The sequence below is a fragment of the Mytilus trossulus genome, chromosome 6 (assembly GCF_036588685.1).
Source record: "Mytilus trossulus isolate FHL-02 chromosome 6, PNRI_Mtr1.1.1.hap1, whole genome shotgun sequence".
Lineage (NCBI taxonomy): Eukaryota > Metazoa > Mollusca > Bivalvia > Mytilida > Mytilidae > Mytilus > Mytilus trossulus.
This window is the reverse complement of record NC_086378.1, coordinates 29831896-30120253: the sequence shown is the minus strand read 5'-3', so window position 1 is coordinate 30120253 and position 288358 is coordinate 29831896. Positions and strand designations below refer to the sequence as shown.

At 31.8% G+C, this 288358-nt stretch overlaps 12 protein-coding genes and 1 long non-coding RNA gene across 17 annotated transcripts; 7 read left to right on the top strand and 6 right to left on the bottom strand.

Annotated features, from left to right (window-relative positions):
• Positions 1 to 20870: 20870 nt before the first annotated feature.
• LOC134723313 (uncharacterized) lies at positions 20871 to 22500 on the bottom strand. Its single transcript, XM_063586932.1, has 2 exons — positions 22053 to 22500; positions 20871 to 21320 (listed from the first exon to the last, which is right to left on the bottom strand). The coding sequence occupies exons 1-2, from the start codon at positions 22489 to 22491 to the stop codon at positions 20908 to 20910; spliced, it is 852 nt and encodes a 283-aa protein (XP_063443002.1). The 5' UTR covers positions 22492 to 22500; the 3' UTR covers positions 20871 to 20907.
• Positions 22501 to 28205: 5705 nt separating this feature from the next.
• Positions 28206 to 40508, bottom strand: LOC134721087 (transmembrane protein 143-like). The gene is made up of 6 exons (XM_063583808.1): positions 40391 to 40508; positions 35822 to 36024; positions 34285 to 34444; positions 33650 to 33844; positions 31077 to 31701; positions 28206 to 29904 (listed from the first exon to the last, which is right to left on the bottom strand). Exons 1-6 carry the CDS (start codon positions 40451 to 40453, stop codon positions 29591 to 29593), a joined length of 1560 nt encoding a protein of 519 aa, XP_063439878.1. The 5' UTR covers positions 40454 to 40508; the 3' UTR covers positions 28206 to 29590.
• Positions 40509 to 40537: 29 nt separating this feature from the next.
• On the top strand, positions 40538 to 68244 carry LOC134721086 (DNA replication complex GINS protein PSF2-like). Its single transcript, XM_063583807.1, has 5 exons — positions 40538 to 40666; positions 57110 to 57224; positions 65635 to 65734; positions 66452 to 66578; positions 67886 to 68244. Exons 1-5 carry the CDS (start codon positions 40577 to 40579, stop codon positions 68003 to 68005), a joined length of 552 nt encoding a protein of 183 aa, XP_063439877.1. The 5' UTR covers positions 40538 to 40576; the 3' UTR covers positions 68006 to 68244.
• Positions 68245 to 73541: 5297 nt separating this feature from the next.
• LOC134723312 (uncharacterized) lies at positions 73542 to 86825 on the bottom strand. The gene is made up of 2 exons (XM_063586931.1): positions 86708 to 86825; positions 73542 to 74770 (listed from the first exon to the last, which is right to left on the bottom strand). Exons 1-2 carry the CDS (start codon positions 86715 to 86717, stop codon positions 74004 to 74006), a joined length of 777 nt encoding a protein of 258 aa, XP_063443001.1. The 5' UTR covers positions 86718 to 86825; the 3' UTR covers positions 73542 to 74003.
• Positions 86826 to 95470: 8645 nt separating this feature from the next.
• LOC134721084 (solute carrier family 12 member 6-like) lies at positions 95471 to 172133 on the top strand. Of its 5 annotated transcripts, none has more exons than XM_063583804.1 (27): positions 95471 to 95994; positions 101504 to 101524; positions 123984 to 124075; positions 126414 to 126524; positions 129012 to 129023; positions 134158 to 134301; positions 136051 to 136236; positions 140374 to 140603; positions 141120 to 141325; positions 143515 to 143655; positions 143964 to 144062; positions 147243 to 147300; positions 147814 to 147932; positions 150563 to 150737; positions 152245 to 152343; positions 152716 to 152835; positions 153306 to 153410; positions 155928 to 156016; positions 156574 to 156653; positions 158261 to 158349; positions 158827 to 158933; positions 159508 to 159714; positions 160922 to 161013; positions 162064 to 162171; positions 162468 to 162673; positions 163585 to 163718; positions 166693 to 172133. In XM_063583804.1, exons 1-27 carry the CDS (start codon positions 95871 to 95873, stop codon positions 166782 to 166784), a joined length of 3246 nt encoding a protein of 1081 aa, XP_063439874.1. In that variant the 5' UTR covers positions 95471 to 95870; the 3' UTR covers positions 166785 to 172133. The 5 variants fall into 5 exon arrangements, with proteins under 5 accessions (XP_063439874.1, XP_063439875.1, XP_063439876.1 ...); XM_063583806.1 differs by lacking the exon at positions 95471 to 95994 and adding an exon at positions 99631 to 99650; XM_063583805.1 differs by lacking the exon at positions 101504 to 101524.
• Positions 172134 to 173274: 1141 nt separating this feature from the next.
• LOC134723311 (AN1-type zinc finger protein 1-like) lies at positions 173275 to 181934 on the bottom strand. Its single transcript, XM_063586929.1, has 8 exons — positions 181846 to 181934; positions 178593 to 178635; positions 177776 to 177815; positions 176804 to 176931; positions 175910 to 175998; positions 175238 to 175428; positions 174707 to 174787; positions 173275 to 173638 (listed from the first exon to the last, which is right to left on the bottom strand). Exons 1-8 carry the CDS (start codon positions 181901 to 181903, stop codon positions 173474 to 173476), a joined length of 795 nt encoding a protein of 264 aa, XP_063442999.1. The 5' UTR covers positions 181904 to 181934; the 3' UTR covers positions 173275 to 173473.
• A 141-nt stretch (positions 181935 to 182075) lies between these two features.
• LOC134721083 (cyclic nucleotide-binding domain-containing protein 1-like) lies at positions 182076 to 197072 on the top strand. The gene is made up of 14 exons (XM_063583800.1): positions 182076 to 182228; positions 183208 to 183292; positions 184020 to 184130; positions 184679 to 184725; positions 185010 to 185184; positions 185622 to 185770; positions 186313 to 186449; positions 187091 to 187149; positions 187587 to 187665; positions 188348 to 188480; positions 189193 to 189299; positions 190098 to 190248; positions 195729 to 195796; positions 196915 to 197072. Exons 1-14 carry the CDS (start codon positions 182153 to 182155, stop codon positions 197044 to 197046), a joined length of 1509 nt encoding a protein of 502 aa, XP_063439870.1. The 5' UTR covers positions 182076 to 182152; the 3' UTR covers positions 197047 to 197072.
• Positions 197073 to 199088: 2016 nt separating this feature from the next.
• On the bottom strand, positions 199089 to 224727 carry LOC134721082 (uncharacterized). Its single transcript, XM_063583799.1, has 13 exons — positions 224595 to 224727; positions 222818 to 222921; positions 221422 to 221509; positions 219727 to 219815; positions 218620 to 218685; positions 217752 to 217846; positions 208843 to 208923; positions 207384 to 207464; positions 206410 to 206507; positions 204062 to 205694; positions 203396 to 203560; positions 202281 to 202477; positions 199089 to 201036 (listed from the first exon to the last, which is right to left on the bottom strand). The coding sequence occupies exons 1-13, from the start codon at positions 224691 to 224693 to the stop codon at positions 200908 to 200910; spliced, it is 2925 nt and encodes a 974-aa protein (XP_063439869.1). The 5' UTR covers positions 224694 to 224727; the 3' UTR covers positions 199089 to 200907.
• On the top strand, positions 209318 to 211159 carry LOC134721081 (uncharacterized). The gene is made up of 2 exons (XR_010107825.1): positions 209318 to 209496; positions 210843 to 211159. It is a non-coding gene; the product is annotated as an uncharacterized LOC134721081 (long non-coding RNA).
• A 6656-nt stretch (positions 224728 to 231383) lies between the features above and the next one.
• On the top strand, positions 231384 to 242906 carry LOC134721079 (partitioning defective 6 homolog beta-like). The gene is made up of 3 exons (XM_063583798.1): positions 231384 to 231569; positions 235064 to 235286; positions 236877 to 242906. The coding sequence occupies exons 1-3, from the start codon at positions 231507 to 231509 to the stop codon at positions 237548 to 237550; spliced, it is 960 nt and encodes a 319-aa protein (XP_063439868.1). The 5' UTR covers positions 231384 to 231506; the 3' UTR covers positions 237551 to 242906.
• Positions 242907 to 245303: 2397 nt separating this feature from the next.
• Positions 245304 to 257389, top strand: LOC134721078 (uncharacterized). The gene is made up of 12 exons (XM_063583797.1): positions 245304 to 245821; positions 247046 to 247257; positions 247647 to 247776; positions 248582 to 248724; positions 249122 to 249226; positions 251551 to 251677; positions 252157 to 252701; positions 253587 to 253742; positions 254390 to 254561; positions 255091 to 255193; positions 255689 to 255834; positions 257179 to 257389. The coding sequence occupies exons 1-12, from the start codon at positions 245566 to 245568 to the stop codon at positions 257301 to 257303; spliced, it is 2220 nt and encodes a 739-aa protein (XP_063439867.1). The 5' UTR covers positions 245304 to 245565; the 3' UTR covers positions 257304 to 257389.
• Positions 257390 to 260403: 3014 nt separating this feature from the next.
• LOC134721077 (sperm microtubule inner protein 8-like) lies at positions 260404 to 273496 on the top strand. Its single transcript, XM_063583796.1, has 7 exons — positions 260404 to 260779; positions 269395 to 269456; positions 270286 to 270344; positions 271377 to 271462; positions 272072 to 272133; positions 272585 to 272649; positions 272989 to 273496. Exons 1-7 carry the CDS (start codon positions 260557 to 260559, stop codon positions 273050 to 273052), a joined length of 621 nt encoding a protein of 206 aa, XP_063439866.1. The 5' UTR covers positions 260404 to 260556; the 3' UTR covers positions 273053 to 273496.
• Positions 273497 to 274494: 998 nt separating this feature from the next.
• LOC134723310 (uncharacterized) lies at positions 274495 to 282201 on the bottom strand. Its single transcript, XM_063586928.1, has 11 exons — positions 282059 to 282201; positions 281029 to 281071; positions 280413 to 280584; positions 279673 to 279842; positions 279003 to 279064; positions 278626 to 278675; positions 277819 to 277978; positions 276932 to 277003; positions 276513 to 276574; positions 276068 to 276171; positions 274495 to 274850 (listed from the first exon to the last, which is right to left on the bottom strand). Exons 1-11 carry the CDS (start codon positions 282155 to 282157, stop codon positions 274669 to 274671), a joined length of 1176 nt encoding a protein of 391 aa, XP_063442998.1. The 5' UTR covers positions 282158 to 282201; the 3' UTR covers positions 274495 to 274668.
• Between the last annotated feature and the right edge of the window lie 6157 nt (positions 282202 to 288358).

Genomic DNA, 288358 nt, shown 5'->3' with positions numbered 1-288358 from the left:
ATTTGATTATTCCAAATGTATATCATCAAGCTGATCAAAGATACAATGGCTGGATTAAGAAAGTTATGCCTGAAGCTGCATTTATTGCTGCTCAATACGGAAATGAAAGGTCCTTGTTGGCTCTCCTTGACCACGGATCCGATATCATGTATTCCCATCTTGATTTTCCAGTTCCTATCACTAGTGAAACAGAAAGAACAAGTTGTCAGTATGAGCTATTTTGCGGTTACACTATGTTACATATTTCAGCACAACGTGGATACATAAAAATAGTAAGAGAACTACTACACAGAAATATTACATTACTTTATCAACATAATAATATGCAAACGAATGCATTCCATTTAGCTGCAGAGTATGGCCATGTTCATATTTTACGAATTTTTCTCAACATTAACAGTTCTCTTGCAGATACTCATTCGTTATACTTAGCATCTAAAAATGGACACACGAAAGTTGTTATTCTTTTAATTAACTACGTCGAAAATAAGTGTTTACCTTGTTTCTTTGATATCTCTTGGAGACCAACTGTACAGTCTGTTGGTCAATCAGAAGATGGAAGCCTACTTTTTCAGCTAGGATACAACCTGAAATATTTAAAAGAACTGAAACTTTGGAACAATTTTGAAAGTGTAAGATTGATAACGTGTGATTCACCGTTAAATGCAGCGGTCAAGAATGGATATATCGAAATCGTTAAAATCTTGATAGAAAACAATTCCAAGACAGTTAATTGCAGTATTTACGATGGATCAACTCCTCTTTTCACGGCAGTCAAATACAACCAGTTCGAAATATTTAAAATTTTATATGATTTGTCAGATTTATCTCATAAATGTAAAGGCATTGTGTACGATCGATCAAAACTAACAGCTTCCGAAAAAGAAATATTAGATTCCAGGAAGTGTCCAGAAAATGCTGGAATGGAACATTTACTTGCTATATATGACAATTTACAGTTAATCAAATACCATTTTAAGAAAGGTCACAAGAATTGGGAATCACGTGATAAACAAGGTTGTACTCCTGTTCATCACGCGTTTTGTCATGGAAGTTACACATTCGTAAATTTCTTTATATTTGAAAAAAGGCTCAATCTTAATCTTTTGTACAGGTCAACAAATGGCTCATCTCCATTCCATTTGGCAGCAAGTTGTCAGTCCTTTATACTACATCAATATTTGAAAAAGATGAATGAAAAAAACTTACCAGTCATTCCAGATGTAGTTGATAACAAGGGACATTCTATTCTACAGTACGGCCTCAATAAATCGATTAGCGCCGATGATTTAGTTAGAATTGGTAAAATTAATAAAGATGATTTCGTCTTTTCTTTATATTATGTAGTAATCAGTTCTCGTCATAATTTACTGCACAAAGATGAGCAAAACAATAATTTTCTTCATAACGCTGCGAAGGCAGGGAACTATTTGGCTTTCAAACTGCTTTATGATTTAAAACTCTCTGAGAGAAAAATGCATTTGTTATTAAATCAACGAAATCAAAATAACCAAACTCCTTTGGAAGCAGCATTTGATTCGTTACCAAGGCGAAAATCTTTTGAGGCTGTCAGATTTCCTGACAACTGTAGTTGGACTGATGTTTTTTTGGTTAACTGCAAGACAAATTTCTCACTGTTGCTTTCTCCGCATGAATACTTTATATTCGTAGTGTTTCAGTATTATCATATTCAGAAAAACTTTTCTGAAATTCATTTGTTTGCACTTCTTGAGATATCAATAAATAAATCAAGAATATATCCAATTCTTATAATGAAAGTACATGCAGATCGTGAAGTTCAAAGCATTACAGAAAAGTCTTTTAAAATACCATTTTTACTTTCCAAATGCAATTCTCCATATATCATAGAGTTACTTCTGAACACAAATAAAGCACTGCGTTGTGATGGGAAGAAAAGTGCTCTTCATGATATAGTTCATAACGACAGGAACTTTCAGTGGACATTTCGTTCGCTTTCATTTCTTGATCCACTTTTTAAAAAATACCCTGCAAAATATTTGGATGACTGTTTTGACGATCAAGGTTACAACTTACTTCACAGATCTATTATGGGGGCACATTCGACGACGATACAATATCTACTTGATCAAGGAATGAACCCTTTGCAACACTCCAGAAATAACAAAACTGCGCTCGAAATAAGCATTTACAACTCGCCATATAATGACAATGGTATAATACCGATTTACTATACGCTTGGTTCAAAGTTTCAGACAGTTCAATATGTATCATCAAAAGAAAATCAAGAGGTAGTTTATGATTATAGTCGACTTATAGATTTTGACAACATTGCAATATTTCTATTGTACATAAATAAGATCAAATACCATCAAAATAGAAGTCATTTATGTGACTCAAATAAAACAGAGATTGGATTAATACATATTGCTGCGGCTAAAGGACTTTTCAGGTTTTTGAAAAAAGTAAAAGAATTATATGGCACGGATTATTTACGTTGTGAAGATAGCTTTGGACTAACACCAATGTATATTGCGCATGTTTACAATCAAACAAAAATTGTCGGTTGGATGAGAAAATTGAAACTTCATTTGAAAAGACCTTAGAAAAGGTCAGAAAAAGTGTTACTCTTTAATTTATTAGATAATTATAAATCTCCAGGAGAGTATGATTGGACTTGTCTCCTTAGGTACAGACACGAATACGTTGGTTTGATACGTACTCAAATTTTAAAATGTAGTTTTAATAGTACACATTTACCAATTCATCATTCAGGAATGTTTAGAAAATATACATATCCGATATTTCGACACCTAATCTCTACTATAGAAAGCGATATTACCTTTCCTACACTTGAAACAATTGTGAAAGTTTTACACCCGAGAAACAAAAGAGGAATAGACGATTTACCTTCTAAACTTAAACTTGAGCTGCACGATTTACGTGTCGTTCTTTGCTATCTTTATATGTTACAGAACAGAGCATACAATTTTATGAGAAAATTTATGTTGTTTAGAGCTGGTGGTACAGAATTTGTTTTTCTTCAATTTCTTTCATCGATAAAAGAGAAAACTAATGCTCGTAGTAAAAATACCTTGGTAGATGATAAACAATTATTTTATGATGTTTATGGAAATCATTACAGACATTTAAGGAAATTCAAGATGCGATCTGATCTTCACAACATGTGGTTGAAAGCCTATAAAAGTGGCTTTACCAACGATTCACAGACATTTTCTCAGTTGCAAATTGATGCTTTTTTGGAATTAAAACCCATAATGAAGATATGTTCAAAAATGCATCCAAAGCCGTCAATGTTTGGCTACAAAGACGAACAATAGCATGTAAAATGTATAGTATTTTAACAAATTGCTGTTGATATAATTATTTTAATTGTTATGGTTTATTTCGAAGCATATTTTGTAACATACTTTGTATCTAGGTGTCACATTGTGTGAAGGTTTCCGCCTGAAAGTTGTCCATATCGTTGATCCTTGTGAGATGATCAGTTGAATACATATAAGGCAATACATGATTTTTAGTCTGAGCTGTTTTCACTTATCATGAATGATATGTAAATGTTATTTGGTCGAGGAATTCCTTTCTTTAAGATTACTGAAACCTCAATTTAATGTGACATGTATCCGGGAATTTAATACACTTATTTATGACGAATAATATTACAGTGGATTCATTATTATTCGTTGCATACCAATTGTCATGGGTTTTGTGGGTACAGATGAACAATGAATTCATATGGTCTACAAATAAAAAAAATACGTAGGCTACGGATGTAGTGATGGGCAAAACCACGAAATTAATATAAACAAAAACACAAAATGTCCTCTATCCACGAAAATTATCCCACGAAAATAAATGAATTCACTGTAAAAGTATTCGTCATTAATAAGTATATAAAATACCATGAATAACTGGCTTTGATGTTAATTATTTTTGTTATGTACACATCAACGACAGTTATGGTTAGCCTTTCTTAAACTAATATATAAGTCTTGATGAATTATAATACTGATTTTATATTACGATGGTTGATTTGACTCCGATATTTATTGTCTGTTGCCTCTTTCGGTACATAATAAAACACTTACTGAATAGTTAGTTCACTGTCTCCATTGGATACAACTATTGCCCTCGGCTACGCGCCTGAAGACAATAATTGCTCCTCGGGGTTTTACACACGTACGTTGCTCCCCAAATCCAAACATGTAGTATATAAAAGTGTATTCATTTTTCAGATAAAAATATTTATATTACAAGGTTCATCTGACCACTATTCAAATTCATGGGTTTTATTTTTTATTCACTCTTATACACAGCTTGTTTTGCATATGTACTTTTTATGTACTATTTGTGTACCACAAATCTGAGGTACAGGAAATCTACTTTTATTTTTCAGTACTGTTGTGTTACTTACGAATTATTGTAATATTAAAGTACCTGTATTTTACAGTACTTAATTTGTACTTGAAATTTAAGAACTACATATTTTTGGTTGCACGGTTACATGTTCAGCATTTTGCACGTTTGTCTTTTTCATATCTCATGATTAATATCATGTTCAAACATGGAATACTGTGATCATTGTTGGTATCATTTGTGTATAAATATTTTGAGTACAAATCAAGTACTGGAAAATACAAGTACCTAAATATTAAAATATTTTTAAAATAAAGAAATAGTACTAAATATTACAAGTAAATTTCTAGTACTACATAATTTAAGTACAGAAATAGTACCTATGCAAAAGTAGCTGTGTAGTTGATTATGGTCGTGGTGCGTTTTGAGAAAAAAAAAGGTTTTACCAAAAACTTAACTCAATGCGAATACAATAGGAGGATGTCCTTAAAAAAAGACAAAAGTAGATGTTATCACTGTAACCAGAGATTTTCAAATGCCATTTTTTCTGATTTGGTACAGCCATTTTTGTAATGAACTGGTGGGTTAAACTTAAAATTGTGCATGCTTTTAAACTTTAAATTCGTGTGTTTCAATTTTTAAACAACTTATGGTCTGATTTTATTAGATAATGACCACAAATCAAGGCAACAGTAGTATACCGCTGTTCAAAGCTGACAAAAACCGAATCGGGATAACAAACTAAAACTGAGGGAAACGCATTGAATATAAGAGGAGAACTGAATAAAAAAGTTCATCTCGATAAAAATTATTAAAATGCAACTGTATCGGTGGAATATGTGATGATACCTTCATACTATGACGTTACAATTTTAAACAATCTGTTAGAACTAATGCGAATCTCATTTCAGGAAAATGAAATTAAACGCCAAGATACATGTCATAATTATATATATAACCATATACTATGTGTAAAAAGTTCTTATAAAACGTTTCCTATATGAATTATTCTTAAATGTAAGCTCATAACTTGTGTTGCACTTATCATGAACTTTCAAAAGCAGAATATGTATTATAAGTATTTTAATTTAAGGTTAAATATTGGAACAGAAATTCCTTTAATGAAATGGATGGAATTATTCTTTTACTTTATATGAAATATAAGGAGATGTGGAATGATTGTCAATGTAATAACGATCCAAAATTTAATGTCGGCATACTTTTTCGGCCTGCAATAATGAGAAAAACTATCACACCAAACATAAAATCAGAATATAGATAAATATTATTCCCATGGTTGCTCAATCAACGAATTTGATCGATTTCCCTTAACGGAATTACACACGGCTATATTGTATATCATTGAAATAAGGTGAACAAGCCTCATCGAAATACCGTTGTTGTCGTTTTCTGTCGTGGTCACGGTTTTGTTTTAAATCAGGGTCAAAGGTCAAAACAAAAAAATCCAGAAAAATGCACACTCACATATAGATAGCTTGTTTCTCCTACATATTATATGTGTTTGGAGCAAAAGAATAACAACAAATTTACAGAAAAATATCTTGTGCATCTACATTTAGAACTTATTTTATATTTTTATCGCCAAAAATGACTTTAGATTGATTTTTTGTATATAGGGTGCAGATTTGAAATTTTCAAACAGCTGTTAAATAACAGTGACTTTGACCTATTTCAATTTCTAAATTTGAAATGTTTGTATTCAATTCATTACAAGTAAGATCTAAAGATGTTTTTTAGATCTTAACTTTAATAATTTGTCGAAAACAAAACTTTGTTGAATATAAAGCTCTGTGTATAGTTTTGCTTTTACAGATGTAAAAATACTACAAACGGAGAAAAAGGGGGGTTAAAGATATGAAAACAAATCGTCTATTAGGAACAGGTAAAACACCTCAATCCAACATATACATATGACTCATATAATAAGAGAAAGTGTTATCATCAGCACCGATATATTTTACAAACAATTGAAAACAAATGAGGCGCGGGAAACCAAAGGAACACTAAACGCTTATTAATTGAAGACTTGACAACAGCATGGCAATAACACGGAAAAAAAGAACAAATGCAAATAGAAAAATTATGATCGAAGCTAATATAACCTACGTTCTATGGTCTGCTGTAGTTTAAGCCCACTAACCACGTCAAGATTAGAGACCATGTGGCAGGGTTTTTATGTTTTATATATATATATATATATATATATCTTTCCCCACTAGATAGATTAAAGTATTACTTTATTTCCTATGATTTCAAATTGAGTAGATGTTTTATTTATTGTTTAGAAAATATAATGTACTGCTTAATTTTCATTCGATTGCTAACAATGATTAATAAGGTACAGACAGAAAAATGAAATCTATACCTCGTCATCATCGTCGGCATCCATTTTTCTAACTGCAACCAGACGAGTATTTACATTTCGACATATATCATTTGCCTGACAAGGTCATATATCTGTACATGTAGATATATCTGTAGACCTTCTGCTGGTTTTTTTTCTACGGTCGGGTTGTTGTCTCTTTGACACATTCCACATTTCCATTCTCAATTTTATTATGATAACTTTTGTTCGAAGCTAATGCAACCCATTGAAAGCACAGGTTTCCCCTACAAGTACAGACTAAATCTTGCAGAAATTCATATGCTATCTGACCTTCGAGATAGACAGGAACAAATCATTCTTTTTTTCACATCCGAACTGAAGAGGAGAATGTTGAGGTAGTTTTGCTATATGGGAAGACATCAAAATTGTGTCTGGAGTGAACCTCTTATTACATATTGTTTGAAATTAGATTCACAAGGAGGACAAGGGAGAAATTTTAGCCACTTTTACGCTCAATTTGTTTAGGTTACTATGATCTATTTCAAGTTTCAAGACCACTTTCGAGTTCATCCGTCACCGGCAAAAACTCGTCAATTATGAACGCCTTTATGACGTCATTTACCAGATAGAGGGGCTCGCCTGTATCCCTGCACTATTTACGTTCATCAAGCGTCTTAGTGATCGTTTTTGTGCAGGATAAACTAGAAATAATGGTTGCTCTGTAGGTACTTACTGACAATTCCCTAATGACAGCAGTGTTGATTGTCTATTTTTAGAATTCAATTTGCCGATTAATTCGTACAATATAGAATTATAATTTTCCAACCACTCGCTCAACCTTGCAAGGAAGTGACGACGCCCCTAAACGCACAGATTACTGCGATAAAGGCGCGTATAATTGACGATTTTTTTCCGGTGACGGATGAACTCGAAAGTTGTCTATTGGATTGAGCTGCATCTATAAATTCATCGATGTCACCATTATAAATATTTGACAAATCGGTGAAATCATCTGGGTTGTCCTTCAAGATTAAAAACAGGGATTAAGTTATATCGCATCATGTTACACCATGTGCAGTTGGTAGGATATTACAGATGGCAAACCCGAGACTTTTCCATATTTCGTGGACATGTATATAGTGGCGCAAATCTTGTATGCTTGTTATAGTGCCTGTTTGATATCATAGCTCATGCTTATGCTGAATGAAGGGGAAGAAATCAACGCATAAGATCAGAACTCTTGTATCTTGTAACTTTATTATTATCCTACCCTTGATTCCTTTCACGCCGAACTTTTGGAGTTTGCTATGACGTCCATTTTCACTTAACTAGAACACATTTTTATTTAGGGCCCATCTGCGACCCACGTCCTGGATGCAGCATTTTTTGCTGCATTGAAAACCCATTCAGCTGTTATCAGCCCTGTAGTCGGGTTGTTGTCTTTTAGACATTTTCCCCATTTCAATTATCAATTTTAAATACAGGCGATGCTAAATGACTGCTTGACGTCAAGAGACAATTTAATATATATATTTGGGAGAATAAATAATAATAATGTATTATGAATATTAATATAAAAAAGAAGATGTGGTATGATTGCAAATGAGACAACTATCCACAAAAGACCAAAATGACACAAACATTAACAATAATCGGTCGCCGTACGGCCTTCAACAATGAGCAAAGCCCATACCGCATGTAGTCAGCTATAAAAGGCCCCGATAAGACATTGTAAAACAATTCAAACGAGAAAACTAACGGCCTTATTTATGTAAAAAAAATGAACGAAAAGTAACCCTTCTTTGTACTAGATCGACACGCTGAGTCGGGTTTTAAACGTGCTAGTTTATAAGGAAACAGTTAGCAGGAAGACTTGTCACCTTACCCGGACACATTCTAGATTTATAGCTCTCACTTGTATGACAGTAGGATCAAAATTCTAGTAATGTATACTTAAAACAAGAATGTGTCCATAGTACACGGATGCCCAATTAGCACTACCATTTTCCATGTTCAGTGGACCACGAAATCGGGGTCAAAACTTTAATTTGGCATTCAAATAAGAAAGATGATATCATGGGGAACATGTGTTCTAAGTTTCATGTTGACTAGACTTCAACTTCATCAAAAACTACCTTGACCAAAAACTTAACCTGATGCAGGACGAACGGACAAACGGAAAACAGACGGACGAACGAACTATCGACTAACGGACTGACGAACGGACGCACAGACCAGAAAACAGAATGCCCCTCTACTATCGAAGGTGGGGCATAAAACAATTCAACCCAGATTACCTATAAGAAACCACGTCAGGACCATCATGTATTATTTGGCAAATGTTGATACGACATATTCATCAACAAGTCATGGTATTTTCCGATGAACTTTTTGATAAAGCGTGCTTTACCATTTATTTTCAGCATTTAACATTTACAAAATTCAATAAATTCGCGGGATCTGAAAATCAAACGTAAAAAGAAATGATATAAGTGTAAATCAGCAATATAAACAAACCTCTTCTATGCTTTTAATAATGTTGACGGAGCAAAGTTTATCCTTGAAACGATGACTAAAAGACTTAACAATCCTGATCTAATAATCAGTCAACTGCATTGGTCTGTTGCTTCTTTTAGATTTATTGTCTGTAGATTATCGTAATTGTTCAGTAGAAATATTAAGGTGTTTCTTCTTCCGTGTGTTGCCTACCATAGCAAGATTTGACACCGCTTTGTTTTGAAATTTCTGTTTGTGGTCGTTAAACTTATACATGATTTTATTTTGGACCGAGCGCAATGACAAGGTGTTATGTAGACACTGCTAGGTTCTGTCAATAACAATTTTGTTATCAATTACCTTGCACGGATTACAGACGGGTGGTTTTATATACGACAAAAGGTTGAAATTCAAAAAAGGGAAATTCCATGTAAACTGGAAAACTAAACACTCTACTATATCAAACAATGGATTTTCTTGTAACAGCTGTCATATCCCTTACTTGGTACATACATTTTTTGGAGATCGACTGATTTTGTATGAGCTGCATCTCCAATACTTGGTTGACAGGTGCTTATAGTTCTGTTTTATTGCCGAATTGAGGACAGAAATGATATAATCAGTTCACGTGACAATGATTCGGATTCAATTCTCATAATTTGTTAATTCAACCAGCAATTTGTTCTTTAAATATCCTGAACCAAGTCAGGCATGTGGCAGATGTTACCAAATAGTTTGTTTTAATGTATTGTTTGTGTTTGTTTTTTATGCACTTTCTGTTGATCAGTTGTTAGCCTTTTATAGTTGATGTGTTTCTCTCGGTTTTATTTTGTAAACCGGATTTGTTTTCTCTCAATCTATTTATGAATTTTGAACAGCAGTATACTATTGTTGCCTTAATATATGTTTTCCCTGTGCGTTTTTGGTGGCTTCAATTAACGGCCTTCTCTATACATTGACTCTCAATATCAAGACAAGGCAAGAAATTAACATGAATTTGGCGACATAGTAAAAAGAAACACTAAATCACCATAACGTCCCTTCGTGCATCTTCAATGAAATTTGCAATCATTTTACAAACAACAAATTTCAAAAAACATCTTATTTATAATTCAAGTTTGAAATTAAACAGACCAGTCAGTTGATATTTTCCAACTTCAGAATTTTAAATCTATAAATGTTCAAAGAGCAGTTGAATAAGAATATTTCAGGTATGCTCAAATATATGATTGAAACGAACATTATGCGCAAAAACAATAACTTTATTCTTGTTAAGACTTTAACGAGTAGACCAGTACACCACAACTTAATAGTTTTGTAACAAAGAATATATTTAAAGTAGTGGAGCACAAAGCAGAATTCTGTATATAGCTTAATATGATTTATTGCAACTGTATTTTCACACTCGCATACTAATTGATCAAACTTATTACACTTTTTGAAAAAACTTCTTTCTAGCTAATAAGATATCATCTAATGTTCGAAAATATTTAGTTTGATATTTAAAGAACATTTTTAAATCGTCAGAAGATTGAATTTTGTTTTGTTTCAGCCAAAAACTATGAAGTTCAGATCGCATCTGGAGTCTTCTAAAATGACTGTAATTTGTATCATAAACGTTATACAATAGTTTGGAAACGTTTAACTCTGTATTTTCTCCAATTAAACTACTTTTCTTCCTTACTGACGAAAGTAATCGATTGTAATACAATTCTTTATCATCAGCTCCAAACAACATAAAATTTCTCATCATATAGTATGCTTTTTTCTCAAACATTTTAACACATCTTTGTAAGCTACTTAAACTTAAACGCAATTTCTTGGTCAAGGTTTTTAGTTCAGAAGGTATATATTCCATCTCATTGAAATTACTAAAATGCAGAATGTCCATATTAATTTTATGCGAAGTAATATCTACTGCATAACCAATAAGAGAACAAAGAAATCGGAATTTTGAATACGTGCTGTTCTTAAATGGCCACGAATGATGAATTGGTGAATGTGTAGTCTTGAAACTACATCTAAGGATTTGGTTTTGTAGAAGTACACCATATTTTGTTCTATACATAAGAAGACAAGTCCAATCGTATTCATCTAGTGACTTATAATTATCTATCAAATTAAAAAGTAATATATTTTCTGAGCTGTTCTCGGGTCTTTTGATATTTAGTTTCAATTTTCTCATCCAACGGACAATTTTTGTTTGATTGTAAATATGCGCAAGATACATTGGTGTTACTCCAAATTTATCCTGACAACGTAAATAATCTAACCCATAGATTCCTCTTGCTGATTTCAAAAACGTAAAAAGACCTTTAGCCGCTGCAATATGAATTAATCCAAAATGTTTATTTTTCGAGTCACACAGCTGACTTTTGATAAATAGTCTTTTATTTTCATTTGTTTGTATCATGTTGTTCAAGAGAAAGTTTGCTGTCTCGTCAAAACTTATAAGACTACTACTATCGACGCGTACACCTTTATTATCAGTTGACGATACATACTGAATGCTATGAAAACGAGAGTCACGTGTGTAGTACGTTGGTATATTACCATTGTCTGTATATGGTGAGTTGTAAATGCATATTTCAAGAGATGTTTGGTTATACCTGGAAGTCTGCCAAAGATTCATTCCTTGATGTATAAGATATTCTATCGTATTCCTGTGTGCCAGTATAATAGATCTGTGAAGTAAATTGTATTCTTGGTCATCGAAACATTCATCTAGAAATTTTGCAGAGTATTTTTTAAAAACCGTATTTAGAAATGATAGAGAATGAAAAGTCCATTGGATATTCCTGTCATTATGTACTATTTCACGAAGAGCACTTTTCCTTCCGTTACAATAAAGTGCATTTTCTGTGTGCAATAGTAGTTTGATAATGTGTGGCGAATTAGACTTGGATAATAACCAAGGTATTTTTGAAGACTTCTGTAGAACATTTTGAACTTCCCGTTCTGCATATGCTTTCATAATAAGAATCGGATACATTCTGGATTTATTTATAGAAATCTCTAGTAGTTCACTGATCTTGATTTCCAATACGTTTTCCTTTTAATGAAAATACTGGAACACGGAAAGTATAAAATACTCGTGTGGAGAAAGTTAAACTGAAATGTTTGCTTTACATTTTACAAGGAAAACATCAGTCAAACTGCAGTTGTCAGGAATTTTGATTGCCTCAAAGGATTTCCGCTTTGGTAAAGTATCAAATACGACTTCCAAAGGGGTTCGATTATGTTTTTTTCGTTGATTTAATAACAACTGTACCTTATCTTTAAACATATCTACAGCACAAATCAGTGCAAACACCCAGTTATTCCCAGATTTCGAAGCATAATGAAGAAAGTTGTTTTCATCTTCATCAGTATGCAGAATATTGTGATCAAATCTTGTAACTACTAAAAACAATGAAAAAGTAAAATCATCCTCACCAATTTTGTTAATTCTTATTAAATCATCGGCACTGATTGATTTATTTAAACCGTATTGTAAAACAGAGTGACCTTGATTATCAAATACATCCGGTATAGGTGGCAATAAAGTATCATTCAGCTTATGAAAATATTGATCTAAAATTAATGACTGACAAGCTGCTGCCGAATGGAAAGGAGTAGAACCATTGATTGATCTCGACAACAAATTCAGAGGAAGTCTTTTTTCAAATATGAAAAAAAATACAAATTTGTAACTTCCACGACAAAATGCGTAATGAAGCGGAGTACAACCATCTCTATCTACTGATTCCCAATTTCGGGGATCTTTCTGAACAACGTATTCGATTAATTTGAGATTGTCATATATAGCTAGTAAATGTTCCACTCTTGCATTACTAGTATCTGGACATTTCTGTGAACTCAGAATTTGTGTTTCTGAAACTCTGAGTTTTGATTGATCAATATAAATTCCATTACATTTATGAGATAAGTCTGATATATCATATAAAAGTCTTAATATTTCATTTCGATTATATTTGACCGCCGTGAATAGAGGAATTGACCCATCGTAAATACTGCAATTGATTGTTTTGGCGCTTTTTTCTATCAATATTTTAATGATTTCAATATGTCCATTTTTTACGGCAGCATTTAGGGATGTGTCACAAGTTATTGATCGCAAATCCTCAGCGAATTTCAAGACAGAAGATTCAGACATGGTAAAAACAAAATGCACTAATAATTGTCCATCTTCTTGTTCCTCATCAGTCTGTAAAATTGGTCTCCCAGACATATTCACAGTACACGGTAAACAGTTTTCTTCAATATAATTAAGTAAAAGAGCAACAACTTTCGTGTGTCTCTTTTTTATGATAGGTACAATGAACTAAAGAACTATTGACTTGAGAGCTTTTAACTGGATTGAGCTGCATCTATAAATTCATCGATGTCACAATCATAAAGATTTGACAAATCGATGAAATTATCTGGGTTGTCCTTCAAGATTAAAAATCAGTGCGATAACCGATACCAAACAGGGGTGATATTATATCGCATCATGTTACAGCATGTGCAGTTGGTAGTATATTTCAGATGGAAAGCCCGAGACTTTTCCATATTTCGTAGAAATGTATATAGCGGCGCAAATCTTGTATGCTTGTTATAGTGCCTGTTTAATAAGAGGAAGAAATCAACGCATAAGTCAGATCAGAACTCCTGTATCTTGTAACTTTATTAATATCCTAACCTTGATTCCTTTCACGCCGAACTTTTGGAGTTTGCTATGACTCAGCCCTGTAGTCGGGTTGTTGTCTTTTTTGACATTTTCCCCATTTCAATTCTCAATTTTAAATAAAGGCGATGTTAAATGACTGCTTGACGTCCAGAGGCAGTTTGATATATATATTTGGGAGAATAAATAATAATAATGTAGTATGAATATTAACCCTTCTTTGTACTAGATCGATACGCTGAGTCGGGTTTTAAACGTTCTAGTTTATAAGGAAACCGTTAGCAGGAAGACTTGTCACCTTACCCAGACACATTCTAGATTAATAGCTCTCACTTGTATGACAGTAGGATCAAAATTCTAGTAATGTATACTTAAAACAAGAATGTGTCCATAGTACACGGATGCCCCTTTAGCACTACCATTTTCCATGTTCAGTGGACCACGAAATTGGGGTCAAAACTTTAATTTGGCATTCAAATAAGAAAGATCATATCATAGGGAACATGTGTTCTAAGTTTCATGTTGACTGGACTTCAACTTCATCAAAAACTACCCTGACCAAAAACTTTAACCTGACGCGGTACGAACGGACGAACAGAAAACAGACGATCAGACGAACAATCGACGTACGGACGGACGAACGGACGCACAGACCAGAAAACAGAATGCCCCTCTACTATCGTAGGTGGGGTATAAAACAATTCAACCCATATTACCTATAAGAAACCACGTCAGGACCATCATGTATTATTTGGCAAATGTTGATACGACATATTTATCAACAAGTCATGGTATTTTCCGATGAACTTTTTAATAACGTGTGCTTTACCAATTATGTTCAGCATTTAACATTTACAAAATTCAATAAATTCTCGGGATCTGAAAATCAAACGTAAAAAGAAATGATATAAGTGTAAATCAGCAATATAAACAAACCTCTTCTATGCTTTTAATAATTTTGAAGCAGCAAAGTTAATCCTTGAAACGAGTAAAATCAACTCTTTACCCGCTCGAACAACTTAATCTTAATAGTGCGGGAAAACTGAATGTTGTACATCAAACAATGACAAAAAGACTTAACAATCCTGATCTAATATTCAGTCAATGTTATTGGTCTGTTGCTTCTTAAAAATTTATTGTCTATAGATAATTGTTATTTTTCAGTAGAAATATTAAGGTGTTTCTTCTGCCGTGTGTTGCCTATCATAGCAAGATTTGGCACCGCTTTGTTTTGAAATTTCTGTTTGTGGTCGTTAAACGTATACATGATTTTATTTTGGACCGAGCGCAATTACTAGGTGTTATGTAGACACTGCTCGGTTCTGGCATACCAACTTATACGTTTGATGTCTTTGGTGAGTTTCACCCAAAATATAAAAAAACGGTTCTATATACGACAAAAGGTTGAACTTCAAATGCAATTAAAAAATTGGAAATTCCATGTAAACTGGACAACTAAACACTCTACTATATAAAACAATGGATCTTCTTGTTACAGCTGTCATATCCCTTACTTGGTACAGACATTTTTCGGAGATCGAACTGATTGTGTATGAGCTGCATCTCCAATACTGGGTGACAGGTGCTTATAGTTCTGTTTTATTGCCGAATTGAGGACAGAAATGATATAATCAGTTCACGTGACAATGATTCGGATTCAATTCTTATAATTTGTTTTTTCAACCAGCAATTTGTTCTTTAAATATCCTGAACCAAGTCAGGCATGTGGCAGATGTTACCAAATAGTTTGTTTTAATGTATTGTTTGTGTTTGTTTTTGATGCACTTTCTGTTTGTCAGTTGTTAGCCTTTTATAGTTGATGCGTTTCTCTCGGTTTTAATTTGTAAACCGGATTTGTTTTCTCGTTTTTGGTGGCTTTGATTAACGGCCTTCTCTATACATTGACTCTCAATATCAAGACTTATAGTATGCTTTACAATAATCTAAGGCAAGAAGAAAAAATGAATTTGGCGACATGGTAAATAGTAATACTAAATCACCATAACATCCCATAACATCCCTTCGTGCATCTTGAACGAGATTTGCAATCACTTTACTAACAACAAACTGCAAAAAACTGCAAAAAACATCTTATTCAAAATTCAAGTTTGAAATAATTCAGACCAGTCAGTTGATATTTTCCAATTTCAGAATTTTAAGTCTATAAATGATCAAAAAGCAGTTGAATAAGAATATTCCAGGTATGCTCATATGATTGAAATGAACATTATGCGCATAACAAAACTTTATTCTTGTTAAGACTTTCACGAGTAGACCAGTACACTTATCAAAAACCACAACTTAATAGTTTTGTAACAAAGAATGTATTTAAAGTAGTGGAGCACAAAGCAGAATTCTGTATATAGCTAAATATTATGTATTGCAACTGTATGTTTACACTATCGCATACTAATTGATCAAACTTATTACACTTTTTGAAAAAACTTCTTTCTAGCTAATAAGATATCATCTAATGTTCGAAAATAATTAGTTTGATATTTAAAGACCATTTGTAAATCGTCGGTTGATTGAATTTGGTTTTGTTTCAGCCAAAAACTATGAAGTTCAGATCGCATCTGGAGTCTTCTAAAATGACTGTAATTTGTATCATAAACTTTATATAATAGTTTGGAAACGTTTAACTCTGTATTTTCTCCAAGTGAACTACTTTTCTTCTTTACTGATGAAAGTAATCGATTAAAATAAAATTCTTTATCATCAGCTCCAAACAACATAAATTTTCTCATCATATAGTATGCTTTTTTCTCAAACATTTTAACACATCTTTGTAAGCTACTTAAACTTAAACGCAATTTCTTGGTCAAGGTTTTTAGTTCAGAAGGTATATATTCCATATCATTGAAATTACTAAAATGCAGAATGTCCATATTAATTCGATGTGATGTAATATCCGCCGCATAGCCAATAAGAGAACAAAGAAATCGGAATTTTGAATACGTGCTGCTCTTAAATGGCCACGAATGATGAATTTGTGAATGTGTAGTCTTGAAACTACATCTAAGGATTTGGTTTTGTATAAGTACACCATATTTTGATCTATACCTAAGAAGACAAGTCCAATCGTATTCATCTAGTGACTTATAATTATCTATCAAATTAAAAAGTAATATATTTTCTGAGCTGTTCTCGGGTCTTTTGATATTTAGTTTCAATTTTCTCATCCAACGGACAATTTTTGTTTGATTGTAAATATGCGCAAGATACATTGGTGTTACTCCAAATTTATCCTGACAACGTAAATAATCTAACCCATAGATTCCTCTTGCTGATTTCAAAAACGTAAAAAGACCTTTAGCCGCTGCAATATGAATTAATCCAAAATGTTTATTTTTCGAGTCACACAGCTGACTTTTGATAAATAGTCTTTTATTTTCATTTGTTTGTATCATGTTGTTCAAGAGAAAGTTTGCTGTCTCGTCAAAACTTATAAGACTACTACTATCGACGCGTACACCTTTATTATCAGTTGACGATACATACTGAATGCTATGAAAACGAGAGCCACGTGTGTAGTACGTTGGTATATTACCATTGTCTGTATATGGTGAGTTGTAAATGCATATTTCAAGAGATGTTTGGTTATTTCTGGAAGGCTGCCAAAGATTCATTCCTTGATGTATAAGATATTCTATCGTATTCCTATGTGCCCCTATAATGGATCTGTGAAGTAAATTGTATCCTTGGTCATCGAAAGATTCATCTAGATATTTTGCAGAGTATTTTTTAAAAACCGGATTTAGAAAAGATAGAGAGTGAAAAGTCCATTGGATATTCCTGTCATTATGTACTATTTCATGAAGAGCACTTTTCCTTCCGTTACAATAAAGTGCATTTTCTGTGTGCAATAGTAGTTTGATAATGTGTGGCGAATTAGACTTGGATAATAACAAAGGTATTTTTGAAGACTTCTGTAGAACATTTTGAACTTCCCGTTCTGCATATGCTTTCATAATAAGAATCGGATACACTCTGGATTTATTTATAGAAATCTCTAGTAGTTCACTGATCTTGATTTCCAAGACGTTTTCCTTTTCATGAAAATACTGGAACACGGAAAGTATAATATATTGAAAACAACACGTTATTAATTTCTTGCGTCCGAAGCGCTTTTCTGGATTTACCTTCATCAGGAACGCTCAAAGCCAAACATTTGAAATCCGAAGATGTACAAGTACCGAAACCGTTGAAGAGCTATATATAAAAAATACCTAAAATAAATAGCCAAATTCATCTAAGACCAACTTTGCCTGAGGGAGTTGAAACCTTAGTTTTTTAATAATTTATAAATTTATAAACGGACAATTTTAGTAAAGTTTGTTAAATCATGTCAGTATCGAAATACTGACTACTGAGCTGATGATACCCTCGGGGACTGATAGTCCACCAGCAGAGGTATCGACCCAGTGATGTAAAATATTGAAAACAACACGTTATTAATTTCTTGCGTCCGAAGCGCTTTTCTGGATTTACCTTCATCAGGAACGCTCAAAGCCAAACATTTGAAATCCGAAGATGTACAAGTACCGAAACCGTTGAAGAGCTATATATAAAAAATACCTAAAATAAATAGCCAAATTCATCTAAGACCAACTTTGCCTGAGGGAGTTGAAACCTTAGTTTTTTAATAATTTATAAATTTATAAACGGACAATTTTAGTAAAGTTTGTTAAATCATGTCAGTATCGAAATACTGACTACTGAGCTGATGATACCCTCGGGGACTGATAGTCCACCAGCAGAGGTATCGACCATAAAATACTCGTGTGGAGAAAGTAAAACTGAATAGTTTGCTTTACATTTTACAAGGAAAACATCAGTCAAACTGCAGTTGTCAGGAATTTTGATTGCCTCAAAGGATTTCCGCCTTGGTAAAGTATCAAATGCGACTTCCAAGGGGGTTCGATTATGTTTATTTCGTTGATTTAATAAAAACTGTACCTTATCTTTAAACATATCTACGGCACAAATCAGTGCAAACACCCAGTTATTCCCAGATTTCGAAGCGTAATGAAGAAAGTTGTTTTCTTCTTCATCAGTATGCAGAATATTGTGATCAAATCTTGTTACTACTAAAAACAATGAAAAAGTAAAATCATCCTCACCAATTTTGTTAATTCTTATTAAATCATCGGCACTGATTGATTTATTCAAACCGTATTGTAAAACAGAGTGACCTTGATTATCAAATACATCCGGTATAGGTGGCAATAAAGTCTCATTCAGCTTATGAATATATTGATGTAATATGAATGACTGACAAGCTGCTGCCGAATGGAAAGGAGTAGAACCATTGATTGATCTCGACAACAAATTCAGAGGAAGTCTTTTTTCAAATATGAAAAAAAATACAAATTTGTAACTTCCACGACAAAAAGCGTAATGAAGCGGAGTACAACCCTCTTTATCTACTGCTTCCCAATTTCCGTGACCTTTCTGAACAACGTATTCGATCAATTTGAGATTGTCATATATAGCTAGTAAATATTCCACTCCTGCATTATCTGGACATTTCTGTGAATTCAGAATTTGTGTTTCTGAACCTCTGGGTTTTAATTGATCAATATAAATCCCATTACATTTATGAGATAAGTCTGATACATCATATAAAAGTCTGAATATTTCATTTCGATTATATTTGACTGCCGTGAATAGAGGAATTGACCCATCGTAAATACTGCAATTAACTGTTTTTGCGCTTTTTTCTATCAATATTTTAACGATTTCAATATGTCCATTTTTAACGGCAGCATTTAGGGATGTATCACAAGTTATTAATCGCAAATCCTCAGCGAAATTCAAGACAGGAGTTTCAGACATGTTAAAAAGAAACTGCACTAATAATTTTCCATCTTCTTGTTCCTCACCAGTCTGTAAACTTGGTCTCCCATACATATTCACAGTACACGGTAAACAGTGTTCTTCAATATAATTAAGTAAAAGAGCAACAACTTTCGTGTGTCCATTTTTTTATGCCAAGTACAATGAACGTGAATCTCCTAAAGAACTATTAACTTGAAGGAAAATTCGTAAAACATGAGCATGTCCATTTTCTGCTGCCAAGTGAAATGCATTCATTTGCATAGTATTATGTTCATAAAGTAATGTTATATTTCTTAGTAAAAGTTCTTTTACAATTTTGGTATATCCACGTTGTGCTGCAATATGTAACATGTTATAACCGCAAAATACTTCATATTGGCACATCATTTTATCTCTGTCATCCATTATGAATAAGATCTTCGAGACATTTAAGTCATTCAACAAATACTTCGCAAAAAGTTTATGACCATTTCTGGAATCAACAAAAAAGTTCAAATGCTTTCTTGAGGTATTTGTAAGGAATTCACTGATTGATTTGTGTTGAAATGAAATAAAACTATTCGATATCTTTATAAAATGACGTAATTCATTTCCTAAAATACGAGATGCTTTTCTTTTTATTTCTTTTGATTTAAGACCTGCAACTTCAAAAAGTTTGTTTTCATCAAGATGATCTTGCAAGGAACATAAAACTTCGAACATACTGATAAATTCTTCAAAAAGATATCCCTTTTCACCAAAAACTCGCTCGAAATTTAGAATATATATTTTTTCAAGACTTTCTGGGATATGATCGCAATCATCGATACTCAAATCCTTACAATAATCGAAATAATGTTTAACTTGGAGAAAATTTCTTCCTGAAATTTCAGTTTGTTTTACAATTTCTTCATTTGTCATCTGGGTTATATTTTCAAGATACAACCGTATGTCTTGCAAATTATTTTGTTCATATGCTTGAAGATCGATATATTCAAGTTCTTTGAATTTATAAAGCAATCTTTCAATATTTCTAGAAGTTATTAAAAACTTAAAGTTAGCTGGAAAGAATGATAATTTCTTATATAACAAACCAGCTAAATCAATTCCTCCAGAAGTTTCGCATTCATCAATTGCATCTATAATGATAAGATACTTTCCATCATCACTCCTTTGGTTTATTTTATTCAAAACAGAAAATTCTAAACAGGCCACTGGATCAATTGAACATTTGCCATATAGAAAAATCAAGAGCCATATCATCTGAAAGAATTGCATTTCCAATCTCTGGGTTTGTTTTAACGATTGCTCCTGCTAAATTACGCACGAAGACTTCGGGTTTGGTAGATAAAATCAAGTCATGCCGACAAATGTGATATACAAGTGTTTGTTTTCTTAATGAATACCGGATAGAAGTTTGGTCTGCACAAACGATTTTTGAAACGATGGTTGATTTCCCGAACCCCATATCAGCTGACATTAGTATTCCTTTTCTTTCAGAATTATTGTGAGTTTGAATCTCATGAAGAATCCATGATCTCTCAATTATGCTTTCGTTGTTTATTTCCTGGACATACAAATCAAAATCTAGATCACTTTTCCAGTATTCATCAAATCGTACGCTAAGACACCCTGTAATTTAAACTGAATTTAAACATACCAGAGGCAATGCTATATGTCAATTACTAAGAGAGATTATGTTGGCTCTTCATGGACACATTTATTTTTTTGTGTAAACTACAGCTTTGTCGGTGGTATGGTTAGTTTTTGCTCTTTCAATTTCTATTTAGTACTTTTGGACTGTTGCTCATTTCCCTTTTTTTTATTTTGTGCAAGGTGCTGTCTGTTTTTTCTTTGTTTTAATGTTTTGTTTTGTTTCCTTTAGTAATGTATAACAATCTAAAATTATCAAGGGTTAATAACATGGATAAGAACCCATTTTAAAATTGTCATATTTTTGTTTTAGTAAACAAATACTAAAATTATGTTTCAAAACTCTCAAAGAACTATCAACTACAAAAAAATATTTTTTCAAATGCTTTTTTAAGTTTGTTTGAGTTTTTATGTCGTTTTTTTCTATGATGTATGTTTACATAGTTTTGGCTGCATGGTCCCAATAATAAGTGTCTACTTAACCAAATATGTCTACTTAAATTGCCTACAGTTATACTTTTTAATTTCGTCATCATCGGGTATTGAACGTCCGGCAGTATAATGCAAATAGTAATACACACAAGCACCGTGATAAGGCCTTTATTTACAAAGGCAGCTTAAATCAAATATTAATCAATTAATCCGTTATGCAGCAATGGCATTAACCAAATCCTTGTAAGAAATGATGAAATAAGAATAAGAATGTTTTACCTTTAACTGGTTCTGTGTCTTCAGAAAATAAACCGTACCATATTGTATATAAACCGAATGCTAGCGTTGCCAAAAGGAATACCAAAGGGAGGAAATGTGTCAAGTAATTTGTTTGTTTTTTAAGTTCAGTTAATCGTTTGGTATGAACATGATAAAGTTGTTCATTGTCCAGCGTAATTTCATTATCTTGTATCCTTTCAAATGTTTTTCTCTGTACAACATTGTGGATAATTGATATAGTGTACTGTACGTCTGGATCTCTTAAGATTCTCTCTGGTATTTTCTGTGATGTTTTCATTTCTTCCATTATATTCAAAGCAGCTTTGTAGCTTTGGGTGCACTCTATATCTTGTATTTTCAATAGCGCAATAAAACAATTAAAACATTGAGTTTTTTCAACGTCATGTAACGAAACATCATAATTATGAGCAAAATACATATTTCGTAAGCGCTGAATATCGGCAATTAATGTGTCGTTGATTATGCAGCTGAATATTTTCAAATTTAGCACTTAAATCTTTCAGTACTCCTTGTCGAACGTGCGTGAAGTCTTGAACAAAGACTTTTGCAACCTCTTCATGGGAGAAAGGAAAATCTATTGTATCTAATTTTGTCCATTTTATTTTATCCCAATGGTTCCGGTACCGATTAAACTGGTGGAGTTCTTTCTTCCAAGTACTACACGTAGTGCACCAACGTGAAAATGCATTTCCATATCGTCTACTACAGTTTACCTTACATTGACCCATTGAACACTTTCTATATATATTTTGATGTAAACTTTGAAGGTTTCCATTAACGAAGTCTTGTAATCCATCAACTGTTAATTTCAAGGCAACAACAACTGACTTAAAATTGTCAAAATGTTCGTTGTTAATTTGGTTCATCGTGTATTACATCCTTGTCTATAAAGAGGGTTTACATACGTCATTGAATTGATTGAAATTGTACATTTAAATGTGGAAAATGTTCTGAATGAATGAATTCTTTATACTCATATACTATAACCTACCTACAAAGGACATATGTGTATAACATGTGTATAACTACAACTTTTAAATGCACGTATTAATGATGCACAAAAACTGATAGAAAATTAGCTTGGTAGACTAGCCTACTTGTAATTTAGAAAAGGTCAAATTTAATTTCAGTACTGGTAATCCTAGTTTTTCTTGTGCAAATATGTGTTTGGATTATGGTATGCATGCATGTTTGATAACAAATACATTCTAATTCTTACAATTATACTTGACGACACTTGCATAATATATTTAAAAAAGAAAAATTACAAAAATACTGAACTCCGGGGAAAATTCCAAACGAAAAGTCTCTAATCAAATGGCATAATCAAAAGCTCAAACACATCAACGAATGGATAACAACTGTGACAGCATATTTCTGACTTGGTACAGGCATTAATTTGATTTATACAGAACTTAAGGCTATTAAGAGCATACGATACATTCTATCCTGTATTGAAATTTTGATGAAATTTTGCATTTAGGCTATTTTTATAAGATATGCTACTGTTTGAGTAAAATGAGGTCGAAATTCAGATATTTGCACAAAATTCGGATTTTCCCTTTCGAAAGAAATACATTTTTCTTTATTTTCAAAGATAAACACAATCTGGTTTTTTTTTTTGTCAAATATATAATCTGTAATTTCTGTCAATAAAAATGTATTTTAAATTAATGCATATTAATTTTACAAATTACTCATATTTATCAAATATTAATGAATGTAGAAAAAAAACTTCATTTTTTGCTGTATGTTTATCAAATTTTAAAAAAAATCCATTTTTGACACTTTCTTGAAAATTGGTACAAATATTCTTCATACGTTATCAAACCAAATGCCATTTTAAAAAAGACGTGTGCATGAATCTTTTTTCTTAAATCAAATCAGTTTGAATATTAAAAACCAGTCGAAAAATACACCTTTTCCCAATATGTCACAGTTTGAAGTCTTGAAAAATAACATTTTACGTTAGCAACGTCATAACCTCCCTTGTAACTGTATCATATGCCCTCAAGCTTCTAGCTAATCATGGGTTATCATAATTTTCGCTATTGTTAAATTGTGACAGAGTGTGGATTCGAATGCGGGTGATGCATGCATTGCATGAGACGCTATTCCATGTCGATCATCTCTGTCTCGCTCTATTTTTTTATTTAATGCGATTCTTCAGTTTTGTTTGTTACCTAGGTTAGTCTTCTTACTCGGGTTATCAGATTTTACCACCGTTGAACTGCTTTTCCGTATATATCTATATGTATTGGTCAATGTTTCATCTAGAGTGTATGTCAATTCATGTTTCGTCCTTATTTGACGAATTTAACTCGCAAATTTGTTTTCAAGTTACACTTTATTATTGTCACTTCTAAACGATGGAGTATCTGGAATGGCAAACGTAGATACTAGTATCTTGTCTTAAGAAGAGATAAATCCTACTTTGTAAAGGATCATTCTGATTCAAACAAAAAATTCTCTGAAACTGACATTATCAAGATGCTTGATTTCTTGATTGACAACATATTTGTTACGTTCGGAGGACGTGTTTTTCAGCAGACTTGTTTCTTTATTATTATTGGGCTAACTTAAGGGAGTTCGCTTCTCAGTTTCAAAATAAATAACTTTTCAAAACACTGGTATATGTTGATAGGAGATTAATAATGGAATCAAGAGAGCCAAGAAAATATATAGGTTAATGTGCTTGTTTTCGAGATATTAGCCATTGAAATTTTGGCGGGAAAATGTTCTCTCTGGACTTTTCATAACTTTATCATTGACAAGTTAAAGTTCTCAAAAACTATCAAAAAATAAATAAAATGTTATAAGACTTTTACAGATGGCTTATCTTTATACATGTAAAACATTTATAATAGGAAAAATTGGGGTCAATGGGCAAATTTTTTTATGGCATTCAAATGGATAATACCAGAGGAATCCGAAAATCTGACAAAAATTCCAAAACATGACAAGCAAACATCCTTAATACAGGAACTTCTTAAGAATAAAGATAAAAAGTTAGCAATATCCTTTAACTCTACTTTCCGCTATAAAGATGTTCTTTCACTAAATAATTCAAAATTTGGTGATTATGTCGATCGCATCTATCCCATTGAACTAGAGATAAAGGATAAAAACAGATACAGTTAAGTCGGCCTCCTATCTTGACTTACCTATAAAAATTGACAATGAGGGTCGATTAAAAACAAATCTTTACGACAACTAAGATGATTTCAGCTTTCCAATTGTGAACTTTGCATTTCTAAGTAGCAACATTCCAGCAGCACCTGCATACAGTGTATATATCTCCCAATTGATACGATATTCCCGTGTTTGCATCTCCTATCATCATTTTCTTGATAGAGGGTTGTTGCTTACAATGGGATCTATTAAATCAAGAATTCCAAATGGTGAAGTTGAAATCATCCCTTCGTAAATTTAACGGATGCCATCACAAGTTAGTTATGACTGTTATGGAATAACCGTTTATAAAAATGATATAGGATATATTCCTTCCGTCGTAACTACAATCCCCTCCCCTTTCATGAATGTGACCTACCGAATTAGACTATTTACCGGATCAGTTATCTCATAAACAACACGACGGGTAACATATGTGGAGCAAGATCTGCTTACCCTTCCGGAGCACCTGAGATCAACCCTAGTTTTTGGTGGGATTCGTGTTGTTTATTCTTAAGTTTCAATGTTTTGTCATGTATACTATTGTTTGTCTGTTTGTCTTTTTCATTTTTAGCCATGAAGTTATCAGTTTATTTCAGATCTATGAGTTTGACTGTGCCTCTGATATCTTTCGTCCCTCTTTTCTGCTTACTCTGCTAACAAACGTTTAAATTGTAACTGATGTTTCTATACGTAGTTTAGAAGTCACCGATGTGTCTGTGCCTAGTAGGATAGTGTATGCACACCTATGTCAAGATCCATGATTATTACTGAGTGGTAGAAAGTTTCATGTTTGTTATTTTTCTGAGTAATACTGCCTTTCTGATTTTTTTTCCTGTGCGTATGAGACAGTGTTGGTTTGTATCAATGATGATTTCATCTTGCTACATGATATTTTGAATAGTCCGGAAACCCGAAAGTCATCCTGGTGTCGTCGATCATAATTTTACTTTGATTTTAAGAGGAAATGTTCTCATAGATCTTTATACAACTCAATGATAAACAAGATGAAAAGATGAACTCATCAGATTAGTGTCAAAAGTAAAATCCCACAATTACCAAACTCCGATGAAAATTCAAAACGGAAAGTCCCTAATCAAATCGCAAAAATCAAAAGCTCGAACACATCAAACGAATGGATAACAACTGTCAAATTCCTGACTTAGTGCAGGCATTTTCGTATATAGAAAATGGTGGATTAAACCTTGTTTTGTAGCTAGCTATACATCTCAATTGTATGACAATCGACGAATAAAATTCCATTATATTGACAACGATATGTGAACAAAGCGAACAGATATGTATCAAAAATAACCATTGGAAAACGTAGACAACAGTCTTCATCCAAATCTATATTATTGACTTCATTCGATACATTTCTCCTACTGACTAACCGTGTTTAACAGGTACTTTGTTGGCTTTCTTGAACACATACAAGATATTCGTATTAATTAATAAGCATAAAATTATTCATTTCAATATTGTCAGCTATTTTAATCATTAACAACACATTTAATAACAAAATAAATAATCAATTAGGTAGTCAGCAATTTACGGTCATGTTTTCTTTTGCCAATAAAATAAGATGGTTTATACGATGAGTTTATTATAAACAAATTAAAGATACCAAACGTATATTAGGTACACAAGACGCGCGTTTCGTCTAAATAAAAGTCACCAGATAAGCTCGATTCCAAGTAGTTGAAAAGCAAAATCAAATATCACAAACTTGAGGAGCATGTAAAATCGACAATACCGATAAAGTGTGTCAAAGGCATCTAAGAATATCTATACGTGAGGGAACATTTACAAAGTTGATATTTATCAGTTCAAGTTGTTTACATATACAACTGTATGTGTCATCGGAGATACAACTTTATCTTAGATTCCCTTGATCTGTATATCTGCTGTAATGCTTGTTATAAAAACAGGCGTTTTTGGTTTGTCATAAATAAGTTAATATTAAGCCATGTTAACCTTGTTACCATAAAGTTGTACGTTTAATTCAAGGTGCCTTGAAAGTGTACACACCAGTATCAAACCCAAAGCGTTTTAAATACATATCCTTTGCTTTCCTCTGTTTTAAATGTTCCTGCTATTTGTAAAGCAAGAACAACACTTCAGAAGCATTCATTTTATCAAGAGATGCCTGTTCCATGTCAGGAATATGAGTTGTTTCCATGTTTGATCTTTTGTTTTCGCCATTTGACAAAGGACTTTCCGTTCTGAATTTTTCTTTGAGTTCTGTGTGTTTGTTATTTTAAATATATAAGATTTGCAGGACAAGTATCCAGGTCTACCTCAACTGAAATATGAAATTTTATACCAAATGTATAGTAACCCATGATGTATATATTCGGTAAAATGTTATGTTTGATTAGTTGCTGAGCATTTCCAGCAGAACTACTAAGAGATTGGCCTCTTTTTCTCCAGTAATTAAGTCCTCAGCTAGAAAGCATCATAACTTCTTTTAAAATGCACATTGCTATGTGTTTCCTTATATATTCTACATTGGTTAGAAGGTTGAGATATCACAAAACATATTTAACTCCACCACATTTTTGCACCTGTCCCAAATGAGGATCCTCTGGCATTTGTTAGTCTTGTATGTTTTTTAATTTTAGTTCATTTATATGTTTTGAATTTAAGTGTGGCGTCCTTCTTAACTGTCCTAGTATACAATTTTATGTACAGTACAGCGGAGTAACATTTCAACTTGCAGGATTTTCTCGCTGGGTTGAAGACCCATTGGTTACCTTCCATTGTTATCCGCTCTTTGGTTGGGTAGTTGTCTCTTTGTCGTATTCCCCATTTCCATTCTCAATTTAATCCAACACAGAGCTGGATTTAAAACCAAAACATTTTACACCACAGGAAAGGAAATTAGCACCAGGTTTTTTTAAACTGTATTGGAAACTTTTCTTTCATAATGGTTCTCACAAATCAGACATAAATAGTAAAGAATTTTCTATATCTTTTATTTATATATATTAACATATATGACTTTATCATCTTTTCCATAATATGCTCTCAGTGATACCCAACCTACATTTAATAATTTCATTATAATGACCTTCCATTTATCATGTTTATAATACAACCTAATATCTGTATTGAACGAAGGAATGGCAACTTTTAATGTTCTTACCCCTAATAAAAAAAAACCATAAAAAAATATATAACTGTGGATTAATTTCATTTAGTGAAAATAATTTTACTGGACGAAGATGAAATTGAATCTTTTTTGTAGATATTGAATTTTGTTGTTTTCCAAAGTATACAACAAGCCTTTAGAAAATTGGTACTTGGTTGAACATGCATGGTTTTTATCTAAGATAATTGCCTACCCATGAATAATAATGAAATAAAAAAATTTCAGAAAATTTTAAATTATGAAATATCATTATTTGCTTTCAATAGAGTTTAGATTCTTTTTGTGAAAAAACCCTCTTTTTTCATAATTTGCCATGGATTTATATAAAGTACTGGATGTTACAGAGGAGAAAAACAACAATTTATCAAGTTTGAAATGTTATAAAACAGATCAGAAACACTCTCAAGACATTAGTTCTTTTATCATTTTTATCATTAGGGTCTTATTAAAATGCCGACCAACATGAAGAGGATAGGTGAGGTGAAGCACTTTAATCATTAGCAAAAATATGGCCTATGAAGTAATTCTGAATCTGATTTTGAACCTGAAAAGAGTAATCACAATTTTTTCCGAAATAGTAAATGAAATTTAGAATTCAAATGAACACTGCAGGAGTCTCTTCTACTTACATACATAAATATCTAATCTCAGTACTGATATAAATAAATAACTTATCTCAGAAAGATATTTCCCTTGCAACATAAAACATGTAGTCAATAATTTGATTGAATTTGAGATTAACATATTGACACTTTTTCTACATTCTTATAACAGGACTCATTGTTAAACTATGTCTATTTTTAGTCTGTTTATTAAAAAAAAAAATGCTATCTCACTGAGACTCCTTTTAACTTTTGTACATATTAGCAGGATGTAATTTCCAATTGTTAGGAATTTACATTGTAAATAGTAATTATTTGAATAACATCATGCATTTTTGTTTACTTTATTCTTATGAATATTGACAATAAATAATAAATCGACAAGTTCATTTACTTTTACCTCTAAATAATCTTGAATTCATGATTTATAGGGGGTGACACACCACAAATCAACTGAAAACATACACGTCACTACTACTAGTCACAAAGTCGTTAAATTTACTTTAAATTCTAACTTTATAAATACAAATCATGTTTAAAAACACCTCTATCAAATTAAATATAAAATCCTTCTATGCATAGTTCATCCATCAAAACCATCCATACTTCTTGTCTTTGTTTTCCTCTTCTGTGTATTTCTCTTCCGTTTCTAAGAAATAGTCCCTATCGTAACCCTCTAATAAATCTTCCTCCATACGTTCTACTTTTGGTGAAGGTTGTTGTGGAAGGTTACGCATGGCTGAATCAAGCGGTAATACATTAAGTTTCCCGTTTAATTTACTTAGAATTCCGAAGTCTTGTAAGTGTTTGATAGCTTCTGATGAATTAAATTCAATTTTGGCACCAGTCTTTTTCTCTATCCATTCCTCACATTTTTTCTCTAAATTTAAATCTGTAATATTTCCTGAAATTACAAAGAAAATCAGAAATAATCTTACTGGTTTCAGGTACTGATATCTATCAAGATATTTTATAAAAGAAGATGTCAAACCATTGTAAATCTCATAAACATTTTAAAACCCGCCACAACTTTGCGCCTCAAGTCCCAAGTCGGGAGACTCTGGACTTTGTTAGTCTTGTATGATTTTTAATTTAAGTTTCTTGTGTATGATTTGGAGTTTAGTTCATCGTCCATCATCACTGTATTAGTATACATATTTTTTAGGGGCCAGCTGAAGGACACCTACGGGTGCGGGAATTCTCGCTACATTGAAGACCCATTGGTGACCTTCGGCTGTTGTCTGCTCTATGGTTGGGTTGTTGTCACTTTGACAGATAAACCATTTCCTTTCTCAATTTTATAAAATATTTAAGAATTATTAGAATTACAATTCAAACTGATAGCAAATATATGGAAGTGTCTAAAGGAGAATAATATAGAATACCATATAAACTTGTGTACTTTTTGCAATATGCATAAAAAACAGCTTATTAGAATACTTGTCCTTTCACTGATTTGACAGACCCATTTAGATTTTAAGAATATTGTTTTCACAAAAAACATAATTTCACAAAGCCAAATGATGTATGTTTTTTATTAATGTTGTCTAAATTCAAACATGTAATCTGTGATTATTGCCTGATTTGCTGGACTGTATTGGTCTGTATGGCACTAAAATGCTACAGCTTAAGTAATAGTTAAATTTAAGTCAGACTTGAAAAAATACAGGTCACTTCCAAATAATCATTTATACTAATTTACATGAAATTTAAAAGGTATGTATTGAAAATATCAGAGTAAATTTCAAGCATCTATCTGCTAAAGTCAGACATTTGATGGTCACTCATACAATTATTATTCATCTATTTCTTTATGCATAAAAAAGCTCTTTAAGGTAAATATATGAGAGTCCAGATGAGAAGTGTCCTTTGCTGTGTTCTTATCTTTTAATGACATTCTGCTAATTTTTTCACCCATTGTTCTCCATTCTTCAGAACTATATTGTTCTCTATTCTTTCTTTGTCCCTTTTTATTTTGCCCATCATTTTTTATTGTCATCTGTAATTCTATTCAAGACCAAAAATTATAGTTCCAACCCTTAAACAACTATGAACTTATTTTTGTTAAGTTTTTACCTAATTCTGTTGGTACAAACTGAACGTCCTTCTTCATTGCTAATACTGATCTATTTGTCAATAGAAATGTGTAGGCAATAAGTGCCTCTTTAAAACTTTCATCCTCAGCTCGATCAACCAACAAAGCCAAGGAGCCACGGTTATTTGCTATATTTTTGAAATATAATTGTCTATTTAATCGTGCAAGGTATTTATTTTTACGATTATTGTACACAGTATATGTACGACCTCCTAAAGTTCCAGCTGTTATAAACACAGCCAAAAACCAATCTATATGCAGGTGAGCTAGAATCGTGACACATTTCGCCAAAACAGATGCCATTGCAAGGAAGCCTGATCCTGCTATAATTTGTTTGTCTCTAGCTTTGATTACTATTCTTCCATCTGGTAATAACATTTCTAAACCATTTACTGGAACTTCTTTAAAAACTTTTAACATAAGTTTCTGATCTTTCTTCAACCTTAAAGCTACCACAATACGTTTGTAAAAGGCAGGTCCATCTGTCTGCTTAACAGGTGTCTTCCAGAACTGTAATTTTCTATACCATGGAATACTCATTGCTGGTTTCTCTTTTCCTAAGGCCCAAATACGAAGAATATCAAAATTGTTCCTATCCACTTTGACCTGTAAATATAAGTCTTATAATTTATTCTTGTGTAGAAATTCAACATTTTAAAGACATTCAGGTACTGAGGCTGTTTAAATTTATCTGCTATTTCTCTAAAAATAAAATGCTCTGCAGGGTGCAGCTTGATACAACCCTAGCAAGTATGAACACAACATTCAAGCTTGATACAGCTCTGAATTTGGTTTGTGATTAAATATTTGACACAGCATAGGTTTCTGACACAGAATGAATGTGGTTTAAGAACTTAAATATTTGAAATTGTACATTAACCTATTATGGTTCAAAATCCAAAGTCTAAATATGTGGTTAGATAAAGCGTACCACAAAGCCGAAGAATTCAATTCTGTATGAAATTAAACAAAGTTTAATTTTGAACTCTTTGAACTTCAATGTAGACCAATTTGATAACAAGGACCAAAGTAATAAAATTTAATAAATGGTTAAATTCAGCATATTGAAGAACCCCAAGAATTCAATTTTTGTTGAACTCAAACAGTTTAATTTGGACCCTTTGAACTGTAATGTGGACCAGTTTGAAATGGAGCACAAATTTAATAAACTATTAACACAGAGATATGATAGTGCAAAGCAAATGTTACACATTGTTGATACCACAGCCTTCAAGCAGTGACATGAATGTCCAACCTTTGGACCTAAATCAGGCTTAATATCCGAAATTCAAAATAAGTGGTAACACTCAGCATATTAAATAACACAAACAGTTCAAGACTTTGGATTAATCCCAATTGAAATTGATCACTATCCCGACTTTTCTTTTGAGGTATGGAACCTCGGGGTACAATTACATGAGATCCTTACACTTATATACAAGTCATTGTCTGGAAACTAAATGTCCTCAAAAGATGACAATATCATTCCATTCGGTAAAATATTTGATGTCAAGTAAAAATGATGATAATAAAATTACCAAGGCTCATTGTATAGGCTCATTGTTTCCTAAATTAATTAAATACATAACAGAAAATTCATTTATAAGTGTCATTATTAAAGCAATCAGGACCCATAACTTTTGAACATTCAATGAAGAATGGTTGATACAAATCCTGACCTTCATTTTATCATATCTTTTTAAATTTGAAATGAATTCAGCCTCAATAGTTTTCGCTATCTTAGCATAAATGAAATGATAATTTACAAACCCTAACACCCTCTGACACATCATGCTCATTCATAGATCTAATGATAATCTACAAACCCTAACACCCTCTGACACATCATGCTCATTCATAGATCTAAAGATAATTTACAAACCCTAACACCCTCTGACACATCATGCTCATTCATAGATCTAATGATAATTTACAAACCCTAACACCCTCTGACACATCATGCTCATTCATAGATCTAATGATAATTTACAAACCCTAACACCCTCTGACACATCATGCTCATTCATAGATCTAATGATAATTTACAAACCCTAACACCCTCTGACACATCATGCTCATTCATAGATCTAATGATAATCTACAAACCCTAACACCCTCTGACACATCATGCTCATTCATAGATCTAAAGATAATTTACAAACCCTAACACCCTCTGACACATCATGCTCATTCATAGATCTAATGATAATTTACAAACCCTAACACCCTCTGACACATCATGCTCATTCATAGATCTAATGATAATCTACAAACCCTAACACCCTCTGACACATCATGCTCATTCATAGATCTTAAGATAATTTACAAACCCTAACACCCTCTGACACATCATGCTCATTCATAGATCTAATGATAATTTACAAACCCTAACACCCTCTGACACATCATGTTCATTCATAGATCTAATGATAATTTACAAACCCTAACACCCTCTGACACATCATGCTCATTCATAGATATAATGATAATTTACAAACCCTAACACCCTCTGACACATCGTGCACATTCATAGATCTAATGATAATTTACAAACCCTAACACCCTCTGCCACATCATGCTCATTCATAGATCTAATGAGAGTATTTTCAGAGAGTTCATGGAAGTTTGCCTTCTCTACCAAGTCCTCAAGTCTTTGTAATAACCAGAACTCATTGTCAAGCTTCTCACGTCTAGTGTACTTTCTGGTTTTGACTGTATCTTTATCAGGATTAATAGGATCAAACAGTGCCTGAAAAATTAAATAACTTTATGTAAATAAAAATTGGAAATATGGTCTAGGTTGTTTGATATTTTGAATGAAAAGATAAGTTGCAGTTAATGATAAGTGATTTTTTATTTACGTATTTTTTATGCCACTTTTAAGCACTGTTTTTAGGCTATTTCATGGAAGCCAGTTTTTATGGGTGGAGGAAGCCGCATTGCCTGAAGAAAACCACTGACCTTCGATAGGAAAACTGATAATCCTAATCAATAAAGATTGCATGGAGTCGAGTGCACCCTCACGAGAGGGGTTTGATCTCACAATCTCAGTGTTGACTGGCTAGCTATTATAGTAGTAACTACTTAGACCACTTTGCCACCAAGGCTTCTTAATGATAAGTGTGATTTTATAGTATTTTAAAATGCAGATGTTTTTTTCTATGAACAACAATGTTTAAATGTACTTACCTTAATTTCATTAAGAATGCCATGGTATTTGTTTACAATTGCTGAATCTAGTCCTAGAGCAAAATCTGTATAAATTTTCTTCTCACTTTCACTTAGAAAAGCCTTTTCTTCAACCAATAATCTAATCAAAGACTGTCTTGTTATTGGAATGTACCTTTCTCTAAAATCAAATGATAATGACTGAAAAATTAACCAAAGAGAAATGGATCAAAGATACAGAATCACTGTCGTTTATAATTATCACTGCCAAAATTATACTGTTCTATAATTCTTTTATAACAAGATTAGGATAACCCACAAAAAAACTTATTTCCAAATTACAGACAAAGATAATTTTAGCAAAAAATCAAAGCATGAATCTAAATTTAAAACAGGTTGAATGTTTGTTGATGTGGTTCATAAATGATTCTGGTTTCTCCTTTTTATATAGATTAGACTGTTGGTAGTCCTGTTTGAATGGTTTTACACTAGTAGTTTTTTGGGGCCTTTATAGCTTGCTGTTCAATGTTAACCAAGGCTCTGTGTTGAAGACCGTACTAAGACATATACTGTTTACTTTTACAATTTGCGACATGGATGGAGAGTTTCATTGGCACTCATACCACATCTTTTTAAATCTATTATATATCTGTTGTATTTTAAACAATTCATTAGCATTTATATTGAATTGCCCCAATAATGAAATAATGTGTTGAGGGTTGATGGAAAGGGTAATGTAAAGTGTCTAGAGTGTAAGGGAAAGGGTAATGTAAAGTGTCTAGAGTGTAAGGGAAAGGGTAATGTAAAGTGTCTAGAGTGTAAGGGAAAGGGTAATGTAAAGTGTCTAGAGTGTAAGGGACTGTTTGAAATGTGTCCCTGAATGTCTTATCTTACTTGCTAGTCTGATTCTCATTGAAAAAAAAACTAAAAGTAAAAGTACAAAGCTTTACCAACTCGGCAGTATCCTCTATGCAGTACCAAATAGAGAGTGAAACTGATTTCTAAACTGGACAAATTGATGCCTCTCTCTTCACTCTGAAGTAACTGTATTATTAAAATGTAGGACTTTCTTCTCTGAACAAAGTAATGTATGTCATAAGTGGTTTCATCAATCCTTTTTTTTTTTTAATACTGTGGATTCATTAATTTTCGTTGGATACCAATTTTCGTGGATTTCGTGGGTACAGAATAACCACGAATTCAAATGTTCAACGAATTAGAAATTTTCTCAAGGAATGAATGTAGACTTTGCCATAACCACGAAATTGAATATCCACGAATATGTAAGTTTTCCTCAAACCACGAAAATTGGTACCCACGAAAATAAATGAATCTACAGTACCAGAAAAATAACATATGTACTGAGCATTTCCTGAGGTAGATGTTGGACCAGTTATTGATTTGAAAAATACTCTTAATTAACAAATTTTAAGTAAAACAGAAGCTAGCATTTCTTTATGGAGATTCCCTTGCATTTTAATCTGTGTCAACACAATATCGAATTGTATCTTAAAACAAAATAAACCAAATCTGTAGTAAACATATATCTAGAAATTACTTGTGCAAATCTTCTTCCTCTTCTACTTCTAGAACAGGTGCAGTTACAACTTCATTCTTTGCATCAGACGTCTCTGCTAGTTTATCATTTCCTACACATCTAGTTGTAGAAATTGTACGCCGTTGTATGTGTTGGCATGTCTTGATATGGTAATATCTTGGTGCTTTTAAAGAACATATGGTGAATTCATGATTCAGCAAACACTGTAAATATAATACAACAAAATTGATATTTTAAAAGTTTATGTTCGATCAAGTAACCTAAGGGTGCAAATTAAAACTGTTTTTGTCAGTGTGGTTGTACAAGTGCTTTTTGGTATTTTATGATAAGCCACAGTTTAGTGCAAAAACCCGGGTTTTATGAGTATTGCCCAGCCCAGTGGGAAATAATGGGAAAACCCGGGTTTTACTGGGTTTTAGTGGGTAATACTGGGCAATACTGGGTAATATAAAATACTTGTCTGAATTTTAAAGAGGATTCAGTGATAAACACAAATGTAATACATTTATTAAGCTATTTATACCCTATTTTGTTTGTTTAGCATTTGTCTAGATTGGCAAACTGTAAATATAAAGCAAAAATTTTTTTTTTTCAAATAAAACATAACTCCTATTAACATGATTAAGAATTAACAATTATTTGTAAGAAAATTTACATTTAAGTAATGTCACTAATTAATTAATAATTATTCAGTTTGATCTCAGATTTGTTTATGTAACAATAATCAGCCCTTATAATTCTATAAGTTTTATTGGCATGACCCCTTAGGGTGTTTATTTAGCAATATGAATGTATGACAAATAAAATTAACAAGTCACTTAAACACTGCAATAAAATGCATGTTTCAAGGTTTGGTTTATTAAAACAATCCTTGGTAATTAAAAAGGTATCTTTAAATGTAAAAATCTTCTGTTCTGCCTAGTTCAAAATCATATTGCCCAGTATTGCCCACTATTACCAATTTACAAATTACCAAAAACTCGGGTTTTCCCGCCTGGGAATTCCCGGGCGGGTTATACTTTGCCAACCCTGGTTTAGTTCTACATGTATTAATGCATATGTCCATGGGGAAATTAAAAGTTCAGAAAAAAAATTATCCTCATCCCAATATCAATAAAGGTACTTTTTTCATAGAAAAAACATGGTTATATGGATAAAACAAAACTTTCCCAAAGAAAATAATTGCAAAACACTTTTTAGCTATGGACTTGTTTTCCTTGAAAAATGTATCCAAGAACTTTAATACATAGATTCCTAGTTAAATTCTGGTCAAGGATCTGAATACATAGGAAGAATTCTGGCAGACAAATTTTACTACCGGATTCAATTTACTGTTACATGTACTGGGGTAGTCAACATTTGAAGTCTGATGACTTTTCTAGGGGACTATCATTCATGTAGTCTTCTTTTAAGTAAGACTGCTAAATAGGATTCATGTTGTAAAGGATTGCCCACATCCATCTGGCCAAATCATAAAATAATGAATAATTTATATAAACTTCTGAGGATTTGGTTACCTATTTAAATTAGAATAAATAAAATTTTTAAAAAGTATGAATGATAAAAATATAAATGACAAGCAACAACCAAGTGAAGTTTACCTTATATTGGAGTAACTTTTAAAATAATTTACAACCAGATACTCTGCAGGTCACAGCTTTATACAACCACAGAGGTTGAACCCTGAACAGTTGGGTCAAGTATGGACACAACATTCAAGCTTGATACAGCTCTGAATTTGGATGGTGTTCAAATTTTTGACATAATATAGGTTTCTGACACTAAAAAAATGTCCAGATCTTACAAATCTATTAAACAATACTGTGCAATTAAAGATTTCGATCCCAGCCTTTCCATTGTAGTATGGAACCTTGTAGTACAATTTGAGAGAGATCCATACACTTAAACACAAGTTATTGTCCATATACTACAAAAATGCTTGTTTTTGGTCTTTTTATTCCTACAATGTATACTGTTGGCACAATAACCCCCAAAATGAATCCAAACCTTCTACTTGTGGTATTAAACATTGTGGTACAATTTCAGAGCAATTGAAATACTTATACACAAGTTAATATCCTGAAAGTAGAAAAAATGCTTGTTTTGGGTCCCTTTTGGGACCCTAATTTTAAAACAGTTGGGACCATCACCCCCAAAATAAAGCCTACAACCTTCCTTTTGTGGTACATATTAATCCTTCTTATTAAATTTCAGAGAGATCCATTCACTTAAACAAAAGTTATTGTCCGGACACCAAATGTGTCTTTGGACGTTGCAGACGACTACACCATACCATTATACGATCCCAAAAAAATGTTTGCAGTCGTATAAAAAAAACATTGAAAGAAGTAAACTCATTTGCTAATCCTGTAACAGACAAGAAATTGAGGATGAATTCCATTTCTTCTCAATCTGTCCATGCTATACATCATTGAGGGATACCTATATACAAAATATTAATAAAAAATAAATTCAATTTTATTAAATTGCAGTTCACTATAACACTTAAGCATTTGACTGTACTTTTATCTAGCAGTCTACCAGTCAATATAAAAATCACCATAAAGTATTGATTGTTTTTTAGTGAGAACATCTGTATTACTTGTATTTCTTTTAATATGCAACCTCATTTTTGTTTGTGATCTTTTTTTAATTGTTCATGAACATTAATAATGTGTTAACTGTTGATATTTATAGCCTGTGAATACCACTGTCACTCTAATATAATAATAATCAATTTAACTATTGTCAGTTTATTGTCTTAATTTTGAATGCCATAACCATTTAATGTAAATGTGTTTGTGTGAATAAAATATTGTCTATTGTCTATAAAAATGAGTCTGATTAGTTTGTAAGCTGAATCAGCAGTCAGGTGTATCTACGCAACTAAGACTTCACCAATAATCATGATAATCAGTAAATATTCATACCTGCATGTGACCTGCCAACATTTTAAAACGCCCATTGGGGTTTTACATGCAATATGATTGTCATGGTCCTACAAAACTTTTAAAGGGGCCTTCAAACTTATTTCTATGTTGTTATCATGCTTCTTCATACCGTAACAATGCTATACCAATGGTAAAAATAAAGATTGTTTGTTTCAAATTGTGGACAAAATTGCTATTTCAAACTTTCCAATTGGGAGCCTCCATGGTGGAAATAATCCACAAATAGTGACAGTTGGCAGGTATGAATATTAACAAATACATTACATCTTTTATTTCATAAAATCTCCTGTATGTATGGTTTCACCCTTAATATTTTGTGTAATGCATGTCTAAAATTAGGGAAAAAACTGTTTTAAGAGGTCTTCAAATCTCTGATGATTTTGTGCATGCGTTCTAAGAATAGATTATTATGAATAAAAGAAAGATTTTATAGTACAAAATATAGTTATTTTTAAACCAAATAAGACTGCCAACATGGCCAAGGATGCAGTGCAAAATTTATTTTAATCTTATTTAAATTTGACTTAATTATGAAACAAGTTTTATCTGACAGTCTGCACCAAAATCTTTTTCAACTACTAGTCCGAAGAGCAATATTCTGACATTTTTCTTATTGGTCCAAACAAAGTTTTGCAAAAACTTACTAGTCCGAATGAAATTTTACTAGTCTGGGGCATCGGACTAGTGGCTAACCGTGCAGACTGTCTGAAGATGTACATGTAATGGTAATTGGCTAAATACGGTTACTCATCAAATTGTAGTTAATTTTTTTTAATATTTTCTGTTCCTTCTAAATACACCTTATCGCTATTTCCGCTTGACCCGAGAATAGGTTCCGCTTGAACTATTGGCGTCATACAACAATCACTTTTCCATTGTGGCGTCAGATATTTTGAATTATGACGTCAAAATTTTACAGGACCCTGTATGATGTCCAGTAATGGCGGACAAATAGCGATAAGGTGTATACTAAAACAATTAGAAAAAAAAATCTATGAGTGTTCCATTGCCGATATTATGAGTAATGACAAATCAGGTAATGCATGATATCACCAGTTGCAAAAACACCTCTGTCTTGACTGTATTTTTATACCTAATAATATTTTTCATATTGCTGTCGCAAGACTTTAAATATGGGGCTCTATTTACATGAAAGCCTCTAAAAAAACAATAACCTTGACTTGGGAACACATTATGTTGCACCCGTCTCATATCTGGGAACCAAGCTGTAAGGTTGCAGGGTCCCAAGGCTATTGTAAAAAAAAATCTGAGATGCCCAATGGCATTCCAGAAAAAAATAAAAAATAGCCTTGCCAGACGTCATAATATTCAGTTTTTTGGACTACGTTCATCTTCAACCCATAAAGTCATAACATGTTTAAATGCTTTTTATACAGAATTCATAATCTTTCACATGTAACTATCTCCTCATATAATCTAAGAGACAAGGACAAAAGATTCAAGGAATAGGAATGTAAAAATTATTGTCAAACTGTCAGAAAGAAGGATGTCAATTTCTTAATCAATCAAGCCAATGTTAGAGGTCTGACTATAGAGAATCAATAGAAACAATGTCAGAAATCGTAAAAAGCAAGGGCAATAAAGAATTTGTTGAGACCTTTACTCCTTTTGCTACTTGTTTGCCAAGTCCTGCTTTTCGGGACAGCAGAAGGACAGCCATACTGCCCGATTGCAAGTCTGTCTCCTAAATGCGTTTGACGAATGGACATTTTCCCTTTGCTACAAATCATTTGAACAACGACGATTCAGATGACCTTGACCGTAACTCCCGCGAAAATCTTGAATGGATCCGGCTGAAGTAGAATTTCTTGCTGAAAAAGAGGAAATATCTGTTGTCCCCAACTTTACACAGGATAAAATATACCTGATTGGTGTTAGTAGTAACACGATTATAGCAATCAATTTGCTTTTAATGCATGACAATTTAATAGCATAATATTTGAAGGCATTTTTTTGCTGCTATTTTTTTTCAGAGTACAGACACTTGTTTCTGTCAAATTATATTGGGTTTACTATCTATACCCGTACGAGCATGGATATTTAACCCTATATGGACAGACAAGTGCCTGTGTTTCAGAGATATATTGATATGCATGTGTATATATGTTAAAACTTATTACAGGGACCATGGGTACCAGGATTATAATTTATTAAAGCCAGACATGCGTTTCGTCTCCCTTAGACTCATGAGTAATGCTCATATGCTTATAATGTCAATGTTCATATGCTTAGCTTTTGTCATAATTCTATGTTTAAGACTTGAAGCTTTATTTAGAGTCGGTATAAGCATAACAATTACAAACATAAGCCCTGAAGAGCTTTTAAAACTGACATAACAAGAAGTAAAACAAAACACAAATCGAGTCATGCACTTGTAAACAGCACAAAGCAGCAAAAAGCACTCTAGTTAAGACAACAAAGTAAATTTGCCATGCTGAAATTAAAGCAACAATTCAAAAAATAATGAACAGAAATCAAATGGTGTTGCATGCAAAGCTTTGGCATGAGCTACCAGACCAAGAATTTATCAAGTTCTGGAATTGATTATTGGTTGCAAAGCTCATCTGGCAGCTCATTCCAGAGCTTAGCACCCGCATACCTGAAGGATTGTAGGCCATATGCAGTTGTTCTTCCATGTGGTAAATAGGCTGTATTCTGATATCTGAAAGAGTAAGTTTTTTACTTTTGGTGTATCAAATCATGGAGATATACATTAATAATTTTGAAAACTTCAATTGCCATAGGTGGCATTCTTCTGATTTTTTTAGATGGTTATTTTGATTTGCAGAATAGATTTTCATAACTTGCTGAATGGTCTTCATAGATAAACCTAAGTGCTATCTCTTAAATTTTCTCTATCTTTTTGTATTTACATATACCTCCCCACAAAAGTGCCAAACTAGTGGGCAGTAATTTAAGTTGAACACTATGAAAGAATGACAAATTGTTAATTTTCCGAGTTTAGTCAGGTGTTTACTTCGTCTTTTTGGTTAGGCCAAAATTAAAATATTGTTTGTTTGCCATTCTCCTACCCAGAATTTTTTATGTGGGTAGGTAGGTAGGTAAATTATTTTATTTTTTTTCTGGAAAAATATTTTGGATGTTTATATAATAGTATGAATGTAGGGAGCCGCGTACATCTTTTATCTCTGCATATGCATGCATTTATGTGTCACTTGCTATAACCTTCACCTCTTATATATTCTTTTATACATGTATGTGTATATCTGCTCTTTTTTAGCTCAGGCCAAGTGAGCTTTTCCCATCACTTTGCGTCCGGCGTCCGGCGTCCGTCGTCCGTCGTCTGTCGTCCGTCGTCGTTAACTTTTACAAAAATCTTCTCCTCTGAAACTACTGGGCCAAATCAAACCAAACTTGGCCACAATCATCATTGGGGTATCTAGTTTAAAAAATGTGTGGCGTGACCCGGTCAACCAACCAAGATGGCCGCCAGGGCTAAAAATAGAACATAGGGGTAAAATGCAGTTTTTGGCTTATAACTCAAAAACCAAAGCATTTAGAGCAAATCTGACATGGGGTAAATATGTTTATCAGGTCAAGATCTATCTGCCCTGAAATTTTCAGATGAATCGGTCAATCGGTTGTTGGGTTGCTGCCCCTGAATTGGTAATTTTAAGGAAATTTTGCTGTTTTTGGTTTTTATCTTGAATATTATTATAGATAGAGATAAACTATAAACAGCAATAATGTTCAGCAAAGTAAGATCTACAAATAAGTCAACATGACCAAAATGGTCAGTTGACCCGTTTAGGAGTTATTGCCCTTTATAGTAAATTTTTAACCATTTTTCGTAAATTAAAGTTATCTTTTACAAAAATCTTCTCCTCTGAAACTACTGGGCCAAGTTAATCCAAACTTGGCCACAATCATCTTTGGGGTATCTAGTTTAAAAAATGTGTGGCGTGACCTGGTCAACCAACCAAGATGGCCGCCACGGCTAAAAATAGAACATAGGGGTAAAATGCAGTTTTTGGCATATAACTCAAAAACCAAAACCTTTTGAGGAAATTTGACATGAAATAAAAATGTTTATCAGGTCAAGATCTATCTGCCCTGAAATTTTCAGATGAATCAGTCAATTGGTTGTTGGGTTGCTGCTCCTGAATTGGTAATTTTAAGGAAATTTTGCTGTTTTTGGTTTTTATCTTGAATATTATTATAGATAGAGATAAACTGTAAACAGCAATAATGTTCAACAAAGTATTATCTACAAACAAGTCAACATGACCGAAATGGTCAGTTGACCTGTTTAGGAGTTATTGCCCTTTGTAGTCAATTTTTAACCATTTTTTCGTAAATCTTAGTTATCTTTACAAAAATTTTCTCCTCTGAAACTACTGGGCCAAATTAATCCAAACTTGGCAACAATCATCTTTGGGGTATCTAGTTTAAAAAATGTGTGTCGTGACCAGGTCAACCAACCAAGATGGCCACAAAGGCTTAAATAGAACATAGGGGTAAAATGCAGTTTTTGGCTTATAACTCAAAACCAAAGCATTTAGAGCAATCTGACTTGGGGTGAATTTGTTTATCAGATCAATATCTATCTGCCCTGTAATTGGAAGATGAATCTGACAACCTGTTGTTGGGTTGCTGCCCGTGAATCGGTAATTTTAAGGAAATTTTGCTGTTTTTGGTTATTATCTTGAATATTATTATAGATAAAGATAAACTGTAAACGGCAATAATGTTCAGCAAAGTAGGATCTATAAATAAGTCAACATGACCGAAATGGTCAATTGACCCCCTCAGGAGTTATTGTCCTTTATAGTCAATTTTTAACAATTTTCATAAAATTTTAAATTTTTAATTAACATTTCCACTGATACTACTGGGCCAATTTCAATATAGATAGAGATAATTGTAAGCAGCAAGACTGTTTAGTAAAGTAAGATTTAAAAACACATCACCATCAACAAAACACAATTTTGTCATGAATTCATCTGCTTCCTTTGTTTAATATTCACATATACCAAGGTGAGCGACACAGGCTCTTTAGAGCCTCTAGTTTTTCTTTATTGTGTTCTGCTAGATATATTCACTGCTATTATATATGCACCTTTTAATCCTTAATCACCCTCTGTAGTGTGCTTTCTGGCTTAGTAATACAACTGCACGTGTCGTGTTGTTCTATTTGCAAATTAATATTAAACTTGTATACCTTCGAAACATTTCAATGTACTACCGACACAGTGCTCATACTACTTCAGAATTATATGGAGGAGGTGAATTCTCTTTTGTAATTAATAGGGAGAAGTGGTGAGATTTGAAAGAGAAGTGCTCATTCGCGCGGTGCGCTACAATGTTTGGATTTTACTATAATATAAAGGGTCATATGTAAATAATGTTCTTTTTATATTGTTCAATTCATATCTGAGTATACAATTAAAGTAACATTTCATATTAAAAGTTGTTTAAGTTTTACTAAGGTTCTCAGAGGCGGATATAGGGGAGCCCCTTTTTGTGAAAAAATTTGGTTGCTTATATAGGGAATCACTGAAGCGTGACTGGAGCAGGCCCCTCTTAGGTCAGTCAGTGGGCCGCCACTGGTTCTTGTGAGAAACTACCAACTAAATATTTAATATCTAGCACTATAAAAAATATTTTTTTTATTTTAAAAAATGTAAAGAAATTATAATATATCAATTACAATTTAATTCAAAACTATCTTGTGTATGAAATTCTGTGTTTCTCACAAAAAAATATAAAAGATATTATTAAAGCTGGGCCAAAATATATTGATATTGATACTAAGTATAATAGTCTCAAAGTTAAGCAACTTTAATCAATAGTTTGAAACAATCCATAATAAAAATAGGGAATTATATACACCAATCAATTAGATGAAACCAAAAGCCTCTTAATGCGTGTGGAATACGTAATTTCCCCCTTTGGCATCAATATTTTTCTGTCAGCTGTTCCATCCGTGCGTCCGTAGTAATTATTGTAAAAGTACGGATTTCGGTCATAGCTGGTCCGGTTCAGATCCGTAGTATAGAAATCGGTCAATGGCGGACTATTGCAATAAAATTTACAAAAATAAACGATGTTTGTCAAGTTATCTGGTTATTTGGAAAGGAACATGACGTTTTTAATGCAATTAATGGATTAAACATTTACTGGAGGCAACTTTTATCACGTTTAAATGAAGTAACAAACTTAGTTTGCCGCCAAAATTTAGGTTGATGTACGTTTTCAAGTAACAATCACCGGAACTTGCGGAAATGCACGAAGTGATAAAAAGATGTAGTTTTATCAAATAGCCTGCTACACACTGCAAAGACTACCGGAAATCAAAACCGCATGTAACCCGGTGTCATATGGTATTTTGAACCCCATGGTAAAATGACCCCGGAGTCAAAATACCGCTATGGTAAATTGAACCCCCCCATGGTAAATTGAACCCCCCCTGTATGGAAAATTGAACCCCCATGGTAAATTGAACCCCCTTGTTTTTTTCATTCTAAATGATTAATAAAACATTTAACATTATATAAAAGCTAATCAAATATTAAAAATCATTAATACAAAAAGGGGAGGTCAATTTTCAATGATTGGTTAAAAGAAAAATATTTGCTTGGTATAATCGCTCTGAAGTCTTAACCAACAAAATTTCATTCAAAAAACTTCTTAAAGCATTAAAACCAAACAATGTAGCTTGGACACTTTAATTCTTTGAAATTAAAAATATTTATATAGAATGGTAGACTTTTAAATTTTAATTCTCCATGGTAAAAAAGGGGGAGGGGGTCAAATTACCATGGCTCAGTTAATCTAAAAAGTAAAATTTTCAAAACATCTTTTCAAGCTAATAAAATAAATACATACTACTTATTGGAGTATAATAAATATCTAAAGGAGTTACAGTAGCAAGATATTTTAACATGAAAGGTCTTTAGATGTATAGTAGGGGGTTCAATATACCATGGTACAATAACATGGCTAAGTAAAATTTTCAAAATATCTTTTCCAGCATGTTAAATACATACAAACTACTAATTGGGGTATTAAAACTATAATAAGGAGTTAGAATAGCTTGGGTTTTTAGTGGAAGAAGACGTCAAGTCTTCTGAAGACTTAAGGGGCCGACCCTTGTCATTGAGTCTCTGTATGCCGCATTCATTTCGTATATTACAATTTCAAAACAACTTAGATTCCTGACACCGATTTTTACACATGATTAGGCATCTGAATCATTTAATTTGTAAATTATGATTGTAAAACAATCACTATCGTAAATATGACCCTTTTATTTATGTAAATTATTAGATTTCATCTCATCCACATGAACGTTATTTGTTTACTTGTAACAGGATGTTTTAACTGTAGATATTTGTATTACGCATGCGTGAATTTGGTATCGGGACAACTCGCCCTGTTTACAAGTTCGCCCTTGAAGTTACGAATTTGCAATCCTGCAGACAAGAAGATTTTGTTTTTATATAATTAAATAAAAAGGATATATAAAGTGTTGTCTTTATTCATGGTTTTCCTTTGTCATGTGAATTAGATGCCCTTCGTAACATACATTTCAGGGGTCTCCTCCCGTCCTCCCGTTTAGGAGAAAAAACTCCCGAGTATGAAATATTTCATGAATGAAAATTTTCAGACGCCATATTTAATCATTTCTTACTACTGTACGGGTGTAATTGACACCTGAGTTAAATTTTACCTGAACATCAAAGAAGATGTATAATTATATGGCTTCACTTGACAGCTTGGGTGTCAAACATACTGGTAAACAACGATGTTTACCTCCGGCTAACTGCCGTTGTGTTATCAAAACGATGTGTATTGGGAATATTGAAATACGTTACTTCCCTTTGTTTTAGCCTGTTTTCAGTTATTTTGCTTTTAAAAATGTAAATTGTAAAAAGACTATAAATGATTAATATTTTAATCAAATAATCATAAAATGATGTTAATTAAATGAATTTGAATGATTTTGGACAAATAAAAAAATTAAAATTTATAAATTATTTTAGCAATCTAGACCTCCTTTCAAGGATTACATTGAAGTTTATATGATAAATTTGTTTCCATTTATTAACAGGTAACATACAAAATGTGCAACTAGACTCATAAAAGGTCTAGTAGTCAGATTAATTTAAATTTAAATTTAAATGTGTTAAAGTTAGTTTATATTAGATTTTATTGTGTAAGCTAAGAAATCTTCTTAATTTTACTGCCAAATTAAAGATTTTACCTACTTTTCATAGTCAACTGAACATAGAAAGAGATTGTACGGATGGGAAATCGGTTTATTCCTTGAATGCCAACATCCTTTGATCTACCGACAATTTACCTGTAAAATTATGTTGGCATTCGAGGAACAGGTGCAAGAAGTTATCACAACAGAAGTGGATGCTTTTCCAAACAATCATACTAATTAAACAGAAAGGTATATTCCAGGTAGCTAAATCACATTCATGTTTGGAAAGATTGTGAAAATTCATTTTTTTATGTAACTGCTTGAACCAGTTTGCTTTTTTTTCCTAAAAAAAAACTTTGAAATTGTTGCATCTTAAGTCTTTGGACTTGGATGCTTTTTCAATATTTCTATAGTTTTGTGTGTAACGTGCTGTAATATCCTCCTATTTTACTTGATGGAATTTCTCGAACCTTTGGATATTCTCATACTTTTTCATAGCATAAAAAGATTTTTTTTTTATATTATGTTATTTGTTTGCAGACAGAGAACACAGAAAACAATACATTTAAAATAAGTAAATATAAGCAGATTGACAAAAGGCACTATAAATTCATATGTGACTATTGTGCAATATTTCATACAAGCAATTTTTATCTAACAGTCTATTACAAGTGTAAAATTTTATTAATTGTTCAATTAAAACATTAATATAGAAAAATATATTTTGTTATAAAATAGTCCATATTATTGGATATGGATTTAGATAAATCTCTTATATTCTCTTTTTAGTTTAAAACAATTGCATTTTACTAGAATGTCTTTAAAAAAAAAATGTCTTATGTTAATAAACATTCCTATTCCCAAAATGTATTTTTTAAGTAAAAAGTAATAAAAATATTTTTATTTTATTTTTTCTTTAGAATTCTTGATTATTTTAACCCCAAAATCTACTTTATTTTCTTATTTTAATTAATTTTTACATTTTTAAATACTTATAAATCATTTAAACAGTTATAAAAACACCTATTGTTCTTATATAAACATCTATTGAAATATTTTTGTTGGCATTCAAGGAATAAGTAACATATAAAATGTTGGCATTCGAGGAAGACACCGGGAAATCCATGTACTTAAGACCTTTTCTTGTTTGAAGAAAAAAATACATTTTAACAATAATGGAACAAAGCAGCCTGGGTAAGTGGGGCTGCTTTTATGGTAATTCAAGTTACTTTTTATTCACCTTCTTCCACTTCAGAGCTATCAGCTCTTTGATTGAAATTCAAGGTCTATAGTAGGGGGTTCAATATACCATGGTAAGGGGGAGGGGTGAGGTCAAAATACCACAAAAATATTTTTTCTATAAAATATCTTCCAGCATGTTAAATGCATACAAACTACTTATTGAAGTATTTTTACTATGTTAAGGAGTTAGAATAGCTTGAATTTTTGAAAATCAAGGTCTATAGAAGGGGGTTCAATATACTGCAGGGGGTGTAAAAAAACCATGAAAATATTTTTTTCTTCAAAATATTTTTTCCAGGATGTTAAATGCATACATACTACTTATTGAAGTATTATTACTATGTTAAGGAGTTAGAATAGCTAGAATTTTTGAAATTTAAGGTCTATGGTAGGGGGTTCAATATACCGCAGGGGGGTCAAAATACCATGGAAATTATTTTTTTTCCTAATATCTTTTCCAGCATTTTAAATACATATAAACTACTTATTGGAGTATTATTACTATGTTAAGGAGTCAGAATAGCAAGAATTTTTGAAATTTAAGGTATATGGTAGGGGGTTCAATATACCGCAGGGGGGTCAAAATACCATGGAAATTATTTTTTTTCCTAATATCTTTTCCAGGATGTTAAATGCATACAAACTACTTATTGAAGTATTATAACTATATTAAGGTGTTAGAATAGCAAGAATTTTTGAAATTTAAGGTCAATGGTAGGGGGTTCAATATACCGCAGGGGGTCAAAATACCATGGAAATTATTTTTTTTCAAAATATTTTTTCCAGGATGTTAAATGCATACAAACTACTTATTGAAGTATTTTTACTATGTTAAGGAGTTAGAATAGCTTGAATTTTTGAAAATCAAGGCCTATAGAAGGGGGTTCAATATACTGCAGGGGGGTCAAAATACCATGAAAATATTTTTTTCTTCAAAATATTTTTTCCAGGATGTTAAATGCATACATACTACTTATTGAAGTATTATTACTATGTTAAAGAGTTAGAATAGCTAGAATTTTTAAAAATTAAGGTCTATGGTAGGGGGTTCAATATACCTCAGGGGGGTCAAAATACCATGGTAATTAATATTTTTCAAAATATTTTTTCCAGGATGTTAAATGCATACAAACTACTTATTGAAGTATTATTACTATATTAAGGTGTTAGAATAGCTAGAATTTTTGAAATTTAAGGTCTATAGTAGGGGGTTCAATATACCACTGGGGGGTCAAAATACCATGAAAATATTCTTTTCTTCAAAATATTTTTTCCAGGATGTTAAATGCATACAAACTACTTATTGAAGTATTATAACTATATTAAGGTGTTAGAATAGCAAGAATTTTTGAAATTTAAGGTCAATTGTAGGGGGTTCAATATACCGCAGGGGGTCAAAATACCATGGAAATTATTTTTTTTCAAAATATTTTTTCCAGGATGTTAAATGCATACAAACTACTTATTGAAGTATTTTTACTATGTTAAGGAGTTAGAATAGCTTGAATTTTTGAAAATCAAGGCCTATAAAAGGCGGTTCAATATACTGCAGGGGGGTCAAAATACTATGAAAATATTTTTTTCTTCAAAATATTTTTTCCAGGATGTTAAATGCATACATACTACTTATTGAAGTATTATTACTATGTTAAGGAGTTAGAATAGCTAGAATTTTTGAAATTTAAGGTCTATGGTAGGGGGTTCAATATACCGCAGGGGGGGTCAAAATACCATGGAAATTATTTTTTTTCCTAATATCTTTTCCAGCATTTTAAATACATATAAACTACTTATTGGAGTATTATTACTATGTTAAGGAGTCAGAATAGCAAGAATTTTGGAAATTTAAGGTATATGGTAGGGGGTTCAATTAATATACCGCAGGGGGGTCAAAATACCATGGAAATTATTTTTTTTCCTAATATCTTTTCCAGCATTTTAAATACATATAAACTACTTGTTGGAGTATTATTACTATGTTAAGGAGTTAGAATAGCTAGAATATTCTAAATTTAAGGTCTATAGTAGGGGTTCAATATACCGCAGGGGGGTCAAAATACCATGGAAATTATTTTTTTTCAAAATATTTTTTCCAGGATGTTAAATGCATACAAACTACTTATTGAAGTATTATTACTATATTAAGGTGTTAGAATTTCAAGAATTTTTGAAATTTAAGGTCTATGGTAGGGGGTTCCATATACCACAGGGGGTCAAAATACCATGGAAATTATTTTTTTTCAAAATATTTTTTCCAGGATGTTAAATGCATACAAACTACTTATTGGAGTATTATTACTTAGTTAAGGAGTTAGAATAGCTAGAATTTTTGAATATTAAGGTCTATGGTAGGGGGTTCAATATACCGCAAGGGGGGGGGGGGGGGGGTCATATTGAACCCCCTACCATAGACCTTCAATTTCAAAAATTCTAGCTATTATAACTCCTTAACATAGTTATAATATTGCAATATGTTCTTTGTATGCATTTAACATGATGGAAAAGTTATTTTTAAAAATTTACTCAGCCATGGTATTTCGAACCCCCTGCGGTATATTGAACCCCCTACCCTAGACCTTCAATTTCAAAAATTCTAGCTTATATAACTCCTTAACATGGTTATAATATTCCTACAAGTAGTTTGTATGTATTTAACATACTGGAAAAGATATTTTGAAAATTTTACTAAGCCATGGTATTTTGACCCCCCTGCGGTATATTGAACCCCCTACCATAGGCTTTAAATTTCAAAAATTCTTGCAATTCTAACTCCTTAACATAGTTATAATACTTCAATAAGTAGTTTGGAATGTATTTAAAATGCTAGAAAAAATGTTTTGAAAAAAATAAAATTTCCATGGTATTTTGAACCCCCTACCATAGACCTTAATATTCAAAAATTCTAGCTATTCTAACTCCTTAACTTAGTAATAATACTCCAATAAGTAGTTTGTATGCATTTAACATCCTGGAAAAAATGTTTTGAAAAAAAATAATTTCCATGGTATATTGACCCCCCTGCGGTATATTGAACCCCCTACTATAGACCTTAAATTTCAAAAATTCTAGCTATTCAAACTGCTTAACATAGTTATAAAATTCCTACAAGTAGTTTGTATGTATTTAACATACTGGAAAAGATATTTTGAAAATTTTACTTAGCCATGGTATTTTGACCCCCCCTGCGGTATATTGAACCCCCTACCATAGGCTTTAAATTTCAAAAATTCTTGCAATTCTAACTCCTTAACATAGTTATAATACTTCAATAAGTAGTTTGGAATGTATTTAAAATGCTAGAAAAAATGTTTTGAAAAAAAAATAAATTCCATGGTATTTTGACCCCCCCCCCCCCCCCCCCTGCGGTATATTGAACCCCCTACCATAGACCTTAATATTCAAAAATTCTAGCTATTCTAACTCCTTAACTTAGTAATAATACTCCAATAAGTAGTTTGTATGCATTTTTAACATCCTGGAAAAAATGTTTTGAAAAAAAATAATTTCCATGGTATATTGACCCCCCTGCAGTATATTGAACCCCCTACTATAGACCTTTAATTTCAAAAATTCTAGCTATTCAAACTGCTTAACATAGTTATAAAATTCCTACAAGTAGTTTGTATGTATTTTTAAAACATACTGGAAAAGATATTTTGAAAATTTTACTTAGCCATGGTATTTTGACCCCCCTGCTGTATATTGAACAATCCTACCATAGACTTTAAATTTCAAAAATTCTTGGAATTCTAACTCCTTAACATAGTTATAATACTTCAAGAAGTAGTTTGTATGTATTTAAAATGCTAGAAAAAATGTTTTGAAAAAATTTTATTTCCATGGTATTTTGACCCCCCTGTGGTATATTGAACCCCTACTATAGACCTTCAATTTCAAAAATTCTAGCTATTTTAACTCCTTAACATAGTTATAATATTGCAATATGTTCTTTGTATGCATTTAACATGATGGAAAAGTTATTTTTAAAAATTTACTTAGCCATGGTATTTTGAATACCCTGCGGTATATTGAACCCCCTGCGGTATATTGAACCCCCTACCCTAGACCTTCAATTTCAAAAATTCTAGCTTATATAACTCCTTAACATAGTTATAATATTCCAATAAGTTCTTTGTATGTATTTAACATGCTGGAAAAGAAAGTTTGAAAATTTTACTCTGCTATGGTATTTTGACCCCCCCTGCGGTATATTGAACCCCCTGCGGTATATTGAACCCCCTACTATAGACCTTAAATTAAAAAAATTCTAGCTATTCTAACTCCTTTACATAGTTATAATACTTCAATAAGTAGTTTGTATGCACTTAACATTATGGAAAAAATGTTTTGAAAAATAATAATTTCCATGGTATTTTGACCCCCCTGCAGTATATTGAACCCCTACTATAGACCTTAAATTTTAAAAATTCTAGCTATTCAAACTCCTTAACATAGTTATAATACTCCTAAAAGTAGTTTGTATGTATTTAGCATACTGGAAAAGATATTTTGAAAATTTTACTTTGCCATGGTATTTTGACCCCCCTGCGGTATATTGAACCCCCCTACCATAGACTTTCAATTTCAAAAATTCTTGCAATTCTAACTCCTTAACATAGTTATGATACTTCAATAAGTAGTTTGTATGTATTTAAAATGCTGGAAAAAATGTTTTGAAAAAAAATAAATTTCCATGGTATTTTAAGCCCCCCCCCCCCCCCCCCCCGCGGTATATTGAACCCCCTACCATAGACCTTAATATTCAAAAATTCTAGCTATTCTAACTCCTTAACTTAGTAATAATACTCCAATAAGTAGTTTGTATGCATTTAACATCCTGGAAAAAATGTTTTGAAAAAAAATAATTTCCATGGTATATTGACCCCCCTGCGGTATATTGAACCCCCTACTATATACCTTAAATTTCAAAAATTCTAGCTATTCAAACTGCTAAACATAGTTATAATATTCCTACAAGTAGTTTGTATGTATTTAACATACTGGAAAAGATATTTTGAAAATTTTACTAAGCCATGGTATTTTGACCCCCCTGCGGTATATTGAACCCCCTACCATAGGCTTTAAATTTCAAAAATTCTTGCAATTCTAACTCCTAAACATAGTTATACTACTTCAATAAGTAGTTTGGAATGTATTTAAAATGGTAGAAAAAATGTTTTGAAAAAAAATAAATTTCCATGGTATTTTGACCCACCCCCCTGCGGTATATTGAACCCCCTACCATAGACCTTAATATTCAAAAATTCTAGCTATTCTAACTCCTTAACTTAGTAATAATACTCCAATAAGTAGTTTGTATGCTTTTAACATCCTGGAAAAAATGTTTTGAAAAAAAATAATTTCCATGGTATATTGACCCCCCTGCGGTATATTGAACCCCCTACTATAGACCTTAAATTTCAAAAATTCTAGCTATTCAAACTCCTTAACATAGTTATAATATTCTTACAAGTAGTTTGTATGTATTTAACATACTGGAAAAGATATTTTGAAAATTTTACTTAGCCATGGTATTTTGACCCCCCTGCTGTATATTGAACCCCCTACCATAGACTTTAAATTTCAAAAATTCTTGGAATTCAAACTCCTTAACATAGTTATAATACTTCAAGAAGTAGTTTGTATGTATTTAAAATGCTAGAAAAAATGTTTTGAAAAAAAATTATTTCCATGGTATTTTGACCCCCCTGTGGTATATTGAACCCCTACTATAGACCTTAAATTTCAAAAATTCTAGCTATTCAAAATCCTTAACATAGTTATAATACTCCTACAAGTAGTTTGTATGTATTTAACATACTGGAAAAGATATTTTGAAAATTTTACTTTGCCATGGTATTTTGACCCCCCCTGCGGTATATTGAACCCCCTACCATAGACCTTCAATTTCAAAAATTCCTGCAAGTCTTACTCCTTAACATAGTAATAATACTCCAATAAGAAGTTTGTATGTATTTAAAATGAAAGATGTTAGAAAAAAAAATAATTTCCATGGTATTTCGACCCCCCTGCGGTATATTGAACCCCCTTCCATAGACCTTAATATTCAAAAATTTTAGCTATTCTAACTCCTTAACTTAGTAATAATACTGCAATAAGTAGTTTGTATGCATTTAACATCCTGGAAAAAATGTTTTGAAAAAAAATAATTTCCATGGTATATTGACCCCCCTGCAGTATATTGAACCCCCTACTATAAACCTAAAATTTCAAAAATATTAGCTATTCAAACTCCTTAACATAGTTATAATATTCCTACAAGTAGTTTGTATGTATTTAACATACTGGAAAAGATATTTTGAAAATTTTACTTAGCCATGGTATTTTGACCCCCCTGCGGTATATTGAACCCCCTACTATAGACCTTAAATTTCAAAAATTCTAGCTATTCAAAATCCTTAACATAGTTATAATACTCCTACAAGTAGTTTGTATGTATTTAACATACTGGAAAAGATATTTTGAAAATTTTACTTTGCCATGGTATTTTGACCCCCCCTGCGGTATATTGAACCCCCTACCATAGACCTTCAATTTCAAAAATTCCTGCAAGTCTTACTCCTTAACATAGTAATAATACTCCAATAAGAAGTTTGTATGTATTTAAAATGCTGGAAAAGATGTTAGAAAAAAAAATAATTTCCATGGTATTTCGACCCCCCTGCGGTATATTGAACCCCCTTCCATAGACCTTAATATTCAAAAATTTTAGCTATTCTAACTCCTTAACTTAGTAATAATACTTCAATAAGTAGTTTGTATGCATTTAATATCCTGGAAAAAATGTTATGAAAAAAAATAATTTCCATGGTATATTGACCCCCCTGCAGTATATTGAACCCCCTACTATAAACCTAAAATTTCAAAAATATTAGCTATTCAAACTCCTTAACATAGTTATAATATTCCTACAAGTAGTTTGTATGTATTTAACATACTGGAAAAGATATTTTGAACATTTTACTTAGCCATGTTATTTTGACCCCCCTGCGGTATATTGAACCCCCTACCATAGACTTTAAATTTTGAAAATTCTTGCAATTCTAACTCCTTAACATAGTTATAATACTTCAATAAGTAGTTTGTAAGTATTTAAAATGCTAGAAAAAATGTTTTGAAAAAAAATAATTTCCATGGTATTTTGACCCCCCTGTGGTATATTGAACCCCCTACTATAGACCTTAAATTTCAAAAAGTCTAGCTATTCAAAATCTTTAACATAGTTATAATACTCCTACAAGTAGTTTGTATGTATTTAACATGCTGGAAAAGATATTTTGAAAATTTTACTTTGCCATGGTATTTTGATCCCCCTGCGGTATATTGAACCCCCTACCATAGACCTTGAATTTCAAAAATTCAAGCTATTCTAACTCCTTTACATAGTAATAACACTCCAAATTGTAATTTGTATGTATTCAACATGCTGGAAAAGATATTTTGAAAATTTAAATTAGCCATGGTAATTTGACCCCCCTGCGGTATATTGAACCCCCTACTTTAGACCTTGAATTTCAAAAATCCAAGCTATTCTAACTCCTTCACATAGTTATAATACTCCAATAAGTAGTTTATATGTATTTGGCATACTGGAAAAGATATTTTGCAAAATTTTATATAGCCATGGTATTTTGACCCCCCTGCGGTATATTGAACCCCCTACTCATAACCTCTAATAAAAAAAATAATAGCCAATAAATTGTAAATTAGATTATCTGCAATACTATTTCTTAAAAACAGGGGGTTCAATATACCGCAGGGGGGTTCAAAATACCATATGTGAAAAATGACCCCGGGGTCAATTTTTAGGGGGTTCAAAATACCATATGACACCGGAAATCAGCACTCGATTCTAAACCGCAACAGGCAAAATTCCGGAATAAAAAAAAATGTTTTCAAAAACGTCAATAAAATTATTTGGGTCGCGGCGATTTTTTTGGGTCGGTCAGCTGACAGCAAACAAACAATATTTTAATTTAGGCCTTACCAATTCTCACGCATAACCAAAGGCCCAGCAGCCCAGGCTTATAAAATTACTCTAACGCCAAAGTCATCTCTACAGACCAAGAGACTTACTTTATATTTTCTGAAATTTCAAAGCCATGTACAGTAAAAGTTGACTACAACAGTACAAGTAACATAAACTTCAACAATGACAACATGTTGAAGGGGGTCAAAACAAATTAGAAGTATGAAAGTTAATATGCCTGAATCTATGGGTCACTGTGCAAACCTTCCATATATGAGAAAATAAAGGATGACGGGTAGATAAAACTTGCATTAATGAAATCTTTTTGTTAATTTTGTTGCTCTTTTTGTGTAGAATTCTAAGTTTAGGAAAGGAAGTTCTTTTCTGATTTGTTTGGTTATTTGGCACATTTTGTATGCTGGCATTAAATTGAAGGCCAGCATCTCAGTGTGTCAATGCAACTAGACATAACTAACATCTATGGACTTTTGAAATAGAGTTAATTCCAATCTCTATCAAATTATCAACTTTGCTTTAAATTGAAGGATGATTTAGTGATGCAGCTTTATCCTTATTTATTCAGAACTGAGGTGTAAAGTTTTCTGTCCTTAGCGACTTAGTCTGTATTGACTACTTTATTTTTGTTGTGGAGGGTTGCTAGTGTACATACAATGGTGGAAACATCAAATTGAAACTTGAAATGGGGGATGACTGGTGTTGAATACAACTGCCAATCAACTCTTTTTAATATAGTAAACAAACTGTTACCCCACCTCTCCATTGAATTAAGGTGTCAATCTTAATTGCAATGCCTGAGCAAACAACCTAACAAAGTTTGCAAGCAAGACATTTAAACTCTTGGTCATGCTTTTTTCTTTTAACCAATGCTGATTAAAATGTACATTTTACAGGGAGATGTAGGACCATTTAATGCTGGACTTCCTGTCAAAGTACCACTATGGATGGCCATTAACCTGAAGCAAGGACAGAAATGCAGGATTATTCCCCCTGATTGGATGGATACAGGTATTTAACCACTGAAAGAGAAAATAAATGTATAAACATAATTTTTAATCTGTTTAAGTATGTCAGTAATATTATTAAAGGCAATTTCCTAATTCGAATGGTTTGTCCTGAACAATTCAACATGCATGAAATATTTGCCACTGAACATTAAGCAACAATCAATCAAAAATAAATTGAGGAATTGTTTAAATATTGTGTAGTCATCTGTTCTCAATATTAATCAGTTTTTTCGATAGCATTGCGCATGGTTAAAATCAAAGATCCCGAGAATTTTTTTCATCTAATTTCGGTCATTTTCATACAACTTAAAAGTTGATGCCCCTTTTCAAAAGGTGATTGTCAAAATCACATTACTGCATGAGACTCATTATGAGTATGCTCATACTCGATCGTCATGTTTGAAGCATTAACAAACTTGTTTCACTGTTGCATCGCATTTACTTCATGATTTGTCCTACCATTTTCCAAAAATCGATCAAGAGCAATTAAGGGAAGGTAACAGTTTAAAAATTAAATGATTTTAATGACTCAAAACGATAATATTCTCAGTTATCGCTTACGCTTCTTTCGATTCTGAAGTCAAAATTCAAACCGGATGTACTGCGACAATACTAAAACGAACAATTCCGGACTCATTTCCAGGATTAGTTTTGTTTATCCAAATCACAGGAAATCATCGGCTTTTAAATATTTTACCTTTAATAGTGTAAGAATATTAATTAAAAGAGTTGCACTAGCTTTATTTAGGATGAAATTATTTTAAATTTACGATTAATTCTAAATCTGTGGAAGAGAATTTCAAGCATGCGTATTACATAGTAAACAAAGCGCGTGTGTTGGAAGTAAAAAAAAAAAAATTTCTACATAAATTAAACCAAGTTTTAATTTAATTGTAAATCATAATTGACAATTGTCTGACCTGTTGAGTAATTAAATAATGAAGCCATTTGGTATGGAATTTTTATTTCTTTATAATAATAGTTTGGAGCTTGTGATTAATTGCTAGGTGTGAATTAAAAACACAGGTAAAGAGATTAGCAACCATTAGCCAATAGCTCCCCGAGGAATTAATATAGTTATTAGGAGGGCCCTCATGATTTTAACACTTTATTGGAGTGGCAGTTTAATTACAGGAAGTCGATAACAAAAACAAAAATATGTTCAAAATGGTGATTTTGAAGGTCGATCTCAACGAAATGACCGAAAATATTACTGTTGAAAAATAAAATTTGACCTAAATCCCAATTAAAAGTTTAGGACATTATAGTTTCAGTTTAGGACATGACTGGCAAATAGGACCGTTTCCGGACCCTTGGTTAAAATGATAGCAGTTCACGAAATCGCACATGTTTTTCTATTTATTGGTATTTCAAGGACAGAATAAAATTTCTCTTCAAGAAGTTAGCATTAATTTCAATATTTCAAGTTTTCTGACATTCCACAACAGTAAAAATAATATTTTCAGATTTTAGCCGCCTTTTCCTTATTCCCTAATCAACCCCAAATTCATCCCCTCAGTTCATAAATAGCACATTTTCAAATGTAAACAAAACTTTGCTCAGAGAGAAGGTCAAGTCTACATATGTAATACACAATTGTAAGATGTGGTGTGATGCCCTTAAATATTGTTACTGTGACAGAAAAATATTAATAACAGTTATGACAACATCTTATAACATATAAGAATTGGTTCAATAATTTAAAATCATCTAAAATTAATATTCAATGCATATTTTTGTCCGACAAATTGTTTCTAGAGACAAATGTTAGTTGTTAATAGATACTTTTCTTCAATTTGCGCAATTTTAAATCTTCTATTGATATCAAACATCCAGACTACACGAAATGCGTCGGACCATCAGACAAATCCGCTGAATAATGGATGGGTCTGGTAAAAAAAAAATCAATTATGGTCCGAATGTCTGGTGTTTTTTTTTCATGGATTTTTTTCTAACATTCTAGCAAAATTGCCAAACGATCTCAAATTCATTTCCATCTTTATTATTCATTACAGTGATGTTTATTTTGTTCAACCGCTGGCTTTATGCCGAAAATTGCCAACCAGAAATGTGTAAATCCAGGTAAAAACATATCCGACTGTCAAAAACAACAATGGCTGCCATCATTGGCACAACCGGAAATGTCAATGAAACGGTTAAAACCGGATCCGATTCTGGAAACGGATCAGAATAATTCTGATTAAATACAATAAATGATTAAAAATCCAAGCAGATCACAATATTCAGCTATGAAATATAAACACTAGAATTGAAAACCAAAAGATATATGAAAAAGAAAGAAGAAACAGGAAATACTATTTTATAATGAAACTCTTAATTATGTTTCATTCACAATCATTGTCAAAATCCAATAAAATGGGACATTACTCTTCACTGAAATGCATTTAAGCAATTGTGCACAACTTTCATAACAATATACCCTCTTGTTACATCATTTTGTTTCTGTGCATGTTGGGGAAGAGTAGGGCACAACAAAGTCATATGTTTGGGGTTTTTTTCCGGATAATATACAATAAGGTGTCAAAAAATAATTTGTCTGGTAAAATTTCATTCGGTCTGGTAAAGCTAGGATGCTTACCAGACCGAATGGCCTGTAAAAATAAAATTCATTCGAGTAGTCTGAACATGCTTACCATACTAGACTTTTCACAACTATCTAGAACTGATAGGTATTGCATGTAATGACAAAATTGAGCACAACAACAGATGTTTTGATTTTTCTTGATTTGTGCATTGAAGAGAAAATCATGAGGATAATAGGAAATGAATAAAAGTATCTACTAAATTAACACAATCAGCTCACTTTTATTTGAAGAACTGGCCATACGGAGCAAAAGATTGTTACACTATTGAGAACCGATAACACTAGGATACATGCTGTAACAAACAATCATAGAAAAATTAAAAACCAATTGTTCAGAGAACAATTGAAAGTCTTTCCACACCACAGAAATTTGGATAAGAAGGTAGTTTCTTCATACTGATGCGATAAATAATGGTTTAATTATCTTTTTGAGTGATATAAGGGAGATAATATGCTACTTCCGGTGAAATGAATGTCACATCTGGTCTCATATGATAGCTTCTTTCAAACTGATTGCAAAAATATATAGTTTCTATATACTTTTGTATGTAGAATGGGAGATAATTGGCCACTTCCGGTTTGTTGGAAGTCATTTTTAGTCTTCAGTATTTTGTTCATGTATCTATATGAAAAAATATATGGATTCTGAGTACTTTTATGTGAAAAATTGCAAAAAAAGCTACTTCCGGTTTTCTCAAGGTCACTTCCGGTAGCCATTTTTCAGGGTCATTTGTCACTTAACCTTTTGTATCAGGTCAAATGTCTTTATAATGAACTTACTTGAAGTTATAATCAAATAACCTCATATCAAGACATTTCAGGGGCGACAACTCCTTTAAGATGCCATCTAATTGTATAAGACTTAATTTAGCATATCTTCATTACAATTAAGCAGACATTTTGCACTTGTTCTTTTATATGTATCTCTCAAAGTGAGGGAGAAAATGCAAAAACGAGCAAAAGTCACAATTGAGAACTTGGCCTTGACCTTTGACCTTGACCTCATTTTCTAAGTTAGGACCTAGGGGACTCAAATAAAAACATCCCAGGGTTATACGGTTATCTGTTAATTAGTTAAATAAACATACCTTCAAATTTTTTTTTTAAAGGTAGATAACTCCTATAAAATTTCATGGAATCGCTTCGATCCAAATACGCCAAAAATTACTGAGGATGTAACAAACAATTTGTAAAAAGAATTTTGTCACTATCTTTTTTTGTTATGAAGGAGATACGCTTTGATGATAAACAGTGAATAGGGAGATAACTCTTGCAAAGAAAAAGGTTCGGCTTAGCAGGGTGAAATTTAAAAGCGCATAAACTATACGATACAATATGAGAAATATCTAAGCGACATATTGCGAAACAAACATTTATCGCAAGAACAAAAGTTGGCGGAAAAAAAATAAATAAATAATAATAATAATTAAAAACCAATTGTTCAGAGAACAATTGAAAGTCTTTCCACACCAAAGAACTTTTTATAAGAAGATACTTTCTTCATACTAATAAGATAAATAATGGTTTAATTATATTTTTGAGTGAAATAAGGGAGATAATATGCTTCCGGTCTCATATGATAGCTTTTTTCACACTGATTCCAAAAATATATAGTTTCTATATACTTTTGTATATAGAAGGGGAAATAATAGGCCACTTCCGGTATGATGGAAGTCATATTTAGGCTTCAGTAATCAGTTTATGTATCTATATGACAAAATATATGGATTCTGAGTACTTTTAGATGAAAAAATTCCAAAAAAGGCTACTTCCGGTTTTCTCAAGGTCACTTCCGGTAGCAATTTTTCAAGGTCATTTGTCACTCAACCTTTTGTATCAAGTCAAATGTCTTTATAATGAACGTTATTGAAGTTATTATCAATTAACCTCATATCAAGACATTTCAGGGACAACAACTCCTATAAGATACCATTTAATTGTATAAGACTAAATGTTGCATATCTTCATTACAATAAAGCAGACGTTTTGCACTTGTTCTTTTATATGTATATCTCACAGTGTCAGAGAAAATGCCGAAAACAAGCAAAAGTCACAATTGAGAACTTGACCTTGACCTTGACCTAATTTTCTAAGTTAGGACCCAGGGAACTCAAATAAAAACATTCCAGGGTTATACGGTTAACGGTTTATGAGATAAAAAAAACATACGAACAAATTTATTCTGTAAAGGTAGATAACTCCTTTAAAATTTCATCGAATCGCTTCGATCCAAATACGCCAAAAATTACTTAGGATGTAACGAACAATTTGTAAAAAGAATTTTGTCGCTATCTTTTTTTGTTACGGAGGAGATACGCTCTGATGATAAACAGAGAATAGGGAGATAACTCTTACAAAGAAAATGGTTCGGCTTAGCAGGGTGAAATTTAAAAGCGCATAAACTATACGATACAATATGAGAAATATCTAAGTGACATATTGCGAAACAAACATTTATCGCAAGAACAAAAGTTGGCGGAAAAAAAGAAAAAAAATAATAATAAATATAAATCAATTGCTTTAAAAAAGCAATTGTAGGGGGTCTTTCCCCCTTTAAAATTAATTGAATTGCGGGGGGGGGGGGGGGGGTTGTTTGTTTGTTTGTTTGTTTGTTTGTTTGTTTCTGTATGGGGTCTATATTATTGTTACCGGAGAAGTTTCAAGTTTAGTTTGGAAAGTTTTTCTTTTATTTTAGGTACAGCGCGCGCGCCACATCACGTGACACGGGTTTATAATAACGAAAAGATAGTCTTTTTATTTCTTTTTAGGTGGGGACGTTAAACAGACAACATCTATAGAGATGGAATGTACACAATGTAATTTCTTTTGTCATTGTAGGAAATTGACATTTTAATGACAGTTCACGGGCAGTGCATGTTTTGGATTTAATTGATCCGGTGTAACTTTTAAACCCATTTATTGATTATATTCTGATATTGTACATTTTTCAGCACCTGTTTGTAACACAGATTAGTCTTTCAATCTCGGAGCGGACATTTTGTTGTAGGTTTTTACTGAGATTCACGGACCTAGCAAGCGATTTTTACGGCATTGCCATTTCTTTTCTCTAGACAAAGCTTTGAGAGATATCTGCACAAAGTTTTTTTTTTAAACTTTCAGTACATGTATGCCCTGCTGACTGCAAATTTTGAGGTCGATTGTACTTGTAGTTTCAGAGAACATGTGGATTTTTTTTCAGAAGTGACGCAAGAACAATATTAAATTTCAATTTTTTCATGAAACATGATTGATTGATCATGATCATGATTGATTGATTGATTGATTGATTGATTGATTGATTGATTGATTGATTGATTGATTAGTTGGTTGGTTGGTTGGTTGGTTGGTCAAACACGTTGGATAGGGTCAATTGAAACAGCGATAAAGAAACAAAGAAGATCTTGGACCGTTTATTAAACACATGTGACGGATACATGATTGATTGATCATGATCATGATTGATTGATTGATTGATTGATTGATTGATTGATAAGTTGGTTGGTTGGTTGGTTAAACACTTTGGATAGAGTCAATTGAAACAGCGAAAGAGAAACAAAGATCTTGGACCGTTTATTAAACACATGAGACGGAAACATGATTGATTGATCATGATCATGATCGATTGATTGATTGATTGATTATTTGGTTGGTTGGTTGGTTGGTTAAACACGTTGGATAGGGTCAATTGAAACAGCGAAAAAGAAACGAAGAAGATCTTGAACCCTATAATTAACACATGAGACGGAAACATGATTGATTGATTGATCATGATCATTATTGGTTGATTGATCATGATTATGATTGATTGATTGATTGGTTGGTTGGCAAACACACATAAAAAATTTCAAGTAGTGCCCCAAATCACATATGTACATGACTTTGACCTTTGACCTTGTGACCTTTGTCAAGGTCATTGCTTCACAATGTCATTGCAAAAGACCCTATGGGTCAAGGATCTTTTGTTTAAGAGTTTTGCCTAATAATGGCTTTTTATAAACCATCAATGGGGGTTATGTCCCTTACATAATGGTAAAACCAATACAGTCATAATGTAATAAAGTTGCCCCTTGAAGTACTCAACATTTTTCACTGCTTAAATTTTCTGTATCTATAACCATTCAAGAATTATAGGGAAATCAAAGACATATGAAAATCTTAAATATGACCTTGACCTTTGACCTTGACCTAATTTTCTTAGTTAGGAATCAGGGGACTCAAATAAAAACATTCCAGGGTTATACGGTTAACGGTTTATGAGTTAAAAAAACATACCGACAAATTTATTCCGTAAAGGTAGATAACTCCTATAAAATTTCATCGAATCGCTTCGATCCAAATTAGCCAAAAATTCCTGAGGATGTAACGAACAATTTGTAAAAAGAATTTTGTCGCTTTCTTATTTTGTTACGAAGGAGATGCACACACATGACAAACAGTGAATAGGGAGATAACTCTTACAAAGAAAATGGTTCGGCTTAGCAGGGTGAAATTTAAAAGCGCATAAACTATACGATACAATATGAAAAAAATCTAAGCGACATATTGCGAAACAAACATTTATCGCACGAACAAAATTTGGCGGAAAAAAAAAATAATAATAATAATAATAATAATCAGAACAAATACAATAGGCTTTCCACAGAAAAGTGGAAAGACCTAATAATAATAATAATAATCAGAACAAATACAATAAGTCTTTCCACAGAAAAGTGGAAAGACTTAATAATAATAATCAGAACAAAAACAATAAGTCTTTCCACAGAAAAGTGGAAAGACTTAATAAAAGAATAGTATTAATACCTGCTGTTAAAATTCAAAGATAAATTATGATGCATATTTGCTATCAATGCAATATGAAGGTTTCTCAGGTGAAACATATCTTAATCATTTATGTCAAGCCCAGGACTTGTCGCTATAGTGAGACAAAAGCAATCTTGCATTCCAGACGGGCAGCCACAAATATTCACTCCGGTTAAAGTTTTTCGAAATTTTGATAAATTTCTTAAACTATTTTTGATTTTTACCAAATATGGACAGAAGTTTGTTTATGATCATAAGATAAATGGTAGTATCCAGAAGTAAATTTTGTAAACCAAAAAATCCTGTTTATTTGTATTTTACTTAATGAATGGCTAATATCTATTTTGAATTTATTGAACCATGAAATTAATTTTTGACTCCTCACATTGAATAATCAGAGAAGCAGATTATGTAAAAATTAATTTTATGGTTCAATAAATTCAAAATAAATTATTGTCATTCATAAATTTCTATCAAAAATAAGACTGAAAGAACTTTTTATATTATTTATATTAACAATAACAAATACACACATGTTGTCATATTGAATACACAACCTCAGAGTGGGGTGTCGCCATAAAAATTGACAAGTTTGAAAATACAAGTAATACTTTTAACCAATCAAAAATCAGTAATACACCAAATTTATTAATTTATAAATGGACTTAGTTAACATTGCAAACATTCTGCAGTTGAAGTTTTTAAAATATTAATTAGATCATAAAGAAGTTAAAATACTGGGTTCCTTGACCTTTGCAAGTTTTTATTTTCCAAGACTTTCACATCAACTATTTTGGCTTTATAGATGAACACAATATTAAAACTCATCCTAATTTGATGTAAAGGAATAAACATGTGAACAGATTGGCTTTAAGTTGTTTCCCTTATATTTCTTTTGAAATTATTGTACTCTTTATAAACACTTATTTTACTGTCTTGTTTTAAGGCAACATTTTTGGGGAGTCGGCAGCTATTTTAATTCATCTGTAATTATATTATTTCTTAGAAAGGCTTCAAGACAAGAAACAAGAAGAAACAGATAGCAAGTTCTTTACAGAGATGCCTAGTCCTCATTTTATGGAAATAACACAGCTGTTACTTAAATGGTTAGTAACTGTATTTCTCTAATTTATCTAATTCTTCATCAATTTATCCCTTTCTGCACCTGTTGTATAAAAAATATTAATCAACGTGTGGTTCGTTTAATCTCAGTTCTTTATTGGTTAAAATCCAATTATGACGTCAAATATTCTTGGTTTCCTCTGAATTTCCTATTGTGACGGCATGAATAAAGGCGACCATGTCCGATGACGTCACATTGAAAGAACACATCTGTTTGCAGATCAGTCGCAAAGAAGCATTAAGTTTGGTTGCGTATTGTTTTAAAATCATAAGAGAAACAGATTCCACGACCAAATCTCGTGAAATACACAACTGTTGCTTAATTGGTTAGTAACTGTATACTCATCATCAAAGAAACAACACAACTGTTAATTAAATGTTAAAAATTACTGTATACTCAATATCAAAGAAATAACACAACTGTTAATTAAATGTTAAATTACTGTATGCTCATCAATTAAATAACACAACTTCAATGATAAGTTACTCTATACTCAACATCAGAGAAATAACAAATTCACAAGCAAGGTTACTTTTGTATTAGACAACATGTTCTACTAAAAAAGATGTTGACTTCACAATGTTAAAATTCAGAACAGGGAAGAAATCATTGTACAAATTACATTTTGTCAATCAAATTCCAATTAGTTTAAGTCTTTCATCATTTGAGATGAACAAAGATTGGTATTTTATACTTTCAGTGCCACAGACGATATTCCTCATGCAGATGAAATACGCACCCTTGTAAAAGATATATGGGATTTAAGAATTGCCAAGTTAAGAAGCAGTATTGACACTTTTTTAAAAAGTGATGCTACACATGCTAAGGTACTACTTAACTCCAAATGCATAGGCTTTTATTGTTAGACAATTGCTGTTGTAATGGAACACTTAAAGATTTTCAATGAATAAATGAAACAAAAAGACCATCAAACCAAAAATATCAATTAGGCCAGGATTTTTTAATTTGTTGGTTTACAGATCAGCCGACCCGATTTTGCCGATTTCCAGATTAAAAATAAAATTGACTTTTCATGCTTTTTTAATCCCGCCGACCCTAACAAATGCATTATCCCTGAAAAATAATTAAAATATCCTTTTAGATGAAAGGAAATGCATACATCACTTACAGCAGTAATGACACTTTCTTTTGTGAAAAAAATGAAACAATGTCATGCGATGTTTATTACAGCTGAGAAATACTATTTCATCAAACTAAAATTTAAGAATGATGACAAAATAGTATGACAACATATTATTAGAAAGGTGAAATATATATATTTATTTTGCATATCAGTTTTATGTCTTGAAAGATAATTTTTTTCCGACCGACCGACCCGACTTTTCATGGAGAAAATCTGTAAACCAACAAATTAAAAAACCGTGGCCTTAGAACTTGGTAGCTATATAGAAAATGTCCTATTTATGAATTCATAGAGTATTAGATAGTCTCTCCCTCCACAGAATAATGTCTTTCCTCATGAGTTGTTGACTTTTCTGCACGGCCATTAAGATTTGACCAAATTTGCAGGGGTAATGAAACTTTTACTATTTTTGGCATGTTGCAACATAATGGCACGCTGAGATCATTTGAAACTCCCTAAAATATTCTGACAATTTGATCACCAATCATTTCCCTGCACATTAAAATGTGGTATTCAAATATTTTTACAACATTCCCAAAATTTCTACAAATTACCACATTTCATGTACTTATCTGAATCAATATCTAATACTCCAAGATAGTTCTATAGTTGTTATAGAGTTATAATGATCATTTCAGTCAAACAAAACCACTTAGTAGAATTATAAATAATAGGTGGTCTTAAGGTGTTGATTACCGAAATAGCAATAACAGTGAGGACCAGCAGATTTCTAAAAGAACCACTAAAGAAAGCTGATGTTGAAAACTCTGACTCTCGGTAGTTTTAAATTCACAATTTCGTGATGAAATTCTCTTTGAGAAAATATTTTTTTTGCTTCTTTTAATTTTGAAAGATTAAATTTATGCTTAGAAATATTTTCAAGATAATAAAGCGTAAATAAAGGCATGCATTCCTATAATTCCCACTTTACCAATATGTAAAGTACAATTTTATTGTGGTTATTTTAATCATTGATAATAATTATTTCAGTTGAATTATTTGACATTGATGGAGTTGAACACTGCAAGACCATTCCTCACCAAAGCCTTGGATCAAATGCATCTGTTGAGATCAAACCTTAGTGGGAGAATACAGTCAACACAAGAATGAATAAGCTCTAATTAAATTGACAATTAAAACAACATTAGACTCTTGTCATAGGATTTCTGATTCTTGGAAATTTTCAAAGAATTTTCAAATAGGAAATATGAATGCAGAATTCAGAACTGTGATACATACGCTTTTATGATGAAATTTTTATACCAGAAATTGATTCAGGTTGATATGTAATTAAGTAATTTATGTAGTGTATTACATAATAAATTGCTACTGTGAACAGTTCAGAGAAACATTTTGTTTGTCCTGTAGCAAGATACTATAGGTTATAGAAACGGAAGGTCATGAACCCTTCACAGCCAGGTTATGCAAAAGACTTGAAACTATATAAGTTGATGCTTTAAACTCATAAGTGAGAAATAAACTGATAACATGAACGCAGCCATGGCTTAAAAAAGAAAAAAAAATAGTCACATGATCCTATTATACAACACAAAAGACAGCATGGCTTAAAATAGAACAAAAGGGTCAAATGCAAGTTTTGTCTTATCTTGAAGCCCTATCAACATATAAAATCTTTCAGAAGCAGAAATGATCAGAATGATCCTATTAAACCTACTGCCCTTTTGCTTAATTTTTGTTGAACGACTTGTGTTATTGCCCTAATAACAATAATCTTTTTTGGTCATGTTCAATAAAACAAAATCTACAAATTTGTCAAGATGCCAGGAACTGATATTTCCCCATATATCAAAAACAATAACCACAGAAAGATAACGAAATTGACCTTAATTTTGTCATCGATTAGGTTCACAAGTTTTTGCTCAGAAACTGTTGACCAAAATTATTAACAAGATTTCTTCTCTGATGATTAATTGACTTCAATACACTACAACTCGAGTGGATTTTGCTTTGTCCACCGGCCCACCATGGGAGTGGGCACCGGATGGGCAAAATTTCTACCTTGTCCATAGGAGTGGGCATGCCAGTTCTTTTGTTTAATCTAAAGACTTGCATGAAAAAAGCAGAAAAGCAGATAAGCATTTATAATCAATGTTTTAACAAAAAATGAGATTATAGCTAGAGTGGGCACGATGGGCAGGTGGAAAGCAAAATCCACTTGGTCTGTTGTGTAGTTTTACTTGAAATGCACATCTTTTACCACCATATCATAAGCAAAAAACTGGGACATCCATCGCAGAAAGCTTGACATATGGATATTGCTCCAGATGTGGTGCTAATTATTTTTTACAAAGTATAATATTTTAGAAGGTAAAAGACCTAGATCATTCATACTTTGTATAGAGATGCCTTGTGCTATGAAGTTTCTGTCTGTTTGACATATTTCATATGTCTTTTGTCCAAGACATCGTTTTTATGGTTCAGTGACTACTTGGAAAAGAAATTTCAGATTTGTTGTAAGTTAATCTCTCTCTTATGAGTAAAAGAATAACTATATTTAGTATGTGCGTACCTTGGAAGGTCCTCATGCATGTCAGACAGTTTTCTTCTCGACTCTCTTTTCATGGTCCAATTGATTATGATATATCAGATACTATAAGTAATAAGTCTACCATATTTGGTGAATATAATGATCATAAGGTACATTTCCAATTGGCAAGTGTCATTATCAAGCCTGCGACTTTTGCCGCAGAAAGCTCAACATAGGGAAAGTGATTTGACGGCAGCGTAAGCTTACTTCTTAAAAGCTATATAATTATGAAGGTGGAAGACCTGGATGATTTGTACTTTGTTTATAGATGCCCCATGTTATGAAGTTTCAGTGGGTCACATGGCCAATGTCCTTGACTCAATTTTCATGGTACAGTGACTACTAAAAAAAAAAACTGAAAATTTTTTATAAGGCTAATGTCAATTTTTTTCTTTAATATGAGTAATAGGTTACTAGTAAATATATTTGGTATGTGTGTACCTTGCAAGGGTTCATGCCCGTCAGACAGTTTTCACTTGACCTAGATATACTCAATTCATGGATCCATATCGCAGATACTATAAGCAATGGGTCTAGTATATTTGGTGTATGGAGGGATTGTAAGGTGTATATGTCCAACTGGCAGGTGTCACCTGACATTGACCTCATTTTTATGGTTCAGTGGTTATAGTTAAGTTTGTGTTTTGGTCTGTTTTTCTCATACTGTATGCAAAATGGTCAACTACATTTGGTGTATGGAAATATTTTATGATGTTAATGTCAGTCTCACTGGTTTTATTATACGACTGCGGCGGCGTCGTCATTGCTGTCTGCGTCGTCCAAATACTTTTAGTTTTCGCACTCTAACTTTGGTAAAAGTGATAAAAATCTATGAAATTTTAACACAAGGTTAAGACCCAAAAGGAAGGTTAGGATTGATTTTGGGAGTTTTGATCCTAACATTTTAGGAATTTGGGCCCAAAAAGGGCCCAAATAAGCATTTTCTTGGTTTTCGCACAATAACTTAAGTTTAAGTAAATAGAAATCTATGAAATTTTGACACAAGGTTTATGACCACAAAAGGAAGATTGGGATTGATTTTGGGAGTTTTGGTTCCAACAGTTTAGGAATAAGGGGCCAAAAAAGGGCGCAAATAAGCATTATTCTTGGTTTTTGCACCATAACTTTAGTATTAGTAAATTGAAATCTATGAAATTTAAACACAAGGTTAATGTCCATAAAAGGAAGGTTGGTATTGATTTTGGGAGTTTTGGTCCCAACAGTTTAGGAATAAGGGGCCCAAAGGGTCCAAAATTAAACTTTTGTTTGATTTCATAAAAAATTGAATAATTGGGGTTGTTTGATATGCCAAATCTAACTGTGTATGTAGATTCTTAATTTTTGGTCCTGTTTTTAAATTGGTCTACATAAGGTCCAAAGGGTCCAAAATTAAACTTTGTTTGATTTCATCAAAAATTGAATAAATGGGGTTCTTTGATATGCCAAATCTAACTGTGTATGTAGATTCTTAATTTTTATACACCCGTGAAAATTTTGAGCTTGATTTTGGAAAAAAGGAAAGGGGGATGTGAAAAAAAATGGGGGGGGGTCATTTTTTCTCAATTGAAATTTCATAAATAAAAAGAAAATTTCTTCAAACATTTTTTTGAGAGGTTTAATATTCAACAGCATAGTGAATTGCTCAAAGGCAAAAAAAAAAATTTTAAGTTCATTAGACCACATTCATTCTGTGTCAGAAACCTATGCTGTGTCAACTATTTAATCACAATTCAAATTTAGAGCTGAATCCAGCTTGAATGTTGTGTCCATACTAATTTTCAAGGTCCATTGCTGTTTTTGTGTTTTTGTCTACTTTTCTTAAACTATAAGCAAAAGGTCAACTTTATTTCCTGTATGGAAGGATTTTAAGCTGTTCATGTCTGCCTGGCATGGTTCATCTGACCTTAACCCCATTTGCATGGTTTATTGGTCAATGTTTAGATTTCCTTGTTAAGTCTGTTTATTAGAATCTTTAAGCAATATATTTAGTGAATTAAATGATTGTAAGGTGTACATGTATTTCTTGTTTGGTTTATATGACCTTGACCTCATTTTCTTGGATCAGGGGAAGTTTATATTTAGCACTATCAACATAATATCAATGGTAAGTAAAGACGGCGACTCATTTCAGCGTGTACACTCCTGTTTTACTTTGACCTCATTCAAATGTTTCTGTGGTTTAGTGAAATTTTTAGCTCACTTGCTCCTTTTTACTTTCTCATCACTAGTCAGTTCTTGTCATCTGTCAACTTCAACAACAAAAAATATCTAAAACTAATTCAATGGCCAAAATAAAACGACTTTTTGGTCTAAATCATCCTTAGGAAATCGAGTTTTAAAAATGTATTGATGACCTGGTCCATCAACAAAGATGGCTACAATGGCTAAATATAGAAAATATGGAGGAGTAAAATGTGTTTTTGGCTTATTTCTCTGAAATTTAAGCATTTAGACCAAAGCCTGCACGTGGGTAAAAATGTTTATCAGATCAAGATATATATGCCCTGAAATTTTCAGACACATCGGACAACCTGTTGTTGGGTTGCTGCCCCTGAATTGGTAATCTTAAGGACATTTGCAGTTTTTGGTTATCTTGAATAATATAATAGAGATAAACTGTGAACATCGAAATTGTTCAGCAAAGTTAGCTCTACAAATAAGTCAGCATAATCCAAATTGTCAACAATTGTCCCCTTCAGGAGTAATTACCCTTATGAAAAAATTTCAGAATTTTCGTATGTTTTTGGAAAATTTATACAAAAAATATTTTTCTCTGACACTACTGGACCAAGTTCATTAAAGAGAGAAATAATCAGCAAGAATTTTCACCAAAAAAGACTATTACAAAAACAGAGAATTTTGTCATGAATGTGTGTCCTTTGTTTAATATGCACATAGACCAAGATGAACGACACACTCAGGCTCTTTAGAGCCTGTATTTTTGTTTTGGTCTGTTTTTCCAACACCATGTGCAGGTCAACAATTTTAGGTGAATAATGTAACTTTCAACCTAGCAGGTTTTATCTGATCTTGACCTCATTTTCAGTGTTCATTTCCCTGTGTTAAGTTATGTGTTCTGGTCTTTTTCTTAAAACTATACCCAATAGGTCAACTAACTTGATGTATGGAATGATTGTAAGGTGTATATGTCTTTGTCATGTTTCATGTGACCTTGACTCATTTTCTTTGTTCCTTGGGCAAATGTTATGTTTGCATGGTTATATATTGATTGTAAGGTGTACATGTCTGTCTGGCATAGTTCATCTGACCATGATCTCATTTTCTTGGTCCATTGCAATTTGGTCAATGTTAAGTTTTCCTTTTTACTTAAGTGTGTTTCTTATAAACTATAAGGAATAGTTCAACTATATTTTGTGCACAGTATGATTGTAAGGTTCACATGCATTTTTGGTTGGGTTTATCTGACATTCAACATTCAAGTCAGTAAAGTACGCCTGAAATGTTCGTGTGTGAACTATATATGCTATAATATTTTGAACATATAAAGTGTTTTGATAAGATAACAGTTAAACAAGTGGTACGAGTGTGTGTATTCTATTGTACAATCTGCTATTGGGATTTGAATTTTAAAGGGTTTACCATCCTAGTTTCCAGTACTTATCGAAAAACATAAAATGTGCTTATATTGTTTAATGATGAAAATAAAATTATTATAAGATATGAATTTAATTTTAAATTCAGGACTACTTGTATATCTACCTCATATATATGAGTTAACATTGTTTATCTTTAATATTATTTTAATGTTTTTATCACAGTTGTCATTTAATACTAGAAACCGAAATGAATAAATCACTTAAAAGTAAAATCACAAAAATACTGAATTCAAAACAGATAGTCCCTAATCAAATGGAAAAATCAGTGGCAGATCAAGGGGAGGGTTACGGGGTTTGGACCCCCCTTTTTTTGGACCAACAATGCATTTGAATGGGGACATATAGTTCGAACCCTCCCTTTGTCCTGGGTTGGGACCCCCCTTTTTTTAAATAGCTGGATCTGCCCCTGAAAATAATAAAACATCAAACGAATGGACAACAACTGTCTTATTCCTGACTTGGTACAGGCATTTTGGTGGATTGAACCTTGTTTTATAGCGCTATACCTCTCACTTGTATGACAGTCGCATCAAATTCCTTCATATTTACAACGATACGTGAACAAAACAGACAAAATAGGTAAAATAGTCAAAATATGATTACAGCAGTCATAACTATGTTGAAATCTCAAAACAAACAAACATATGCAAAAAAAAGCACAAAAAGCATCTACGCCTGTTTGACGTCAGAAAATGTAAACGTCACATAGGAGGAAATTTGTAGTTCAATGTCTACAAACCTTTATTATTTCACATGGGGAATGGTGGTATACAGGGTTAAAAATCAAAAGTTATGTTAGAATTAACTTTTCAGAAACAGACTGAGATTTAAAATTATCCGGAAGTTCTTTACACTTTTTAAAAATCCACTTCCAAGTTGTTGTTTATGATATCTACTATATTGGTCTGATCAAGAGCTGCTTTGTTTATGATGTACTAGTATACTACACAAGATTATTATCTCTCATGTAGTCTATATTGGTTTGATCAAGGGCTGCTAATCCTTTTAGATATTGGAGAATTTTCTTGTCATCCTTTTCTCTTCTTTGTCTCTCGGTTTCTAACCCTGCAGCATTAAAAAAATATGTCCAGTTCTCATCTGTCAATATATCAAGTTTTATATCACTTTTCAAAAGATTTGTCAATCCTTCCATGTTTTCTTGTCCATATATGTCCTCAATATGTTTATAGAAATTAGAAAAAGTGATTTTAAAGTTAATATTTTCTACTCTTTCAACTTCAGTTGTCAGGGACATTTTCCTAACCTTATCAGCATGTCCGTCATATCGGTTTGTCCGTTGCCTGACTATTTCTGCATCTGTCCGTTGCTTGATTATTTCTGCATCGAGATATTTCTTACAAGTACACAATTTGTCGGAACAATCTCTATCTGGTGAGTAGTTAATTATGACTTCTATGCTGAGTATACCTTTATAACTTCCTATTTTATAATCTGCCTGTTCTTCCAAATGGTTCTGAATTTTCTTCAGATCTTTTATCATTATTATTTCAGCATGTTTTCCTATAGCATTGTCTACCCTAATCCAGCTGTTCTCGGGAATGTCCACATACTTTACGGTGGCTTTTGAGTTGTATTTGTAAAGTAGAATTGTTGAACGTGGCCAAGGTTGTTCTCTATCACCATACTTAAATGGAACGGCGAATAGTTCATGGAATTCTTCTAATGAAACTAGTGGCTGTCCATTTGCCCCTACAGTAAAAACATCTATTGTATAAGAATAATAGTAGTTTTTAAAAATACTCAATATTAGTATTTACAACGATATCTAAATTTCTGGAAATCCCTATTCCTTGGAATATCTTTACCACTTGATGTTCCAATTTATAAGAAAATCTTAAATACTGGATATCCCCTAATTTATAACAATATCTTAAATACCGGACTCTCAAATGATGAGAATATCGAACATACTTGAAAGCTGCCCCGCATTTTTTTACTAAAAATAATATATGAACAAGGGTCAAAATGCATTAAAAAGGACTAATACATGTTCCCTTTTAAAAAAAAAGTCATACACAACAAATCATCAAAACAAAAAAAGGTTCTTTTCGGTCGGGATGCTTCAAATATGTGTCGCTGAAACTTAAGCAATCAACAACCAATCAATTACCCGATCTTTATGGAACGCCATGACTGCCTGGTGTTAATGATCAGCATTATATGCAGTGCTCACACCATTATATGCAGTGCTCACAACATTAAATTAAGTGCTCACAACATTATATTAAGTGCTCACAACATTATATTAAGTGCTCACAACATTATACGCAGTGGTCCAAACATTATATGCAGGGGTCACAACATTTTATGAAGTGGTCACAACATATACTTTTATTGTTGATGAAGGTGATGATCGGTGATGGGGCAGTCCTGGCGTTCCATAGATCTTTTCTTGTTGTTGCATGGGGAGTTGAAAAAATATCTTCTTAATCATAGGAGATTCATGTAGTTGACAAAGCATCACCCAAACATAAGTGACTAAGGGCTTAGGCAGCAAACAAGAAATTATATCATAAATAAACAAAAATGATAGTTATAAGCGATTAACTTCAAAAGTTACAAAAAAAAAATTCCTCAAATTGAAAACTTCTTTTACTAGACATTAGTATTGGTAACTAAACGTGGCTGAACAAAAATGTCTCATCTTCTGAAAGTTTATATCTACACCACACATCTTTTGTCGAAAATGGGACGCGACTTCGTTCATACAACCGAACAACTATCACAACCTTTTGTACGTATAAAGGTTTACTAACAGATTCCTTTAATTTCATATGCTCAACCAAAAATGCATATGTTGTTTAATACAAATTGCCGATAAAAGGAAATAGGCATTTTATATTTTGATGCAATCTAATTAAAATATTAATTTTGATGTCGACTTCGTCAGCTCGCTTCAACGGATTCACTTGCAATTCTTGTTGAAAAAAGTCAGTATCTAAAACAAAAATAGTCATTACATCTATATATTAAACTTGGAAAAAATGTAACAGCACAAATACTCTACCTTCCCCTGTTCCTGCGAATGATTTTAACGCCATTTTAACCAGAAAGAAAGTTCTAATTATACTAGTACTTATTGTCGAGCCTTCGACTTTAGTCGAAAAAAGCGAGACTAAGCGATCCTACATTCCGTCGTCGTCGTCGGTGGCGTCCACAATTATTCACTCTGTGGTTAAAGTTTTTGAAAATTTAATAACTTTCTTAAACTTTACTGGATTTCTACCAAACTTGGACAGAAGCTTGTTTATGATCATAAGATAGTATCCAGAAGAATTAAATTCCATTTTTTCTTCACTTTATTTATAAATGGACTTAGTTTTTCTGCGGCGAAACATTACATTCACTCTGTGATTAAAGTTTTTTAAATTTTAATAACTTTCTTAAAGTATACTGGATTTCTACCAAATGTGGACAGAAGCTTGTTTATGATCATTAGATAGTATCCAGAAGTTAATTTTGTAAAAATTAAATTCCATTTTTTCTGTATTTTATTTATAAATGAACTTAGTTTTTCTGCGGCGAAACATTACATTCACTCTGTGGTTAAAGTTTTTAAAATTTGAATATCTTTCTTAAACTATACTGGATTTCTACCAAACGCGGACAGAAGCTTGTTTATGATCATTAGATAGTATCCAGAAGTAAAGTTTGCAAAAATGAAATTCCATTTTTTCTGTTTTTGTCGAGCCTTCGACTTTTGTCGAAAAAGCGAGACTAAGCGATCCTACATTCCGTCGTCGTCGGCGTCGGCGGCGGCGGCGTCCACAAATATTCACTCTGTGGTTAAAGTTTTTGAAATTTTAATAACTTTCTTAAACTTAGACAGAAGCTAGTTTATGATCAAAAGATAATATGCATAAGGAAATTTTGTAAAAAAATAAATCCATTTTTTCCGTATTTTACTTTTAAATGGACTAAGATTTTCTGCCAGGAAATAACATGTTTACTCTGTGGTTATATTTAAAAAAAAAACTTTCTTTTGCTACTTTTGATTTGTACCAAACTTAGGCCGTGTTCACACCAAAAGCCGTGTAGAGTAAACATGTTTAACCAATTAGTTTAGTGTAGTGTACACTGGTTTCACATTACATTTGTTCGCATCTATACACCTTGTTTAGCTACCTGTACATAAGATTTGTTCCCACTTGTAAACTATATGTCATTTAACCATTACGTAGATTTGAATTCAAAATTTTTGGAAAAATTTTCTAGCGGTAAGGGAACAACCATTAGACTTCAAAACGGTGGTGGGGGTTGGAATAAAAATATTCCGATCCCCAAATCGATAAAAAAAAAATATGGTCATACAGATGATAAAAAAGATATTCTGAATCAAGAGTTTACCCCATACATTATAGTGTTAAATATTGAAAAAAAGGTATTTGATCACCAGCATCGAAAAAAAAAAGGAATAAAAACGTACGCGCGAAAAAAAATCTGACTCAGATAAAAAAGATAACCCTCCCTCATTTTTTAAAGTTAAATGGTTGCTAATTTATGAAAGCCATTTATACAATTTGCAGTAGTTTGAAAATACTAGAGATGTCTCGATAACGCATTAGAAAACGTTAGCTGCAACAGCGTGCTTACAGCCGAAAATAAAAGGATTGAGATAATGGGGATCACTACATTTGTATCTTTTCTGTTCGATTCAAATGGTATTTCTTCTTCAAGGAGTATTTGGTAAAGGAATAGGGTAACGTTTTTTTATTTATTTTACGTGTTATTAAACGGAACTGAGATACTAGACAAACATATCATTTACCTCACACTTTTTTTAGTCATGCATTTATGCGTGAATCGTTTTTTGAGTAAAAACCAGTGGCGAATATTTCTGTGTACGTCAAGTCGATTCGGGAAGACCTTTTCAAATGAATTAGGCAGCAACTATTTACTTCATTTTTTGTGGAGGGGGGGGGGCGTGAGCTATTGATTTTTTTCAGGACAAATTTGGTGACAAGTCGAAATCAATTTTAGCATTAGATAGTGGCAGCTGAGGGTGAAACAAACAAATTTTTTTTCAGGGGCAAAAAACTGGAAACATTTTTTGTTTCCAAAACAAAATCCATAGCTCACCACCCCACCCCCTTGCCATTATGTTTTATACTTAACTATAATACCCCCCCCCCCCCCCCCGAAAAAAAAATCAATTGGTTGCTGCCTTATGGGTTCGGCAATGATGCTGCTTTGAGTCTTGATTAGGGGTTAATAAAGTACGTTATTTTTTTTTAACCAAAAAAAATCTGTAAAATTTAGACAACTAATAATTATCAAAAATATCAATTTTACTCAAAAATAGTTTCCTCCTTAAATATATACACGATAAAACTAATGTCCTAAATGTATGGAACGCCGTAACTGCCTTATGGTACTTCATTCTTTATCATGATGAGATTTTTCTTTATCATGATGAGCTTTTTCTCTATCATGATGAGATTTTTCTTTTTTATGATGAGCTTTTTCTTTATTATGATGAGCTTTTTCTCTATTATGATGAGCTTTTTCTCTATTACGTTGAGCTTTTTCTTTATTATGATGAGCTTTTTCTCTATTATGATGAGCTTTTTCTCTATTATGATGGTCTTTTTCTTTATTATGATGAGCTTTTTCTTTAATATGATGAGCTTTTTCTCTATTATGATGAGCTTTTTCTTTATTATGATGAGCTTTTTCTTTATTATGATGAGCTTTTTCTCTATTATGATCAGTTGTTAGAAAATATGAAATTAAGAGAATTAAGATTAAACAAAAAGAAAAATCTCAATATCAGAAATGTTGAAAGTCCTACGTAAAGTTGGCTTGCTCCAGGCGCGGGAAATATTTGATAACGAAAAAATAACTCCTAATATTGTCAGCATGCTTTCAAAAGTGCATACCTGTCAACTGTAACTATTTGCGGGGGATTTTCCCCATAGAAGCTCCCAAAATGAATTTTTGAAAGAGCAATTTTGTTCACAATTTTAAACAAACAATTAATTTAACAATGACTATAGGCTTCTTAAAGTATGAAGAAGCCAAAACACAACATTAAATATATTTAAAGGCTCCCTTGAAGGATTATAAGTCCCATCTTGCACATAAAACCCCCATGGGCATTTTGAAAAGTTGGCAGATACTCAAAACATGAACTGAAATATCTAGAAGTTACCATTCCAGCGCATATGATGACACTGCTTTTCACTTCTGCCGCCAACTATGCTCCTCACGACTATGCATACGTTATAGAAAATTCGTTTCCACAAATACCTTAAAGTTTACTTAATTCTTTCATATACATAAAAATTAGGTTTCAAAGTTTGGTTGTACTTTAAAACTTATTTCAAACGAGATACATGTAGCACATCCTCAATTTTTACAGAAATGTTGTTTGTCGTGCCCGGCACTTTTGAAACTATCCTGGTAAACTTATTTATTCTTTAAATAAACTCATTCTAAAAGGTTACCAATTCAGCACTGTAATTAGATCATTGAATATTGTTTTATTGGTATTGATATTGATTTTGTTATCAGTAAGACAAGTAAATATCATTTTTATATACATATACACATTCATGGATCTGCAATATGACGACTCATGTATCTTAGCATAGCACAATGTCAGGTTTTTCTCGGACTTTTTATTGACGTCTTTGCACTAAATTCATTGGATGTTTGATATGTACTGATTAATAATTTAGTCTTAGATGCATGATTTTATTTATTAGTTTTTTTGTCTTTTTGTTGTTTAGATTTACAAGTATCCGGCCCATGTCCGCTTGCATTTGTAGTATTTGCATGTTTATCCATCTGAGGATCGATTTGAGCCTTCTTAACTTATTTTTATTGCTCGTTCTTATGTTGTACCACTGTCCCAGGTTAGGGGGAGGGTTGGGATCCCGCCACATTATGTATGTGTGTGCCAGTCCCAAATCAGAAGCCAGTAATTCAGTTGTTGTCGTTTGTTTATGTGTTACATATTTGCTTTTTTTTTCATTTTGATGCCCCATTTATAGGCATTATGTTTTCGTTCAATCGTTCATTCGTCCGTTCTTACGATCGTTCGTCTATTCCACTTCAGGTTAAAAGTTTTTGATCAAGGTAGTTTTTGATGAAGTTGAAGTCCAATCAACTTGAAACTTAAGCATGTTTCCTCTGATATGATCTTTCTAATTTGAATGCCAAATTAGATATTTTATCCCATTTTCACGGTCCATTGAATATAGAAAATGATAATGCGGATGGGGCATCCATGTGCTTAGGATACACTCTTGTTTGTATATAAATTAGGCCGTTAGTTTTTCTCGTCTGAATTGTTTTACATTGTAATTTTGAGGCCTTTTATAGCGGACTATGCGGTATTAAATTTGCTTATTGTTGAAGACCGTGAGGTGACATATAGTTGTTAATTTCAGTGTCATTTGGTCTCTTGTGGAGAGTTGTCTCATTGGAAATCATCAAACGCTTTCTTTTGATATATAGGTGTACCAGATGAGTTCTATGATGGATATAACAAAACCAAGACTAAAATGGGGAGGTGGAGGGGAATAGGCCAAACAATTATAGACAATGATCATTTATAACATTGTTATTGTACGCAAAAAAATAAGGACAGTTCAATCAGGCTTGTGCAGAAAGGATTTCAACACAATTCACGAAGTCATTGATGCCAAATTTGGTACCTGTCCTATTAAAATCTGATCTAGTTATTCGTTAGTCATTAATTGCAATGTTCATGTGGTTAAACAAAATTGCCTTCCATCATCCATAAGATTAGCCGCATCAATGTTTCCTTCTAATTCATAATCAACTAAATCTCGTTCATTGAGCTGTGTACCAACTGGATTCTGTATGTGACCGGTGATCCAAATATTGACAGGAGATGATTTTGTTGTTCTCATTCTATGGCTTGCCCAAACTTGAGTTCAAATATAAAGTCTTCTGTTAATTTTAGATATGTAAATGTAGAACAGGGCTATTAGATGCAGTCCATTTAGTTGATCGGAAATTCCCTGGTCTTCCAAAGGATAGAATAAGTTATAGAAATAGCACAAAACACTCTCATTAACGTCCCTTCACAAGACGGCTCTCTATTCTCTGACTGCGTGCTTGAGTCTGTAATCACTGCCGTCACCATGTTTTGTCAACATGAAATCCGCCATGTATAAATTTTCTAGTCCCTTATCTGACCAGAGGCGTATTTAGAGGAGACCAAGGGGACCCACCCCCCTTTTTCTGGAAAAAAATTGGTTGATTATATAGGGAATCACTGAGGCATGACCGGAGCGGGCCCCCTCTTAGGCAGTCTTTGGGAGGACTCACTTATAAAAATTTCTGGATTCGCCACTGCTGACAGAACGAATACAAAAAACCTACTCCTAAATACGAACGGTGGCGGAATTATTGTTGCTACGACAATGTAGAAACATAATAAGCCTACTGAACCCATCAGCTCCACCGAGTATAATGAATCTCCATCTTACTAATTTATGGTTAGTGTATATGTGCCATAAGTGGTTCGGTGCCGTAATTTTATATACGAGTCTGTGCAGTCGGCCTTTTTCTCTCTCTCTCTTAGGTACCAGCTAAGTATATTCTAAGAATGGCATCTCTTTACCTCAATCTTTGTACTATTTTCCTTTCAGTATTTCACGCAACATGCGTTCGCCACAACGAGAAAAGTCAACGACAATGCCAAAAGTATACTGTCAAGGTTGCCATCTTCAATGTCAGAAAAGTCTCTTTCTGTAGTCCAAAATGAGACACTCGTCAATATATTGTTCTCTCTGAGAGTTATAAGAAATTTCCAATGTCGATATCTTGAAGTCACAATCCAACAACGATTCTAATACATTTTTGTCTACAGGGTATTTTTGATTGCCATCCGAACTATCAGTTTTCACAGGTTTCATGTTTCCATACTTGATGTATTCCATTCGCAGTGTCATCATATGGGCTGGAATGGTAACTCCTAGATATTCCAGTTCATGTTTTGAAAGCATGCTGACAAAATTTTGTGTTATTTTTTCTTTATCAAACATTTTCCGCACATGGAGCAAGCTAACTTTCCGAAAAACTTTCAACATTTCTGATTTGGCCATTTTTCTTTTTGTTTGACAGTAATTCTCTTAATTTCCCATGATTCCCTTCTAACAGCTCATCATGATAAAGAAATTTCATCATAAAGAAAAACCTCATCATAATAGAGAAAAAGCTCACCATAATAAAGAAAAAGCTCATCATAATAAAGAAAAAGCTCATCATAATAGAGAAAAAGCTCATCATAATAAAGAAAAAGCTCATCATAATAGAGAAAAAGCTCATCATGATAAAGAAAAAGCTCATCATAATAAAGAAAAAGCTCATCATAATAAGGAAAAAGCTCATCATGATAAAGAAAAAGCTCATCATAATAGAGAAAAACCTCATCATAATAAAGAAAAACCTCATCATAATAGAGAAAAACCTCATCATAATAAAGAAAAACCTCATCATGATAAAGAATGAAGTACCATAAGGCAGTTACGGCGTTCCATATAAATGCCTAGTTTTGTGTACACTTAACATACACAAGGCCTACATTGACTATCGACTGTGTGTAGGTAAAACATGATTTAAACTACATGTAAACATTGAGTTTTATCAATGAGAACGCAATTTAAGCTTGTTTAAGATCATAAGCTAGTATTTAGAAGGAAATTTTGATAATATTTTGTACCTGTGTATCTGTATTTTACTTATATGGACTAAGTTTTCTTCCAGTTAACATTACATACAGTCTGCAGTTAAAGTTTTTAAACATTTATTAGATTCATAAACTATCCTGGATTTTTACTAAACTTGGACAGAAGCTACTTAAAATCAAAAGATAGTATCAAGAGGAATATTTTTATTGATTTTTTTCCTCATTTTGTTGAGCCTGTGAATTTCAGCAAAAGTAGGCGAGACACTGGGTTCCGCGGAACCCTTACAAATTTTTTACTTATAAATGGACTTAGTTTTTCTGCGGGGAAACATTACATTCACTCTGTGGTTAAAGTTTTTAAAATTTTAATAACTTTCTTTAACTATCCTGGGTTTGTACCAAACTTGGACAGAAGCTTGTTTATGATCATAAGATAGTATCCAGAAGTAAATTTTGTAAAAAAAATAAATTCATTTTTTCTGTATTATACTTTTAAATGGACTAAGGTTTTCTGCCAGGAAACAACACATTCACTCTGTGGTTAAATTTTAAAAAAAATTAATGACTTTCTTATACTATTTTAAATTTGCACCAAACTTGGACAGAAGCTTGTTTATGATCAAAAGCTAGTATCTAGAAAGGAAATTTTGTTAATATTTGGTATCTGTGTATCTGTATTTTACTTATAAATGGACTTAGTTTTTCTTCCAGCTAACATTACATACAGTCTATAGTTTTTAAAACATTTATTTGATTCATAAACTACAAGTATCCTATTTTTTTTTACCAAACTTGGACAGAAGCTTCTTACAATCAAAAGATAGTATCAAGAGGAATATTTTTATTGATTGTTTTCCTCGTTTTTATTGAGCCTGGGAGTTACAGCAAAAGTAGGCGAGACACTGGGTTCCGCGGAACCCTTACAAATTTTATACAATATAAGGTCAATGTTCGATGACGTGACATAAAATCGACGTTTTGTGAAATATCCCTATGTTACTATATTTAGTAGCTAAAGAGTTAGACATACATTATAGTATAAAAAGAAGATGGGGTATGATTGACAATGCCGGAGACAACTCACCACAAAAGACCCAATGTCACAGAAAGTCACAACTATAGGTCACTATACGTCCTCAGTCAAGGGAAAGCAAGCAAAGCCCATACCGCATAGTCAGCTCTGATTAAAGGCCCCTAAAAGACAAATGTAAATCGATGCAAACGAGAAAACTATCGGCCTAATCAGTGTACAAAACATGAATGAACTAGCAACTAATTACAGCCACTGAATGAGTCCAGGCTCCTGATATGTGGGACAAGAAATAGAAAATTGAATATTCACTAATCACACAATGACATAGACGAAATCGGAAATAAAAATTCTGCACAAAAGCGCCTATGATTTAAAAGATCTTAAAAGAAACAATTTGTATATACAAATATCCATGTATCCATTTACTACAAACTTTCATTTTCATTATAAAGGGGGAAATAATTAGGGCTATAGTAAATTTAAATAAAACATATTACTGCTGTGATGACTAGTAGCTGTATTCATCATCTTTGTCGTAAAACTTTAAAATTCATATTCAAGCAATTAATATTCATTGGCGGATTCAGAGGGGGGCGTCGAGAGCGTACGCCCCCCACCTTTTGCTCAGACTTTTTTTTGTGGTAAAAATGATTGATCAGACTTGACTTCGTGAACTTTGCCATTCCGAGTATTTAATTTTTATACGATAATTCCTTACTTATAAATATATTTTTCGCTGGTATTTACTGATTGTCAAAGTCATGTGATTTGCTATGGTGAAGTTGACCAGTGCGTTGAAAAAACGGCACTCGGTCATTTTGAAATTCAAATGACAGTAGTACACATTGCTTAGGCTGAGAAAGTCATGACAATCAGGAAACTTCAAAGCGACACAGGTTTGAGCAAGAAAGTATTGACTTCTATGTCACTATTTCGCCATGCAGAAAGTAATAGTAAATACTCTAGACTATTACACTCTCATGAAAAAAAGTTCAACAATATAAGTTTACCTACGAAAACATGTTTAACCCCAAATGCCCCAGCCTATTTTATAAATAACAAAGATTAATGATCATCAGTCAGTATAAGCTCCTGAAAGATTTCAAGTCTCATGTACGAACCATTTGATTTGAGGAGGCAGTCCGAGATATTTGAGAGAAAAAAAAATTGACTCTGATTCTCGTCTTTAACAAAAATTCTGGCCGTATCTGGATTGAAAACAATAGTCTTGTCCACGTTTTTGCTATTAAAAACGAAAATGTCCAACAAAATTATTTAATGAAATGAACATAATGAATAAAAACAGGCGTATTTTTTGTGACCGGGGTTTGCATGTCTGAATTTCGCCGGACTTATACATATGAAATACTTTTTTCAAGACAAGACTGTCACTTGTCTGCTGAGTGTGGAGTGTGACCTTTAGGGAGCTACCATTTGATTTATATGGGGGGGGGGGGGGGGGGGGGGGGGGTTATCTTGACTTTTTTTTTTACCTAAATTGTAGTCCTGACTTTTTTTTTTGAAAGTGTCTCATCCTGCCTTTTTTACTCAAAACTCCTGTCCTGCCTATTTTTTTCAAATTTCATCCTAGCGCCAAACCCCCCCCCCCTAAAAATCAAATGGTAGCTCCCTTATGTCTCTATTTGTCGACCGTCATTCACAACTTCGTTGGTTTTTTTTTTGGTTTTTTTTAAATATAAAACATATTTTATTAACAATCACCTGTTACATCAACCCTCAGTTTCCCAGGGGAGCAACTAAGGGGCCCCAATTTTCACAGTCTCATTTGTCGGGGGGAAAGCAAATGAGAAAAAAAAACTCCCACTTTAAATTATTAACATCAACCTTTAAAAATAGTATCTATCCTTGTACAAATGTCCATGTACCTGCTATCATTATCGATCTATATATCTTTACCTCTCACCATATATAATTAATTGAGTAAAGTATGTTTTGTATCTTTATTTATTTCTCACAAAGGCTACCTGTATTTACTAAGCAGTTTCAATGTTATCGTACTTTCGTTGTTATTTCAGACACTTTCGTAGTCTTTGATGGATTTGGAACCCCTCACTTCGGTTCCCTAAGTTATGTTGGGTGAAACATATCAATCAAATGTTTTGATAACTGCTTAATTGTCTTTTCTAACTCGTGTAAGTCGTATTGTAAATTTCATCGAATTTCCATGTCTATTTTTTACTGACAAGTATACATCAAATATATCAGTTCAGAGCTTTGGAACAATACAATCATTATATGATAGACAATTAAAAGGGAGAATACAGCATAAAAAATGTCCAAACCGTACACTTTACAGCAACTATAAAATATACATGTCCCATGCAAGCCAGGGACCGTTTAAATAGTGCATATTTCATTTATTTTATGTTTTTTAGCCCCAAAAAGGTCCCAAAAATTTCCCCCCTTGCTCCGCTCGGCAAAATTTTAAATCTTCGCCCCCCTTTCCAAAATCCTGGATCCGCCCCTGGTATTTACTAAAAGAACTAGGTTCTGAGGACACTGTTTGAAACGATAAGGAGAGCCGTGCTGTAGTGGTTAGCGCTTCGGACTACAAACACAAAGGTTTCTGGTTCGACACCGTTCCGGGAGAAAATTTCAGGGACATATTATTCGGCTCTCTCTTGACACCATTTTCGAGTATGGTCTTGATAAACTATTATAGTGCGTCCGAAGGAGACAACAAATGAGACAACAAATGGCTGACACATGTAAAGAAAGCAATATACCTTGCACGTAAAAGACACCCATGTAGATTTCGAAATAAAGCATGCTTATTGCTTCTACAAGGCAGCAATATCACCAGCTAAGTGGAAAGGAATTAACATAAGTTGTAATAATTTGTTTCCCAATGCAATCCATATTTACTGTATATGTTTAAACTTAAAGATAAATTCCATTACAAACTTACCTTGTGCCATGATGTTTGATATGGCAAGATGACAGAAAAATGACAGATGTTTGTACGTAATTCTTTAAGACTGAACACTTGATTCAAAACAAGAGGCTCTCAAGAGCCTGAATCGTTCACCTGTATTTTATTTTTGCTGAAATCTTTTATCAATGATTATTTTTGTTTTTCAATATAGATCAATATACATTAATAAAGAATAGGAAATAATCAAAGAGCTGAAAAGCTCTGAGGGGAAAGACGGCCATTGTTTCTATATCATTTTTTTTTGGAGAGGGGGGGATTCGTTTGATAGTTCTCATATAAAGAATGACAAAAAAAAACAGCTAGAAACGTGTAGAAAGGTTGACAATATTGAAATAAACTGTTGTTTAATGTAATTTCGTTTCTTTAGTTTATTAGGATTCAATTTAGACCAATGGAAGAGATCTGCATCTTCAAAATCTAAACATTCAACTAAAGTTGATAGTTAATTGTCTAAAACTCAACTAGTTGAATTCGGTCATTTAACAACAACTACAATATTTTTTGAAATCTTAATAGTGTACGACTGAACTGCAGGCTCGGGCCATTTTCCATTTCTTGTGACAGTGCTCTTAAGATTTTTCTTTTTTTTCTTAAAAAAGTTAGGACTGAAAAATCTATTCAGTTTTGAATTTCCATTGATAAAGTTTCCAGTTAAAACTCTCATCACACGGGTACAGGTACTAATAAAAAAAAACTAATATGATTAATGTAAACTGTGTGAAGCTTGTTTCCAAATCCTACATTTTAAAATATTTGTAAAATTTTATGAATAAATAGGTTTAAACAACAAAATGCAACATTTGGAATTTATTTTTTTCTTGTTACCATTACAATGATTATGTTGGTACACACAATTTAGTTTTAATGGAAGGCTATATATAGCTTCTTAAGTTATCATATACTAAATGTTACATTTTAAGAGTTTATTTCAGTGGATAATTACTCATAAATGGAGGTGCTCCTGATTTGAAGGAAGATTCTCATAACAAAGTTTGCAGAAAAAAATCGTTTCTTTCCCCAATCTCATGTAGCCTTCGGACTTTGTTTACTTTGAAAGTTGATGACCTACAAATTAAAATATTGCATATTGATGTTTGAATTATCTACAGCAAACACAATTACGATTAAATTAAACAAATACGATTTTTTAATAAGTGCACAATCTTTGAGAATGTCTGTCATCATAGGCGGATCCAGGGGGCAGGAGGGGGGCCCTGCCCCCCTAATCGTGGGAAAAAATTGATTGATTATATAGGGAATCACTTCAAGCCTGACTTGAGAGGGCCCCCTCTGAGGTCAGTCAGCCCCCCCCCCCCCCCCCCCCTAAGGAAAAGTTCTGGATCCGCCACTGGTCATGTCTGAGACATGTGACAGAGTTGTCAAGTCACAACTGGAGATTTAGAAATTTTCAGCTGGAGTTTGTGCCTCATAACTGGAGATTTTTTATCGACATTTTTATCGACGTACGCAATGGTTTTTTGGTGTTTAAACTGCATATATTTCCTTTTTTGTTAATGATTCTATAACTCCATAGCCATTTTTACTTGATAGAAATAGAAGATAAGGGTCTTTTAAATATTTATTTTTTATAAATAAAGCAAGTTCAAGATTGAGTGATTAGCCATCATATATAGCAGTCTTCACGACGAAATTTGAAATCTACAGGCCCAGAGCTCAATTTTTGAAATTTTTTTGTTATTCTGTTGGCCTGAAGATATGATTTTTACAGGCCCGAGAGCAATTTTACTAGCCTGAGCTGCCTGGGCTGCCACTCAGCGTGAAGACTGATATAGTTGGTAAAAAGTATCTCTGCTTAAGCTACATTGTCAATTTTGGTACCACTAACTGAACAGTGGTGTTGACTTGATAGAGTTGTGAGCTTTCTGGTGGGTTTGCTGTATCCATATGTTTCACTTTGGTCAAGTCATTATGGTCACCATAGTCAGCTTTGTAACAAGTGTAGTAGGCATACATATCATATTTTAGATCATTAAGACATTTGTCTTGAGGTTAAGTAATATAACAGTTACTGTTCAATGTTTTTAACAGCATCACAAAAAAGTCGTTGTTTATACAACTTTGATTAATCGATTGTCAGTATTTCACTTTTAATCATCCAGGCATGTGTCCTAAACTTGCTAGTTGATCACCAGGTAATTGTCAATACTCTTGTATTGCTGTTTATACAGTCTAATACTTAACACCTTCATAGATAACTCGAGCCAATTTACCTTTTGACATCAAAACAACTAAAGAAAACTTCCGTTTTTCTCGGACTTTTCCGATATGAATTTTGAGTTTGTTCCGACTTTTCCCTGTCAGTATCAATTTTGTAAACAAAAATTTCTACTGAAAATTTTTCGAGGTTGACATTCTCAAAAAGCGGACGATTTCAAATTTTAACGGGAGGGACGGAAGACGGTCTTAAAAGCGGGAGATTTTGACTCCAGCCGGAAGAATCACATGTAATCATTCAATGATTTAAATAACCAGTGAAGGATGTTCCTGCTTCAACGTAGTGTGGCATTCTAACATGACGTCACTATAAAATATAATGTAGGTTGGATATATTTAGAATATCTCGTCATACTGATTCTTCCGGATTGTAAAAGAAACATAAATAGTGTAAAGGAGAGTTCAATATAAGATAATTTCGAGAGAAACAGAAGGGAAATGTGTAAAAAAAAGTGATTAAATTCATTCTATTCATTTGCGTCTCCCCTTCAATCTCAGTAAGATTTGATGGGGGTTTTCCACACTATAAAAACAAAATGAATGATGTGAGGGAATGCCACGGTCACTCTGGTCAACCCCATTGGGGATTGACGGCTTGAATCCGTCTTTTCCCAAAAAATATTTAAAATATTTTGTGTATCCTTCTAGCTAGCGACTTTTTTTAACCACATGCCTTGTGTTGAGTGTCAGTGTGTCTGTGAACAAATGTGTAACAATTACACTTTGAGGAGTTAATTGACAAATTAGAACCTATAGACTTGTTTGCAGATCTTGCTTTTCTGTACAGTATCTTTACTAGCCGATAATAAACACTTTATTCTAGATAACATAAGAATCATTCAGCGTAAGTTTAGTTTAATTTTTTCAGTGGTTTGAGAGGAGAATACGTTTAAAAGTTAGGCTGAAACATGATTAACAAATTGTCTAAAATTGTCTGTAATTAAAGAACTATTTCTGTCCTTCAGCGGCCAATTGCAAATTTTAGTCGTGAAAGTTATTTGTAGGTCTTACTTTGCTGAACTTTTGTGCTGTTTACAGTTTTCTTTATCTATAATAGTGTCATGACAAGTTCACTGAGATAATAACCAAAAGCTGACTAATATAAAAAAAGAAGATGTGGTATGATTGCAAATGAGACAACTATCCACAAAAAGACCAAAATGACACAAACATGATTAACAACAATAGGCCACCGTACGGAGTATGGTACAGTATTCGACAATCGATTGATTCGACAATATTTTTTTTATAGTATAATTATCTTGTCAACTGTATTCGATCGTGTCAATGTGTCGATTCAATCAATTGTTGTACCAAATTTACAAACTTTCTTAGTGTCTGGATTAATCAACTCAGTCAACTGTACGATCAATATAATCAACTCAGTCAACTGTACGATCAATATAATCAACTCAGTCAACTGTACGATCAATATAATCAACTCAGTCACCTGTATATTCCTATTTTATACGTTGCACGATCGTATCGATCGTATTCAATCGTTACGATTGTGCCACAGTTGATCAATTTAATCAACTCAGTCAACTCTATTTTTTTTATATTTTAAACGTTGCACGATCGTATCGATCGTATTCAATCGTTACGATTGTGCCACAGTTGATCAATTTAATCAACTCAGTCAACTCTGGTTTTTTTTATATTTTAAACGTTGCACGATCGTATCGATCGTATTCAATCGTTACGATTGTGTCACAGATGATCAATTTAATTAATTCAGTCAACTTTATTGTTTTATATTTTAAAAGTTGCACGATCGTATCGATCGTATTCAATCGTTACGATTGTGCCACAGTTGAACAATTTATTCAACTCAGTCAACTCTATTTTTTTTTATATTTTAAGCGTTGCAGGATCGTATCGATCGTTTTCAATCATTACGATTTTGCCACAGTTGATCAATTGAATCAACTCAGTCAACTCTATTTTTTATATTTTAAACGTTGCACGATCGTATCGATCGTATTCAATCGTTTCGATTGTGTCACAGTTGATCAATTTATTCAACTCAGTCAACTCTAATTTTTTTTAAACGTTGCACGATCGTATCGATCGTATTCAATCGTTACGATTGTGCCACAGTTGATCAATTTAATCAACTCAGTCAACTCTATTTTTTTAATATTTTAAACGTTGCACGATCGTATCGATCGTATTCAATCGTTACGATTGTGCCACAGTTGATCAATTTAATCAACTCAGTCAACTCTTTTTTTTTATATTTTAAACGTTGCACGATCGTATCGATCGTATTCAATCGTTACGATTGTGTCACAGTTGATCAATTTAATTAACTCAGTCAACTTTATTGTTTTATATTTTAAAAGTTGCACAATCGTATCGATCGTATTCAATCGTTATGATTGTGCCACAGTTGAACAATTTATTCAACTCAGTCAACTTTATTTTTTTTTATATTTTAAGCGTTGCAGGATCGTATCGATCGTATTCAATCATTACGATTTTGCCACAGTTGATCAATTTATTCAACTCAGTCAACTCTATTTTTTTTTAAACGTTGCACGATCGTATCGATCGTATTCAATCGTTACGATTGTGCCACAGTTGATCAATTTAATCAACTCAGTCAACTATATTTTTTTTTATATTTAAAACGTTGCACGATCGTATCGATCGTATTCAATCGTTACGATTGTGCCATAGTTGAACAATTTATTCAACTCAGTCAACTCTATTTTTTTATATTTTAAACGTTACACGATCATATCGATCGTATTCAATCGTTACGATTGTGCCACATTTGAACAATTTATTCAACTCAGTCAACTCTATTTTTTTATATTTTAAACGTTGCAGGATCGTATCGATCGTATTCAATCATTACGATTGTGCCACAGTTGATCAATTGAATCAACTCAGTCAACTCTATTTTTTCTTTAAACGTTGCACGATCGTATCGATCGTATTCAATCGTTACGATTGTGCCACAGTTGATCAATCTAATCAACTCAGTCAACTCTATTTTTTTTTTATATATTTAAAACGTTGCACGATCGTATCGATCGTATTCAATCATTACGATTGTGCCACAGTTGAACAATTTATTCAACTCAGTCAACTCTATTTTTTTATATGTGTATGCCACAATAAAATAAATGTCTATGGCACTATATATATATATATATATGCATCAGCTACGTACTCTTGAACCTGATGGACTTAATGAGAGGGATGAAAAACAGTTCTACCCGAAAGCAAAGGAATAACTCATCAATTTTACTTCTATTTAACTAAAACAACTATTTGTTTTAATTTTTGGAAAAAAATGTTTATGTATAATAAACGGGAAAAATTTGTTTTATACAGATCATTAATCAATATGTTAAACTTTTGTGTAGCTCAAGCTACAAAGATATTTTTTGTCATGCATCCGATTTCACCTTGATAGATGCACACGCCCGATGAAGCTAATTTGTTTAGCGAAATATTGCGTGAATAATATATAAAATATAACACCTAATTTTATAACACTCATTAGTGTGTTAAAGTTACATTCTTAGACACTTATATATATATAACATTGTTGGGTTGATGTTTAGACGAGTTATATATATATATATATATAGCTAGGTGTGATATTGTGTAATTTTCAATTCAGTGTGTGTTTTTCATTTTTGTAATCTCAGTGCGTCTTTAGGAAATCTCAGTGTGTAATTTTTTGTTCTCAGTGTGTAATTTTCAATTCTCAGTGTGTACTTTTTAATTCTCAGTGTGTAATTTTTAATTCTCAGTGTGTTTTTTTTTATTTTTTTAAATCTTAGTGTGCTTTGTTGTAATTCTCAGTATGTGATTTTTTCCAAAAATAGTTTAAACATAGTTTTGACGAGGACGGATTGTCATAAACATACGCATACGCCGCTGGCGGCGTATTGACACAGCCTACGGCGTTAGAATGCATATTTAATCAATCCAGTCTTACTATTACTCTAACTTTAACAGTTTAACCCTAACCTAAGTCTGATACAATAACATAGCCTACGGTATATCATATTGACACAACCTTCGGCTCTTAAATCCGTATATATTACAGTCTTACTGTCACCCTAATCTACCCTTAACTTAGTCTGACACAATAACATAGACTTCGGTGCTGGGCGATACATTGACACAGCCTACGGTGCTACAATTAAGGCACATCAACACGGTCTACGACGCTAGATGGCTTATATTTGATACATTCTTACTATTACACCAACTCTAACCCTAACCTAAGTACGATACAATAAAATAGTATACGCTCCTATATACGTGTTTTATTTACACAGCCTACGTCGCTAGAAGGCATATTCATTACAGTCTTAATATAACCCTAAATCTAACCCTAACCTATGTATAACACAATAAAATAGCCTACGGTAGCACTCGGTGACATATAGATACAGTCTATGGCGGTAGAAGTATATTTAATACAGTCTTACTATTACTCTAACTTTAACCATAACCTACGTCTGATACAATAACATAGCCTACGGCGCTAATAGGCATATTGACACAGACTACGGCGCTAGTAGTCGTATGCAGTCTTACTGTCACCCGAACTTCAACCTGGGAACAGTATACAGTAATATATATGTTCTTGCTCCAACCCTAACCGGAGTCTGACACAACAACATAGACTTCGGTGCTAAGCGATAAATTGACACAGCCTACTGCGCTAAAAGGCACATAAACACAGTTTACGACTCTAGATGGCTTATATTTAATACAGCTATAAAAAAAAATTGTATATGCGCAATTAAGCCAGCATATATTTACATACTACAGCACAAGCAGGCACATTGAACGATCTTTCCTCTAATATTCATTTGATAATAATTTTCATGTTTGTTTACTCACTTCAGTTTCTTCATTTTAATGATCTATATATACTACTCTCATAAACTGGCTACTACAATACACATTTTTGTGACATTCGTATTTTTCTCTCCTGAAACTGTTGCTATGAACCTTCTTCAAACTTGAATTAATGTTAAAAATGTTTTATCAGTGTAAAAAGTCTTTGAAACAGCAAATTCCTATGCTTCAACTTTTGTATCTGTTTCAATTGTGTGTACATTTTATGTTCACTATACTAATATCTCCGTTCCCAATCTGACATATATTATTTTCATAGAGTTTATCTCCATCAGTGCTGAAGTGGGAAATACAGTAATACAACTTATTTTGATAAATCTTTATTAATAAAATTTATTTTAAAAGTAGTTTATACCGTTAACAAATTAAGTCGCCGTTGATTCCATATATGGCGTTCAATCGAGTCTTCATGAAACACATTGAGTTGATTGATTCGACATATAACGTTCAATCGATATCGATCGTATCGATCGTTACGATCGAGTGACGTCTTCATCAAAATACATTGAGTTGATTGATTCGACATATGACGTTCAATCGTTATCGATCGTATCTATCGTTTCGATTGAGTCTTCGTCATAACACGTATGCATTGAGTTGATTGAATCGACAAACTATGTTCAATCGTTATCGATCGTATCAATCGTTACAATCGAGTATCCATCATTAATACATTGAGTTGATTGAATCGACAAACAATGTTCAATCGTTATCGATCGTATCTATCATGAAAGTTTTGTTGAATAAATCGATCGTTAATGTGTCTATTCAATTCATTCTTTTTAATTGAATTGAATTAAAACCTGAAGGAAAAATCAACTCTTGTCGAATCAATCGATTGTCGAATACTGTACCTTAATGACCGTACGGCATTCAACAATGAGCAAAGCCCAAAATGCTTAGAGTTACCATTTTAGTTGCAACAAGCCATTGATAGTTTCTTAGATTCATCTGAAAATTTCAAGAGTGACATTATTTGACCTAATGTCATTATGAACAATTTGTTTTTGAGATATATATATAACTGCATTCTACACTCTCGGTTCTTTTTTTCCCTCAGTTTGATTTTATTTAGTTTTTCAACGCCAACAATTGGATTTTTTTTCTTCAAAATTTTACACTATTGTTTGAGGGTGGTAATACCGTCAGGCGTCAAATTGGTTAAAATTTTACCGTGCTTCGTCAAAATATCCTTATCGTGATTCGTCAGAAATAATCATATCGCCCGGCGTTCTTAAAAAAAACCAACCACATGCATATACGGCGTGATTTGTCAAATTTAGCTGTTTTTTTATCGTCTAAAACAAAGTGTAAATTTTATCGTCATGCACTAAACATTACCGTTGACTTCATTTGCCAAGAATGTTTACCGTAATACGTCTTGAAGGTACCCATTTATATACAACCCTCTTGTATGGGGTGAATTTGCCATTCAGAATAATTTTTTATCCCCTGGAAGTTAAAAGATCGTTCCCATTGTCCAGTGGCGGATCCAGAAATTTTTATAAGGTTTTTTTTTATGAGATTTGACTGAAATATGAAAGATCATAAAAAAACCTCACAATAAAAGCCTGTGAAATTATCGCGGGAAATCTAGTTGTCTTTTCCTTGTCTCTATTCATTGATACTTCCGGTTTTCATGACACGCAAATGGAAACATGATAACATCCAGCTATAAATAAATGTTTATTATTAATATGGAAGAATGTTGAATGGAAAAGTCGTGGCTAAGTATCCCATTAACACGACCCATAGTGTAAATATAAGCGCAAATATTCATAAAATATATACAAAGTACTGAAGAGTAGGGATTTTTCTTCCAGACTTTTTATCGCCGGCTGTGAGGTAATACCAATCAATTAACATTCAGGATAATTGTTATCCTTTACACGGAACTGTGTGATTGGTTTTGCTGTTTTGAAAATGAAGGTATAAGGAACGGTGCGTATATCTTGCAGTATCGTCTTCACGGCTTCCAAAACGTCTCTCTGTCAAAGTCTGTAAAATCATGGCTTCTCAAAGATTTACTGTTACAAAGGCTGACGAAGAATCAAGAATAGGTGAAAAAAGTCAAGATAATGGTTCATATGGAGCAGTTCCTATTAACAGTGTACAACTCAATATAACAGAAGGTATTTTAATCATTTTAAAACAAGAAGTTAATAATTTTGATCTGTGTGAACTACTTCAGATCCAACTACCATGACTATGATATATACATCTTTTTATTAAACACTTATATATTAATTAACAGGATACAAAATAATAAACAAAAATGTATATACCACCAAGAACATATATATTAACAGATATACTGTTCCCAGATACCACAGAACATCAAAATAATGCTATAAAATGCATATTCATTGTTGTTATTTATTTCTCCACATTTTTTTATGCCATAGATTTATATTCTATGCTTTGTGGGTGCAAACCCTCTATGTCTTTGATGGGAGTAGGTACATTGTACCTGTATATATGACAAATAACTGTAACAAATCTTGCCAAATGACATTAACAGTAATGTTTGGTGCATAGGGGATAAAACGTGCACTTTTATTTATAGATGGCCAGTTCGGCGATTTTGACGAATCACTATATTTTTTTCTCCAAAAATAATGGTAACCATAATTATTTGTGGCTTCTAAACCTAAAGAATCACTACAAGGATATTTTGATGAAACCTGGTACAATCAAGGTAAAAATTTAAGCAATTTGATGAAATGTGCAATGTAGCTGAAAATGACCTTTGGCGTCCGACGGTAAAGGGCATTACTACCCTCCTCTCATAAACTACGTATCTGTCACCATTTGTAAGTACATGTATAAGGGGAGATATGCCCTTTACTGTCAGGCATTGAATAGTCATTTTCAGGTACTGTAAACGCTGAATTTGTTAATTAAAGTTTTTATCATGATTCGTATTGATATCCTTAACCTTATTGTGATTAAACAGATTCGTCAGAGGTCTGAAACAAATACATGTATCTGTTATCAGAACTTTTGGAGAAAAAGAATAAAGTGATTCGTTAAAAATAATTTGTATTTTTTTTATCACCTATAAAGACAGTGTTCATTTTATCATCGATACCATGCACCAAAAATTATCTTTAATAACTTCATTTGGATAGATGGTTTGTTGTTATTTGTCGTGAAGGTATTTATATACCCTAATTACAACCCTATGCCCTTAATTTTCCTGCTCTTTCTGATTTTATTTAAATATGGAAATATGTGTACATGTAGGATTTGTTATAATTTAGAATAAGTGAACTGTCTAAGTTATTTATTTTTGTTTGTTTTTAATTTTATGAAATGCTAGAGACTATATAGCTACTAGTAAAAATAAACTTGTCCAGTAGTTTTTCCATTATAAGAAATTCCCTGTGATGAAAATCAATACTTTTCTTATAAAGCAAACAATTGGAATTGTCATTTTCAATTGACTTTTAATATCTTTTTTTGTTAATGGAAAATAATCCATGAACGTCTCATGTCACAGCTCAGGTGGATTTTTCTTTGTCCACAGTGGGAATTGGCACCGGTTGGGCAAAATTTCTTGCTTGTCCACTCTGTCCACCCATAGAAGTGGGTATACAATCAATTGAAAAAGGCAGATAAGCTAATAAATATTTTTATAAAAAAAGAGATTATAGCTGGAGTGGGCACGGGTATGAACATACAAAAGCCCAGGGCTAGAGGTTTGCCACAAAATTTCACCATTTAATCAGAAACATGTTGAATGTGTATAGACTATGCTTACAATTGCAACCTTGTATTATGTTTCTAAAATTCCCTGAATCATAATGCTAGTTCAGAATTAATAGTAGAAATTACAAAATGACAACTGTCAGCGCTAAACTCCGCAATGATATACATTGTAGGATGAGCAGCAAATAGAATGTCAGAATTGTAGAACAAACGGGAACATTCTTCCCCATTCACTACATGTGTACATGTATAGTTTTCAATTTTTAATATTTTTCTTCACAAAAAAATACTTTTGTCCATCTACAGTTGTTACTGTACATCTACAAGGTATAAAATAATCATGTATTTTTTTCACCCAGGACATTCTGACTTCACATGTTTACATGATATTCATATAAACATTAAAGGAGCACTAGCTACGATATATATAAAAAAATAAAGTATGATTTTTTTAGATTAATCATTAATTGAATTGGAATAATGAAATAATAATTTGCTTTTAGCAATCAATTTGCTTTAATTTTGTTGAAATAAGCGATTATACATAATTTTTGACTGATTAACTTGCAAGTGAATACGTCATCATCATTCTAACCGGTATTCATGTGAACTCAATTTAACCCCCTAGCTAGAGACTGACAACGCATGCATTGTACGTGAACTGGTTATTTAAAGAAACAAAATGTCAACAATGAAAGTGAAACTACGGTAAATCATTTGATTACTAATTCGATCCACATAAATCATTCTTATACGGTTTAAAACAATAAGAAAATTATATTTTTAATCTATAAATTCAAATCAAACAGACCTATAAAAATCCAATTGCACGTGCTGGTTTAACCTATTCATATCTTTATTTGTGTTTACATCGCTTATATGGTCATCTGAGGTCAAATCGATAGTTAATTAGATGGCATCTGGATTTTAATACACACGAAACGAGCCTACATATCATCTACCCCATGCTCCGTAAACTGTTTATTTTAAACGTTTGATAAATTGGATAAATGTTTTACATTGTTATTAATCAAATGTGAGAATTTGAGTCAAATTGGTGACCATGAATTTGACAGCTAGTGCCCCTTTAAATGTGCATTCTTTTCTTATCATCAGTTATTATGATAAGATAATTAGGAGGTGCATAAATCGTCATTATTTGTACATTGTGTTAACAACGAATTTATCTAAATTTGATACATGTATGTAAAATGTATTTAGTGCAAACAATATGGACTTTACACACATGTACAGGACTCCTCATTATTTGGTGAGGGCTAGTCCAAAATTTTTTAGCAAATCAATACCACTTCTTTAATTCATGATTTGAACTTCTCATTTAAAAACAACAACAATAGAATTTTGATGCAAAATTTAAAAAAAAAGATCTATGTATACTTTTTAAAAACTTTTGCATCAAATTTTTTTTTTTTAAATAATGATAACTATTAAATAAGTGACTGTCTGTCCTTCCACTATATCTGTAGTAAAGTTTTATGGTAATATTGTCTGTCAACATTTCAATTGACCAGTATTTGCCAGTATTTCGTGGAAAATACTGCTTGCTATATGTCAATACTAGTATTGACTGGTTTTGAGCCAACCTTGCTAATAGTTTTGATCAATACTCCATGTATTTAAAGCTGTTTACCTGATAATCAAATTGGGTTATCTTTCTTATGTCTACTCTGTCAAAGTTAAAATGAAACTTCTAAAAAATTCACAATTCATACATGTCTGATGCTGACAAATGATGAAATAGTGTTAAAATATTCAAGGAAAATCTTGTAGTGGAACTCTTTGCACAAATCCAAGCTCATTTATTATGATTTTCAGCAATGTGACACATGTATACCCTTCGTAAAAAATGTACGATTGAGTTCTCTAGTCTACAGACAGACCAAAATTTTAATAGAGTGTTTTTGAATTGTGTGATCTTTCCTCAAATATTCTTGCATGTATATAATGTAGTAATCACATTTTTACCATTCTGATTTAAAATGACCATCATCCAATGCAAAGGTACATGTATATATGTATGTTGTAGACAGGAATATTCTGTATACAGACAATAATTGTGAGTTTTATTTTCAGCACATTCCCTTCACAATCTTGTACAGTTTATAAACACAGACAGTTTCTGCTGTTGTTTATTATTATTAGATTAACCTTGAATTCACATAAGATCAAGAACAAAAATGAAGGATGTGAATATATATGAATCATTATTTAATGTTTGTTTTGATTGTTTAAATGATTAAAAGACAATTTTAATGTAAAACAAATGCAGTTAGCATCAACATATTCTCAATTGCATGATTTAGCACTGAAAATAGATAAACAACTAGCTATTTATTTATTGAATCTACATGTAATATAATTTTCTACTTTAAAAATAGTTTAAGTTTTGATATGAAATTGCTGACTATTAGTTCATGTTATACATTCAATGATCTGCCATCAACACCAGCTTCCTACACTAACAAAACACATTCAGATATAAAATTACTGTAGCAGAAATTTATACATACTTTCCCATTTCTAACTTATCACAAATGTCAGAACACAACTTTATAGTTTTTTTCCTGCTTTTTTCCACCTTCCCAGAACCGAACCTACCTGTTACAATTTTAGATGTGCTTAACATTGTGTTGATAATTGTTTTAGGTCTATTTCTGATCTTTAAATTAAAATTTTGGTCAAAATGTTTTAAGAAACTATACAAATCAGAGCTGTGTGAGAGCTTCTTGTGACATTTGGTATCAAGCATAATGTGAGCATGCTCCATGTATTTTTCTGATTCATCCTTCATTCAATTCCTCGTTAAGAAATACATGTACTTGTATTATTCTTAAGCATATTGTCAATGTAGAAGATTTTTGCCCTGGTTTTTTTTATGAGTTCTACAAATTAAAGCTGCCTGAAATTTGACATCAAGCATTATGTGAGCATGCTTTACTTGGTAATGCATTTTCAGATTCATTTCTCATCGGCTTCCTGTTTTCTGAATACTTTTACCTTGACCGTGTGTTGTTACATGTAGTTATCAAGGTTATTGCCTGTATTCGTTTGTATATACATGTAGAATAAAAACATCAGATCATGTGTTATGATTGCCAAAGAAATATTTACCCACGAGGTTTCAAACAACCAAAAGGCAATGTTTCAAATTACAATTACATTGTTTATGTAATATATACGTGTTTCTCGTTTTGTTTATATAGATTAGACCGTTGGTTTTCCTGTTTGAATAGTTTTTCACTAGTAATTTTGGGGCCCTTTATAGCTTGTTGTTCGGTGTGAGTCAAGGCTCCGTGTTGAAGGCCGTATTTAACCTATAATAATTTTACTTTTTAAATTGTTATTTGGATGGAGAGTTGTCTCATTGGCACTCACACCACATCTTCCTTTATCTATGAATAGCCTTTTGCAATGAGCAAAACCTGTACATTATAGAATGCAACGAAAGGCCCAAATATGCAAACATTAGATTGTTTGTTCAGTGTTGTTTAAAGTTTTGGTAATTGCTCGGATATCCTTTATTTGTATTATCCTTTCCCTTCCAAAAAAACTATTAAGAAAAAACAAGACTTAGATGTCTTTTTTTTTTTTTTTTTTTTATTATATATTCCCAATGTTGGATCCTTATTTTTCAAAATGGATAATGTGCTAATTTTAAGCAGACAATATAAGCGTATTAAAGCATGATAATGAATCAGGTTATGACTTGATATCAATAGTCTTCTTTGCTTTTGGATGTGTAGTACTGAACTGAGCAATGCTATTTTTCATTTACCGGTACTAGTTATCTTGTTAAATAAACACATATAGTATTTGACAAGCACGCTTTTGTTGTAGTGATTTGTGTTTCTTGTTCTTTTTCATATTTTGTGTGACCACTTGCAATCCTTGGTGTTGCCTGTATTCCAGGAAAGTACCAGGTCATTTATGGTAAATGCACTTTTTTATTTTTATTTGCTAACACCAGAAAGGGTGGGAATGCACTACTACTAGTATTTGAATATATTTTAACCCATACCATTGCCAGTAAGAAGCCAATATAAGCACTGTTTGTTTTCTGAGCTGCTGCTTGAATTCTGATAAGTCTAAAATTTGATTTGAATACAGGTAAATCATATACCTGATTTATGTATAAGTTTGTCCCAATTTTACATTGTACACAACTTTAAATAGGTTCATTATTTTATTAAAAATTGGGAAAATTATGACCAAAGTTTATGACATTATTTATAATTTTTTCCAATGCTTACTCAAATGGAATATGTGGATTACCCTTTTGGTTCTCAAATAAAACAAATACTGTGTACATTGTTCACAAATTGTTGAAAGATCTACGAATTCAATAACATTCAGACATTGTGCTTCTGAATAAATTCAAAAGTACTCATTCAAAATTAAAGTGCATTCCCATCCTGGCTAATAAATACTAAAACTGTACCATGATTGTTTGTAAAGTCTTTGATCTGATACATCAACTTGATTTGTGTATTTTTTAGCACTCAAATGGAAAATAGCCAATCTAGATGGTAGTCTTTTACCTGATATACTGCACCTTTATTACTTCCTTAATTTACAGACAAACCTTAGATCTAAATCATTGTTCGTCTCAAAATCAATATGGTACTGTTTTAGGTTATGTGTATGTAGTTTAGTTACAATTTGAAACCTCTCTGAAACCATCTATATTACCTAATTCACCTATTAGATCTCGATTCTTTAAGATTCCATATATACAAAGATACATATGTATATCTTATTTCCAATTTTTCTATATGTTAAATTTGAATTTTAAATATAGCTCTGGGTGGGGCTTGTACTCTGTGAGCAAGATTTTAAACAAATGTTTGAGCTGCCAAATTAGGATTTTGTTGGATGTCAATTCCATCAAAAAGTTCACATTCTAGCAAGCTGAATAAATGAATTAAATTGATACAGTAACACCCACTAGTTATTTCAGAAAAAGCTTAGAGAATAGTTTTTTTTAAGGTAGGATGATGGTACATCAGCTTTTTACAAGAGACTGGTTCGGAGCGGTTTCACATTTAGTTTTGTGTTTACCTTAATTTGAGATATTGATTATTTTTGTTTTGATTGCTTTGTTTTGTTATGTTATTTTCTTGCCTATTTATATTACTCTAATTTGATGTAGCCCAACCTTAGTCGATGATAGTTGTTGTTATTTTTGAAAGCTGTTTACTTCAGAATGGAGTTTTGCATGACAACACGCTGCTGATGTAGATCTATGTGATTGAAAGTTTTTTGTTTGGAATCGAACCATTACAAATAATCATTTTACATAAATGTTGTAGAGTGTCCTAGGACATTTTTTTATGGACGGTATGGTGCCTTACATGCCACCAGAAAGCAGAGATACATGTATCTCTGATTACTTGAGCCTTGAGGCACATAAATGTTATATGCACTTTGAAAATGAAACCCTACTGTTCTGATTATCATTAGAAATAATGAGTCAAAATGTTTAGTTTTAGGTACATTTTGTACATAAAACATGTGTACATGTATACATAATACATGTGTACTTGTATACATAATACATAATACATGTATACATAATACATAATACATGTATACATAATACATAATACATGTATACATAATACATTTGTACATGTATACATAATACATGTATTATGTAATACATGTGTACAATGTTTATATATTCAATAATTGGATAGTGAGCAGATGCTGATCTAGGATTTTAAAAAGAGGGTGGTGGTTGAGTGGGGAGGGACTGTCAAAGCAATGTTCCAGCATGATCATAGCTATGGTTCCTGAAAGTGGAGTTAAAACACCAACAATCTTGAAATAAATAAATTGATTTAACTACTTTTAACAAGATGCCTAATATAGAGACAATTTAAATCATAAATGAGAATATAAGCTCAGCACAAGCTCATTTTTCTACGTAATGGGCAAGCATTAAAAAATTAGCAAGTGCTGAGAATTTTAAAATCAGATTGGATACATTTTTTAAATTTTTCTCACCAAGGGAGACAACTTTTTAAATAGCTCCTATACACTATTCACTAGTAAATTATTTTTTTTTACTGTTAATTTTAATCATCTAGAGCATAATAAGAGTTAACATTCTGTAAATACTTTTTTTACTATTAATTCATATTTCACATTTCTTTATTGATTTCTTTATTGTTCAGTTTAGATTAAAGTATCGTAAGAATGGGATATTATTTCCCGTTATAAGAATAACATGTAAAACAAACAACAGTCATAACACTAGGTAAGTTCTAATTTGTAACAAATCTGACAAAAATATCTGAGATTTGACCAATATTTACCAGAAATTGATGTAATATATATTGTACACAGTTTGAAATATTAGATTTATTGAAACAAATAACATTTGATTGAGTTTGCATTGATCAGTGACCTAACAGTGATGAAAGTTCGTCAATAGAGGCTAATCTGACAGTAGCCCATCAATGATTTGTAGAATCACGAGGAAATCTGTAATTGTTTGCTATGGAGTTCATCAATCATATTTGTTTTGACCAAATATTTTGGTATTTCCTAATTTCTGATCAACCTAGAATTGATATGGAACTTTACTTTATTACAATTGCAAACCATAATTTCTTATTTGAATCACTATACTTCAAAATCTAGCAAAACCATTGCAATGGATAAAATTTCCATTTCTTTTCTGTCTAATACCAAAAGTTGCAAATATTTTTTTTAAAACCTTGTTTTCCAAATTTGCATCATTTTGACTGTAGTATAATAGCAATGAGAAATATTATATATAATTTTCGTCGTGTTTCGTTCATTTACTGAAAAGTGAAAAAATCAGTGGCTATAAACCAAAACTTATAAAAAAAGGTGGGTGATGACTAAAAAGTAAAAATACTGAACTAAGAGGAAAATCAATTTGGAAAATCCACAATCACATGGCAAAATCAAATAAAAAAATGCATCAAAAACGAATGGACAAGAACTGTCATATTCCTGACTTGGTACAGGCTATAGTTATATATCAGAAAAATATATAAAAAATGTACATTATGTACAGTGTAACCTGGGTGTCAACACCGAGTATTCTAACATCCTGCTTTAACCAACATATTTTGATGGTCCAATAAATGACTATCCTTGTAATTAAAACCCTGATAATCTGACACCCTGCTTAACCCTGCCGCATTTTTGCGCCTGTCCCAAGTCAGGAGCCTCTGATCTTTGTTAGTCTTGTATTATTTTAATTTTAGTTTCTTGTGTACAATTTGGAAATTAGTATGGCGTTCATTACCACTGAACTAGTATATATTTGTTTAGGGGCCAGCTGAAGGACACCTCCGGGTGCGGGAATTTCTCGTTACATTGAAGACCTGTTGGTGACCTTCCGCTGTTGTTTTTTCTATGGTCGAGTTGTTGTCTCTTTGATACATTCCCCATTTCCATTCTCAATTTTATTAATCTGACATTTTTGTCTGGTCCCCTATTAAATGTGTTGGATAAGACAGGACATTCACATATGTTTAACCCTGCTTGTTCTTCATGTGCCTGTCCCAATAGACTGGCTGTTGTTGTTTGCTGTCTGTCATCAGGCAACTGATTTTCTTGTTAGAATTGTTTATCATTTTGTCATGTAAAGATCTTCATAGCTGCCTTCGTGATTAGAGTCTTGTTCATTGTTGAAAGCAGTATATATGGTGACTTGTATTTGCTTACATCCAGTTCATTTGGGACTGTGGTTGATACAAGTAGTTATGTCTATGCGAGTTGCAGGACATTTGTCTGTATTGCCTCTGTGTATTATGTACAATTCTTGGTCTGAAACCTTCATATCTGCAACATATTGTTAAAAAAGTTTTAAAGAATAAAAACAATTGCTTTTATTCAGTCATTGCCCTTATATGTTTGGAAAGATAAAATATGACATAATATACAACGCTGGGGACATTAGAAACTTTAAGTAATATTATAGAAATAACATACCACACTAGTTTTTAATATGAAAATAAATATGCACTAGAAAACTTATATATATTGATGTGAAGGTAAATAATTGTCTATCAGGCTTTTATTGATTTAATAAGTAGGTGTTTGTTCAACACAATTCAACATGAAATTTCCTTTAATTTTATTGCATGTCTAGTCAAAATAGTTTATTTTTCTTCTTTAGATTTTGCAGATAATTGGCAGTGAGAGTTGTGTTGCTTTTCTCCTCCTTAAGATTTTTCTCTTTCACTCGTTTTATTTAGTGTATTGAACATTGATTGCTCATAAAATGTTAAGTACAAAAGTGAATTATTGGATTTATCAAAACAAATATTTATATAAGGTTCACTGTGACTGACTGTATTATAATTCTCTGTTTAAATAGTAGTAATTGTTAGGTAAATGTACGTATTTTACCATACTATTTTCTCTTAATACTTTTTCAAACCAATCAAGAAAAAATAATTTTTCGAGTTTAGATAACATACAATGTACTAAATTTGAATGCGTCTGATGCATATTTAAAAAAATAATGTTTTCATATATGCTAGAGTCCAAGATATTTGGATATCCAATTTTCTAAAATACAAATGTTGAAAACCAAAAGAACCTTATGTCTATAGCCAAGTTTGGACAAGAAATCCGAGCTTTGCATGAGGGAAACATGTTCCTTAATTTAGAATACTGTCCAAAATTTTATAACAGCAGATTTAAATCCAGCAATATTCGTATTTTATGCCAGTAGGCTTAATTTGGTACTTGGAAGTGTTGGCAAAGTGTTGATGTGTTGCAGAAAAGATAATTTTTGATATTTTCAGATAATTTGAAGTGATAATTAAGTAAAAACAAGTATTTTGAGAAAGCGTAAAGGTGTTTAGCAGACGACAGTGATCAATAATGGAGGTCTGATATTGTAACATTGATTACAGTCAATTTTTGCCAAACTTTCAGCACTCAACTGAGCCCTAGCTCTAATGTACTGTTACTAAGTCTTGAAGAATTGAAAATTAATTCTACACATGCTTTACTATTTGACTTATGTAATATTTGATCTTCTCAAATTCACCATTTATTATTAACAGAGTGTAGATTTCGAACAAAATGTATAATGAAGGTTACAAATCTGTTAGAAATTAGATTGAATTTAAAATGTTTTATGCACTTTAAGTTAAAAACTACTTGGGAGTTTTGTAAAGGATACCCAGCAGTTGAATATATTCATGAAATTGATGGAAAATTTTTGAAACATTTAAAAGTTCATAAGAGAAAGAGTTTTACTGATTTTGGAGATTTGAAAAGAACCTAAATTTCAGTATTTGTTAAGATTTTGATGCTTGACTAATTTTAATAGATTGATACATAGGGGGCAGAAGGTTTTATAATGAAAAATCAATGTACATGTAGTTCTGAAGCAGTACATATTTGCATAGTTAAATAATTCATTTACATTTTTAAGAGAATTTCTACATAAAATTTAAATTTTCACATTTGTTCTTATTTTGACTTTATCAGTTTGCTTTCTATTTAACTCTTTTTTGCAGAAATAGCATTTATATACCTCATTTATGTTCATTTATCCCTCCGTCTGTCCCGCTTCAGATTAAAGTTTTTGGTCAAGATAGTTTTTGATGAATTTGAAGTCCAATCAACTTGAAACTAGTAGTACCGGTGTTATATAGTCATCCTTCCCCCATGCCAGTTTTTCCCCCGGGGGAAAGACTGGCATGAGCCAATCTTTCCCCCGGGGAAATTTTGGATTGTTGTGATTCTTCCCCTGCGGAAGGTTGACAATACGTATACATATAGTAACTTTTCCCCCATGCCAATCTTTCCCCCATCATAGATTTCACTATGTTTATATAGAGTCTGGAAATTAAACCGAACAGTGTTAGAATTAGATTTATTTATAAATATAAAAATTTGTTGTTCATTTACATTTACACAAATCTTTCTACAGCCAATGAATCAACTATCCACAAACTTGAGACAAAAATGACACAAACATTAACAACTATATGTCACAGTACGGCCTGTCTATGAGTCAACAAGTCTGTCTCTCTATTCAATAGTCTTTATATGTGACCTCTAGTCTTTTTACATTTTTAAATGACTGTCTATATGTCCACATGCAAGGAAAAAACTACTGACTGGTCAGAAGTGGTTAAAGTACTAGTAATTGTATTTATTTGGTCAATGATACCAAGGGTCCACTAAAGAGAATGGATGTGATCAAAATGTGCTTCGTGTGAATAAATATATATATATATATAAGGTTTGAACGTAGTTTTCAATTTAGACTCGTTTATATATGTATATAGATATACGAAAATGTGATATGAGTGACAATGAGACAACTCTCCATCCAAATAACAATTTATAAAAGTAAACCACAATAGGCCTTCAATACGGAGCCCTGGCTCACACCGAACAAAAAGCTATAAAGGGCCCCAAAATTACTAGTGTAAAACCATTCAAACGGGAAAAACAACTGTCTATTAAAGTTATATACAAAACGAGAAACGAGAAACACGTATTTTATAATTACATAAACAAACGACAACTACTGTTCATAAGATTCGTGACTTAGAACAGGTGCATACATTTGCAGAGGGCCGTTAAAAGTTTTAATGGTGCCAAACCTTCTCCCTTTTTCTGAAACAATGTTATACATCACAACATAGAAAAACACATATAAATACATATCAAATGTATATTCACACGATGAAGCTTTGGTAACTATAAACTGAGAAAAAAGTTACTATCATTTAAAAAATCTTATCGTGACGTCGCCCACGTTATATTACAAGGCGGAAAAATTTATCTTATCATGCTTTCACGGGGGGAAAATTGGCATGATCCTAGTTTTCCCCTTACAACGCTGAAGGGGAAAAGTTGGATCATGCCAATTTTTCCGGGGAGAAATATTGGATCGATCCAGTATTTCCCCCCGGAAATTTTGGCATGGGGGAAGAATGGCTATAGGACACCGGTACTGTCATGTTCTCTATGATATGATGGCTCTAATTTTAATGCCAAATGAGAGTTTTGATCCCAATTTCACACTTCAGTGAACATAGAAAATGATAGTCACTGGGAGTAGGGCATCTGAGTGGGGCATTGGTGTACTATGGACACATTCTTGTTTCAAATGAAATAAGACAGAGACATGATGGGAAACTGTTTCTTTTTTTCTTTTTCTTTTTAATGAAACAAATGCATTCGGAATAAAATTTAATGAGAAATGTAGAATTGAATTTCATCCCACATCAGATAGATAGTCCAATGTCTATAATAATTGAAACAAATAAATGGTTGAAGAATAAATGTAATACACTTTATTGTGTATATTCTACAAAATGAAATTATCATTTGTTTGTCTTTTCTCTAATTTTATAAACGCTATATGTTTATTTAACTTTATGTAGGGTTTGTTTGTATTTTTAGCTACTTTAAACATCAGTTATTGATATGCGCATTTATTTTTGTGTTTTATTTGTCTGAATGAAAATATATTCTATATATAGATTCTGATAGATTGTAATCTAGTCATATGAGTAATTATAATATTGAACATCAAAGTGTTTTAAAGGAACTTTTATCTAACAAGAGTACTCTGTGCAGGGGGTACCAGATGTAACTTATTTACCCCCTGAGGTGAGATGTGCATTGTTTATTAGGATTAATGCCAATCTATTGAGTTTAGACTTTTTTTCTTGTGATTTTCATCATTTTACGGATGATCAGGAGTTTTGTCAAGGATGATCAATGGTAATAAGTGATTTTATCAGATCTGTTGGAAAACAATTAGAGATAGATAGCTTGTGAGGTATGGATCAGTGAAAATCAGACAAGCAGTATGGGATTTATACTTTTCCATATGTTTGGGTATAAGAAAACTTTTTAAATGAACATGGATATTAAAAAAGTAAATATTTAAATACTGAGAAAAGATTTTTAGAAATTATTTTCTTTATGATACCTTTTTGGAGTAGATCATTTCAACAGGAGATATGGTGGTTGGATTTAAATTCTTTTGACGAAATTTCTATCGAAGGAGGGTATTCTATTTCATTCTGTTCGTGATTGGCAGTTTAAAAACTATGTATATAGGAAAGAATATTGAGAAATTTTGATTTTAAAATTTCCTTGTATGTACATTCCAAAAAGGTGAGGATCTTTTAAGCTCCTCTTTACGTGTAAGCATAATGGTGAAAGAGGATACAACTCAGTACCACGAGATACCTGTTATTCAGGTGGAGGGGAAAAATATTGACGATCCCCAAAATGGCATTCCTATGATAAATATTGTGACAGAAAAAAAATGTTTTGAGGTGACCCCTGTGGTCGTGGATATTGATTTTGATGATGAAAAACAACCTTTGAATAATAAAACGGATAAAAAAGATTCGGCAGATCAAAATGGTAGGTTTTTACTTCCTTTTCATTGACATGTATCAAAACTGTCGCTTTCGATTTATTGTATTTGCATTAGAAGTTCACAGATGAAACATAAATATTTGAATCAATATTTTGGAATAAAATAATATAATTAATCTAGACCCCCCTAGTCTGCCATTGAAGTGAAAGAAGCAAAATTAAAAAAATAAGATTAGGTAAAAAAAAAAAGTGAAAAAAAGGTAGCATTCTTGACTTTCTTGTTAAAATTGAACATCTCAGAAAATCGTTTATTGAAATTGAAAACTGACTAGAACAATGTCTGAGTCTGAAAATAGAATTATAAGCTGACACATATATATTAAAAGACTGGCAATCATAAAATACTGCATTAAGAAGATCATTTCAGTCTGTGCTATGGCAAATTACATCGCACTTGTGGCTGCAGATGAAATAAAAAAGCACCTTAGGTAATCACAAGTGACGAGATCATCCTTAATATTTCTCCTTGTTATTTTCTGAACAATAATTATGATCATAATGATGCAAAAAGTGTTATAATGAAAACTAAAATGACTGCATTTGGTTGGGATCAATCAAGCTGTCATCAACCATTGCATGCATTTAAATACCCTTTTATTGTTCATCTTTTCCTATTTTGTTTTTTGCCATAGCCTTGTTAGTTTGTTTTGATTTATGAGTTTGAATGTAACTTTGGTATCTTTCCCATTTCTTTAAATATCTAGCTCATTAAAATGTACATAAACTAAATAAAATTTCCATGAAATGTATGTAAGGGTGACTTTTGATTAGAGGTTGTTATACTTCTGTTGATGTATCCTTAAAAGTTTGTAGGCCAGCATTATCAAAGACTTAACTATATCATTACAAATCTAGCTGTTAGAAATGAACTTAAGGACTTTTGCCATTAGAAACTTTCATAAAAACCCAAACTATGATGTACCTATCTAGATTAAATAATGAAAATCTGAACCCATTTCTTAATGAATCCTTTAAATTAACTAAAAGTTAAGATACCAAGGAAACATACTCATGGTATACTTTTGCAAAAAATGTGTCACAAGATATAAATATTGACATTAAACTTATTGAGGAAACTAAAACTTTAAAACAGACTAAAATGTTAAAACCCAATTAAAAAAAAGTTATATCAACTATTATCAAACTCTTATTGATGATAAAATAAATAACTTAAATGAAAATAATAAAATATATCTATATAAATTTCTTAAATCTGATATAAATAACCAAATGCAATACTACCTATCACAACCAAGTAAAGAGACAAGAAAAATGTTAACCAAATTTAGAATAAGCGATCATTGTCTCTTCATTCTAAGAAACTGGACGATATACCAAAATACCACGAGATGAAAGAAAATGTAAAATATGTAATATCTTAGACGATGAATTTCATTTTTTCTTCAACTGTAAAATAAATAAAAATATAAGAGAAATCTTTCTAAAATATTATATACAAAAATATGTAAATTTTAATACACTTAATTTTACTGATAAACTCGTGATAATACTTAATCCATCAACACCAAATGATGTAAAAGCAGTTGTTTCTTTTATTAAAGAGTCATTAGAACTGAGGAAAGGAGAACAGTAACTGTTTTTATCATATTTCTTATAATATTGTCGAGTTTTCATTATGTTTGATTATGTTTGTTTGTCAATGTATTTGCCACATCCAAAATTGGTTTTTGTATGTTTTGCAAATAAAGATATATTATATTAAACTTTACATCCATATAAGTCAATGAAGCTTGTAATATAGGTCAGAGTTTGCATGCTTTTATCTATAAGTGGTGATTGTAGGTCACCTTGTACCCTGGTGATTTAGAGCTGAACTGTGACCTTATACTTATAATAACTCAATGCATCAAAGGGAAAATATACTTTTAAAGGGCAAATAAAAAAAGGTATTTAAAAACATGCAGAAAACACCACAACCAAAAGAAATGACTTTAAGGCTGTTAACAAAACATTACAAAGACAATTAAATATTGAGCAACACAAACCCTACGAAATACCTGGCAGGGGTAAACAAAAGTGCTCCAGAAAGGTACGACAGTAGATACTGCTCCACTTTAAGCACCTGTAATGGTGTTCATGAGAATAATGATTAGGAGGGGTGGAGGGGGGGAACAAGTAACAAAAATATGAAAAATGAACTGAAGTCAAAAGTTTTCTACTCTTTTGTGCCTATGAAACTTGAAGTAAACTTTAACCTCATGTCAATACATATTTAGTCAGTTTAATTTCATTATTATTATAGTATGATCAATGAATGAATCAGGGTAACAGATAAACAAACTAGGGTTCTTTAAGACTTTTATTCTATGCAGATTCTTTTTGAACAACTACCATTAATCACCAAAAATAGATGAAAGTAGTTGGAGAAATTCCCATCACATTATTGTTCAGTTGGAATTTATACAACTTTCGTTTTATGTTTGGGAATAAGCTTTAAGGTTAATCATTTATTGATAAACGTAGCACTTTTATATTTGTTTATAAATGAAATGATTAACAGAAGATGTACAAGTATTTCACACTTCAAGCTAAATTAAAGAAGTATTTTTGACGAAATAATAAAGTATGTACTCCTTCCAGATTAAATTCTCTCTAACAAGTGTTTTGATTTGGATTTGCTGACTACTAAATCTATCTAAAATCTCAGCCAGATAGATATGTAATCAAATGTTATCAAACATAGATATTTATTTGATGTACTTGATTTAAATAATTATAACAAGTTCATCCAGATAATTAAATGGCCAAACCGTACAACAAATTTCAAGTCCTACTTGTTGAGTATGGTAAGGAGTGCTTCAGTTTACTTCACTCAGATAAGGGAGTCTCGACAGAAACTTTTTAGTGACCAAAATTAAGGTCAAAAGTTCAGTGTCAAGTATCTCTTTTCACGCTTTTTCAGCAGATTAAGAATTAATGCTAGCTTTCAGTAAATCTGAGCATTATGGAGTAAGGTATATATTTTAGTACATGTACTGTAACATATTTGACTGTGTTTATGCTGTTTTGCTTTAGTTTATAATATACATTAAATAGTTAACTTTGTTTCTGTTTAAATTAAATGCCAGATAAGCAAGTACTTCAGCCAATCAAAACAAATGAATATTTGCTAGAGATATAAATTTTGTTGATGATCAAATGATCTGTACCTATATAGAAGTTTTTTGCCCTTGAATGATGATTTTACTCATTTTTGTGTATTTTGTAGAACTAAAATAGATAGATAGAAATTGAAATAAGAAAAGTCTTCAGCAAAATTATAAGATCTACATTTAGTCAACTTTTCAGGAATTGTCAATTGATTTACCCTCAAAGAGTTATTACCCTTAAAAGTAGGTTTAACAAATGACTTTAAAACTGATTGTTATGGTGGTTAAAAACAAATATGAAATGTCATATATTTAACAGGTGTGCTTATCGAGCTCTTAATTTGGTTTTATTGGGGTTATTCTTCTTCTAATTGTCATTGACATTTTTTACCTGACATTTTATTAAGGACTTAAAAAGAAAACCTTGTGTTTAAGGTAAAATTTGTTTGAACTAAGGTTCCATTTCCTTTCTTAAATGTTTACATTATTGTATGAAAATTATTAAAGAAAGACTGAAACTCTTTCCCTTAGATGTCCTAATGTGTCCATATTAGGGGAAAGCAGCTAATTCAATGATCAATGATATTGCTTGGAAACAAAACCAAAAGAAGAGAGACATGTTTATTACAAATATCAAGTAATGATATGTGCTTTCAGATAAAACAATTACCGTTTAGGATCAGTTAATTAACACTGGAGTGCCTTATGTACTACGGCAAAACAGTCTTTTATTTCTGATTGATAGATTCCTAAAATGCTTTATATTTAATTAGCATCAATTGTGCATTGCTTCTTGTCAAGATTTCTCTTTGATACCGAGAAAGGAATGAAAAGTAGGGACGCCATATTTACTTAGTCTATAGACATGATTTATATATATAATATATATCTGGGGTCAATTTGATTTGAGTTTTTAGGAAAACAAAATCATAGATACTAATTTGAAACAAACTCAATTTAAATTTGAAAAATGTTGTCAGTTTTGGACATGCCTGGTTCAAACAAAGTATGTACTGAAATGTTATGTACTATAAACCTCATTCTATTGCTAACAGATTTGCCAGGTTGTTTATGGAAATTCTTTGCAAATTATATATTCCAGGACTTCATTTCCAACAACTGAACTTATACGGAAATGTTTTTTTGACCACTAACTAAAAACTCATGTAGAAGTTAAGTGGTCATTGGTTCATGTCCGATGTCAAATATGTTTTTCTGAAATTGTTTTGTTAAATATTAAAGAGGTAATTTTTCTTGTTTGAATCTTTTTACATTTTCATGTAGGGGCATGCTATAGCTGGATATAAGATGTGGATTTTTCTCATTGTTAAAGCTCATACAGTTGCCTATATTTCCTTACACCCCTTCATTTGAACTGTGGTAGATAGTTATGTCTCATTGGCAATCCTACCACAACAGGAATTACTGAAATTAAGGAACAGTGCAACAGACCACAGTAACAAAAGTTTGTCACAGGTTATGGGAGGGTCGACTCAGCTGCTTACAAACATGTTTAACCATGGTACATTCTTCATGCGCTTATTCCAATGCTGGAATCTGTAATTCAGTGGTTGTCTTTGTTTTGCTACATCATTGTGACCTTCAGTTTCCTCACATTCGTGTCCTTTGCTGTTGTCTGTTCTATGGTCGGGTTGTTGTCTCTTTGACACATTCCTCATTTCTATTCTCAATTTTATAGTTGCCTTATTGGACCATATGCTGCACGTTATCACAGGTTTTGTTATTGTCAATTAAAGAACAAATTTTGTGTTAACAAAAGCTTAAACAGGTACCTCATTGCATGTCTTATTGTTGCTCGCAGAAATATATATTGACGTCATAATAATCACTGATTAATTTTTGACGTCGTATTATTAGTAGAAATGCATCATTTTGCCACTCTGAATATTGCAACATAGTTATAAAAGATACTATATATATATATTGATGGACAAAAAATTACCTTTAATTACCCCAATGCAGGCGATTTCTGTGTCAAATATTAAATCAGAACGTGAAGTTACTTTTAGATTTTATACCAGTATAATTTCCCTGACAAATTGATTTTTTGCCTAATTTGTTTTTTATGTGAATTACTTTTAGCACTTTGTATTTCCACAGAAACTTAATAATTAATTTTGGTTGTTTTAGAGATACTGTCAGCATACCATAGGGACACAGACACTTTCATTTAGATACTTTAGTGCCATCATAGTAAATCATGATCTGAAAATTTGCTTTTTAAACATAAAAGAAGAAATTGCAGAATCACAAATTTTTAGGAAGAAAAATGGCAAATTTCAAACAAGTGTAGAAATGAATTATAGATCTTTGCCAACAGAGTTTCTGTTCAAGTTAGTTTTCACAGTTTTTGTATTAAGATAAAATGAAGAGCAAGTGGTTATACAAAAATGTATATTGGTGTTAAATTTTAGTTTTAGAATATCAGTGCAATTTACTGCATATCAGTTTCTGCAAACAGTGCTTCTTAAAAAAAAGGAAAAAGAAGAAGTATCTTAAACTACGTCAAAACATGCCTTTAATGTAAAGATAGATTGTACATCTGAAGTGCAGGGAACATTTCCAGAGGTCATGAGAGAGAAACCAAGGAGTTACTGTCAATGTGTTGTGGACTTTTTTTTCTTCAAATAAATGTTCATTGATTAAGTAAAGTTTGTATTTTTTTTTAACATTTGACTGGTCATTCCAGATGATAGCTTAAGTTTATTCAGAAAATGACTAAACCTCAGGGGCTACAGTCATGGAATAAGGGAACTTGTATGTTACTCGCAAAAATGAAACTTAATTTACTTAAACTTTGATTCACTGGCAGTATCATACTTTTTTTTTAAAATAAATCATTTTATAAAAAAACTATAAAGATTTTTTTCTGGCATTTTATCATGTTCGCTATGATTTACCAGTAGGAAGCAAAGAATTTTTAAACTCTTTTTAATATGAAAAATGATCATAATTATGTGGCTACCTGCTACTTTATAGTTATAAGACTTTGTCAAGGGAAAGCATAAGGTATTATTATTTCTCTAATTCTATTGAAATTTATCCCTTTCCGAACCCATTGTATAAAAAAATTTAATCAACGTGTGGTTGCTGGTGATCTCAAAAGATCATTGGATGATTTTAAGGGTCATGACCTTTTTAGCTAACTGGATGAATCAAAATTTGATTACAGGTGTTAATGAAATTGACAACTTGGTGCGATGTGAAAGGCACTCTAAGGGGATTTTAGGTTAACAAGTGGGAGAAAATGTCTTTTTAATCATTAGAGAAACAGATTCTTACATAGTTACTCGTGGATTACCGGATTTATCCAATCTCGATAGTTAAATTATAAATTTTAAAGTCCTCGCCGAGGCGGCTCGGACTTTAAAATTGATAATTTAACTATCTCGATTGGATAAATCCGATTATCCACTGGTATCAATGTAAGAATCTATATATAATCAATTTTGATATTTGATAAACTGAAATTGCACAGCGTAACTTAAAACATACAAAAATTATCAGTGTTTTATATTAAAAAGAACTTTTAGAAATCATAGAAAATTATCCATCTGGAAATGTTTGCTGACAAAAAACTAAAGTTAATTAAGCATTATGAAATCAGTGCTTGATTTTCTGTTTTATTTATCATTCTATCCGACAAAACATTATCTTCTTTCTCTACATACAAAAATCATCATTTGGAAATCGCCCAAAATTGAATGTACATTATATTAACGAGAAAACAAATAGAAGCAAATATTCTGTTTGTATTTAAAAAAAAAGAGGAAAGAAAATTAATTGATTAAGTATAAAGAGATAGCATTTCAGTTCAACGCAATTCATACAAAAGCGGATTTTATCAAAATTTAGGGCATTTTATCAGCTTTATTTCATTATTCAAAATTAATAAAGCATGAAACATTTGTTGAATAAAAAGTACATTAACTTCAATAAAATAGTAAACTGAAATAATTTTTGACATTATCAATAAGTAAAATAGTAATTTACATCAACAATTCTATTCTTCTAATTAAATTTTGGTTATAGAAGATTAAATGAATGAAAAGGAATGAAAATAACGAATTGAGGTGCCTCTTTGGCTAAGTGGTCTAGTGTATATTAGTACATCTTAGAGCAGAATTAAGTGGGGAAGGGGGCAGACTGCCCCTGAGGCCTCACATTTGGAGCTAGTCATTTACGTATAACGAAGAATTTTACCTGTTCCACTCCAAATGACCCCTCCCCAACTTTTATTTAAGAAATGGATTTGCAACTGGTTTTTTATTAGTCACTATAGTCTGTCAACTCAGATGATGTGAGTTCGAAACTCAGGGTAACAGTTGTGCTCAACTCAGTTCTTTTAATATCGAAAAGAATCACCAGATTTTCTTCTTAAGATTAGTTTACAGTCTCTCTAAGAACTCTGGCGGCTGCCATTTTAGTATTTTCCTTTGGTAACTAAGAAATGTTACAAAATTATAAGTATAATTCAAGTATAATATATGAAGTACTGTAGTAACCGAGAAAGGTAATTGAATGTATTTTCTTGACTCTATCTGACTTCTAGCACGTAAGAAATTGTCATAAAGGATTTTTACATTGGAAGTTATAAATTATTCGGAGATTCATATTAGAATGATGTTGTAATTAACCAAGAAAGAATGCTGAATTTCAATATTTTATGGACCCAGAGCATAGGAAAGTAAATTGATATTTCAAGGGAACATTCCACCAATCTAGAAAACCACTATCTGTATTTGATTACCAGTATCTATTTAACTACTAGAAACTTAAAAGTTTTATAACATTTCCCCCCCAAAATACTCTTGACAAATGAGATTTCAATTATATTTAGCTATGATTCATTAACATTTTATTACATTGTTGACTTTAATTAAGACATTGATATATAAACTATCTTTCAAATCGATGAAGAAAGTGATAGCCTAATAAGATCTCGAAACACTTCTACTTTAAATATTTAATGTCAGAAGTACAACTTTCGTCTGCATTGTACTGATCAGTACCTCATTTATTTGAAAACAATATGTTAAATTTTAGTTTTTAAAATATCAGTGCAATTTACTGCATATCAGTTTCTAAAAACAAACAGTGCTTAAAAAAAGATGAAGCATCTCAAAACTTGTGATAAAACATTCCTTTACAGTAAAGAGTATACACCTCAAACACAGGGAAACTGTCCACATATCACATGAAGAGAGCAACCCTGTTGATGTGCTGAAGATTTTCAAGATCAATTTTCATGGATTAAGAAAAGAATGTACTTTAGTGAATATTTAGTTATCTGGTTTGCCAAATTTTGTTTTCAAGTTTAAATATATAGAAAATTTTGTTCTGTTGCGCTGGCTGATACATAGGGGGGGGGGGGGGGGGTTCTTGGGGTTTGAACCCCCCTTTTTTTTGGACGATCAATGCATTTGAATGGGGACATGTAGTTGGAACTCCCCCCCTTTTTGTCCTGGTTTTGGACCCCCCTTTTTAAAATGCCTGGATCGGCCCCTGTGTTGTGGTTGAAATATAATGAAAACCAACAAAATTTAGTAACTTCATGTACTGAATAATAATGAACCCAGTTATATTGGACGGAGATACATCACATTGGCACTCACACATCAACTTTTATTCCCTGGCTACGTCATAATGTGGTACTTTATGAAAATTAAATCATATCACATAAAATTATAAAGAATTTTTCCTTTTATTGTTTGCTGTTTTCGATCAGGAAGTGAAGTATCAGTGTTTTTTTCTTCAATTTTTAAACTCTTTTTATTATGAAAAATCATCATAATTATGTGGCTTCCTGCTACTTTATAGTTATAAGACTTTGTCAAGGGAAAGCATAAGGTATTATTATATAATCAATGTTGATATTTGATTAACTGAAATTGCACAGCGTAACTAAACATACAAAAATGATCAGTGTTTTATATTTAAAAGAACTTTTAGAAATCATAGAAAACTACCCATCTGGAAATGTTTGCAGACAAAAAACTAAAATTAATTAAGCATTATGAAATCAGTGCTTGATTTTCTGTTTTATTTATCATTCTATCCGACAAAACATTATCTTCTTTCTCTACATACAAAAATCATCATTTGGAAATCGCCCAAAATTGAATGTACATTATATTAACGAGAAAACAAATAGAAGCAAATATTCTGTTTGTATTTTAAAAAAAGAGGAAAGAAAATTAATTGATTAAGTATAAAGAGATAGCATTTCAGTTCAATGCAATTCATACAAAAGCAGATTTTATCAAAATTTAGGGCATTTTATCAGCTTTATTTCATTATTCAAAATTAATAAAGCATGAAACATTTGTTGAATAAAAAGTACATTAACTTCAATAAAATAGTAAACTGAAATGATTTTTGACCTTATCAATAAGTAAAATAGTAATTTACATCAACAATTCTAATTTCTTCTAATTAGATTTTGGTTATAGAAGATTGAATTAATGAAAGGAGATGAAAATAAAGAATTGAGGTGCCTCTGTGGTTAAGTGGGCTAGTCACTAGTTTATATTAGTACATCTTAGAGCAGAATTTACTGGGGAAGGGGGCAGATTGCTCCTGAGGCCTCACATTTGGAACTAGTCATTTACGTATAACGAAGAATTTTACCTGTTCCACTCCAAATGACCCCTCCCCAACTTTTATTTAAGAAATGGATTTGCAACTGGGTCTTTATTAGTCACTAGTCTGTCAACTCAGATGATGTGTGTTCAAAACCAACTCAGGGTAAGTTGTGCTCAACTCAGTTCTTTTAATATCGAAAAGAATCACCAGATTTTCTTCTTAAGATTGGTTTAAATCTGTCTCTCTAAGAACTCTGGTGGCTGCCATTTTAGTATTTTCCTTTGGTAACTAAGAAATGTTACAAAATTATAAGTATAATTCAAGTATAATATATGAATTACTGTAGTAACCGAGAAAGGTAATTGAATGTATTTTCTTGACTCCATCTGACTTCTAGCACGTAAGAAATTGTCATTTAGTATTTTTACTTTGGAAGTTATAAATTATTTGGAGATTCATAAGAATGATATAGTAATTAACCAAGAAAGAATGCTGAATTTCAGTATTTTATGGAACAAGAGCATACATTGCATAGGAAAGTAAATTGCTATTTCAAGGGAACATTCCACCAATCTAGAAAACCACTATCTGTATTTGATTACCAGTATCTATTTAACTACTAGAAACTTAAAAGTTTTATAACATTTCCCCCAAAAAAACTCTTGACAAATGAGATTTCAATTATATTTAGCTATGATTCATTAATATTTCATTACATTGTTGACTTTAATTAAGACATTGATATATAAACCATCCTTGAAATCGATGAAGAAAGTGATAGCCTAATAAGATCTTGAAACACTTCTACATTAAATATTTAATGTCAGAAGTGCATCTTTCCTCTGCTATGTATACTCAGTACCTCATTTATTTGAAAACAATATTTTTAATGATAATTAGAATGAATATCATCACTATATTATATTAATATAAAAGTTTTACATTTCCTCTAACCAATTAAATGAAATGGGTTTCGAAGGACATGTAACCCAAACTGTACGTCTGCTGATTTTTCTTTCATCTTTTCATGGAAGGAATATAGTAATGATTGGTCTGGATTTATTCCTTCGTTGTTTCACATTGTGACCAACAGAAAGATGTTGGCTTGTCATTATATCTTATAAGTCTAGGAACTATGGGTTTAGTACTAGTAGTATGGTTTTCTGTAGAATGTCTTCTTGTTAGGGACGACATCAAAAGTTCAATGAAGTATAAAAAATTAATTCACATAGTTTTTTCACTGCGCCCCACCCCCACCCCCTCTTAACTTAATTTGGGAAAAATTGATTTACACATATTGATATATGTAAAATCTATTCTAGATTAACAAAACTTACAGCAATGTTACCCCCCCCCCCTCCAAACTATTTGATTTAAGTTTTTTTTATCCTACATAGATCTTGTGATGTCATCCCTTATCTTATCAAGTTCTATATTCTCTAGATCTGTATATAGTACAAACAGGGTATTTTCATAATGGGTCAACATGTTATTGTCCTGAGTAAGCAATTTTCAGCTGGACATTAAGCAGCCATCAATAGGTCATTATTGGTCATTTTGATTTAATTATCTTGATTAAGGGTAAGATGATGTTAACTCGAATAATTACAGCGCCCCTTACGGTCATTGTCCTCCAGAGTAGTGATTGATAGGGAGAGTAATATAACAACTGGATTATTAGGGTTAATATGATGTTAACAGAATTTTCGAAAGGTCAAGGGACTGATGCATGATGGGATATGTGTTGGCTTATTTAATTTTTACGATTTTGAGGAAAAGTCATGCTTAATTCAATTAAAATATTACAAAATGCCAGTTTTAATTATTGGGTTTACAACCCTGTTGCATTATTCGCAATACTAAAAACCTTGCAATAATTTCTGAATTTACAGTATTACTTATCACACATATGAGTACTATTATGATTTTAAAAACTTTATGCGGAGCCAGATTTTGTTAGGCATCCATGCATTATACAGATAAATTTTCAATATCTTTTAGCTTTTTGTTGTTTTCCTTTGGAGTTGTCTTTGACCTTTAATTTTGGATTTTCCAATTGGTATTGTTATTTTTTTAATGGCCCTGCTGACTTAGGATGGGCCATATAATATACTCTTCTTTATCATTCCTCAAAAAATAGTTCAACAGATTTTTTTTTTTAAAACACCTTCACATGTTGAGCTCTTAAGTTTATATGTGAGCCTTGTATGATGAATTACAGATCAGGTTTACATTAGATACTGCTCTGAGGATTTTTTTGCCATAAAATGACTGTTTTCCACTTTAAAAAATTGGCTCCAAACTTTCTTTGGGCAAGCAGGGCCATTCCTGTTGTTTTGAAATATCTAGTTGTTCTAGGTCACATTAATCTTGAATCCAATCTTATCCTTGATTGCAAGCAATTCAACATACATGTACTTATAGTGAAGAAGCAGTATAGCTCTTTGGTTTGACATGCATGGGACCCATAAAAATAAAAATAAAATTGAGAATGGAAATGGGGAATGAGTCAAAGAGACAACAACCCAACTAAAGAGCAAATAACACCCAAAGGCCACTATTGGGTCTTCATTGGAGCTAGATAAACCATATTATTACTGGTCTTTACTGTTTAATTTTGAGAAAGCCAACACAGAAGTTGCTGTGTACAGTAAATTTGAGTGTGTTTACGGATTAGTTACAGTTTATGGCCCTCTTTAAGGGTTATTTGCAGTTTACGGAGCTGTTTGCAAGTAATGGCTCTTTGAGATCAATACAATTCTCTTTAATTAGCTTAACAATCTCTTCAATTGTTCTCTGTGTAAGACAGTTTCCTTCAGTTCCATGTCATAAATCCTAAAAACTATCCTGTTAGTTGAAACAAGTACATAAACTTCTATGATTAGATTGTGCTATCGATATATATGCTTTTAGTAAACTTAATTTTCCAAGTTGTGTCGAAATGTTTTATAATCTTAACAAGATACATCAGAGAATCGTTACATTTACTTTTACATTGTCAGACCAGAAACCGAAATGATGAATCAAGTGTGATGATAATATTGATAAAACTTCTCAGAAAATATTACAACAACAAACTAATCAAGTTTGGGATTGATGCAAACTTCACCAATATTTATCCCAAGTGGTACTGGAGTGCAGATAAGAAATCGGCAAAAACAACGAACATTTTTATTTACATGTTTTGTCAAACAATATTATATCATGATGAAAACCAGGCATGATGTAACAGAATCATAATTATATTGTCAGTAACCTTGTTTGTTAACTTACTTACTGCTGTGATATCATTTGATCTTGATTTTGATTGTTTTTGTGGTTTATTTGTATAACTTGAATTTCATGGTCCATATTAGAATAATGCCTTTTGAGTTTTGAATAGTCAGTTGTTGTAGGACAGAGTTGGGGAAGTAATGTAGAATGCACATGTATAGTAGTTAAACTTATATAAACTGATTCCTGCAAAATAGAACATTTATAAACTGATGTTCCATAGGACTCCCTGAATACCTATCTAATCAGTACAAAATATTGTGTCTAGTAGGACTTTGTCCATACCTGTCTAGTCAGTACAAAATGTAATGTTCCATAGGACTTTGTCAGTACCTGTCTAATCAGTACAAAATGTTATGTTCCATAGGACTTTCTAAATACCTGTCTAATCAGTACAAAATGTTATGGTCCATAGGACTTTGTCCATACCTGTCTAATCAGTACAAAATGTTATGGTCCATAGGACTTTGTCCATACCTGTCTAATCAGTACAAAATGTTATGAACCATAGGACTTCCTCCATACCTGTCTAATCAGTACAAAATGTTATGATCCATAGGACTTCCTCCATACCTGCATCTTATCAGTACAAAATGTTATGGTCCATAGGACTTTGTCCATACCTGCATCTTATCAGTACAAAATGTTATGTTCCATAGGACTTTGTCAATACCTGTCTAATCAGTACAAAATGTTATGATCCATAGGACTTCCTCCATACCTGTCTAATCAGTACAAAATGTTATGGTCCATACCTGTCTAATCAGTACAAAATGTTATATTCCATAGGACTTCCTGAATACCGGTATAATCAGAACAAAATGTTATGTTCCATAGGACTTTGTCCATACCTGTCTAATCAGTAAACGAATGTTATGTCCTGTATAAGGACTTTGTCCATACCTGTCTAATCAGTACACAATGTTATGTCCCATATTAGGACTTTCTTTAAGACAAGTTTTATTATATAAGTTTTGTTTATTTTTTAGGAGATGATGGTAACAGAAATCGTGATAATGAACCATTGGCAAGTCATGATGAACTGGAAAGTCCATATGAACATCAGATGGCTTTATATGAGGTACATTAATTACTCTTGTGGTGTACTGGAGACAAACAATTTTATGAGAATGATTTCTTCATATATTTTAGAAAGATAAGAATTTCACCATTTCCTTTAACTGTGAATTCAGAAATGTTTGCATGCATTTTTCCAGCAAATGTTAAACGATGGAAAAAGTGTAGGAAAAAGCTGCATTTATATACTTCTCAAGTTTAAAAAAGTTTTAAAATGCTAGTTTTATATCAAGTCACAATAGAATCTTTGCATTTTTTCTAAATATACAATATTTCAAACCAATATATTAAGCAACATTGAAAACAAACATGAGGTCATTTTCATTAAGTTTTCAGGTAGTGTACAATAGCCTAAGGTTGGCTTATAATCAACTTGGTCAACAATTTTATGTAGATTATCTTCTTGGGTTCTGTAAGCAAATATTCTCCTTCTTGGGTTCTGTAAGCAAATATTCTCATTCTTGGGTTCTGTAAGCAAATATTCTCCTTCTTGGGTTCTGTAAGCAAATATTCTCCTTCTTGGGTTCTGTAAGCAAATATTCTCCTTCTTGGGTTCTGTAAGCAAATATTCTCATTCTTGGGTTCTGTAAGCAAATATTCTCCTTCTTGGGTTCTGTAAGCAAATATTCTCATTCTTGGGTTCTGTAAGCAAATATTCTCATTCTTGGGTTCTGTAAGCAAATATTCTCATTCTTGGGTTCTGTAAGCAAATATTCTCCTTCTTGGGTTCTGTAAGGAAATATTCTCCTTCTTGGGTTCTGTAAGCAAATATTCTCCTTTGTGAGTTCTGTAAGCAAATATTCTAGCAAAATTACCTATATTTGGGACAACATTTTTATATTAAGACACCATGTAAAAAATAAGTTATTAAGTAAATAGTAGGAATTCTGTTAAACTGTTCTATAATTTGTTTATCACTATGGAAGCAAGTCTATGAATACTTCACAATATGATGACATTTTAACACGGTATGACTGTCACATGTTAAGCTCCAGGGAACAATCTTTAATAAGCAAGGCTTTCAGTCTAGCTTAAAATCTCTATGATAATATTATGAAATGGAGAAAATCTAATTTTAGAACTGTTAACAGTTTCTGTTTAGAACGTGCACAGTTAATATCAGTGAGAGAAAATAATGATGGCCGTGCCATTTTACATCTTTCATTTTCAATAAAGACATGTAACTTAAGTTCAGTTGATCTATCTGTGAAAAAAAAACTTGAAGAAATTTTGAAGTCAATCCAAAATGTCATGCAATAATGATGTAATAGCTGATTAGAATTACATAATTTTATTATTCACTTCACATTGGTACCTTGATTCATTGTTTTTGCAAAGTGCTGAAATTTGAAAAATGATGACAGAGTCAACAACAGTTTTATCTTCATTAACAATCAGATATGATGAAAATCAATTAGTTTTTTAAAGAGATGTCATTGTGATATAATTGTTTTTTGCAACCAAAAACATTCAACTTTTAAACAATATTGTTGAAACTGGGGTTTTTCCTTTTCTTTCTTTCTTTTAAATATCCACGGAAGTTTTAAAGCTACATGTATATTTTATGAATCTGCCGTAGCAGAGGGGGCTTTAAGTTTTACCCTTGTCCTTCTTTACGTATATCCTGAAATTTCCCTCGGTTTTAGTTTGTTACCCCGATTTTGTTTTTTGTCCATGGATTTATGAGTTTTGAACAGCGGTATACTACTGTTGCCTTTATTTAAATTCTCTTAACTTCAGTTTGCCTCAACTAAATGTTAAAAAATTTATACATAATGCTTATTATCTTAAAACACAGATCTAGTTTGAATTTTGGTAGTGTCACTTTTACCATTTAAGAGTTATGCCCCTTTGGGGGCAAATGGGAAAATTGCTGAAATATTTATTTCTGATCTCTTACTTAAGTTTTCCTCAACTAAATTTTATGTAAATTATGAACAATGCTTTTAATTACCACATAACTCAAATCAAGTACAAATTTGGGTATTCTCACTTTTACAGTTCTTAAGTAATGTCCCTCTATAACTTTATGTGCAAGGGGGGCATCATCTGTGTCCCAAGGACACATTCCCCCCAATTAATTGATTTGTAAATGAAGCCTAATTAATGATTTCATACAAAATTTCATAAACAATTTGAAATGTCTTTCAATATAAAAATAAGGAGATATGGTATGACTGCAAATGAGACAACTATCCACCATTGTTCAAATGAAGTCACTGCAAGCAATAATACACAACTGTACCTCCTTCAAAAATAAGAAAAAAAAACCACTGTATAGCTATATATTGGTTATAATTTAACTAATTGAAATAAAACTATAATTACAACTGTGATTTCAGGATGATTTACAGGCCAGAGGTAAAATCTCACAAATCCTTAACAGGATCGCCAATTATCAAGCTGGGATTGAACCAAACATGACAAAAGAATACAGTGATAAAGACAAACAGGTATAGAATTCACTGCCATGTTGTAAGCCCCCCACCATTCCCTAAAGTATAGCCCTTATAATGCCTCTTTTACTGAAAGTATGCAGTATTGTAAATCTGCCCTAAAAAAGAGCTTAAATCAGTGGTTGTCTTTTGTTTCTGTATATTATATATAAGGGTTTGTATTTGATCATTTCTAGTGCACAGTATACACCTGATCTCTTTTTATCTGCCGTACCTGGACATTACAACGGTGCATTACATTTGCTTGCAAAAATCGTTACGTTTGCGCGCAGCTTTTTATTACATTTGCGCGCATTTTTTTTGACAGGTAAACTCAGGTAAAATGCAGGTAATAATTAATAATTCATTATTTTTTTCAAACATTTACAAGTATAAGTAAACCTTCCGTTAGTCTAAGTCACCTGCTCAACAACGAGGAGGAAGAAGGATTTCGAGAAGTATAAGTCCGTTTTATTTTGCGCAAACACTAAATCCTAGAAATATAAACAGATACAAATGTTAAAATGTTAAATCATAGCTAATCTAACCCGCAACAGTACTCAATACATGACTTTACATGTCGGTACGTGCCGAAAACTTGAAGCCAACTGCTTTTAGGAACGACAGGAACTGTTAATTTCCCCATCCTGGTATTTTCTGAATTGCTCCATCAAATAATATATTTTCTCTTTTCTACTTCTGCACACTACTGCTGCTGTGTCAAGCCCTCTTAGTTTGATGTGTGTGGTGGTCTGCATTGCGATTTCAAAGTCAATATGCACGATCCTTTTCAAAAATTCATAATGGATAGTCATATTTATTTTGAAAAAAATTGTGATTTGATTTGATTTCTATTTATATTTTACCTGAGTTTACCTGAGTTTTTTACCTGTAAAATCAATGCTCGCAAATGTAATCAAAAGCTGCGCCCAAACGTAAAACATTTTAATCCCCAAATGCGCGCAAACGTAGTGCGCCCCATTACAAAGGTTCCAGTAAAATTTTTAACATCACAATAGAAAATGTCTCACACGCAAAGGATAAATGGTTGTTGTATCATGTATAATGTCAATTATTCAACTATCCAAATACTATGCAGTCATTTTTATTTGTTGGATACCAATTTGAGTGAATTACATGGGTACAGGTGTTTTAAGAAATTAAAGGTTCACTTTAAGGTGGTACCTAACACTACAGGGAGATAACTCTGTAAAGTCAGCTAAACGTTTTAATTACATTGTGTTGTAAAGGAAATATTAAGCTTCTCAATGATCAAAATTGGTGTTTGTCAAACTGCTATATAACCAGTGTAATTTTTCTGATAAAACGATTGGTTCAAAATTTTTGAAATTTTTATATTGTTGTTAAAGGGTTAAAAGTAAATACTTTGTCAAAATTTTATGAAAATTAAATGAGCCAAATTAATTTTAGTGAAAGTGTTGGGTACCACCTTAATACAAATTTTCTAAACTTTGGCAAAACCATGAGATTAAATATCCAAGAACATGTAAGTTTTCCTTAATCCACGAAAATTGGTGCCTACGAAAATAAATGAATCAACAGAAGATAAAAGCTCTATTAGACACCTTGAAGTAATTGATCAATTTGAATAGGCAATGATCTCTCTACTAATTGGAATCATGACCTCCGTTTTTTACATGCCCTGTATTCAATTACCATCATTAGACTTGGTTACATCAGTTATAGTTTGGTTATCTCATTAAGTCATGAATCAAATCGACTTGAGAAATAAAAAAACAGGTGTTATAAAAGATGTAGGTTGAACTACAAACTCAAGGTCATAAAATTTAGTAAAACAAATTATACTTATGAAGAGAAGAAAAAAAGTACACAGTGGTTAAATTATATCATTACCATAAAATTATTTGATTGAGGAATGTGCAATGTCATTGTTTGGTTCCTGAATTGTAAACGAGTCAATTTCCTTAACCTTCTCAAAATTAATTTTGTTTTGCAGTTTTGATATTTTTGTTCAAATGCAAACAAGGCCAAAACCGTTTCAAGACGAGCTTAACTGGTACAATGTATCAACATATATCAAGTCTAACAAACAAAACATTAGTCCTCAAGGGACAACAAAGCAAAACTTCAGTTGCTTAGGAAGGCTATGAAGAATTTTATTTGATTGCATAGAGTTAACACTTTCACTTTATTAATTCAGGAGCCAAAAAAGAAGTGGCCTTCACCCTACTTTCTCCTTCATTACACATTACAGTCATTTAATTCCTCATAAGTTCAGTATTTCATGTGGAGTTTTTATTTTGGTTTCAAATACTATTTTTGACTTTTCTAAATGTTAAAATGTTATAATTGCTCAGGGACATAATGATATATATAATCAATAGCAGATTGTATAATAGGATAATACCGCTTTGATTTAGGTACATTAGATAACCTTTACACATTTAATAACATTTACTGAAAGTCATCTTGATTCAAGGTTATAACTTCAATTCATGTGTATTATATTACATCATTTTACAGGACAAAAGCAAGGTATATGACACTGGCTATCTTGCATTCCTGTTTTATCTTTTGTTATTGTTTTTTTCTTGGATGAGGCATTCCCAACGCATGTTGTTAAGCTATCCTAGCATCAAATTACTTTTGCAGAAGAATTGAGGTTGTTTAGCTTACTTTGCATTGAATAGATTCAATACACTAAGTTGATATTTACCTTTTAAAATTTCACGTCATGTTATGAATAAAAGGAGATGTACGTAATACATCAATGGGACGGCAACAACAAATATAAACTAAAATACATGTAGAGGGCAACCCACAATCTTCAACAATAGATTGGTGTCTATAAAATATTGTCATGTGGCGCATTTTACAAATGTGTTTTAATTCTCTTAACATTTATTCTTCTTATTTAAATGACAATTCTTTCCTTAAATGTATAAATGGTAAATTTCAACTTAGTGTATGTGGGAATGTGTATTTCAGTAAGACATATAGGTTTTTTTCTTCACTCAGACAGAAAATATATATTTAATCTTGTACATCATTACAATATGAAAAACCCCTGACCCTAAATAATTTGTGTAAATTAGTTTTAATAAATCGCACTATATGACTTTCAAACACAATAAGTAGTAGTCATATTAATTGATTATGTGTCTATCAGCTGTTTTGCATTTTATTTTTGTATTTTTAATTTTATTGCCTCTTGCCAATAGGAAGTGTTGGTAACTGCTTCTTGGTATAATAATAGATTTTGTATATGAATATGTTAAAAGCTTTTCCAATGATTATTGCCCTAGTTAATAGATTATATAATATTTGCTTAGTAAGGATAGTTGCTGATTTAATAGATTATATAATATTTGCTTGATAGGGACATCAAATGTTTATTTCTTAGCATTTGTCAATATATATCAAAAGTTTTTAAAAAATCTGTAAAGGGCATACAAAGCATTTTATATTCAATTTGGTATATATTGATTATTCACAAAATACCTTGTTCATGTATTATGTTACTTCACCGTTCTCTAAGAATAGATATTAAAAGTGTCAATAAATTTTAAAATGTATTACCTAAGAATGATAAAAAAATGCTATTGATAAAACCAGTTTGACACTTGCTTAATCTGTGTGATAAAAGATTCCAATAAGGGAAAGAACTCTTTCAGTACCTGTGTGATTTGACAAGATGTCAATCTTCCATAAATATCATAAACCTGAGTGCTATGAGATTCCAATAAGGGAAAGAACTCTTTCAGTACCTGTATGATTTGACAAAACGTCAATAAGGAAAACAATTCTTTCATGACATAAACATGTGTGATATGAAAAGATGCCAATACGGGAAATAACTCTTTTATTACCTGTTAGATTTAGCAATATGTCAATAAGGGAAACAATTCTTTATAACCTGTGTGATAAAAGATGTCAATCAGGGAAATAACTCTTTAATAACCTGTGTGATATAAGATGCCAATAAGGGAAATAACTCTTTAATAACCTGTGTGATATAAGATGCCATTAAGGGAAATAACTCTTTAATAACCTGTGTGATATGACAAGATGCCATTAAGGGAAATTACTCCTTCATAACTTGTGTGATATGACAAGATGTCAATAAGGGAAATAACTCTTTCATAACCTGTGTGATATGACAAGATGTCAATAAGGGAAATAACTCTTTCATAACCTGTGTGATATAAGATGCCATTAAGGGAAATAACTCTTTCATAACCTGTGTGATAAAAGATGTCAATAAGGTAAATAACTCTTTCATAACCTGTGTGATATAAGATGTCACTAAGGGAAATAACTCTTTCATAACCTGTTTGATATAAGATGCCATTAAGGTAAATAACTCTTTCATAACCTGTGTGATATAAGATGCCATTAAGGGAAATAACTCTTTCATAACCTGTGTGATAAAAGATGTCAATAAGGTAAATAACTCTTTCATAACCTGTGTGATATAAGATGCCATTAAGGGAAATAACTCTTTCATAACCTGTGTGATATAAGATGCCATTAAGGGAAATAACTCTTTCATAACCTGTGTGATATGACAAGATGTCAAAAAGGGAAAGAACTCTTCAATAACCTGTGTGATAAAAGATGCCATTAAGGGAAATAACTCTTTCATAACCTGTGTGATATAAGATGCCATTAAGGGAAATAACTCTTTCATAACCTGTGTGATATGACAAGATGTCAATAAGGGAAATAACTCTTTCATAACCTGTGTGATATAAGATGCCATTAAGGGAAATAACTCTTTCATAACCTGTGTGATAAAAGATGTCAATAAGGGAAATAACTCTTTCATAACCTTTGTGATAAAAGATGTCAATAAGGGAAATAACTCTTTCATAACCTGTGTGATATAAGATGCCATTAAGGGAAATAACTCTTTCTTAACCTGTGTGCTTTAAGGTGTCAATAAGTGAAGTAACTCCTTCATAACCTCTGTGATAAAGATGCCAATAAGGGACATAACTCTTTTATTAACATGAATAATGAATGTACATCATGCTTGATAATAGTTGATGAGATAAATGTAACTAGGATATTTCATTTCAGTTTTAAGCTGTCAAAAGTAAGCTACTAATTAATTGAGTTATGCATTCTACTAACAATTTTGATAGAAATGAGTTAATTATTGTTATTTGTTATTTTAACAAAGTTATATATCTTTACTATGAGTTTTCCTGACATATTGAGTGAAACTAATTTCACTTGTTATCAAAGTGTGAGTTTCAGTACTAGCCTGGTATCCTGGCTCACTGCTCCATTCTGACTGAAGCAAAGATGATGCTGAGCCAGGATGCCAGGATATTTTAGTACAGGGCACCATATATAATTTTGTTATCAGGTTCATTTTAAGCTCACATGGCACACAGGGTCAGTTATTTCTATCACTTATTGTCTGTCGTCTGATCATTTCAGATTATTTGGATGAAAATTATAGTAGCTAGGGGCAGTATGATTGTGATTGGTTAGTTTTTTCAAATATATTTTCAGAACATTCAAAAATGTATTGGTGTGATTAATTTCCTAATTACTGCTCAATTTCGAAATTCTTTAAAAATATCTGAAAAATACTGTAAAGTTCCAAGCTATTTGTTGCCAAATTTTGGAGATTGAATGGGTTCATTGTTTTTTTTATCAACATTGGTTAACAATTCAAGTGAACAATATAGGCTTAGCCACTAGTGTGATAATAACTTAATGGATTGGTTTGAACATATATATATCACATTAATTATGCAAACAAAGGTTCAGTTTCTCACTTATACAAGTTTACCATTGCAGGTGCATATTTATTAAAGGTCATAATGTTTGAAAAATGTTTATTAGTTTTTCTTAACACAAAGCCAAATTTGTTGTTACCTCGACAGTAAGCCAAGAAATTAGAAGGTCTACCTGTTGATCATGATCAATTGAAGAAGGTTTACCTGTTGATCGTGATCAATTGAAGAAGGTCTACATGTTGATCATTATCAATTGAAGAAGAAGGTTTACCTGTTGATCATGATCAATTGAAGAAGGTTTTCCTATTGATCATGATCAATTGAAGACGGTCTACCTGTTTATCGTGATCATAAGAAGGAGGTCTACATGTTGATCATGATTAATTGAAAAAGGTTTACCTGTTGATCATGATCAATTGAAAAAGGTTTACATGTTGATCAGGATCATTAGAAGAAGGTCTAAATGTTGATCATGATTAATAGATGAAGGTCTTCATGTTGATCATGATTAATTGATGAAGGTCTACATGTTGATCATGACCATTAGAAGAAGGTCTACATGTTGATCATGACCATTAGATGGAGGTCTACATGTTGATCATGACCATTAGAAGAAGGTCTACATGTTGATCATGATCAACAGATGAAGGTCTACATGTTGATCATGATTAATAGATGAAGGTTTACATGTTGATCATGATTAATTGAAGAAGGTCTACATGTTGATCATGATTAATTGATGAAGGTCTACATGTTGATCATGATTAATTGATGAAGGTCTACATGTTGATCATGATCGATAGATGGAGGTCTACATGTTTGAAGAAGGTAAAATCAGAAGTAAAGCTTATTTGGTTGGCTAAGATGTATAATTTGTTGCCTATATCAACAAGAGAAGACATCACTGTTTTTTTTTCTTCCTCAGCTACTTTGATCTCTCTGTCCTGCAACTTTTTTACTCAGAACCTAAAGATTAATTTGTTCTCTGAATGGCTTTGTTAACACAATTCTTTTATATTTTTTTTATTATTTATAATCTGTAAATAAGTAAGATAATATGGATCAAAATTTTCCAGTATGTTCAAGAAATGAAGACCTTAATGAAACATAACTCTTTACAATCATTGGTGGAAAACTGAATTTCATGATTTCATGATTTTTTTTTCACTCTCTTGTAATATTTAAGTTTTATTGGTATCCATCCGTGTTTATTCAAACAAGAATTTGTTCCTTATTTGTCAAAAAAATCTCCAAAAGCAACAAAATGTTAATGTGTAGAAGAATAAGGAATAATTGTAATATTCTATTTCAGTATTTTACATATTTATATGTTTCAAGCTTCTTAGTGAAAATATTGTGCATATGCCTAAATCTGTTGCTATTTCTACCTTAATGATTCTTAAGCATTTAAGAAATCCCTTTTGCCAAACTAAGCTATTATCATTTATTTGTTATTGTAATGGAATGAATTTTGTCATTTGTAGGGTTTAAGGCTAGGAATGTATAATGCTCATTATTTGATAAAGAATAAAATAATTAAATTTTCACATAGAAATAATTGAGAAGTTCTTTTTGAAAAGTGTTAGTGTTTTAGAATATACCCTTAACATACATGTACATTCCAAGATTATTTGATATATAGCTTTCTACGATACAAGCTTGCTTTTATGTTAATATGGATAAAAGCTTTGAATAAGAAAAAAGAATGAATATCACATGATATCCATGATATCCTTATAGAAATAGTAGGAACAAGGATTTTTCCATCCATTGTCTCAGCATATACAGTTTACAATTTATCTTGAAAGGATTTGCAATCAACTAAATGTTTTTTTGGAAAAACTGTTTGAAAATTTAATACTTACAACAACAAAAAGAATACAGTTATAAAATAACACTATGTTCATGTTTTGCAGGCCAAACTAGGAACATTATTTGGTGTTTATTTACCAACCATACAGAATATATTTGGTGTACTGCTGTTTATCCGTATGACATGGATTGTTGGCATGGCTGGACTGTTTGAGAGTCTAGGAATTGTAGTTATCTGTTGTTTAACAGTAAGTAGTCATGATCTGGGGGAGGGGTTGCTTTGGAAGTCTTAATTATTGTATTTCTTGTGTTACATTCACCATTGTTCAATTAAGGAATGACTGTTATATCATGAATATTTTTTCAGTCTATTAAGAAAAAACATCAAAAATGTGGTGCACACTGAATTACATGCAAAGCAGGTTATTTTAAAGTGTGCACCACATTTTATGTTATTTCATATAGACAGAAAAAATACTACAGTCATTACTTGTAATTTAATTTTAGATTGCATTTTAAGTTGTAGTAAATAATGAAAAAAATGATGACATCACGGTCACATGACAAAATTATGTATATAAGCTGATATTCAAAACACTGTCAGCCAATTAGAAGAAGCGTTACATCCAAAATTAAATTATTTAGTTATAGCATTTAAGTTAGTCTGGACTTAGAATTCAGATAGGACAGACTTTTATGTAACTTTTAAAAATGCAGAATCTGCTTTGGAAAATCTCACAAAATGGCTGATCTGAATATTTGATTTGTCACAAAACTTCTCAACAAATATAGCCAAGTTACAGTCAAGATTTCCCATCTATTAAAAGCCTAAGCATTCATTATTCCTCTTAGTCTATCAACAAAAGTGTTTCAAAAATCTTAAAACAGGTCAAATTGAGGAGCTGTAGTTAACAATGGGAAAGCGGGTCACTCTTATAAATAGGATTTGAAGAACTGTGGATACCAGTGCTTAGAAATTCAATGTGGAAGCAGTCACTCTTATATAGGATACTTTGTATGATGAATGATATCTGTTTTAAAATTTGGTTAATTTTCCCCCTGATGTGCTCTGGAGAATTAGAACAAACCTTGTTAGGCTCAGTTCAATGAAACATTATTTCATTAGAGTAAACATGTGGATTGATTGACAGATTACTGATTAAAGTTAAAATACAATGCAGTCAACTGTTATTACAAGTCAAGTCGTGAAATTAAACTTCACTTGTGTCAATACTTTTGATTGAAGTTAACACATAAAATGGTCATACTATTATCTATATATTTCATTTTTATGGTTGTTCATTTGGCCTTTATGATTCTTCTTTAACAGTTGTTCAATTGGTCTAATTGATTAAGATTTTATGGTTCTTTTTGGCCTAATTGTTTCAGGTTTTAGGGTTAATCATATGGCCTAAATGTTTCAGGTTTTAGGATTGATCATATGGCCTTTATATTTCATTTGGCCTAATTGTTTTATTCCTTTTGTATTTTATTTTCAGGAAATATTGATTGTTGATTGCTTAACGTCCACCACGTGGAAAAATACAAAGTGCACTAAGTCTGTAAAAAAAAACCTGAATTTTATGCTTCAAATGAGTATGCTTATCTGTGTAAAGCAATTTCAAATTCATCACTTATCAACTTCATGCTTACCAAATTTTTTTATATTCATATACAAAATATAAAAAAGAAGATGTGGTATTGCCAATGAGACAACTCTCCACATGAGACTAAAATGACATAGAAATTAACAACTGTAGGTCACCGTACAGCCTTCAACAATGAGCAAAGCCCATCCTGCATATTCAGCTATAAAAGGCCCTGAAATGACAATGTAAAACGTGACTATTTTCTTTACATTTATTTTTTAGAAAATAAAAAATATAACGCCTCTGAATGTTGTATCAGATTCATGCAAGCTTATTAACATTTCTTGTTTATCATCTTCCTGTTTACAGTTGATCGATATAATAGCTTGAATTTTTATTTTATTTTAGACCATGTTAACAGCTATATCTATGAGTGCCATAGCTACAAATGGTGTAGTACCAGCTGGAGGGTCGTATTTCATGATATCCAGAGCTCTGGGTCCAGAGTTTGGTGGAGCTGTGGGGATACTGTTTTATCTAGGGACCACTGTGGCATCATCTATGTACATCATTGGTTCTGTAGAAATTTTGTTGGTAAGTGAATGATCATTGTTGCCTCAAAAACAAGAACATGAATACACTTAAAATATAAGTATATATTTTGTGAAGTCCTGGTTATGGTTAATTAAAGGGTTGGTTGCCGTCGGTCATAATATTTAAATGTTACTGTGGATTCACTATTATTTGATGGATACCAATTTTTCGTGGATTTCATGGGTACAGGTAAACCACAAAATCAAATGTTCAGCAAATTAAAATTTTTCTACAGGCTTGTATGTAGACCAGCAAAACCACGAAATTAAATATCCACGAACATGTAAGTTTTCTTGAATCCACGAAAATTGGTACCCACGAAAATAAATGAATCCACAGTATATAGTTGCTGGAATCGTGTAATATTTTTCATTTAAATTTTCCTCACTTTTTCATCTTTTGAGCTTTAATATATATATATAGAATATGGTATAGTTCACTTACCGAATGACAAATACTTATTTTTGAAGACAGTATAATAACTGATAGTTGGTAACATTCTAGTCCTTTAGTCTTTGGTGGATAGTTGTTTTAGTAGGCATGCAATGATACCACATCTTCTTTTGTTTATAAAACGGTAAACCTTATATTGATTAAAAACCTATAAGCTTAGGTGCTTTCTTGGTTAAATAATGAGAGGTCAAGATAGTTGGTCACATATAGTCTGACCAAATGACTTTTACCACTTGGGTAAGAAATATTGCCATGATATAGTCATTTCAACATCAATAAGGCACACTTGATCACTAGTTCTATAAATCATTGAATGGATTTGATTTTTACTAAGCATTCTTGTTTCCTCAGTTTACAAACCCAACTTCCTAGATTGCTTAGTTTTTGTACCATTGGAAGTGGAATTAAATAAACAAATAACAAATCTGATTTGAAATCAAGCAGTCTATTTTATTATACCCCTGTTCTGACCAAGGTGGGAATTTTTGTTTTCCCTTGTCTGGTATTTACTGGCTCATACTGTTATATAACTTGCAACTTCTTTTAATCCTTTTCGAAAAAAAGTATTTATTACTACTTACAGTTGATATTGATGTCTGTTAGGTAGCTATTAGCTATGTTATTACATTCCATTATAAGAAGAAAAAAAATCAATATTGACCATCTTATAAAATGTCATTCAAAATAGAGTACATTTACAATAATTTATCATGTGAAGGTTATCTATCATATGGACATGATAAGTGACATGATTTATCAGAAGAGACAAGACCATTTCCATACAAAATATTATTCGATAAATTAAGATATTTTTATGCCCCTACTACTATAGTAGAGGGGCATTATGTTTTCTGGTCTGTACGTCCGTTTGTCCATCTGTCTATGTTCGTCGTTCGTTCCGCTTCAGGTTAAAGTTTTTGGTCAAGGTAGTTTTTGATGAAGATGAAGTCCAATCAACTTGAAACTTAGTACACATGTTCCTTATGATATGATCTTTCTAATGTGAATGCCAAATAAGAGTTTTGACCCCAATTTCACGGTCCACTGAACATAGAAATGATAGTGCGAGTGGGGCATCTGTGTACTGGGGACACATTGTCGTTTATATTGCAAAAAATAGTGACAGTAAAGGCTTGAAAAATTAAGATTTATCTTTTAAATCCTAGTAATATGAATATTTACAGCATTTTTAAGATCACAAAGTTTAGCCTCTAATGTATGTCCAATGTTCAGTAATTAGAATACCTGGTAGTAAATTCCAGCAAATATTTGTGAATATATAGTACTTATTGAAATCTCTGAAGTGTATGTGAAATCAATATGCCCCTGTAGTCCTTTGATTTATGTTGAATAAAAGAAAATAGAAGAATTATACATTATTGAAGAAAAATAAAGTCCCAAAAGATCCTTGACCGTTCTTTTATGTCTTTATACAAATGAGTTAGTGATGAAGCCCTTATGTCGTCTGCTGTTGAGAGTTGTATTTTGTTTAGATGGTATGTCACTTAAAATCACCGATATCTCAATCTTCATAGGAGTTGATGGAAAAACATCGGTAAATTTTCCCCTGGACACAAACAACAATAGTAATTGTACATATACATCAGTATACAGTGACAATATTTGACATGTTTATATGGACGGGTCAGTCATTACATAATTAAAAGCTGTAAGTCGTTCTGCGTAGTATTGATTCCTCGTCTATCATGGTCTTTATAAAAGGGGTTGAAGATCTATTTGGTACTAAGAGCATTTAGTTGATATAGTTTAATTACTGTGGATTCAATGTATACTTGGGTACAAAACAATATTCGATGATTGCCGAAAACTTGCTTTTTGTGGATATGTATTTCGTGGTTTTACCAAAGACTCCATACAACCTCTTAAAAAATTTGTCAAAGATTCTCTTTTGTGTTTTACATCTACCCACAAAAACCCATAAAGTGGTATTCAAGAATAATAATGAATCCACAAAAATGAACAGTATTTAGTTCTGTTTTAATATCTTCTGCAATCAAACTTGTGACATGTCATGATTATATATACTATAAAACTTGGTCAACATTCGTTAATCTAGTTGTCTCAGTTTTCTAGTCTTGGAATTACCTCATCAAATTGAAATAGAATCTCATAAAAAAAATCAAGAATCATTAAAATCCAGTATCCTTTGTAATTAAAATTAAATTGAACTTCAATTGACAATAATGCAGTAATTTGATTTCGTTTTTTCTGCACTAAATTTTGGTTAACCATGTTATTTAAGTTTCTAAGGTAGAACTATAGTCAGCAAATTTACATCGAAATCTTTAGATCAAGAAATTATTTTTTTAGATAAAATTAAATATTTTTTTAACTTCCATATGTACCGTATGCAATTAGGCTTTTGACCCGGATTTCATAGTACACTTAACATGAACATGCAATAGGTTAAACATTTTTGTTAAAAGTTTTGTTTTCGAGTAGTTCACATATTCCTTATATACAATATAAACTTAAAAAGATATATGCCAAATAAGATTTTTTTAGCAAAATTAAATCCGTTTTACTGAGCATGAAAATTTGATAGTGTGATCCATGTTGTTCTATGTGCATTTAATCTTGTTCTAGTTAATAATTTCACAAGCCAAAAACTTAGTTGTCACAAGACTCATTTAGACTCAAATCTGCTTGCATAGTTTCACCAGGCAGTCAGAAAAATTGTTTCAAGGAAATCAGGAATACTAGAATTTGTTAATCACTTAGCTTGGTTTCCCTCTAGAAACGATGACAGTGTTACCTATATATCAAATCATCCATGTTTGAACTCTAGAATACTGCCTCTTCATGGTTAATGAGGGGTATTTCAAGAAAGCGTTTGATAAAACATGGAAAATTTTGTCTCTGATGAAATCAACTATTGGCAAATTTATGGAACTTTTGCAAGTTAGGAAAGACTAAACATTATGTAATTTCTTGTAATCACCATATCCCTGTTGCATGTTAACTTGGTGTCGGTAAATTTCATGACACAATGGTTCAACACTGACTTTGAGTGCACCATTGAGATTTACAGGGTTCAGACAAAAATAAAATATTGTAGACAGAAAGGAAACTAATGTTTATCATTGATAATAATGGTGATGGTGGAATACATTAAACAAGTTATATCAAAAAGAAGATGTGGTATGATTGCCAATGAGACAACTATCCACAAAAGACCAAAATGACACAAACATTAACAATTATAGGTCATCATAAACTCAGTTATATTTCATTGTATGTTAAAAGAATTAATGAAGGTGATTTCATCTAGATTCTTATTTTTTTTGATGAGCCATTAAATAAATATAAATACTTTCATTAGAATTTTTTCAGAAACTTCTGTCTGAATAGAATGACTTGGCCCACATCATTAGTAAAAGGGGGTTTCATGAACGACAGAAATATAAGGAAATGGGAAAATCTTTGTTAAATACAGTAAAAGAAGTTTAATACTTGATGTTTGGGTGTTGTTGTGATGGTAATACTCACAACAGTCTGTTCTGATACAGTGTGTTGACGAGGTTGTTTTTAATAACCATGACAACCCATGTGGGTCTTGCAAGTTCTGTTCACACAGGGTTAAATCTTTCCGTCACTTTTATACTAGCAAAATGCTCCTAAATATGCAGATCTTACTAACATTAAATTTTTTTTTACTTTCAGAAATACATGGCACCACAGATATCCTTATTTGGTGATATGACTATAGAAGCCAATGCTTTAAGTAACTACAGAGTGTACGGGACAATGATATTATTGTTGCTAAGTGTCATCGTATTTATTGGTGTCAAATTTGTCAGTAAATTTGCTTCCTTGTCTCTAGCCTGTGTGATATTATCTATATTCTGTATTTATATTGGATTTTTTGTATCAAATGCAGACAGTGGTGTGAAGTAAGTATTTAACAAGTTTTATACAAGGGAGATAACTTTAAAAATACTTGAAATAAAGGGAGTTAAAACCATTCAACTTCTTCTAAACAAGGGGGATAACTTGTGTGAAAAAATATATGATATCCTTTTCAATCGCACAACATATGTTGTTGGAATCACTTTTATCAGTTGTGCTTGAAAACTTAAAGTTTTTAAAGCCAAAAATACAATAAAATATTCTACATCAAATTTTACAAAAAAAACTAAAGTGAAGTTGGGAAACAGCTGTACAGTTAGTATTTACAAATACACAAAAATTTGAACCATTTAAAATTTTATGTTGAGGCCAATTTTTTTTAGCATCAAAATTTTACTAGAGTTTTGGATGTTTTTCAGGGTGTAAAATTCATATTATTATGTTTTAAATGAAATGATTCATTTTTGAAAATTGTTCTTATTTGAAAATTAATTTTCTAAGAAAAAGACTTAACATGTTCTCCGTTTTATGTTAATGGTTTTACTCTGATTTCTTTTCAGCATATGTTTTCTAGGAGATAGACTTTTAACATCGTCAGTGTCATATATAAATGATTCTATGTACTGTAATAAGAACAATGATAGTAGAATATATGCCAAATATTGTAATTTACAAGGAAATGTGACAATTTGTGATGATTACTTCAATGAGCATGAAACAAAAGTGATGGCTGGTATACCTGGCATAGCTAGTGGGGTTATCAAAGGTACGTTTTATTGTTGTCTCTTATACCGGGCGTAGTTAGTGGGGTTATTAAATGTACGTTTGATTATTGTCTCTTATACTGGTCATAGCTAGTGGGGTCATTAGTGGTACGTTTGATTATTGTCTCTTATGCCGGGCATAGCTAGTGGGTTATTAAAGGTACATTTGATTATTGTCTCTCAAACCGGGCATAGCTAGTGGGTTATTAAAGGTACGTTTGATTATTGTTTGCTTGTATTGCTTGTTGTTGGTTAAAAGATCAAATGCAAATCTTAGGCCGTAGTTTTTTTATTTTTAGTTTTACGAACCCTCCTACCCTAATTTTTGCCAAATAGGAAAAAAAAAAAATTAAAAATGTTGATTTTTATTTATTTTTTCTCCTCCGACCCAGTGTTTTTCATGCAAAAAAAATTAAATTTTAGTTCATAACTGCATGAAAGAATCTAAATTTATGCTCTTGGTGATTTAGTAAGTTGTTGCACATTGATTTTCAATTCAAACCTTGTCAAGAAAAAACAAATAGTTGTTACACTAGTAGAAAATCTCCTGGTGAAATAAAAAAAAAATATTTTGATATTGACGGTTGGTATTAAAAAAAAAATCAGCAGCAGCAGTTGTTTTTTTTGTTGTTTTTTTTCTTCCTCCTACCCATTGGTTTTGTCAAACAAATTCTTAAAACTAAAAATATAACAACTATGGCCTTACAGAAAAGTTTTACTGCTATGAATTGAGAAATTATTGCTTGCATTTATTATTGCAATTGTGTCATTTTAGACTGAAATGCGATTACAATTTTTGCGATATTGAGAAAAACCCTATTTTACTCCTATAAAATATTTCAAAATGCAAATTTGAATTATTGGGATTATAACAATTTTTTTTGGAATGATAAAATCATTGCTATAATTTCTGAATTTACACAGTGTCTCATCTCAGTGAATCAACAAATAATTATACCCCCACTTTCCGCTTTAAAAAAGGGGGGTATACTGTTTTACCTCTGTCTGTCTGTCCGTCCGTCCATCCGTCAGTCAGTCAATCCCATGAAACTTTCGTCACATTTTTCTCAGGAACTACAATACAAGGATTTCTGAAATTTGGTTTCAGGGTTTATCTAAGTCAGCTATACCGCGTGATGCGTTTTCAGATTGATCACTTGACAACTTCCTGTTTACCGAAAACTTGTATGATTTTACACATGATAGCCAAGTTGAAAATTTTCGTCACATTTTTCTCAGGAACTACAATACAAGGATTTCTGAAATTTGGTTTCAGGGTTTATCTAAGTCAGCTATACCGTGTGATGCGTTTTCAGATTGATCACTTGACAACTTCCTGTTTACTGAACACTTGTATGATTTTACACATGATAGCCAAGTTGAAAATTTTCGTCACATTTTTCTCAGCAACTACAATACAAGGGTTTCTGTAATTTTGTTTCAGGGTTTATCTAAGTCAGCTATACCATGTGATGCGTTTTCAGATTGATCACTTGACAACTTCCTGTTTACCGAACACTTGTACGATTTTACACATGATAGCCAAGTTGAAAATTTTCGTCACATTTTTCTCAGGAACTACAATACAAGGATTTCTGAAATTTTGTTTCAGGGTTTATATAAGTCAGCTATACCGTGTGATGCGTTTTCAGATTCATCACTTGACAACTTCCTGTTTACCGAACACTTGCATATTTTTACTCTATTTAATATTATCCACTTGCGGCGGGGGTATCATCAGTGAGCAGTAGCTCGCAGTTTACTTGTTGTTGTAGAATGAGACGGTATGATAGCCAATGAGGCAACTATCCACCTAAGTTCAAATGATGAAGATTAAAGTATTTATTTAGGTCACTGTACAGCCTTCAACAATGAGAAGAATCTATACCATACTGTCAGCTATAAAAGACCAAGACAAGAAACATGAAACAATTCAAATGAGAAAACTAGCAACCTAAATTATACAATACAATTAATGAAAAATAAATATGACCGACAAGAACCAATGACGACCTGACTCAGTTATAGGTGCCTGGCTTAAAACATGAGGCACATACAGGAAGTGTGGATTTAAAATGATGGGAAAAAAAATAACACCTTTCAATGATATGAAGTCTAAAATTATGATTGGAAAAAAATCAGTTTTTGTAGAATTGAAACTTTAATAATACTCAGATGAATTGTTTTGTAGATAATTTGTTCAGTAGATATACAATGAAAGACCGAGTGATTGGTCAGGAGACCCACGGTAATCGTCTGTATGGAGAAGTTGTGGCAGATATAACTTCCAGTTTTATGGTGCTGATGGCCATTTATTTCCCATCTGTTACTGGTAGGTATTATGGGTAATTAGGCTCTAAGGAGTCTCAGCAAATGACATGCATTTCCAAAATATACTCACTCATTTAGCCAAGATATCTGCACCAAGGCTAGCCTTAAAATACTTGGTTTTAGCTTTCAAAGACTTTTAATTATCTACATTTTATTACTCCAACCGGTTTCACATCTTTGTGATAATCATGGATGATAATGAAAATTAAACCAAACTTACTTTTAATTCATTACTGTTACTTAAGTAAAAAGGTACATATTACAAAAAACAATTTCTTATTTCTAAACATGACATTTTTATTGTTACAGGTATAATGGCTGGATCCAACAGGTCAGGTGACTTAGCTGATGCCTCCCGTTCTATTCCAGTAGGAACTATCTGTGCCATAATAACTACTTCTTTTGTCTGTATCCTTTATTTAAATCTTATCAAAAAATAATTCAGTGTGTTCTATTTTGTGATTTGGACCTTAAACTTAGAATATCCTGCCAGCTTTGAAGTATGGACCCTTTGATAAAATATTTTAACCAGTTGAGTGAGGAAAATGTTTTATTCATAATTTCCTCCAGCTAAAATGGAATTTAGAATTGAATTATAAGGAATAACTGTTACATTTCTCATCACTTGGCGTCCGTCGTCATCCTTGTCCGTCTTCGTTAACTTTTACAAAAATCTTCTTCGCTGAAACTACTGGACTAAATTAAACCAAACTTGGCCACAATCATCAATTGGGTATCTAGTTTAAAAAATGTGTGGCGTGACCCAGAAAACCAACCAAGATGGCCGCCATGGCTAAAAATAGAACATAGGGGTAAAATGCAGTTTTTGGCTAATAACTCAAAAACCAAAGCATTTAGAGCAAATCTGACAGGGTAATATTGTTGAGCAGGTCAAGATCTATCTTCCCTGAAATTTTCAGGTAAATCCGACAACCAGTTGTTGGGTTGCTACCCCTGAATTGGTAATTTTAAGGAAATTTTGCTGTTTTTGGTTATTATCTTGAATATTATTATAGATAGAGATAAACTGTAAACAGCAATAATGTTCAGCAAAGTAAAATTTACAAATAAGTCAACATTACCAAAATGGTCAGTTGACCCCTCTAGAAGTTATTGCCCTTAATAGTCAAGTTTTATCCATTTTTAGCTCACCTGGCCCGAAGGGCCAAGTGAGCTTTTCTCATCACTTGGCGTCCGTCGTCTGTCGTCGTCCGTCGTCGTCTGTCGTCGTCCGTCGTCGTCGTCGTCCTGCGTCCGGCGTTAACTTTTACAAAAATCTTCTCCTCTGAAACTACTGGGCCAAATTTAACCAAACTTGGCCACAATCATCATTGAGGTATTTAGTTTGAAAATTGTGTCCGGTGACCCTGCCAACCAACCAAGATGGCTGCCATGGCTAAAAATAGAACATAGGGGTAAAATGCAGTTTTTGGCTTATAACTCAAAAACCAAAGCATTTAGAGCAAATCTGACAAGGGTGAAATTGTTTATCAGGTTAAGATCTATCTGCTCTAAAATTTTCAGATGAATCTGACATTCCGTTGTTAGGTTGCTGCCCCTGAATCGGTAATTTTAAGGAAATTTTGCTGTTTTTGGTTATTATCTTGAATATTATTATAGATAGAGAAAAACTGTAAACAGCAATAATGTTCAGCAAAGTAAGATCTACAAATAAGTCAACATGACCAAAATGGTCAGTTGACCACTGTAGGAGTTATTGCCCTTTATAGTCAATTTTTAACCATTTTTTGTAAATCTTAGTTATCTTTTAGAAAAATCTTCTCCTCTGAAACTACTGGGCCAAATTAATTGAAACTTGGCCACAATCATCTTTGGGGTATCTTGTATAAAAATTGTGTCCGGTAACTCGGCCAACCAACCAAATTGGCGGCCATGGCTAAAAATAGAACATGGGGAAAATGCAGTTTTTGGCTTATAACCCCAAAAACAAAGCATTAAGAGCAAATCTGACAGAAGTAAAATTGTTGATCAGGTCAAGATCTATCTGCCCTAGAATTTTCAGATGAATTGGATCATAGGTTGTTAGGTTGCTGCCCCTAAATTGGTAATTTTGAGGACATTTTGCTGTTTTTTTGTTATTATCTTGAATATTATTATAGATAGAGATAAACTGTAAGCAGCAATAATGTACAGTAAAGTAAGAACTAAAAATAAGTCAAAATGACTAAAATAGTCAAATGACCCCCTGAGGAGTCATTGCCCTTCATAGTCATTTTTTAACAATTTTCACAAAATTTGTAGATTTTTACTAACATTTTCCACAGAAACTACTGTTATAGATAGAGATAATTGTAAGCAGCAAAAATGTTTATTAAAGTAAGATCTTCAAAAACATCACCATCACCAAAACACAATTTTGTCATGAATTCATTTGTGTACAATGTTTAATATTAGCATAGACCAAGGTGAGCGACACAGGCTCTTTAGAGCCTCTAGTTCGTAAATCTTAAGAATCTTTTACAAAAATCTTCTCCTCTGAAACTACTGGGCTAAATTAATCCAAACTTGGCCACAATTATCTTTGGGGTATCTAGTTTAAAAAATGTGTGGCGTGACCTGGCCATCCAACCAAGATGGCCGCCATGGCTACAAATAGAACATAGGGGTAAAATGCAGTTTTTGGCTTATAATTCAAAAACCAAAGCAATAAGAGCAAATTTGACATGTTATAAAATTGTTTATCAGGTCAAGATCTATCTGCCCTTAAATTTTCAGATGAATCCTACAACTGGTTGTTGGGTTGCTGTCCCTGAATTGGTAATTTTAAGGAAATGTTGCTGTTTTTGGTTATTACCTTGAATATTATTATAGATAGAGATAAACTGTAAACAGCAATAGTGTACAGCAAAGTAAGACCTAAAATAAGTCAACATAACCAAAATGGTCAATTGACCCCCTAAGGAGTTATTGTTCTTTATAGTCAATTTATAACAATTTTCATAAAATTTGAAAATTTTTACTAACATTTTCCACTGAAACTACTGGGCCAAGTTCATTATAGAAAGAAATAATTGTAAGTAGCTAGAATGTTCAGTAAAGTAAGATGTACAATCACATTACCATCACCAAAACACAATTTTGTCATGAATCCATTTGTGTCCTTAGTTGAATATTCACATAGACCAAGGTGAGCGACACAGGCTCTTTAGAGCCTCTAGTTTATGTCTTATTCAAAATAAAATTCAAATATAGTGGGTTATTCAGTGTGCACCACATTTTTTATGTTATTTCTTCATAGATAGAAAAAATATTATATTGCAGTCATTCCTTAAAGAAAAAAAAATATACAGTTAATAATGTGTTGTCTTGATTCAGTTTTGTCTACTCTGAGAGTCATGGAATTCAATGTGTGTGAAACAAGCATACATTTATATGTTTTAGTCTATTTCAATCAATACAATTTTTACCACACTCAAAAGTATGAAAAAAATAATACCAAGTACCAGTACAATATTTGATAAATAAAGACTTGAGGTATTACTACTTTGAAAATTGTCTACTAATTAGGTAAAATGTAAGATCATTTCAAAGATAGCATCACAGATAAATTCTTTAACCTGAATTCAGATTTAACTTCTGTGATATTCTTTGCTGCCATTATAGAAGGAGACCTCATGAGAGATAAGTATGTGTAATTTTGATGAAATTATAGATTGATTGTTTGCTTGATAATGTCCAGTGGAAAATATATCTTTGATATTCAAAAACAAATCAATAATGTTAGAATAATGTCAAGCAGAGAAATTTTGAAATGAGACAGTCACGTTTTCAAATATTATTGAAGCAGACATTGACTATGAAGAGGTCAGTGAAGATAAAGCAGCAGGATTGGTTCCTCAAATATGTCAAAATATAAAGGAAAAAACTTTTCAAAATAAATGGTCAATCAAAGTAAATATAACTGAAAACAAATGATTAAAAGGAAGACAAAAATTACAGCACTACATGACTACAATGCACTGAATACTTTTAATGATAAATAAATAGCAAACATGGTTATAACTGAAAATCAATTCAATATTACAACATTTATTTTAATGAAGTCAGAATTTCCATAATTATTTTATTTATTATTTTTCTTCTCTTTGTAAAACAAATGTTTAAAAGGATAAGTTTAATGCTTTGTAAATATTTTCAGATTTGGTGAAAGTATAGATTCTGGTTTGGTTGTAGCTAAATTGTCATGGCCAAATGAATGGGTCATTTTGATTGGTTCATTCTTGTCCACTCTTGGAGCGGGTTTACAGAGTTTAACAGGTTTGTAGAGGGATCTAGGAACATTCATAGTAAAATATATAATATATAAATCCTAATCTTAGAAATATGTAAATGAATAGCTAGAAAACTGATGAAAATACATACTAGACATCGAAAAAGGAATGAACGTTTTGTTCCCTCTGCCCTATGAAAAGAGCCAAAATTTAGCCAATCAAAATATGTCATTTTAACGTGAAGTATAATAAAATCAAATGACAAAATCGATAGCTCAAACACATCAAACCAATGGGACAATATCCCTAATGCGCCTTCAAATAAGAGAAACTCAAAAGTCATGTGTAAACAAAAAATCTCTGTGTAATATATTTGACACATTTCTATGATAAACAAAAGACTGAGCTGAACCATTTGTGTTAATTAGAAAGTAGGGGAACACAGAATAAATGTGTTAAAACTATGGAGCTTTTAAATGTGTTCAAAGTATTAAATTTTCAAAGATCTTATTGTGTAAAAAATAGGATTTTTTACCACGAGGAGCCACATCACAAAAGGATACTCGGGGTTTGCTAATTTACAGAAAAAGTAATCTAACGTTGTACCCCGAAAAATTTAACCACATATGTGAAAATGTCTCAGCTTTGAAACGAGCCATCATACCTATATATCCAAGTCAACGATATGGACTGAGCAACAGAAGAAAACATTACCATTACCGCCTATGTAGAAACTAATACGCATCTTGAACCAAATGGATAACAACTGTCATATTCCTGACTTGGTACAGGCATTTTCTTGTGTAAAAAAAGGCGGATTAAACCTTGTTTTATAGCTAGCTAAACCTATCACTTGTATGACAGTCACATCAAATTTCATTATATTGACAACAATGTTTGAACAAAACAAACAGACATAATAGGTTAAAATGTCAAAAATAGATAAGTGACTAGTTTTCTCTGAACTATCAGAAAAATTTTATAACCTTCATAACCTTAAAATAATTATGCTCAGTCGAAGTGTCATGTAGTATACCATTTGTCAAGTATTTTGGATGTGTTTGTTCTGTTCAGTATAATATACACTCAATACACTACTGTCAAAGCTTGAGAAGTAGATTTAACTAGACAAAGTGATGACCCCCCCTTCCATGCTCTGAAGTAACTATTATATCAATGTCAATGTAGGCCTTTCTTTGAGATATTATTATGTCTGGGAGAGAGACAGTGATGCCCCCAGATGCAAAGTGTTATTTTAGGATAAACAAAGTTGAGCATGGGATCACATAGGTCTATGATTCAATGTAGGAAGAGTTATCTGGAAACGCTACACAGCTTCTTTTGCATACTATTTCTGTACTAAAAATTTGTAGTTCTGGAAATCTACTTTTAAAATTCAGTACTTTTTTGTTACTCTAAAGTTATTGTAATATTTAGGTACCTGTATTTTACAGTACTTTATTTGTACTTGAAATCTAGGTACCGTACTACAGATATCTGGTTACTACCGTTACATTTTCAGCATTTTGAAAGTTTTTCATTTTGAAATCTCTTAAAGTTATGATTTTCAATCATGGAATATTGTATTATTTCTGTACCAAAATATTAAGTACAAATCAATTACCGTAAATTACAAATACCTAAATATAACAATAGTTTTAAAATAAAGAAATAGTACTAAATATTAAAAGTAAATTTCCAGTACTCCATTTTTTTAGTACAGAAGTAGAACCTCTGCAAAAGTAGCTGTGTATGCACTTCTTATGCATGAATAAACTCCAAAAATGACAAAGTTCAACTATCTCTAAAAAGAGCAAATATTAATTTAACATCAAAACCGTGACCACATGCATATAATGCACACCTTCAATATATGTACAAACAGCCAGTAAAGTAAAAGCTTCCTAGTCTTCAAACTGTAGGAAGAGTTATCTGGAATAGCTAAATGCCCATAATGGGAAGGACAGACGGACAGACATAGGTAAAACAATAGTGGGCAAAAATATTATTTACCTACTATTTTTAAAATGCATTAAGTTTGACTGAAAAATGTAGAACTCAGCAAATATTACAAAAAATCGGCTGACAGGAAAATAAACTCATTGTTATAAACTCAATGTACAGAAAAATATGTTATTTTGACTTTAGTTCCATTATTAGAATAACTTCTTTTAGTAAACTTCATGTAACAATTAACAATGGGAAATGCGTTGAAAAAATAATCTTTTTAAGACTATGGTATCAGTAGAAACCAAATTTGGCAACAACAGTTAGAGCAGTGTTGTTGTTGTTAGTGCATTGGACTACTAACACAAAGGTTTCTGGTTCGATTCCTGTTTCGGGATGAATATTTCAGGGACTGAATTTTCAGCTCTCCCTTGACACCATTTGCGAGTATGGTCTGAGGAAATAATGACAGTCCGTCGGAAAGAGATGATAAATGGGTGACCCGTGTTAAGAGAGAGCCATATCTCTTGCATGTAAAAGACACCCATGTAGATTTCTAAAAAGGGCAGGCTTATGCTGCTACAAGGCACCAGCAAAGTGGAAAGGGATTAATATAAGTTGCAAAACTTGTTTCCCAATAGACAATAAATAAATATGTTTAAATAAAAAACGAGAGCTAGATGGGTTTGTTATTAAGCAAGAATTTAAACAATGTCATTTTATTTTCAGGTGCTCCCAGATTATTACAAGCCATAGGGTGTGACGGTGTACTGCCTTTCCTGAATATCTTCAGTGTAACCACTAAGAGGGGAGAACCATTCAGGGCTCTAGTTATGACTGTGTTGATATCAGAGATAGGCATCTGTATAGCAAACTTAGATTATGTTGCTCCTATTATTACAATGTAAGTTGATATCATAGAATATTATATATATCGCTATTTTGTGCATTTTTCCTTTGATCTTATTTTTGTGATAATTTTTCATATCATGCTACTTGCTTGAGATGGAAAATTATCGCTAGAAACTAAGCAGGCACGTGGCGTTGCTAAAGAGATTGACATAAAATTGACAACGTCCTCATAGGTAAAATAGCGATAAACAAATTACCATTGGTCATCTCAACTAGATTGCCTTTCTTGATTTGGCTGTCCTGGCTCAAGCGAGAAAATCAATCTTGTTGAGATGATCAGATATAATCTATTTTTATAATTATAATTATAATCAAGTATTCTGCATATTGCTTTTCAAAATGCACTAAGATAAAAGCTGTAAGGCACAGTTTGAATCAATTTGCCCGTTGTAGATAAAAATTGTATATGGATGGTCAAATCATTTGACATATACAACAGATTTTGTTCTCAGTTTGTTGAGCTGAGCAGAAGGATAAAGAAGTGGGGATTAAGATTCAAAGAAAAGCCAGTTCTTTTTGTGTCTCTTTGCACTGTAGATTAAGATTACTGACAAAACAAGTTCATGTTCAAGCTTAAAATATGCTATGAAAACATTTTTAACCGGATTTTTGTGACAAAAATGTCGGTTATTAAATTGGGGATGCTCGGCGGGCGGGCGGCAGGGCGGTCGGTCGGTCGGGTGGGCGGCAATCAAATGTTGTCCATGCATTAACTCAAGAACCGTTCAACCAAAGCTTTTAAAATTTTAATATGTTGTTACTGACAACTAAATGAAGGTCAAGTTCAATAATGGCCATTTTGACTTTTACCGTTCAGGAGTTATGGTTCTTGAAAGATTGAAAAATGGCGTTTCCAGTCGTGTCCGTGCATTTACGCATGAACTGTTCTACCAAAGCTTCCCAAATTATAATATGTTGTTACTGGTGACAAAATGGAGGTAAAGTTCAATAATGACGATTTTGACTTTTACCGTTCAGGAGTTATGGTTCTTGAAAGATTGAAAAATGGTGTTTCCAGTCGTGTCCGTGCATTTTCTCATGAACCATTCAACCAAAGCTTTTCAAATTTTAATATGTTGTTACTGATGACAAAATAGAGGTCAAGTTCAATAATGATGATTTTGACTTTTACTGTTCAGGAGTTATGGTTCTTGAAAGATCGTAAAATGGTGTTTCCATTCACGTTGTTGCATTTACTCACAAACCATTCAATCTAAGCTTTTCAAATTTTAATATGTTGATACTGATGACAAAATAGAGGTCAAATTTGATATTGACAATTTTCACTTTCACCAATCATCAGTAATGGTTCTTGTGATATTGCCAGGACACAAATAAATGCTAATAAATTCGGTTTGCTGTCGTTGTGACAGCCTCTTGTCTTATCCTGATATTATTTACAATCTTGTACAGCTTCAAACGATTTTGCATTTGTAATGTGGTTGAAAGTTTGCCTCTTTGTTACAATGTTTTAAACATGTTTTGCACTTTTGTTACAGGTTTTTCCTGATGTGTTACGGGTTTGTTAACATGGCCTGTGCTTTACAAACATTATTAAGAACACCAAGTTGGAGGCCTAGATTCCAGTTTTATCATTGGTAAAAATCTAAAAGAATGAATTGATTATCTAATAGACTGCAACATAGTTTCAGTAAAAATTTTGAGACCATCAATAAAATATATTACTGACAACACTTCTTTCTTTTTGTTTTGTAGAATATAAGAAATAAGTTCATGTAATTTGGAAAGGAAACAAGGAATTTTCCATACATAATCTTAATATAATTCAAATGAGATTCATGCTGAAAAAAAAACAATATGGAAGATAGCAGGCATAAATAAGCCAAATCTTTTTTTAGAAATTTTACCTTTTTTTACCCAACACTTCCACAAAAATTATCACAAGTAATAAAACATGCCAAACGTTAAATAGGGCAGTCATAATTATTTCTTGTATAATATGATTTCAGGACTCTATCATTACTGGGATTGGCATTGTGTATAACATTGATGTTCATCTCTAGTTGGTACTATGCATTGACCGCCATTGTTATAGCAGCTTTAATCTACAAATATATTGAATATAAAGGGTAAGCACATTTATGATGGATTTTTTGTGAACATTTTCAGATGTAATTTCTGATTTCTTCTCCAAGTAATTAATCTCATGCTATTACATTTTATTTTATCTAGATTGAATATAAAGTAGCTGGAAGAATAAATCAGACATATAAACTTGTATTGCTCTACATGTAGAATCGTCTGTGTTACGATGATTGATCAACGGAAATGAAACAGTAAAAATATTTCATACTTGAAAAGGCTGAGAAATATTACCATATCAAGACTTTACAAAACACTGAACATGGATTAAACTTTTTTAACAAAGTTCAAAAATGTGAATGCAAATGTATTTAATGCATAACGATTCGTCCAAAGCAAACTTTTAAGTAAGCTTAAGCGTTTGAAAATTGAAACCAGAAGTGTACGCCCCATATCAGCCTTTGGGCCAATACAGCTTTTTTGTGATAGATTTACACAGTGACATGATTATTTATAGGGCAGAGAAGGAATGGGGAGATGGTATACGAGGTTTAGCTATGTCTGCTGCCAGGTATTCATTACTGAGGCTCCAACAGGGACCACCACATACTAAAAACTGGAGGTATGTCTTTTTTTTAATTTTTAACCGAATTTTTGGGAAAGAAATGTGGGTTATTGATTTGCAGATGGACGGCGGGCGGTTGGGTGGGCGGCAATCAAATGTTGTCCGTGCATTTACTCATGAACCGTTAAACCAAAGCTTTTAAAATTTTAATATGTTGTTACTGACAACTAAATGAAGGTCAAGTTCAATAATGGCGATTTTGACTTTTACTGTTCATGAGTTAAAGTTCTTGAAAGATCATAAAATGGCGTTTCCATTGTTGCATTTACTCATGAACCATTCAATCTAAGCTTTTCAAATTTTAATATGTTGATACTGATGACACAATGGAGGTCAAATTTGATATTGACGATTTTCACTTTCACCATTCATCAGTAATGGTTTTTGTGATATTGCCAGGACACAAATAAATGTTAATAAATCCGGTTTGTGACAGCCTCTTGTTAGTTATAAATCACGAAAGGGATTCAAAGACTAAGTTGTTTACTGTAACAAGTCTTGCTGACAATTTTCTACATTCTAGCCTCTACTATCATAACTATGGTTTCATAAATACTCGATAGATACTTTATTTTGCTGATTGCTATGGTATAGTTGAAAAAAATCTTGTAACACTGTTGTCAGGAACTACTGTGATGAGTGACTTTATAATTGGTCAGCAACTTAATGACATGTAACATGTGAGCACCTATTTGATCTGTTGGTCACATGCTTGCTGAATGAATTGACTTCATATTGGGTCAGCAGCTTTCCAGTGTTAAGCTGCTATGTGTGAGCACTTGTCAGATACTTACTTCCTATGGCTTATACTTTGCAATTAAATGAGGGTGTTATTAGCACAACAAAATGTGCAACTGAATGAACATAATATACATAAAGAAAACTTTTTATATGCTAAAAATAACTGAAATCATGAATTGTTATCAAAAGATGTTTATCAACAATTTTGAATACCGTATAGCGGGTTTTTTTCGTGGGTGTAAATTTTCGCGATTGAGGGGCAACAAGGTATACGAAAAATTTTAGCGGTTTTTATTTTGGCGGATTTATAATTCCCAATAAAATATTTTGGCTGTACCTAAAATCATGTAAAAAAAAGTTGTACAAATTGACAGGAAGAAAACATTTGAAACATCTGTGTTGTAGTTCTGTATAAATACAAGAAATTAAAAGAAATGATGATTTTAATAGTAAAAATATAAACATTTGGTAATTGGAAACAATATTTTAGTTAAAACACATGTCTTGAATAGTTCAATATTTACAGATATATCTTTGAATTACTTGTCTCGTGACATTTTTGATAGCGGAAGTACATCTTCAAGATATTCATCCAGGGCGCCACTAATACCTGTTTCACGGAATCCACCATGGACAATATCCGGATTGTTTTTTATGTGTTGGAACATCTGTACTAACCATTTTGCTGATAATGGTTTAAGTCTTGTTAGAGACAAATCAACCGGCACAATAGGTTCATTTTCGGAATCAACAATTTCTTTTCCATCCAACTGTTTAATGATTTCATTAGAATACCATTGTTCAAATAAGTTACCCATTTTATTTTTTAATGCTTTTTGTACACTAACATCTAGCAGTTGTAATCTGTCTGTGCAACATGGTGGGACAAACACGACTTTAATGTTTTTTTCGTCCAAGAAAGCTAGAAAATCTTCTCCCATCTGAGCTTTAAAGACATCAAATATGCATAGTGCTTTTGATTTGTATTAAGTTTTGCGGAACGTTTGATTTTTCTAATGTACGGTAAAATTATGTTTTTAACATACTCCATTTGTGTATCAGTATTTGCCCAATGGTTATCAGAATGCGTAATGTCCCAGTCAGAAGGAAATTTATAAGTAGGGTGGCATTTGTCAGTTTTTCTGCCATAGATTATCTGAGGAGGAAGAAATTCTCCTAAAAAAAATATAATTATAAGTGAGTTTCTTTATTGTTATTAAATCAAATAAGTGTCTATTGTTATAGTTAATTCTTTTTTCTTACCTGAATGACCTCTGATGTATTAATTACTGATGCAGTTAATCCTTAGAATACCAGTAACAAAGATCAATATTCGTCACAGGTGTTAAAACTTCTTGTAAATGTTAGGGTTGATAAATTATGAAATTGATCGGACCTTTGATGTACTAATTAGGTTATAAAATTATCAATAGGAATTTACTTCTCTTATGTAATTTGACACTAATTATTAAGGGTGAAATACCTGACAAAGTACTTTACACACTTAAATTATTTGACACTATTTAATATAATAAGGGTATACATACCTGAGAGACTGCCAGCTAAACTAAGATATTCCGTTATTGACCTGCGGACCGGATAAAAATTATCGTTTTCACTTTAGTTTTGAGAAAGAACCGAACGTATGCATAAAATTTCGCGGAATTTATTTTTCGCGATTTTCATTTATCTGCCAAAATAAGCGAAAATAAACACCCCTCAAGAATAACCCGCTATACGGTATTTGCATACTCCATTTTTTGTTTGTTTCAGACCACAGTTATTAGTTTTGATGAAAATGGATTCAGCTCTTACACCAAAATATCCCAAAATGGTGAACTTTGCCAGTCAGTTAAAAGCTGGTGAGTAACAAACAGTGTTTTTATGGTACATTTGTTAAAGATTGCAGATTGCAACATATCAAAAGGGACAACCTTGAAAATAAAATGCAATTTAAAATAATAAACCGTATGTGATTGCAAGAGTCTGTCTATTGTTAGCAGGATATTTCCTACACATTTTGACACCGCAATATTCCTTATTGTGTTTACAGTGCAATAGTGGACATTAAGTTTTACCCTTTCCATCTGTACGTACGGCATCCGTATGTACAGACAGCACAATAGACAAACAACGGTTGGTTTCTCTTCTCTAACTTAAGTTTGCTTGAACCTAATGTTATGAAACTTATGCACAAAGTTTATTACCACTAAATACAGATCAAGTTTTGATTTTGGTGAAGTTGCTTTTATCGTTATAGAGTTATGCCCCTTTACATAAATTTGTCGTTGCCATTCTCTTACTTAAGTTTGCCTCAACCAAATGTTATAAACTCAATGCTTAGTACCACAATATAGAGATCAAGTTTGAATGTTGGTTCCATCACTTTTATTTGTTTACGACTGCCTTTCTATTTCAGGTAAAGGACTAACTTTACTTACTTCAGTGTTACCCGGTGAATTCAGTGAAAAGTATGCTGATGCACAAGCAGCTAAACAGGTATGATATATATAACACATTGTTGTCAATATAATGGAATTTTATGCAAATGTCATATAAATGAGAGGTTTAGCTAGCTGTAAAACCAGGTTCAATCAACCATTTTCTACAAAAGAAAATTCCTGTACAAAGTCAGGAATATTACAACTGTTTTCCGTTTGTCCAGATATGTTTGAGCTTTTGATTTTGCCATTTGTCTTTTCAGTTTTAATTTTCCATAGAGTTTGGTATTTTGGGTATTTTACTTTTTGTAGCTAAAATATTGCAAACCACAAGATTTGGTGGGCATATATTTCCAAAATTCGATGTTAAGTTTCATTTTATTGTCGAGCCTGCAACTTTTGTTGCAGAAAGCTCAACATAGGGATAGTGACCCGGCGGCGGTGGCGTTAGCTTACTTCTTAAAAGCTTTATATTTTAGAAGATAGAAGACCTGGATGCTTCATACTTTGTATATAAATGCCTCATGTGACGAACTTTCCGTCAGTCACATGTCCAATGTCCTCGACCTCATTTTCATGGTTCAGTGACTACTTGAAAAAAAATTCTCTCTTATTATATGTAATTGGATAACTATATTTGGTATGTGCGTACCCTGCAAGGTCCTCATGCCCGTCAGACAGTTTTCACTTGACCTCGACCTCATTTCATGGATCATTGTACAAGGTTAAGTTTTGGTGGTCAAGTCCATATCTGGGATACTATAAGCAATAGGTCTAGTACATTCGGTGTATGGAAGGACTGTAAGGTGTACATGTCTAACTGGCAGGTGTCATCTGACCTTGACCTCATTTTCATGGTTCAGTGGTTATAGTTAAGTTTTTGTGTTTTGGTCTGTTTTTCTTATACTATATGCAATAGGTCTTCTATATTTGGTGTATAGAATGATTGTAAGGTGTACATGTCTAGCTGACAGGTGTCATCTGACCTTGACCTCATTTTCATGGTTCAGTGGTAAAAGTTAAGTTTTTGAGTTTTGGTCTATTTTTCTAATACTTTATGCATTAGGTCAACTATATTTGGTGTATGGAAATATTTTATGATCTATATGTCTGTAAAGCAGGTTTTGTTTGACCTTGACCTCATTTTAACGGTCCATTGCTAAGTGTGAAGTGTTTGAGTCTGTTTTTTTTTAATTTATAAGCAATAAGTCAACTATATTTGTTGTATTGAAAATTGTTAGCTGTACATGTCTGCCTGGCATGGTTCATCTGACCTTGACCTCATTTTCATGGTATATTGATCAATGTTATGTTTCTTGGTTAATGTGACAGTTGCAATAAAGCTTTATATTTAGGTCTATCAACACAATATCTATGATTAGTAAAGAAGGCGAGACATTTCAGCGTGTGCACTCATGTTATTAGTAAGTGTTGTGCAACCTTAGCAAAAATCTTACAAATGTATAAACCTGATATATGCTGTCAAAAATATATTTACTTATATTGGCCTAAAAGTTTATTATGTGAGTATAAAGATTGGTATCTTGACAACAATAAATTAATCATAATAGCTCAGCTAAGCCACTTGAACTTAAAATCCATTGAGTATAATCTATTTATGTGTCCTTTTCTGATTTGTTTATTTTTCCTTTGTTGTCTTTTCAGTCTTTAAATAAATTGATAGAAACAACTGGTATTAAAGGATTTGCTGATGTTGTTATTGCTAAAGATGTCACAGACGGACTTTGCCATTTGTAAGTTTATATATCTGTAAAGCTGTCTTAGATCTATGAGACATGGCAGAGTTATAGCCATTTAATTAAGTAAATTATCTCCCTTGTATTAACCAATCAAAATCTGACGTTTTGACATGAAGTGTAAGAAATACTAATGGTAGAGAACAGGATTTTTATTTCAAGTTAATAATAATTCTTTTTTAGGCCAGTAAGTAGTTAATTTCAACTTCTTGGTTGCTATGTAGAATTAGTATGGATTAACAACAGACATTTTGTGTCAGATAATAATCTTTCTTTATTATTGCGATTGTTGTACATTTAACAAACATGTGAGATCAAATCAAAATTTTAATGCAAGTGTGTGTTTTTTTCGCAAAACCTATCCAATCACTAACTCCACAATACAGAAAACATCGCAAAAAATTCTCTTAATATATAGTATTTGATTAACTTGTGTTACTGCTCCACATCATTTCATTTGGTTACTATTTAAAGAATACAGAATGCTGGGTTAGGTGGCTTACGTCATAATACAGTTATGATAGGGTGGCCCTATGGTTGGAGACACAGTGGAGAAGAGAGAAGTCACAAAGTGTTTATAGGTAGGCAATTCTTAAAGATTAATAGAATAAGTTATGGGGTTAATGTCATTGAGACAGCAATCCAATACTACAGGTTATAATTAGATAGAAGATGTATTTGTCTGAGGATTTGAATGCCCCATACTGAAGCTTGCTTTTAATATGTGAAAATACTTTTATGGAGAGATGAAAAGATGTACATTCAAGGGTAGCACAAATGCCCCACTTCATCTAGTAGCGAGGGCAAAAAAAAAGGCTCAAAGCTTAGATGTGTCTGTTCTCTAAGGGTTCCTTTTGTACATTTGTTTCCACAAGTATTCAAGCATTTATACATTCTTGTCTATCAAGTTTTGGATTTAAGCATTTCTAAGGAAAGTCATGCTTTGAGTCCCTTCTTGAACTTATTGAAGTTCAACAGAGGACAAAAACAATAGCAGACAGACCGTGACACCTACAAATAAACTATGACAGTTATACAAACATGCTTAAGCTTTACTTGGTGTTTTTTTCTTCTTAATACAAAATATACATATTTTCAACTTTAGTCGTATTATACCAATAGATATCTTCAGGTAATTTAAACATTTGATTTCAGATGCCATAAAGAATATCAATGCTGGACAGATGGCGCTGTTAGCAGTAAAGGGAATTAATCAGTTCCCTGATCATGGAGAGAAGTTATCTGGTACCGTAGATATTTGGTGGATTGTCCATGATGGAGGCATGCTGATGTTACTGCCATTTTTATTGAAGCAACACAGAACATTTAAAAACTGTAAACTAAGAATATTTACTATAGCTCGTATCCTTTATGATAACTTGTGATGACTGTTTCAGAGATGAAAATGGATTAATTGATAGTTTTATTGGCCATTTAACGAAGGGAAATAAATGGGTTCACATTATATAAAGTACCAATTTATTTAATTGATTTTTTTCTAAAACTGCAAAATTGATTTTCTTCCTAGATACATACTCATAACATGCAATACAGGAAAGAAAGTATAAGTTGAAATAAAATATGTATTTTTTTCATCAAACAGTTCTGAAGGATTTGAGATTTTAAGACCTGAAAGATTAACAAAAACATTGTTAGAATTTTGCTGAATAATTTAGTTTTCTGGTTTGAATTGTTTTACATTGTCTTATCAGGGCCTTTTATAGCTGACTATGCGGTATGGCTTTGCTCATTAGTGAAGGCCGTACGGTGACCTATAGTTGTTAATGTTTGTCTCATTGGCAATCATACCACATCTTCTTTTTTATATAATCTATCAATATAGTAATACATGTTGAATGAGACAAGCTTTACAGCTCTTTTACATAACTTTGAATAAAGTTCACTCTTCAAATTTAAGGCAATGCTATTCATTTTCAACAAGCCAGAAAAAAAAGTCTCAAGATTTAAAGTATTATCACACTATGAGTTATCAATATAAATCTGACAAGTTGTGTGGTATATCTTAAAACTTTAGAAATGAAAGATTAAATGATTTTGATTATATGTGATGATAATATTAAGTTATCATTTAATGAATGGCTATTATTTATTTTGATTTTATTGAACCATAAAACTAATTTTTGACTCTTCACATTGAATAATCCGCGAAGCGGATTATGTAAAATGTGAAGAGTCAAAAATTAGTTTTATGGTTCAATAAAATCAAAATAAATCATTGCCATTCATTATAAATAAATTTCTATCAAAAATAAGACTCAAAGAACTTTTTATATTATTTATATTAACAATAACAAGCGTACCCACATGTTGGCGTATGAATACTCAACGTCAGAGTGGGCGTGTCGCCATCAAAATTGACAACATTGAAAATAAAACTAATAGTTTTAACCAATCAGAAGACAGTAAAAACACCAAATTTATTTATAAAAGAATGGTGATTATATGTGGTGATAATATTAAGTTATCATAAAAGAATGGTGATTATATGTGATGATAATATTAAGTTATCATAAAAGAATGGTGATTATATGACCTTAACCTTTACAAGAACTTGAGGATAATACAGTGCAGATGAAGAAAGATTTAGAAACATTTATGTATCAATTAAGAATTAACGCTGAAGTAGAAGTTGTTGAAATGGTAAGTAAATAAACTCATCATAGATAACAGGCTTGAATTTTTGTATGCGCCAGAAGACTGTTTCCGTCTACATAAGACACTTCAGTGATGCTCAAATAAAAAACATTAAAAAGGGCAAACAAGATATGAAGCTAAAAAGCATTGATGACCAAAAATTCCTAAAAGTTTTGCCAAATACAGCTACGGTAATCTATTTCTGAGGTAGAAAAATTCAAAGCTTTGTAAACAGTTAATTCATATTTATGACCATATCAATGATAATTCATGTCAACACAGAAGTGCTGACTACTGGGCAAGTGATTGCCTCAGGGAATGAAAACTCCACCAGCAGTGGCATTGATCCAGTGGTTGTAAATAAACTCATCATAGTAAAAAAACATGATAAATCTGTAGATTTGTGTATCTAAAAAGATTAAGTACTGGATGATGATTTAGATGGCCAAATATATTCTTCAGTTTTACAGTAGATGGGGCATGCATGGTTTTCTTCTTTATGTAGACACCTTTTGTTTTTCACAAACTTAAATTGATAAAAAACAATACTGAATTAAGAAATTGTTTTGATGGTTTTTAAAAAAGAGGAAAATGCAACTGAATAAGTTTCACAAAAATGAGACTCATGCTTTTAATTTTGATAGCATCATTTGTATGGATCATTATCAAAAATTCCCAATGATGAATTGTGCATTGCTTTCCATTGTTCAACAGTAAAATGCTTTCAGAAATTTCTTAGTTAATTAAGGTGGAACCAAACACCTTGACTTAAATTAATTTGGCTCGTTTGATTTTTTACAAAGTGTTGACAAAATATTTACTTTGATCCTTTGAAAATAATTTAAATATTTCAAAAACTATAAACATCCACTTAATTGGAAAAATTTGACCAGCATCAATTTTGATCTTTGAGAAGTTTAATATTCCTTAACAATAGAACATGATTCAAACGTTCAGCTGATTTTTACAGAGTTATCTCCCTGTAGAGCTATTTACCTCCTTAAACACAAAATCATCGCTAATAGGACAATTATAAATGTCTTTCTCCTTATACAGAGTAACAATGATATATCAGCCTATACTTATGAGAGAACATTGATGATGGAGCAAAGGTCAGAGATGTTAAAGGTCATTAGGAGAGGGTCAAGGTCAGGTAGTCTAGAGGTAAGTCTTGTACATAATTTCTAGATTATATCACAAAATGATGGCCACATAGATTGTAAAAAAAAATCTGACTAATAACACTCCTTGTAGAAATATTATCAAAAAGTTAGATGCCGAATGTCAAAAGTTAAGCAAGGCTTGAAATAAGATTAAGAAATATGCAAAATTGAAAAAAGTCATTGAAGAAAGAGATTTATTTAAAAAGGCAACACTCAATGCTAAAAATTATAATTTATAACTTCATGCATACATATTCTTTGTCGTTTTGATTATTATCATATCATTTTTTTCCCCAGCCATCAACTCTCTTAGATTTTTCCTCAATGAAGACCCCTTCCAATTTAAAAGTGAAACTAGAAACAGTACATGAAGATGGTCCATCTGAGAGTTCAACAGATTCTATAGATAAAAACCAATTCACATTCACGCCATCATCTAAAGCCAACTCTAAAACCACAACACCAACCGATCCTGGTAATAATGATCTGCTAAATATTAAACCGTAAGTACATATATATAATAATCTCAAACACACGTTCACACCATCATTTAAAGCAAGTTTTAAAACTAAAAGACAACAGATCATTCTTATAATGATGTTATGATATATGATGAATAACCATGATTTCCAAGTGAAATAAAAACTGAAAATTTTACAGGTTCCATATTTTTTCTACATTTATTTCAGAAAAAAGGTCCATTGTCAATGTTACAAAAGGAATTACCACTCAATCAAACATCCTGAAAAATCACCTTTTATAGCTTGCTATGTAAAAACATGTAGTATGGGTTTTGCTCATTGTTAGAGGCTGTACAGTGACCTATAGTTGCTAACCTTCTTTGTAATTTTGTCTCTGTTGAAGAGTTGTAGCATCGGCTTTTTTTTAATATTATCAATATACACTAAATTAATAACCTCAATTATTTTACTTGCTAAAATTCAAGTTTTAGTCATTGCCAAAAATTACCTACAAACAGACACACAACCTCATCACAAAAGACATTAAAGTCTAATATGGCAACAACCAAACTTGTATGCAGAATATTAAACATTATCTATAGCTTGTAAAATACAGCAAAACACTGAAACAACAGCCCAATCCACTTTAGATTCATGGTTATTCATTGGATACCAATTTTCATGTATATATAATTACCCGGGAACCAGGAAATCTCATGTTCGACGAATTACAAATTATCTAAAAGAATCAATCCAGACTTTTCCAAAACCACAAAATCAAATATCCACTTAAATTCCAGTTTTCATTAATCCATGAAAATAAGTAAACACAGAGATTTTTTCAAATCAGCACAAGGTTGATTATCATTTTTAAAAGTAGCTTTATAAAGCTTTATAAGTACAATTCCGACAATTTGTTGACAAAAATTTGCATTTTACTTTTTTACTTTCAGGGATAAAAAAAATGTAAGAAGAATGCACACAGCTGTTAGATTGAATGAAGTAATTATAGAGAAATCTCATGAGGCACAGTTAGTCATATTGAATCTCCCAGCTCCTCCTAAATCACAGGCAGGAGAACTTAACTGTATCCTTTTTGTCGTCTCACGAATGAGACCTTGCCATATCAGTCTTGGTCTATTGGCCTTGGAAATATGCATAGTTTATGTGTTAAAGTTTGTGATTAGGTCTGTTAAAGTGGAACCACTAGTGGTAGGTCAATGATATTTGGTATGCAGTTGCATTTACTTTTGCACATCTTATTTGGATGGAGATAATTGAAAATTTTGCATAGTTTACATGTGAAAGTTTGAAAGTTAACATGTTTAAGTTTGTGATAAGTGCAGTTTAAGATGAGCCACTAATGGTAGGTCAATGATATTTGGTAAAAAGATGTATTAGGCTTTGCAGCTTTTTCATTTCTTATTTCCATGGAGATTATTTGTTCCTGCACTTTCAGTCATGGTTTATTAATTTTCATGTGTTGCACGATTAACATGTTCCAAGTTTATTTCAACATTTGCAATATGCTATCAAAACTACATAAAGGCTTGACTTGTCTGTGGGTCAACAAATAATACTTAATATAGGAATATCGCCACCAAAGAGATGCTAGACACAAGAGAGGAACAAACAATACCCACCTGGATGGTCTTAAGATGGATACATTTTATACTGACCTGCAACTGCTTCCGATTTGAGAACAATTACTATTTACAAAAACGCGGGACTAGCATGGGCACAAAAATGGCACCTGAGTATGCTATAATATTTATGGACAAATTAGAACGAAATTTTCTCAACACACAAACCAGTTGTGTGGTATCGATATATCGACGACATCTTTATGATTTGGCCCCACAATCGTGAGGCATTGGATGCCTTCATGTCGGACCTCAACGATTTTCACCACTCGATTAAATTTACTTTCGAAATAAGCGAAACATCGATACCATTCTTAGACACAAGAGTTATAATAGACAAAGAAGGAAATCTTACAACCACATTGTACAAAAACCCACCGATGCAAATCTGTACCTACACTACAAGTCTTGTCATCCGCTACACCAAAAAAACAGTATACCCTACAGTCAAGCCATAAGGATCAGACGCATATGCAGCACAATAGATGATTACCAATTACACACACAAAAGATGAAAGAAAACTTTATAAAAAGAGACTACCACCCAAATATCATAGAAAAGGCTATCAAAAATGCAAACGAAAAAGATCGGAATGAACTCTTCACACCAAGAATTGGAACCACAGAAGGAAATGTACAATTCACTATCACCCACCACCCATACAACCCTACAATAAGAAAAATTATCAACCAACGGAAAGGCATCTTAGAAAGATCACCTGAAACATACCATATGTCCCGTATGAAATTTGATGTAACCACACGTAAAACCACCAGCCTACGCCAATTTTTAGTGAACACAGACATAAAACCGCTTAACCCTAGGAAACCGGCCGTGCGGCCGGAATTGCCATATCTGCACAAAGATGACCCATTCAACAGAAATAAAAAGCCACTCAAACGGAAAAACAACTAAAATCACAGAACCGATCACATGCTAAATATATATATGATCAAATGCAAAAAATGCAACAAACAATATATAGGTCAAACAGAGAACACCATTTGTGAAAGATTTTAAAGGCACATGAATGACATCAAAAATAAAGAACGAACATAAACCCGTTTCAAGCATTTTATTGCAGAAGGTCACAATACCAACCACGTAACAATAACAGGCATCAAAACCACCGTTGCCAACGTCAATATACGACTACGCACAGAAGAAGCATATATTCACTACTTGAGTACGCAATCGCCGTGGGGACTCAACATAAGAAGATAATGGCAATTATGAAAACAACTCCACGTAAACCACAAGAACCGCTTTCTTTAAACTGTACCCGATGCCAAAAGAACTACAAGAATGTGAGCAGTTTAACAAAGACATTTTAACACATACCACAGACCGACAGTAACCAATTTTTCATGTTCCTGGTGCAACAAGTCCTTTATTAGGAGGGACTCGGCACATGGCATATGAAAACAGATCACAATATATTCAATTCAAAGGGACTTATAGTAGAGGACAAAACACCACAAGAATTAGCTGAAAAAATCAAGCCGTGGATACCACCAATGGAGGCTACTAAGAAAATTGATTGGAAAAAAACACCTACTTTCCGAGTTATAGCTAAATCAGATCTCGACAATAATACTATAGATCTTGCAGCAGATTTATACATCAGTAGGGACGAGGAGGAAGAAGAATCACAACCAGAAGAAATAACCACACCACCTGAACAGGAATTCATTTATACAGTAACCACGTTAGAAACAGCCTTGCAGTTATCAGTATATTCTAGCTATGAAGGCCTTGAAGGGTATAGACATATCCCAGGAGAATATCCGAACATTGAAATGAATGGAATAGAAAATAATTTCACAATTCATTGCTACAAGACAAGATAAAAACTAACATTCTATTTATAACTTTTTATTTTACATTTTTAATTTCTATTTATACTGTTTATACTTTCACTTTCATTTTGTAAACAATAACGTCCTCAAGACTACGTTCATTATGACTTTAAATTCTGTGAACTGCACAACCGCAGAATCTGCACTTCAATGTAATTTTTCAATATTGTAATTGTCCTGAAGACGCCACGCTTGTTGGCGAAACATGTTGACCATAATAAATTAATCACCATGCAGTAATTGATGGGTGTTGTTGTCTTTAATATCGTTTAATATAGGAATATACAATTTCACTCAATTTTTCAGTAACAGTTCTTGAAGCCATTGTTTGCAGGGAACATCAATTCTCCCTTCAATAACAGAAAATATCGTTAAAAGTGCCAAATTTTTTCACACATTTCATTATCACAGATTACTAATATTGTTTTTTGATGTATTTTTTTCCCCAGAAGACTAATATTATTTATCACTTCTTTCTTAATAATGAAGTTTCATAACACTGTCTCCTCTTAGTTATACCTATTAAATGTGAATTATTAAACCTTAACCATTCATTAGATATGGAGTTTTTAGAGGTACTGACCGAAGGAATTGACCGAGTACTAATGGTCCGAGGAAGTGGACATGAGGTCATTACTATCTATTCATAAGATCAAAGTGATGATTTTATGGTGCATAAGATACATTGTTATCAGTATTTGTTATGAGACTTTTAAAAGTGCTGAGGATTGATATTGTAAAAATATGCAGGAGAAGAATGTCATTTCTTTTTTAATATTCCTAGACATTAGTGCCTGACATTTTACCAGTGTGATGCAGCTTAGTTGAGCTTAAAACCAAAATTATAGAATCTTTATTTATAAGTTATATTTGTTGCCAAGAAAATTGTGTTCATCTTTGTCTCATATCATATACAATGTAGCGTATATCAGGTTATTTTTGTGTTAGGTTTTGTTTGTAGTTTTAATTTGTGCCATAGATATGAAAGTTAACTTTTTATGGCCTTGTGCATTGGACTGTTTGCTATAAGTAAGATATTTACCATTCTAAAATTTCCTGATAAACAGCAGGAGTCGATTTCACAAAAAATATTTATGACTAAGATTGATCGTAAGTCATTGACAATTAAGTATAAATCTTAGTTGTAAGTTTCTTTGTGAAACTAACTCATGTTAAGCATAGTGCTCATTCACATACATGTATGTGTGATTGTTTTGTGTGATAGTTTTGTATGACTGCATGAATGAGAAGGTATTTTTATTGCTTTTTTATTTTACAAAAATATCTTTAGGAAATAGTATTTTAAATGAAAGCGTAAGTTTGTCACTTAAATATTTGAAGCTATTCATGGTATAAACTCCAATTTTATAAGTCTGTGCACTTGTGAGTAAGCACTTTACATTTAATGTCAAAGTGGTTCACTGTTTAAGATGTGCACATACTTGCTATATATCACTCTCTTTATTTTTGACTTTACTGTAGAGCTTAGGAAACTCAAAATGGGAGTTCTAAATAAAATATTTTTATAGACCAAGTCCTATTTTGATAATAATTGTATTAACTTTAAAAAATTTATATACTGTACGACAAATTATTTTGGTGAATTTCACAAGTAGAAAAATTATATGAATATAAATCATTGCAATTATGTAAAACTTGGATCATTCCTTATTAAAAAAGTAAATTAGGAAATCGTGAAAATAATGAACCAAGAAGTGGACTAAAAAGGTTAAAACGTCAAATAAAGTATCTTGGAAAAAAAAATTGGTTTACAGTACTTGCAATGCTTTTCCCATAAATTAGTAATTTAAGAGTGAAGAACATGTGTCGTTCAATACGTTTTAATTTGTTATGCATATATATGTATTTGCAGAATGGAATGAAAGTTCATATTTTAGATAACAAAAACATTTATTTTACATTGTTAATGTACTGCATAACTTTAAATGTAATCATTTATTTTAAAATTAGAAAAATGGCATATTTTACTGTCCCAGGTAGTATGATAGTTTATACCTTATGCAGCAATAATTATAAATGATTGCATTAATTCTTTTAACTAAGCAAAGCCTTCTCTGTAAGTTATAATTCCATAAGCAATATCATTACCGGTAATAAGAGTGTAATAAATGTATATTCAAAGTTTTAATCAAATTGGGAATGAAAATGGGAGTGTGTCAAAGAGTCAGCAATCTGACCAAAAAGTAGAAAGAAAACGGCCCAAGCCACCAATTTGAATGCCAAAGGGCTTAAGGCAACAATTTGATCGTACATATATAGCCTCAATTTTTTTTAATTTTTTTTTTTAACACCTGAATTGTATGAATGAGGTGGATGTTTTAAAAATGATATCATAGCTATCAGATTCCCTCACAATTGTCACAAAGCTTTGTCTTAAGTTTTTACAAAGAATTATTTGTCTCCTATTATTTTGTATGGAATGTAATTATATTTTTATACTACATGCACACGTTATCTGTGATCAAATGTTTGTTTTGTTGGCTGTGAATACATGTATGTATTTATATTTGGTTTAGATGTTATTTGTTAGTCTGCTTTTAACTAGTCTAGATTTTACACATAAAATTAATATAATAAGGGCTATTTAAAGAGTTTATATAAAGGGGGAGCATAGTTGAAGAGTTTATATTACGGGAGCATATTGCAAGAATTTATATTTTATTGATATTTATTTTAGACCAAACTAGAGTTGTATTTTATGAATAAGTTAAACCAGTTGACCCAAGGTCAGTTGGTGTAAATGATGTCATTGAACAGTTGGTTCTTATTGTGACATAATGATATAAACATTGTGACATAAATGAACCAACTTGAAAGTAGTGTATTACACTTCAATCATTGTATATTTTCATGTCTTAAGGTGGTACCCAACACTACAGGGAGATAACTCTGTAAAATCAGCTAAATGTTTTAATTACTTTGTGTTGTAAAAGGAATATTAAGCTTCTCAATGATCAAAATTAGTGGTTGTCAAACTTCTATATAACCAGTGTATTTTTTCTGATAAAATGCTTGGTTCAAATGTTTTGAAATTTTTATATTTTTGTCAGATGGTCAAAGTAAATATATATTCAAAATTTTATGAAAATTAAACAAGCCAAATTAATTTTAGTCAATGTGTTGGGTACCACCTTAACATACTGTAAACCAAGTTATTTTGTTGATACTTTATTTTGTATTTAGTCCTTACTATCCCATTTCGCAATCTTAAAATTGTTTGATGTAATTTAATAAGGAAAGAGTCGAGCTTTACATATTCAAGACGATTTAAATTAGCGTTATGTTTCTACTTATGAAAATCACGACAATAAAAAGCTTGCGAAAATAAGTTGGTTTACAGTAATTTCATAATTTCCGGTAACTACTCTTTTATATATTATTATCATAAGATAATATTTATAATATATTTCTTACAACTTTGAAAAGTTGTGTTTATACAAATGGTGCAACTATTATTTATTCATGGTAATTATGAAACTTTCCACTGGTTTCATGTGCTTTGCTGTGTACTTTAGAAGTTCACTACTTAATTAAATTTTACCCACTTAAGTCTTTTAATAACATAGTTTATAAAAATATTTCACAAGTACATCACAGTTTATCCTATAATGAGCTTTCAGTTCTTAACCTTAAACATTCATGCTTTATACTATAGAATTAATTTCAAAATCAGAATTTATATTTTTCCTAATGCTGTTTGTATCTTAAAATCAATAAATGTACATATCTCTAGATTTCTATAATTTTGGTGTATTTATAAATCTGTGGAAAATATTGATATTATTTTGAATTACAAATATCAATTTAAACAAAGTGAACATTAAAAATAATTGATTAGGGCATTTATATTTATAGTAAAACTTACTGTTAGAATATATATCATGCCTTACGCCTGCCAGTTTATCCCACCAAACAATTGCCAATATATATACATGCTTCATATACAGACGTTAAATACTGTGGATTCATTATTTTCGTGGGAAATAATTTTATGTGAATTGAGGGAAATTTGCCTTTTTGTTGATGGGTGATTTCTTATTTTATTGAAATACAACCCGATAGAAAATTTGTAATTCTTTGAAAAAAATAATTTGTGATTCACCTGAACCCACGAAAACCTTGAAAAATTGATATCCAACGAATAATAATATTTTCACAGTATATTGTTTAATGGTATACAAATGAAGTCTGTTTTAAATGAATCTTATACATTTTTCTTGTAATTGCAAATTAAATGTTTATTTATTCAGGGCATTTATAAAATTTGATTTTTTTTTTTTTAAGAAATGTATACGTTGGAGTTTTACCCATAGTTCTTTTAAAATGACTCTTCTGTGACCAATTATTTTGCATAAAAATTGATGATCAAATAACCATGACATTTTCTGTGAAACATGTTCAGCTTTAACTTTTCCAAATTTATATGAAAGGAAAAAAAATGTTATAATTGATATACATGTATCTTCTTTCTTGCTCCTGGCTTACGTACATATATCTATTGTAAAATGTATGTAACATAATATATATTTCACCAAAAGATAAAACTTAAATCAGTTGACTTTTTAAATAACTAATTGCTACCTAGAGAAGTTAAATTTTGATCATGATGATCTAGGGACCAGTTTTATTCAACAGAAAGATAGGATCTTCAACATGTTTTTTTATATGACTGCAATTTTTTTTGTTGCATTTAGCTTTAAGTATACAGGGTAGCTTTAAGTGTACTTTATTTAGACTGATATATTTGTAAATAAGTCAAGAATCTTCCTTTCATTAGTTCTATATTTCATATTTTAAACTATTAAATCCCTCCCTGCAAATATATCTTTTAATATTTACTAGTTTGTATAAAAAGGAAAAACTTGAAAAAACAGCTCTTTGCATTCTATACATGTATTGCCCCCTCTTCAAAAGCTTGTTGTGTTTCATATGCTGCCAATACAGTATGTTCAACTTCCTGTGAGGAAAATCAACAACAGAATATTTGTTTCATTTGTCATAGAGGCTTTTCCATTTAAACAAATGTGGTACCCAGGAAAGGATAACATCTATAAAGGTATTTCACTTTTCTTGAAACCCATCAATGGTGGACATTTCAAAGTTGCTCTCTGGGTCCCACTTGTGTTTTTATTGAACAGTCCAAATTAACTAGGAACTAAAATAAAACAGGTACTGCAATACCTATATAGGTTCTATTATACAAATCTGCCAAATGTAACCAGATGTAAAATAAAATAGGTACTGCAATACCTATATAGGTTCTGTTATACAAATCTGCCAAATGTAAACAGATGTTATTTAAATCAGTAGTTTGACAATGTAAGTCACCAATATCAGGAATATTCACATGATATAAGTAATAAGATGGCTGTATTTATTATCTTAAAATCTAATATATATGTTATTTCTCAAGATTATATTTTCAATTTTCTGCCAAAGATTTCAAACATCTGAAAGGAAAGTAGTTTGAGACTTTTGATAACAATTTCACACTCCTTTCATTATAGTTTAGGATTTTTACACAATCGACATGTGTCATGTTGGTTGTAATGACATTGATTTTTTTTAAATATTATTAATTTAAAATTATAATGAAAGAAATCCAGCCAAAATATAGCTTTATTTATTGTGATTCTAGAAATGTAATGAAAGTCAAATCAAAAGTTTTAGTTATTTTAGATTTTGTAATTTTGAAATAATATCCCCCAAAATGTCCAAATTACAGTATTTAAAGTAAAACATGATTGCTAGAATAGTTGAGACCTAGTTTTAGAAGGTAACATTTTTGATAAAACATTAGATTATTGCTGTTCTAGTCTTTTGTATATTTTAAGTATAGAATGTTAAGTATAGATGGTTTTTGCTCTAGTCTATATTTTTGTATATGTAATATAAAGTGTTGTGGATTTTTTTTTTGTAGCTATTTATTTTGTAAGGTGTACAATTTATTGGAAATGTTCAATAAAATATCAGTAAGATTGGTTTTTGTTTTATTAGAAATGTTAATAAAGTTTCTGTTTTCTTACCAATGGCCACATATTGATATTGTAAAGAAAGTCAGCTGTGAAAAACAAGTTGAGGCTTTCTTAACAGTGTTATACAAACAATACTACTTGCAAATGCCATGAATTTTCAATGGGAACTCTTAAAAATAATTTAAAACTGAAAACAAGATACTTCAATGAATGGAGGTAAAAAAAGAAAAAGACAAACAGTTTAAAAAAAAACACCATAGGAAAAGTCATAGCAACACAAACTCCACAAAAAACCAAGGTTGATCTCTGGGCTATTCCATTAAAACATACATGGTAACCAGGGGGGACACTTTAAAAATTCAAGGTCACCTTCTGTAAAAGAGGACAGGATTGGTGTTATGACTACTTGATCATATCCTTTCTCTTCAACTGACTTGTGATGGTGTCCATAAACATTTTCTTGTAAATGAGGTCATGGTCAGATGAACAATACCAAACAGACATGTACATATTACAATGAGCAATGAATATGAGGTCAAGGTCAGAAGAACATTGCCAGACAAACATGAACCTACCATATCTTGAAAGATATAGATATCAAGTCAGTACCATAGGGTCTTGATGCAATCTTTATCAAAACAATTGATTGAAAGTTTTAAATGGAAGAAAGTATGAAGATCCAATATTCTAAACATTTTTGCCCTGTCAGATTTTCTCTATGGATACCTTGTAAACTAAATAAAGTTTGGTAAAATTGGCTCAGATGTCTTAGAGTAGATTTAAGTAAAAGTTAAAGGATGCAGACAGACGAAGGATGCCAAGAGATGAGAAAGGATTACTCTGCCCCAATTGAATTTACATGAACCTTGGCCATTTTGATGTAGTTTTAGATTTCAAAGGAAAACAAATTTCCTAAAAAACACTATAAAACACACATTTTTAAAAATATACAATGTATGACTGATATTCAGAAGGAAAGTATGTTTCATCTGTAATGTCTTAACACAATCATTTTCACAAATATTCACAATGCCTCAAGGATTTTGGAGGCATTTCTTGTGCCATCAATAAACATAAATATCTGTAACATTGAATAATTTACTTTATTCTTAAGATAACACTACATGTTTCAAGGTGTAAATAGTGATGCCCAAATATGAGATCAAAGTTTGTTTTTTTAGGTCGGACATATTCTACATTGGTCTGTCTACAACTTAATTAGACAATAAGTTCTGTTTTCATCTTTTCATCTTTTCTCTGTTTCATGAAGATGAAACTCAGAAAATACCATGTACGACGTACTCCTGTGCTTCTAAATTTCCAGTCCTAAAAAAGTGATGGGATCATGTTTTATAGTCCTCTGTATTCTCTAACTGGCAACATTCGGTGGTAACATATTCTAGTACCACTGATGATCCACTAAATATAACTTCCTCACTTAACAATGAGTCTAATGTTTTCTCCATAGGTAATAGTTGGCCGTTCTCGTGGTTAAATAGTCTTAATTTCTGTAAATAGAAATTATAAGATATATTTTACTTAAAATGAATAAGGTTACACACATGTTTAACCCCATAACATTTTTTCTGTGCCGGAACCAAGTCAGGAGCCTATAATTTAATGGTTGGCATGTATCATATTTGCTTTTCCTTAATTGTTTTGTACATACATCAGGCCATTCAGTTTTCTATTTGAATTCTTCTACATTAAGTCATGATAGAGCCCTTTGTTGACAATGCAGTATTGGTTTGCTCCTTGTTGAAGGCTGAACACTGACCTATAGTTGCTTTTATCTACATCATTTGGACTCTTCTGGATAGTTAAGGTGGTACCTAACACTACAGATAACTCTGTAAAGTCAGCTAAATGTTTTAATTACGTTGTGTTGTAAAGGAATATCAAGCTTCTCAATGATCAAAATTGGTGTTTGTCAAAATGCTATATAACCAGTGTAATTTTTCTGACAAAACCGTTGTTTCAAATTTTTTGAAATTTTTATATCTTTGTTAAAGGGTCAAAGTAAATACTTTGACAAAATTTTATGAAAATTAAACGAGCCAAATTAATTTTAGTCAAAGTGTTGGGTACATTCTTAACTCATTGGCAGTCATACCACATCCTTTTATTTATATAGAAAGATTCACATATTCCTTAGCAACTTTTAAGGTAGGATATAGATACTTGAGCTGCGTGTGGCAAAACTAGGTCTGAAGCAAAATTTCCATCTAACATTTAAAGTGAAATTGATTTTGGTCTTTTTTATTCCTAGAAACAAACTTGAAGTTCTTTGTAAACCACTAGCCTTCAGTGATTATCATTTAACTTATTAATCAGGCTGTATTTTCATTTTTGTTAATTTTTTTAAAGTGTCATGACTTCAACATACTTTTACAATTTAGAATTATAGTACCCTGTCCAAATATTAAATTACTAGCTAGCAGCCAGCTGGCAGTTACACTGTACATACACCACCTGGAAATTGAGGCCTCCCATTATAAATTTTAATAATATGCCCCCATTGGTTGTAAACATTAATTACATAGACTTTCATCAAACTGTGGCGTTTATTGTAATACCTTTTCACTTCCTGTGTTATTTTCATTTTTCATCTGAACAGAACTGGCAACAAAATCTATAATTCTACCAAAACTCCATGTCTGAAACATTATATTCTATCATTTTATTATAAGTCAAAAACATTAAACACCATAACTTAACTAATCTAACATTGGCAATGACTTTGGAAGAAAAAATATATTAGGCATTTTGGAATTACTTTATTTATGCTGAGTTCCAAGAGAACCATTGGACTTTTAACAACTGTATAAATAGAATGACTTGAAATATAAAATGTATGAATTACAAAGCTCAACATGTAGAATTTGAGGCGTTTGAGAATGAACTAACATTTTGGGTAGAGACCAATAACTGTGATTTGAAGGGGACATGCCCCAAACTATTATTGTAACAAGACATGCTTTAGTTTTTTATGTGTAACCTCAAGTCTGAATAAGGTTGGTACGTAAATATTGTAATACAGTAAATAAAATTTCTGAAGAGCCTATATGAAACTTGGATAACAATAAAAATACAATTTAAGGAGGTACCTTTGAAAAGTACATAGGTTTGGCAGCAAGTGACAATGTTTTAGGTAGATATATCAGCATATAAACTTTTTCTGTTTCTGGAGTGCCCTTCTCTCCAGTAGCTTTTATTTTCATTTTCATCAGAGCTACTTTAGCAGCAGTTTTACTTGCTTTCTTTGGTTTTTTACCATCTTGCTTTGATGGTTTTGACTCTGGAAAAAAACTAATCAAATATAAATGTATTCTCATTTCTCATAATCACACAATGACCCTATGCATACTAACTAGTGTGAATATCTTATTTTTATGTGTCATTCTTTAAGCAGTAAAAGTAAACTTTATATACATGTACTGGATTTTACCATTATTCTTGAAAGTGGTCAAATATTTTTTATTTTTATCAAAATATTTAAAAAAAAAATTCAGATGTTGAAACCGAAAAACCCTAAGGTCAAGCTCACGTAAATCAAAGGTAAGTCACATTAAGCAAAATGTTTGACCAGAGAATTTTACTTCCATATGAACAATTGTGGAAAAGTTTTGTCCAGATAAGCCCAGTGATATTATCACCCATTCTCATCGCTTCCATTTGATTTAATATAAAATTTCTTCATTCATTCCTATTTTTTCTGTGTTCCTGATCATGATGCTGAAAAGAGTATATAATACTTATTGTCATTTTGATCCATATACCAAGAATTTTCTGTACATGCAAAGCTGTTTGACATTTGTCTTCTTTTACTTCTAACTTTGTACAATTGTGTTCCTGGGGATGTCTGTGGCTACAATAATATTGAGGAGTTAATGCACATATTTTTGAATTGTCATATTACTGTAACATAAACCCAACTACTGTAGATTTATTATTATTTGTTGGATGCCAATGTTCATGGGTTTCGAGGGTACAGATGAACCATGAATTCAAATGTTTAACGAAATATCATATTTTCAATAGGCTTGGTATACAGAGATTGTCAAAACCATGAAATCAAATATCCACGAATATGCTAGTTTTCTCCGATCCACTAAAATTGATACCGAGGACTATAAGTGAAACCACAGTATTGTGTATATCTTCTCAATGCATATACTTATATTGATTGATCAGCCATTTAATAAGGCAAAGGAGGAATTTTCGTAAAAATAGAAACAGTTTAGTTTAAAAACCCTTCTACATACTTATTAAAGCCAGAAACTGAGACAAATGCATCTTTTGTAATATTATGTATTAAAAATTTAATTTGGTTGTAGTTTTGCTATCTTCAGTTGACTCCTTTGAATTTGTCATCTTATTCAGACTCTGAGACAAAGATGTTCATTAAAGGCAGTAAAATTACCTCTTGACCTTTTTTTCTTAGCACATGTTGTTGGGTAACTGTCTCACTGTGATTCCTATTTTCATACAGGGGAACCACAAATTTAAACATTTAATGAATTACAGTTTTTTTTCAAAGTAATATATGCAGACTTTGCCAAAACTACGAAAAATTAAATTAAATATCCACAAAAATTGGTAACCACGAAAATAAATGAATCCACAGTAAAAGTTTTTACTGCATTTTTCTTTATACATAAATACAAACATACCTTAAACAGAAATTGAGATGACATTTCTCACAAACAACTGGCATAAGCTCCCTTTTATCACAGTTATCATAAACACAATCATAACTTCTGACACCTTCATATTTCTGATTTGTTGATGTCACAAATTCCTGAAAAAAATATGACACAAAATGTGATACAAGACAACATCATTCATTACTGATAATATATACTGGTAGTCTTCCAAACTTGAAATGTTGATACAGTAAATTCACAAATTAAGGCAATTTTTAAGAATGGACACAAATTCTTGATTATTCATGCCAATTGAAGGAAAATCTGTGAACAGATATATGTACCTGATATCAGAATGTTGAAATTGTTAATCTTTGCGAGACTCCCCCATTCGTATTATTTGCATCAATAAAAACACCTTAATAATTTCTTGGTCAGGTGATGATGTTTATACATATAATCTGTTTGATTGAGGTCTGGAGCTGGCATGTCAGTTACTTTAAGCAATCCTTTGATAATTTATGTAACCAAATCATTTTGCTTTTACTGTGTGTACTTTTTTGGTTTCTGTTATTATTCTACATTAGCTAGAGGTATAGGGGGAGGGTGGAGATCTCACAATTTTTTTTTTAACCCGCTGCATTTTTGCGCCTGTCCCAAGATAGGAGCCTCTGGCCTTTGTTAGTCTTGTATGGTTTTTAATTTTAGTTCATTTATATGTTTCAGAGTTAAGCGTGCTTCCATTTTCGCTGAACTAGTACACAACTTTATTTAGAGGCCAGCTGAGGACCATGCACCTCTGGGTGCAGGATTATCTCGCACAAAAAACACAGACACTCAACTAATGACTTAATATTGATCCAATACATACATGTATACATTCAGGGATCTCCATGGATGAAAATTGAACAATGGAGGAACTTTCACCATCATAAACCGTATCTACGCCGTACAGTGTAGCGCGTCATTTACAATTTTTAAGGACAATTCTATACTTACTAAACTACAGGAATGTTTATCAGGAAACTTGTGTTCTAAACTGAAAATAACAATGTGTGTATATTTTATAAACAAATATATCAAGTTATTAATTACAAGATTTAAAGCCTTTCTAAAGGAATGCATTGGTACATTTGTTTATATAAACTGGACCAAGTCACTCATAAACTATAAAAAGAACTTTTATGATATGTTTGAGATTGACTTGGTTCTGTTTATTCACCAATCAAATCCTTTCAAATGACATTCTTTCCTTAAAATTGTATAAATCTGAGATCGTTTAATTAATTATCCCACCAGTAACCTCTATGACATGTATATTGAATATTTATTTCAGTGAATTGGCCTGGAGCATATATTTTTTGGTTTAAACCAAAACAAATGTATTCCATGAAATTTGCTTTCTGATCAAAAATAAAATAACTACAAAAATATCTTATTATTATTCAAATGAATGTGTTGTGTTTATTATGGAATTTAACGACAAAGTTGAAGTGAAAATTAATATGTTTTCACATCAAGCTGGTTTGTTTTTTCATTGCCGGCATAAGAGCAAAAATTGGGGTGACCCTTTATAGCTTGCTGTTTGGTGTGAGCCCAGGCTCTGTGTTGAACACCCTATTTTCAAGTCTTTGACCTATAATGGTTTACTTTTATAAATTGTGACTTGGATGTCTCATTGGCACTTGTACCACATCTTCTTATATCTATATATAATACACATCATAGTTTATTTTATAGCACTTTTTTTCAGATTGAAATAACAAGCTATATTTATGTATAGAATTACAAAAAATAAATAAAAATAAAAACTTACCAGAAGGTTTTTGTACAACTGTCACAAACAAACGACAGGAAATCTAAAAAATAAAGATCAAAAGTTAAATGAAGTTTAAAAGCAAACTAAATATTATTGTTATATACAAAAGTATACACATGGAAAAAAGTATTGCAACACTGAATTAAAACTCAAATTTAGACTAGAGGCTCTAAAGAGCCTGTGTCACTCACCTTGGTCTATTTGCAAGCAGCATATTAAACAAAGGACAATAAATTAAAGACAAGAATAGAATTCATGATAAAATTGTGTTTTGGTGATGATGATGTGTTTGTCAATCTTACTTTACTGAACATTCTTGTTGTTTACAATTTTCTCTATCTAGGACTAAATTGTCTCAGAAGTTTCAAAGAGAAAACATTTTGTAAAAGTTTACAAAAATTTACATAATTTACAAAAATTGTTAAAAATATACTATAAAGAGCAATAACTCCTTAAGGGGTCAATTGACTGTTTTGGTAAAGTTGACTTATTTGTAGATCATGTAGATCTTACTTTGCTATACATAATTGCTGTTTACAGTTTATCTCTATCTAAGATAATGTTGAAGATAATAACCAAAAACTGCAAAAAATTTCATAAAATTACCAATTCAGGGGTAGCAACCCAACAATAGGTTGCCTGATTTGTCTAAATTTTCAGGGCAGTTAAGTCTTGTTTTAATGAACAATTTTATTACTGTCAGATTTGCTCTAAATGCTTTGATTTCAGAGATATTAGCAAAAGCTGCATTTTACAACTATGTTCTATTTTTAGCCATGTTGGCATTTTTCAAACTAGATATTCAAATGATGATTGTGGCCCAGTTATGTTAAATTTGTCTAAGTAGATTCAGAGGAGAAGATTTTTTAAAGAGATACATGTAACTAAAATTTAAACAAATGGTTAAAAATTGACTATAAAGGGCAATAACTCATTAAGGGGTCAACTTAGAATTTTGGTCAGGTTAACTTATTTGTAGATCTTATTTTGCTGAACATTATTGCTTTTTAAAGTTTATCTCTATCTATAATATTATTTAAAAAAATAACCAAACACTGCAAAATTTCCTTAAAACTACTTATTCAGGAACAGCAACCCAACAACAGGTTGTCCAATTTGTCTGAAAATAGCTCTTGACCTAATAAACAATCACACCTTGTCAGATATGTTCTAAATACGTTGGTTTCAGAGATATAAGCCAAAATCTACATTTTATCCCTATGTTCTTTCTTTATCCATGGCCGCCATCATGGTTGGTTGGCCAGGTCATCAGACACATTTTTTAAACTAGATAACCCAAATATGATTGTGGCTCAGTTTTTTTTTTAATTTGGCCCAGTAGTTTCAGAGGAGAAGATTTTTGAAAAATGGTTAAAAATTGACTATAAAGGGCAATAACTCCTAAAGGGGTCAACTGAAAATTTTGGTCATGATGACTTATTTGTAGGTCTTACTTAAAGTTACTTTTCTGAACATAATTGCGGTTTACAATTTATCTCTAATATAATATTATTAAAAAAAAAATAACCAAAAAATGCAAAATTTTCTTAAATTACATATTTGGGGGCAGCAACCCAACAAAGGGTTGTCAGATCTGTCTGAAAATTCCAAGGAAGATACAGATCTTGACCCAATAAACAATTTTATCACATGTCAGATTTGCTCTTAAGGCTTTTGTTTCAGAGATACATGTAAGCCAAAATCTACATTTAACCCCCATGTTCTATTTTTTAGCCATGGCGGCCAACTTGGTTGGTCGGACACATTCTTTAAACAAGATATATATATATCCCAATGATAATTATGGCCAAGTTTGGTTAAATTTGGCACAGTAGTTTCAGAGGAGAAGATTTTTGTAAAAGTTTACGGATGTCTGACAACAGATGCTGGACGACAGACACCAAGTGATGAGAAAAGTTCACTTGGCCCTTCAGGTCTGGAAGTGAAAAAAAGGTTGTACCAAATGTATTAATTTAGTATGAATGATGACATCAAATTTGATTCCTTGCGTAAAGAGTGCTAGGTTGGCTGCTTGGCTGCATGTTCTCGGGGGGGGGGGCCACTTCAAACTTTTAAGTTTTTTTGGTAGGAATGAGCAGCTGAGACATCAAGTACCCCACCCTTTTCATATATTTTGTTAATAAAAAAATATACCCTGCCATATATTAATTAACAAAAAACAGATCTATAGATATATTTCAATATTTTCCCGCTCATCATCACGTTCTTGTTGAGAAGCAAAATAGTCGCAATAATATCACCTTCTTTTCCAATAAATTTGTCACATCTTAAAAACTTTTTTCTTATTGCCCATTTTACATCTTTCATTATGAAGATATTTCAATTCCAAAATACAATACATATAAAAGAAGTTTGGTCAGATCATAGATGGTATTACATCTATGGTCAGATAAATGTAATATCACCCCAGAGTGTAACATCTTCACTGATTTTTAAAACACGCTTAAATATTAATTAGTAACTGATAAAAAGTTTCATTGCTGTTCCCTCGTAAAGGACGCTGTTACAATGGAATTTCTTTAAATAGTTATCATGTTTTAGGTATACAAACCCTTGAATGTTAATTAGGTGCAAATGTCAAAATAGTTGGATTTATTGCATCTATCACTGGCATCAGTGGAAATACCACATCAGAATAAAAAGAGTTTAATTGGTTTGACAAATAACTGATGCATTTACGACTGTGGTTTAACCGCATCAAGAATAAATACGGACATCTGATTAGTTTCAGATACTTATGATATAATCAAGCAAGTGATGATATCAACCTTTTGATATATTTAATCTGAATTTCTCACCCTTTTCATATATCATAGAGCATGAAAAAGTTACCTATTCCAGCCGCTCATCCCTACCACTAATTATATAGCAAGTGGCCCCCGGAGGCATGTTAATAACAAACTGTACTGTAGTACGGCAAAATTATGTCCACTAATATATATCCAATATAATGCCCTTATTTTCCAATGAAAACTCTGATGTCCTGTCATTCATTTCTCTTATCCCATATTACAGGAAAGTTTGTTGTATTATTGGTTCCCACAAACAATAAAACATGCATGAAGTACTAATTGCTACTGGATGTAAACAAAGCACAATCAACAGATCAGCTGATCAACCTAAAATGAGATTATCTCAGTTTCTGGGGATATACTTTGACATTTAATCAACACTGTTGGCTTTATTTTAATCAAGAATATGTTACTTTATTCATTTTTTTCTACGATACCTAATTGTTTACAAGTTTCAAACGAACAGTGGTTTCCAACGTTAGGGAACTCAGCCATAATGGGGAACGACACGACCGCTTAATGTTAGTATTATTTTCGCATTATTTTATTTTAACAATAATATTCATTATAAAATTTTATTCAAGTTATGATTATATCTCAATGATTTTTTAATAATAAAAAACATATTTGTGTTAGGTATAATCCGAAAATATTCTCGTTGCTTGGACAATTTTGTAAACAATATGGCGGCATAAACAAAAAGCAGGTGCCCGTTTGGATTGGAAAGAATTAGTATTTCTAATAATGGCTCTAGTTAAAGTTGACCAAAGTATTTCAAAGCCAGGATGGGTTTCTCATTTTGGAAAGAAAGCCAAAGATAGTAAGAAATATTCATTTAAAAAAATATATATTTCAAATATGTATAAAATTGAATATATGGTCAGATCATATGATACATGTACATATGTATATGTTTTTGTACCTCATATGACTTCATATATGTTTTCTCAATGGAAATTGTGACGTCTCAATGCATTCTTAATATGGGGACGAAGTCCCCAATTACGGTTGAAAAATCAATGAAAAAAAAAAAAAAAAAAAAATCTGGGAAAATTTCCCGATTTTTTCATTGTACTAATGAACTGAAAATCGTTAACTTTTTTTCTTCAGATCTAGTTCCTGTTCCGGTTTTCCCGCATTTGCGCAGAAATCTGTCTTGTTTGCATGAGACTTTAATTTTTTTTTATATTTATCAGTCTAGTAAAACATAAGATTGGATCTCAATACAAATTCAATTTTAATAATTGTTTGATATGAAAAAAACCGTTACGTTACCTGATGAAAGCGTTTCTTTTGTTTACATCGAATATGACGTCATAACTTAAAGAACGTCACAGCTAATTCCCTAACAACAGAACCAAAATCAGGAACGTTACGTACGGTATTTCGGTTTCTTTTATCAACATGATTGAATTAAGAAAATAATACATACAGACTTCGTCCCCATTCACAGGTTATTATGAAAACCAACGAGGCACGGATATATGTTTGAAAGGCTATATATTATAAGTGTTACCAAAAAAGTATAAAATAATGGTTGACTTACGATACAAATCCTTGGTTTTACTAATGTGACAGAATTGCTTCCCTTAGTATATGTGGTAGATACTTAGTCAACAGTAAGCATACCTGCCAATTTTTCAAAATGTCCATGGGGGTTTTGTGTGCACGATGGCTGTCATAGTCCTAAAAAAACCTTCAAGGGGGCCTGTAAATACATTTTAATTTTAATTGAAAATAATGTGAAATTGTACATTATGCATTTTTTTTAACATTGCTTTCTTTTCTTTTCATTTTAGCATACAAGCATGAAGATATTCCAACTCCAACAATTGATTATGAAAAGTTAAAAATGTTATGTGGAATTGAAGGATTGAAGGGAAGGTAATAATCATTTAACAAGAAAGTCTGAAAGAGAACTAGTACTCTCTAGCTGGTATTTGATAGTTGAAGTGTTATCTAAAATATTGTATAATTATATATTACAGAATCAATTTAAAAAGAACTTTATAAATACAATGGTCTTTGTTCTCATTCTCAGTCTTTCAGACAAATCACATTATCCATTGTATAAGCATGATGCTGAGCAACAGGTGTTAATGCATAATCAGCATTCCACATTTCAATCTGTCCTGACCCATTGATTTTGACAGAAAGGGTATAGATTTGATTCTCAGCAATTTTTATTCCCTATCTTGATATAAAGCATCTTAAACATTTCATGAAACTTATATATATATCTGTTTTTTTCTTTCTTTCATAGATAGTACATATGGTTCACCTAACACAGAAATGTGAAAGTGTTAGTTGAGCATATCATATCCTATTGCATGTATGGGCACATATTCTTGTTACTTTTATTATTAATACAAAATGTATGTTTGTTTTTGTACCATGCTTATTATTGTTGTTGTAATTAACTAAGCTTAAGACTATGAATTATAATACTGATGCAGGATAAGAGAAGATATAAGACTGCTAGTTTACAGTTAAGTGCTTTTCATACATGTGCCAGTATGTAGTATCATTATACAATTACTTGTGTTCTGTTTGATTTCTTAAAAATTGTATACGTTGCCATTACAATTGCACTGTGTACAATGTGTTTCAGAGAGGACGAGAGGAGCTCTGAAGAAGCACACGAAACCTTTATGACAAATTACAAAGAAATTTTTGCCAAACCACCAAGCAAAAGAATTTTTCATGCACAGTCCAAAAAAAGGTAAATTTTAATAGTCCTGTTGAAATTCATCTTCCTGATGTTTATTCATTGACATAACAAGAGTGAACCTTTTGTAGTAGAACATTTGTTCACCCATAGAGGTTTCTTTTTACTATCATATCATTTGGTTAAATTGTATCTCCCTGAATTTATCATATCCAACATCTATTTTATTTATATGAAAATCTACACTATATCAAGAAAATGTTTATATATTATGACAAATGTTGATTTTGCTCCTGTTTGTATGTACTACTAATCAATTATAATGTTAGATATGTAAAATGCATAGTTATCTAAGAAGCCAAAAATCAATAATAAGCATTGATAAATAAAAAAGCTATAAATCTTTAAAAAAAATTATGTTAAAAAAAAAAAAAAATAATAATATAAGCCTGAACTAAGTACAAAATATATTATATGTATCTTGATTCAAGTACTATATATGTAAAAGAATGATTCTAGAATATCAGAATAAATAGGAGTATATACATGTATTGCAACAGTTTACCATTAATAATTATTCATACTTTTCTTGTTTGTTATAGTGTAGATAAGTTTTCATCACAGATGAGCATTACCCACAATGCAACAGGTAACTTTATTATATATTAACATATTGTATAAACCATGTCTATCAATTATTCAAACTGGCAATGATAGAAAAGAAATGCATGATAATTTAAAATTTGAAAGGGAGATAATCATTTGGTTTTTTTCCCTGATATATGAAATGTATAATTCATGTTGTAAATATAAACATTTGTGAGATTAGCCAATATGACTTTAAGTTGTAGATCTTTTTAGAAGTAAATTACTTTATCAAATAGAATGAATACAGGTGAACATTTTTTTTTAATGCTGATCTGATATTTACAGGAAAGAAAACAGATGAATTAAAAGCTGCAAGAGACAAGAAGAACTATCCAATAGATGAAATAACACATGACATCAGGGATTACCTCCCTTTGTTACACAAGGAAAGGAAAAGTGAACATCCAGAGGCTGTCAGAGCAGACAATTTAAATACTCTCCGAAAACTTCTCAGGAAATTGTAAGTTTTTCAAAAAAAATTGAGAATAGGAATACATGGATTAAAAAGAAAATCAATATATATTCATTTTGCTGTTACACAATTTCTAAATTAATGTCTCTACTTTAAATTTACATTGATAAGGTCAAAATGAAGAATGTTAGTATATAATTTTAAACAGTTTTATCATACATATAGTTTTGTATTGTTAGTACGAAAAGACAATTGCATAAATGGAAGCTAATTTAAACTAGAAGTAAAAAAAAATTTAGCATAATTATTTACTTATACAATCCATGCAAATAATCAATTTAATATTTATACGGTAAAAAAATCCATGAAAACCTTTTAGTTGTGAGATAAATTTTCTCAAAAATCGACGCTCCCCCCCCCCAAAAAAAAATTTTGCCCAGTTATTCATTGCATTTATTAATTCCATAATTTATTATTATTTTCAGACCATTTGAAAGGACTGCCTCAGACAATGACAAAATATTTTCAATTTTCAAAACATTTAGATTTTTCGATGACAATGTTCCAGATAATATTCTTAAGGAACTATGTGTTGTAGCTTTATTTGAGCAGTGGAAAGATACAGATTTTACAGGTAATACAGTCATCAGTATTTATATTTTATTATATACTTAGAAGTAAATACAATTAACTACATTGTATGTGTAACACAGTCAATTACTATTTGCTGTATCAGCTAACTGCAGAGCTAATGGGATTTTATCTGTTCCTCTGGTTTCTACATGTGTGATATTTAAAAAAACAACTGATATTCTTTATAAAAATAAGAAGATGTGATATGATTGCCATAATGAGACGACTTACCAAACAAGACCAAAATAAGGTAGATGTGAACATATAAAATAAATATAGGGTAAGCATCAACCAGACAACAAACTGTACCAAATTATGAAGATCAAGATATGTTCTTTAAAAACAGACAAACATATCAATATGTCAAACTCTACATTAATGAAAGTCTAGATAAATCATGAGGGTTGGATGGGGTTTACAGAAAAGAGAAAGATATATAGGCCATAAACAAAAAAAAGAACATTTTTTTTATTTAAATCAAGAATTAATCAAAATTTACAATTATTTATCTCTTGGTGTTGACAATGTATTCTTTTATTTCAGTCTTTGGTAGAAATGGTTTATATATGGTGTTAAAAGGTTCAGTACGACCTTTGACATATCCTCATTTAAATACCCCAGACAACATTGTAGATTCTAGATCACCAACCCCAATACTGACAGAGGAATCTAAAGACGTTGTAAGTACTTCATAAGACAAACAAATAATGTAAAATATACTCTTACTTGACTGTCCATGCCAGTCTGTCAAGGTTGACTGGTATCTTCTTTATTATACATTTTGTTTAAAAGTCATCAGAAGATTATTAATCATCAAGTTATGCCATTTTTATTTTTTTTAAATTTGAATTTCTTGCATGTAAAAGAATGTAGCATTGCAGGTCTTGGAGACATCAAACAGTCTTCAATAATATATCAAGTAAAACAGAACTTGTAAAATATATGACTTTATGATTTGATTTTTGATTTTTGGTGTTTGAACACCACTTTTAAGCACAGCATTTAGACTATTTTGTGGTGTCAGTCCTGAAGAAAACCACAGACCTTTGATAGGAAAACTGACAATCCTAGTCAATTTGGATTGGAGTCAAGTGCACCTACACGAGGGAGGTTTGAACTCACAAGCTCAGTAGTAACTACCTAATCTTCTTGGCAACCAAGGGCCCTATTAATTTATGAATACATTTTATACATATGTGACTTTATAAGTACATTGTATAAATATATGACTTTATAAACACATTTTCCGTGTTTAATAGTTTTTTCTTTTTGTTTCAATTATTTCAATTTATACTGTAGATGAGTATTTCATATTTTTCAGTTACAACCAGGTGATTTCTTTGGTACATTAGATAAAATTGAAAGAAAACCTGGTTCAAGGTAAATCATTTTTATTTTTTTATTTTGAATTTGATTATCTTGTAAAAATATAAGTAGATATGGTATGATTGTCATATGGCAAATGAGAAATTTATTTGACTTGAAAGTAAAGCCTGTTTAAGGGTTTCAGTGGCTGAATGGTTCTTTTCCTGGTACTTATATTTCTTACTTCCCTGGAAAATAAAACTAATCACCATGAAATTTAAATTTGAAACATAAAAATTCATTCTTTTTAAAATTAAACATAGGATTTGAAGTATAAACAAAATTCAAAGTAAAATCAGTAATGCAGTAACAGTATTTACTTGTGTTTATTCAATATAAAATTTTCTGCATGTATGCCTCTTTAAAATATATGGGCAAAAATGTAAGTATATAACAAATTATTTATGGATATCTTATTATGTATGTACTAAAGAATTTTTTTATATTTATAGGATTTTCAGTGTAGAAACTGTTGAGCCAAACTGTGAATTCTTGAAAATTTTATCAACAGATTATACAAAAGTTATAACAGTAAGTTAAACTCAAGACATTTAAGCTGACCAATGGCTAAATGTAACCATGGTTTTGAGCAACTCAGTTCTGAGGTCTAGAACTAACTGTATTGAAATTTATCATAGAATAGAGTTGTTTACAATAAAATCCCTCAAGGCTTTTTACAACACATTTACTATCATATCAATTAATAAATATCTTGTTACATTCAAAAATAGAGGAATATGAACTGCTTAGCATTCCAGAACAACTGAGTTCATTCTCAAGACTTTCAAAACTTGAAAGATGCACTCACCCTAACTTTTGGAGCTGGTCAAAGTCCACTATTGAGCCTCTGTTTCAGGCATATGGACTTTATGTTGCAGACTAAGATTAAAATAATCTGCTTTCTTATTGTATATATGTGGTTGTATAAAATGAGGATGAATACAAAGATATGCACATTTTACTACCTGAAACAAATAATTATAGATCTATATGAGTGATTTAAGTTATTAACTTTGTTGTGTTTGCCAAACTGTTATGAGGATAACTGCTTTTCTTGTTGAGAGTTTGGCACTATTTTGCACTGACTCATCTAGTTTTGAGCAGATGACACACCATTAATAAAAACTTGTGAATCTTTAGACATTACTCTTGTATATGATTCCGTTTCATCTCCAGAACAATTAAAAAAATATATAATCTTTTTTTTTTTAAGCAAATAGATACTAGAAGTAATGCTGAGAAGAAGAATTTGTTATTAACTTGTGGTAGATTCCAAGGCTGGTCAGACCAGACCATTGTCCAAGTGGCCAAATTAATTGAATGGGTCTCATTCCCTCCAAATACAAGTAAGAAATACCTTAGAGGTTATTTATTTTACAAATTTACTACTATTCTTTATGTTTATTCAGCCGTGTCTTTTGATTTTGATTAAAAAATTTATGAAAAATTTTGATATTAAAAACCCATGAAATGAAACAAAAAGTGATTCTTTGTATCTATTTATGACACAAAATCCATGCATGGACATGCCATAGTCCAAAATGAAGAAACAGTGCTATAATTTACTTTTCAACTCAAAACCAGAGTGAGGCCTTCAAGAAGGAGTATAAGCTCACATCTAATTGAAATTTCAAGAGGGTCTGAGTTGAGCATCTTTTGGGTCAAATTTATTTTCTTGGTGTAGGCAACACATTGAAAAACACAGATGATTGGTAACAATAAAATTTATTACAAAAAAGTACAAAGAAAACTAACAAAAACTGAAATGATTTACTCAAGTCTCATTGTAAAAGACAAATTCAATTTGAATATTTGAATATAGACAACCTCATGGGTCATCAAGATATTGTTTAGATAACTTGGCAGGACATAATTGATACCTGTTTTTATAAGTTCTTTAATGTTTTAGAGGAAGGGGAATAACAAAAAGTCAGCCTTATGGTAAAATTTCAAAACTTTAAATTTGAAAGTTGGTGGCACCAAAGAATAGAACTGTAAAATCTGTGCTTTCTATTTTCTGATTTATTGGTTTTTAATTTGCACAATGTCTATTTATAGTTTTAGTAAGTGAAGGTTATAAAGCACCATATATTGGTTTTATTAAATCTGGGGAGTGCCATGTTTTACGTCAAGTGGAAGTCATGAAAGGAAAGGCTGGTCACAAGGTAAGATTTTTATTAAGTGCTTTGTATTGCTTTATTAATGCATACTGTATATAGTTTTTGACAAGTTGAGGAAAAACACATTTTTCAAAATGGATTATTGTTTCTCATCATTAGAAAAAGAAAAACACTTAATATTTAGTAACATTATATGTTCATTCATATTTTTAGTATTTTGCATGTAGGCACAAAAGAAACAAATCTATTATTTAAGTAATTATCAATGTCTAAAATAAATTTTTAAATTGTGAAAATGATAAAATATAAGTGGCAAATATCTAAGAACAATCTCCATACAACAAAGTTATTTATTACCTCGATAAAATTATACTATTTCAAAGACATTTCATATGAAAAAGAAGATGTAGTATGATTGCCAATGAGACAACTCTCCACAAGAGACCAAATGACACCAAAATAAACAGCTATAGGTCTATGGCTTCAACAATGAGTAATGCCCATACCGCATATCAGCTATAAAAGGCCCAGAAGTTACAAATGTCAAACAATTCAAACAAGAAAACTAACTATAACTTGTTTGTATGTTTTTTTTTCAAGCTTTCAATGCACCATTCAATTTTCATCATTTAAAATCAAATTGATGCAACTGCATATTTTCAATTTTTGTTTTTAATTTAGAAATTTCCAAACTAAGATCCCTAACAAAAAATTGACCCCATTTACAATAACAACTAGAATAAGCATTTTTTAAACTCATTGTGTTTTCATTTCAATGTATTTTTAATCACATTTTTTCTTAGAATAATACTTAAAACTTCATATAATTGTTAAATATTTCAGGAGAAGAAAATGAAGCATGTAGTTATGGGAAGACTAACAGTATCACAATCATTTGGTGAAATCAGTGTTTTAAAAGATGAACCAATTACCTGTTCTATAGTTACTGCAACCAATGTATCATTAGGGATAATAAAACCAGAGAGAATACAAGGTAAAGGAGATAACTGATGTAAATGTATCATTAGGAATAATAAAACCAGAGAGAATACAAGGTAAGGGAGATAACTGATGTAAATGTATCATTAGGAATAATAAAACCAGAGAGAATACAAGATAAGGAAGATAACTGATGCAAATGTATCATTAGGAATAATAAAACCAGAGAGAATACAAGGTAGGGAAATAACTGATGCAAATGTAACATTAGGGATAATAAAACCAGAGAGAATACAAGGTAAGGGAAATAACTGATGCAAATGTATCATTAGGAATAATAAAACCAGAGAGAATACAAGGTAGGGAAATAACTGATGCAAATGTATCATTAGGAATAATAAAACCAGAGAGAATACAAGGTAAGGGAGATAACTGATGCAAATGTATCATTAGGAATAATAAAACCAGAGAGAATACAAGGTAAGGAGATAACTGAGGCAAATGTATCATTAGGAATAATAAAACCAGAGAGAATACAAGGTAGGGAAATAACTGATGCAAATGTATCATTAGGAATAATAAAACCAGAGAGAATACAAGGTAGGGAAATAACTGATGCAAATGTATCATTAGGAATAATAAAACCAGAGAGAAAACAAGGTAAGGGAGATAACTGATGCAAATGTATCATTAGGAATAATAAAACCAGAGAGAATACAAGGTAAGGGAAATAACTGATGCAAATGTATCATTAGGAATAATAAAACCAGAGAGAATACAAGGTAAGGGAGATAACTGATACAAATGTATCATTAGGAATAATAAAACCAGAGAGAATACAAGGTAGGGAAATAACTGATGCAAATGTATCATTAGGAATAATAAAACCAGAGAGAATACAAGGTAAGGGAGATAACTAATGCAAATGTATCATTAGGAATAATAAAACCAGAGAGAATACAAGGTAAGGGAGATAACTGATGCAAATGTATCATTAGGAATAATAAAACCAGAGAGAATACAAGGTAAGGGAGATAACTGATGCAAATGTTTCATTAGGAATAATAAAACCAGAGAGAAAACAAGGTAAGGGAGATAACTGATGCAAATGTATCATTAGGAATAATAAAACCAGAGAGAATACAAGGTAGGGAAATAACTGATGCAAATGTATCATTAGGAATAATAAAACCAGAGAGAATACAAGGTAAGGGAGATAACTGATGCAAATGTATCATTAGGGATAATAAAACCAGAGAGAATACAAGGTAAGGGAGATAACTGATGCAAATGTATCATTAGGAATAATAAAACCAGAGAGAATACAAGGTAAGGGAGATAACTGATGCAAATGTATCATTAGGGATAATAAAACCAGAGAGAATACAAGGTAAGGGAAATAACTGAGGCAAATGTATCATTAGGAATAATAAAACCAGAGAGAAAACAAGGTAAGGGAGATAACTGATGCAAATGTATCATTAGGAATAATAAAACCAGAGAGAATACAAGGTAAGGAGATAACTGATGCAAATGTATCATTAGGAATAATAAAACCAGAGAGAATACAAGGTAAGGGAAATAACTGATGCAAATGTATCATTAGGAATAATAAAACCAGAGAGAATACAAGGTAAGGAGATAACTGATGCAAATGTATCATTAGGAATAATAAAAACCAGAGAGAATACAAGGTAAGGGAAATAACTGATGCAAATGTATCATTAGGAATAATAAAACCAGAGAGAATACAAGGTAAGGGAGATAACTAATGCAAATGTATCATTAGGGATAATAAAACCAGAGAAAATACAAGGAAAGGGAGATAACTGATGCAAATGTATCATTAGGAATAATTAAACCAGAGAGAATACAAGGTAAGGGAAATAACTGATGCAAATGTATCATTAGGAATAATAAAACCAGAGAGAATACAAGGTAAGGTAGATAACTGATGCAAATGTATCATTAGGAATAATAAAACCAGAGAGAATACAAGGTAAGGGAAATAACTGATGCAAATGTATCATTAGGAATAATAAAACCAGAGAGAATACAAGGTAAGGGAGATAACAAATGCAAATGTATCATTAGAGATAATAAAACCAGAGAGAATACAAGGTAAGGGAGATAACTGATGCAAATGTATCATTAGGAATAATAAAACCAGAGAGAATACAAGGTAAGGGAGATAACAAATGCAAATGTATCATTAGAGATAATAAAACCAGAGAGAATACAAGGTAAGGGAGATAACAAATGCAAATGTATCATTAGAGATAATAAAACCAGAGAAAATACAAGGTAAGGGAGATAACTGATGCAAATGTATCATTAGGAATAATAAAACCAGAGAGAATACAAGGTAAGGGAAATAACTGAGGCAAATGTATCATTAGGAATAATAAAACCAGAGAGAAAACAAGGTAAGGGAGATAACTGATGCAAATGTATCATTAGGAATAATAAAACCAGAGAGAATACAAGGTAAGGGAAATAACTGAGGCAAATGTATCATTAGGAATAATAAAACCAGAGAGAATACAAGGTAAGGAGATAACTGATGCAAATGTATCATTAGGAATAATAAAACCAGAGAGAAAACAAGGTAAGGGAGATAACTGATGCAAATGTATCATTAGGAATAATAAAACCAGAGAGAATACAAGATAAGGAAGATAACTGATGCAAATGTATCATTAGGAATAATAAAACCAGAGAGAATACAAGGTAAGGGAGATAACTGATGCAAATGTATCATTAGGAATAATAAAACCAGAGAGAATACAAGGTAGGGAAATAACTGATGCAAATGTATCATTAGGAATAATAAAACCAGAGAGAAAACAAGGTAAGGGAGATAACTAATGCAAATGTATCATTAGGAATAATAAATCCAGAGAGAATACAAGGTAAGGGAGATAACTGATGCAAATGTATCATTAGGAATAATAAAACCAGAGAGAATACAAGGTAGGGAAATAACTGATGCAAATGTATCATTAGGAATAATAAAACCAGAGAGAATACAAGGTAAGGAGATAACTGATGCAAATGTATCATTAGGAATAATAAAACCAGAGAGAATACAAGGTAAGGAGATAACTGATGCAAATGTATCATTAGGAATAATAAAACCAGAGAGAATACAAGGTAAGGGAGATAACTGATGCAAATGTATCATTAGGAATAATAAAACCAGAGAGAATACAAGGTAAGGGAGATAACTGATGCAAATGTATCATTAGGAATAATAAAACCAGAGAGAATACAAGGTAAGGGAAATAACTGAGGCAAATGTATCATTAGGAATAATAAAACCAGAGAGAAAACAAGGTAAGGAGATAACTGATGCAAATGTATCATTAGGAATAATAAAACCAGAGAGAATACAAGGTAGGGAAATAACTGATGCAAATGTATCATTAGGAATAATAAAACCAGAGAGAAAACAAGGTAAGGGAGATAACTGATGCAAATGTATCATTAGGAATAATAAAACCAGAGAGAATACAAGGTAAGGGAGATAACTGATGCAAATGTATCATTAGGAATAATAAAACCAGAGAGAATACAAGGTAAGGGAGATAACTGATGCAAATGTATCATTAGGAATAATAAAACCAGAGAGAATACAAGGTAAGGGAGATAACTGATGCAAATGTATCATTAGGAATAATAAAACCAGAGAGAATACAAGGTAAGGGAGATAACTGATGTAAATGTATCATTAGGAATAATAAAACCAGAGAGAATACAAGGTAAGGAGATAACTGATGCAAATGTATCATTAGGAATAATAAAACCAGAGAGAATACAAGGTAAGGAGATAACTGATGCAAATGTATCATTAGGAATAATAAAACCAGAGAGAATACAAGGTAAGGGAAATAACTGATGCAAATGTATCATTAGGAATAATAAAACCAGAGAGAATACAAGGTAAGGGAGATAACTGATGCAAATGTATCATTAGGAATAATAAAACCAGAGAGAATACAAGGTAAGGGAGATAACTGATGTAAATGTATCATTAGGAATAATAAAACCAGAGAGAATACAAGGTAAGGAGATAACTGATGCAAATGTATCATTAGGAATAATAAAACCAGAGAGAATACAAGATAAGGAAGATAACTGATGCAAATGTTTCATTAGGGATAATAAAACCAGAGAGAATACAAGGTAAGGGAGATAACTGATGCAAATGTATCATTAGGAATAATAAAACCAGAGAGAATACAAGGTAAGGAGATAACTGATGCAAATGTATCATTAGGAATAATAAAACCAGAGAGAATACAAGGTAAGGGAGATAACTGATGCAAATGTATCATAAGGGATAATAAAACCAGAGAGAATACAAGGTAAGGGAAATAACTGAGGCAAATGTATCATTAGGAATAATAAAACCAGAGAGAATACAAGGTAGGGAAATAACTGATGCAAATGTATCATTAGGAATAATAAAACCAGAGAGAATACAAGGTAAGGGAGATAACTGATGCAAATGTATCATTAGGAATAATAAAACCAGAGAGAATACAAGGTAGGGAAATAACTGATGCAAATGTATCATTAGGAATAATAAAACCAGAGAGAATACAAGATAAGGAAGATAACTGATGCAAATGTATCATTAGGAATAATAAAACCAGAGAGAATACAAGGTAAGGGAGATAACTGATGCAAATGTATCATTAGGAATAATAAAACCAGAGAGAATACAAGGTAAGGGAAATAACTGATGCAAATGTATCATTAGGAATAATAAAACCAGAGAGAAAACAAGGTAAGGGAGATAACTGCTACAAATGTATCATTAGGAATAATAAAACCAGAGAGAATACATGGTAAAGGAGATAACTGATGCAAATGTATCATTAGGAATAATAAAACCAGAGAGAAAACAAGGTAAGGAGATAACTGATGCAAATGTTTCATTAGGAATAATAAAACCAGAGAGAATACAAGGTAAGGGAGATAACTGATGTAAATGTATCATTAGGAATAATAAAACCAGAGAGAATACAAGGTAAGGGAGATAACTGATGCAAATGTATCATTAGGAATAATAAAACCAGAGAGAATACAGGGTAAGGGAGTTAACTGATGCAAATGTATCATTAGGAATAATAAAACCAGAGAGAATACAAGGTAAGGGAGATAACTGATGCAAATGTATCATTAGGAATAATAAAACCAGAGAGAATACAAGGTAAGGGAGATAACTGATGCAAATGTATCATTAGGAATAATAAAACCAGAGAGAATACAAGGGAGATAATTGATACAAATGTATCATTAGGGATAATAAAACCAGAGAGAATACAAGGTAAGGGAGATAACTGATGCAAATGTATCATTAGGGATAATAAAACCAGAGAGAATACAAGGTAAGGGAAATAACTGATGCAAATGTATTTCTAATCTAGGGGATATAAAACAATAAGAACAGAAAAATCTAAATTGAGAAAACAGTTTTCCTTTAAAGTAATTATGTAAAGGTTGAATCAGATTTTTGTTTCCTTTCAGAACTAGATGATGTTACCATACAGTTATTTACACAGTCAAATGAACCTACATTTAACAGTTTTAGTAAGGTAAGTGTAATGTTGTAGGTAATATGGATGGATTGATCACTGTTTGATGTCCAGTGGCAGATTAAATGCAAATTCAGTATGAGAACATAATGGGATGAAATAATTTTGTCATTGATTGCCATGAGGAGTCAGATTTTAATGTGCTAGTTTGCAGAAAGACGTCACCCTATATAGACACTAAATGAAGCAGCTTATACAGTTTTTCAAGTGCTAGTTTTGGCCCTGCATGAGTTTGAATCCACAAGCACTGAGATTTTTAAAGCAAATTTGTTTGCCTTGTAGTACTGTAGTATTTTTATAGAAAGAAAAATTTCAAAATGTTTTATTTGATTTATTATATTTTCAATTTTATGGTTAAGTATATATTTTAAAGTGTATATTCGGTTGTAGTATCATCTTGATAAAGAAAATTCAGAAAATGTTAATTTCCTATCAAAAGAATACAACAATTTATATTTGTTATGTATAAACTTAATCAGTCAGTACAAAATTGGGAATTATCTCCCTTTATTACTATATTTACAGGATGAAATTCAAGATGAATACATAAATTATCTCCCTTCGATACTATATTTACAGGATGAAATTCAAGATGAATACATAAATTATCTCCCTTTGTTACTATATTTACAGGATGAAATTCAAGATGAATACATAAATTATCTCCCTTTATTACTATGTTTACAGGATGAAATTCAAGATGAAGACATAAATTATCTCCCTTTATTACTATATTTACAGGATGAAATTCAAGATGAATACATAAATTATCTCCCTTTATTACTATATTTACAGGATGAAATTCAAGATGAATACATAAATTATCTCCCTTTATTACTATATTTACAGGATGAAATTCAAGATGAATTCATAAATTATCTCCCTTTATTACTATATTTACAAAATGAAATTCAAGATGAATACATAAATTATCTCCCTTTATTACTATATTTTCAAAATGAAATTCAAGATGAATACATAAATTATCTCCCTTTATTACTATATTTACAGGATGAAATTCAAGATGAATACATAAATTATCTCCCTTTATTACTATATTTACAGATGAAATTCAAGATGAATACATAAATTATCTCCCTTTATTATTATATTTACAGGATGAAATTCAAGATGAATACATGAATCAAGAACTCAAACAACAGTGGAACGAGTTTAAACATAGTGTTGTTGTAGATGTTATAAACTCTAAAGGAATTAGACCTGGATATGGAAAATGGGCAAAATATTAACAGAAACATATCACATTGACCATAAAGAGCAGGCCCGTAGCCAGGAATTTCCAAAGGAGGGTTCGTTGGACTCACAAACTTGACTTTAACAGTCACAATTCGAACAGAACATTGACTTTAACAGTGCTTATTTGTTTTCAAGGGGGGGTTCCGACGAACCCCCCTGGCTACGGGTATGAAGAGAAACAAGATTCTGACAAAACTTGTGTTGTGATAAATCTTTATTGTAATCTCTTTATAGATGCCATAACCTTCTATAGTTGGCCAAATCATTAAATAATCATCCATTTTAAAAGTCTTTTTCCATTTAGTTCCAGTTTTCTTTTTGTCAGATATTTGAGGTAGTTTGCTAGATTTTTGATAGAATAAGATTTTCTTTAAATAAATGGAAAGACAAACAATTAAATTTGTTTAATTCTTTTGCAATAAAGCAATTTGAATGGCACTAAAACATATCTTTCTTATTGACAGTCGGTCATAGGAAAAGTGACTGAATATTGTAGATTCATTTATTTTTGATGCATATCAATTATATTGATTGAAGAAAAGTTTCATTTTTGTATACATTTGATTTCGTGGTTTTAACAAAGTCTGCATACCAGCATATATATAAAATTAGCATTTTCATCAAATATCCTACACATCATTTTTATGGTATTAATTATTTTTAAGATTGGCATATTCAATTGTATTTTGTATTTACATGTTTTTATGTTTGTTGTTTATCAAACTTTAAATTATAAAATACATGATTCATATCAAGATTCTGTGATACTATAGAACTCACATTTTATAGCCATATTGTTTTCTATTGATATATATTTATATAAGTGTAAATGTTGTTTTAAAAGTCAGCATTTGAATGTTTGTAATAAATGATGTTTTAACATTTTTACTTGACATTTGTTAATTATTTTTGTCTCGCCTGCGAAGTGTCTCAGAATGCGAGACATAAGGATGACAGTCAGCCTCGGCAACATAAACTATTTGTATAGAGTTACATGTCAAAAGGTTAGATATTTGTCCGCTTCATACCTTAGGGGAAGATACCATATGTTAAGGAGTTTCTGTTTGTTATATGCTCATGGTACTTCACAGGACTATCATTGTTCAATGACCGATTGAGAAAAAATAATTTTGGTCATGAGAAATACTCACTTATTAGGATATACATGTCTGGCAGACAACGATCATAGAAGAGAACTTGTCTCATTGGCAATCATACCACATCTTCTTTTTTATATACCTCCATAACGACGTTTTTTGACGCCACCCCTTTACTCCATAATGACGCCTTTTGACACCTGTGTAGTGCCTCAGTTAAAACGTCTTACCTAGGAAAAATCTTTATCAGACCTAATAAAATTTGTATATAATATAAAAAGGATATTCAAGAGAATATCTGACTGGAATTTCATTGATGAAATATTCCTTTTTGCAATGCATTGATACTTTAAACCTGATGATTTTTTTTTAATTGAAAAAAATCCCATGCGAACCAGGTATTTTAAAAAAAAATGTCAATGGAGGAAAGGGTTAATAACAGACCCATAAACACACTTTGCCACAGCTGTGTTTGGTATCACCAACTTAGAAGTAAAAATACTGAATTCATTCATCTACCCCTTCTGTTCTATAAATACAAATGATAATAAATACTTCATAATTCATTGTTCCCCTAACAAACATGTAAACTTAACTTTTAAATTATTAACTCTTACTTTAATGAACTCATATCAGGATCTCCTGTAGTTTAAATGTGATAGGCTTGGTAATTGTATAACACATTTGTTTTTAGTTATTTGTATTTTACTAAATTAGTCAAAATTCTTGTTTAAATTGTTTTAAACATTATGTCTTGGTCCTTTAAAGCTTGATATGGTGGATTTTGCTCATTGTTGATAAGGTGTACAGCAACCTATATCATTTAATCTTTGGTAGAAATTTGTCTCTGACATTGGAAATAATTTATAAAGTTCACATTTAAATCCACTTCGAATTCTACTTCATTAAAACAAATGACACTTTTAAAGTTGAAATATAGCACTTTTATTTAAAAAATTAAAATAACAAAAATACATATCTCCAAGAAATGATATATATGCATTATCATGCTTTATTTCATCAACAAATAACAACTGTGAACTAAATTTGTTTTAAACAGCACCACACACAATATGTTTGTAAAAAGTGTAAGACAATCAACAAAAATGTATTTGTTAAATTTCTTATAACATGGGGAATGTTTCAGGGACAAGAATCTGACCAAAGAGCAGAAAATAGCGTGAAATCCAACATAAATAATATTAATATAAAAATCTCTCTTGAGAACTACATTTGAATACGAATTCCCCTTTTTGGTTGACAATTCAGACATGTATAGTACTGTCAAATGTAAATAACAATGACTAGCTATATAGTCTTCACTACAATATCTTCAATTTAAATTAACAATTTTTCTAATTGAAAATATGACTATCCTCCATTACAGTTCTTGTCAAAAACATATTTGCTTCATACCTATTTTCTTATAACAATATTATTTTTTTTTTATCAGGGGTGGATCCAGCCATTTTAAAAAGGGGCGGTTCCAACTATATGTACCCATTCAAATGCATTGATCGCCCAAAAAAATGGGGGGTTCCAATACCCGGAACCCTCCCCCTGTTTATGACAATATAATTTTTGGAAAGGTCAAATATACTAGCACTCATTATAGCTGTAAATATTTGTACACACGTCACATGACCTGTAAAAGATTGTAAGCAATAAGTAATCTGACAGTCATGTTTTCATCAAACATTATGAAATAAGGTTAGTTCAATTTATGCTCTTAGCTCATTTTATGAGCAATGTCTTCACTATATCAAAGTGTTAAGCTCAAATCTCCAATCCCATTTCTAAAGAATTTATAATCAAAAAGAATATGTCCATTGTACATTGATGCCCTACTCGCACTATTATTTTCTATGTTCAGTGGACCTTAAAATTGTGGTAAAAAAATCTAGTTTGGCATTTAAATTAGAAAGATCATATCGTTGGGAACATGTGTACTAAGTGTCAAGTTTATCGGACTTCAACTTCACCAAGAACTACCTTGACCAAAAACATTAACCAACAAGAATGTGTCCAAAGTACATGGATGCCCCACTTGCACTATCATTTTCCATGTTCCATGGACTGTGAAATTGGGTAAAAGTCTAATTTGGCATTAAAATTAGAAAGATTATTTGATAGGGAACATGTGTACTAAGTTTCAAGTTGATTGGACTTAAATTTCATCAAAAACTACCTTGACCAAAAACTTTAACCTGAAACTCCCACTTTCATTTTCTATGTTTAGTGGACCGTGAAATTGGAGTCAAAAGTCTAATTTGGCTTTAAAATTAAAAAGACCGTATCAAAAGCAACAAGTGTACTAAGTTTCAGGTTGATTGGACTTCAGCTTCATCAAAAAGTACCTTGACCGAAAACTTTTACCTGAAGCAGGGTGAACAGACGGACAGACGAACGGAGCCATAGACTAGATAACAATATGCCCCTCTACTATCATACGGGGCATAAAAACTTCAACCTGAATATTGCACTAAAAACTTTTAACCTGAAATCCACTTCATCAAATACTACCTTGACTAAAAACTTTAACCTGAAGCCGGACAGAAGGACGAACAGACAAACAGACCAGAAAACATAATGCCCCTCTACTATCATAAGTGGGGCATAAAAACATGATTATTTGATTTTTTCTTTTCAGTAAATGCAGTCAAAAATGAGATCTCAAGACAATCTATCTATTTTATATGTAATTGTTTGCTCAATGTCTTATATAATTTCTTTATAAATCATCCAATGAAATCATTATCACATGACAAAATCTCTGTTTCTGTAATAATTAAATGCTGTAACTGCCAGATCTCTAGGGACTGTCATCTGTAATAACTTTCTTCCTATATCCGTCTCTGGTTGTATTTCTGATAAAAATCTTTCCATCTAAAACAGAAACAACTTAAATTAATAATCAGCATACTAATCTGGAGTATATGAATATCAGACCAGCAAACATAGTTTTGTCCAATACATTTATGTTATCTAGGAAATTAACTACTTTCATGTACTGGTTAAACATAACAAGTACCAAATTGTAATGATATCAAGGGTATCAACTGAACTAAATTTCCTTTTAATAAAATTGATTTTTTTTTCATGATTTGTACTACAAATAAATAGGGTGCTAATTTCATTTTTGATTTCTGGGCTTTTTATAGCTTTACAGTTTGAGCTTTTTGCATTGTTGAATGCCTAAAGATTCCCTATAATTTCTTATACATGTATTCACAAGCTTAATTTCAATACGAAATATATCTATAGATACTAATTTTTGTGGTTTTGTGGATATGGATAAACCAAAAATTTGAATTTACAAAGAATTACATAGGCTTGTATGCATATTATTGGCAAAAACCATTAAATCCTATATCTATGAAATGAAAGTTTCCCTGAATTCACCAAATATTTGTACCCATGAAAAATAAATGAGTCAGCATTAAGCAATCGTTGTGAGTGTAATATACCATTTTTTTTAAATCTTGCTATTTGCTATTGTCTCCTTTTTGGACATTGTTTTGCATGTCTAGTCTTGTAAAATACTACAACTTTTCAAAAACTAATTTTGATCATTGTGAAGCTTTATATTGCCTTCACAAGGCAACGTAATTAAAATGTTTAGCTGATATTACAGAGTTATCTCCCTGTAGTGTTAGATACCACATTAATGTGATAATAGGTAGTAGTTTAAGTAGATGGTGCTTTGCCATTAACAGTGTATTACTATTTATTGCAAGTCCAGGTTAGGTGGAGGGTTGGGATCCCGCTAACATGTTTAACCCAGTCACATTATTTATGTTTGTGCCTGTCCCAAGTCAGGAGCCTGTAATTCAGTGGTTGTCGTTTGTTTATGTGTTACATATTTGTTTCGTTCATTTTTTTACATAAATAAGGCGGTTAGTTTTCTCCTTTGAATTGTTTTACATTGTCTTATCGAGGCCTTTTATAGCTGACTATGTGGTATGGGCTTTGTTCATTGTTGAAGGCCGTACAGTGACCTATAGTTGTTAATTTTTGTGTCATTTTGGTCTTATGTGGATAGTTGTCTCATTGGCAATCAAACCACATCTTCTTTTTTATATATTATGTTGAATTATATTATAACATGAATTTCTTAATCTGTACTGTACCTCAGATAAATCTTCTGATTTATCACATCCCTCCATTGACTGATTCTGTATCTGGGAGCAAGTGGACACCACTTCAGATGAGCAAGGAACCAGATCTATAGGACAGCTTGAGATTACACTTGTTTGACTTATTCCTTTTATATCTCTTTTTTCTAGGTTTCCAGCATTCTTAGCTCTCAACTGTTTACCCTTTGACCCTGAAATTGAATTAAATGTTAGTCCTTCTGGAATTCAAAAAAATGTGCAAGTAAAAAAAACATCTAAAATTTTTCATTCAAAATTGTTTCGTTTGTTGATACATGTATTTGCAAAAAATGTACACAGAACTGATGATTTTGATGTGTAAATAAATTAGTCTTCTTAAATGATATGATTTTTTTTTCTCTAGTTTTATATGAATTAAAAGGGTACTCTAACAGTTCTATTCTTTTCTTTTCATTGCATTACTCATAGGAAAAAGCAACCTCTACACCAAATTACTTAAAATCAACTTAATTTAGGGAGCATTTTTTTACATGATTCCTCACGAAGAGAAATAATGTGAATGGAAATCATCATGAAACTTACAAACTTAAATCTCCTCTAATACATATCTCTTTCAACAATTTATAAATTCACACACACCTATTCTACAAAGCCAGCTAAAGAACAACCAATAAGTATCCGTGACAATCTGATGGATTATAATATTCAATTCAATCAACGTTTTAAACTGTTTATTACTAAATCAGTAATATAAGAAAATGCATTATTCCTCTACTTATTAATTTAGCGTCATTTAAGGTATAAAATCTTTCTATTTACTTCATTAAATATATAATAATCCACTTTCAAGGGGGAGGGTCAGAGGGGTCCTAATCCTGAAATCACAGGTTAAAAACATGAAATCCAGAATTCCTGAATTTAAATCCCAACAACCCTGAAATTCAAAAAAAGAATTTCCAGATCCCGAAAGGATTAAGCCTAAAACCCTGAGCTTTAAAAACAACCGATCTCGGAGTCCCTATAAAGGACCTCCCCCCTTACTCTTAATAGATGAATTATTAAGTATCTTAAGTGGATGAACATTTCAACCCATACAATATTGTGGGTACAGTGGTAAAATCTATGCATACTCTGTGAGGAGGATGAGCCTTTTGACATTTTTGAAGCTGATATTTCGTCTGATTCTGTGAATGGATTTCGTTGTCTGTTCTTACAATCTTCTGTATTTTTACTGCTTCCAGATTGTTCTTCAACTGGCTGTTTTTCCACATTTTGTTTACTTTTTAGACACCCATCTGTAAATACAAATGATTAAAATCATAATATTTGTGTAAGCAATCAACAATATATACTTTGTGGTTATTTGTCCACAGTTACTGAACATTATAACAGTTCCTGTAAAATGTTGATGTCAAAATAGAAAATGTATTTATAATGCCAAAAATAAAAGGTAATCATCAACATCAAAAGTTCAAGTGTTGCAAATTCTCAGGTCAAATGTCACAGATTCCCAAATACTATTAGATCTAAATATACATAGCTTGTGTAAATATTGTCTATCAATTAATTATAAAATCTATCATATCAAATAAAAACGATAGCAAAAATGGATAAAATCACACTACAGCTGGCAGTTGGAAATTTACTTTTAAACAAATTAACATAATGAAGCTGCAAGCCATATATAATTTGTAGCAGTAGCTGTTTGGTAGCTGTGTAATCATAGTTAAGGGGAGATAATAAATATAATCTTTAACCCTGAGGTAACCTGATATATATATTATCTTAAGTCTTACCTGATTCACCACTGGAGATTACAATAACATCATGGACTGTCTCTCCTTGAACCTGTTTTGAGGGTGACCTTGATTTATCCCTTGTCAAAATACTCTGCGATTGTTCTTCTTCATCCCTTTTCTCTCCTTTATCAGAGTTTTCTATTGGTGATGAAGAGTTTCCAGTTTGATTTATTTTCATTCTGATTTTTTTCCCTCCAATATTTTCAAATGAAATTTCAGATGGAAGTTTTCTGGTTGACCTTGTTGACTGTAAAAGTCTTGGGGAAGTTTCTGACTCCTGTGTTAAATTACTCGCCACTATATTCTCATTATTTCTCATTGAAGTGTTTTCTGTTGTCTCCACTGCATGAGTATCAACTTTTCTACTTTTACCTGAGGGAACATCATTAGGTGATATTTCACATCTGTTTCTCTTTGTTGATTTAATACTCGACATCAAATCCTGAACTTTACCTAGAGCTCTCTCTTTTCCTGTAACACTGTCCGGTAACACCTTTTTAAAAACATATTTTTGTGATTTTTTATTTCCCGCCTCATCTGTTACCACTACACTTTGTTCCATAGTAGCACCAAGCCCATCACAATTATCATTAGAATTTCTAGACTTTGATATTGCAACAACTGATTTCATTTGCCCTGATGATATCTCCATTAGAGTATTATCCGAGATAGAGTTTTGTGATTGTTTCAAATCTTGAGAATCCTCTGATTTTTGTGACAGTGAAACAACCTGTTCAGAATCATTACATTTGGACAGTTCAATGCGACAACTATCTTCTTCAGAATTGGATTGTTTACTCATTTCCTGAATTAAATATTCAGCTGATTCTTTATCACTAGGAGAACTTAGTTTATTTAGTCTGATTTCTTCATCGTTTTCATACTGTCCAATTTTAGACTGTTTACATATTGATTTTAGTCTTTCCTTTTCAAAACTGTCATTTCCTTTATTTTCAACTTGGACGTTCACAACTACTTCCATAGGTTTATCTTTACTTTTTATTATTTTTGAAGAATTTTTTCTTTCCCTCTCATGTCTGTATCCTGTGTATTCACTAGCATGTAGTATTGCAGGTTTTTTCTGGCCTTTCTTTGGTGTGCCATGTGTCACTTCATTGACACTGGTACTTGGAGTTGTCTCTTCTTTGTCATTTTGATCACATGATTTATTAGTTTCAGGAGAAATAGAAAACAATGTCAATGAATCAGATTTATTTAGTATAGGAGATATTGATATTAACGGATCGTATTCCTTTGGCGAAAAAGACTGAGTACCAGGGGGCGACACCGTAGGAGTAAAAGGTTGAGTTTCCGCTATCAATACAGTACTACTCACAGCATGGTCATGATCAATTAAAATAAAGTTTTCAAAATGCTTTTGGTAATTAGTTGGGCTACATTTTTCTTTCTTTTTCTCCTTTTTAGAAGAAACATTGTCTGAATATTTAGATTTTATGTTCTCGTGCTCTATGCTGCCAGATGAACTGCTTACTTTACTGTTGTTGTCATGGTGATCAGTTGAAAGGTCATCACCATGGTTATGTACAATAATCTCTTCACTAGAGTGGTCAGAACAGCTGAGCCTGATAGACTCTCCAGAACTAACTACATCACCACTGTTACTTATTTCCTAAAAACAACGTAGAAAAATACATAAAATTATGTACGGAATATATTGTTATAATAGTTCACACATTGTACCGGTACAATATATTGACATGTCAAAAGAAACAATTGACCAGCAATGGATTCACAGACAGCTGGAAAGGCGCTGACAACAATATTTTTTCTGCCAATTATGAAAGTTCCAAAAGAAAGATAGACACATTTAAATGTGTGCGTAAGAGCAAATAACAGCGTCCCTCAAAGTAATTATTCAACAGGACACTAATAAGTATGAAAACACACCACACTGAACAGAAAGCTGACATGACGCCTGATACCAATTTCATACCTTCTCTGAAAAAGCAATAGTACCATGGGATGGATGACAGACAGGGGTAAAATAATATACTCCTTAAATTATAGTAGGGAGATAATAAGTGGTCTAAGGCCAAAATTTGTTGCAAAAATAACATATATAGTGGCTTATACTCAAGAGGAAATGCACATAGAATACAGGTTAATTCTGATAACTGTTTGGACATTAAACAATTGGTACAGCATTTTTATGCCGCTCACATCAGAAAAGAGTCAAGAGTTTTAATTTTCTACAGGCCTGCAAACATTGTTGTGATTGTGCTTTAAATAACATGTAGTATGTGGTATTTGCCTATCAAAGTTCTTTAAGTTCAAATTTACATGATCAATGTCAAATTCTTTATACAATCCTTTCATGTTTTTACCTGTTCATGAATTGCTTTATCTACAGTAGAACATTTCTTTTTACAAGTTTTCTCTGTAATTAAATCTTTCATTTCTATATCTCGTTGCAATACTTTATCTAAAATAAACAACAAATAAAGTTATGAGAAACTGATTAAATCAGAAAGTTCTGATTAGTATTGCTTGAGGAAAGTCCCAAAGAATTCCATGGGACAGACAGGCATACATGAAGATTGCGTCATGTAGTTTTAGAAAATAATCTAATAAATTGAAAATTGTGCAGTCTAATACTGTGGATTCATTTATTTTCGTGGGTACTAATTTTCTTGGATTAAGGAAATCTTGCATGTTCATGGATATTTAATTTCGTGGTCTTGTCGAAGTCTGTATACAAGCCTATATAAAATGTGGTATTCGTTGAACATTTAAATTCTTGGTTCTCTTAAACCAACAAAATCCACGAAAATTGGTATCCAACGAATAATATTGAATCCACAGTAGTATAATGATTTCTTTTTTTGTTTATAAGGAACCTTTTGTATGTAATTAAGTTGGGTATTCTAAATTGATAGGTATTTTCCATTCATTTGTAAAAGACCTTACAAGGCTGCAATTCCACAATGTATGATACACTATATATCAAATCAATTTCGGAATTCCAAAATTTGATAAAAAAAATCTCCTATAATGAAGTTTATAATAAAATTCTCCTAGTCTCTTACTTATTACATAGTATAACATACTGTAAATACAGAAGTTATTGTTTTTATTATTGGGAATAATGTGACAGGGTTATAATCGCCAGAATTTAAACTTGCCTTTTGATTTTTTTCTATATGAATAGAACAGGATTTTTCTCAATATCACAAAATTTTTAATCACATTTTAGTGTAAAAAGACAAAATCTAAATAATAAATGCACACAATAATTTCTGAATTTACAATATTATATGTACACACAAGTTACACAATTTATATTCAAATGAATGTTAACCTTTTGAAGAATTATCCTCTGACTTCTGATGATATATTTGAGAGTTGTCTTCAAAAGATGGTATATAATCAGCCTTCCATTCTGAAAAATGTAAAAAATAATATTTAGTAAGTGCTACTTGTCTACAGATTATACATGGAAAACTTTCTCATATTAAAAATAAATTTCTCATTGTGGTAAAAATAAGTCACATACATAAACAAGAACTTGATCTGTCCATCTCGAAATTAACATAGTGTATAGACACAAGGTCTGTCAATTGATGAAGATTATATGTCCATTGTTAGATTGTCTATTTTGAGTTTTATGTGTTGCTGGATTGCTGTCTAACAGCTGTTCCCGTACTTAAGTATAAGGACAAAATGAGTCTATCACCACCCATAGTCCCTAAAATATATTATTAGATGTTAATCAAGAGTGCACACGCTGAAATGTCTTGCCTTCATTACTTATCATTGAAATTATGTTGATAGTCCTAAATATAAAGCTTTATTATTACAACTGTCACATAAACTAAACATTAACCAAGAAACCTAAAAATTGAACAAAAAAATGAACCATGAAAATGAGGTCAAGGTCAGATGAACCATGCCAGGCAGACATGTACAGCTAACAATTCATCTATAGAACATATTCAGTTGACCTATTGCTTACAGTTTAAGAAAAACAGAACAAAACACAAAAACTTAACATTGAGCAATGAATTGTGAAAATAAGGTCATGGTAAAATAAACCCTGCATGAGTAACAAAGAGATCATAAGACCTATAGCATAAAGTATTAGAAAAAAGACCAAACTCAAAAACTTAACTTTGTCCACTGAACCATGAAAATAAGGTCAAGGTCAGATGACACCTGCTAGCTAGACATGTAGTGATGTACACATTACAATCATCCCATACACCAAATACAGTAGACCTATTGCATACAGTAAAAGAAAAACAGACCAGATCACAAAAACTTAACTATAACCACTGAACCATGAAAATGAGGTCAAGGTCAGATGACATCTGCCAGTTGAACATGTACACCTTAGATTCCTTCCATACAACAAATATTTCTTTAATATAGTATCTGAGATATGGACTTGACCACCAAAACGTAACCTTGTTCACTGATCCATGAAATGAGGTTGATGTCATGTCAAAACTGTCTGATGGACATAAAGACCTTGCAAGGTATGCACATCCCAAATATAGTTATCCTATTATTTATAATAAAAGAGAATTTAACATTACTAAAAATCTTTACTTTTTTTAAGTAGTCATTGAACAATGAAAATGAGGTCAAGGACATTAGAAACTTCATAACATGAGGCACTGTATACAAAGTATGAAGCATCCAGGTCATCCAGCTTCTAAAATATAAAGCTTTTTAAGAAGTTAACTAACGCCGCTGCTGCAGGATCACTATCCCTATGTTGAGGCTCAACAAAAATTACATAAATCTATTAAGCTAACCTTCTATATCATCTAACAGGGCTTGCTGTTCCTTACTTATAAATATTTCTTCATAGATCGTATCACATGTTAATTCATCAGCTGCAATAAATCAACAAAAACAGAGATATAATTTGTTTTTGTAGAACTGAAAAAGACATGATGAATATATTTATTATCTATTGAAAATTCTAGTCTCTCATAATTGTTAATAGAATCCCACATATATAAATCTAGAGGCTCTCAAGAGCCAATGCAGCTCAACTGTATCTAATGTGGATTTGGAAATCATAATATGGTTAAGGTGGTACCTAACACTACAGGGAGATAACTCTGTAAAATCAGCTAAACGTTTAAATTACGTTGTGTTGTGAAGGGAATATTAAGCTTCTCAATGATCAAACTTAATGTTTGTCAAACTGCTATATAACCAGTGTAATTTTTCTGATAAATTGGTTGGTTCAAATATTTTGAAATTTTTATATTTTTGTCAAAGGGTCAAAGCAGAGACATATATACACAGAGATTGGCAACTGTAACAGTGGTCAACGAAATCTAATCCACGACACGCATCTCACGAGACTTTAACGAGATCGCCATATTGATTCTAACACGACAAGTACACCACTACGCTTCGAATTTTATTACACATCAAGCATTTCAAAACAGCATAATGTAAGTATATATTTCAATTTCTACTATGAATTACCTTGTTTTATTCAGTTTGTAGTAGTTATTTTTTAAAATATTGAGACGATTAACGTTTTATTGCAGTATTAAATAATGGTAAAAACTGGGCCGAGATGCACGTTATGAAAATTTTTAGCACGGTTGTAATTTTTATCAAAACATTTTCATTTGAAGAGGAATAAAACAAATTGTGTGATGAATTACTTTCCCCAGACATATTGAATTTGCATGTAGAGGTTGTTTTTATCATATTTTCACCCACTTTGATGCAATTTACAATTAAAAATCAGTATTATAGCTGACGGCCATGTTTATTTTCTTTAATATCAAGACAGACCCCTGTCCATGACTACAGTTTAAAACTTTTCCATCTTCAGAGAATAATTGTTCCCAGCACATTATTTTTTTTCCTATGACATACTGAATTTGCATATGGAGGTTGTTTTTATCATATTTTCACCCACTTTGATGTAATTTACAATTAAAAATCAGTATTATAGCTGACTGCCATGTTAACTTTCTTTAATATCAAGACAGACCCCTGTCCATGGCTACAGTTTAATACTTTTCCATCTTCAGAGAATAATTGTTCCTAGCTCATTATTTTTTTTCCTATGACATACTGAATTTGCATATGGAGGTTGTTTTTATCATATTTTCACCCACTTTGATGTAATTTACAATTAAAAATCAGTATTATAGCTGACTGCCATGTTAACTTTCTTTAATATCAAGACAGACCCCTGTCCATGGCTACAGTTTAAAACTTTTCCATCTTCAGAGAATAATTGTTCCTAGCTCATTATTTTTTTCCTATGACATACTGAATTTGCATAAAGAGGTTGTTTTTATCATATTTTCACCCACTTTGATGCAATTTACAATTAAAAATCAGTATTATAGCTGACGGCCATGGTGTTTTGTTTCAATATCAAGACAGACCCCTGTCCGTATACACTTGATACTGTAAATTCAGAAATTATTGCGTGCATTTATTATTGATTTTCTCATTTTAAACTGAAATGCGATTTTAATTTTTACAACTTCTGTTAAGAATCCTGTTAAATTCATTCAAAATTTTTCAAAAAGTGAGTTTTAAACTCTTTCGCTTTTTTGGCAATAATAAAAACCTTGCATTAATTTCTGAATTTACAGTAGACTTTTCCATCTTCAGAAAATTATTGTACCCAGCACATGCATTACTTTCCTATCATGACAAACTGGATTTGTGTATAGAGGTTTTTTTTCCCATTATTTCCACCACTTTGATGACATTTACAATTTTATATATTTTTACATTCAGTATCTGACAGCTTTCTCTTTTTTAACAGGGTCCTGCTTGCTATAAAAGGACAAAGATGTTGATCAAATTTACCTGTCAGTGCAGCATACAAGAGATATAATATCATACATGGGCTGAATGTAGGACTCCCAAGTCTTTCTGATTGAAAATAAGACTTCCTGGCAAACAGGAACAACTAGTGATGACTTTTTCCAAAAGTGACGGCACAGTCATGTTGTGGACTGATTACTACTATCAATGTGATACTTAAAACTAACAATGGTTATGTAAGAGAGAAAAGTACATGTGCTTATCCTGACTGTAAAATGGATAAAAAAGCAAATAAATATCTTGTGTTCAACTTCATTAGTCTTATTTATGTTAACAAAATTTACATAGTTTTTACAAGAAACCATACATGTAGATGTATAACAATATGATGTAGTATGATTGCTAATGAGACAAGGATTTACATGTATGACTATCATTAGAAGGCCACTCTATTCACAAATTCCTTCCTCTTCATGGAAAGTAACATATGTAATTGTTTACTTAAAATGACAAAATGTGTAGGAAAAGAAGCAAGAAATGTTCACTCTACTTCTGTACACTAGTCGTTTACATTGGTCACCATCTATGTTTGTTTCAGTCCTTTAAAAAAATGTCAATGGTGCTTATTTATATTTATCTGTTGTGCTGTGTTGTTTCAGTTTTACATGTCCACATTTATGAATGTTTAAAAATTCTTGTGAAGGTCAAAAGCACATAACGTGTACTTATATTATATCCATGACCTGGTACATGTATGTACCTATTGATGCATTCCGTCCTAACTGACACAAGTTATAGGAAGAGACCAAGCAGTTGATATGCTTATAAAAATCTGATATTAAAATGAATTCCTGTATAACAAATTCCGGGAATGAGACTTTTATTTAAAACAGATGAGATATTTGTGGTTAAGGTTTAAACAGAAGCAGCAGATGTCAAGGGGCAAATCAAAAAGTACAAGGTCGTGTAACACACAGGGAAAAAATAACAAATGAAATGAAAATAACTGCACAGAAAATTACCTTTAACAACATAAACCCACAAAAGATCAGATAAAACTTGTGCACAATTTTAAATCTTTCTAATTTCAAACTCAAGATTCACTGTGTATATATGTCTCTGGAAAGAGTAAAGATAAGAATGTTGAAATACTCCAGTGGTTTATGAAACAAAACATTAAAATTCTACAGTTGAGCAGGAACATATATATTAACGTAAGATATATATACTGTTCCCAGAGTTGAGCAGAGCATTTTACTGTACTTATGAAACATATTGTTTTTAATCAAAGTCTGTGATATTAAGTCTTTAAAAAAATACAAATAATGACGGATTCATATTCAATATTTTATGGCAGCAAAAAATAGTGATTTCGACAACACTATAATGTACGTTCATTGAGGAAATTTACGCAAATGTTCCATAAATAATTTTATTTGAGGTCAATCGACAATTAAACATTATAATTAAATTAAAACAGATATAAATTCAGTTTCTCACGAGACAAAATTCGGCCACAAAATTCTACTGGCTACATATTTTTATATATATGACCAGAGACATATAATGTCTCTGATATGACAAAGTTGCCTCATTTCTTTTTTTGACATGTTAAAAGACTCTTTTTGTTTTCCTGATTGAATATACACTATAGTATTGCCGAGTGCTTCTGTTAAAATAAAGTTCTGGTCATGGTTAAAATAGTATGTCAGAATTTGTTAATCTTTAAAAAACAATTGCCAAGTAATAATCCATTTAGAATTCACCTCCGGTAATATTCAGGTGATCGGAGGGCAATATATTGCGTAATCGCACACCTGTGAATCAACAATCACAACTCTATTAAGGACCTAATTACCGGAAAATCGGACACACACAATTTCACTGTGTAATTAAACAAACTATTGCAAAGATATATGCCGTACCGAAAATTTTCTTGTAATAACAATTGAGCATTACCAGATTTGAAATTTTAATTATGAAATGCATATCATATAACAATATTTTTCTCAATAAATGCTGAAAGATAAATATAACATTCAAGTATTTTTTATAAGAAAAGAAATTATAATATGATCTGATATAATTTTCCCATTGCTTTTCTTGATTATCTATCGAGGTTATTCATCCCCGACTTGATTGCATGTTCTAAATTTTATCGACGAGAATCTCATTCTGGGCCGCGATCTTTAACGGGATTTCACGGAGTTGCCAATCTCTGTGTATATATGTCTCTGGTCAAAGTAAATACTTTTTCAAAATTTTATGAAAATCAAACGAGCCAAATTGATTTTAGTGAAAGTGTTGGGTACCTCCTTAATATCATAATAAAAAGTATAAGATACCAATGACATTAAGGGCAATAACTCCTTCTTGCATTAATTGACAATTTTGGACATGTTGACTTACATGGAGATATTACTTTGCTGAACATTTTTGCTTTTTACAGTTTATTTCTATCTATAATAATATTTCAGATAATAACCAAAAACTTCAAAATGTCCTTTAAATTACCAAATGAGGGACAGCAACCCAACAACAGGTTATCTGATGTGTCTGAAAATAGCATATCAGATAGATCTTGACTTAACGATATAAGCCAAAAACTGCATTTTACCCACAATGTTATATTTGTTGCCATGGCAGCCATATTGGTTGATAGTCCGGCGGCTACAAGCATATTTCAGACGAATTGTGCACACCCTGTTACAAGCATGAAATTTGGCATAGACCTTCCTCAACTATTACTCTTTTATTTCAGATAGGGAGGCATTTGAAAAAAATGTCTCACTTCCGGTAAAATCCAAAATGGCGTAGGTCATACTTAAATCTGCCCAATATCGAAGTCTAGCGTGTAAAAATGTGTTATTATCATGCTACTATCATAATATTTGGTACAGACCTTTGTTTTTTACTACTTTTGGATAGATTAAATAGATTAGATGTCTTCAGAAACCCCACTTCCGGCTTAAATCCAATATGGCTGACATTGTACTTAAATAAGCTTATTTTTTATGGAGGGTAACTGAAATGTGTTTTAACGTATTGCTACTATAATTACATTGTGTGTGAACCTTTCTATTGTGTTTCTGATGGATACAATGCATAAGACATGTCTTAAAAACCCTTACTTCCGGTAATATCCAAAATGGCGGACATAGAAATATCAATTTTGTATTCAAATTTTCATTTTTTTTTAAATGTAAAGAAAATTATTTTATTTTGTGCTGGTCATTAAACTTTTGGCTTAAAGTTATCCTCAAAACCACTTATTCTAGCATGTTGTAAATATTTAGATATAAAGTTGACACTTCCGGTAAAAATATGACGTAAATTTCAAAGATGAGTCCTCAATCTATTTCTTCGATGTAGAAGTTTGGATAGATTGATTAAAACAAAATAAAATCACTATAGTACTAAAAATGATTTAAAATTATTACTATTTGACCAAGAATACATGCTTATTCACAGTCACCATGACATGCACACATCGCAGAGCACGGGATACCTGATTTTCCCCATTAAAAATGACCATGTATCCTTTCTTACATCCACAATGTATAAGCTTTTGACAAAATGAGTTTTTCAACAGTTATCCTCTTTGTCCCCGCCTGGAGTGGGTAGCATAAGAGCCAATCCCAAGCTACTCTCCCTTAACACCTACCTAAGTATATTGCATGATTTACATGCTGGAAAAGACTAAACCAAGTTGAGGGAATAGCCTCAAACAGCCGTCCCTGTTGCGCAAATAGTTATTTTCTTGCTTCGTTAACCATGTTATACCCATCTGTTAAGTTTGTGCGATCTTACAGTAAAACCCCGGTGATTTAGTCTGATTAATCATCATTCTTTTTGTTAAAGTCACATCTTTAAATGCAATCAATGTCCCCCACATAGTCTTTTTCCCCCTTTCAAGCAAAGAGAACCATATCACAACAGGTAAAGACATGGATAACAATAAGTGTTTCAGATCACTCAGATCACTCATTGCCTAGTGCATTTGAAAGGCCATTGATAGATATTATTCCAAAGTCTTTTGCCCTCCAAAACACAATCCAAAGTTCGTCTACCCCTATGTCACGGAATAGCAAAACAGTAGTGACAGCATCATCATTAACGACTGTTCGAATCATGACTCGTTTAAGTGCGTTTTTCACTGCATCAGACACATGCACCATGATTTTAGTGTCTGCCTCTAAATGTGAACTTGATGCCGAACTTGAAATACATTACGTGGTGGATAAAATAGAATATCCTGACCATTTGTTGCTATAACTACCATACACATCCAAGACTTCATCCACTCGTATTTTAGTTTCAAGGTATTTTATTTAGGTAAGGACATAATACCCAATCAGCGTACTCAGTAGGCCGCAATTCACAATCGGAGAGCTGATTTCCAACATTTACAAAGACTGTGGTATTGTTTCTCACATCCATAAATTCTGCAAAAACATATATTTTCTTGCCTTGTTAACCTAATCTGTTTCTTTTTTTTTCGATCTTCCAACAAAACCACGTATCGTTTCAATGACATTAAACATCAAATCCATATGGTCAATCATCATTCTAAATGCTATAGTCACATCTTCAAACTCCTTTAATGTCACCAACGCAGTTCCTTTTCCAGCAAACGTGTTATCTTGTAATGCCTAGTGCATTTGAAAGGTCATTGCTTGAAATATATCTTATACTTTCCCCCTTCCAAATGCAAACCAAAGTTTGTCTGCCCCTATGTTACGGAAAAGCGAAACAGCAATGACATCAGTATCGACTGTTTGAGTCATGACTCAGTTAAGTCTATGTTTCACTGCATCAGACACATCTATCTTGATTCTAGTGTCAGTCTCTTCGTGTAAACATGATGCTAAACTTGAAACATCATCAAGTGGTGTTTACACTGAACATCCTGAGCATTTGTTGCTTCAACTACCTTGTACTCAAAATTGTATTGAGCAAGCTCCTGTGAATGAAAACTTTTAAGTTCTTTCTTACTGTCGTCATCTCTCAGAAAACTTTCCCAATTTTGAGGATGTTTTTAATCCTGGGTTCGTCTGTGTATTCCCTTTCCCCTAAATGTTGCCCTTGCTTCTTTTAGCAGCTTTCAAACTACCAGTATTTTCTATGTTCACATCCAACACTACATCCACTGTTGTTACAGTTTCAAGGTGTTTCCTAACGAGTATGATGATTGGGTATTATGTCCTTACCTTAATAAAATACCTTTAGACTGTAACAAGAGTGGATGAAGTCTTTGATGAGTATGGTAACTAATAGGTGAATGAAGATTTCTGTTTGCTCACCCATGGAGTTGTACATAGAGACTTGTCTGGTTAAAACTGAATTGTATAATAAATGTCAATACTGTCATCGGGGTTGTACTGTACAAACTTATCAGATCTAACATGATTAACGAAGCAAGAAAGTCAATTTTTGCACAAAAAGAAAACTCATTTTAAGTGAGGCTATTCCCACGACTTGTTCTAGTCTTTTCAAGCATGTAAAACGTGTAATATACTAATGCAGGTGTTTAGTGAGACGAGCTTTGGATTGACTCTACTGCTACCTAGTCTTGTCACTGATGGACTGCGAAGGGACACACAGGGTCTCTTTTAAAAAAAACTCTTTCTGAGGCCTCATCATTTTTTCAGAAGCTTGTACATTATGGATGTAAGAAAGGATGCCGTGGTTATTTTTAATGTGTAAAATCGGGTCTCCCGTGCACTGCCTTGTGTGCATGTGGTGGTAACTGTGAATAAGCATGTATTCTTGGCCAAATAGTAGTAATTTTAAATATTTTTTAGTTTACTATAGTGATTTTTTTTTGTTTAAATCAATCTATCCAAAACTCTACATCGAAGAAATAGATGGACTCATCTTTGAAATTTACGTCATATTTTTACCGGAAGTGTCAATTTTATATCTAAACATTTACAACATGCTAGAATAAGTTGTTTTGGGGGTAACTTAAAGCCAAAAGTTTAATGACCAGCATAAAATAAAATCATTTTCTTTACATTTTGAAAAAATTTGAAAATTTGAATAAAAAATTGATATTTCTCTGTCCACCATTTTGGATACTTTCGGAAGTAAGGGTTTTTAAGACATATGTTTCATACATTGTCTCCATCAGAAGCACCAAAGAAAGGTTCATACACATTGTAATTATAGTAGCAATACGGTAAAACACATTTCAATTACCCACCCTAAAAAATAAGCTTATTCAAGTACAATGTCCGCCATATTGGATTTTAAGCGGAAGTGGGGTTTCTGAAGACATCTAATCTATTTAATTTATCAAAAAGTAGTAAAACACAAGGTATGTACCAAATATTATGATAGTAGCATGATAATAGGACATTTTTACACGCTAGCCTTCGATATTGGGCTGAATTAAGTATGACGTCCGCCATTTTGGATTTTACCGGAAGTAAGACATATTTTTCAAATGCCTCCCTATCTGAAATAAAAGAGTAATAGTTGAGGAAGGTCTATGCTAAATTTCATGCTTGTAACAGGATGTGCACAATTTTTCTCAAAGCCGCCGGACTATGATGAGAGGGAACATCAAATATTTTTATAACTTAATATACAAAGTATCATTTAGGCCATGTTTGGTTTTATTTGGCAACAGTAGTTTCAGAGGAGTAGATTTTTGTAAAAGTTGACAGATGACTAACTGCTGCCAGGTGAGCTATAAAATTAACTTATAAAATTTCTGTTTTTTTGACAATCTATATTTTATGATGATAGTATCATATGTATAACAAGTGGAGAGACTTTAATATAAACATTGAATCTATGATCTGTCAGATGAAAAAGATGTTAATAAAAATACAATGTTGACACATTTTGGTAATGATAATTCAGTCACAAAAATGTACAAAAAGTTTTTATATAATTGTACCTGTACTATTTTCTTTTTCCTCCTCTTGTGACTCTACATTTGTCATGTTATCTAGAAGTTGTGTAAGTGGTATGCTACAGTCCATGGAATCATCCCTAAAAAGTCATCAAGAAATCAAAATTGGTTCATGTATTAAAAAAATAATATTTGCAGAAACAAACAAAAATAATTCCAAGAGTTAAAACTAAAAGTAACCTTACTTTTGGCAGAGCTATCACATTAGGTAAACCTACGGGTGCAGGAATTCTCGCTACATTGAAGACCCATTGGTGGCCTTTGGCTGCTCTATGGTCGGTTTGTTGTTGTTTGACACATTCCCCATTTTCTTTCTCAATTTCATACACTATTGTTCAAATGATAAAACATTTCATTTGTACTTTCCTTTTCCTTAAAAAGGAAGTATGACCATTGCCAACTCACCACCAAAATGTTGCATCCATGATCGCTTTATACATAACTTTCTGGTCAATCAGTTTTTTAAATCATTTTCAGTCCTCATCTTATTTAAAGGGAACATAAAATGTACTTAGCATTAACATTTGAGATTTTAAAATTTATTGAATATGCTGGAAAAATAGTGTAATTTACCTACTTCTGGTAAAATAGTGTAATTTACATACTTCTGGAAAAATAGTGTAATTTACCTTCTTCTGGAAAAATAGTGTAATTTACCTACTTCTAGAAAAATAGTGTAATTTACCTACTTCTGGAAAAATATAAAATTCAATACTTGAGCCTACTTTGAAAGATTTAACATTTGCAAACTTGCTAGCGACAAAAAATCCTGAACTACTGATTCTTATTTTTTTTTTAACACAGAACCCTCAATAAACAAAAACAAAAAAATCAATTTTTTCATTCCATTTACCTTTGTTGAGGTCGGTAGTTTTCATACGCTTCGTTTGCGAGTTCTCTTACACTTTTATTATCCATGCTGAAATCAGATACATATTATCTTAATCTAACACTTGAAAATGTACAAAAATATTTATGTAAAATAGTTCACAATTCAAAAATATTTATAAAATACTTCAAAGATTAATTTATGTATTAATATCAAAATGTTTCATTTGTTCCTGTACACCTAATGACCTTCTAAATAGGGGGAGCTTTTGCAAGTTCTCTTACACTTTTATTATCCATGCTGAAATCAGACACATTTTATCTTAAGGTTTATGTACCCTTCTGTAGCCATTTTTGTACGAACTTTTCAAACTTCAATTGTATCAAAACTACAGATATAATGAATAATAGAGATAGGCCATTTAGTACATATCCCAAAGGGAAACTTGATGCAAAGCATTATTTTTTATTGTTCCATTGCATTTAATAGAAAAAGAGGACTTTGTGGCAAATAAATCAAGATTTTTATAGAAAATCCACAGCCTTGGGGGGGGAGGTATTGAAATTTTCAAGATTTACCCTGCCACATGGTTAAGTGTGCTTTACCTATACAGATCTATAGAAATCACATCTTTGTCTCTTTACTGTTAAGTGCATTGATTTTATTTCCAGATGTTTCTCTGCAATATTGTTACAAAACTAACCATTCTAAGCAAATTAAGGTGGTACCCAACACTTCCACTAAAATTAATTTGGCTCGTTTAATTTTCAAAAAAAATTGACAAAGTATTTACTTTTACCCTTTAATAAAAAATATTAAAATTTTGAACCAACCATTTTATCAGAAAAATCACACTGGTTACATAGCAGTTTGACAAACACCAATTTTGATCACCGAGAAGCTTAATATTCCCTTTACAACACAATGTAATTAAAATGTTTATCTGACTCTACAGAGTTATCTCCCTGTAGTGTTAGGTACCACCTTAAGTGTTTAGAATATATTGTATAAGACTTTGAACTCATATTTATTAACTGATTTTTTCATTTCTATGATAATTGTTGGTGCTGTTTTTCTTCTGGTGTATGGGCCTTCAAATTTGTGCACTTTTTCTTTGTGTAATGTTCTTACCAGTCAAGTACTCTGTACTTGAGATAAAATCCCTGCTGTAAATCCCAAATAGAGGCTGAGGAAATCTTTAATACAAATTCACTTTTTTCCTACGTATAAAATAAAACAAACTGTTATTACATCAGCAATATTTGAAGCCACTATTGGCTGTTTATCAAATATCAACAATTAAGTAAATAAACACAAAGAAACCTAAACCTGCATATAAACTTAGTCCCTTTCAGTTTCATTTTTGAACAGGAGAATATTTCCTGTGAATATATTTCATTTTTCAAGTTATTTCAACACATAAGGGTAGTTTTCCTTCAAACCTTATTACATTCAATTAGCAAAGATCAGTGGCATGATATTTGTTTCATTGTTCATATTTGAGAAAAAAAACTGTTTTTATTATTTATTTTCCTACTCAAGCCAGTTAACAAATAAGCTGCATTGTGTAGAAATCTAACTTAAGTTATGCAATGAATCATTTTTCATATAATTATTAACCTTCAATAATTTAATTTTGGATGTAACATGTCTTCTGATTGGCTGACGTTATTTTGTTATGGGCCCATAGACATAATTTAGTCATGTGACCGTGACTTCATCAACATTTTTTCATGGTTTTCTACGGTTTAAAATGGAATTTAGAATTAAATTATAAGAAATGACTAATGTTTTTTCTGTCTATTCAAAATAACATAAAAAATTTGGTGCACACTGTTAAAAAAACCGCTATGCGCGTTATTCAGTGTGCACAAAATTTTTTATGTTCTTTCTTCATAGACAGAAAAAATATTACAGTCATTCCTTAAATAAATTGTGACTTGGACGGAGAGTTGTCTCATTGGCACTCATTATGACTCATACCATATCTTCTTAAATGCATTGTGACTTTAATGGAAAGTTATCTCATTGGCATTCATACCATATCTTCTTCAATACATTGTGACTTGGATGGAGAGTTGTCTCATTGGCACTCATTCCATATCTTCTTTAATACATTGTGACTTGGACGGAGAGTTGTCTCATTGGCACTCAAACCATATCTTCTTAAATGCATAGTGACTTGGATGGAGAGTTGTCTCATTGGCACTCATACCAAATCTTCTTTAATACATTGTGACTTAGATGATAAGTTATCTCATTGGCACTCATACCATATCTTCTTTAATACATTGTGACTTGGATGGAGAGTTGTCTCATTGGCCCTCATAACATATCTTCTTTAATACATTGTGACTTGGATGGAGAGTTGTCTCATTGGCACTCATACCATATCTTCTTTAATACATTGTGACTTGGATGGAGAGTTGTCTCATTGGCACTCATACCATATCTTCTTTAATACATTGTGACTTGGATGGAGAGTTGTCTCATTGGCACTCATACCATATCTTCTTCAATACATTGTGACTTAGATGGAGAGTTTTCTCATTGGCACTGAAATTATCAGTACGCAGTCTATTACTGTTTGAAAATTGAGTTGATATAAAAAAAACTCAAAACAGATCAAAATCCATTATTTATTTCATATTTGAATGTTCCAATATCAATCAGTCATTATGTGTACATGTGTGTGTGCACATGTACATGTGTGTGTGCACATGTACATATGTGTGTGTACATGTACATGTGTGAACATGTACATGCAGCCTATTTCTCTCTGACACAGCTTATATTTTGAATTGTGCAAATATAACTCTAACATACCAAACAATTTGTGACATCAAAATGAATAGAATACTTTCTAAGAATGAGTAATGCACTGTACCATTCTGGCTGTGTTGACCCTTCTTCACTATATTAAAAAATAAAGAAAATTTATAGTATTAAAATTATATTCCTTCCAAAGTATAAATTGTTTATGCACCATTCTAAAAACTTAGTTTCTAAAAGTAGGAATCATCTTTATACTGTTGTAAGTTTAATTCTAGTCATTAATACAATCGTTGGTAAAAAAAAAAACGAATCCTTTGCTAAAATGATTTTTGAATGAAATTGGAAGACACCAAAACTATTAGTAACATGTACATTTTTGCAAACTTAAACCTTGCCAAACAAAATGATTCTCTTTAGTTTAGTCTTTACTTAATAATTCACCTCAGGTTTTGGCCAACTGTTCTTTTTCATTTTAATTGTTCATTTAATTTACATGTTATTAAAAAAATAGGTGATTTATACAGATCTACCTCAACCAATAGAGGCATAGTCTAATAAAAACTTTGAATTGTTTTGGGTGGGGTTTGTGTTGTTCACTCTTTAATGTTTTGTAAACTGTTGGGTGTCTTGTTGTCGTTTCTCATTTTGACTTTTGATTCTCTTTTTGGTCATTTCTCATGTTAATACATTTTGTACATAGAATGTGGAGAGTCTTATAACAACAACACTTTAGGGACTGCTGCAGAAATTCATTGATCAACATGTTTTTGTGCCTAGGGCACGGTCATCAGGATAAAAACAATACATAAAATCATGCTGAAGTACAAAATCGGGTTGTTAAAATTTAAACGTCACAATGTTACAATGAATGGTAAGTAACATTATTAATAGCAACTGAAAGTGAAAGTTCATTGTAAATAAACTATAAAAATAAATTAAAATAAAATGTTTTTGTTGTGAAAATGCTTGTTAAAATTATTCTGCCAAAATGTGTTTGTCCTCTTGCATCGTGGAAAGAATAATACAATAAGTTGTCAGGCTGTGTAAAGACAGTATAGGTTGTGTGGTCTGAATGTTCATTAAACTTTCTTCCCAAAAATAGACGACATTTTACCAGCAATTCCGTACCATTTCGACTGGCTCGCTTGGCCAAAGGTACTGCTTCCAATTGCGTGAGGAATGCTGTAAAATGTTTCGGTCGCCAAGTAAGTAAAGAGAGTAAAGGACAAAGTATAAATATCACTAGTCTATGCTGAATTGTAACTATGTGTTTTTTCATCAAACTATCGGGAATGGCCAGTTATCTGTAATTGATTTTGTACATAGATATATAATACTTTTTTGTTTTTGGAAATAAAGGAACCAATAAATTTACTTTAAATTAGTTTCTGTTTAGTTTCAAATAACAAAATCTTATTTCTAGTAACCAACTCAGTAAATATGTTACCTGAACATTTCTTCAATGGCCTCTTGTGAAAAGTCAGCTTTGATGAACACACTGCCATCAGTTACTTCCCTTATCACTGATCCATCTTCTCTTGTGACTAAATGCTGAATAGAAAAACATTTATCAAAAACTGTAAATTTAGAAATTATTGTGAGGTTTTTATAAATGACTGAGTGACTTGACTGAGTGAGTATTGAAATAATATGGACTCTCATACTGATAACTGAAACATTGTCCTGTATCACAGTATGCAGATTTTTTTTGGAGGAAATCGAAATCGAAATAATCATTATCATAATGATACGTAAACTTGCTTTTTTATCCATTCTTAAAAATAAAATAAATAAATGCATGCAATAATTTCTGAATTAACAGTAAAAGAATTGGGGTAAATGTCATTACATGATTGACTGATTAAATGCTGGCTGTTTAACTTCCAGTGGCAAATATTTCATGCAGGTTCAGGACCAGGACAAATTAACACAATATATAATAGGTAGACCATAGGCATTGGCGGATCCAGGGGGAGGGGTTTTGGAGTTTGGAACCCCCCTTTTTTTAAATGATCAATGTATTTGAATAGGAGCATATCGTCGCTGTTATGCAAAAACCTCGTATCTAAGGTTTTGATAATTTTACACCAGGCAGTAAAAACTGAAATCTTTTATCGCTTTTTTAGAATTAAATATGTATGTTCCTTTGTATGCCAAAATATCTGATTTTTTAACCAATCAATTACCAAGACGAGCAAAACTTTCTGCTACTATATTGTATTTTCAAAGCTTTTCCTTATTCTTAAGCTAATATATTAGCGTTGAGAACCTGAAATTGATTAAACTCTTCCTGTTATAATGTCAGCTGCCGGTTTTGAAATACGATATTTTCGCACAACATAATGTCTCACCAATCCGACTACACTTTTTCGTCATATGTCAGAATTCGGATTAATGATTGGTTAGAAGATCAGATATTTTCGCATACAATGGAACATACATACTTAATCCAAAATAATCGATAAAAAGATTTCCGCAAAAAATTGAGATACGAGGTTTTTGCATAACAGCGACAATATACTTGGAACCCCCCCCCCCCCCCCCTTTACTCTGGGTTGGGAACCCCCCTTTTAAAAAACAAGAACTGTGCCTTGAGGTGACTGGAGCCAGGTCAGATGACTCTCCATCCAGGACAACTGTTTGTGTTCTGTCATTTAAGAAGGCAGCGACCCAGTTTAGTGTTTCTTTTTGAATCCAATAATAATTAAGTTTGTATAGAAGTCTTTTATGAGGGACTCTGTCAAATGCTTTGGCAAAGTCCATTATAATTAAGTCTGTTTGTGTGTTATTGTTGTTATATTTGCTGCAAGCTCTTGTATGAATGAAATTAGTTGGGTCTCACAAGATCGTGAGTGACGGAAGCCATGCTGGAGGTCATAAAGTATATTCATAATATTGTTCTTTTCAAGGTGGTTGATGATGTGTTTGGTGGTGATATAAAACAGGTCCAAATTTTGTAATTTCTTACACTATATATAGTCACTAATCTTTAAAACATCATTTGAAACTAGCATAACACCAACAGACTGGAAACATGCTAGTGTAGCACCAGCATTTAAAAAAGGGGGAAATACAAGCCAGAAAATTACCGCCCAATATCATTAACATGTATTTTCTGTAAACTCATCACTGCTAATGGAGCATATCTGTGTTTGATCTCTTTATATTCTGCCACTGATGTTGTCTAAGCCAGTTGCCTTATGAGGGTTTATGAACAAAATTACCTTGAGAATTTTGACTGAATTTGCTTTAGTTGGTTCCGTATTCATTAGTATAGCGTCAATCAGCCAAGGTTTGAGATGCGCTGGGTTTTTTCTTGGCATTTTGGATTTCGTATTTTGGAGAAGGGAGATTATAAGATTTGACCAATGTCGGAAATAGGAGAAAATATCCGGCTTTATTTATTACTCTCATTCGGCAATCCTCGGTAGAATCCGCTACTCTCCTTCTATCCGTTAGATGAGGGTATGAAATCGGCCGAGTTGAGACGTACGCTATTACATGTACTCTGTCTCTGAAGATGAAGACTAGGAAATTTTAACGATGCACTAACTAACCCAGTAAACTACCACCTTCTTCATGGATATCATCCCAGTTATGCAACACCACAAACTGATGTGTATGTGTATTGAGATATATATGTTCACAATTTTAAAACATATTTTTTTACCTTGGACTATTCACGGACTTTCTATACTAACTATTGGACTATTTTACTAATAGTCCAGTCTTAACTATTAAGGTTCACTTATGGCAGAAAATGGCCTAAAATATCAGAGACATATAATACAATTATTATATGTCTCTGAAAATATCAACTTTATCATAAAACAACAAAAAAGGTCACGATTTGATTCGTAAATCAGGGTCTATTCAAAAGCCTTGTAAATATTCCAGTCTTTTCATAAACGTACATAATATTCTCCAAAGTAGGCCCATCTTGGACATTTTGATAAAAAAAAAAAAGTGATCATTGTGCAATTTTCAGACCTAAAGGCTCTAGGCCGCCACCTACGATCCAAAATGTTTTCAATGTAACCAAAAGATTCCAATTTTGATATATAATTTATCAACATAAAAATTTTTGGATCGTGGCTGGAGGCCAAGGTTAATTTTGCCATTTGAAACAATTAAAATTATGGAAAAAAAAACATAAATTTTAAAGGAAGGTGCCGTTTTAATTTAGGGCCGATTATAACCATTCGTAAACCTTCTCCGTTAGTGGACACTTTAATTTTATACGGTATCTATATAGGGAATACACGAATGTGTCCCAAGTACACAGATGCCCCATCCGCACTATCATTTTCTATGTTCAGTGGACCGTGAAAATGGGATAAAATCTCTAATTTGGCATTAGAATTAGAAAGATCATATCATATTGAAAATGTTTACTACGTTTCAAGTTTATTTGACTTCAACTTCATCAAAATCTACTTAGACCAAAAACTTTAACCTGAAGCGGGACAGACGGACGAACAGACGGATGGACGGACGCACAGACCAGAAAACATAATGCTCATAAATGGGTCATAAATGGGTCATAAAAAAAAAAAAAATTTAGATAAGAGTATGAATTTAAAATCTAAGAGGATACTTTTTACAAGAATCATGTACATCCCATATCATTTTAATCTTTTCAAATCTTAGATATGTATTTTTCCAATCATTTATAACAAACAAGTTGAAATAATATGCATTTTTTTCTTATAACTGAGGAAAATCACAAAAAAATACAAATTTGACAGCATGGTAAATTTTACCCAAAAAAGCGTCAAAATATGATAAACTTTCTTATATTAACACCTACCTATAGTTTTTGTAAGTAAAATTTATTCAGATTGGTTCACTTCATCTTTATAGAAAGTATAAAAAAAGTTTAATTGTGGGACAGTGATTTTTTTTCACGATAATAGCCCAAAATTAGATAAAAATCGATGAAAAATGGGAAAATCATCAAAATTGAGCATTTTCAATGTCCGTAGCAAAAAAATAAGTGCACCACCATATGATTTTTTCTTCACCAATTATTTTGTTACAGTTTTAATAACCCAAAAATCAGGTTAAGAAAAAAGTTTAATTCTAGAAATTTTTGGCTTCTCAGAGGTGACAGGGTTAAGCTTAAAATCTAAGAGTTTACTTTGCCATCAAGAATTTACAAAGTTTTTTTTTACCAAACAAATCCTTGCTACAATAAACCGGTATTCGTAAATTATCCGGCCCTACCTGAATATATCATTGGTATATTTTAAATGTAATGCATCACTTAGGAACATACCTATTGTTAGATATACTGTTCTCATATTGCATCTAGTCAAATTTACATTGAGCCATAGATTAAAATTATTTGTTCAGTGTGTGTTCACTTGTGTTAATATGTCTTTTCATTGAGTAAAGTCATTTCAATTGCATGATGTCTTGTCTTATAGTGTGCCTTTCTATGTTGTAATGTAACACTGGTTATTGTTTCAGATGATAAGGGTGAAGGTTGGTACATATTACAACGTTTAAACCCGCTGCATTTCGGCACCTGTCCTAAGTCAGAAAGATATTCAGTAGTTGTCGTTTGTTGATGTGGTTCATAAGTGTTTCGCGTTTCTCGATTTTTATATAGATTAGACGATTTCCCCGTTTGAATGGTTTTACACTAGTCATGTTTCTGTCCCTTTATATCTTAGTGTTCGGTGTGAACTGACTCCGTGACGAAGCCATTACTTTGACCTTTAATCATGACTTTGATGAAGAGTTGTATCGGCATTGGCACTCATACCACATCTTTTTATATCTATAAATTATTCATTTAAATTACGAGTTGCCTAAAATAATTGCATTGCTGTGTATAATTTAGCTAAATTCTTAATTATTTACACACCTCATTGGGGATGGAGATGAATATTTCTATATAATCAACATTGTAATTGGATATTATGTATGATTTTTTATTTAAGTTTCTTTTGTATAATTTGTAGTTTAGTATGACGTCCATTATCACTGAACTTGTATACATTACATATTTGTTTATGGGCCACCTGAAGGACGCCTCCGGGTGCGGGAGTTTCTCGCTGCATTGAAGACCTATTGATGACCTTCTGTTGTTGTCTGTTCTGTGGTCAGTTTGTTGTCTCTTATTTGACACATTCCCCGTTTCCATTCTCAATTTTTACTATTTTCAGTCTCAAGAATTGTAAAGACGAAAGATATTGAACTTGAAGGACTGAGTAAATTCTTTTTCAACTAGCTGAAATATATGAATGAATGCTATCAAATGGTATTATACCATGCAAACCATTGGTAGATCAGCGATGATATATTGTCTTGATTGAAGACTTCTGATTGAAGACTTCAAGTACTTTGTCTTTCTGTAATCTGTAAAGATAAATGCCTCCTGCATGACATGTATCCCTATCTGTTCTGTGTTTTCCCCCCCCCAGTATTGTTATTTTTATAAACGGCGTGAGATATTCTGTGTTACTAACAGTTAATCCCATTGCTGTGATATTTCTGTCGCTATCTTTCCCCTTTCACATATAGAAAAATGGTATTGAACTTTTATTTTTCAAATAATCATGGTATTATCAAAGCTGTTTCGGCGCTGTTGCGAAATTTCGTGCAATATTGTTTACGACTGTACGTCAACGAGGCAGTAACTAACGAAATGGAAAAAAAAGAAAAGACATCTTTAGAGGTCAATAGACAAGTTTTTAAATTTGATTTTTGATCCTCCAAAGCCTTTTTTTTTTGTGTATTGCCTAATTTGGGTTTTCTGACCTTTTGATCAAGAGTATTCGAACGTATATCCGTTGAAGGTCATTCTTAAAAAAATGTACATGGATTCATTATTATATTAACCGTCATTCCAACCATTAGGAACTTTCACTGCATATTTAAAATCCAATAGCTTTGTGCAGCTTCTGTTTTATTGTGGAGTCTTTGTAATTTAACGCATGCATGTATTTGTTTTCAGTTATATAAGATTAGAAGGTATCTGCCAAAACTTTTACGAATTTGGAACTACCATTACTCAAGATCTCTAGAATTTTTGGTATCTAATGGTATACTGTGCATCTTCTGTCTTCTTAGCACGAATTCGTCTGGTCTGAGTTTCCTGTAACCAATCCATTCGTCCATTACAGAAATTAACTTTTCAACATAAATTAAGGACGTTTCTAGCAAGTTATCAAATTAATTGACATATATGAACATCAAATCATTGTAAAAGTCATATACAAGTGCGAGTTTATAAGGATAATTATTACCGAATGCCTAGACTGATCTCCTGGGTAACCACTTTATGTCTCTACTTTACATTTGTATTTAAAATTTATACTTCATGTATGTTAATTTATTTGTATATGTCTCTTTACCATTGTACTTTGGTTAACGAGAATAAAGATATACGAATATTAAACAAATTTCCTTTCACTTAAATATTATGTTATCGAAATTATTGAACCAATGCATGCATATATATACATTGTGTACTTAAAAGGCAAATGTATTTATTATCAAAAAGAGCTGGCAAAGTTGCTTATAAACTTCTCACAAATGTATTTCACAATTTTGGATTGATATTATTGTCTAGCATGCTACACATGATTTTTAGGGAGATTCAAAACTTTAAAAACAACCATTTTCCAGTTTCAATTCAAAAACACTAAATATGTGTCTTATATTCATTTATCCTTAATTAAGTAAGCCCTAAAATACCTAACCGTTTACTTTCTTATTTGGTATCTTGAATTACATCTTCAATTTTAAAACAAAAATATCAAGTTAGTAAATAGCTGTAAAAATGACCAAAAAAAAACCCAGTGAATACCAGTAATCACAGAAACAACTAGTAAATACATTTTTAAAAATTACTAAATCTGCTAGTAGTTACAGGTATTAACTAAAATTTTAGTAATGACGTGTAATTCCTAATTTCACCTATTTACTGTAACATATATACTAAACCAAGTCCTAATATTACCCCAGTGGATCTAGGGGGAGGGTTCCGGGGGTTGGAACCCCCCTTTTTTTTGGACGATCAATGCATTTGAATAGAGACATATAGTTGGAACCCCCTCTTTGTCCTGGGTTGAGATCCCTCTTTTTTAAATGGCTGGATCCACCCCTGAGCCCTGAGTGTACATATAAAAAAGAAGATGTGGTATGATTGCCAATGAGACAACTATCCACAAAAGACCAAAATGACACAGACATTAACAACTATAGGTCACCGTACGGCCTTCAACAATGAGCAAAGCCCATACCGCATAGTTAGCTATAATAGGCCCCGATAAGACAATGTAAAACAATTCAAACGAGAAACTAACGGCCTTATTTATGTAAAAAAAATGAACGAAAATCAAACGACAACCACTGCATTTACAGGCTCCTGACTTGGGACAGGCATATACATAATAATGTGGCGGGGTTAAACATGTTATCGGGATCCCAATCCTCCCCCTCACCTGGGACAGTGGTATAACAGTAGAACATAAAAACGAACTATAAAAATCAGTTGAAAAAGGCTTATTACTCATCAGATGGACAAAAATACAAGTGGACGTGGCGGGGTGCTTATACATCGTGACACAAAAAGACACAATGAACAGATCTGCATCTAAAAAAATCATGCATCTAACACTAAACTGGTTTTTTTTAAACATTTATTACGAATCTCGACAAACGGTTATGTTATTCAGTAATTGTTGATAGCAAGCTTAATAACTTTCGAGTTTGATACCAAAACGTGACATTGCTAAACAATCAACACAGCGCACGTTGAGCACGTGTAAAATTATTTGGTGTATTCAATTTGTTCTTTAAAAAGCAGTTATTATTTTGTTGGTTACATTAAAATGCGTTATATATTGATGAACAGGCGTCTCAGACTCGGTCTCAGATAACTGTATATGCGTGTTTTTGATGTCTTCATTATGGTTACTTTTAGGTATATATAACTATAGCAATGTGGTATGAAACTACTCTTAAATGCGAATGTGTTGTGGAATTACTATTTAACTTTAAACTATAAAGAAAATATTGTAAAGGCGCAAATGTCCTATACAAAACTGAGCGCAAATGTCTATTTTAAAAAGAGAGCGTGAAATATCCTACGGAAAAGCTCAAACATCCCGCGCCATTCTACTTTACCGTCCAGTACAAAAGCCAAACAATGAATCATGACTTTGGTAGGTTATTAATATATATTAATTATATTAAAAGTAATTTACAATCATATTGTCTAGACAACGACATGTTAGTATTTCGCCAATAGCATAAACATTTCAAGTACATTTTAAAAAAGAAACAATTAAAATACATTAAAATCTACGGAAGTTCTGTTTTCATATCTATAATAATTCGAAGAGATTTATTTTTAAATACTTCAATAAAACTTACTTTTACACGTTGGGCATGTATGATCATGTACTATCAAAATGGCATTGAACTAAAACCGCTTTTCAAAGTATACAAGTCTCGGACTATTTATACATTTATGATACTGAGTTACTATATTACAAATCATTGGTCATCATTGGCTACTAGTATAATAATCCCAGGCATTAAATTAGGTTAATTTAGTTTAATACAAAAATCGTAAATGGACAAGTAAATGACAAATCTATATCTAGTACTTATCTATTTATTGACTTTTTTCTCACAATGTTGACCCCTCGTTTATCAGTTTTTTCTTCATTTTAATATAGATATATAGAATTGTATTTGTACTATGAATGATGAAAGTGTTTAACGACCCTCGCACGAACGGTTTTTGTACTAGTATAGTTTGTCTGATGTTTCTCTTATTTCAAAGGTTCCCGCCGTGGTGTACTTCAGAAATGCTTGTAAATTTTGAATTGTGATTTGAAATATTACTTGAATGTTTCTAAAAGATAGCAAAATGAGCAAAGAAAACATAAACTTTGTGACAGACTTTGCAGTTAACTGTTTGCAGAAAAATACGGCTTCATGTTGTTAATGTAAAAAACTACTATCTGAAACGCGCACCTGTCGTTTTGTTTTGAGATTATACTACACAATGTGTGACGTCAGAGGTTGATGTTCATTCATAAACAACATAACACCAACGGTGTGGAAATAGAAAATAAAAAGTATTAAAAAGCCCTTTGGGCTGTATTTTCATCATGTCACGTTCATCGAAGACTTCTTTGCATCACGGATACAGTTTGTTAGAAGTCAAATCTAAGGTAACTTTTTGTTTTGGGTATTTCGTTATGACCCGGGTCACACCTGTTCAACAGCTTCATCCAGGTAACAATTTTATTACTTTGACCAAAAAAGCGTTATGACGATCACAGGTAATTTCTAGCCAAAAATTTGCAGTTCTATTTTACATTAGAGGATGGAGAATAGGGAATTGTTGTCCCTAATTTCTTTTCTAAAAATACACCCTTTTATGACAGGTCATTTGGGAAATTTGCATGCTTGAATACACATGTCACACAATGAGTCATTATTTACATATTTTCTTATCCTGACAAATTTTATGTATTAACAACTATTTCATCAAAATAAAATATAATGGTAAGGGTTGGGGGATTGTGCATAGAAAAAATGGGACGGTGCTGAAATATCTCATTTAATAGCATAAATAGTAAAGAAGTAATTATGTTTTCAGTATCTAAAGCAAATTTAAAAAAAAAATAAAAAAATATTAGTTTTGCATTTTTTTGTTGACTATTTCTGACAGCAAGTCGCAGAGCATGGCACAATTTTCTGTATAGTATTTTTCTAGATTAATAATAGTCCTGAAATTTTTACTAGTCTTAAGACATTAATGCCCCTTTCAAAATCTTGTTTGATATTACTATGAGGGGTGTTGGGAGGATTCCTATTCCCGAAATTCTAAAAAAGAATTCCCAGATCCTGAAAGGATGAATCCAGAAATCCCGAGCTTAATAACACCTGATCCCAACGTCCCAAAAAAGGTCCTGTCCTCTCTATTATCCTCTAAAAGAAGGATATAATATTGGGGGTATAGTCAAGACGAATAATTGTTGAAATTCTTGCAAAATGATGTTTAGGGTAAATTTTGGTGCATGACTTTAAAATATACAATTAGTGGTGGATCTTTTTTTTTAAAGTGATCAATGCATTTGAATGGGGACATTTAGTTGGAACCCCCCTTTACCCTTGGTTGGGACACCCACCTTTAAAAATTACTGGATCTTCACACTGACACTTGACTAGGAGTTATGGGCTAAAGTGAATTTCTGTGTCATTTGGTCTCAGGTGAAGAGTTGTCTCATTGGCAATCATACATTGTACCACATCTTCTTTTATTATACATTCTTAAAAAATATAGAAATTGATCAATTTTGACAAATCACTTTTGATTTTTTTTCTGCAAAGAAAAGACGGTCAAGAAAATTACTTGAGACCTCTGTCAAATCACAATGAGGATATTTTGACGAGACATGGTAGAATTTAAACAATTTGACGCTAACAGTAGTCGATATGACATTTTGAAGCCTGACAATAACGGGTATTCCTACTCTCTTTCAACTTGTTTTTATTTGAGTGTCAGTGATAATTCTTCTTTAAAATTAATTTGATGTTGCACTGTTTACCTATCTAACCTTTGCAGACTTTTGGGTTTCTCTGTGTATATTATGTGCATGTATATTCTTTGTTGGGATAAATATATGCAAACAAAAACATTACATGTATATATATATATATATGACCTTCTGCTGTTGTTTTTTCTAGGTCGGGTTGTTGTCTCTTTGACACATTCCCCATTTCCATTCTCAATTTTTATCATGTATATATTGTAAACAAATTTTTTATGACATATTACACATACCAAAAGTCCATATTTCATACTAGTGTTTAATTGTGACCTTCAGCGGCTTTCTGCTCTTTGGTCCGGCTGTTGTCTCTTTGACATATTCCCAATTTCCATTCTCAATTTCAATGTTCACAAGTTTTAAAGGTGACAATGTCACACAACTTTGTATACCTGACCAATCTGTTCTGACTATGAGCCATTCTTTGCTCTAATTCATATAACTAAATGCTTGGTCTTTAGACGAGAACAAGCAAATACCAGGTTGCAAGTCTTTTCTTTTACCCAGCCAGGAATCAAATCTGATACCTTCCACACTCTAAGCCAAAACTAATACCATGGGAAAAGGAGTCTTCTTCTTAACACAATTTTACCTTTGATTAAAGGAATTAAAAGAATTGTGAGGTACATGTACACAACAAAGCAACACTAATTACCTAAAGACTAATAAATAGCACATGTTTGGTAGACTTTGCTTAGATTTTGTTTTTCATAAATCAAAATCTTCATTGTGAAATTTTCCAAATTTTTAGATACATGTACATGTTATTGTGAATTTATATATGCTTTGTGGATACTAATTTACATGGATTGAGGAAATATTGCAGTTTACAATTATTGAATATTAGATTTTGAGGTTTTGTTAAAATCTGCATAGAAACCTACAAATGTATAATTGATTTGAATTTGTGGTTAACCTATATATACACAAGTAATCCCTGAAATAATGTTATCCCGATAAAAGAATCCATGTTGTATTACAAAGTTGCAGCTGCTTGCTAACATACTATTAATAATGTCCAATCTTACATTTTTGTAATAGAAATGTAAATGTGATAATAGCTTGTTGGACTGATGAGTTGTCTTTGAAGTTAGCCAGAAACATGTACGTGGCCTAACTTATAAGCTGCATGTCAGTTTTTAAAATGGGATACATATAAAAAAGAAGATGTGGTACGATTGCCAATGAGACAACTGTCCACAAGAGACCAAAATGACACAGACATTACCAACTATAGGTCACTGCACGGCCTTCAACAATGAGCAAAGCCCATACCGCATAATCAGCTATAAAAGGCTCCGTCCAACATGTATGTTTATGAAAATATCTGCTGATGCCTGATAAACATGTTTTCACATTTTGTACATGATGTTTTAATATTTTTGTTGGTTAAAAGCTTATAATTTATTCTAAAGCCATACTATTTTATGTATTAAAGATTCTACTAAAGGAATATGTGGCATTTATCAATGAGACGGCAACTAAATTACACAGAACAAAAATTACATCTAAAGGTTAACATGTGGTTTAGTGTCTATAGAATACAATGTATATGATAACCTCTATATTGACATGCTTAAGTTCAGAAATTTGTGGAGAAACTTAACAGAGACTTTAATACACTTGCATATTTGAAGAACAAGTCACAAGAGGGTTTCATAAGAAATAAAAATTAAAAAATTAAATCCTCCCACCCGCCCCATTTTTTTCAAAAAATTGGATGAAAATCTACTAATTAATTTTAGTTTGCCTTATAAAGATTGCCAATAAAAAAATCTCAATTTAATGACACAAAGAATGACAGGAAAGTGAAAACAATAACTGTTCCTGTAGTACTTCTGTGTCCTGAGAGACACATATGTTAAACATGTTTAGTGACAAAAGTTCAAATTTAAATAATATGATCATGAATTGGCTTCAATTTTATGTACACCTTTTATTATGAAGTCTAACAAAACATTACCAGATGCAGATCAAGGGTTCCATAAGAGGGAGAGAGGGGGTACCCTGACCCCCTTAATCCACCTTTGATCACCATTGCTGTTTGAACCTTTTTCTGTCAGACTGAACTTTAATGCTGAAATGTATACTTAAGATATTTTTATTTTCAGCTTGATGCAGAATTCAGAAGATTTTCAGTGGACAAGTCAAAACAACGCAAATTTGAAGATTTATATACAAAAGTTGAAAAGCTGCACCGCTTGAAGAATGACCCCTTTGTAATTACATATTCGGACAAAGATGGTGATCTGCTTCCTATTAATAATGATGACAATTATAACCTTGCACTTCAAACAGCCAAACACCTTCTACGTATTATGGTGCAACGTAAAGGTTCGTATACCACAAGTAAATAGTTATCAAAGGTATCAGAATTATAATTTAGTACGCCAGAGGCGCGTTTAGTCTACATAAGACGCATCAGTGGTGCTCATATCAAAATATTTATAAAGCCAAACAAGTTCAAAGTTGAAGAATTTCCAAAAAGTTGTGCCAAATACGGCTAAGGTAATCTATACTTAGGATAAGAAAATCCTTAGTGTTTCGAAAAAATTCAAAGTTTTGTAAACAGGAAATTTGTAAAATGACCACATTATTCATATTCATGTCAACACAGAAATGTTGACTACTGGGCTGGTGATACCCTTGGGGACGAAACGTTCACCAGCAGTGGCATCAACCCAGTGGTGTAAATAGTTATCAAAGGTAGTAAATCTCAAAGATTAACCTTAAACTACTTTTCTGAAGTTAAGTATATAGGGTAAATATTTTGATAAGAGATCAATTGATTTTAGTCAGTGTGAAGGATGTGTTTTTAAGGCATCAGTACTTTATTCAAGAAAATTAGCATGTTTTGAGAGATAAAAACTACACATGGATTTAACAAGTTAATCATCGCTCAGACTAATATAGATATCACACATGTACATGTACAAACCTAACTAACATAGATTTAAATAGGTATTTTCTCTCCCATGTGATACATGTATAATTATATATGCATGATGTACAGCATAAACTTCCTCAGGGTGTTTTTAATGATTTTTTTTCTATTTTCTTAAATTTACATTTGTAGTGGATGATTTAGCAATGATTTAAGAAAGTGACATTTGGGACCTTTGTCTAGTATTATCCAGGAAGTACAGAATTCCTTGTTACTGATAAAATATTTGCCTTAATTTGTTTTATAACTTATTTTCAGCTAGATTTGTTAATACAACTTTTTTTCTATTATTGTTTTATCATTGGAGTGGATTTAAAAATATATATCTTCCTGTACATTGTTTATAATAATGTGTTATCAGTAAGATAGTCAAGATATCAAGGTTAAACAAAATTATTTACCAAAAAAAAAAAAAAAAAAAAAATTAAAAAAAAATTATAATAAAGACTTCATGGCTGCCATTTTCCAGTCAATGCTAGTCTCTTTTGTTGATTCACTCTGAATCAGTCATCAGGGTTCTAAAGATGCAGATGACTTCAGTGGCTGAGTGGTCAAATTAGTTACTATTGTAATCAGTAGCCAGTCAACCCTGCTCTTTCAGGTACACTTGACTCCAATGTTAACTACAATTGTCAGTTTTTCTATAATAATCGAAGGTCAGCGGTTTTCTCTGTACACCAATAAAATCTGGACTCCACGAAACACTCCAAAAGGGCGTAAAAGTGGCATAAAACACTAACACTTTAAAAAATTAATATCAAGATGCATAATCATGGTAATGTGAAATATTGTATCGGCATAACATGAGCATTTGTGATTTTTATTTTCGCATGATTAATGAGCATTCAAGATTTTTATTTTTTTAAAAGAACATTTGAGAATTTTGCTTATCAGTCTGTGTGTACCCATTTATAATAGTACAATGTACATGTATTACCATAATCCCATTTTTCACACAAATTTTACTTATATATTTGCAGAAGAATGTGCATTTGAAGTAAATGGATATGGCACGTTACAAAAGAAGAAAAGTGCAATAAGCAAAATGCTGAGTAGTGAAACACCGCCAAAGCCTCGTATCAAAATAAGTATGCCAGAAGATTTTAGACGTGTATCAGCCATAATAGATGTGGACATTGTACCGGAAACACATCGTCGTGTCAAACTGATGAAAAATGGTTCTGATAAACCATTAGGATTTTATATTCGTGATGGAACAAGTGTTCGAGTAACTCCACAAGGTTTAGAGAAAGTGCCAGCTATTTTTATTTCACGTTTAGTCCCAGGAGGTTTAGCTGAGAGCACTGGACTGTTAGCAGTTAATGATGAAGTCTTAGAAGTAAACGGCATAGATGTAGCCGGAAAAACTTTGGACCAAGTTACGGACATGATGGTTGCAAATAGTTCTAACCTAATAATAACTGTGAAACCGGTCAATCAGAGACTGACTCTTGCCCCAAATCAACGTGGTGGTGTTGGGCGACATTCCCAAATGTCCAACATATCCCAGAGTTCCGCACATTCTTCCCAGAAATCTTATGATAGTGACATTATTAATGAACATGAAGAAGATGATGATGAGGTTCAAGATCTGTTGCCAAAGAGTGACGATAAGTCAGAGAAGGATAAGGATAGTGCTGTAGTAACGTTATAGTGTTGTTGTTGCATCCATTTTGATGCTTTGTCATGAAAAAAGTGCATTTACTGTATATTTGTTATTCTAATATTTCACTTTGAATGTTTTCTCTAACAATTTGTTTATGTAGACTTTTATGAATGTACAAATTGTACTTGTACATCATTGTACACTAATTACACCTATATGCTATCACTTGATTAATTTTGTTCAGTCATTTCATATGCTGTAAAAAGAAGATAGTAATTTAATAAAAAACTTAATATTTATTTTAATAACTTAGGTGAAAATAAACTGCTTGTGGTATCAATCTCATGTAATTGTATCACCTCGGTTTCCTCCGAAAAAAGATTCAATAGTAAATTTTTTGTCCATTTACATTTGTAATAAACATGATAAAATGAAAACAGGCAAATGATTTAATTTATAATATTTTAATTACTATTACAGTGGATTCATTATTCTTCGCTGGATACCAATTTTCATGGGTTTTATGGGTACTGGCCTGGTTAACCACAAATTCAAATGTTCAACCAATAACATATTTTTGATAGGCATATTGATTGTATACAGAGATTGGAAAAACCATGAGTTTAAATATCAATGAATATGCAAGTTTTCTGCAATCTACGAAAAAGATACACACAAAAATTAATTAATCCACTGTAAAAATGACACTCAGCTTGATGCTTCCATAGTTTTTTTTTAATTACCTCCCTTTACAGAATTATCTGCAATTTGTGATAATTTTCATCTGCTAATTATCATGTGTGCAACAAACATTATAAATTCTGAAACTCTTTTACTGAAATGATTGGTTTGAGAAAGAATAATGTTTGTTAGTAGAATTTTTAAATTACAAAAACTGTAAGAGTGTCTGTGTTAATGTGTAAACCTTATTAAATTTGTGTTTCAAAATTTATAGAGGTCTTTTAGAAATCAAGTGTGACTGCATTTCATAAAGTGAACTTTTTATGTAAGATTTTAATTGCCCAATGAGTAAGGCCGGATATGATAGTTTTAGATTGAATATGTATTCACATCTGCTGTTGAAAATGAATGTTTATGTCATGTATGTGTTACCAATGAAAGTGCAATGATTATTACTGATTGGATCATGTACAAGTACATTGAGATTGATGTGTATGCAATAAAAGGGACTTCCAGAGTTATAGACTCTTATAGTTGAATAAAATTTTGTGACAATTCGTAAGTTGTAATAATAACATTGTAGAATGTTTAGGTTCATTTTTTTGTAATCCTTTATTCATGATTACAGTGTATACATGCAGGGCTGTTTATTCTCACTTCCACATTGAAGTGATAGTAAATTTCTTTAAAAATAAGATCGCATCAACTTTGACTCCCCTGGTAAGGTTTAAAGATTTTTTGGCGCTTAAAACATGATAGTAAGGACAGTATTTTTAGGTGTGAGAAAACCTATTTGCAAGAATATTTTCATGGGATGTATTTTGAAGAAAAACAATATGAAGCCCTGTGCAAGATATACTTAAAGGTTCATTCTGCTGTGTACAAGATGTATTTGAATGTGTATGTCGTCATGTTCATATTTGTCAAGTAATATTTGAATGGACCTTTTTCAACCTGTACAATGTATACTTTAAATTGTTTAAATATAATTATAGAATTAGAACTATAGCTCAGACAACTTTATCACAGAATGTACATTTTAAACAATAAAACAGGTGAACAGTGTGTGAAGATTTATATATTTTTTTATATTTCTTGTATTCCATAGTTTTCAAGAGGTTGGATAAGTATTTTAACTGCTGAAAGGTTGTGAATTTTTACTATACAATGTATATGGACCATTTTGTTATTATTATTTTTTTTAAGAAAAGCACTTGCCTTAATGGTTGATTTTTAATGAAAAAAACAATGAGTTGTGAATATTTTATATATTTTTTTTGTCATTTTTGCTTTTTCTCATCTTTGTGGTGATTTTTCTTCAAGATGAACATGTTTATTTATATACACAAAGTTACAATTCTTGTTTAAATTTTTGTTTGTTGTGTTGTGCCATGCAATGTCCGTTTCACTTCAACAATTTATGCAAATAGCCATGCACTTAAATTAACTTTTGAAATTTGACGGTAAGATGATAGCGAACTCTCTGAATTATGAACTGGACAAATAAACATGTATACATGTACATGGCCACATTTTTTGAATCAAAAAGATATGTTACAGAAGGATATAATTTGAAGTAGGGGTTATTTCCCTTATTTGTCATTTTGGTGGGGTGGGTGGGTGGTTTCCTTATTTAACTGACCACATTAAAACATGGTACAAAAAAGTCTGATGAAAGATCCCAACAATAGGGAAGTTATGAAATTACAATTATACAAAAACCACTTTTGCTCAAGTCCAGAGATTAGAATAGCTATTTAAATTTGGCTGATTTATGAAGGAATATGTGTATGTAGTCCTCCAACATGGCAACAAAGGTGAATTAACTCTAGCTTAAATTGTGTCAAATGAAACCTATTAATTGATACATTGCTCTGTTTGTATCAGAAACTTTTGTGTTTCTTTTTTTTTCTACATTAATACGGATTTTGGTGCATGAAAAGAAAAATATGTTTGGGCTTGGAATGATTTACTGTAAAAGTTGCCATAATTCAGTTTAGCTTGAGATTTTGTGTGTGTGTTTTTCTATTACTCCTATTTACCTCTTCACATAAATCCATGAATAAAATTTTTCTCAGAGTAGTCTACCTTAATTTATGTTGCATATACATGTAACTAGGGCAGAAAAGATGAACTCCTCTGAAATTTTAAGGACCAATTGAAACAACTAACGTACTCCAAGGAAGAGCGTCAATACAATATAAAGGATATTAAACAAATATTTTAAATCACCTTGTGTTTACAATTTGAATTTCATTCATGTTTAGCCCTTTAGTGAACCCTATCATTAAAGTTGTATTTGAAATTTATTCCAGGTTTAACTGATTTTGTTTTTTATTTTGTGTACAATACATTGTTTATGCGTGGAAACAAATGTAATTTATATATTCAACATATTCTTATGCATGCATGTTTTACCATTTTAAGTCTTTTTATACATGTACTTGTATTTAAATCATTTTATATGAACAACTAGCCATATATGTTATTATTTATTGTCTAAAATTAATCTGCTCTAAAAAGTGTCCCTATTTTAAGTGGACAGCTAACGATATTCTAATCAACAGCATTCTTTTGTATCACTTTGTCATTTTAAGATATTTGTACACAAATCTAAAACCTTGTGAATTCATAATTTGTTATTTGTGAAAATGAAAATATCCTCAATTTCTCTAAAATTGATTTATCAATTCATTTGATATAAAAAAAAACTAAAGCCTTCAGTAAAGATCAAAATTCTTTACATTATACAAATTGCATACATTATTCTCACATTTAATTTAATACATTTTATATTGATTTTCTTTCAATGTTTTACACTAGGGTTTTTTTCTTGAATAAGTTTATGAATAAATATAGGCATGTATATGGTTTATTATACTGTGTTATTGGAAAAGTAAGAAAACCTAAAGGAAAAAAATAGTTAATGGTCCAAATAGAAGGAAATTTCTTATGCTAAAAAAATGTACGCTCAAATTACCTCATTTAAATCTGGCATTTGTTTGATAAATATCCTTAATGACTTTAACGCCTTCTGTGAGGTCCAAACTGTATATATAGATCAACTTATTCTACATCACTGATTTCATTTATTTTGATCTTTTTGGAAAGTCATAATGTTTATTGAAAAAACAGCAATACAAAAAGAAGTTTTTCTAGTCATTGTAAAATTTAGTTTAGTTTTTTTTCTCCTTTAAGCCAGTAGACAGCTAGATTTAGAAAAGCTTTGTTAGAAAATATTTCTTTTCGTTTGAATAAACTTGCATACAATATTATTGATGCTTTTTAGGTGCTGTATATTCTTTAAAATTTATCGGTAAGTTTTTATCATAATTTCTTACATTCCATAATATTTTGCAAAATCTTCCAGTTAAAACATTCTTTCTCCCTGAAAACAAGTGATATCTTATCGACTTATACATGTTGTACTCTTTGAGCATGTTGTACTCTTTGAGCATGTTGAGGTTATTGAAAAAAAAAATTATCAGTTAAAATACATGAAGAGTAAGAGAAAAAAATAAATGTTTTGCTTTTTTCTCTGTATCAATATATTGTGGTTTCCTGAAGCAGGTTTAAACACAAGTTTCAATATTTACTTATGTTTCTATTTTCTCTGCAATATCTGTTGTATATTTTCAACAACAGAAAAATGTCTGATAACTTTTTTTTAACAAAATGAAACATAAAATCTCTATTACCTAGTTGAAATAAACAATATTTTGTGTAAGGTAATATATATATATATTTTAAAAGCACAAATCTACAGCAATAGATGTTATAATATTACCATATGAATTTTATAAATACAAAAGTATAATATATATATATATATGAAAAAAATTATAAATGTAGAATTGTTGTCTGTTGATAAGCCTAAAAGTACCTTTTTCCATAAAAAAAGGTATTTTTTTTATTATGCTATTTTTTCTTCCCCTTGAATTTAGGGGGGACTGCAATTTTGTCATGATACTTGTAGAAAAGTGAAAGTACAACTATATGGTAAACATTTGAGACAAAAAAGGGTAATAGGCCTAGGAAACCCTTGGCCTTATAAACAAGAATATATTTAACATAATCTGATCATATTTCTTTACCACAAGTGTTTAGAATATAATAAGAAATACAACAATAAATTATGATCTTCTAATATGATTCGACTGTTACATAAAAGTATTTCATTTAAGAGTCCCAGGAGTTTTCACTTATAACCATCCACCAAAACTAATGACAATTGCTCAACAGAGAGTAATTTTACAATTGTAAAATGTATGAATGTATCTAAAATTGTAATTGTTTTCTTGGTAGACCCAGTTAAAAATATCAAACATATCAAAACAATAAAGTAAAAAAAGGTTTGATAATATGCTATTCGACATAATAAGTTTCTGCATGAATTTAATAACTTTTCATTCAAATGCTCTAAACATTAATAATTGACAGAGAAACAATTCATACAAAATGCAATTATAGTTAGAATTGTAAATCAATATTGTTTAACTTTTTATTCATTCCTGCCAATTTATAAAGTTCTGTTAACTAATGTTTCACTGATTCACTGTATTAAGCATTTTAATGTATTTGACTGAATTTGTTTTACATGTAAGCAGCCAGCCTGTTGGTTTTAATCCATTGTTTTACTATATACTGTTGTTACTTGGATCAGAATTTGTAAAGTATATTTTAATAATAATATTCTTGTAATATTAAACCATAAATCATGAAATTCTGTGTATTTCTTTTAGCTAAACATCATCAATGAATATTTCAATAAGAGAATCATTTTATAGGACTTATAGAATTGGAGTAGTTTCAGTATCCAGATATAAGTTTTGTTGTTCCAATATAAAACTTTTTACCTCCTTATCTTTTATGATACCCCAGATTTTGAAGGCAATATGCGGTGATGGACAAATCTATTAATTTTTGTCCTTTCTCACTTTTGTACCTGCAACTGCTCCTTAATTACTTGACAGAATTTTTATGAAACTTTTGCAGAATCCTTTTCATACGTTGTTCTTTTGTATGGTTGTACCTTTTATTTCATTTCTTGATACTAATCATAACTTCGGTTACTTTAATAAAAATTAACGGTACCAATTTGCTTGCACCAGATGCGCATTTCGACAATACATGTCTCTTCAGTGATGTTCGTGGCCAAAATATTTGAAATCCAAAGCTTATATAAAAGACGAAGAGCTAGAATACTTTACTTTAAGTATCACTTGCACTTAGCCATTTCAACACAGTAAAGCACATGTCCACTTTTCTTCCCAACTCCTGATAATAACCTAATGAAACTTTCTCATAATATACAAATTATAATGCTTTTGGCCTTACATCTATATTTAAGCCTCATCATCTATCTTACCCATATAGTGCAGTGGGATGAACATTGTTCAGAACTTTCCATACCCATGTCAAGTAAATGTTTATTCATTCAAGCTACATAACGATGTAGGCATTAATTGATCCATACTTGACTAAAACAAACTATTGTTATGCCCCCATCGTAGTGGAGAGTTCATTAAGTTTGCCCTTGTCTGTCATTAAGTATGTCTGTACGTCTGTACTTGCAAAAGTTGATTCCATTCTCTATGTTTATTTGCGTAAACCAAATGTTATGAAACTTATAAACTGCTTATTACACTACACAGATCTAGTTGTAACTTTTCATTTTCTGTCTCTTACCATAGTTTGCCTCAATCAAATGTTATGAAACTTATAAACAAAACTTATTACCACATAATTCAGATCAATTTGAAAGTTTGTGGTGTCCTGGTACCATTGATAACTATTCACCATTGAACTTTTGGTAACTTTTCTCAAACATTAGTTTAGTACAACCAAATTGTCATGAAACTTATACATAATGCTTTATATTACCACAAATTACAGATCAAGTTTCAATTTTGGAGGTGTCACTTTTACCATCCTAGAGTTATACCTGTTTAAAAACGAAAAATTGCTAAATTTTGAGCTTCTGTTCTCAAACTTGAGTTACACATGTAGCCTCAACCAAATGTTATGAGACTTACACACGATACCTATTACTACAAAACTCAGATCAAGTACAAATTTGAGTAGCATCACTTTTACAGTTCTTCAGTTATTTTCCTTTATAACTTTATATGATATGCAAGTTGGGGCATTTTCTGTGTCCCATGGACACACTCCCTATTTATCTTGAGTTACAGAAATAGTAGCTAGACTGTGTATAAATATATCTGTTCTTCTTAAAATATTAGCATAGAAAGATATCTCTTATTCAATATGTTGCCTTAAACTTGTTCCATTTCTTAATACAATATAATTTGGTCTTTTTCCTGTCATTTTCTTTTGTTGATATTATTATTAATAATCTAATGACACCACTTATATAATAAGTTTGAATCTTGGAGGTTGATTGCTATGATTCCTGTATACATGTAATCAGTAAAAAAACAAATACTAGTATCCAACTCTTTAGAAATTCAACAAAATGGAAAGTCCCTTACTAAATTGTAAGACTAAAAGCTCAAACACATCAATGGCAAACAACTGTCATATTCCTCACCTTGTGTAGAAAATGGTGCATTCAAACTGGTTTTATAGCTAACTAAACATCATTATACATCGATATGACTATAGTCAAGGCAATAAATTAAATAAAGTCTTCTTTGACGAGTTCAAATTGCCAGTATCTGTATCTTTGTCTTGCGTAGTATGTCATGAACCTACTGATTACTATAATCAAGTGAGTAGTCGATATGTGTAAGAGGATACGCATCTTTTAAAGTGATGCCGTTAGGCCTCCCAAAGTCTATACACAAAAGTTGACTAAAACACAACTACACTCAAACAATACTAAACAAGCTAAACCGTAAACAAGTGACACCCAATGAATTTGGAACAGCACACCGGGCTATCACAAACGAATGATAAGCTGAGCTTCACATGAACGGATCAACTTCACTGAAAGAGTATTCTGTGATGACAAATCGTATTGGTTTATTTGTTCTCACGAACTCACAACTTTATTTCTTTAGTATACTTTTACATAAAACTTAAAGGGTATCTGGCACGGAATATGACATGACAAAGGAAACCATGTCTTATGATTCTGAAATAATGCATTAACTATTGCTATAACATACACTCGTATTTCAAAATGCAGCAAACTTATTTGAACGTGTCAACAAGGTGATAACTCGGTAAACAATGATAAATCTAATCTTCATATTACTAAGTTGTTAACCCGACATGAAATCGAATATAGTGACACACATACTTCACAATATCACATGACAAAATTTCTTAATTAATAATACAATCACATGCATTATTAGCGGAAATCATTTATATAAAAGTGAACAAAAAGTTAGGAGAAAATAAACTTTTCTACGATGCCTGAGAAAATTAAGTCAGTATCTGTGTGTCTGGAGGGACAAAAGCAGGTCTACCACCCCGGTGATGAGGTAAGAGGGTATTGGACATTGACATCAGAAAAAGAGTTCACTACCAAAGGAATACTTTCAACGTTCCAAGGAGTAGCTTTTGTTAAATGGACGGAGTATAACTGGAATAAAAGATTTGAAGACGACGAATATATTTCCTACGAGGTGTATTGTAAAAATACCGTTCAATTACATGGAAGAGGTGGTGAGTTGTCTTACATATAAGGTTGTAATATTATCTTAAATTGACAAAATTTACCTGGCTTTAGATATGTTTACATCATTGATATACTATAAATAACTCTATTTTAAAATATTTTCAGGAAATATAGTAAAATGCTACGATATACTGGTTGTAACTAGAAGCTAGACTTCAGTAACAGTATACATTGTATCTATAAGAGTATTATATTTAATAGATTATAAAGATAGTCTTTTTATAGTATGTATAAGAAAGATAGTATCATTGTATATGATTGAGTTATTATAGAGTATATTTTATAAAAAATAAATTCTATACGGATAGTGATTGTATAATAAGAGTTAAGGTAGATGGGGTGTCTAAATTATAATTCATAGAATTTTTTTTATAATTTGCCAAAATGTTGTTTAAATCATGCTTTTATAAAAATAATACGAAAAAGAATGGGTCACGGGGCTTATTTTCATGCTGCATGTTGTGCAAAATTGACAGAGTTTGTATAGATTATGCATGAAAAACCAATTTTTCTGCCTTAAAACGACAACTGCATCATAGAATTTTGTGATAAAATATGAAAAGATAGCTTTAATAGTATGCTTTCAGATAAGAAAAAAAAAAAAAATGAGGTCACCGGGTCCGTTTTCTTGCTACATAATAAAATTGTGAAATTCCTATCACATTCTAATGTAAAAGTACCTTAATCTGAATTATCTGCCCTTACATTTGAGTTACCTCCCCTTATGTGTCAAAGTTTGGGAAAAAAATGAATCAAACAATAGTTTCTGTTTTTTGGTAAAATACAACCAAATAATATGATAATACATCTCATTTTCTATTTAAGAATTGAATGCTTCTTTTTGTAAATTTATTGGGGTGTAAAAGCGTTGACCGAAGTACATTTTGTATGAAGCGCGGAAGCAAGAAAACAAGTTCGGTGACACCATGTTTTTTTTTTTATTTTCTTAAAACATATTATGAAACCTTTCTTCTCACAATTTATTTCAAAATTCTATTTCATAGAAATTTTTATATGTGTTTTTTCATGAACAAACTAACCAAATTTTGGCAATTTTCAAAAAACTCATAGCTTGAAAAATAGCACAGTGATCCATACTTTTTATTAAATTTTTGAAAAGAGCATAGTAAAATCTTCATTTTGGCAAATTTAAAAAAATTGTGTCTAAAAAAATATATACTTGTGCTCTACCTTAATTATATTTTATGCAGATACGAGCGAAAACATACAACCAGGAGTCTACAAGTACCCTTTTAAATATAGAATTCCGTTAAGACTACCATCATCATTTGAGGGATCCAAGGGAGCCATTCGATACATGATACAAGTCCGTATTCGAAGACCGATACCATTTCCAGATGTAACTCGATATAAATGCATCACTGTATTGGAAGAGATTGATGTCAACGAAGCTTGCTATAAGGTACTATCACTCACTCACTCACTCTGTTTTGCTATACGAGTCGACAGACTGACTTGCGTACAAACCAACTACATCCGCAGTCTTAAGTCTCGTTGGATATATGTCTATTAGACAATCTTACCACATCTTGATTTTCTGCATAACCTAGCTTAATCATAGAAAAGCAGTAGCTATAAAATTATTTAAACTCAAGTTTAAGAATGTAGTTTTCCAAGACAACTTTTACAAAATTAACAAATTGAAAACCTTACAAATATCTGAATGAACATAGATACAAATCTAGATATAAAGATAAACTATTGTGTATGATTATGGTAAATGATGATCACACTGAAATACATACATTTTAAACTTTTAGTTGTTCGTTCACAGTATTCTCTCAATTTCAGAATCCACGATGTTATAAAAAAGAATGTCAGGTACCAAAAGCTTTAGGTTTTGGAAATGCTGGAAAAGTAGAATTGTGGGGAAAGATAGATCGCTCAGCATACTGTCCAGGAGAACAAATTGCACTATCTAGTAAGTCTTAAAGTAGTCATATTGTACTATATACCTTTCTGTTCCATGTCATTTTTAACGAATGCAATTTGTTGATGAGTGTCGAAGAATACATAATAAAGCCGTCTTCATGTTTTGTTCTCTTTCTTTGATTTATCTTTTTAAGACTGTTAGCACTACATGTATATGTATATAATTTATTTATATAAGAAGATGTGGTATGAGTGCCAATGAGAAAACTCTCCATCCAAGTCACAATTTTATAAAAAGTAAAATAACAAAAATACTAAACTGAGAGGAAAATCAATTCAGAAAGTCCATAATCACATTAGGCAAAATCTAATAACAAAACGCATCAAAAACGAATGGACAAGAACTGTCATATTCCTACCTTGGTACAGTCATTTTCAAATGTAGAAAATGGTGGATTAAACCTGGTTTTATAGCGCTAACCCTCTCACTTTGATGACAGTCTCATCAAATTCCGTTATATTTACAATGATGCGTTAAAAGTAAAAGATTAAAGGCCAATGTACGACCTTTGACAAGGAGCACTAGCTCAAAACGAACAGCAAGCTATAAAGGGCCCACAAAATCACTAGTGTAAAACCATCTAAACAGGAAAACCAACGGTATAAACTATAAAAAAAAACCCGAGAAGCGAGATGATCCACATCAACAAACGACAACCACTGAACATCCGAACTCTCCTGGAATACATTATAAAAGGATATGTATTAGCAGTTTATAAATAGTATGATCAGTCAACGAAGCATTATGATTTGTCGTTATTTTTAATTTCATGAAATTTTGTTCTAATTTGCAGTTGTTGTAAAGAATGATTCTACACAGAATCTTGGAAAGATTAAAGCACAGTTAATGCAGTATGTCACATTCATTGGGAACGCCAAAGAGGAGTATGCAAACACTATTATTAAAGTCGTAACCTCAAGCTCAGAACTAGTAGCGGTACGGCTTATCCACTTTTAATGTTTAGCTATCATTTCATGTTGATATTACCCACTTGTTCGCACGCATGATTAGTACAAGTTTCAGAAGCACAAATCTCGAAAAGTGAAAAACGATCAAATACTATACCAAGTAAAGTAAAGTAAAGTATATATATGACTAAAAGATGTGATTTGAAAAGACAAAGCATTTAAAATAATGATTATATGAATTATGCAGATGCAGTACGATTGCTAATGATATAACTCTCAATTAGTGTTGAAATGTTGAAGAAAAAAATATCGGTAACCGGTAGTTGATCACGAAATTTTCCTTAATAAGTTCGTTTAAATTTTTAGTCTCGATTTACAAGCGAAGCACACTATATCAATTTCTAAATTTTTCTAAATTTTTTCAGAGTAAAGTCATAAAATGGGACAACCAATTGATGCTTATAGATGGAATACCAGCTACTATTGAAAGACCAACATGTCAATGCATCAGTGTAAGATATATACTCGAGGTATGTACGTTTTATATCAGGAAAATAGATTGTGACGTCAGGTGTATTACTGTGGTAAGTACTTTTTTTTTATAGAATAATTTCACAATAAAACTGTTAGAAAACGATTGGGTTGACTGTAAAGGTTTATACTCAAACAGTATGGATTCAGATGATATTTGACACAACAGTAGACTGCACTAATTAAATTATTTTAAACTGCACCAGAGTTTTGCTGTGCGTATTGTAGTGTGTGTGTGTTTTTTTATTATTCTACATTGGATAGAGGTGTAGGGAAGCAGGAGCGTAGCTAGAACGAAACGATGTGGAAGCAACTACCGCCGAGCGGAGCGAGGCGAAAAAATTTTGGGACCCTATTATGCAGAATTTTTTTTTTTTCGGTTTTCGGTCATAGAACGGTTAAAAGAGGAGCTATATGTAGATAAAAATTTATGAATGTAAAACTTGTATTAATAAATCTTCTGAATATATTAATACATAAACAACACATATTTGTGATACAGAATTTACTCAAAATTGTCCAAAATCTGCTCTTCGGGTCTGGGCAGAAACAAACTTCTCTATTACTTTGTCAACATTCACACTGGAATCCCGATGAATATGCAGTAATGCTATGTAACTTTCGTTGTTCATTGTTGATCGTACATCTGTTTTCAATTACATACGTAGTACCGTGACTGATAGATCCCAGGGCCATCATGGCATGGTAGCACTCGCGAGATGAAACCAGCGTACGTGTTCGGCATCGAGCGACCTCCCAATTGAATTCTTCAAAATTACATGCTAGGTCAGTTTCGTATGTTTCAATATTGAGATTTGTTCGTTTGTGATATTTCCTACAACACGATGAAGCAGATACAGCACAAAGAAGCGATTTTCTGATAACTTGACGCGACTCCACTCTCCAGTTGCCTTATCATATGGTCTATGAACGCAAAAAATAATGAGACTTTCCAATACTGTTTTGGCGTGGTTGCAGGGTGATTGGCTCCGGTAGTCTGTCAACCACATCGCCTCGGCATATTTTCAACGATATCGAAGGGATCTGATAATTCTAATGCCGATTGGTACATCTCATTCCAAACTGATGAACAGCTGTACACTGTAAAATGTGCTCAAAAACTACATATCTTAGACTGAGTATTACAAATTGATAAGTAAAAGTCTTGTTAAAGATACAAGTAACCTTCCGATTTTGTCATAATCTCCAAAAAAAAATTATTTTGAAACCAAATGTCGTTATTTAATGATATTTCATCAATTAAAAAAAGTGACAACATAGGTGTTTCAATACTTTAACATTCAAATTGACAATCTATACATTTTTATTTTGCCATCTTTTTTTGCATGCCGAATCAATGTGCACGCAACTTCGGAGCTACGATCTTTTTTCTGAATATACAGCTTCATCAACACTTGTAACTAGGTTGTCAAACTAATATCCGGGATAGACGGAAAAGACACCAACAGTCTCCGATCCGATTGACCAAATCATCTCTCTCTCTCTTCTGATTTTTTATTTTTTTGTGAAAACGACGTGGATGCACGTGCTGTCGTGCCTCCGGGTAGCTACGCCCCTGGGAAGGGTTGAGATCTCACAAAACATTATTAACCCTGTCGCATATCCCAAGTCAGGAGCCTTTGGCCTTTGTTAGTTAATTACGGTTTTTTTATCATTAGTTTAGATCATTCATATGTTAGTGAGTTAAGTATGACGTCCATTTTCAAATTTTTGTTTGGGGGTCAGCAGAAGCCAGACTATTGGTGCAGGAATTTCTCACTGTGTTGAAGACCAATTCGTGACCCTCTGCTGTTTTCTGCTCTTTGGTCGGCTTGTTTTTCTCTTTGACACATTCCCCATTTCCATTCTCAATTTTACAATCCAACTACAAAAATATCTAGAGGTCAATATACAGTCTACGGAAACAGGCAAAAGGCAATTGTTGAAATTTCATCTTAAGTTTAGATTAGCAAAGGCTCTGGAAGAGTTTCAATTGGAATTGAACATGTCATTAGCCGTCAACACCAAATTCATTTAAAAAGATAACCAAACACACTTTATGATATAACAGAAGAAGGGAAGTTTCTGCTTTTGCTATCTGGACCTGGTGATGTTAGTTGTTGTTTCGGGTTTTATCTTACAGAAGGAGTCTGGCGTTGATATTTGATGTGTTCTTTTGTATTATCCAGTTTGTTGTTGTGTTTTGTACTAGTAAAGTATCTTTTTTTTATGTATTCATATTTTGAACAGTATTATGACCGTATCGTCAGGATAAAACTTTTGGTTAGGATGTTTTGATTACATTTTGCATTAACTATTTTAGGTTATTGTACCCGTGCCCCTTTTCACTGGAAGTGATATGAAGTTAATCTTCCCAGTTACCATAGGAACGGTTCCATTCGGAAAGTCTCTTAAGACAACTAGTCAAAGCCAAGCTGCTGGCATTCAAGGTATTTTATTCGAAAAATATATAAGCTATAGTAAACACTGTGTATTTGCATTAAAACACGAAGGAAACCTTAAAATTACTGGACAATTAGTAGCAAATATTTGTCATTATATTGTTAAGTGCTGAACAATTTACTGCTCCTCCTGTTAAATCTGTTAAAAGTTTCTGCAAAATACGCAAATATGGATGGGAACACACCATCTTTCAAGTGAAAACAAAATCTAAAGGGATAATTAATTATTTCAAACAGGTTGACTTATTCGATGTTGATGACAATTTTTGCTATAATGTTGCTCTCTATCTGTAATAGCTTGGAACTGACCAATCAATAAAAAAAGACAGTGTAGAAAATCATTAAATCGCCGCTTTACTTCAGTCAATATTTTCTGTATAAAACTATAATAAAAGTAATGTTTGAAATAGAATTTTTATTTTAAAATTTGACCATTGTTTATTTATGCATAATTATTTTTGTTAAAGTTACTGATGTATCAAAAGCCATTACATACACTAGCTGTAACAAAGGATGGAGGCCATTCAACCAGTCCTCGACATCTAGGAATTTTCCAAATATAACCTACACTCCAATGTGTGCTTATGCAGTAAATTACAAATATAAAAATATAACTACTGCACCAAAACCGAAGCAGAATGTAACAGCTTCGGCAAAGTCTAATGCAGCGACAAATACACCATCAAATGTTGCTTCTGCAACTCGTCCATCTACTAACCCCTCTACACAAGCTACAAAAACTTCAACTTCGTCCCAGACTCAAACTGCATTGACACCAAATACAATTGTACGAGGAACTAACTCTTCAACTCCAACGCCATTACAACCTTCAGCTCCACCGCTAGGAGCACTCCCTATACAAACTGGTGCACCCGGAACAGGACAACAACAACCATCAACGAACAATAGAGCAAATGGTGGCACTGTCAGTGCAGCTGCCAACAACCAGGTAGAGGGCAGTATATCACCACCGTCGTATGAGGAGGCTATGGGCTTACCAGATTCAAGTGTAGTATGTATATATTGTAATTAGTACTAACTTCGCTATTCTGAACACTAATGCTTGTAACGACGATAGTCCGTCGGAAGGGGGCGATAAATGGCTCACCCATGTTAAGAGAGAGCCATATCTCTTGCACGTAAAAGAAATCATTGTAGATTTCGAAAAAGAGAAGGATATGCCGCTACAAGTCAGCACTCGCACCCGCAAAGTTGCAAAACGTGTTTCCCAATCCACTATTAATAAATATGTTTAAACTAATGCTCGTGTGCTCGCGCAAACAAATTGTATTGTCCAAGCTGTTATGGAATTGATTCTATGTGTTTTTAAATTGTTAAATTGTATTGTATTGTTGAGTTGATGCTTTGTTAATATGTACAACACATCTTTTCCAAATTTTTTTTTTATATATTATATTACAAAATGACAAGATATTGAACATATATGCAAATCAATTATAATCAAAAGTGTTAGAAATCAATTACTTGCAAGTTAAAAGTATAAAAATTAAAAAGCAATACCCCTTACCGCACACAGGACGCCAAAACCAGAATAAAATAACTACAATAAAAAAAAACCACATTTAGTCTTCTATTTTTTTGCAAATGTGTTGTTAAAAGAACTTTTAAAAAACCTGATAAGTGAAATAAAAATTGCGTAGGTGAAACACATGTAAAATTAAGGAAAAATGTCCGATTCATGTTCGACGAGACCAATTAATTAGTGAGTTTCTTTATTCTAAAAACCTCGCAAGACGTTAGAGATACATTCGACCATTTAAATGTATGTTACAAATTTAGATTAATGATATGCAAGGCGGAGAATATTTTCTCTTTGAAACAAGTTGACAACTTTTGATTGAATTTGAGATTTATACTATTTTACCTCTGATTTCAGAATAATAATTCAGATGATGAAGAAGAAGATACCGGAGTCTGGTATATGATAATAAGGTTTTCAAAAGAAATAATGGAAGATTTTCTAACATTTTTGACAAATAACAAGAAACTTCTGGAAATTCAAAATGGTCGCCCTATTTTTAAAAGTATAAAAGTGAGTTAATATTTAACATTTTTGTTTATGAGTAATACATATAAATCAATAGTAAACTACAGTTGTATATATAAGCAGTTACGTCAGCGGTAAGACAATGTTCTCGACTAGCAACTGCTGACTTTTAATAGATTTGAATAAGCGATAAACAAATATGTGATTGAAAAAAAAAAAATCATTCATAAATTTACTTGTGCAAACCTATTATTTCGGACATTTTGAAGACCGATTTTGTTCAAACTTTTAAACTATTTAAATGCATCCAAGTTTTATATATTTTGCTAAAATTTCCACTATGGGCGAAAGTTGTTTCTTTAAGAAATCATAAATAACTCAGAACTCAAAACTGGTTCTTGTACAATTAAAAGTACTACAAAATCTTGACTTAGACCCGATTAATGCTTTGGTTTTTTAAGTCGTTTATGAACCCTTAGACGCAATACGTGTACAAGAGGGCAATGAACTAACATTATATACTTGAACAATGACAGGCAAACTGATATATAACACACACCAACAATCAAGAAAACCGACCCGAATGCTCGTATAACATCAGTAAATAAATCTTGAAATAAAACCTGCATTGGTTCCAATTTTATGTTGACATGTAAAACAATGCAAATATGTATTTTGTTTTCTTCATTTAGCCATATAAATCTATTGGTAATTGGCCGAAAGGAAAACACGTTGTGCTTATAAGTTTCCCGTCTAAAAAGGAAGCATCTGATTGGTTAACGACTTCTCCTGGTATCCAAGAAACAAAATGGTTGAAAAATTCCGATATAACTGTAACTGGTGTCAAAGAACAATTCCAGTCAGGTAAGATGATCACGGGAAAATATAGGCCTTCTGCTGTGATGATATATAAACAATTTCAAAGAATAAAACTACACTGTTTACATTGATGTCAGCTGTACAACTGTTTAAGACATTAACCATAAGTAGATCGGGCCATTGCGGGAGGAGAGAATCGTTTGATTCTAAACTTCTTGCCTGATGCGTAGTGAAAAAATATATAAACAAAACAAATATCATATTTTGGAGAAAAAAATGTTTGTACCGAGAAAAAAAACAACTTTGCCTATCCTATTCCACAAAAGATGAATGGTCAGTGTTTATAGTGAAGACTCAATAGTAAACCGTAAAGGGACTCTTAATAGTAGATAAGAAGAAAAAAACCCAAGCATACTAAAATTCAGATTTATTCCAAATAAAATGTTCATATAGCCCGACTACTTACTATGAGGAAAACTAGAGAAGAGGACAATATTTTCAGACGATCTTCATAGTGATAAATGTTCATGTGTAAAGAAAGTTCATTTTTGAGAAATATCAATTGTATTTGTAGGAAAGACAATGGTTACTATATCCGAGATTTCAATGATTGAAGAGAATGTAGAGGCTGTCACTCGATATAGAAACTTAATCGAAAATATACTCAGACCTTTAAGGTAAGCTTGGTCATGTCAATCATTCGATATAGAAGGAGGACAGTATCATTCACTGTTTGAAGAATCTTCCAAAGGCTCAAGCACCATAGATGTAAAAAAAAAAAAGAAGATGTGGTATAATTGCCAATGAGGCAACTCCCCACAAGAGACTAAATGACACAAAAATTAACAATTTTAGGTCACCGTACGGCCTTCAACAATGAGCAAAGCCCATACCGCATAGTCGGCTACAAAAGACCCCGAAATGAAAATGTAAAACAATTTAAACGAGAAAAAATCGACACTATTGTAAGTTTCAACCAAGCCGAAAGATAATGAAGAAACCACAGGACAAATCATCTGTATTTATAATTCCCCTTGAAAATAAAATCATGATTCAATAAAATATAAAAGAGCAAATACTTACTTGGCAATAATCATAAAAACCTTTTCATTCTTAACTGTAGAAGAGAAAATGTTTATTTGTGGTTACACGTATATCAAATTGTTTTTTAGAATTGCTCATGGCGGAATTCTAAGTGTTAATACACCAAACTATGAGGTACTTCAGGGAACATGGAGGACAGGAGCAAAGTCCAAACTTAGTATCATGGCTTGGCCTGGTTTAACAGCAGTGAAAAATTACAAATCAAGTATTGCAGGTATGAAATAATTTGAAATCAGAGCATGCATGTTATCAGTTGCTTCAAGGCACTTTGCTATTGTTTTCTGAAGTCATTGCTTAATCAATCTTGTCTACTTAGCCGGGTTGTTATTTTTTTCCAAAACACTCACGAACCATCTCGTTGGCCAAGTAGTATCGCGCTTGTTTTGAGTATAGAGTGTCATGGGTGCGATTTCCGAAACAAATACTAAAAAACTAGCATGTGCTGCTTCGTTACCAAACACCCGTTATTTTTTACTAAGAGTAAACACCGATTGGCATGGAATTGAATAATATGTTTGAGAACGGTTGCATGTTTTCGTGGACTAAATCAAACGTCAATCTCAGCAAGCGCTCTAGTATAGCAAAAGTATCACATTAAAACATGTTGTAGTCCTGATCATACATGTGATATTTGCTTCGGGGCAATACAAATTCGGGTAACAACAATTTACCAGGGCCGCGTTCAATATCGTAGCTGTTACGTAGTGCTACGTAGATTGTGACTATTGAACGAGTAGCTATAGATTAGCTGCTACATAGGTATTGATAGCAGCTATGTAGCCGCTACGTAGCTGCTACGATATTGAACAATACCCAGAATTGAAATTAAAGATCGTTCGTTCACCTAGTTATATGAAATGCGCGTCCGTTTGGTGGGCTTTGTTTAGCAGCTAAAGCAATGTTAGAGATAGTCATAAAACTTAAACTTGTGTATGAAACCCATCAGCTATGTCGCACTGCTTATACATTTATACTCAACTTTTTCACCGGTAGAATAAACTCTTAATATAATAACTAAATTTAATAAAATCCAAAGATTTTCGGAACTACTTTCTGGTCACTACAACAGTGTTTTGTTTACAGCTTGGTATTATCTTTAGCTGTTGGATAAGAAATAATTAAAACAATAGTAAAAATGTCAGTTTATGGCTTATCATCTTCGTTCAGAGGCAAAATAAAGTATGAATTTATTATTTTATTTTAGAAAAGGCAAATTTTATTTGTCAAGACATTATTATTAAAGCTGGTGATAACTACAAGGTGTAGATTAAGATTAGAAATATAAGCAATGAAAGGAATTTTCGCTATAGGCAGGCACAAAATTTGTTAATTAACACATTTTGTCTTTTGTCCCTTTAGCACCTCGTTTTGAGATGCTTTTCAATCCAAATCTTATATATTGGGACATGGGAATCATTTATAATAGAACACTATATTATATTATATTATTAAGCACACAGTGTAGAGTTTAAGCAACCATTAGAAATTTTAAGCTACATTTTTTTTCAAATGAGTATTTCGATGCCATTGTAAATTCTTTTTTTCTCTCTCAATATAGAACTTCAAGCAGTTATAGATGAACTTAAACCAAAGTGTATGGTCATTCACAATTCAGCCACATTTGATATTGCCGATATATCTACGGAGGACTCACAGGGAGAAGATACAACGTCCACTTCATAGTCATTTATATTTACACAGTGTCCACTTCATAATTATTATTTACACATTGTATGCTTTACGTTAATTAAAAACTATGTTATTTTATATATTAGACTTTTATAATTTTGTGGCTTGTGTGTGCTGAACAGTCGTTAGACTGTCTGATAGGTATTACATTTGCTGGTTTATTGTTTTCTATTGTTAAAAGCTCAATGTTATTTAATAGATGCTTTTGCTTTCACTTATCACTTAGTATGTTTATCTTTAATGATACGAAATATTTCCTTGTCTGACACTTACCAAACCCCATCTCCTCAAATATGACAGTCAATAGATGTAGAATGTAAAGTTTTACAGGGAACCCGGATTGTTGTTCTTCGTCTTGAAAGTCGCTGGCAATATAAGTAGTCTTTGATCCTGGTCCAGACTCAGCTTTCCGTTGGCAACGCGGCACAATTTGTCCTAGGCTTTAATTTTGTCTCTGCGCCTTTGGCTCTTTTTTTTTAATACCATTATAAGGTAGCACTCCACAGTTAGAAAATAAAAGCAAAAATGAGCCACAAAATGTTTTATCATCTCCTATTCCTGGATTTCTAATACATTAACCTAACTGTTTGTGTTGTACATGTGCATATGTATGTAATCAGTATCTTCCATAGATTTGATTTTCAAAAGTTAAAAGGGTGAAAATTAATTACTTTTATGTGTATCCATGGCAACATTCTGCATTTTTCCCCATAAAATATTGCAAAAAGGGGAGTGAACATATCACATTTTCCCCCAAAATTTGGATCAAACTAGAATTTCAATGCCTTTGAGTGATACCTTTTTAGAAAATGTTTTCCTAAATCTTCCTAATGGTCCAATAAAAAATGGGTGTCTTTCTCCTTATTTTTTCGTAAAATCCAATCACAAAGTTCGTGCGATAAAAAGTTGGAAAAAATTATTACAATAATTGCCGGACCAATGTATGGTAGGGACATGCAAATACGGACTGTCATACAGAAAACAGCCTATATTACTTACATTACATAACCTTGATGTTCATATAAACCCAATACAAAGGCTATTTTAATACTCGGCTATCCAAAAATGAATTTTATTGCACACTAGCTCTCATATTTGAAAAATTCACAGGGGCCAAAATGCGAAACTACACATCTAACTGTGGAGTGCTACCTTAAGGTGAAATTTTTTCCCTCCTGTCTCAAGTTTTATTATATTTTCTGTGTTAAACTAGCTGTTACGATGAAAATGGTACCTTAGTTTTTAAAATTAGTTCAGTAATAAAGGTTTTATGAAGGTTAGCAGTTGATGTTGAAACGCGATAAACAAGGTAAAATAATTTGCCCCATAACACCCATTTATTTTTTCATATAAGACTTTAAAATAGCTCATGAAATGTCATTTACCAAAATTTAGAAGATTCTTGATTTTCTTTCTTTTGTTTTGAGACCCAAATAATATCAATTTAAATATAAGGTAAAAGTCCAAGTCAGCCTTTTCCCGCCATATTTTAAATCTTAAATATCTCGAAAAGGAGGTCCATGACCTATCAATATTTTTAGCTTATTTTTATCCTGAGCCAATACTCTACATGCTTTTACTTTCAATTTTAAATGCTTGATTTATTAATTTTTATCTAACCTAACCTAAGTACATCCTTAATACAACTTTGAAGTCAAAATTAAAACATACACAAATCAGTCATATACGATTTCGCCATATTGAAAGCAACATCATAGAACCTGGATTGAAAGATATTTTTCATCAGATTTTTGATAACGTTGTCACATTTGAAAATAAAAGAAAAGGCTTTAATTTTATGATGATATGCTGTTAAGTATTTCTGGTCCTGTCCTGTCCCGTCTGTACCGTATTTTGACCACAAGCTGTTAAACTAGTCCCCGTTATACTTTCACTCACTAATACCAATGAAGTTTGATAAAAATTTCAAAAAGACAATATTTGCTGTTATTAAGCAACTGTATATCTTTGGTTTTATGTGTTACCTGATAATCAGAATAAGATGGTCAGAGTTCTGATATCGGTTATCTCAATTTAAAGGAAAACAAGTTAAAGATGAAGGTTGGTGCGGGTAAATGCTTACAGTCCAGTGGGTAATATCTCAACCACATTAATGTATGAACTGGTAGATTCCTTACGGTAATCCGGAAAACTCCTCGAGAAAAGTGAGAGGACAAAGTGGAATCTGTTCATATATAATTACTTTCTCTCTATCGGTACTAATGGAGATATGTCACTAACGTATATACAACAAAATCGACAAGGAAAATCCACACTACAACACACAGGGAGTGCAAGGACATCGTACAGTTTGTTATTTCGATGGTGGAAGTAATTGTATTGTTCACGGAGTTTTGATTGGCTGATTTCGTGATCGATACTTTTATGACCGGAAAGGCCAGAGCGCAAGGTTTCCATTTAAACTTGTGTATGATACGATCAAGTTGTAGTTCATTTCAATTACCACATGTCGGATGTTCTACTGGTCAACAACATTTTGCTGCACCCAAATAAAAAGATAGCTATAGTACTTTCTTTTTGTTTTTCGTAATTCGTGTTTCTTCCATTTCTGAATAATTATCTTCGTGAGGCCATAAAAAAAGAATAGGTTTGTTTGCCCTAACCCTACCTACCCAGAAAATAGCTGCCTACTCAAAATCTTTTCTTGTCCTGATGTGAAAATATTTTTTTTTTATTCAGATAGACATGAAAACATCTAATGCTTAACTTTATCCACTGTCTAGATGTTTGGATAGGGTTTGGGCAAACCAATTGTGGCCTGACGTGGTGCATTTTTTTTTTAGATTGATGGACGCTACAGTTTTCTTTGCCTTTTTTGAAGACTTATAAGTACGTCTTAACTTATACTACTATAAGACATATTATCGTAGTCTTAGACGGTGATAGTAAAAATAACTTTGAACTGATTAGCGTAATTGTTATATTCAAACAATATTTCCAATAGTAATAAATAATTTACTTTTAATTACGAGATAAACAAACAATATAATCAGAAGGTATTGTCTGGAACGTTATTTTACCTTTCATTTGGAAATCCTCGGCAGTGAACCTTATAATCGCATTGTGACGTAACCTTTTGTCGATAGTTGCTCATAGCGACGTTAGTAGAGTTGAACTATCGGTACTGTGTAAAGAGGTATGTTTTGAAGACTGGGATTTAATTTTTATTACAAAAAAAACTAATCAACTTTTTTCTTAATTACGGTAATTGGAATAATCAGCGAAAATGACAACTGTAGGAGTAAAACCAACAACTACCGACAAAATTAACCCGGTTAATATTCCAAGTTATTCTTACCAATACCCGTCTCATCGGAGAGTACAATTAGCGGCAGTGAAAAATGGTATATTTCATCCCAAAATACCCAGCTTCAGAAGAATGGACATGGATACTGCCGGACACAAATTACCAGATGAGCACTGCCGTACAACAACTTCTGTAGGACCAGGTAATATTGTTATTTGTTTTATTATTTTTTTTTCCATTTTTGTATGATGTTAATTTGAAACGCGGGAATTATAACACACACAGTTAAAAATCCTCCCCGTATATTTCATGTTAATCATACAAAATGATATATGTGTCCGTAAAAAGTAAAGTCACACAAATACTGAGTTCCGAGGCAAATTAAAAAAAGAAAGTCCCTAATCAAATTGAAATATCAAAAGTTTAAACACATCAAATGAATGGATAACAACTGTCATATTCCTGACTTGCAGAAAAACTGAAAACATTTTGTTAGCCTTTTATAATAAGATAATTCTTTCAATCTAAAAGATCCTTGCCTCCCCTAAAATGTCTAATATTACTTAAATATATATGTATATGTAAATCAATATTGACATGCAGAGTAGATATACACGATTTATGACAGGGTAACGGTTTTATTGATATTCCATACCATGTTCTTTAAAGATATCGAATTAAATATTTAAATAGTTTATTGTATTACTTTATGCCAATCAATACATATACCCACTAGACCGGTGTTCATTATCTAAAATGTATATGTCAAAAGATAAAATAAATTTGGTCAGTTATAGAGTTCAATTAAACCGATTAATTCATTTAGGGGACCAGATGTAGGGAGACTCCATTTTAAATTTCATAATTTGTAGGCTTTTATGCGTCTAAAAATGTTAGAATTTATTAAAGACATCGAATGTTACTTTGCCAAAAAATGCAGAAAACATATACCAAAACCACTTGTTCTCTTTGTTGAACTTGCGACAGTTTTATGCTACCTCCCCGTCGATTTATAATTTCAGATAATTTAAATACTTTGTCAATACTATTAAAAGGCCATTTAATATGTTATTGTCGTGTCTCAAATTTATATTTATTCAATTCAAGTAGGTAGATATGCGAATTCCGTCGAATTTAAAGGCTTTTATTTTCTTTTGAGCTTTTTAAATTCAAATTAAATAAATAGAGTTTTACATATTACATTTATTGCGTCACTGCTAAATCTTAAGAACATTAGAAGCACATTTTAATTTGAACCAAAAATAAATTACGACATTCACTTGAATGACTTTTATTAGTTGAAACGTAGACAATTTTTCTGGAACTAGAATTGTATATTTGCAATCTAATTGAAATGTTGATCTCTGATTACGTTATACTGCATATGAGATCTAACAACTATCAATATGTAGTTTCACTTCTGAGGATTTCACACGTGACTTTTTAAACCAATTAGAATTAATCTTAACAAATCTTTGCAGTCCATTCGATACCTAAATGTATAATATGGCTTATCTATATCATGAGGATATGTCCAGAGAACATCGAAAGATAAAGCCCGACAGTTTGTTACTCGCTTCAAAAACAAAGTCGATAAATAAAGCAGTTTTTTAGACATTGACATCGAATTAACATTACAAAATAACATTCAATTGAGATGTTTCTCTAAGTGGGAAGCTTAAACAGACATGAATAATCTTAATGTGTTCCGCTCAGCCCCCCCCCCCCTTTTTTTTCCCGATAAAACGAACCCGTGGCCAACTTTCAATCGCAGGGTTTTGTTACAATTAACAGAGTTTACGAACCCCGAAAAAAAATATGGTTCCATACTACAAATGAAAGGCAGGCATTGAGTTTGGAGGAAATTATTCCAAGGGGGTGGTGTTTTTTCTCTCCAATTTCTTTAAGGGGTTTATATTTGGGTTTTTTCAAGAACTATGACAACATTTGCTTGAATCCAAAATCAGGCAGTATCAACTGTTCAGGGTTTGCTCAGTGTGGCATTTATTATAGTATAGAATTAAGATGGGCAGTTCAATTGATGCATATGTTTTGTGGTGGAGATTGGAGTTTCTTAAGGGCAAATTATTGTTGCAGGAAAAATGGGACACCAATATCACAGACTAGGGTGAAGATTAAGACACCATAAAGCACAAAGACTTTAGGAGTGGTGATAAGTGTGGGCCATTTTCTGCATTAACCGAGTTGTCCAATTTTAAGATACCCTATTATATTAATCTGAAAGTATAAAAATTGTAAACTAAGTTTACAATTGTGTTCCAATAAATATGAACAATATATTTGACTAAAATATTTGCATGCAACAGAGCTCTATTCTGTCATTAACTTGCATACCAAAATGTGGCTTTCAAGCCACACTGAATTCTATATATTTGAAAAACCTAAAGTAACTTTACTTTAATTGAAACATTTTAAACAAGGCTAAAAGAATATATAAAGTTACAAGTACATTTTGTACCTGAAGCGGTGACTTTCGTCTTCCACCTTCCTGAGTGTATAATATGGACCAGTGACTATCTCGAAAAGTGCTTATATTAGTGTACATGTATATATGGTTAATTTTGATGCGCTTTGAGTTCATGCACAACTCATGCCATTTGAATATATATAAATAAAATTTAAATAATAAAGAATTGCTTTAATTTTCTATTGTACTAATTTAAATATTCAGTACGTAAAACCAAACATAATGTACAAAGCAATAAATTGTTTCAAAATATGCAGCGCAAAACTATTTGTCATCAATCGTCAAGAAACATGAATATGATATGAATGTGAAACATATAACACTGATAACACAAATAAAACAATATGTTCAATAATGAAACAAAATTGATACATGTATCCGTTGACACACACCCCTACCTGCAAAAAGTTCCGTCTCAAAACCAATATATCAAACCTATGACACTTTTGAAATTTGGGCAACCTAGATGTGCATGTGGTAAATGCCTCTATACCATATATAAAGCAATGACCAAAATTCAGGATACTTAATAGGATTCAAACAAATAACACCAACAAAAAATATTAAAAAGTCAAATGAAATAAAAAAAAAAATTCCCTCATTACTATGAATTGTTGTTGACAAACGATCAATCCAAATTCTTGCAAATCAAATGTAGGATATACCTTATCCACTAATCAGTTGCACAAATATCTAAATTTCCCACTCTTACATATATATCATTTAAATAATAATAAAGAGTTAGGTCCGATCCATATTTGAATACTTTTTCAAAATATGCATATGGTCTGAATGTACACTTACAGTCTGCCAGATTATAAGACGTTGGTCAAGTTTATTCGATACATATACATGTATATCATTAAAAGTATAAACATCACAGTTCAACATAACCGAAATCTTAAATTAATATAAAAAGTTCAATTGTAATTGAAACAAAAAATTAATGTTATTTAAAAGTTAATCTCCTGTACAGTATATCACGGAAGAAAATGGACATAAATTATATAAAAATCTGTTCCAAAAAAACTAAAAACTATAATAAAATAGTGTTAAAAAGTAGGCAAAGAATGAAAAAGTTTTTGTAGATAGTCGTCTCATTGGCAATCATACCACATCTTCTTTTTTTATATTTGTTATTGTGAGAATAGTAACTCTGGATGTAGGGTTGCTGATATTATTATTAAGGATGCAATTTTATACAAACTATTATTTGGCATATTGTTAGGTTATGAGTGCAATAGAACTTTTGACATACAAAATTGAAAATGTAATTTGTAAAACAAAAGGAATTTCATTGCATGCTGCTGCAAAACAAGCATGGGTGCAAATGCAAAGGAACAGGCATGAACAAAACATGTAAATGTAAGAAATATGATTTTCCTTCCATCAGCAAGTGTCACCAGGGACGAGAATGCTAAAATAAGATTGAAACAGACAATTAAATACAGAATTATTCAATTTCAATTGATGTAATGTTTTCCACTTTATTCCTTTAACTGTCTTATATTAATAAGAAATACTCAATAAAAGTATTTTGATGAATATGTGTCTAAAATAAACCCATATGTTCCAAATACATGTACGGTCAAGCTCGTACTAGATCATATGAGTATACTCGTACTGGACCGTACACGTACAATCCAAATACTTATATGGTCTGGAATATATAAGCATAGGTACTTTCTCCTTGTAATTAATGATGTATGAAAAAAAGTAAAAACACAAAAATACTGAACTCCGAGGAAAATTCAAAAAGGAAAATCAAAAATCAAAAGTCCAAACACATCAAACAAATGGATAACAACTGTCATATTCCTGATTTGGTACAGGCATTTTCTAATGTAGAAAATGGTGGATTGAACCTGGTTCTATAGATAGCTAATCCTCTCACTTGTATGACAATCGCATTAAATTCCATTACATTTTCAACAATGCATGAACAAAACAAACATACTCAAAGAGTAAAAATGTCAAAAATAGGGGTACAACAGTCAATATTGTGTTATCATCTTAATATCACTATAGTAAAAAACAACAAATGTAACGAAGAAGCACAAAAAGGCATACATCAAATTTAACATACTCATATTGCTTTTCTTATACGACTTAATTTATCTATGTAAAGTCTACCCGTGAAGGATAGAAGGTTTTCAGTTCTGGTGTAAAATTGTGCGCTTGAAATTCACACAGGTAATCATAAAAATAATTTTGTCGTTCAATTGACGGCATACATAAATGCAGAGTCACGTAAAGTAGATATAACAAAAAACATACTTAACAGTAGAAGTAATAATAATAGATAAAATAATTCTGTGGTTCAAAGTATGACGGGATACATAAGTACAGTTTCACGTCAAATGTATGAAAGTATAACAGTAATTATTTTTCAGATCATTTCATTGGATGGACCTATTCTTCAATGTAGTAAATCCCCATGTATGATTGGAAATTTTGTTATGTATGGCCATGTAACATTGTGTAATTACAAATGACTTAAAAAAAAATAATTACATGTTTAGGAACATTCTTTAGATATCATAATATTGGAAAGTATTATATATATATATACCATGTATACATGGGCTTTGCTCATTGTTGAAGGCGGTACTGTGACCTTAGTCCTATAGTCATAATTTGTTAATTTCTGTGTCATTTTGGTCTCTTGTGGAGAGTTGTCTCATTGGCAATCATACCACATCTTCTTTTTTATATAACATACCATGCATGATCCTATTGAAGACTAAAACAGACCAGCTGCAATATAACATTTTTATTCCATTTCCATACTTCAGGACTATGACGATCCAGCAACTTTCAGCAGCAGTACATGATGTAAATTAACTCATTCAAAATAATTAATTACAATTGCAAACTGTTTATTAAGAAGCAGTTTGACAACTGAATAACCATCTTGAGAATGATTTATGGTCAAGTTTATTTTCCATGTTTTCAGCACATCAATTCACATCTAATAATAATTTATGACAGAATTCTGTAAAACAAAAAAAGACAGAAAATTCAATTCATTCAATCATTAATGAAATTGACAGTTGATATTGTGATACATAATTTTTGGTATATATATATCAAAAATGTATTTGAGAACAAACTTAAGATATAAATGAAATAAATAGACAATAAACTAAAAGTCTATCCAGATACTTTTTTTTGTCTTTATCATCATGATCATAAATTTAAAGTATTATATCATACATTATACATACAATACATGTACCATACTGTAGGCTAAGATCTGTATGTTGAAACTCTAGAGCTGGTTCACAACCTAGATCTGTAGTGCCATTCTCAGATTCATCTTCAGATGCTTGTAGTGGCTTTTTCTGTGTCACTGTCTGTGTGTTTTAAGAGTTCCCTACACCGTGTTGTTTGTTTGGCCCAGTCACAAATTGAAAGAAACATTGTCAGAATCTAGGGTTTTTCAGACTGGAGTCCAAACTACTGTTTGATCAGACACTAACCTGAAATTAAAGAGTTTTATAATTGGTCTTCATTAATCCCATAAAATTGTGTTACATTTTTATATGTAAATGTCCAAAAATAATTTGTTGAAAAGCTGATAATCATCCCAAAATTTGTAATTTATATTGTTGACTATGTACATGTATGACAGGCAAAAATTTCCATAACAAGTTGTACAATAAGCTGTTTATGGGAACATGACAACTCAACCTTTTCCAAAATAAATAAAATTTGTAAGTTTACATGTACATGATGTACAAGTATATGTGCAATAACAAGCCATTAATGGCGCACTGACACAACAGTGTTTATCATTCCCCTTTCTTAACTTCTCTGCATCCACCTTTGTTAAATTTACCAACCTTAGTCTTGATTTGAGTTTTCAGAATGGAGTGTATATATAGTTACAATGTACACATATGAATTGAGAGAGATTTTAACTTCTATGTAATTTTAGCTCTTGTGGAGAGTTGTCTCATTGGCAATCATATTTTTATAGCGAATCACTGAGCATGTCTGGAGCCCCCTCCCCATAGGTAAGTCAGCAGGACCTGCACACAAACCTGAATTTAGTTACTAAGCTATTTTTACTTGTTCTACTTGTATTTTTTATCTATCTGATGAGTTAAGCCTTTTTCAACTGATTTATATAGATTGATCTTATGTTGTACTGTCACATGACTGTTATACCACTGTCCCAGGTTAAGGAGAGGGTTGGGATCCAGCTAACATGTTTAACCCCGCCACATAATTTGTGTATGTGCCTGTGTACTGTGTTCTAGATATTCCGGTAAGTCATTTATAAAGATAAAAAACAGTATTGGGCCCAATACTGTTCCTTGTGGTTCACCAAATGTTACTGGTAAAGAGGTGAAGAAAATGCCATTAATGACTACTGTTTGTATTCTGTCCTGTAAAAATGCCTGAATCCAATTAAGTGTGTTATTTTCAATACCATAGAATTTGAGTTTGTAAAGGAGGTGACGATGTGAAACTTTGTCGAACGCTTTAGCGAAGTCCATTATGATTAAGTCAATTTGTGTGTTACTATTATTTGATTTTGATCGTGCTAGTTCGTGAATGAAGTCTATTAATTGTGTTTCACATGACCTTGATTTTCTGAAGCCAGACTGAAGATCATATAATATGTGATGTTTTTCAAGGTGAGACATGATGTTACTTGTAATAATTAGTGGCAGATCTAGAAATTTTCATTAGTGGTGGCCCACTGACTGACCTAAGAGGGGGCCCGCTCCAGTGATCCCTATATATGCAACCAAATTTTTTCCCCAAAAGGGGGGGGCCCGGCCCCCTGCCCCCCTCTGATAAATATATGTTCCATTAGCTTGCAACATATGCAGGTTAAAGATATTGGCCTGTAGTTTTTCCCCCTTTTTGAAAGCTGGGGCTACATTATCATGTTGGCATGTAATTTAGTAATACCTGCTTCAGTGATTGTTATTTTTGGCATTTTAATGGGTGGGGGCTTGTACCTTTATCTGGGATGCTCCATGAGCTTGCAACGTATGCAGGTTAAAGATATTGACCTGTAGTTTACAGGTTTGTATTTTTCCACCATTTTGAAGTCTGGGGCTACATTAGCATGTTTCCACTCCTGAAAATTATAGGTGTATCTCCAGTTTCAAGTGACTTTTAAAATGTTATATTAAGTAAGAAAATTTACTTAAAAACTCTTTCCGTTGCCCGTAGGAAGCATGACTATACAATCTCTGTGCTTCAAAATACATGGAAACTTTGACTTTTCTCACAATTTAGCCCTTAAACTTTGTGATGAGGCAAAATATCTGTTTATTCGTTTTCCAAATCCTCTTTCATCCTTCGTCGCCATCTTCAAACATTCTTTTGAAGCCCTTTCATTAGGACGATTGTGATTGGTCAATATAAATACTTTCTAGGGTAAAAAAAAAGGTTACAAAAGCGAAACCTCTATTGATAGTTGTTAGATCTCATATGCAGTATAACGTAATCAGAGATCAACATTTCAATTAGATTGGTATATTTGTAAAAATAAATCTAAAGTCGATATTCTTTTGCAATCAAGGCACAATCATTCTTGAAGACGTGCAAAACATTTTGCGTTAGACCAAAAATGGGGTTCCATGTGCTTATTTTCCCTTTGGCATAAAACAAAAATCTGTAGTTAACTGCTGGTAATCCCCGTCCCATTATTGGTGGCGCTAATGCAACATCGCCATGGGGTATTCCCGCCATACACCACACCGCTACATAAACTAATCAATTTACTTATGTTTATCATTTACCGACTGGAACCACCGGCGGCGGTGTTGGAACATAATGCTTACTGTAGTATATTCAATTTGCTTTCACACATTCCCAGCTTGTTAAGTTTCTTTCATTTTACGCAACTGATTTGATGATGTCAGGCTGTCAGCTCATTTTCCGCGAATTTCGAATGCCTGTTCTTGACAACGTCGCAAAACAACGCGTCAAGTATGGATGCCTTGATGCGTTATTATCTGCCCTTGCTACTGTTGCGTTTGCCCTATTGGACTGGAATATGTAAATTAAAAGATGTTTACAGAAAAGGCATAGCTTCCGGACAGTATATGTTTGTAGAGTTTCTGCAAGCAGAATAACTTTTATTCAAGCATCTCGTTGTGAGATCTGTGTATTGAATAATAGTAAGGTAGGCTCAAATTCTGATCAAAATACAACAGTTTCTCAAGTTGCTTTTTGTAAACATTTTCCCATTGGTCCGGCACACCACTATCATTTTGAGAATTTGCTACTTATATGTATTATACCGCTCAAGAAATAAGATTATCTTTCAATCGACTTTTTAACGCATAAATCTTTTTTTTCAGAGGATTTCAGAAGGTCATCATCAACCTTGTTTGACCCACCCACCAACGCCATGTCTAGTCTGGTAAGTAGGCCTAGGCTACATTGTCATGCATATTTGTCTATCATATGCTTTTAAAAGTAAAAAAAATAATGCAAACATTATACTAAGAATTACAAAACAGCATCGTATTAGGAATAAGGATTAAGAAGAGTTGGATTACAAACCAATAATACAACAAACGCATGGTTTAGAACAAAACAACACCCTTTGATTTCAAGGCCGCCAATGGATAGAACCTCGTGTCGTAAAGCGTCCAAAGTAACTGAAATATCTGTTATGTTAAAATGCAATCACAAGTGACATACTTAGCAATACTATTGTCATATTCTGTGAATTCAAATTGCTCTTTTTTGTTAACTATCTTGATTGCCAATAAGACACCTTTTCACAAGAGACCAAAATGACACAGAAATTAACAACTATAGGTCATCGTACGGCCTTCAACAAGAACAAAGCCAATACCACTTGTCAGCTATAAAAGGCCCCGAAATGACAATGCAATAAACGAAAAACAAATATATAACACATAAACAAACGACAACCACCGAATTACAGGCTCTTGACTTGGAACAGTCCTATTCATACAGAAGTGGCGGGATAAAATATGATAGCGAGATCCCAACTCTTCCCCTAACCTGGAGACAGTGGTTCATTTTTCCGAGCCTAAAAACTAAATATTTTACTCGAAAGCGAGACAAAGTGATCCTGTATTTTGTAGGCGTCTTCAACATTTAAGTTCAGTCTGTGATAGAAGGTTTTTTTCTGACATCAAAACCTTTATCAAACTAAAATGGAAATACTAACGCATTTCATATAAAAAAAAAAACGTTCTATAAAATTCTTATTTCAGGAAATAACAGAAACAGGTCGACAGTTACACAGACACTACACAACTCCAGATGAATTAAAGTAAGTAATATTGTATGTGTTGTTGCCGTGATTTATTGCACGATGGCTTATTTTGAAAATTCAGCCTGTCGTGAGTTTATTTTCTTGACCGACTTTAAAAACGTTGCTTACCACTTCACTGTCAATTCGCAGCTGAGGACATGGTTTTGATCCCCTGACTGGGTCAACATAAGACTTGTAAATCCATACTTGCTGCTTCCTGGTCCGAGACCACAGTTGATTCGTATTGTATTTCCGGCTTTAGACATAAATGAAATTTAAAAAAATTCCACCTGCTCTTACTTAATAATATTTTAAAAGAGTGCTGTACTACTTTTGGGACAAACCATATCAAAATTATAGAAAACTTGTTCATCTCTAACTCAAAATATGGACAATTTTATGTTAAGAGGGTGTAGAAATCTTTTGACAGCTTCCGAAATGCTATTTTTTAACCTTTTTTAGTTGGACCAAATCACTACTTGACTTTCAAATTCATGACCCAAATATTTTACAGTGTAATTTCATGATCCTGCTTGCCATTTGAGACATAAAACATGAAAAATAAATTTGGAAGGGGCATTAAAAAAATTGGCAAGTAACACACTGTCTGCACTAGGGACTATATTTGGGACAACGAAAATCAAAGGACGATAATTGTGTACTCGGACCCCCTTGCGGTTTTTTAATATTATATGCCCGGAGTAAGAATCATATGTCTGCGTATAAATCCATCTCTTCATGTAGACAGTTATTTTGCGAACTAGCAATGTTAAAAACTCGTCTCATTATGTCGGTTTAGTTCAAAGCAGGGTTCATATTCATTTCACATTGACATACGGAAAAATTAACAACCAAGCCGACTTAAACTCTCTGACTGTGGCGTAAAAACGGCATTGTAGACTAGTCTTTTCAATTCTTATGATTAATTGATTGATTGTTGGTTGCTTAACGTCCAGTGGCAAATATTTCAGGCATGTTCAGGACGACAAATTCTTATGACAGTTACTGTTAAATGAATTAGTTTAACTTTAATGTATATTTTTTTTTTAGGAAAACACGTGATGAATGGTCTAATTTCCTGAATAGGTCTCCAGAAAGATACAGTATCAAATTACCGGAATTACCTGAAGCTAAAGGTAAATGTAATTAAAAATGTGACCCTATGTAAGGGGTCAATGGTATTAACATGTCAAGGTCACCAACAAGCTTTTGATTTAAGCCAAAAATATACCATACATATTTATCGTCCCGTGTTGAATCGAGTCTTTTACTATTCGCTTTTGTTCCAGTCATTTACATTGATTAATTATGTGTACGTAAAATATACATAGATATTGATATAAGAAGATGTGGTATGAGTGCCAAAGAAACAAACTCCATCCAAGTCACAATTTGTAAAAGTAATTCATTATAGGTCAGTGTACGGTCTTCAACACGTAGTCTTTGTGATATGTTTGATTTCCGAGTGTCGTTGATAGTTGTTTACATTTTCATTGGCCATGTTTAAATATTGGCACTCTTCCAATCATTGTCTCATAGTGGTCAATATGTCTAAGGTCAAGGTCATAGTCACTAAAATACAACAAAATATTTTGTGTTGGACAATAGTACTGTTAAAACAATAACAAAACTATGTCATACCCCTTTAAATTACCAGTAAAAACTATGCCATTCGGTCACTATAAGAATTTTCCTTCGATATGTATGTTCGATAGCTTACTAATATTTCCTGATTAATTTTTCAGATCAAAGATTTGTAGGTTATGCTGTTCGATATTTAAGACCAGATATCACTAAATCATGGAGAGTAAGTCAAATGTTTTTTTTTTTCTGGCACAAAAGAATCGATATAAGAAGATGTGGAATGAGTGCCAATGAGACAACTCTACATCCCGCTAAGGACAATTTATATCATCCTGCTCCAAGTCACAATTTGTAATAGAAAACCACCTACAGGGCAAACTACGGAGCAGTCGGTTTAGATTATGTTAATTTAAAAATAAAATCTTTCCTGGATTTGGTAATAACTTGAATATTTCCAATAGGTCTTACTACGAACTTTTTTGGCAGAGTGGTTCTAAAACTTAATATATTTGCAAAAAAAGTTTCCTTAGTCTCCATAATTTTTGTACATACGTTTATGTAGTCAACCTTTAAATATGTGTTACGCTGTTTTACCACGCTGTTTGACATGCTTATTTTATCTTGGAGTTGGATGTATGATTTTTGGTAATTAAAAATCCATTTCTGTTTTACAGTATACACTTCAACAGGAACCAACATTAGATCAATTTGGTCAGAAACCAATTCCTGCTAATATTTAGTAAGTATGATTAAAACAAAGTCCTAAAAATAGGTCGTTATTGAAATAATATACACACAAATTAAGCGATAAATTTATTTACACCATAGCATGGACGAGAAAGAAACCAATGTTTTGGAGTGTTGAAAAAAGAACAAAGACTTTACATTTGAACAAGATCATTAGAGACTAAAGCAAATACGGTTAGGCTGTTTTTGGTGACAGATATAAACTTGATTTAGTAAATTCATCAAAATAAAAAGGAAATTCAAAATGAAAATCTATATGGCCCATCTGTTTTTGTTTATGAATGTCATCCTTCCTATATGTAACCAATTCACATGTATTCTTTACTTGCAGTGCTAGATACAGAGACACCTACCCACAATTCAGCAGAAGTATTTCATCAGAGGCATGGAGATAAACAACCGGAAGTCAAATCTAGGATTTAAATTACAACATTCCTTAAAATAAATGACGATTTGAAATATTCCCATACCCCATAATAAAATTATGAATATATATCTAAATATAGAAGAAAAAAGTTCCTTCTATTTGTTCTCATACGGATAAAAGTATGAAAAAAAGTATGAAATTCGCTCAGAATGTATGAAAAAAGTATTATAAGTTCGCTCACGTATTAAGTGCTTTATAGCTTATTGACTATCAGTATTCATTGTTACATGTTTAGTATTTTTGTATAACGTTTAGAAGAATATATGTTTTGCTCAAATTGTTCAGTATTATCATAGTTTATCGTTGTTGTAAATATGAGAAAATTTTACATCAGTATTAAGATCTGTATACTCTTATTTTTATTTGCTGTGATACTCTTTATTTTGTAAATAAACAAATTTCATACGTTCAAGCCTGGTTTATATTGTCGGATTGGTATACACTATTGGTATAAAGGAACCTCGCTTGTGTTCCGTTTCAGATACAAATAACCAGAAAATAATTCGATGTACAGACAACACCCTGTGCAGTCAAAGGACAAACAACAGTTTAAGTATTATATAGAAAACACTTTGAGCATCCATCACAAACCCAACAAGAAAAACCAAATAGGGTCAGGAAACTCAAGTGATTTCTGAAAAATCTTTAAAACAACCTCCAAACTGTGCATGAACAGACATAATTTAAATTGTCTGGTAGAGCTAAGTGGAATCTAACGGAAGAACGATCGATTATTGCTATCATCACGAGTCGACCATTCTGGATTCAAGTTCCTGTTTACAAAACTTGGAAAAACTAAGGATTTTCTTATCCCAGGCATAGATTACCTTAGCCGTATTTGGCACAACGTTTTGGAATTTTGAATCCTCAATGCTCCTCAACTGTGTATTTGTTTCGCTTTATAACTATTTTGATATGAGCGTCACTGATGAGTCTTAAGTAGACGAAACGCGCGTCTGGCGTACTTAATTATAATCCTGGTACCTTTGATAACTATTTGTTGTCGTACAATGAGAAGCTTTTAGGGGCTAATGCAATTGTTTACTTATAGTTATATCTATGTTTACTCTTTTCATAAATGACTGAATCAGATGTAAATTCCAATAAATTTCTTTTCATTCAAATTTACTTTATCGAAATATTCGAGAAACAAACTATCAAAGAAAACAAATCGTATAAAACGCAGATGAAGCATACACCAACTGACTGCTTTGTCACCCCTTATGCTCATTGTTGAAGGATGTACGGTCACTTTAGATTTCCACATCCTTGTTATTGTCCTCTCAGGTCTATTTGGATTGTTGTTGTATTTGCAAATCGTGCTTATATTTTTTTTTTATAATATTCGGCTAAATTAAATAAGTACTATTTAAGTAAATGTTCATTTAATACAAATTTAAGAAGAGAAACAAAATTAAGTAAAATGCCTAATGAAAGAATGATTAAACTACATATAAATTAAAACAAATCAGATAGAAAGGAGGCAGTCATAAGAACTAATTAATCTGTTAATACATGACGATTTAAATATGATTTCAGAAACACGTGTTATTTGAAATGTTCGTGAAAGTCATTGGCCACTTTTTATAATTCTTCGTGTCTGTGTATTTTATCATGGTGATGATTATGTGGGCGTGGTTCCTTGGCTTTCACTATTGGTGACTGTTTAGAATTCCTCTTCAGCAACTTATCTCCCATTATATCAAAGAATTGCCGAACAACATTTTGTTTTTTGAGCAATAACTCACGCTGTCTTGGTCCTTTTGCTGAAGGATAAAAGTAAAAACGTTGTCTATTAATTGACACAAAGGGGGGAAACCATATAGATATTTTTTATAGATACAATTTCAAACCCATTTCACTGGTTTCAATTACCTATAAATTGTATGCTTACGACAAACTTTATGTGAATATAATGATTTATGAAAAAGTAATATTTTATGACAATGTAATGCTGTATGATAATTTAATATTTTACTTTGATGACAATGTAAGGCTTAATGATAATGTAATATTTTACTATGATGACAATGTAATATTTTACTATGATGACAATGTAAGGCTTAATGACAATGTAATATTTTACTATGATGACAATGTAATATTTGTTTGACAATGTAAGGCTTCATGACACTGTTTGTAATGTTATATGACATTGTCATGGTTGTTATCTTTAGAAATCCTTGATGTGGTTGGACTATTGATTTTGCCTTTTGATTTTGGATTTTCCTTTTTGAATTTTCCTCGGAGTTCAGTATTTTTGTGTTTTTTTACTTTTTATGATGCCGAAAAAGTTGGGTAGAACAAACGTGGGAGGTTGAGAAAACAAAATAGGTTCTAAAGTAAAGTTTAACCGAGACGCGAAATTGGAGCTGTTCACAAGAGATTTGCATTTCTTATTTAAAAAAAGATTTCCAAAAAACTATAATAACAAATTCTAATAAAACAATATGCAAGTACCGAAAATCATTTCCCGCGTTTCAAGTCAGTACCGAAGAAATGAACAACTGCACTGATGATGCCGTCGGGGACAATTAATAACATCAACTGGTAATAATTTCACTGCACCGGAATATTATAAGGGAGCTACCATTTGATTTTTATTAGGGGGGGGGGGGGGGGGGGAGCTAGGATGAAATTTGAAAAAAATAGGCAGGACAGGAGTTTTGAGTAAAAAAAAAGTCAGGACGACAATTTAGGTAAAAAAAAGTCGGGATAAATTAAAAAAAAAAAAAAAGGCAGGACCGAACAGAGTGAAAAATAAAAAGGCAGGACAGAGATTACAGCTAAAAAAAAATGCAGGACAAAAACTTTCATCCTAGCCCCCCCCCCCCATAAAAATCAAATGGTAGCTCCTTAAGTAATTTTGATATCGATATAATTGTAGATTCCTGACGACAAATACAATTGATCTAAACTATATTTTTATAAGTTGATCTTTATAGCTGTTTTTTTACTTGTTAAGTCAAGAACTTCCACTTACGATCGACTAATTCTCGGATAAGATAGTATCGCTCGTCATCTATTACTGAGGTTTCCTCGTGGTATTCCACCTCTTCCAACAAGTAAACATAGTATTCAGCTATTCTGAAATAATGACAGAAAATAATATGACTAACTATGTAGATTTTAGGTCAGTATTGAAAAGCCATCTGATTTCCTAGAAATGATATAAATGAAATGTTAGTCGAATATCATTTATTGATATAAAAATAATTTCAATATAAGAGCTTTGACCCTAGTACAAAAGTATAATTCATATCTATAATGTAATTTTACATGAAGTTTGAAAATAAAAACAACCAATTCACTTATTAATCAATCAATTACCTAATCAATTACCTAATCAATGAACCAATCAATCAATTAGAATAATGACTTGCCAACTATGTGATCTGCTAATATACTTTAATATTTTCAATACATACTCTTGTAAATCTTTGTCGTCGTAATATTCCATAATTTCTTTAGCTTTCTGCACAATTTTTTTCTTTAGAAAACAAAACATAACAATACATTTATGACACCTGCTACATTTTTAATGAATACCTTTTCATTTGTCTGCGTAATCTTTTGTTATCTGTTTTTTTGTTTGTTTGTTACTTTTAAAGCAATTCATTTAGGCTACTTTTAGGAGTGACTTTTGGTTTGTTATTTATCATGGTCCAAAGCGTCGTGGAGTCTTTAGGGAAACTTTTGAACATCGGCTTAAGCTAACACAAAAGCATTGAATAAAGGTTTGTTTGATATAGAATAGAGACTGGTTAAAATAGTTTCACATAAATTATCTATTGATATCCTTTTAATATATTGATTTACTAAATATCTGAAATAACACATTACTTACCATTTTCTTGCCACTAGCGATAGTATTCTTATTAGCTTTGATCAACTCGTCCATTTCTTTTAAAAGCCCAGCCTAGAATAACATATGTATTTTACAAAACAAAATCTATACAATATATCTGTTATTGCAAAAAGATATTCGACAGACAATTGCTGTAAAGTATTCTCCTGAAAGTGATTTTGGTTCAGCAAAATGTCTTATCATAGAACTACATGTATGATTGGTACCATAGTTACAATTGTAAGTAAATCTAAATAAGCATAGAACTCCTGATACAAACAGGGAGATGAGATATGAATGCTACACCTATCCAAAGTATCAAAGGACGAGTATTATGTTACCCTGGTTTTTATCCAAAAAAAAAATGAGAATAGCAAGATGCAGCCCCCATCAGAGAGGTATCAACATGGGTTTTCTCCCCTTCACGAAACTTCGGATTTTAAGTTATCATTCCTACTGGACGTGGCTGTGTATTTATACATCCCACACAGCCTTATAAAAATAGTTCCTCTGGTTAATTGGAAACGATTGAAAAGTATTTGCTAGAATTTGAATAAAATGAACGCGGTTTATAATAATTGAAGTGTGGTTTTTAATTTCTAACTTTGAATAACTAAAAATTTGATCATCGGTCTTAAAAACGCCGCAATAAAACATCCAATCAAATTTGATATCGTCTTAACTAAAAATATAAAAGGTTAATAAATCTAAGGATACTGAGCAGCCGACATATTTCAAACAATATTCAGAAACATGATGCTACATGTAGTAGTCTTTCGTACACATTGTTTGTAACTCCACAGAGTTTTAGCTCGACAGGTTGCCTTGTTGCCTTCATTGTGACTAGTCGTTTTGAATAATAAACTGGCCAATCAAATTTGACTTACTCCTTCTGGTAAAGCCCCGCTTTGCTGTCTTGTGATCCCAGTTTTATCAGCAATGAATGCCATTATTTCTATTTTATCAAATCTTCCCCCGTACATGCTCTTTCGTGGAATTTCATCATCGCTGTACCAGTATAAAGCTGGGAACGCCCTCGCTTTGAACCTGATCAAAATATATACAATGTACATACATCGTTTTAAATCAGTATACAATAAATTGTTTCAAACAATATGTAAGTGTGTATATAAATATGTCAGTTTCTTTATCGTCGCGAATGTAGAATCGATGTAGATGAATTGAATAGGAAATGTTACACCTTTCTTAAACAACAAATTACTTACAGTTCCCAAACGAACATGTGACCATTTGATACATTATGGTTTAAAGGGAGAAATGTATATATTACAGCACTTTCACAAGTAAGGTGGTTGGATGAGCCATCTCACAGAATGTTTTATCCCCGTAACATTATATATGTATCTACCCCAAAGCAATGCTACTGTTACTCTGTGGTTGTCACAGATTGATGTCTGACATAACTGGTTTTCGTTTATTGTTGAAGTATAAATTATCTTTTTTACATGTTTCCTTTTTCATTCCGTGAGCTTTTGGAAGCTTCCTATATGGTATAGAATTTATTCATTGTCGATTGTGTTTGTTCATTGTTGAAGGTGACTTGATATTGTTCACCACTTTGTCCCATGGTCTATGACATGGATCTATCTTATTTGCAATGATACCAAATCCTATCATTTCCATATATAGAGAAGGTTTTCACTCTGTCGTGATATATTTATTTATAGTTATACCTATCCGTGAGTTCACCTTCTCTGTGTACGTCCAAACGGGCAAACATTATCTGGAATAGAATTAAAATATAAAGGAGTAAACTCCATTAAAATCAAGATAATCTGTATAAGTAAAAAAACATTACGTAAAGTTAACATTTTCATATAACCATTTTGGTGATATATAAGTTTTAATTTAATATTAATTCAAACTAAAATTAAAAATAATGGTATAACATTTTTAAGTTTTTAACATTCTTACTTGAATAAATCTAACTTTAAAGGCTTTTTAAATTTTACAATAACCAAAGAAATTGATATTCGTTTTTAAAACCTAATAACTCAAAAGAGTAAAAATATTGTTTTACTAATTATATATAAATATCATTGGGCCTTACCTTATCGTCATTTTTGAATAACTCCGCTAAATCATCAAACCATTCTACTTTGTCTTTGTTCTCTAAAACATACAAGTTTAACTTTGAAATGCACATATGAACGATTACGCATTGAAATTGATTGACAGTTGGGTTTTTAACGCCACATTTAGCAGGCTCTCTATGTAATATCGTAGTGCCATTTTTTATGGAAGAAACGTAGTACTCACAGAAAATTTCTGTGCGTTTTTTCATTGATAAAAGTACATACATTTTCTCTTATTCCGTATATGGCTATGACGAAGAAGAAGAAAAAAGAACCAAACTTAAATTATTATTTCGCTATATTTCAATCCAAGAAAGTTAAAGACACCTGATATACCCCGTGACGACGTTTTAAAACTCGTGCCATCTTTTCTTTTGTGCTACTCTGCCACTTTTTTTTCAGTTCTGACTAAAGGTTTTTGTATATTTTTGCATTTTTTGCTCAATCTGTGTTTTTCCATCTAATAAAACACCTTTTTAAATAAGTTCGGACACATAAAACTTTTATTTTCATCCATTTTAATCGAAGCAAACCATGCATATTGGTTTAATCGTGTTACTGTATGTACTGATGGTGTCTGCATAGTCGGAAAACTGTTATTTCTATAGTTTGTTTATAAAGAAAATAAAAATAACTATATCATACCATTTGTATACAATAGCAATAATTTGCATTGTCGAGGTGTATTTAGTGTATCATCGAAATTGGCTTTATTTACTTCCACAGTATAATGTTTGTCCATATAAATAAAGTCTCTCTTTGTGACATCACTGATTAGTTGTATAATACTATCAACTGTTATATCTATTTTTGCCCTGGAAAAAATAAAATATAGGCAAACAATGATTACATATGTTGGAATTAATTTGGTTTTACGATTCGTCTATCATGCCTAGTTTGTTGGTGGATTTTTTTTATATTTCATAGTGGTATATCCGGCGATTACCACTTAAAATGCTAATCTTCCAAATGAGGCATGGTGAAAGTTTTATTGTCATGATTGTGTCAACTTGTAACTCAATAGACTTGCCCAATGGTTATAAGTGTTGAGCTTCGTATATTTTGTTCTTGTTTGTCTGTAAATAATTCTTATTTGTATATCTGTTTCTGTTTCTATCTATCTATCTATCTTCATATATTCCTTCGTTTGATAGAACATAGTGTAGCTAAATACGTTCATTTTTAACATGACTTGTGTATATGTACCTTTTTGTCTGTATGAAATATTTTCTTAATAGAGTAATGATGTTATATAGGTGGTTGCAATTTGTTTTTGTCATACATCTTTGCAGTAAGATAACCACAGAAAAACTCAGATAAATTGATGCATTTATAATTAGAGTTATCCTTCTTTTATCATAAGCACTGTTACATGACGTACTAACCTATTAACTTGATATGAATTAGCTTTGAAGTAGATTAGAGACGGGAAAGTATCAATTTCTAATGTAGCTGCAAGTCCAGTATGAGCAATTCTCCCAAACCTTATTTCCTCTCTGTCAAATGGCTGTGAAGCAGCAACAAACTTTGAATATGCTAGATTGCATTCATGACAACCTGAAAAAATGAAAACAAGATGTTATAAAGTTTGTGCATCCGAAGAGCTTTCTGGATTTACCTCCACCAGGAAAGCCAAAACCGAATACTTTAAAGCCTATGATGTATAAGAACCGAAGCAGTTGAAGAGCTATTTAACAAAAGAGGTTATATAATATTGCCAAACCATCTAAGATAAGATTTTCTATATAAATAACGAACAAACAGATATTTCTTTTTTTGTCTTCATTAACCTAAAATCAATTGAATATCGGTAAGCAAAAGGTTATATATTTCTTATATATTTCTGACATTTTTTAGGCAACAAGTGCTTTTTGTATTTATCCTCCAATTTTAGTTAAGAACTCAATTGATTTGACTTATCCGGAATAAATTTCTCGCAAGACTCATAAACGACGTTTCTGTTTGAACCATAATCATAGAACGAAATATAACTGAACTTACCATTTGTAACATATATTATCAAGAATTTACCATCATTCTGAAGCTGTAAAAAAAAATCTCGAATATTAATAATAATGTCAATTTATACTTGCACATTGATTTTTTTCAAATGGATATTTGCTAACCGTTCATTAGTATGCAAAATCGTTACTTTCAGTCTATTGAAAAATTTCAAAATACTTGACAAAACAGAAATCATTTTTTTAAACATAAGAAGTACGCAAACATGATAATTAGAAGAATGAGAAAAAGTGACATCAACAAATCATTAGTCGAAAAGGGACAGATAACTCCATGATTAAATAAGCTAATAAAAAAACAAACCACAAGCAGTATAAGTAAAGAAAAATAAGAGCAACCAAATACAGGGGCGCGTATCATATATGTTTTTGGTCGGGAATATTCGCCAGTCGACTGGTATGCGTTAAACATTGTGTTAATAGCGGATTTCACAATGTATAACGCAAACCAGTCGACTGGTATACTTTTCATCCCCAAAAACATCTATGATACGCGCATCTGTGTACCAAAGGATGAACTGATGTGCTTCGGAAGAGCTAGCAATTCGTGCTCCACATGTAACATTACTATAACAGTCAACCGAATCAAACTCTATCCCGTTGCGAAGACATGACTTAAACCTTACTATTATCCCTGCTAACATCTACATTCTATTGGAAATTGAAGTGCTATTCTGGGATAAACCTTCACTAGCGAAAAAGAGGAGAGAGAGAGAAACATACCAAAATTTGTGAATTATATCGTTATAAGATGTATTTAATTTCACAAAAATATTTTTACTATAGTTTTTATTAATCATAGTTTAATTTACTCTGAGGAAAAAAACATAAATTTCATTGATTGATACATTAGTAGCTTATCTATCAAAAGATAGTGAGATACCCATAAACATATCAGAGTCAATTTCAAAGCATAGATATCGGATAATACCTTCATTAGCAAAAAGTTTTCATCCAAAACAATATCATTAAAGTTAACGCTAATATGCAAAATTATAAAACCGACTTACCTTTCTTAGAAGGTTTGACCCAGATATCTCAATTATTTTCAAATCTACTACCTGTAAAAAGTATACTAAAATAATTTTGAAATATATATGAAAATTCATTTTGATTAACTGAAATGACCAAAAATATTATAAAGAGATATCTATCCACGTGGTTATTGATTATAGAAACATTGGGGACAGCTGCTGCAGCCTTTGTGTATACTAACTCCACGTGTAGACCTATGAAGTTTTACACACGTGATCAATACAAATAAATACGATTTATAGATTTTTATTTTTTGCTATAAATGAGATGCATTATTGAATATTTTAAACGTTGAATTTGTTTTTGTAGATATTTTTTTTCAAAGAATTAACGAAATTACTTGTGTACTTTCGTGAAAGTTTGAATTAAATATCTGTTTTATGTGAACTATAAAAAAGAAGATGTGGTATGATTGCCAATGAGACAACTATCCACAAAAGACCAAAATGACACAAACATTAAAAATTATAGGTCACCGTACGGCCTTCAACAATAAGCAAAGCCCATACCGAATATAGTCAGCTATAAAAGGTATACATTTGTAGTATTAATTAGCAGAATTTAAGAAATAATTTGTGTACCTCAACGCTGTTATTTGTTTATTAAACTTTCTTTGTTGAATCTTAAATAAAGCAATACGAGTATGACCGTCGTCAATGCTTGGTAGTAAAATTCTGCACAACTTTGGGACTGAATTCATTTCTTTTACGGTTACTTTTTTAATTCCTTCAAAGTCCACAGTCGGCAGTCAGTCGCACAATATGCTAAAGTTAGTTACGATTAAAAAAAAAACCTATCATATGTATTTCAAAGACAAGACTATATCTCGTTATAATTTGTCTTCGAAACAAATTTGTAATTTTGAGAGAGATTAGAATGACCACACAAACTCTATAAAGTAATGTAAGAAAAACACACGTACTTAGATGACATGAACGTCAAGAGAAAGATCAGCTGGTATTTGAACAATGAATTACAATTCAAAAAGTAGTCTATGTTTTATCTAAAAATCTGAATAACAAGCACAAATCACGAAATTCAAGCGAAGACATCTATTTTCTTATTAATAAGTCATGTTAAACGATCTTTACTTGATGAAACAAAAACTAAAATACGAGAAGATATCCATCTTAGTTTAAGCATGAATTAATCTACCGTTGACATACATACAAATTTAATGATAACTGGTACCTACAGCAAACATGGTGAACAAGTACGACGCACATCTAGTGTATTATAACTGGTACCTACAGCAAACATGGTGAACAAGTACGACGCCCATCTAGTGTATTATAACTGGTACCTACAGTAAGCACGGTGAACAAACAAGAAGTACGTCTAATGTATGAAAAATGGTACATATAGCAACCAGGTGATCAAGTTCGACGCCCATCTAGTGTATCATAACTGGTATCTACAGCTAGCATGGTGAACAAGTACGACGCACTTCTAGTGTCTTATAACTAGTTATCTACAGCTGGCATAGTGATAAAGTACGATGAACATCTTCTGCATGTTAAAAAAATAAAAAAAGAGGGACGAAAGATACCAGAGAGACAGTCAAACTCATAAATCGAAAATAAACTGACAACGCCATGGCTAAAAATAAAAGTCAAACAGACTAGCAATAGTACACATGACACAACATTGAAAACAAGAATAAGCAACACAAACCCCACCAAAAACTAGGAGTGAAAGCTCCGGAAGGGTAAGCAGATCCTGCTCCACTGTGACACCCGTCGTGTTGCTAATGTGATAACAAATCCGGTAAATAGTCTAATTCGGCAGGTCACATTCATGAAAGGGAAGGGGACTGTAGTTACGACGTAAAGAACATATCCGATTAATTGGTATCTACAGCAAGAATTGTGATCAAGTACGATTCACCTCTAGTGTATAATAACTGGTACCTACACCAAGCATGTGACATTTTACTTGTATATGATAAATGCTCATATATTCTGAATTATAATTTTAATTGGAAAATAAAATCAAAATAACAGGACCTACGAGGAGCATAATAAACCTTAAGCATAGTAACAGAGTTAGACATGTATAAATGCATTCCTACAAGTAAATAAAAAATAATTACAAAGACAAATCTATTATAATAATACACCAGTTGAGAAATTCAACTTCCTGTCTTGTAATTTACTGTTAAAAATATATCAAAAATACTCGGAGGTAAATTCAACTACAAGCCTGTGTCGCTCACTTGCTGTGGTTTTGCAAATCATGTAAAATAAGGTTAACATTATAGAAAATAGTAATAGATGGTTTAATTCGACCCAGTAGTTAAATCAGGTCATCTCAATGTAGTCGTACAATAGTTACTGAAGACCCCGTATTATTATTCAAATTAGTTTTCCTATCGTGAACATTTGAAATTGTATTTTTTTTTAATTTTCCTCCAGACTTCTGTTAACCTATGATATATTTTTAGCCATGGCGGCCATGTTAATTCAAAATCAAGTCAAACAACAAATAGAAGTTTTTAACGACCTTGACTAGCTATACACATACAGCTCTTGCACGGTCGGTTATTCCCTTGTGCCAAAAACCCGATACTGGATGTATAAATACCGAGTCACGTCAAAAGTCATACGACCAAAAGAAAACGTAACACCAATAGGACAAATAAAGGAAAAACTACAAAGTAAATTAAAAACCAATTCTTTAGAGAACAATTGAAGGTCTTTTCACCTCGATAATAAGTATGAAATTTAAAAAAAAGATGTTAGAAAAAGTCACTCCTTGTTGATGTAATTTGGTACTTCAAACTGATATAAAAAATAAGATTAATAGGTATATGCAGAAGACTCTATTGTTTTATAATAAACAAGAAAGAATTTTAAGCAAAGGTCAAAATCTAGAACGTCAAGTTGACCTTTGACCTTGACCTCAATTTCAAGGTCATAGGTCAGTAACCACAAATCAAAAGACCCCACGTCAATCACTTGTATGGTTGTGGAGAAATAATGATTTCAAATCGGGAGGGGAGAAAACTCCTATAAGGGTTTACAAAAACACTTCGACTGAAAATGTTGAAGTTACACTTTATTGTAAACAGTTATGTGGCAAACATATCATATTGTTAAATGTAACAGTTTCTTTTGAATAACGATAACAAGCAAAATTCAAAATTTATAACATGACCTTGACTTCAATTTCCTTCAAATGGACCAAGGACTTCATATGAAAAAACTGTAGGCCTCTACGACTTATACCGTATGAATTTATCCAACTTATCGCCTATCTTAAATTTTCAAATGGAAAAAAACTCTCATAAGATGTCTGCCGATCACTCCAGGCAAAATAAACCAAATTATTCTTAAGAATAGACGAACAATTTGGTGAAAACAGTTTGTGAAAATCTTTTACGGTTTCAGAGATATAGCGATAACAAGAAAAAGGGGACGCGGGTAGATAGCTCCTACAAGAATAAGTGTTCGGTCACACAGAGTTAGTTATGAAACCCCCATTACTGTGCAACATCATTGGCCAAACATCCATTCGATATGTTGTAAAACAAAAAAGCATCTCAGACGGCAGAAGAAGAAAAAAAAATAATCAGAAAAAAATCAAAAGGTTTTTCTACGAAAAGTGGAAAGACCTAATAAACAATATACACTACTTCAGCAACTAGAATCTTTAACTCAAGTCCATCTTGTATTTTTTTGTGATGTACACACTGGATATTTATCTATTAGCTGATGTAATTTCCAATGAGTTTTTTTTTAGAAAAATGAACTGAACTGAGTCTCGCCGTCCTCGTAAACATGACATCTTAACAAAAATGGGAAAAAAGAACCTCTTTCCAAATAATCTGATACGCATGCCTTTCACACAACAATCTTAAAGTAAATAATAAAAAAAGAACATGTTGAACACCCTCCCCCCAGCAGAAACAAATACCAGATAACCTCTAATATCAAGACAATTTACAGAGCTATAGTTTGAAGAAATTTCTTATAATGTTTTTTTTATGCACACAGAAAAAAAGGCCATGGGAATTCGGTGAGGTGAAATGGACAATATTTTTTAAATATGAATAATTGGTAATTGCTCAAAAAACGTAAATAAATATATTTGTTTTTTTGGATTTTCCTCAAAATATGTACTTGGTTGATAGTAGTAAATGTTGTTAAAACATTCATATGAATCTTAATGGTATTCAATTAAAAAGTAATGATATATGAAAAATTGCATTTATATACTAACATATTTATTAAGTCTAAATTGACAAATTATTTTTGATTATGATCAGAAGTGTTTAATTTGATTTACAGGGTGATGACTGGAATTTCTTTTGAAATGTTTTTATTTTGCACTTTCCGGGCGAAGTGATACTTTCCCTAGAAAGACACATATTAAAAAGTCACTTATCAAAAATTATATTATGAAACACAGATTTATCATTTATCAACGAATAGTCCTCTAGTCTTTTTGACATTAATTTTTTTCTGTTCTGTTGGTAAACACACGCCAATTTGTCAACAAAATGGTTTCTGATAACATATATTGGATTACTATTATGTATCACAGTTTATGTTCAAATGCATGTGATTAAAATGTCACAGCTGACTTTAAATTGTAAAATATCATCTTATTGAAATATTTACTGAAATGACAGACATGTACTTATACTATTCTGCAAAACTAAACATAAGTAGATATATACTGGTATGATTGCCACTAAGACAATAATCCACCATAGACAAAATGATGTAGATTTGAGCAACTATTGTTTCAGATAAGGACGAAGGTTGGTACATAAAAACATTTAAACCCGCTGCATTTGTTTGCACCTGAATCTGAAATCTGATGTACAGAAATTTATGACAAACGCGATGATTTAAATTTTCGGATAGTGAACTTTCCATTTCTGTGTAGCAACATCCCAGCGTCACCAGCATATGGAGTATATGTGTCTCAATTGATACGTTACTCTAGAGCTAGCTCAAAGTTCGTTGATTTTGTTGACCGAGGAATACTGCTTTCTCAAAAAGTTTCTAAGACAGGGCTATGAATCAATCAAATTAAGGTATCACTCAAGAAATTTTACGGTCGCCATCATGAGCTGATTGGCCATTATGGCAAAATTCAAAAAAATAACACGACGGGTGCCGTATACGATGCAGGAAATGCTTACCCTTCCGGAGCACCTGATTTCACTCCCGGTTTTAAGTAGAGTTCATGTTGTTTCTTATTTATTTATCATTTATAACTGTTGTTGTAAATGTCCTTTGTTTTTTTTGAGTCTTTGTTTACTTCTTGGTTTTGATTGTTAGTGTCTTCTCCCTTAAGTGTGTTGTTAGTGTCTTCTCCCTTAAGTGTGACTTAATACGGAGTAACACCAAGGTTAAATGCATTTTTAATCCTCCATATCACTATTCTTATATCTGACAAATCTTTTTGTGTACTGTCCTAAATTAATTGTAGTTATTTGTTGATATTATATTGGTTTCGTGTCGAAATGTACTATTATATTATTTATTGAAGTTTTTCTTTGACTTATATATTCTTACATTTATTTATACTGTATTCTCGTAATATGATATTGTCATTTTAGCTGTATATTAAGCATTTCCATAAAGTGCTAGGTTTGGTTAGCTACAAAACCTTGTTCGACCCTCCATTTTTTTCTCAGAATGTCCTGTACCAAGTCAGGAATATGGCAGTTGTTAACTTATAGTTCGTTTCTATGTACTAGTATGTTGCATGATTGTCGTTTGTGTTTGTTGCACTGCAGTGTTCTGCTTTTCCCCCTCTAGTAGTTGATGGGTTTCCCCTTGGTTTGGATTTGTTTTCTCACAATCGATTCATGACTTTTGAACAGCGTTTAACTTTTGCCTTTACGTATAAATCAACATTAGAAACAAAAATGTTTGTTACAGAAGAACTTAGAATGCCATAATGTATTTTTTTAAAGATAATTTCTATATAAACTGATCATGATAGTTGTCAATCATATCTTCTTTTTTATATAGATACCATGATTCAAATATACCATATCTATTTACGAAATTTCGATGTATATTTTGATAAAATCTTTTCTGCTGGGCCTTTTCACATTACTATTTCTTTGCTATTATCAATTCTTTTAGTATTATTGCAATTTTGCTACTTCTGAACGCAAGGTTATATATATGAAAACGACGCTAGGTTTCGTCCTTGATTTGCACTGCTATATCGATAACCTCGGGGAAATTTGGGGAATGTTCTGTTGCTTTTGTATTTGATCAATTCTTTCTTAGTGTATATCAACTGTATTT

Bases quoted from the DNA above. Each gene is read 5' to 3' on its own strand.
- LOC134721087 (XM_063583808.1), bottom strand. From the start codon at position 40,453: ATGGCTGTCCTTCTGCTGTCCCGAAAAGCAGGACTTGGCAAACAAGTA. The intron at 36,025-40,390 runs GTCTCAACAAAT...TTATATTTACAG, and splicing joins AAGTAGCAAAAGGAGTAAAG to TGTTTGCTGAATCATGAATT. The intron at 29,905-31,076 runs GTAAAAACTTAA...TTGTAATTTCAG, and splicing joins GTTTGTACCAACAGAATTAG to GAAATATTACAGATTTAAAT.
- LOC134723311 (XM_063586929.1), bottom strand. From the start codon at position 181,903: ATGGCTGAGTTCCCTAACGTTGGAAACCACTGTTCGTTTGAAACTTGT. The intron at 175,999-176,803 runs GTATGTTTGTAT...ATATTATTGTAG, and splicing joins CATCTCAATTTCTGTTTAAG to CCACAGACATCCCCAGGAAC. The intron at 175,429-175,909 runs GTATATGGATCA...GTTTTTTTCCAG, and splicing joins GCATGTACAGAAAATTCTTG to AGTCAAAACCATCAAAGCAA.
- LOC134723310 (XM_063586928.1), bottom strand. From the start codon at position 282,157: ATGAATTTTCATATATATTTCAAAATTATTTTAGTATACTTTTTACAG. The intron at 278,676-279,002 runs GTAAGGCCCAAT...ATTCTATTCCAG, and splicing joins TATTCAAAAATGACGATAAG to ATAATGTTTGCCCGTTTGGA. The intron at 276,575-276,931 runs GTAAGTAATGTG...TGTTTTCTAAAG, and splicing joins TCGCTAGTGGCAAGAAAATG to AAAAAAATTGTGCAGAAAGC.
- LOC134721082 (XM_063583799.1), bottom strand. From the start codon at position 224,693: ATGCCAAGAAAAAACCCAGCGCATCTCAAACCTTGGCTGATTGACGCT. The intron at 222,922-224,594 runs GTAATTTTGTTC...TTTTCTATTCAG, and splicing joins ATTCAGTCAAAATTCTCAAG to CATTTAGTCACAAGAGAAGA. The intron at 202,478-203,395 runs GTATGCATAGAT...ATTCAATTTCAG, and splicing joins AGGCTCATCCTCCTCACAGA to GGTCAAAGGGTAAACAGTTG.
- LOC134723313 (XM_063586932.1), bottom strand. From the start codon at position 22,491: ATGTATTTTGCTCATAATTATGATGTTTCGTTACATGACGTTGAAAAA. The intron at 21,321-22,052 runs GTAAAACATTCT...TTTAAATTACAG, and splicing joins AGACACAGAACCAGTTAAAG to GGTGTCTTAGCGTACGATTT.
- LOC134721078 (XM_063583797.1), top strand. From the start codon at position 245,566: ATGCCTGAGAAAATTAAGTCAGTATCTGTGTGTCTGGAGGGACAAAAG. The intron at 247,777-248,581 runs GTAAGTCTTAAA...TCTAATTTGCAG, and splicing joins AGAACAAATTGCACTATCTA to TTGTTGTAAAGAATGATTCT. The intron at 255,194-255,688 runs GTAAGCTTGGTC...ATTGTTTTTTAG, and splicing joins AATATACTCAGACCTTTAAG to AATTGCTCATGGCGGAATTC.
- LOC134721084 (XM_063583802.1), top strand. From the start codon at position 109,774: ATGGTGAAAGAGGATACAACTCAGTACCACGAGATACCTGTTATTCAG. The intron at 143,656-143,963 runs GTAGGTATTATG...TTATTGTTACAG, and splicing joins TTATTTCCCATCTGTTACTG to GTATAATGGCTGGATCCAAC. The intron at 156,017-156,573 runs GTGAGTAACAAA...TTTCTATTTCAG, and splicing joins TGCCAGTCAGTTAAAAGCTG to GTAAAGGACTAACTTTACTT.
- LOC134721077 (XM_063583796.1), top strand. From the start codon at position 260,557: ATGACAACTGTAGGAGTAAAACCAACAACTACCGACAAAATTAACCCG. The intron at 260,780-269,394 runs GTAATATTGTTA...CTTTTTTTTCAG, and splicing joins AACAACTTCTGTAGGACCAG to AGGATTTCAGAAGGTCATCA. The intron at 270,345-271,376 runs GTAAGTAATATT...TTTTTTTTTTAG, and splicing joins ACAACTCCAGATGAATTAAA to GAAAACACGTGATGAATGGT.
- LOC134721079 (XM_063583798.1), top strand. From the start codon at position 231,507: ATGTCACGTTCATCGAAGACTTCTTTGCATCACGGATACAGTTTGTTA. The intron at 231,570-235,063 runs GTAACTTTTTGT...TTTTATTTTCAG, and splicing joins TGTTAGAAGTCAAATCTAAG to CTTGATGCAGAATTCAGAAG. The intron at 235,287-236,876 runs GTTCGTATACCA...ATATATTTGCAG, and splicing joins TATTATGGTGCAACGTAAAG to AAGAATGTGCATTTGAAGTA.
- LOC134721086 (XM_063583807.1), top strand. From the start codon at position 40,577: ATGGATCCGGCTGAAGTAGAATTTCTTGCTGAAAAAGAGGAAATATCT. The intron at 57,225-65,634 runs GTATTTAACCAC...ATTATTTCTTAG, and splicing joins CCCTGATTGGATGGATACAG to AAAGGCTTCAAGACAAGAAA. The intron at 66,579-67,885 runs GTACTACTTAAC...TAATTATTTCAG, and splicing joins GTGATGCTACACATGCTAAG to TTGAATTATTTGACATTGAT.
- LOC134721083 (XM_063583800.1), top strand. From the start codon at position 182,153: ATGGCTCTAGTTAAAGTTGACCAAAGTATTTCAAAGCCAGGATGGGTT. The intron at 187,666-188,347 runs GTAAGTTAAACT...TTTTTTTTTAAG, and splicing joins ATTATACAAAAGTTATAACA to CAAATAGATACTAGAAGTAA. The intron at 195,797-196,914 runs GTAAGTGTAATG...TTATATTTACAG, and splicing joins CATTTAACAGTTTTAGTAAG to GATGAAATTCAAGATGAATA.